We start from the raw sequence: 288,358 nt of genomic DNA on the forward strand, positions 1-288,358 counted from the left end.
CATGGACTTCCTTCTTCATCCCAAAATCCTGTTCCATTACGGACTTCACTCAGGGTGCTAATACACCATTTAGGTTCAACTGGGTTGGCTACCCATGGCCAGTTTTCAGATCCCCCTGGCCCTCCACAGACCCAACAATTGCTAAGGTTAAAGGTTTTTGCTATTTCTTCTCCTAAGGTCAAAACAATTATTTTCCCATTCTTGGCCCCAACCTAACTGATAATATAAAGGTAACATTATTAAGAGAAACATTCTGATTGTGTAATCTAATTTCCTAACTTAATTTTTACTTTCACGTTTTCTTTCACACCACTTGTGGCGAGTGAAGGCACAGAAACAGCTTAACATAAAGAAAACAATGACAGCAAGGGTTGACCCCCAGTGACTGGAGATTTGAGAGGAGGGATGCCCACACAAACTATTTCAGCAGGCAGTCTGTGGGTGGGCACACGAGGCTTCCCCCGATGTCGACGCACTGGCTACTGCTCCAGTCCACTCCTGCGGAGTGTCAGTCGTGGCTTCCCGTCCTTCTCCTCCAGCTGAGATGTCCAAATCTCTGGGGCTGCAGAGACCTTGACCCGAGTGTGATGGGTCCACCCATGTTCAGCTGTCTTGACGGCTGTTTCTGTGGTCAGCAACACCTGGAAAGGTCCACGCCACTTTGCCACCAGTGGTGCTTCTTTCCACTCCTTAACCAGGACCCAGTCTCCCGGTTGGATGTTGTGAACAGCAAAGTCCAAAGGTAGGGTCTGTGCCAGCTGAGCTTCCTGTCGAAGAGATTTCACAAGAGACAGTATCCGAGCCACATATTGCTTCAAGTACACATCACTTATCTCTATCCCAGCACTCGGCTGAGAATTACAAGGGTAAGGAATTCCAAAGATCAATTCAAAGGGAGATAATTGAATATCTTCTCTGGGTCTGGCTCTTATCCTTGCTAAAGCCAGGCGCAGGAGCCGTACCCATGGCATTTTAGTTTCTATCACCAGCTTCAGGAGATGTTTCTTTATTTCTCCATTCATCCTCTCAACCTGGCCCGAACTTTGTGGATGCCAGGGGGTATGGAGGTTCCACTGTATCCCTAAAGCAGTCATAACTCCTTGAAGAATTTTTCCTGTAAAATGAGTTCCCCTATCTGAATCTATTGCTTCCACCATCCCATATCTTGGAATTATTTGTTCCAAAAATATTTTAACAACTGATCCTGTAGTTGCTGACACAGTTGGAAATGCTTCTGGCCACCCGGTTAATTGACATACTATTACCAGAAGATATTTAAATCTTGCCACTCGAGGCATTTCAGTAAAATCCACATGGCATCTCTGGAAGGGACGTACTGCCCAACGCCTCCCTCCCCTGGCCAGTTTCTTTGTAACTTTGTTGTTGGTTTTAGCACAAGTCAAACAGCCTTCAGTGGCTCGCTTTGCCAGGCTAAAGAGACCAACAGCAGTGTTCATTTTGAGGAAGGCTTCTGCCAGTCCTCGGGAGCCCCAATGACTCCTTTCATGAAGTTGTTTTAACAATTGTAAGGGTAGAGCTTTTGGTATCCACTGCTTGCCATCCCTTGTAAACCAATTATTTTCTTTTTTCTCTGCCCCACTCTTTTTAATTATCTCAAGTTCCTCTGGTGGAAAAGAGAGTTTCTCTGGCAGCTGTGCAGTTACTGGGAGCAAAGGCAGGATCTTAGAGACTTCTGGCAACAATGCAGCTTTGCGAGCTTCTTCATCAGCCAGTCGGTTTCCTATTGCCTCCTTCGACCATCCTGCCTGATGCCCCTTAATGTGGATTATCGCCACCTTTTTTGGTAAATTCACTGCCTCCAATAGGCAAGAGATTAAGTTCTCGTGAGCTAATGTCTTTCCTCTGCAGCTTAATAAACCTCTTTCTTCCCCCATAGTTTTCCAAATGCATGTATTACCCCATATGCATATTTAGAATCAGTAAAGATATTTACTGTCTTGTCCTGGTATAATTCACAGGCTCTCACAAGCGCGTACAGCTCTGCTGTCTGAGCTGACCAGGTGGCTGATAACCTCCCCCCTTCCTTTAATTGCTTCCCATTCACGATAGAGTATCCTGTAAATCGTTTCCCTTCTACCACCTTGGAGGACCCATCAATGAACACATTCTCTCCCTCAGGCCAGGGAATATCTCGTAGATCTTCCCTAGCCCGTGTCTGGAGGTCTATAACCTGGATACAATCATGGATTTCTTCCTGGCCCCCCTTTTCTCCAGGGCCATTTAAATAAGAGGCTGGATTAAAAATTTCCCCACCTTTAAATTCTAAATCCTCCTGTTCCATTAAACAAGATTCATACTGTAATAATCGAGCACTCGTCATCCACTTAGAGGCTCTCTCAGTTAACAAAGCTTTAATCTGATGTGGGACTTTAACAATGAGATACCCTCCCCTTGTCAGCTTTCGGGCCTCAGCCACCATCAGAGCTGTGGCTGCACAGTTCTGCAGACAATGGGGCCAGCCTCTGGCCACCGGGTCTAACAACTTAGAAAAATAGGCAACAGGCCTCCGTGTTCCCCCATGCTCTTGCACCAAAATTCCTTTAGCATGACCCTGTTTGACATCTACATATAGCTGAAATTCTTTTTCTGCATCTGGAAGAGCCAAGACTGGGGCGTTAAGCAATTTGTCTTTTAATTTCTTAAAGCTTTTCTCTCCTTCTGGTGTCCATACCACGACATTAGGACTGTTTTGAGTTAAAAAGTTATATAAAGGTCTGGCCACCACAGAAAAATCCTCGATCCATGCTCTACAGTACCCCACCAACCCTAAAAACTGCCGTAACTCCTTTTTAGTCTGGGGTAATGGTACCTGTAAAATCCCTTGTATCCTTTCTGGATCAATACACCGTAACCCTTCGGACAGAATGTGTCCCAAATATTTCACCTTCTTTTCTACTAACTGTACTTTCTTTTTGGATACTCTAAGTCCCTTTTTTTGCAAGAAAATTAAGCAGCTTTACAGTAGCCTCTTCAACCACCTTTTCCTGTTCCCCTGATAAGAGCAAATCATCTACATACTGCAACAACTTGACTCCTAAGGGTGGAGTAAACTCTCAATATTTTCTGCAAAGCTTGCCCAAACAGAACTGGTGACTCTGTATATCCTTGAGGGAGTACTGTCCATGTCAATTGTTGTTTTATCATTTTCCCTCCTTCCTCCTGTTCCCACTCAAAAGCAAAATACTGTTTACTATCTTCTGTGATTGGACACCCCCAGAAAGCATCCTTCAAATCCAGTACAGAATGATACTGATGTGAAGAAGGGATTTGATTCAGGATTGTGTATGGATCTGGAACCGTGGGATGCCTTGGTTTGACAATCTCATTTATTATTCTTAAATCCTGCACCATTCTGTAGGTTCCATCTGGTTTCTTAACCGGCAGGATAGGAGTGTTATAGGGAGACATACACGGCTCTAAAAGACCTGCTTTTAGCAGGGACTCAATAACAGGCTGTAACCCCTTCTTTCCCTCCTTTGAAAGAGGGTATTGCTTTTTAGACACCACTTGTCCTGGTTGCTTCAAAGTAATTTGGAGAGGCTCTATGTCCAGTTTCCCATATTTCCCTGGAGCTGCCCATACTTCCGGATTTATTTTAGTATAAGCCTTTTCAGACATTTTACACAAAGATATCACAGTTTCGGACTCCGTGTCACTTCTTACAATGCTAATTTGCATTCCCGTTCTAGCCATCAAATCTCTTCCCAGTAAATTACAATTACAATTAGGAACAAACAAGAATTCATGCAGTTCAAATCTGTCCCCCACATCTATTAACAGTGGTTGAATAAAATGCACTCGCTCATCCTTCCCGCTTACTCCTTGAATAACCAAGGATCTTTTTGACAATTTCCCCCCCTTAGGTATAAAATTTAAGTTGGACCGAGAGGCCCCTCTGTCTACCAAAAAACACACCTCCTCTCGATCCGGACCCACCTTAAAAGTTATCAAGGGCTCCTGAGTGGTGGGTCCTTGGTATAATAGGAGCCCCTGACACCCCTAACAATCCATTTCCATTATCCTCTGGACTTCCTCTTCCTGAGGGTCCAGTTGTTTCTGCGGACACTCGTTTTTCCAATGCCCTTCTGCCCTGCAGATAGCACACTGGTTATTCCCCAGCCGCTGTTTGGGTCAGCTGTCCCCTGCCGAGGAGGGAATTCCTCTGCCCCTTCCTTGTGGCCGACCCCGTCCCCTCTGTCGCTGGGGACCCCTTGGACCCTGCGGTTTATTCCTCCGGGGCTGCAAAAACTCTGCCATCATCTTTGCTTTAGCTTTTGCCTTTTCCTCATCCCTTCTTACATATATCTGCTGTGTTTTTCTAACCAATTCCTCTAGAGGCTTATTCTGCCACTCTTTATCCTTCTGTACTCTTTTCCGTATATCAGGCCAGGCTTTAGTAACAAATTGTACTTTAAGCAATGTGTTGAAGGCTGGCCCTTCAGGATCCATCCCCCCGTGCTTCCTCAAGGCATCTCTAATCCTCTCCAACCAATGAGAGGGGCTTTCCTGTTTCTCCTGTTCTAACGACATAGCCTTAGCTATGTTGTTAGTTCTGGGAGCCGCAGACTTGATTGCCCTAATCAAATAAGCACGGTAATCACGGTGAGCCAGACTGGCCTGGTTATTTGGGTCCCACTGGGGGTCTGCCTGGGGGATGGCATCATCCATCGTAGGTGCATTGGGTCCAGCCCCCCCTGCTGCTTGTGGATGTTCATCCTCCCACAGCTGCCGAGCTTTCTGCAAAGTCATTCGTTTCTCTGATGACCCAAACAAAATTCCCAAAAGAAAATCCCAATCCTTCCATGTATAATCCGCATTTCCCAAATATTCCTCTATCTTTTCCCCCACCCCTATGGGATCATCCAAATATGGGGGTAATTCTTTTTTCAACCCTCTTATATCCTGGGTAGTAAGTGGTACAATTACAAACCCAAATCCTCCCCCTTGACCCCCCAAAGGAACTTGACGGAGTGGCATCTGGTGTACCCCTGTCTCTTGGGGGGCTTCTGATGCCCTAAACTGAGTTCCTCTTCTAGTTCTGGGGGGTGATACAACATGCTGCTCCCCTCCCCCTACACCATTATCCTTCTCAGGTGAGGCTGTAGGAATAACATTTCCCTGATCCCCTTGCTCTGAAAGTTGAGGATACAGACGACCTGCAGCTGGCTCTGGGTCTGCTAGCAACACTGGAGGACAAGACAGGGGAAGGTGCTGAAAAACATTCCAATCCTCACCACTTTCCTCTAAATACCTTCACAAAATTCGACACAAATGAATTTTATCTGTTCCATAAGTAGCCATATAAGTCCCCTTGCCAACTTATACTCTGGCCACACAAAATAACAATATTTTACCATAATTTCCATAGTTACTTCTGGGTGAATATACAATCTCTCCCAAGACCTCAGCATTCACCCCAAGGGACTCTCCAGGGGTATTATGGGATCGTCATCCCATTTGCCGGGGCCCCTTCGCGGCTTCACCTTTCCAACCCTCTCTGGGTGCCCCGTTTTACCTGTGCTACCCTCCATGGGTGCCCTCCCAGGTTTGCTCCCCGAAGATCCCATTTTACTCACCGGTGAGATTTTCAGTGGTCCTTCCCTGCGGACTCTTCACGGACCCCCCTGGTCCGCCACTCGTCTGTCTCCTGGACAGTCTCGGGAACCCAATCAATCGCCCGGTGCCAGCCGGCACCAAGGGGAGCTGATCACCGAAACTGGGTGAGGCGCTCCTTCAGCTCCGCTCGCCGCCCGCCGCCCCGGACGGTGGAAAGATCCCGGACGAGCCCCCAAAATTGTCAGGAAAATTAATCCACAAACACCAGAGGTTTATGTCCAAAAAGGAGACAGAGGAGTCCTTTTTGCTTTATTCGAATAAAGGGAGAGGCCATGGGACATTCCCCTGGGATCTCTCAAATTTTCGGAGGACGCAGCCTCCTTTTTATCCTATTTTCCCGGCCGCATTTCCCTCTCTCTTTCCCCATTGGCTTAGGTACTTGAGAGGCACAGACTTCCCGGAACGCCTGATACCTGAAATTCCCCTCTAATGTATAACCCTCCCTTTTAATTTTTAATTCTTATAGAATTCATAGTTTTCCCCCCGTTGCTTCTTTCATCTTTCGATATCCAATTTCATTTATCAGCAGCCCTACAGTTTGTTTGTAAAGGCAAATATCTCTTTCCATTCATCAATCAGTGCAATCCATCCCATTGTTTCTTTTATCTCTCAGTGCTAGCCTTATCTATAGGCTGATCCACAACTCATTTGTGAAGACAAATTCAACATTCCTCTCATCCCAAAGCATGCACCCCGAAACTTCAAACTACTGCTCTATTTATTCCCTAAAAGCCTAGGATTACACAATACGCCTAATACATATTCATGTCCTAGCCCCACCTAGTCCCGCCTACCCTCGCTTCATATTAAAACGAACCAAAAGTCCTTTTGCGCTTGCGCCTCCCCAATTCAGGGGTCGTCAGGGGTCTCTGACAAAGGCTTCCAAACTCTTCATCACACTTGAACTTTTCAACTTTGTCTCTGGAGCATGCGTCTTAGCCCTTTGGGCACATTCCAGACCTTGAGATTAGTTCTTGCTGGTTTAAGGTTTTGGATTTATCACTTATCACTGGTAGCCTTGCACCCCTCATCCTGTTTGCAAGTTCTGGCTCCATTTATCACAAACCAGTCTGCCTCTCCTCTAGATTTTTGCAAGCATACTAAATGTCAGGCATTCCTCATTGTCTTGGTTTCTGATGAACTATTCCTTACTCTTCAATTCCCTGTCTCACCGCCTTATGATCCTGTTGCTTGCAAGAGAGAAGCACCGAGAGACAAACTCAATCCATTTAGGTGCCTGAGGGAGTCGTCCCTTTCCCCCTTCTCCCCGTGTTGGAAACAATATAACTTTTAAATTTTTTTTTTTTGTCTCTCTAGCTAGGCTAGACTTGACTTTGCCTTGGGAAAAGGAATTTTCTTTATATTTTTTAGGAGATGTAGCATCACTCTAAGGAGATGGGCTTAACATATCAACAGACTGGGAGTAGCCCAAAGATACCTAGAAAGGTAAAAGGCCATCAACAGAACATCAACGGAACATCAGTGGTCACCTACAAACATCTACCCTCAGATGCCACCTCTGGCAGAGTTGGAGAGATCTCGTCTGGAAAGGACCGATGAGAAAATCGAAGAATGAAGATCTAATTAACATCACAGGTGAGAAGATTCTGATCCAGTGGCAAACTGAATACTGGGGGTTGCTCAACTCTGGACCAATGAACTTTGAAACAGTGCATCTCTATGGGTTTTGACAATATAAAGTTTAGGGGAAAATCCTGCAAAAACATGTGTGTTTGGAATATTTTCCTTGGCACATCCTGGCCAGAAAATAAAGTAATGCCTGATTCTCTATCACTTCAAATATACTGCTAGAGAGTTTTTTTTTCTCCCTCCATTGGACCGCTTTCTGTAGAATAGTGTGACATCGCAATAAAGCCCTGCCTCCCTTCCCAGCATATATTGGCTGTCAGTGGTGAGGAAGACCGATCACCACTCACGTGGGTGGCTGTGAGAGTCAACCCTTTTCTCTCCGAGCAGCCATCACCACCAGGGAGGTCCTGATCTTGCATCAGAGCACCCCTGCAGCCACAGGTGACTCAGCGCAGGCGCTCTGCCCCAACACTAGCCAACAGGCCCCCCTGCCGGTTATGGTCATAACTACACCAAAGAGGAAATTGCTTTACTGGAGGTAAAAGGCTGTTTTTTGTTCTTGCTGTTGTTGTTGTTTGTTCGTCTTTATATACATATGTATATATATTTTCTAGTAAAGAACTGCTCTTCCTTTTCCCATATCTTTGCCTGAAAGCCCCATAATTTCAAAGTTATAATAATTTGGAGGGAGGGGGTCATCATTTCCATTCCAGGAGGGATCCCACCTTCCTTGGTAGGCACCTGTCTTTTCAACCAGGACAACCAGGAACGCTGCTCTCCTAGATTCTTACGTACTTCATATTTGTAAGTAAATTAGGCCTGTGAGTTACTGTTGTGGTATAGTAAAGTCTATATGAATCTTTTGCTAAGATGTTTAATTTAAGTGACAAGGTTTAGGAATGGTATTCCCCAGTTTAGTATTACCGCTAAAACCATGCCCTGCTTCCATTCTCCCCTCAATCCAGTTGGAGGAACAAAAGACAAAGATCATGGGTCAAGATAAAAACAATTTACTGGAAACAGCAAAGAGATAAGAAAACAAACAGTAAAAGCAAGAATAGTAATAACAAAAGTATACAAAAGAGAGGGTGATTTACATGCAAAATACTCACAGTAGACCCCATGTTTTCTTGACCAGAAGGAACCCCTTCTCCCCAGAAGAGAGAGAGTTCCTTTGCCCCTTACCCCGGGCAATGACGTGAGTGGTATAGAATAACGTCCGGGCCCTATCCACATCTCCTCCTAGCTACTGCAAAAAATGAATCCTGTCCTGGCTAAAACCAGGACACTTAAGTTATTAACTAAGTATTGTTAAGTTTAAGTTACTTCAAATTTAAATGTTAAGGCTAAGTAATGCTGTCGGGCCTTTAGGTATAAATTGTTGGTCAAGTCCAGTTCAGGACTCAGTTTAGCACGGGCGTCTACTCTGAACCTTGTGACTCAACAGGAGGGTCTTCCATATTCCTTTTTATCCTTACCGTTTCCTGTCCTTTTCTCCCCCCTTCCCCCCCCCCCCCCACCTCCATGTACACAGTTTTGGGTTTATTTCAATTTGGATTGATTGATTTTGGACTTCTGTTTGCTGTTTCTCTGTGTGCTTTAACCATCTAGTAAGAAGCAGAGTGAACCTTGCCAAGGAACTTTGTCGTGCTTTCACTTTTATATTAAACCTGTTTTTGTGAATACCTTTGCTGATGATTTCTAATGCAACCCTAAAACACTCATTCATGATATCCCTGAAGCCCTCTGACCCATTTACAGAAAGGTCTGAAAGAACAGACTACGCAATTTGCATAGAAATTGAGAAACCTATCTTCAGGGCGAGGAAATCAATACATAAAAAGATACCCCCACCAAGCCTGGGCAGTGCCCCCCAGCACCCTAGAAATCCCATCAGCTGGAGTGATGCTGGAACTAGGAATGGTGGTGTCTTTTTCTCTTTTTCTCTGTCTTCCTCTTTAATTAATCTCTTTTTTTTATCTCTTCCTTTTCTTTTTCCTCCTTTATCCAAACCCCACTGCCGTGTTCTTATATAGTAGGTCAGGGACTCACATACCAGTTCCCATGCCAAGTGTGTAAGTTACTGCTGAGGGTTGAATTCTTCCCTTTTGTTTCTGTGGAATTTTTTCCATTGTTATACTAAGTATTTGTGCCTACACCCTAGCAAGTAACAGTTTCTCTCGAAGGGGGTGGGGAGAGAGGGAACATCGGAAAAGGAGAGGTGGGGCAGGGGCCTGCTCGCTTGCTCTCTCTCACTCACTCGTGGAGTCGGAGGAAGACGACCGGTGCTTCTACCTAGCAGCCTTCCCACAATCCCAACGCCGGGAGCCACGTTCCCTGCTGTCAGACATCGCACTGCTGCCTTCTCGCTTCATCCTACTACCTCCAGGCACTCTGCCGAACACCACGACTGACACGGTGATGGGGGGAGTCGCTCCTCCATCCCTCTCACGCCTGGGCCGCAGCTGCCATCACTCCAGCCCTCTTCAGCTGCGCGGGACCTGCCCTGCCCACAGCACCGGTAACTGAGCGCAGGGAGAGGGAGCCTGCGGCCACAAAGGTCTGGAACTGAGTTATACTGTTCTGTTTTGTTGTCAATTTTTATAGCTGTTGTTATTTCTTTTATTTGCCTTGTTAGATATATTAATAAAGAACTGTTATTCGTATCCCCATATCTTTTGCCTGAAACCCCCTGATTCCAAAATTATAATAAGTGGAAGGGAGGGGGTTACACTCTCCATCTCAGGGAAAGGGGTCTTGCCTTTTCTAAGCAAATACCTGTCTTTCAAACCAAGACAGTTACTAATAAAACTTAGTGAGTTTTTGCAGACCCTCTGACTTTTGTCATTCCTTTTGACCATGGGCATTTACAAAAATTGGGTGGTCTCTTCCCTTAAGGGTGAGATGTCACACGTGTTACACTTGGTTAGTTATGGATTTCTGGCACATGTTCTGGACTGAGGAAGTAGGCTGCTTTGTTCTGTCATTTCTGGGATGCCTATGCTAACCCTCTTTTCCCCAACCCAAAGATCAAATACATTTGGATTGACCTAAACCTGCTACAAAAAAAGGTTTTATCTACAAGGTCAGTCTCTGCTTTTAAAGCAAATACTCTGATACTCCAGTAGTAGATGAGATGCAGGAATGAATCTGAGCCCTTCATCCTGTGAGAGGATCCAGACAGAGATGCCCATGAAGAGCGCAAGGAAGACAGTGAGGTCTCACAGACATACATCCACCCACACCACTGCTCCCAGAGTAGGGTTAGGGCCACAAAGGTTAGCAGATAACCTCAGTTAATTGTCTGAACTAAGAGGAGACCAAATAGTAAAACAAAAGGAAAGTGATATAAGTTACAGGTAAGTATAATTGAAAGTATTTTTCCAAAAACTTTTTTAAAACAGGGGTTTCAACCTATCCATTTAGCAGCCTTAAAGATTCTCTCACAGACTAGGGGCACCTCAAGTGCATTAAAACCTGCCCTGAAAGTGTCATACACTGTAACAATGACAAAAAGGCATAATATAGTGATGACCAAAGACTCTTGTAGTCTCATCGGGATGCAACAGTACTGTGACAGTGAGGGGTGTTGCAGCTTTGGGACATATTGGTTTGCCTGAGTAGGGTGGCAACACATAGAAGTGCCATGGAACATGCAGGGTATCAGTGGCAGGGTGATGACATACCTCAGTGCAGGAACAGAGTGATGCAACACGATGTAAGGACACAGCAAGCAGTGCCAAGGAGGGACTGTTCCAAGCCCCCATGTCCCACCCAGCCCTGGGGGATTACAGCTCTATGTGGCACTCTAGAGGGAAAGGAGCTGGGTTGCGCATGTCAATGTAACTTGGTAACAGTGGGAATAGTGATGTTATTTTGGGCCTGGTGTCACACCAATGACACTGAGGCACGCGCTCAGAGCAGGAGCTGAGGGCAGCAGAGACAGCAGGGCCGCATAGTGATGCTCCCTAGTGTGAATCGCTATTCCCCCGAAAAACGAAGCACAGGTGATGAGCTCACTACGGCGCTGTCATACGAGAGGGCGGCACAGCCCTGCTACGATGCCCGCTCATGTCAGACCTTTTACCTACCGGTGGCTGTCGTCCACCTTGACTGACATGGCAGCTACCGCAGCGGCTCCCCACCACCAGCTGCTCCTCACAATAGCTCCACACCCTTCCGGCCAACGGAAGTCGATAGTGGCAACCATGGCAACGCGCCCGAAGCGGCGTGCAACTAATCCGGGCGCAGAACACTGTCGGCGTTGGCTATTACTTTCCTCTCCACTTCCACCTGAAGTGTCCCCGCGCCTCCCGAGGGAGGAAATTGTACGTCCCTGCGGCAGTGAGGCGAGGACCGTGGAGAACAGAGTGTCTGGACTCCGGAATTACTGCCAGCACTCCCGCCTTTCATGAATATGCAGATATAGGGCGGGGCGGTCCCGGCCGGGCCCGGAAGCGGCGCGGCTGAGTCACTTCGGCGGCGACGATGATAAAGCAGAACCTGTGGTGGTCGGCGGTGTAGTCTTTCTACGTTTGAGGAGTCTCCCCGCGTTCGGTCTTCTTTCTTTCCGCCTTGTCTCCACCATCAAGATGGAGGAGATAGACCGGTTCCAGGTGCCAGCCGTTCAGGCCGAGATGCAGCCGCTGGTGAGGGGCGAGGGAGGCCGCGTTGTTTCCGGGAGCTGCCCCCTTGACATGGGGATGTGTGCTCCTGTGCCCGTGCGCCGCGGTTGTGTAACGGCCGTCATCTCCCTGGGTGCTGCCGCTAGCAAGGGCAGAAGCCGCCCGAAGGGAAGGGAAGAGAAGAGAAGAGAAGGGAAGGGAAGGGAAGGGAAGGGAAGGGAAGGGGGCGAGCAAAGGGGGCTGTGCTCCTGCCTCGGTTGAAACGTCGCTTCTGCAAACACAGTAACGTCTCGAAACGCCCCGGCCTGGCTAGTGCATGAGGTGAGTGTTTCGCGCCGCCTCAGTCACTGGGCTCCAGTGCAGGGGAGTGCTCCGGAGGAGTGGGGAGCGGCGGTAAGACTGAGGAGCCCGTCCAAATAAGGACGGGCAGCCAGAGCCGCGGGAGGCGTAAAGGACTGGGGGGTTTTAGTTGATTTTTGCAATATACATGAGATCTGGGGGAAGAATTGAGCGATGCTTATGTGCAGTCCAGTCTGAAAGGTTCTCCCTAGAGGCGGAATATCCGCACGGGATGTGCGTTAAATACACCTATCTGGCGTGAGTGGTATGAAGCTGTGGAACACTCTCTGTGGCTGATTTTATAGGCATTGCTCTAGGGGAAAAATGCTATTGGATACTCGTTGTGTGAAAAATCCAGGTGTTCTGCAAAGAAACATCTGTGTCAAATTACAGTTTTGCTCACATAAAATAGCAATCTGTAAGGTGTTGGATTTTTTCCCCCACGCCAGGGCATATGTTTTTCATTCTGTTTTATTTTTCCACTTCATGGGCACAATTATACTCAGTTAATGAGCTCTGAAGAAGTTGACAGAAAGGTTACACTACTACATGGGACCCCGGGGAATCTTTGCAGAGAAGGAAGTATACAGGTTTATGGGACTTTGTGGCTGCATAACTGGGCAGGTAGAGTGGTCCTGGGCTCTTGGTATCTTCTGAAATGACGCTTATGAAGGAAGGCCAGCTGGCTGGTAGTCATGGGAGATGATAGATCATCACCAAGACTACTTGGTGATTGTTATAAATGAGAGACAAAAGTCTCGATATTCAGCAAAATTTAGATTGCTTTATTTGATATAGAAAGAGCAAGCAGCATGCTGGGAAAAGTGAGGGGTTACCGCCCACTCCACGCTCCACCGAACCTTGGTTTACAGCCTCTTCTTATACTGTGGTTTCTCATTGTAATCAATAATTTTTTGGGTTTTTTTTCTGTCATAAGCAGTGGTGATTGAATAAACATCCTTGTAGATAACCACCAGAGAAGTTCTGGAAGCGTGGTCCTTGAGATAAGCAGTATTGATCAGACAAAGGCAGGAAGGGCTATTGGGAAGTCTGATTTTGCAAGCTGGTAGCCGATACAACTTATTTGGAAAACATAACATAATATAATATAACGTAACATAAAATAACATAATATACCATAACAAGGTGATTTTAAACAGAATGATTTTATCATATAATTTCCTTTATCTAGTATTCATGCTTCACTTCAGAGCTTAGTATTCTGGTTTATACAAACCCCAATGCTTTTGTGATTAAAACAAATCTTTTATCAATTATCACAATTTCCCCACTTCTTTTTTTTTATCCCATTGATTCCTGTTCTGGCTTCAAATTTTTTCAGTACTTCTTGTACTAGATTTAATTCATTTACTGCCATTAATTTTGTTGCCTTCTCAGGGTCTATTGGTATTGTAGCAACTTGCATTCTTTGAACCACCGACTGGATTAGTCGAATGAAGCATGGAACAAGACAAGGGATGAGCAGTAGTCTTAATAATGCATATGTTAATATAAACCTTATTTTTTTCCACCAAGCTCCCCCCAACAGGTTATTCCACCAATTATCATTAAGCATAGAGTTTCAGGTTTGTACAGGTACATGGGCTATTCGTTTTATTTCTTCTGCAATTTTAGTAATTACTTCACCATTATCATCAATTTTTAAGCAGCATTCAGAATTATTAAACTTCCCACACATTCCTCTTTGATATTTCTGTTTGATTTCACTGTAACAACTGTTCTGGCCTTAATCCTTCCCCCCCCTCCATGGCCATTGTTCAGTCATCTGCATTCCTCTACAGATCCAACAGTGAGTTCAGTTCAGTAGTGATTTCTTTTATTAATTCTACAAATAAATTTTTTCCCAAGGTGGGTAAGTCCCATTCGCTGAGTTGTTTTATTTTCTCATACAAGTTAAAACTTCCCCCACGGTTTGTCCTTGTTCCTTTGAACATTTTAGTTATAATTTTTTTTTTATCAGTTCCTCCTTGTAGTTATCTTGCACTCTTCCCTGATTTGAATATCCCCACATGCCTTCTTTTGTGAAGCAGAGGTGTATCTCTCTTAATGGGCAACTTTGGTATGCTGATGGAGCCCACCCTTTTTTTCTCAAATTGGTGGCTACCCAGTAACTTTTTTCCATAATAGTGCATAATGTGCTTATTATAGAAGACCGAATTGATATGTGTATGGAAGGCAAGGGTGGATACTGTGCATTTGCCAGTACCTAATTGTCTGGTAACACTTGGAACAAGCATCAGCACTATTTCCTTTTATCATCATTAGCAATAGGATGACTCCCATGACCATTTTCATCCCTCTGCCTCCCTCAAGGCCTACGGGGTTGCTGCCAGTAGCCGAGGTTTGTTTGATCTTCTCGGCAGCAGGGAATATGTCCTGGGGTCTCCCACATTGTCTTTCTCTTTTGGTAGTGTTTCTTAATTTTGTTCCAGCTTTTAGCTTTAACATTCCAGTACGAGGTACAGCAGTAACAGCACGATATACACAACCTTTTTCGACACTTTTTTGCCAATACCTCTGCTCTGGCTTTCTTTTTTTTCCTCATTCTATTCTCAAATAACTGTCACCAGTTATGATCATTAATTTCGATTTCTCCTTGTGCTGATAGGGTATTAAGTACCTTAATAGTTTCCTTACATTCATTTCTTCTACATTGAACACATAATGCGAATGGGGGATACCCACCATAGGAATGACACCACCACAACTCAGTACAATATGGACACCCTTTTTTTTTTTTTTAAAATGAACGGGCTACAATCACACCCCTTCTGGTGACTCAAAAGCCTGCATTAATTCTTCTAGGTCTTGTCCAAAGAGATTGGGAGAGTCTGTAAAGCCCTGAGGCAATACTGTCCAAAGCCGTTGTTGTTTCCTGCCCTTATCAGGACCTTCCCATTCAAAGGCAAAGTAATCTCTACTGCTTTCTTTTAATGGGCATGCCCAGAAGGCATCTTTTAGATCTATTACACTATAGCAAGTGTAGTCAGGGGACAACTCTTTTAAGAGAGCGTAAGGGTTTGCTACTACAGGAAATTTGGTAACAGTTCGCTGATTTATAGCCCTCAAATCCTGTACCAATCTAATTCCCATCTGTCTTTTTTGACAGGCAGAATAGGAGTATTATGTAGAGACATACATAGTTCTAAAGCCCCTTGTTGCACAAGGTTTTCTATGAGAGGCTTTAGGCCCCATCTCCCTTCCAGTGATATTGGATATTGACGAACTCGGATAGGTAAATCAGGATTAGTGATTTGCACTTTGATGGGTTTCATTTTTAACTTCCCTATTTCCCCAGGGGTGTACCACACCTCAGGACATTTGCTCCTCATCCTTTTGGGTTAAAGCAAAAATTTTAAGCTGCCCTTGGGATACTTCAATTTTAAAATCCAATGCTATTATTAAATCCCTCCCCAATAAATTATTTTCTGCCTCTGGCAGTAACAGCAGATCTTTTAATTCAATTTTGTTCCGGGTCTCAATTTGCACATTTTTGATAATAGGGACCCGAAATGGTTCACCTTTTGCTCCAACCACGAGTGCTGTTTCTCTACTAGGTTTACACCCTTTTGGTAGGCGTTTAATTGTGGATTTTTCACTTTCTCTATCTACTAAAAATTCCACCTCCTCGCCCTGGGGACCGATCCTTAATTTTATCAAGGGCTCTTTAGATGATATGGTCCCCAGTACATACAGCCCCCGACACCCCTATTCGTCTTCCTGGAACTTTTTTTTTTTTTCATCCTGTATCTGCTTTTTCCAATTTTTCTTTATATGACCTTTCTTGTTACAGTAAAAGCAGGTTCACCTTGGTGAATTATTTCCTGCTTCATTTTCTTGTTTCGGTGGGGGTTTTTGTGGTTTCCCTCCTTACATAAACGTTTTGTGCTTCTCTTAGCAATTCTTGTAACTCCCGATCTTGCCAATCGTCTAACTTTTCTAATTTCTTTCTAATATCTCCCCATGATCGAGCAACAAATTGGATTTTGAGGAGTGCCTGACCCACTTGTGTGTCAGGGTCTATCCCAGAGTACATTTGGAGATTTTCCGTCAGCCGCTCCAACCAGTCGGTTGGGGATTCGTCCTTTTTTTGTTGTTCACTAAAGGCTTTCTTGATATTTTGTCATTTAGGAACTGAGTCTCGGATACCTTTAATGAGTATCCGTCTTAAGTCCATCATATTCTGGCGATGGACATAATTTTGATTATCCCAGTTAGGATTATGTAATGGCCTTTTCTGGTCTCCCCTAGGACCAATCTGATGCTCCCGTTCCCATACCCTCATTCCAGCCTGTCTGATCATTTCCCGTTCTTCTGTGGTGAATAGGATACTTAATATAGATTGTAATTCCATCCAAGTATACATACTTGGTCCGAGGAATTGATCTAGTCTCTCAGATACTCCTATAGGATCTTCTAATAGTTTTCCAATTTCTTTTTTAAAGTTCCTCACTTTCCCTGTGTTCAAGGGAACATTTACAAATCCAATTAATCCAGCCTGTTGTCCTGCTAATGGGACTTCCCTCAGGGGGTAAAGGCGAGCCTTTATCTCCCTCCTCTCTGGTGATACTATCTCTCCTGGTATTTCTTTGACTGGAGCGAGTTCTTAGAGCTATGGGAGTACCAGGAAGAGAAGAAGTGGGTGCCTGGGGGGGTTTCCTGTATTTTCTCTATTATACGGAGGGGGGAGATTATTAAGAGGTTCCCAGGTAACCTTTTTTTATCCTCATCTTCTTTTTCTTTTAAAGTATATATAAAGCTTGGACTGTTTTGCCCACAGGGCAGCATAATCATATTCCTCTATTTTAAATGTTTTTTTACAAGCCACATATGTGTTTAATGCCTGACAAATCCAACCCTCAAATGATCCGAACATGGGCCCAGTATAGATTATCTTTATGGATCATTTCTTTGGTCCATTCCAACATGTAATATTGAATCAATTTTTCTTTACTTTTTTCTCTGTATACTGACCCTGTGTCCCAACGTCTTAATATTACTCCCAAAGGGTTGTCTGGTGGTATTTCTGGCAACCTACTTGTCTTTATTTTCCCGGTCTCCTTGTGGACCAAATGAACTTGAACCTCTTCGTGGGTCCCTGGGACTCAGAATCTTTGTCCCATTTTTACCTCAAGGGACTGTCTTGAGGTGTTTCTATTCTCCGATGTGTTCTGCCCGAACCCCTGTCTCTCCTTGGGTCAGGATGGACTGGAACCCGCCTCTACCTGGGCTGGGATGGGAAAAGCAGCTTTTTCCTTCTCCCTCCATGACTGGTGTGTTGCCATCTGCTTTTCTTTCCTCCCCCTTCCCCCGCTCCCTGGGTCCCGCCTCTGCCTGGACTAGGATAGGAAGGACCTAGCCTCTACCTGGACTAGGATGGGAAGGACCTAGCCTCTACCTGGGCTAGGACAAGAAAAGCAGTCTCTCCCTTTGTGCTCACTCGCTTCATCCTGTCACCGGCCAGGTCCCTCGTGGGATGCTGGAAACGCGGATAGAAGGACTCCACTCTCACTTCGCAGCAAAGGCCACGTCTCCTTCAGGCAAGCACACAGTCATCCCCACCAAACCAGACAGATACTTACAGTCTAATGCTCCTGTCTGGGTCTTCGTGCACGAGAATTACAGGTGATTTTGCCGCGGTCTTCCGGGGAGCTTTTCCTTGTTCAGTCTGTATCGTGAGGTACGTCGATGGGTCCCGAGAATCACTGACAAACCAGGGCCACAGTAGTGGAGCGCCTCCCCGAAATCGCAGTGCCTCTCAGGGCTCCAAGGACGTCCCGGGTTTCAGCACCAAATTGTTATAAATGAGAGACAAAAGTCTCGATATTCAGCAAAATTTAGATTGCTTTATTTGATATAGAAAGAGCAAGCAGCATGCTGGGAAAAGTGAGGGGTTACCGCCCACTCCACGCTCCACCGAACCTTGGTTTGCAGCCTCTTCTTCTACTGTGGTTTCTTGTTGTAATCAATAATTTTTGGTTTTTTGTTGTCATAAGCAGTGGTGATTGAATAAACATCCTTGTAGATAACCACCAGAGAAGTTCTGGAAGTGTGGTCCTTGAGATAAACAGCATTGATCAGACAAAGGCAGGAAGGGCTATTGGGAAGTCTGATTTTGCAAGCTGGTAGCCGATACAACTTATTTGGAAAACATAACATAATATAATATAACGTAACATAAAATAACATAATATACCATAACAAGGCAATTTTAAACAGAATGATTTTATCATATAATTTCCTTTATCTAGTGTTCATTCTTCACTTCAGAGCTTAGTATTCTGGTTTATACAAACCCCAATGCTTTTGTGATTAACACAAATCTTTTATCAATTATCACAGTGATTATTTCTTCTGAGTGTGTAGTTGCTTTGCTTTGATGCTACAGGCTTGCTTGTGTGTGCTGTGCCCCAGCTGCATTCTGCAGAACACTTGAATGTGGTTATCTATGTTTCCCATCTGGGAAAGGTTCCTTTGTGTGTTCCTCCCCACTTAATTCAGTCTGCCTCACTCTTCACTTGAAGGTGCATTGTTATGTGCAACCTGGGACCTGTTGAAATACAGTTCACCTTGGCATTAAAGTAAAAGCTGCATATAAGCTGATTCAAGATATTGATTCCCTGTGGCACCTGGAGTAAGCAAATTCCTTCTTGGCATCTGATTGCGTGAGACAGTGATAGAAAATTTTTGGAGAAGTGGAAATAACTTTAATAAAGTACTTGTACAGTTCCTTTTGACAGCAGGTGAGGATAGGTTGTTGGCTGGTTCATGTTAGCACTGAAGATAGTACTTAGATTTCCAGTATATCAAACTGTACATAATTTAGAGTTGATGTATCAGTCCTTAGTTTATTGTTGCAGCTAGTGTTTGCAAAAAGTTGGGAACAAAATAATTGTCTTGTGAACAGAAAGTCAGTTTACAAATTTAAATTACCCCTCAGTGGCAAGAAAATCACTTTTCTTATGGTGGGAGTGTTGAAAAATTATGAAAATATTTTCAGCTAGGTGGTGGTGGTTTGTTTGCTTTTTCAACTTCTAACCTTTGTGGTAGGGAAGAAAACTGTCCATAAAAGCTGATGTAGACTTGTTGCATGCCTTACTTGGGGGATGTGTGTGTATGTGTTTTGTCAAGCAGAGACAGCAGGCATGACAAGGCTGACCCTCTTTATTCACGTTGAGAGAAGTAGGCATGGCAGTGAGATTAGGAAGTTTGGAAAAGTTGTTGGCAGACAAAAAAAATACACATAAGTATTTTCTAGAAACCCCATGATAGTAGTAGAGGGATGGAATTGGCTTGTGCATGCATGTTTGCATGGCCACAGAGTGACGAGAACCCAAAGAGATGGTCTGGTCCAGCCCTGCTGTTGCAGGGTAGGATGTTATATTATGCAGCTGTCATAGTAAGCTTTGGAAATAGGTTTCCTTCTTCTTCAGCAGCCAAGAATTAAGAATTTTTTCAAAAAGAGATTTAACACTTGCATTAAAAGAATATTCTGAACCTCTGTTTCGGGGTTTCAGTTCATTTTTAACTAATGGAGTGCATAGCTTGTCTATGTTGAAGGCTGTTGCTATGACTGGATATGTGGGATTTTTCTGTGTGCCTAGAAATGCTGACATTGGGCTCAGAAGTGGGACAGAACAAATCTGGTACTGTTGTAACTCACCAGATGTATTGAAAATGGTAGATTCCGGGACCCCTGCAATGTCCTGTGGCCTGGTCCCTCTCCCCTCTTGCCATGCCTAGTTGGCTGAGATCCAATTTCTTCCCACCCCCTTACAGACCCTAGAAAAGACCTATGCCCCCTGACCTCGCTCTCTTTTCGCTCCTGGAGGACCACAAGAAATAAACCTCAGATTCTCCCCAGGGGGGAAAGAGCCTCTTTTGTTATCTTTTATTCACGTCCATGTGGCGGATCCCTGAGGCTTCATCCTAACATCTGAGCTAGTCGGGAACAAGGGTGAAAGTCTCAGTGGGCCAAGTCACAGTTGGCGCTAATGTGGATGGGTCTCTACAGATTTAGAGAAGCCCGCGACAGGCTGTGACTCCCATTTTCAGGATTCAATAAGCCTTTGAGCTGATCAACTACCTTAAATTTCTTTGAGCTGCATTTTGTGCAGTTCAGAGACTTTAAGGATGAACCAGAAGCCTGTCAGTAGCCCAGGCAGGTCGGTTCTGGACGGAGACCCACTACAGTTACACAGAAGCCTATGCCTGCTAGATAAGGGGTGAGCGTAAGCCTCCTTTCGCGGCAGGGTGGGTTCCCTGCAGCTCCGCGGGGGGGTTTCACCGGTGGCATTTGGCCAGCACGGCGCCGCTCGCAAGAGGTAGAGGCGGCGTGGAGGTGTCCACAGAGCGCAGCTCGGCGACCCAGCGGGCACGCGATTCGTGCGGCAGGCATGGCGTGCACGGGGTGCGGCACGCAGGCTGGGGGGGGGCTGGATGCAGCCAACTCAGACACGGCACATCGCGGCAGGTGGCAGCTTTGATCGGTTTCAAAGCGGCGGCACGGGGTTTTTGCAGCTTTTTGAGGCTCCGCTCGGCTGGATTGGTCCCAAAAGCGGCTCCGGCACCGTGTGGGTCTTGCCAACGAGAGTGGCAGAATTAACATCGGATCCGCGGCCGGCAGAGCCTGAAAGCCGTGCTATAAGCGGCAGATTTTAACAACTAACTCTTTTTCCTGTGCTTTAACTGTAGTGGGGTAGATATAGTGGCAGATTGTAACTACACATCATGGGTTTACAGCAATCTGCCCTACAAAAGAGTTTACGTTCCCAACTCAGGGAAATATTAAGTTCAGGAAATGTTTTAATATCTAAGAAAAGATTAGCACATTTTACAGGCTAGCTGTCTGTTGAAAAATCGGACCTTGAATTGCAAAATATAAATTCAATTTCATTTTGGGATGAAATAGGGGATTTATTAACTTTAAAAGTGGAAAATGGAGATGAAACAGCCTCTCTGTTCCACCCGATATTCTTACAAATTCGGAAACTTTAAATTCAGACAGAAAACAACAGGCAGCAACAGCAAAACAGCTCAGATTCACCTTCCCTTTTTCCAAAACCCTATAACCTGGAACTGGAGGGGACCCATGGGTCTCCCCGGGAACCGCAGGGCACCCAGCACAGCCGTAGCTGCTCTGGGCCCCCGAGTCCTCCCCAGTATCCTGGTTCGGATGATTTTTCGAAAATTGTCAGCCCTCCTTCCTTGTACCCTTCCCTCCCAAATGTTTTTCCTTCAGAGCAGTGTTCAGAAAGTTATAAAAGTGACTTCCCTTCCCTTCAGGGCAACGTCCACGTGGCTAAGACTGAAGGGGCTGGGGTCAAGATCCAAGATGGCTCTGGTCATGTGGCTTGTCCTCGGGGCACTGTAGAGAGAGTGGTGGGGGTCCCATATGGTGGCAGCCAAGTTTTTCCTCCGTCATCCCACAATCCCTTTAACCCTTTGGTCCCTGCCCCTAACCCATTCCCCTCCCATAACCCATCCCTGCCCACACATGTTGCAACCCTGGATCCCACCACCACACCCCTGCTCCGGTTTCACATGCCTGCCCTCCAAGCTACTGGGGGGCGGGGGGGGGGGGGCAGTGGAGCCACTGCTGTCTTCAGTGCCAGTTGGGATGGCAGTGGAGAGGGATCAGCTCACAGCCCCTGTGGGACAGATGGTATCCCCGTGGTGGGGGAGGGTGGGCAGCCTCCCTGGCCTGGTGGGCGGGGGTGCCTAGCCCTGGGAGTCAACACCTGAGAGAAGAATATATACCATCAGTTGCTCCTGTGGATTATCTTGGTAGGAGAAATGGCAAGAAAAGTTAACAGCCTTTGTCCTATCAAGATAAAAAGGAAAATTGTAAAGTACAGAGAGAATTTGGCAGAGGTAGTGAAATCTTGAAAGGCATGAGGAGAGCCACCTTTAGCTCAAACGAACTACTTCCAAATTATATCAAGGATCTTTTCCGATGTTTGTTAACTCCCTCAGAATATGATCTATGGGAAAGCCTGTGGAAAAGATCTTTGAAAGTGCTTTTACAAGAGCTTTTAAAAAGCTCTGATGATAGGAAAGATGCTGATGATAATGACATCACATATGAACACCTATGTGGGGAAAAGGATTGGCATTGCCCCGAAAAACAAACCAGAGTACTATCCAAGTCTGTCCTGGATAAAATATGCAATGTTGCAGAAAAGGCTTTTAACCAATTACCAACAGTGGACGCCAAGGGTAGTTATGTTAATATTAAACAGTTTAGTTCTGAGAATTTCTTACAGGGTTATCCTTAGCCATCCCCTCGAACCAGCGCCTAGCTTAGCACAGATGATAGAAGCCTGCGCCAGGAAAGCAGAACTGCTCAGTGGACACGAGAGAAATCCTGGACTGGCGCACCCAAAGACCAGGGCAGTTGTGACACCAGGAGCAAAGAAGCAACCAATGTCACCAGAGCAGCTGCAGCAGATCATCTGCTTCCAGTGCAAGAAGCCAGGACACTTCACCAGGGACTGTCCACACAACCAGAAACAGAAGAAGACCAACAAACAAAAAAACTAGATCTACAGCACGCACCCGCCATTAACACAATCGCGCACTTGGCTATAAATACTGTGGGCTCTACACTGGCAAAATACTCTCTCTTAAAAAAAAAAAGGGGGACGATGGAATACAGGGTGTGGGGATACAGGACAATCAAAATGTCAAATTTTCAATTAACAAGGTTTGGCAACCACTGGGCCATTTTAGGCTCATGACTACCAAAGGTTTTCATTTCAGGTCAGCTAATTGGGCAGTCATTACAGTGGACCTAACTAACAGCACACAGGACATGACGTTAAACCACATGAAACTGGACAGTGAGTACTTCGTTATCGGGGACACAGCACACACACCCCTAGAGATTGAGGTAGCTCCCATGACCATCAAGGGAAGCATAACCTGCCTCATTCTCCTGGCACGCTGTCCTCTACCACCATATTATCTGGTCGAGGGACAAATCCTCGCCCAGGCCATTCCCGTTCCAGCAGTGGTCCCAGTAGATGGAAAATCACCTGAAGTCTACTGGGCAGAAGTGGTGGGTGAGGAAAAACCTTCTCTGACATGCAACCTAACCCATGGATCAGACCACCTCCATGTGGAAGGGGTACTGGACACAGGCGCTGATGTGACTATCATGCCTGAGAGGATGTGGCCATCACATTGGGAATTACAACATGTGGCTGGCAAAATCCAAGGTGTAGGAGGGGTAAAATTGCCAAAACTATCAAAAAGCATAGTGCAAATTGAAGGGCTGGATGGAAATCTGGCTAGCATCCGTCCATTTGTTACAGAGTATAAATGCCCTCTATGGGGGAGAGACACCATGTCCGAGTGGGGAGTGAAATTGATTATTCCTAAGACTCCCCGGGATTTTTAGAGGCGGCCGCTGAAGAGTGCCCTACCCATAAATTAACATGGCTAGATGACACCGCAAAATGGGTAGCATAGTGGTCGATGAGTAAGGAGAAGCTCAAGGCGCTTGAAGATCTTGTGGAGGAGCAATTGGCCAAAGGCCACATAGAAGAGACCACAAGCCCGTGGAATTTCCCGGTCTTTGTGATAAAGAAGCCGCGTAAGGACAAGTGGAGGTTGTTCCACGACCTCTGGGAAATAAACAAAGTGATTGAGGACATGGGGTCACTCCAACCTGGGATACCTTCTCCAACGATGCTTCCCAGAGATTGGCAATTGGCTCTTCTAGACATCAAGAACTGTTTCTTCCACATTCCCCTACACCCAGAAGATACCCCAAGGTTTGCCTTCTCGGTTCCTACCATCAATCAAAAAGCCCCAATGAAGCGCTATCACTGGAGAGTTTTGCCGCAGGGAATGAAATGTAGTCCCTCCATCTGCCAGTGGCATGTGCATCATTGCTGTCCCCAGTGCGTACTCAGAGAAGGGAAGCTGTCATCTTACACTTCATGGATGACGTGCTTCTGTGTGCCCCCGATGACTCTATACTCCAATAAACACTTGACCTAGTGGTTAAGGTTTTAACCTCTGCTGGATTTCAATTGCAGGAGGACAAAGTCCAAAGGATGCCACCTTGGAAGTACCTGGGCTTGGAAATTACTGCACGGACCATTGTTCCTCAGAAATTAGAAATTAATTGTAATCCAAAAACCTTGGCAGATCTCCATTCCTTGTGTTGGTCTTGGAATTGTGTCAGGCCCTGTCTAGGCCTCACTAATGAGGACCTAGAACCTCTCTTCAATTTAATGAAGAGGGAGAGAGAGTTGGTTTCTGCCAGAGAACTGACCCCAGAGGCAAAGACTGAAATTGAAAAGGTACAGAAGCCTTTAGGAGAGAGGCAAGCTCATCGTTACCAGCCCGAGCTGCCCTTCAAATTCACTGTTCTAGGAAAACTGCCACACTTATACGGGTTGATATTACAATGGATTGAGGGGCAGAGAGAGTCGCTCTTAATCATAGAGTGGGTCTTCCTCTCCCACCAAAAATACAAAACAATCACTGAGCCACAAGAGCTGATAGCTCAGCTGATTCGGAAAGCAAGGATGAGACTGTATGAACTGGCTGGTTGTGACTTCACATGTATTCACCTCCCAGTCAAACTTTCTGAGGAGGGGTGGAACTCTCCTGAGAGATTGACTAAAGAGATGTTTGAGCATTTGCTCCAGAGCAATGCCAGTCTCCAATTATCTCTGGACAGCTATAGGGGACAAATATCAGTCCATGCCCCGTCTCACAAGCTGTTTAATGAGGAATTTCACCTCATTCCTCCTGAGAAGAGGAGTCGGAGACCACTCAAAGCTCTCAGAGTGTTCACGGATGCATCCAGGGCTTCCCACAAGTCGGTGATGACTTGGAGAAATCCCCAGACTCAGCATTGGGAAGCTGATGTTGAGTTTGTGGAGGGATCACCCCAGGTAGCCAAACTGGCAACCATCGTGAGAGCCTTTGAGAAGTTCTTGGAGCCAATCAACTTGGTAACAGACTCAGCCTATGTAGCTGGGGTAGAGTCCAGGGCGGAGCAGGAAGTGCTCAGGGACATCCAGAATGAGCAACTTTTCAGGTTGCTCTCAAAACTAATTCATTTGATTTCTCATAGAGAACATCCGTTCTATGTGATGCATGTGAGGTCACGCACAGATTTGCCAGGTGAAATTGCAGAAGGGAACCGTCCGGCAGACTCCCTTGCAACCCCAGCTGAACAAGCACACCTCCCTGACATCTTTCAACAGGCAAGGCTGAGCCACCAGCGATATCACCAGAATGTGCCAGGTCTGCTGCGTCACTTCCAGCTAATATGGAGTCAGGCTTGAGCCATTGTGACCACCTGTCCCAGCTCTCAGCCTCAGACCATGCCATCAGTGGGCATGGGGGTTAACCCCCGAGGTCTTGGCAGCTGTGAGGTACGGCAGACTGACATCACACACATTCCCAGTTTTGGTCGCCTCAAATATGTTCATGTAAGCATTGACACATATTCAGGCACAGTTTATGCCTCTGCCCATATGGGAGAAAGGGCTGTGCATGCCAAACGACACCTAGTGCAAGCCTTTTCAGTGTTGGGGATGCCTAGGGAAATCAAAACTGATCAGGGCGCAGCGTATAAGTCCAAGGAGTTCCTGGAATTCATCCAGCAGTGGGGAGTGCAACATAAAACTGGCACCTCCTACTCCCCCACAGGCCAAGGTGTAGTTGAACGTGCCAATCAGACGCTCAAGCAGGTCCTGACTAAACAGAGCAGTTCAACTGCGTGGATGTCTCCACAACAGAAGCTCTGCAAAGCCATGTTTACTATCAATTTCCTGAATTGTTCATTCGAAAACATGAGCCCACCTGTGGTGCGTCACTTTAACAGTGGGAAACAGTTCAAGTTATCCCAACATCCTCCAGTCTTGATTAGGGACCCAGAAACCTGGGAAACCAAAGGTCCCTATGTGCTCGTTACCTGGGGATGTGGCTATGCGTGCGTATCCACTCCCTCATGCCCTCGATGGATTCCCCAAAAGTGGGTGAAACCGTATGTCCCCAAACATCCTGCTCCACCTGAGGGGGGCGAGGAGCAAGTGGCTGTGGCTTCAAAAAGAAGACGCCGCCAGAAAAAGGAAAAGAAATCCTCATAGAGGACGTCATTCCAGCAGACAGAGACCTTTAACAAGTTGAATAATGTTTGTCTTTCCTTTTAGAGAAAACCTTCCCTCCCCTCAGTCCTGTGATGGACCCCATCCAAGTTGTCTTCCTGTTAACACTGAATAGTTTTGCAGCTGCATGGATCGTCCCTCAGCCACGTCAAAACATCTGGGTGACCCTGGCACAGACACTCCAACAGGAAAACATATGTCTGTCCACTGCAGCAACAAAAAACCCTATGTCTACCTGCCTGGTAGGAATCCCATTGAAGGCTGGAGAATATTCAGCCAGCTTTGAAACACAGATGCCCAATGAACTTCCCGAGTCACACACCATTTCATTATACAAAAATCGTAGGCAGCAAGCTGTAATGAGTAAGAACCCCATAGAGGAGTTGCTGCCAAGTTTGCCCAAAGCACCCCAGGAACCCCAAGAATTAGATCTGTTTGGTTCCTACCCAGCACAATATTGCATTCATTTTATGATCGTCCAAAAACCTTCTAGCTTAAAAGAGTTCCACAATATAATGCAATATCGTGAGGAATTCACTGCCAAAAGGTGGTATAATATTCTAAACCATATTGCAGCTGACACCCCAAGTCATTCAAGCCCCAAAAGCCTTCCTAGGGGATTGGTCTTGATTTATGGAGATTGGGCATTGCAGGGATCCCTTCTCGGCTCTGAGGAGGGCCATGCACCTTCGGGCGGTTGTCCCTGTTGGCACCCAATGAAACCTTAATTAACGATTGGATGCACAAAAACAAATCGGGTAATAAAATCCAAAAGAGAAGTGCTGATAATTTGGACCCAAACTGTGATTCTGAAATTTTCCATTGGGCCAAGTAAAAAAAAAATTGCTGTGTCCCTGTTTCTTCTGTGGGTTGCAGCAGCCAAAGCTGTGGGTGAATTGGGCCACCTAGAGTGTTGGGTAGTCAAACAAGCAAACTTAACATCCACCGCCATCAGCTCCCTCCTGGAAGACGAGAAAATTACCAGGCAGGCCACACTCCAAAATCGTGCTGCTATAGATTTTCTCCTACTGCTGCATGGACATGAGTGCCAGGAATTTGAAGGACTTTGCTGCATGAGCCTGACCTCAAGAGCTCCTAACATCCACGCTGCCCTCTGAAGCATGAACAGCTTGATCGGATAAGTGAAGCAAGAATCTGAAGATTGGTTCAATGAACTGTTCAAAGGCTGGGGACTCACAGGGTGGTGGACTTCTATAGTTAAAACCATTATGTTAATTTTTATTATTCTTTTCCTTGTAATAATGGCGTTTGGGATCCTACATCACTTGGTTTTCAAGGCTATTAATGGTCTCATTCCTTCTACCTCAGTAGTCAATCACATAGAGATGAAAAACCTAGAAAAATCTAAGTCTCCCACTAACTGCAAGTGGTAGGCAAGATCATAATTTGAATCAAGATGAACCTAATATCCTTCCTTCAACTTTGTTAAACAAAAAATGGGGAGATGTTGTAACTCACTAGATGTATTGAAAATGGTAGATTCCGGGACCCCTGCAATGTCCTGTGGCCTGGTCCCTCTCCCCTCTGGCCATGCCTAGTTGGCTGAGATCCAATTTCTTCCCACCCCCTTACAGACCCTAGAAAAGACCTATGCCCCCTGACCCTGCTCTCTTTTCGCTCCTGGAGGACCACAAGAAATAAACCTCAGATTCTCCCCAGGGGGGAAAGAGCCTCTTTTGTTATCTTTTATTCACGTCCATGTGGCGGATCCCTGAGGCTTCTTCCTAACATCTGAGCTAGTCGGCAACAAGGGTGAAAGTCTTAGCAGGTCAAGCCACATGGTTCAACACTTCCAGGGGCTTTGTCTGCTTTGTGTAGTTCCTGGTTTGTATTTTGCAAGTAGGGACTGGATGCTTGCAAGAATTGCTGCAGTTCAGAAGGTGACTGAGATTTATCATACTGATTTGCCCCACAGCTCTGCCCCATATTGCTGCTTTATTCTGTTACAGTAACTGTTTGACCCTTCCCACTCTCCTCCATCACATGCTTTTAAGTATAGAATAATCTTAGCATCTCCGGACTTTTTTCTCTTCCCAGTGTAAAAGTTTTCAGTTTAATGTGGTCTTGGGGACAGATGAGTTGTCCAGTGTTGAAGGCCAAAGGAGTCTGGCAATGTTTTCCCCATCCAAAGAGCTGAGGTAAAAGTTTGTTTTCCAAGCAAAACCTGAGAGCTGTTATAACTACTACTCAAGCTATCAAAAACGGTTTTGAAAAATGATCCCTTGCTGAAAGCAAATAGAGAACGGAAGGTGCCTTGCCCAGTCTCAAGTGCATACACTACAATAAATATTTTTTCATCCTGTTTAGACTGGAGGGTATCCTAGGAGAACACTGTTTCCTCTGAGTCTGGCCAGTACATTGCAGTGTGAGAAGGGTCCTGAAATGAGGTTTGTAAAGCTAGGCTTTTCTCAAAATCCTTAAAAATTTGGGTTCTTGACCAGCATGCATGCGTTTTTATGTCTGTTCATCTGTGTAGGTAAAGTGTCACCTTTTGATGTCTTCATGCTGAACTCCAGGATAACTGTCAAAGATCTGCCTAGAAGCAATGTGGCAGGCAGGCCTGCTTATTTGCTAATGTTCAAAATGAAGCAATAGGTATGCTGTTAAATGCTGAAGGGAAGCCATTCTTAGAAAGTAGTCTGAAGCTTTTCTGAGCCCTTCAGCCTTCAAACCTGCCATTGATACTGGCACTATTGATCAGCTGTCTGAAATCCTCCTGAGCCTGTATCTCTATCATACACCAAGCACTGACTGTTATATGATGGCAAATTGACAGATGATGGTGTTGCATCATATGTTGCTCCCATATACTGATGCAGACAGTTTCTGTTCTTAGCACAAAAATGGAAGTAAATGTGCTCTTGCCCACACAGCACCAGTATGACTTTTCTGAAGAAAAAGCACCTGTCAAAGTGCAGCAGCTTCAGAGGAGCTTTGCTAGAAAGTTATGAGACTTTGGCTTGATTTCTGAAAGTGGCATGTGTAACACAGCATTTTAGTTTCTCAATTATCTGCACACATGAAAAGTGGGAGCTCTTCCTGGAGAAATTGGGTTGATGGTTCTTAGATCTCGTTCTGAAGTATTATGGCCATGCTGGTTCCTTGCAGATGTTTGCCAGGCTGTGGGACCTTGGGCTGGTAGCTCTAGTTGTGATGACTGCAGCTGATCCAAGGATTTTGCTTAGTGAGGTTGTTGGTTTTCTAGCTGGGATGCCAAATATATGCTACTCCTGGAGGTGTAAAATTTTATGAAACTTTGAAGGATACAGAAAATGCTTTTCTATACATCTTTCTTTGAACATTAGAAAAGAAAAAAAACTAGACTATACTGTATGCTTAGCTTTTAAAAACTAAACTATCATTTTAGTGGACAGTATGAGTGTTCAGCATGCTTATCAAATCCACATTGATTATTTTTGGAAAATATTGACTGTTTCATCCTAGGGAAGTTGTGCTATGTGTTAAGACCTTTTTGTTTTGTCTGATGCATCCCTGAAATAGGGGAAAACCTGAAACGAGAAAATAAGAGTAATGAAGAAGCAAAAAGAAAGGCTATACCTGTAGGGCTTAGAAAGAGTATGTTAATATAACATTCGGTCTAGCGTAGATACACAAGAAACTCCTTCTTTCTAGATGGAAAAAAGTTTCTAAAATGCAAATGTCATCCCTATGTATATTAATTTTAATGTAGCCCAGGGGTTACACAGCTATATGTTTTCTAAATGCCTACAGTACTATGGGTTCTGAAATTAAAATAATTCAGAAAGTGCTACTTTTAGTTATACAGCTTCTTTTGATGTGCTGCTGTGTCATTTATAGCAGTAGCCTAAAAATTACCTCCCTGGATGTTTCATTTTTGTCATTGGGATTGTCTTGTTCCTTCTCTGCCCTGTATCAGGTCTTAGGTGCAGAGGTACAGGAGTGTCACTGGTTGGGGGGTTTTCGGGGTCCCTTTGGGATCCCTGAGACTGCTTCTGCAGCCCTCAATGACGGAGCACTTTCCTGAGCCTTACCCAGATAGAATTCTGGCTCGCGGTGAGCTCTCAGACCAGCGGGGAAAAGAAACCAGCATATGCAGAAAGGCACAAATCCATAGTTTATTCTATGAAGGCATCCGATCTAGCATATACCCATGGCTATTGTTTTACAGGGGTTTTTATATCTTTTGAGGGTTTTACAATTTGCACCAATTGCCAAGGGAATTCTACTTTCTAACCAATCCCTGAGGGATTTTACATTCAAAGCTGGCCTATGGATACTAAAAGAAAATGAACCACTAATATTGTAGATAGATAAGAGGGTCTTCCAAGGGGGGGGAAGCTAAATTCCTTTTGTATTCCTCATTTCACAAGCCGTTTCTTATCTCTAAGCTATGGTTTTCCAAGGAGCTTGTTCTGAGGATGCAGGGAAACTTTCTTCAGTGTTTTCTGCTCCCTCCACACAGGAGCATTTTTATTATCCCCCCAGGCCAGGGACAAACTCCAGAAGTGATTCCAGCATAGGCTCCAACTCCTGGCTATGCTTACCCCCCTCCCTGTGCACCTGCTCATTGGCAGAGCATGGTACACTGAAAAGTCTTTTATACAGAATAAGCACTGCTTAGCAACAACCAAAATATCAGCGTGTATGATGTTTTACCCTTAAGGCAAGGGGACCACCCAAGATTTGTAGATGGTCATGGTTGAAAGGAATGACAAAAGTCAGAGAGCCCACAAAACCTCAGAATTTTATTAGTCAACTAAACACTTAGCATGGGAATTGGTATGCTAGTCCCTGACCTACTATATAAGTGGGTTTTGGATAAAGGGGTAGGGTGAAAGGTAAGAGAGAAAGTGAGAGATGAATTAAAGAGGGAGAGAGAGAAAGAAAAAGAGATCACCAGTCCTGGTCCCAGTGTCAATATAGCTGGGATTTCTAGGGTCCTGGGTGTGCCATCTGGGCTTTGTGGGGGTACCTTTTTATAGATAGGTTTTCCCCACCCTGGAGATAAGTTTCTTGCTTTCTATGCAAGTTAGTTCTCATGTGCAGTCTGTTCTGGACCTTTATGGAAGTGGGTTGGAGGGCTTCAGGGGACTTCGGTGGTCTTGATTTCCCCCCTCCCACAGTCCATGCCTGCTTCTTGACTTTATTCCTGCATTTGTGGTGTATTGTGTTGCGCTTCTCTCCAAAAACTAGAACAAGGACATTTATCCCAGAAAAATGCTGTCCTACCTCCACATGGCTCCCTTGTCCAGCCACATCCTGTTCTTTCTCACAGTGTGTTATTACCAACAATCCTTGCTTGGCTCCACAGCTATCTGGCTATCAGTGTTTGAGACATACACATTAACCCCTTATTTTCTGGGATTCTACACCACTCCATGGCTCAAACACCAATATAGACATGGTGATACATTGAAAAGGGAAGAGAAAGGGAGAGACAGAAAGGGGCAAATGCATTCTATAAGCGGTCTCTAAATTTTGGGGATAATCTCATTTTATTCCTCCACATCTTAAGGTGCAATTTTATTACCAAAATGAAAAGCAAAGAGATTAACATTAAAAGAACAATCACAGGGTATAACATCTTGTTAAGAATTCCCATTGCTGTTGGTGACCATCCACATAAAATGTCCTACCAATGGTATTCCCTGTTTTTCTTCACTTGTTACAATACTTGTTGGATTTCTTCCACATCATTATGAATGATAATCAATCTTTTGTCCATATCGAGGTGAGATTCGTTCCAATAGGGATAGGCTGTATGTTTTAAATCAGTGTATAACTAAATCATAACAATTGATAAGACATAACAGGAGCTGAGTAAATAAAATTGCATCCCATGTTAACATAATTACAGACACAAATATTAAAATGATTACTTGTATCTACAATAAAGTTGTCTACAAGTACAAAATCACAAGGGGTTATACAGGCACATCCATTCCATTGGGCCTGTACTCTGTTCCAGGGCATAGAGTACAGCTCCATTGTGATTTAATCATGACATAATGATTGCATATATAGTATATACCAAAGCACTGTGTATTGTTAAAACAAATACTGTGGCTTTACTCTTGGTGGGGTCATAAGGGAAATTAACTAGTTACTACCAAGAGTGGAATTGCCTTTCAAATTTGGTTGCATTGGCCCAGGTTACCTTTTGAATTTCAGTGGACAAATTGCTTTTATCTCCTTCCTTTATAATTGCTGCCACAGTAAATTGCACCCACAACTGAGAAGCATGTGGGATGCAGAATGTACTATAGTTATCATACTGATTAGCATAAATAAAATAACTGAGGATCTCCACCCTCTGGATTGAACTTGTTGATGTGTGAACCAAATTTGGTTCATGCTGGCAATGATTGTTCCTGCAAAAAGGATAAGCAGTCCTTTGATGAATAGCTTCATCTTCAGTGGGGGTGTGCTGGCATCATTCCTGGAAAGAGAAAACAATACAAGTCTTGGCAGGGTTAGTCCGGACAGGTTACCCCTTAGTGGCTCAAGTTGTCTGACAGCTTGGACTAATGACAAAATTAATTTTTCCTACTCAGACTATCTCCTTTCTTTAAATGCAGTTGAGTTGAACAGTAAAGATATTTTTGTTTCGACAGGGCCAGTTTAGGCTTGACATTCCTCAGGTATAATCTCAACTTAGACTTCATGAAGTGCTTTCCACACTGCTGTTACTGCTTCCACCACCTTTTCAGGGTGGTCTCCTGCAATTAGAGTATTACATAATTTCATGTCCAGAGAAAGTGAGACTGTAAAAGTTCAACAAGTGCAGCATGTGCAATCATAGATGAATGCTTATACCCCTGCAGGAGTCTCTTAAAAGGTGTATTGCACTCCTTTCCAGGTAAGTGCAATTTGAGCCTTGTCATGTTCCCAGTGTGGAATCATAAAAACAATTTTTTTACATCTAGGGTTGCCATGCACAAGTGGGATGCTCTCTGAATTTGAATTGCCAGTTTTGCAAAAGTTAGTGTCATGGTTAGCAAGTTAAAGGCATACTATTGGCATTCAATTGCCTGTAATGAACTGTAAACCACGACTATCTGTCTCTCACCAGCCAGACAGGAGAATCAGAAGGGGAGTGTGAGTGAGTGATACCTCTTTTCTCCAAATCTGTTACCACCCTGTCAATGGCCTTAATCAATGGATGTTGCCGGTGGGTTCGGGGTCCCCCTGGGATCCCTGAGACTGCCTCAGCAGTCCTCAGCGACAGAGCATGTTCCCAAGCCTGACCTGGATAGAATTTGGCTTGCAGCGTACTCTCAAGCCAATAGGGTAAAGAGATAGGAACATGAAGAAAGACACAAATCCATAGTTTATTCTAGGAAGGCATCCAGTCTTACATATTCAACGGTTGGGGTTTTTATATCTTTTGAGGGTTTTACACTTTGCACCAATTACTAAGGGAATTCTACATTCTAACCAATCCCTGAGGGATTTTACAATCAAAACTAGCGTATAGATACTAAAGGAAAATGAACCACTAATATTACAGATAGATAACAGGGGGTCCACTAATGGGAGTTTGAATTCCTTTTGGTATTCATCATTTAAGAAGCAGTTTCTTATTGTCACGATCCGCTATTAATGCAGAGCGGGGGTCGTGATGGTTCTTTTGATCTTAAAGGTGCAAACAGGCAAAATGCAGGGGACAAAATCAGTTTATTCAACGGCAGAAAATCAGTTTATTCAACAACAGCAATGCATTTCATTAAATGCCAACGATTCAGTTACAATAGAGGGGAGAGGTATAGGAAACAAAGTATAGAGAGAGAAAGAAAGAAAAGAAGGGGATGGGGAAATAGCTACCAACAGATGAGATGGACGTCCTCACGGGTCATCCGATAGACGAGTCTTCGTCCGTGGGGAGATCTCAAAGGGTCCTTTCCAGAGGGTCGCTCTTTTATAGTCCTTCTCCAAAGCTAGTGGCCTCTGGCCAAGAGGTGGGAAGATTTATGGACCATTGTGTGGTGCTGCAGGAGACAGGTGCAGTCAAGCAGTCCTCAGTAGGTACAACACAACCTCTGGTTGGTGCCATGACAGCACAGTCCAGTGAACACAATACACCAGCACACAGTCACCTGACAAGCATCCACCTTGGCCAGGCCAGGAAACCATTGTTCGGAGTCAGCCTGGGTGGGGGTCCTCGAGGTGTCCTTGCGACAGTCGGGAGGCAAAATCGAGGGGAACTTCGGACCGACCCTTACACCACCCCGTGACTCACGATCGTCGTCAAGAGCACCCCTTTGTAGAGTTGTGGTGAAGTCTTCAGTTGTGGCGTCTTCAGGACTCATCCAAGTTGGTAGCATATCCCGGAAAACAGAGACAGGAAAGTAGGAAAAAGATAAGGGAAAGGATAAGGAAAAGGAGAAAAAAGGAAAACAAAGCAAATCAATTATATTCCATTTTTTTTGATTGTTAACAATTTTAAACAATTTGTTCAATTCTTTAATTTTTCAAATTTTTTTATTAAAAATAAATCAATTTTTCATTTCAAAAAAGCAAATTTTTGATTAAACAATTTCAATTACCATTAAAAGATAATCAATTTTAGTTAAAAATCATATTTTATCCTATTTAGAACCTTGTGTCAATAACCCTAGGGATGTCAACAGTGACAAATTTGGGTATAGATGCCAATTGTGCTAACCGTTTCATCATTCTCCAACTCATAATGTATAGGATTGCTGATGAAACAAAACCAATTAAAAGCAAAATCAAGAGAATAATGATGGGATGACACAATTTGTTCAGGACACCTGTAGCAGTAGGTGACCACCCAAATAAGAGTATCCCACCACCTGTGTTCGGCATCTGTCTTTACTCTTTCAAAAACACGATGTATTTTTTCCACATTGTGTTGAACAGCTATTAGAGTTTTCTGTCCATTTTTCTTGATCCTCTCCAAAATTTCGATCAGATCTTGGTGGAGCAACAATTGCTTCACCAGAGAGAGGTTCATTCCAATTGGAGTGGGCAATAGATGGTGGATCAGTGTGTAATTTGACTGCAAAAGATGGTGAGAAGTAGCTGGGGCTACATAGGAAAAATCACATCCTGAAATCCTAGTAAAGTTACAGACACAAAAGTTTGAATGATTCTTAGTATTCACTACCAAATTTTCTATGAAAACACTATCACAAGCAGTTCTAAAGCATGCACATCCATTGCCTACATATACCAGTACTGTTTCAGGAATCTCGTTTGGATGAATTTCAAAATTGCAAACGTTCTGTTCTGTGTCCAAGCAGATATCTTGAGCTCTAATTGCATTACTTTCACAGATAAACCCTTCTTGTTCCCGGACAATGCAAGTTTCCAAATTAACAGTTTGCCACTTCCCACCAATTTGACAGGCCCATTCCCTATGCTCGAAAGGATAGAGAATAGCTCCGTCGTGATTCAACCCTATTGCAATGATGGGGAATATTGAATGCACTGAAGCATTATGAATTGTCAGTACAATGGCTGTGGCTGTGTTTGTGCTGGGATCATAGGTAAAATTTAGTAAAGTTCCACTAGGACTGGAATTCTTTTTCAAAATCAGTGGCACTGTCCCAGACTATTTTTTGAATTTCAGTGGGAAAAGTGCCTTCCTCACCTTCTCTTATAATTGAAGCAGCAACCGACTGCATCCACAACTGGGCCTGGATACATCTGAGAGCCAGAGAGATGTTATTTTGTGTAGCACCAAGTGCATCGATTATCAATTTGTGGTCATTTACATTTACCTTTTACCAATTTGGTAATATGTTTGACAACAACCACTGTTGGGTTCTCAAAGCTGTTAAGGATGATTGCAGGGGCTGTTGTAATTTGGTTACATCTCTAGCTGTGGTAGCTAATTTATTCATTAGTACTTCTGAATCGATGCTATTCAAAATTCCCAATCCTGTTCCCACAAGACCGGTTATGTCTCTTGTCATTTGTTTCTTAGAAGGATTCTGTTTTCACAACCAGGTTGTCCATCCCTCAAAAGAAGTCTGTAGAAAGGGTGAACAAGCTGGCTGAACTTCTGAGACATTCAGCAATTTGATTTGTTTGAGAGACCATGCCGGATTAAACAATATTTGTTGTTGGCCAGTTTTTCTAATTACATATGGTCCAAATTGAAAAATCGTAGGACTCAACACAACCGGTGGTTGGGTGGGAGGTGTTACAACATTAACATCAAGTTCCCCCCAGTATTTTGTATTGTTTTTTCCACACATGATTTTATAGGAAAATTGTATAGCAGTTCAGTTTAGCCAACAGTCTTGATTTTGGATTCTACAATATAAGGTCTGGCCATGGGGTCCTATGCCATAACTGTATGCAGGTTCGTTGAGGGATCCAGCCACTAATTTACAAGTTATTGGGTCATCATCACCTTGTGTCACCACGAAAGGAGGAAAAACCTTGTTTTTGTCATCCAACACTAAGGGAGTGCTTGCACCATGGTATATAACTACTGCCGTCAGTGTGGGTTTTTCTACAGCATTTATTTTGAACGTATAGGTTAGACCTTTCAAGCTGGACTCATCTGTTGTGTTATTCTGCCAGGAGCATGTTACATAGTTTGGTCTGGTTAAAGTAAAGTTATGCCAACAGTCAGTAAGTTCATCCGCACAAAGCTTTGTAACTTCAACATTGTTGACGTCAGGGTCCAAGGTATAGTTACCAACCTTCCTTTGGTGACAGCACAGTATTAGGGGGACTTGTTTTTTACATGTCCATACTGTTGTGGGGCAGAGACTCACTGTGATGTTAGGGTGCAAGCTACTAGTTATATCTGATTTTAAGTAATTCCCGGCGATTGCAATTGTGGTGGCTTTCTCATGAAGGGATTTTTCCACTTTTCTGCATCCTACCTTAATTTCTTCACTAATTGTTCCCGTTAGTACCCTACCCCAGTCGTTTTTGTCCCAACCCCAGTCACTTGAAGGGTATACCTCAGAATCGTGCAGTACTACAGTAGCAAGGCTTGGGTGACGATCTCTGGGGTAGGGTCCTAGAGCACTGTTATACCTGATGGAAGCTTCAGACCACGGCCACTCAGCCGAGTTTTGGCCATGGTGTTGTGGTAGGATACAGAGAAGTATCAAAAAGGTGATCATGGTTTATCCAGTTCTCATGTCCCTCGGCATTCTTCTGTGAAAAGTAAACACAACAGAGTCTGCCACCAAGAGGCAGGAGGTCAAAATGATGGAACAATCCAACGGGTACTTATCTGGTGCTCCTTTCCCAGGGCATTGGTGGCTACCCATGCATATTTATTCAGAGGAGTTTTTAGTACCAGTGGTACTTCTCCTACAGTAGGGAGGTTTACTAAAACAGGTTGCCCAGGGTAATGGGCTGGATTTTTAGGATCATTAGGTCCCCGTAGTGCAGGAATGATGCTTGGGGCTTTTGGACAAAAAGCAGTTATTTTGGGACACCCGTTTACCCCCCATCTATCATTTATACCTTTTACAGCTTGCCATAATCGAAGATCCCAACTTCCCTCATGTGGTTTTAGGAGTCGCTTCAGAAGACCATTTGTCCTTTCTACAATCCCGTTGGCTTGAGGATAATAGGGGGTGTGAAAAGTCCACTTTATTCCTTCCTCCCTTGCCCATTCCTGTACTACTTTAGCAGTAAAGTGAGACCGATTATCAGATTGAATCTCCTGTGGCTTTGGGAAAGTTCCAAACCATTCTTGTAATGCCTTAACAGTGTTTTCTCCTGTAGCTCTATTAAAGGCTTCAGCTTGAACTAACCCTGATATTATTTCCACTCCTACCAGCACGAAATGTTTACCACCAGACTTCTTAAAGGGACCGATATAATCTACCTGCCACGGGTCCCATAAGCCTTTACCTTTCCTTAAGTGTAAAGGGTCATCTTCCAAAGGATGTCTTTCCAGTCGTCTGCGGCATTGTTCACAAGCTGATATGCATGTTTTACACATTTCTCTGGTGACAGGCCAGCCACGAGCAAGGGCTTCTTTGTACAAATCTTTCGCACCTGTGTGTTGTCTTTTTATATGCAGCCATTCTAACAGGTGCTCCCAGTCCTCTGTAATTTGTTCCTTTTTCAGGGGACTTAGTCTTGCTAACTCATCAGCAGCATTGTTCCACTCACCAGCTAAATTTCCATCTGTCTGATGAGAAGCCACCCACCCCACAGCAAAGTTCCCATGACTTCCTATATCTAGAATTTCTTGCCATTTTTCCTTGTGCCATACTGGGATTCAGTTGACTTCCCAATCATTTTGCTGCCAGAAAGGAAGCCACTCTGTACATCCTTTAAACACAGCATAGGAGTCAGTGTAAATACAAACAAGAGAGGTATTATGTGCCTCATGCTAGAAAACACTCCATACAGCAATCAGCTCACCAGCCTGAGCACTACCTTCTCCCTCAGTAATAATTAGTTCACCAGTTGAAGTATGAAGAGCTACTGCCCTGTATCTCCACACCTTTCCCTCTCGTTTGGCAGAAGCATCAGTAAACCAAGAATTCACTGATTGTTCAGGGGAGAAAGGAGGGGCCACTTTAATTACTGAGGCAGGTTTATCGTGGCTGCTAGCCAAGTTCTCAGTTTCTTGTATAGCCAGATTTTTTACAGCTCCTTCTGTTACAGAGAAGATGTTACAGTAATGTTCTATCTGGGCATACCACTTCCTAACTGAGGATCTCTGGGCCACCCCGTCAGGGGGAGGGGTCCCGCTGGTGACTGCTTTAATAACATTGAAAGGGCCTCTTAATACAATTGATTGCTGACGTGTAATTTTCTCCACTTCTATGAGAGCTATGCTAACAACAAAAAGCCCCTTTTCCCAGGTAGTGTATCTTCTTTCAGCATCTTTAAAACCACGGGAGTAGAAACCAACAGGCTTTGTAGGGCCTTCTGGGCCCCGTTGCCATATGTGCACTGATAACCCCGAGGTGGCAAATCCCCATTCTACCTGGAAAGGATCTGTGGGATGAATAGGGCCTAGAGCTTGATGTGCAGTTGCTTCAAAAATCAGCAATTGTAGTGCTTCCTCCTGAGAAGGAGTCCAATCCCATTTTACCCATTTCCTCAGCAAGTCATAAAGAGGTCTGGCAATAATTGAAAAATCAGGGATGTGTTTTCTCCAAAACACTAATAATCCCAGAGCTTGTTGAAGCTCTTTCCTGGATCCAGGCATTTTAATTTGATCCAGGGAAGTTAGAGTATCAGGTGGAATACATGTCATACCTCCTTTCCACCAATTCCCCAAAAACTTCACCTCCTGAGAAGGTTTCTGAATTTTCTCTGGGGGAATTTGTAAGTCAAGGCTTTCCAGATGAGAAATTATTTTCTGTTGGCTATCCCCCACTACTTCTATTTCATCTCCCCCCACCAGAATATCATCAATGTATTGATAGACAGCTACATTGTCAGGTTTGGGTATCTTTTCTAATTCCTGTGCTAAAGCATGGTGGGCCAGAGTGGGGGAGTGTTTATATCCTTGAGGAAGCCTAGTGAAGGTGTATTGCTGTCCTTCCCATGTGAAGGCAAAACGGTCCATGTCCTCTGGCTGTATAGGGATCATAAAGAACATGTCTTTGACATCTATAGTTGCCATGCTTGTATGAGCCTTCTCCTGAATTGAAGTTATAAGTTCAGCTAAATTTGGGACAGCTGCTATGAGAGGATCTGTGTTTGCATTTAGTCTGCGAAAATCTACTGTCAGCCTCCACTTTCCGTTAGGTTTACGGACTGGCCACACTGGAGAGTTAAAGGGAGAATGAGTGTCAATTATCACTCCCTGATCTCTCAAGTCCTGAACAACTGGCTTGATTCCTTCTTTGGCACCAGTGGGAAGTGGGTATTGTTTCACATTAGTAATTTTACTGAATGGTAAGGAGGGTGCGTTTTGGAGCAGACTAATATCAAAACGTGGTGTGCCAAAGGACCAGAGACAACCCTCCTCGTCTTCCCACTGTCTCCCAGCAAGGACATCCATTCCTAATAAATCATTTGGAATATCTCCAATTACGATTTTAATAAGTAACAAATTCTCCTCACCAGGTAGTAAGATTTTTATAAGAGCTATATCCATAGCTTCTGTGGTTCCCAAGGCATTGAGAACAAAGAAGAATGATGATGATTGAGACAGAGACAGGGACTACTGATTCGTGATCAGAATCCAAATTTTACTGTGAGCTACACATGCTTATATACCATTTACAGGAAGGCTAGTAATTTTTTACTGCATTCATTGGGTTAAACATCACACAGACAAACTTTACATTTCTACTTAGTTAAATCTTCTTTCCTGTCAGCCAGACTTGATCCAATCTTCTTGTAATCTTCAAAGCTCTGTTTGCTCTTGCCAAGACATCCTGGTTATCAAGCTGCATATCCTAATTAAATCTACAGTACTGTCAGTCTCATTTACAGTTACCACAGAGAATGATCACCCAATGAGACTCAAATTTATTTACCATTTTTTATTTAATTGAAAGGCTTCTGGATATTTGAGCTAGTAACATTCCTGATTTGTTCCTTCAGAAGTGTCTTAAAACTAAGACAGTTATGTGGAGTGGAGACTCCAAATTGAGTTATCTCCCCTTTTACTTTTAACCACTCTCACCAATAAGAAGAGACAAATGGGAGAAGATATAAGTGAAAAAATAAGAGTTTGCTAAAAAAAGTAACAGGTCGCGTGGACCAGAAGTCAAAGACTAGATGGATGAGAACTCACCTTCTGCAGACCACATGGTGGAGAGAGAGAACAAAGGAAAAACAACACAGCAACCATGCCTCCGCAACTGCAGAACTCCCTCCTCCCCTAAAGAACAACCAACAAAGAACAGGAACAAAACAAAAACCTGGAAGAACTATTATTTTGTCCAAAAACAAGAGTCAATGCTGCTGGGCTGCTTCCTCCATGCCACCCAACAGGGGGTTTCTCATTGGCAGCAGTTCCATCAGTAGTTGGGGGTTGCGAAATACTGGGGCAAAGTCTGAAAAACTTGTGGAGTGAGAGAGTCTAATATCCTAGCATAATCATCTTCAGTGGCAACAGTGAAAAAGGTCTGATGAAAACATCATCCCCAGCTCCACAAGTCGGGGCAGCCCCAGCAACAGTGGCCAAAAAAATGTTGCAAAATTCTCCAATGCCTGGAGAGAAACAAAAGAGATCTGCCTTGTGGGAGTGTGTGCTGGGCTTTGCACCAGTAATTAGTGATTTGTCATCAGTCTCGTCTGTTTCTGTTCGGAGTCAGGATTATTAGAAAGGCGATTGAGACGGTTTCTCATGTTCAGACTTGGATGTTTATTATATCTTATCAGATAGTTACGGAAAGTAAAACAGTACCTCTAGCTCCTTGCTAGAAGTAGGAAAAATGGCTACAGCTGAGCCTGCTTCAAGGCCTTTTAAAGCTAAACACACCAATAAAAGTTTTACACCTATATTATTTATACTTTTGACCCAATAATAGATTCCCATGACCCTTAGAGTGACTTTTGACTGACCAATCCAAAGGTTACTACCTAAGTTCCGTGAAGAAGGAAGAGAAGAAGATGAACAAGAAGAAAAGACACCACCCAAAATTCTCCATCTTGTCCCCTAACTCCCACTATACTGTAAAAACCTCACATTTAAAACCCATCACCCAGTGAAAACACACACATCTAACCCACTACACATTTGTGATTTCTAACTCATTATTCATATTTACAAGTCTTCTCCAACGTTTCAGGTCCAGAGCAGTGTTTTCCAGGGCGTCTGTGCCTGGAAGCACAGAAAGCTCAAAAACTCCATATTCCTGAGATCCAACACTGCCTCACAGCTGCCTGGCTCAGAGACTCTACCCCATGCAAATCACATTGGCAGCCTGGAGAGAAACAAAAATAGAACTCTTCCTCCACTCCGAAACCTGTAGAGAACCAAAAGAGCACTCTGTGTCAGTCTTCCCTGACTCTTAAAGAGACCCCTCAGAACCCCTGTCTCTGTAAACCCAGGGTAAACCACTCTGGTTCTGCTTCTGGCCCCCGGGTCTTAAAGGGACAGTAACAATCTTTAGCAGGTTGGCATAGAATCGCTATGGAATAAAACACACATTTTTTGGGTTACACAGGACAATAGGTCAAGTACTTGAGTTAAACTTCAAGCTATCATCGCTCCTAAGATCTAACTGGAGTGGAATCCAGTTGGAGGCCTGTAGTCAGTGGCATTCTCCAAGGATCAATACTGGGCCGAGTCTAATTCAACTTGTTTATCAGTGACCTGGATGAAAGGATAGAATGTACCCTCACCAAGTTTGTTGAGGATACGAAACTGTGGGGAGTGGCTGATGCACCTGAAGGCTGTACTGCCATTCAATAGGACCTTGATAGGAATGAGAGTTGGGCAGAGAGAAACCTAATGAGGTTCAACAAGAGCAAGTGTAGGGTCCTGCACCTGGGGTCGAATAACCCCAAGTACCAGTGCAGGTTGGGGGTTAACCTATGAGAGAACAGCTCTGTGAAGAAGGACCTGGTAGTCTTGGTGCATGACAAGTTCACCATCAGCTGGCAGAGTGCCCTTGTGTCCAGGAGGGCCTGTAGCTGTCGGGTTACAGATTTAACCCTTTGGATGTGGTGGAAATAAGACACACGGCTACATGGACATCTTTCAAGATAGGAAAGAGACAAGTTTATTCAAAAACACACTGCTTAAGTAGAGTCTCTCGCAACTCCAAAGACAGGATAAAGCTGATTGGTCCAGAGAAAGTGACACCTCTTTCCCACGCTTTTCGCATGTATCCAACAGGTGTTTATCTTTGTTATTAATTCTTCTGTTATGTTTACATTAGATAAAGTGGCTAGCTTTGGTAACGAACCCTAGATAAGCCTGAGAAACTCGGACTGGAAAAACTCTCACAAGAGGTTTTTCTGGGCTTATGGCCACAGGTCCCCTTTCCAAAATATATTAAAAAAGAAAAAAGAAGTATTTGTTCTCCCCAGAGGGGCCCTAAGTCAGGAAGAACAAATACAACTCAAAAAACCTGAGGATACTTGAGTGCCAAGGGCCTGGTGTCTTTTTCTCTGCACGAAACCCATCACCAAGTGAAGTATTTTTAATACAACAGTGGAAAATTCACCACTAAGTGATTATACTAATACAATCGTGAAAACCGTGACCATTCACCAGAACACATATCAACAGTTCAATGAACAGATGAATGTCCACTCCCCACATGTAGAGGGATCATCCTGTCGGTGTTTGGTGTGTTGGCCAGCATGCAAGCTGAACAGTGACCCACTCTGCTTCTGCTGCTACAGGACAGGGTGGACACCTCGCAGGTCACCAGCAAAGACCCTAGATGTGTCTCATCCAAAGCCTGAAACGAGGCAAAAGTGACTCACAAGAACAGGATTAGTTACATCTCTTTTTTCTCTTTTTCCAATTTCGCTGTTCTGCCTTTGAAACAGCACTAGACTCTTGCTGTTCTGCCTTCGAGACAGCACTAGCCATAGGAAAAGTCTGAGCTTCTCCCATTTGACTGTCATTGATGCAAGCTGTCAGGAATTCTCCTGCAGAGATTGTCTTAAACACAGAAACATCTGCCTGAGAACTCCCATCCCCCATGCCCACCACCGGAATGGAACGAGACCCAGCCGCTCCCCTCCCCCTTTCGAAACAAGGACGTAGCCATCGCTGCTGTCAGCACAGGGCGCGGGTGCCGCGGCAGTCGGGTGGACTGATGGGAAGGGTCCATGCGAAACCGGACAAGCAGGCAGGTCTCTTCTGGCTGACGCTTCCAGGTGAATGAACGATGAAGCTGAGGGGAAGAGAGAAAGGGGGCCTAGATCCAGGCCACACAGACATGCCAGGCTCTGACATCAGGGAGGAGGGAGGAGCTTATACCACCCCTCGGTCTGAGGAGGGTTCCCGCATCTCTCTCAGCGGCGTGTGGCCCAGGGTCCAGCGTCATCGCGAAAGGGCGGGCCGCCACCACCCCGTCTCTGAAAGGGGAGGCGCTGTCTCGGCAGATGAGGGAAGAGCTGCCACCGCCCCCCGGTCTGGGGAGGGTGGTGGCCAGATCTCCCTCAGCGGCAGGCGACTGGACCACGGCGACCAGAGCGCTCCGCCCCAACTCGGCCCGGGAAGAGAGAGGGCGGGCGGGTCAGCTGCCAACGCACGCGCAGTCCCCACAGGCGGCAGCGGCCACTCAGCGATGTCGCACGCAGACGCTGAGAGGAGAGGCTTTCTGCGCCATTCTCAGCTCCGGGGAAGGCCCCTCGCAGCCACCATTTGGCGGCAGCCGGGGACCCTCCGTGTTACCCCACGCCGGCGGCCGTCCGCAGCCCCACCGGCGTGGGCGTCGCTGCCCCGGTTTCCGCGGCCGAAGGAGAGGTCGCGAGAGCTTCTCGGTCCATGTGCATAGCTGCTAGGATCCGGCCAGCAATCACGGCCGCCAGTTCAGCAACCATGTCGTCAGAAAAGAGCGACCTTTGCGCCTCCCCCGCAGGCACAGGGGGCGCAGAGGTCTCAGTGACATCAGTGGGGAGCTGGCGCTGCGCAGGGAACTCAGGCACGGCCGCCAGGACCAGGGAGGGAGGGGGATGCGAATGCCCCCTGAAGCGTAACTGAGGGAGGACAGCGACCTCCCGCTACCGCCGGGGAAGGTGGTTGGGAGCGGGCGGGCGGGCGGATCACCATCTCTCGCTGGGCTCCCTGGGGTCCCAAGGGAACCAGGGACCGCCTCACAGCCCTCCCAGCCGCCAGATCGGAAAGCAGAGCCTCCCACACTCCGCACCTAGCTACTTCGCGGGGTCCTGCCCATTATACTGTTATTGATGACTACCCAGGTTAGAATCACAGGACAAAGCGAAGCATGCCCCGCCCGCATCCGAGCCCGCAGACAGTTCCCCAGTTTCTCCCAAGCCACAGGAGTAAAAATTACAGCTGTGTCTACCGAAAACTCTTTGATGTTAGCCCATGCAAATAAAACATATAGTTCGTCTTCTGCTACCGAAATTCCCACGGCTGAAATAACATCTCTCCAAGCGGAGAGGGCAGTGTCCTGCTTTTCAGATTGTTGAGTCTGTTATAAATGAGAGACAAAAGTCTCGATATTCAGCAAAATTTAGATTGCTTTATTTGATATAGAAAGAGCAAGCAGCGCGCTGGGGAACGTGAGGGGTCACCGCCCACTCCACGCTCCACCGAATCTCGGTTTGCAGCCTCTTCTTATACTGTGGTTTTTCATTGTAGTCAACAATTTTTTTGGATTTTTGTTGTCATAAGCAGTGGTGGTTGAATAAACATCCTTACACAAAGCCTTTGGGTGATAATCAGTCACAGATAGCCATCTGGTCCTTGTAGATAACCACCAGAGAAGTTCTGGGAGTCTGGTTCTTGAGATAGGCAGCATTGATTAGACAAAGGCAGGAAGGGCTTTTAGGGAAGTCTGATTTTGCAAGCTGGTAGCTGATACAACTCATTTGGAAAACATAACATATTATAATGTAACATAATACAACATAATATAACATAAGGTGATTTTAAACAGAATTATTTTATCATATAATTTCCATTATCTAGTGTCCATGCTTCACTTCAGAGCTTAGTATTCTGGTTTATACAAACCTCAATGCTTTTGTGATTAACCCGAATCTTTATCAATTATCACAAGTCCCCATGTTTAGAGAGAACTCCGGTCCTCCTGGTACTAAGCCAGGGGTTTGTCCGCCACTTAAAGTGAGCTATTAGCCCTTGAGCAAAATAGCTCGTTACCTCTCTGAGGGAGGAAACAACCGACGAATTCCGTGAAGTCTCCCGTCCTGCTGCAGTCGGGGGGAGGTAGCCACGATCTTCCCAGATGGCTCTCTCGACCCGAGCCGTCGTCACGGCTCTGGTCCTGGCCCCAGGTTTCGTCCTGGTTTTCTGGGTTAAATTGCCCTGCCACGGCACAGCTCTGGCCAGGCTCAGCCTAACTTGGGCCGTAAGCCCCGGTTATCGACAACCTCGCTGGATCTCCCCCGGTTTTTGCAGGCTTCGAGCCCGGAAATTCTTCGGCGCTCTCGTCGGTAAAAGTCCCCAAGAACAAAGCGCTCGGTGGAACTCCAAATGTAGCTGTAGGTTACAGATTTAACCCTTTGGATGCGGTGGAAATAAGACACACGGCTACATGGTCGTCTTTCAAGATAGGAAAGAGACGAGTTTATTCAAAAACACACTGCTTAAGTAGAGTCTCTCGCAACTCCAAAGACAGGATAAAGCTGATTGGTCCAGAGAAAGTGACACCTCTTTCCCACGCTTTTCGCATGTATCCAACAGGTGTTTATCTTTGTTATTAATTCTTCTGTTATGTTTACATTAGATAAAGTGGCTAGCTTCGGGAACAAACCCTGGCTAAGCCTGAGAAACTCGGACTGGAAAAACTCTCACAAGAGGTTTTGCTGGGCCTATGGCCACAAGAGCCAATGGTATCCTGGGGTAAATTGGGAAGAGTGTGACCAGCAGGTCAAGGGAGGTGACTGTTCCCCTCTACTCAGCCCCAGTGAGGCCACTTCTGGAGTATTGTGTTCAGTTCTGGGCTCCTCAGCACAAGAAAGACAAGGAGCTACTGGAGAGGGTTCAGTGGACTGTAACAAAGATGATTAGGGGTCTGGAGTATCTCTTATGAGGAGAGACTGCGAGAACATGAGGAAGAACTTTTTTACATTGAGGGTGGCAGAACACTGGAACAGGCTGCCCAGGGAGTTCATGGAGTGTCCCTCTATGGAGACATTCGAAACCCACCTGGATGTGTTCTGTGTAACCTACTCTAGGTGACTCTGTCTTGGCAGGGGAGTTGGACTAGATGATCTCCAGAGGTCTTTTCCAACCTTACCCAGTCTGTGATTCTGTGATTGTAGTGGTTTGATCTTGGTTGGGTGCCAGGTGTCCACCAAGCCACTCTATCACTCCCTTTCCCAGTGGAACAGGGGAAAGAATAAGATGGAAAACAACTAGTAGGTTGAGATAAGGCAGTTTACTAAAGCAAAGAAAAAAACATCAAGCAAATGTTTGTGCAGGCATAAGCAAAGGGAAAAGTTAATCTCTACTTCCCATCAGCCAGCAATGTTCAGATACTACCTGGGAAGCAGGGCTTCAGCACACATAGCAGTTGCTTTGGAAGGCATTGTAGAATAACAAATGCCCCCCCATTCCTCCTCTCTCCCTTGGCTTTTATATCTGAGCTGACATACGGTATAGAATATTCCTTTGGTTTATATGGGTCAACTAGCCTGGTTGTGTCCCCTCCCAGGGTCTTGCCTACTCCCAGCTCCTTGGTGGAGGAAGGAGTATTAGAGAGACACCCTTGATGCTACTCAGCAGTAGCCAAAACACTGGTGTTTTATCAACACCCTTCCAGCTACCAATGCAAAGCACAACACTGCTGCTAAGGAAAAATTAACTCTATCTCAGTCAGACCCAATACAGTGATCTATATTTTAGATAGCTTCACCCAGCAGTACAGGTGTTGCAAGTCTTAAATTAATGCATAAAGTTGCTTCTACCCTGCAAAAAATGGAACTAGTAGGCAAGAAAAATAGTATTTTTTCCCATTCCTGCTTTCTTAATGATAATGCAATTTAAAAGGACTGTTTCAGCTAAATATCTCATGTTCACCAGCATTTGAAAAGATGATAATGAGCTGAAAGTGTTTCTGTCCCCACCTGCAATGTTAATTGAAAGCTGTGAAGACAAAGAGATAGAACCAAGCTCAAGCGATTTCTTACAGAAACTTTATGTAAACCATCTCTCCTGTACCTAAATGTATTGTCTAAGCCATCCTTATTAAACTAAAATGCTTCAGTGGTAATGAGAGGTTTTAATGCTTCCCTTTGTATTAATTCTGGATACAAACCAAATTGAAACCCTTGCAGATGGCCCATCTTACATTTTGTTGACTCTTTTCTAGTCTCCACTTTTCCATATAGAGTGCACACAGCAGAAGAAAGAGAAACAAACATGGACCAAGCCTCCAAATATATGTGAGAAGGTACCTCAGGAGGAAAGTTGTGCATTTTTTATTTACATATTTTATTTGATCATGTGTTTTTCCTCCCCTTTTAATTGTGAGATCCTTATGTAAATGAGACTCATAGGGAGAAGAAATTGTCAGATGTGACAGACTGGTGTATCCTGAACCTAAACTTTAATATGTCTGAGCTGTGAGACTTGTGATTTATTTATGTAATTTTCTGCTTAATATCAAATTCTTGCAGGAAGGGAACACTTTTCAGGACTGTAATATAGTACTGAAATGTAATATTGGTACTTATTGCTTTCTGATGTATGCTATCAAATGTATTAAGTAGAAATGCATTTATGAAGATGCTCTTGTCACAGGGGACAGAACCCTGGAGGAAGACTCAGCTCTCCTGCTCTTGCAGCTTCACCTCTCTGGATTTCAATTTTCCCAAATATAAAATATCTGTGCAAAAACATTTTGAAAGATGAAAAGGAGAACAGAAAAGCTGAGAAATAGAGAAAAGAACTTAGCGTCACTGCAGGGAGCACAAAGTCATCTGCACAGTGTAATGACAGAAACAATAAGGCATGCAAAAGTTCTGAGAGATTAAAATGCAGACAAAAAAGCTGTGAAGCCATTCTAGATCATTAGTACATTGCCTTGGATATTGCATGTGTTTCTAATCACTCATCCTAAGAAGGATGTTATGGAATCAGGAAGAGTTTGGGGGTCTGTAACAGGAAAGAAAGACAGTGAAAAGACTGAGAATGTTTCTTCTTAAAAGCAGTGTCACAGGCAGAGTGAGAACTTCAAAGTTCATTAGAGAAGCCCTCCTGTTGAGTCAAAAGGTGCAGAAAGAACTCCCTTGCTTTATAAACTTCTCAGAGATGAGTCTGGGTCTGGCTGGATCCAATCTAAGTCCTAGACTTTGTCAATGGTTTTTGTATATAAGGATGGCAAGTCAAATATATTTATATAAATAAAATGAATAATTTATTTAAATGGATTGCAATAATGATAATGATTAAACAAAAATACCCTAATCAGAAATATTTGCTACACAGTAATGATAGCTATAACTACTAGTATAGTGCACTGTTTCTGAAGCAATATTGAAGCAATTATATTAGAACTAGAAAAATAATTATTAAGTAGAGATTGATGTTACTCACCCATACCAATGATGGTGGGCAAATCTTTTTTGCTTAGCCTCAAGGAGTAACCTTGAGGGGCATCCCCACTCAAGGAAAGGATCTACACACTCCTTAGGGAGGTATGCTATAAGTCCTTGCTATGTAAAAGTGGAACTGACCTTTTATAGTAGAAAATTATTGACTGTCAGTCATATGTATTTTTTAGATTGTGTTGTCAGGCTTAATCAGCAAAATATGCTTTGTGCTGAAAAATGTGTTAGCAGCTCTTTGATTTGTTCTGCTTAACACTTCTAACTCTAACTTCCATATCAGGGCTTGTGCATCCTTGCTGCTCCCAGCCTCAGTTAGGGACTGTCTTGCATGTCCTCATGGTGGGTCTGATAGTTTGGTAAAGCTGATCTCAGTATTCTAAAAGCACGCTAAGAACAGCAGACCCTCTTTGCTCCACCAAAGAACACACCCTCCTTCCTCAAGCCATCACTGATAACTTGTAAACAAGACAAATTTTGAGCTGCTGTATCACTGATTAGGCAGAATGCCCTGTTACAACAAGCAAATAGTAGTAGGCATGCTATGAGGATGAAAATAAACAAGGAGCTAGAGAAAGGATAGAAGGGGTTAGTAATACCCAAACTCTTAGTTCAAAACATACAAGATTTTAAGAACTTAGTGAAAGACACCAATCCCAAACTTGAGTCAGTGGGGTGAGGGGAAGAAGCTAGAATATTAATCCGTCCTTACATCTTATGGACCCACTGACACAAGACACCAGTTAATGGATAAGGAGGATGACCAGATTTACACCAGAATAAAAAATAAGTCTGAGAAGGAATAGATGTTCATGTTTCAGCATCTCTGGTAACTGGACTTTAAAAGGGAACTTTCCTGAGTGCCAGGTCATCCAAAAAGAGATTTCTTACATTGTTTGGGGTGAATGAGTGCAGGGCTTTAGTATGATCAAGATAAAAATTAGGTTTGCTCCTCTGTTTTTTTATAATAGTTCCTTTGCTCTTACTTCACCATGTGCTCCTGCTTTCCCAACTCTTGGTGGAGAACAGCTGTACAGGCAGTGAGATGGCACTGGCAAGGAACCTGGCAAGGTTGCAAGACAACAGTGCACCAGTAAACAACAGTGCAATGCAAGGGAAGGATAGGCCTACTGATACAGAAAGGCATGACAGAGCCACACACAAGAGAAAAGGCATAAACCCAAAATTCCCTCTGATTGCTAACTCAGTCACTTTGTGGGCTGCTCTGTGGCACTTGGCACAACAGTGTTTGAGCACTTCACAAAGTCCTTGTTCATCTCTGCATCAATGCTGCTTGGTGAGGGTATGGGTTAAACTGCCTCAAGAGATTGCCCCAGCCCTTTCAAAATCCCTTTCCTCTCTATCATGATCTTGGATGGATGGATAGATGGATGGATGGATGGATGGATGGATGGATGGATGGATGGATGGATGGATAGGGGCTTGAGAGAGGCTGATTAAAGCCAGAATATTATTTGGGGTGTTTGATACAACATACCTATAGCCTTATGATTTTTTCCCCCTCCTGATTCATAGCTTTTCATCTATTTAAAGTGCAGCTCTCACTCACTTTCGTAACATTTGTACGCACTCAGCATATCACACTCCAGGGCTGTGATCCAGGAGCCCAGCAAAAGAGGAAGACCTTGTTAGTGACCCTTTGTTGGAAATCTTTTAGGCACATTTCACATAAGAGTGTAAAGATCTCAGTTCTCTAGGACAGGCCCACATTGTATAACCACAAGATCATCTTTTCTCCTGTGTACTATGCTCCTGTTCCCTACATGACCTGCAACTTCTGCAAGAAACGGTATACTTGAGCTTCTGATCTTTCATTGCATAACCCTGATTAATCTCCAGTCCATGCTGACCCCTGAATTACTAAGCAAAAGCGTTTACATGAATATGTCATTAAAGATTTTTTTTGTAGAACACAGATTTTAGGTTTTAGGGGCTCAAGTTAGACTGCAGTAGCTCTATTTGAGACCTTGGCAAACCAGACCTACTGTTTTTTTTCTAGCATCAGTTCCCTGCAGTTTTAACAGAAGAAAATAGACTATAGAGAAACTTCAGTGTGGCCTGGCACAGTAGCATCAGCATGGTTCAGGACCCTCTGAGCACACAGCTCCATGCCCCCAGCCATAGCTACATTCAGGCCACAAAGACAGGCTCCTAAATCCCATTGATTTTTCTTCATTGCAAGAATGCTTCTGGAGCTTCACTCAAAGGTAGTCTGGAACCAAAAGGGGGAGTAATAGCAATGGTCAGTTGTCTTGTGTGCAAACCTTGGAAGAACAGTGCTGCATCCTATGGCAGATGTCTGACAGCTGTATCCCATCTAGTGCTTTTAACCCTGACTGCCTTTCACTGTCTCTGTCCTGTTTCTTCCTTGTCTTCTTGGATCTGTTCTTCTAGGAACATCCTTCAGCCATTCCTATTTGCTCACTTGGCTACTCATCCACTCTCTCCCATTCCCTTCTCCAACCAGCTCTAATCCTGCTGGAAGACTCTGCCTTCCCTCCCTGTTTGTCCCCTACCAGTCTCCTGCCCTCATCAGCCTCAGCCTGCGGTTGCTGAGAGGGATAACACTGAGAGGGGAGGGCTCAGGGTGAGAAAATATGTTCCCAGCACCTCACCCCAACAAAAAAACCCCTGTGTATATATATATATAAAATTATATACATATATTAAATTAGGCTGTGAGAAATGTCCAGAGTGCAAAATTTCATCTCAAAGACTAGATATTTCGTAATTAAAAAAAACCCTGTCAGAATACAAAGATTTGGGCAGTCATGCTCAGCAAGCAAAGTAGGGAAAACTCTCTGTGGCTCACAGCAGTCTGCCTTCCAGCAAGACCTTTGGGAGCTCTAGCACAGGACTTTAGGACTGGTCCATGTCTTCACAGCAGAAGTAGTAGCAGACCAGAGTGAGCTGAATAAAGAGCAAAAGCCATTGAGCATGTGCCTAAGCCTGTCCCAGGAAGCACTGATGCGGTCACTCTTTCATCTCCCTTACCAGCTCAACCAGGGATCTGGTTTGTCTTTTTGTACGTGCAATGACCTCCCTCAACCTGTTCCAATTTTGTGCAGTGCTTCTATCCCATCCCGCTTGGCAGGTTTAGGGGAAGGTTGCTGGATATACTCTGTGTGGTGTATGGGAGAAACAACAAAGTTCTCAAGAGGTGCAATAACAATCAACTTTTACTAGCAAACTTTAGAATATTTAGATAGAATAAGGCATTTGGCAAGGCTTTGACTGGATTTTTTATTCAGGCTTACAATATATTTTGAGAAGAAGGAAGGAGAAGAAAGTGAAAGAGAGAAAAGGAAAAAAGAAAGAAAAAAGAAAAAAGATAAAAGAGAAAGGAACAAAAGAAAAAGAAAAACAAGAAAGAAAAACAAGAAAAACAAAAAAGAACAAAAGAAAAAGAAAGAAATAAGAGAAAAAGAAAAAGAAAAAAGAAAAAAAGAAAAAAGAAAAAGAACAAAAGAAAAAACAAAAAACAAAAAAAAAGAAAAAGAAAAAAGAAGAAAAAGAAAAAATAATAAAAGAAAAAGAAAAAAGAAAAAGAACAAAAGAAAAAAGAAAGAAAAACAAGAAAAATAAAAAAGAGAAAAAGAAAAAATAATAAAAGAAAAAGAACAAAAGAAAAAGAAAAACAAGAAAAAGAACAAAAGAAAAAGAAAGAAAAACAAGAAAAAGAAAAAAGAGAGAAAGAAAAAATAAAAGGAAAAGAAAAAGAAAAACAAGAAAAAGAAAAAAGAACAAAAGAAAAAGAAAGAAGAAAAAGAAAAAAGAAAAAGAACAAAAGGAAAAGGAAAACAAGAAAAAGAAAAAAGAGAAAAAGAAAAAATAATAAAAGAAAAAGAAAAAAGAACAAAAGAAAAAGAAAGAAAAAGAGAAAAAGAAAAAAGAGAAAAGAAAAAAGAAAAAGAAAAACAAGAAAAAGAAAAATGAGAAAGAAAAAGAAAAAGAAAAAAGAACAAAAGAAAAAGAGAAAAAGAAAAAGGAGAAAAAGAAAGAAAAAAGAAAAAAGAAAAAAAAAGAAAAAGAAAAAGAAAAAGAGAAAAAGAAAAAATAATAAAAGAAAAAGAAAAAGGAGAAAAAAGAAATAAAGGAAAACAAGAAAAAGAACAAAAGATAAAAAAAGAAAAAAGAGAAAAAGAAGAAAAGAAAAAAAAAGAAAAAGAAAAACAAGAAAAAGAGAAAAAGAAAAGGAGAAAAAGAAAGAAAAAAGAAAAAAGAAAAAAGAAAAAAGAAAAAAAAAGAAAAAGAAAAAGAAAAAGAAAAAGAAAAAGAAAAAGAAAAAGAAAAAGAAAAAAAGAAGAAAAGGAAAAAAGAGAAAAAGAAAAAATAATAAAAGAAAAGGAAAAAGGAGAAAAAAGAAATAAAGGAAAACAAGAAAAAGAACAAAAGAAAAAGAAAGAAAAAAGAGAAAAAGAAGAAAAGAAAAAAAAAAGAAAAACAAGAAAAAGAGAAAAAGAAAAAGAAAAAAGAAAAAGAAAAAATAAAAGTAAAAGAAAAAGGACAAAAAAAGAAAAAAAAAAGAAAAACAAGAAAAAGAAAAAAGAAAAAAAGAAAAAGAAAAAGAAAAAGAAAAAGAAAAAGAAAAAGAAAAAGAAAAAGAAAAAGAAAAAGAAAAAAGAAAAAGAAAAAGAAAAAGAAAAAGAAAAAAAGAAGAAAAGGAAAAAAGAGAAAAAGAAAAAATAATAAAAGAAAAAGAAAAAGGAGAAAAAAGAAATAAAGGAAAACAAGAAAAAGAACAAAAGAAAAAGAAAGAAAAAAGAGAAAAAGAAGAAAAGAAAAAAAAGAAAAAGAAAAACAAGAAAAAGAGAAAAAGAAAAAGAAAAAAGAAGAAAAAGAAAAAATAAAAGTAAAAGAAAAAGGACAAAAAAAGAAAAAGAAAAAGAAAAACAAGAAAAAGAAAAAAGAAAAAGAACAAAGAAAAAGAACAAAAGAAAAAGGAAAACAAGAAAAAGAGCAAAAGAAAATGAAAAAAGAGAAACAAGAAAAAGAAAAAAGAGAAAAAGAAAAAATAATAAAAGTAAAAGAAAAAGGCAAAAAAAAGGAAATCAAGAAAAAGAAAAAAGAACAAAAGAAAAAGAAAGAAAAACAAGAAAAAGAAAAAAGAAAAAGAACAAAGAAAAAGAACAAAAGAAAAAGGAAAACAAGAAAAAGAGCAAAAGAAAATGAAAAAAGAAAAACAAGAAAAAGAAAAAAGAGAAAAAGAAAAAATAATAAAAGTAAAAGAAAAAGGCAAAAAAAAGGAAATCAAGAAAAAGAAAAAAGAACAAAAGAAAAAGAAAGAAAAGAGTAAAAGAAAAAGAAAAAAGAAAAAGAAAGAAAAAGAAAAAAAAGAAAAAGAAAAAAGAACAAAAGAAAAAGAAAGAAAAAAGAGTAAAAGAAAAAGAAAAAAGAAAAAGAAAAAAAGAAAAAGAAAAAGAAAAAAAGAAAAAGAAAAAAGAAAAAAAGAACGGTAGATAGTCACCAATCTAGGATCCAGCATGGTCTCAGCAGCTTTTAAATCCAGGGTAGCGGAGTGTGCCACCTGGCTGTCTTTTATCAGTTCCCTGGGGCCTTCCCCCAGACAGGTCTTTGCTAATTGCAGTGCCAAAGTCTCACACCTGCGCTTTACACAGTGCCAGAATGTTCTTGGCTTCATTTTGAGGCTTATGGTGGTCCTATGCAGTCAACTGCCCCCATTGTGGCAGCAGCTGACTTTTCAAACGGGCATGCTCTATGCAGCAGAGTGTGAGAAGGCTCAAGGCAGGAGTGGGGAGTAGCGCTCCCATCGCTTTCCCACTGGATTGTTATGAGCCAGTCTCCTACAGCTTCTTCCCATGCTCTGCAATATGCTGTGGCTCCTTGAAGGGGATCAGGGACAGATAGTTTAATTTCAGCTGATAAAGGGGCTGCCTTCAAAGGAGAAGCTAGGTGGAAGCCATCTGGTCTGGCCTCATATCTCTTTTTTGTGCTGTCAATGGGAGGCTGAGAAGACAAGATGGAGCCAGATGGAGATCAGCTTCATTTCAAGGAACATGGAGGGGAAACAAACTCTCCTTTAAAAACATTCTCATGCCAATAAATGCTGTCTGCTTGTCTTTATTTCAATCTGCTTCTGCCAAGCCCAGTTTACCTCAATATGTAAATGTATGCTCTGGTCTTTTCTCAGTGTGCTGTGTTATGTGGAAGATAGCAGCACTAAATATCTTCAGATGCTCTGGAGAGACAGCCAGGAATATGGCTGGCATTTTGTGTGCTGCCCACTTTAAGCTCAACATGGTAAAATGCTAACCATTATGATCACTTCTCATCTGCAGCGTCCAGCAGTTTTGCAGCTGTTGGACACCTTGCTGATTTGAGCCCCCGTAGGTGGCGTAGGGCTGGCAGGATCTTCAGGCCCTTTGCAGTGCATAAACTGCAGTGCTACAATAACTGAGGGAATCAGGAATGAGCTTTGTAAATAGGGGAAAAGATGAGAGCTGCTACTTCTGGGAATAAAAATAGTTTTTTTCTTTAGGGACCTCAATTTTGCGGGGTTTTTTTTGTTTGTTTTTTTTTTTTTAGCATTGGGAGGGGAAGAAGTGTCCTTGTGTTACCAAATATTGGCAAAAATAAAAACTGCTTAACACTAACACAGCATTAAGAAGCAGGCATTTTTTATTCAACCAGATGAACAAGGGGATATGTCTTCAGAAATATTGTGCATGCTGAGTACAGAAAAAGCTCCAGTTTATATACTATGTTTTACATACTGTGGGTTGATGCTGGCTGTCTGCCAGGTACCCAACAAAGCCTCTGTATCACTTCCCTCCACAGCTGGACAGGGGAAAGAAAATATAATAAAGCGTTCATGAGTTAAGGACCGGGAAAGATCACTCACCAAATAACGTCACAGACAAAACAGGCTCAAATTAGAGATATAAATTAAATTTATTACTAACAAAATCAGAGCAGGATAATGAGAAGTAAAACAAGATCCTTAAAAAAACCCACCTTCCCCCCACCCCTCCCTCCTCTCAAGCTCCACCTCGTCTCCCAGTGGTACAGGAAGACAGGGAATGGGGGTTATGGTCAGTTCATCACACACTGTTTTTCCCACTGCTCAGGGACAGGAGTTCTTCCCCTGCTCCAGTGTGGGGTCCCTCCTAAAGGAGACAATTCTCCATGAAGTTCTCCAGTGTGAGTCCATTTTATGAGCAACACTTCGCAAACTGCTGCAACATGAGTCCATCCCATGGGCAACAGTCCTCTCCAAACTGCTGCAGCATGGGTCACTCTTCCACAGGGTGCAATCCTTCAAAGACAGGCTGCTCCAGCCTGGGCTCCTCTCTCCATGGGCCTCCCACTGGATCACTGCCTCCTTTCAGGCATCTATCTGCTCTGGAGTGGGGCTTGTCAGGAAAATTAATCCACAAACACCAGAGGTTTATGTCCAAAAAGGAGACAGAGGAGTCCTTTTTGCTTTATTCGAATAAAGGGAGAGGCCATGGGACATTCCCCTGGGATCTCTCAAATTTTCGGAGGACGCAGCCTCCTTTTTATCCTATTTTCCCGGCCGCATTTCCCTCTCTCTTTCCCCATTGGCTTAGGTACTTGAGAGGCACAGACTTCCCGGAACGCCTGATACCTGAAATTCCCCTCTAATGTATAACCCTCCCTTTTAATTTTTAATTCTTATAGAATTCATAGTTTTCCCCCCGTTGCTTCTTTCATCTTTCGATATCCAATTTCATTTATCAGCAGCCCTACACTTTGTTTGTAAAGGCAAATATCTCTTTCCATTCATCAATCAGTGCAATCCATCCCATTGTTTCTTTTATCTCTCAGTGCTAGCCTTATCTATAGGCTGATCCACAACTCATTTGTAAAGACAAATTTAACATTCCTCTCAATCCCTCCTCTTTTATTTGTTTAATAATTGTCTTTACAAACTTTAGCTATCATTGACTTAATTTCTTGTTTCTGAGTTCTTTTTGGTTTTGTAATTATTTGGAGTGACATCAATTTCTTTTGTAACCATCTCTGGATCAGTAGGCGTGGCTATTACCTGCATCCCTTTGATCACATGTTGAATAAGTTGTACTAAGCAAGGGATCATGCATGGTAAAAATATTAGAGTTGCTACAGCACATAAGAGGAAAAAAAGTAGTTGTTTAACCCATAGTCCACCAGGTAGCCAAGAAAACATGTCCCATTCCCATAAAGGTTTTTGCTACTTTTTCTCCTAAGGTCAAAACAATTATTTTCCCATTTTTGGCTCCAACCTAACTGATAATATAAAGGTAACATTATTAAGAGAAACATTCTGATTGTGTAGTCTAATTTCCTAACTTAACTTTTACTTTCACGTTGTTTTTCACACCACTTGTGGCGAGTGAAGGCACAGAAACAGCTTAACATAAAGAAAACAATGACAGCAAGGGTTGGTCCCCAGTGACTGGAGATCTGAGAGGAGGGATGCCCACACAAACTATTTCAGCAGGCACTCTGTGGGTGGGCACACGAGGCTTCCCCCGATGTCGACGCACTGGCTGCTGCTCCAGTCCACTCCTGACGAGTGTCAGTCGCGGCTTCCCGTCCTTCTCCTCCAGTTGAGATGTCCAAATCTCTGGGGCTGCAGAGACCTTGACCCGAGTGTGATGGGTCCACCCATGTTCAGCTGTCTTGACGGCTATTCCTGTGGTCAGTAACACCTGGAAAGGTCCACGCCACTTCGCCACCAGTGGTGCTTCTTCCCACTCCTTAACTAGGACCCAGTCTCCCGGTTGGATGTTGTGAACAGCAAAGTCCAAAGGCAGGGTCTGTGCCAACTGAGCTTCCTGTCAAAGAGATTTCACAAGAGACAGTATCCGAGCCATATATTGTTTTAAATACACATCACTTATCTTTATCCCCCCACTCGGCTGAGAATTACAAGGGTAAGGAATTCCAAAGATCAATTCAAAGGGAGATAATTGAATATCTTCCCTGGGTCTGGCTCTTATCCTTGCTAAAGCCGGGGGCAGGAGCCATACCTACGGCATCTTAGTTTCTATTACCAGCTTCAGGAGATGTTTCTTTATTTCTCCATTCATCCTCTCAACCTGGCCCGAACTTTGTGGATGCCAGGGGGTATGGAGGTTCCACTGTATCCCTAAAGCAGTCATAACTCCTTGAAGAATTTTTCCTGTAAAATGAGTTCCCCTATCTGAATCTATTGCTTCCACCATCCCATATCTTGGAATTATTTGTTCCAAAAATATTTTAACAACTGATCCTGTAGTTGCTGACACAGTTGGAAATGCTTCTGGCTACCCGGTTAATTGACATACTATTACCAGAAGATATTTAAATCTTGCCACTCGAGGCATTTCAGTAAAATCCACCCGGCATCTCTGGAAGGGACGTACTGCCCAACGCCTCCCTCCCCTGGCCAGTTTCTTTGTAACTTTGTTGTTGGTTTTAGCACAAGTCAAACAGCCTTCAGTGGCTCGCTTTGCCAGGCTAAAGAGACCAACAGCAGTGTTCATTTTGAGGAAGGCTTCTGCCAGTCCTCGGGAGCCCCAATGACTCCCTTCATTAAGTTCTTTTAACAATTGTAAGGCTAGAGCTTTTGGTATCCACTGCTTACCATCCCTTGTAAACCAATTATTTTCTCTTTTCTCTGCCCCACTTTTTTTAATTATCTCAAGTTCCTCTGGTGGAAAAGAGAGTTTCTCTGGCAGCGGTGCAGTTACTGGGAGCAAAGGCAGGATCTTAGAGACTTCTGGCAACAATGCAGCTTTGAGAGCTTCTTCATCAGCCAGTCGGTTTCCTATTGCCTCCTCCGACCATCCTGCCTGATGCCCCTTAATGTGGATTATCGCCACCTTTTTTGGTAAATTCACTGCCTCCAATAGGCGAGAGATTAAGTTCTCGTGAGCTAATGTCTTTCCTTTGCAGCTTAATAAACCTCTTTCTTCCCATAGTTTTCTAAATGCATGTATTACCCCATATGCATATTTAGAATCAGTAAATATATTTACTGTCTTGTCCTGGTATAATTCACAGGCTCTCACAAGCGCGTACAGCTCTGCTGTCTGAGCTGATCAGGTGTGTGGTAACCTCCCCCCTTCCCTTAATTGCTTCCCATTCACGATAGAGTATCCTGTAAATCGTTTCCCTTCTACCACCTTGGAGGACCCATCAATGAACACATTCTCTCCCTCAGGCCAGGGAATATCCCGTAGATCTTCCCTAGCCCGTGTCTGGAGGTCTATAACCTGGATACAATCATGGATTTCTTTCTGGCCCCCCTTTTCTCCAGGGCCATTTAAATAAGAGGCTGGATTAAAAATTTCCCCACCTTTAAATTCTAAATCCTCCTGTTCCATTAAACAAGATTCATACTGTAATAATCGAGCACTCGTCATCCACTTAGAGGCTCTCTCAGTTAACAAAGCTTTAATCTGATGTGGGACTTGAACAATGAGATACCCTCCCCTTGTCAGCTTTCGGGCCTCAGCCACCATCAGAGCTGTGGCTGCAAAGTACTGCAGACAATGGGGCCAGCCTCTGGCACCGGGTCTAACAACTTAGAAAAACAGGCAACAGGCCTCCGTGTTCCCCTATGCTCTTGCACCAAAATTCCTTTAGCATGACCCTGTTTGACATCCACATATAGCTGAAATTCTTTTTCTGCGTCTGGAAGAGCCAAGACTGGGGCCTTAACCAATTTGTCTTTTAATTTCTTAAAGCTTTTTTCTCCTTCTGGTGTCCATACCACAACATTAGGACTGTTTTGAGTTAAAAAGTTATATAAAGGTCTGGCCACCACAGAAAAATCCTCGATCCATGCTCTACAGTACCCCACCAACCCTAAAAACTGCCGTAACTCCTTTTTAGTCTGGGGTAATGGTACCTGTAAAATCCCTTGTATCCTTTCTGGATTAATACACCGTAACCCTTCGGACAGAATGTGTCCCAAATATTTGACCTTCTTTTCTACCAACTGTGCTTTCTTTTTGGATACTCTAAGTCCCTTTTTTGCAAGAAAATTAAGCAGCTTTACAGTAGCCTCTTCAACCACCTTTTCCTGTTCCCCTGATAAGAGCAAATCATCTACATACTGCAACAACTTGACTCCTAAGGGTGGAGTAAACTCTCTTAATATTTTCTGCAAAGCTTGCCCAAACAGAACTGGTGACTCTGTATATCCTTGAGGGAGTACTGTCCATGTCAATTGTTGTTTTATCATTTTCCCTCCTTCCTCCTGTTCCCACTCAAAAGCAAAATACTGTTTACTATCTTCTGTGATTGGACACCCCCAGAAAGCATCCTTCAAATCCAGTACAGAATAATACTGATGTGAAGAAGGGATTTGATTTAGGATTGTGTATGGATCTGGAACTGTGGGATGCCTTGGTTTGACAATCTCATTTATTATTCTTAAATCCTGCACCATTCTGTAAGTTCCATCCGGTTTCTTAACCGGCAGGATAGGGGTGTTATAGGGAGACATACACGGGTTTAAAAGACCTGCTTTTAGCAGGGACTCAATAACAGGCTGTAACCCCTTCTTTCCCTCCCTTGAAAGAGGGTATTGCTTTTTAGACACCACTTGTCCTGGTTGCTTCAAAGTAATTTGGAGAGGCTCTATGTCCAGTTTCCCATATTTCCCTGGAGCTGCCCATACTTCGGATTTATTTTAGCATAAGCCTTTTCAGACATTTTACACAAAGATATCACAGTTTCGGACTCCGTGTCACTTCGTACAATACTAATTTGCATTCCCATTCTAGCCATCAAATCTCTTCCCAGTAAATTACAATCACAATTAGGAACAAACAAGAATTAATGCAGTTCAAATCTGTCCCCCACATCTATTAACAGCGGTTGAATAAAATGCAGTCGCTCATCCTTCCCGCTTACTCCTTGAATAACCAAGGATCTTTTTGACAATTTCCCCCCCTTAGGTATAAAATTTAAGGTGGACCGAGAGGCCCCCGTGTCTACCAAAAAACACACCTCCTCTCGATCCGGACCCACCTTAAAAGTTATTAAGGGCTCTTGAGTGGTGGGTCTTTGGTATAATAGGAGCCCCTGACACCCCTAACAATCCATTTCTTTTATTCTCTGGACTTCCTCCTCCTGAGGGTCCAGTTGTTTTTGCGGACACTCGTTTTTCCAATGCCCTTCTGCCCTGCAGACAGCACACTGGTTCTTCCCCAGCCGCTGTTTGGGTCGGCTGTCCCCTGCCGAGGAGGGAATCCCTCTGCCACTTCCTTGTGGCCGACCCCGTCCCCTCTGTCCCTGGGGACCCCTTGGACCCTGCGGTTTATTCCTCTGGGGCTGCAAAAACTCTGCCATCATCTTTGCTTTAGCTTCTGCCTTTTCCTCATCCCTTCTTACACATATCTGCTGCGGTTTTCTAACCAATTCCTTTAGAGGCTTATTTTGCCACTTTTTATCTTTTTGTACCCCTTCCGTATATCAGGCCAGGCTTTAGTAACAAATTGTACTTTAAGCAATGTGTTGAAGGCTGGCCCTTCAGGATCCATCCCCCCGTGCTTCCTCAAGGCATCCCTAATCCTCTCCAACCAATGAGGGCTTTCCTGTTTCTCCTGTTCTAACGACATAGCCTTAGCTATGTTGTTAGTTCTGGGAGCCGCAGACTTGATTGCCCTGATCAAATAAGCACGGCAATCACGGTGAGCCAGACTGGCCTGGTTATTTGGGTCCCACTGGGGGTCTGCCTGGGGGATGGCATCACCCACCGTAGGTGCATTGGGTCCAGCCCCCCCTGCTGCTTGTGGATGTTCATCCTCCCACAGCTGCCGAGCTTTCAGCAAAATCATTCGTTTCTCTGATGACTCAAACAAAATTCCCAAAAGAAAATCCCAATCCTTCCATGTATAATCCGCATTTCCCAAATATTCCTCTATCTTTTCCCCCACCCCTATGGGATCATCCAAATATGGGGGTAATTCTTTTTTTCAACCCTCTTATATCCTGGGTAGTGAGTGGTACAATTACAAACCCAAATCCTCCCCCTTGACCCCCCCAAAGGAACTTGACAGAGTGGCATCTGGTGTACCCCTGTCTCTTGGGGGGCTTCTGATGCCCTAAACTGAGTTCCTCTTCTAGTTCTGGGGGGTGATACAACATGCTGCTCCCCTCCCCCTACACCATTATCCTTTTCAGGTGGGGCTGTAGGAATAACATTTCCCTGATCCCCTTGCTCTGAAAGTTGAGGATACAGACGACCTGCAGCTGGCTCTGGGTCAGCTAGCAACACTGGAGGACAAGACGGGGGAAGGTGCTGAAAAACATTCCAATCCTCACCACTTTCCTCTAAATACCTTCACAAAATTCGACACAAATGAATTTTATCTGTTCCATAAGTAGCCATATAAGTCCCCTTGCCAACTTATACTCTGGCCACACAAAATAACAATATTTTACCATAATTTCCATAGTTACTTCTGGGTGAATATACAATCTTTCCCAAGACCTCAGCATTCACCCCAAGGGACTCTCCGGGGGTATTATGGGATCGTCATCCCATTTGCCGGGGCCCCTTCGCGGCTTTACCTTTCCAACCCTCTCTGGGTGCCCCGTTTTACCTGTGCTACCCTCCATGGGTGCCCTCCCAGGTTTACCTGTGCTACCCTCCATGGGTGCCCTCCCAGGTTTGCTCCCCGAAGATCCCATTTTACTCACCGGTGAGATTTTCAGTAGTCCTTCCCTGCGGACTCTTCACGGACCCCCCTGGTCCGCCACTCGTCTGTCTCCTGGACAGTCTCGGGAACCCAATCAATCGCCCGGTGCCGGCCGGCACCAAGGGGAGCTGATCACCGAAACTGGGTGAGGCGCGCCTTCAGCTCCGCTCGCCGCCCGCCGCCCCGGACGGTGGAAAGATCCCGGACGAGCCCCCAAATTGTCAGGAAAATTAATCCACAAACACCAGAGGTTTATGTCCAAAAAGGAGACAGAGGAGTCCTTTTTGCTTTATTCGAATAAAGGGAGAGGCCATGGGACATTCCCCTGGGATCTCTCAAATTTTCGGAGGACGCAGCCTCCTTTTTATCCTATTTTCCCGGCCGCATTTCCCTCTCTCTTTCCCCATTGGCTTAGGTACTTGAGAGGCACAGACTTCCCGGAACGCCTGATACCTGAAATTCCCCTCTAATGTATAACCCTCCCTTTTAATTTTTAATTCTTATAGAATTCATAGTTTTCCCCCCGTTGCTTCTTTCATCTTTCGATATCCAATTTCATTTATCAGCAGCCCTACAGTTTGTTTGTAAAGGCAAATATCTCTTTCCATTCATCAATCAGTGGAATCCATCCCATTGTTTCTTTTATCTCTCAGTGCTAGCCTTATCTATAGGCTGATCCACAACTCATTTGTAAAGACAAATTTAACATTCCTCTCAGGCTCATCCACAGGCAGGTGGATCTCTGCATCCCTATGGATCTCCATGTGCTGCAGGGACACAGCTGTTTCATCATGGTCTCCACCACGGGCTACAGAGGAATCTCAGCTCTGGCACCTAGAGCACTTCCTCTCCCTCCTTCTCCGCTGACCTTGGTGTCTGCAGTTATTCTTCTCGCATATTCTCACCCTGGTCTTCTCTAGCCGCAATTACAACTACTCAATAACTTATTTTTCTTCTTAAATATCACAGAATCACATAATTAACTAGGTTGGTGTCTTGGTTTGAAAGACAGGTATTTGCTAAAAGAGACAGGAGCCTCTTTTTGAAAGGGAGAGTATAAACCCCCCTCCCTTCACTTTACTATGATTTTGAAATTAAAGGGCTCTCAGGCAAAGATATAGGGGGTAGGAATAACAGTTCTTTACTGATATATATATATATATATATATGTAACAAGGCAAAAAAACCACAACAACAATAACTGCAAGATCAACAACAACAGAGCGGAAAACCCAGTAAACAGTTCTCTCGGTTGTGGACACCTTTCCCCTGTGATGCAGTTACCGTCCCAGCTGGCAGGCAGCACCGGCCAGCTCTTGGTGAGCAGGGAAGAAATGCGGTGGTTGCACATGGCTGGAGGGATGCTGTGGTGATGGCGGCTGTGTCCCAGATGGGAAGGACAGAAGGGAGACGCTGCTCATGGATCCCGATGTTCCAAAAGGATGTCTGAGGTCTGCAGGAGATGCAGGAGAGAGCGTCTGAGCAGGGAGGTTGCGGGATCCCACAGCCAAGGAAGGCAGCTCCCCCACGTCGGGATGGCAGAGCGGAGTTTCTAGCGACCGTTCTTCTCCGAGCCAGACGAGCGAGAGAGCAAGAGAGCAGGCCCCTGCCCCACCTCTCCTTTCCCGATGTTCCCCCTTTCCTCACCCCCCTGCGAGAGAAACTGTTACCCTAGTATTATAGTTTTGATTTGCCAATTTAAATATACTCATTTTCTGTTGTGAAACAGAACCAGGAGCAAAAGCAAGGCAGGCCTAAATCTTAAAAGGGAAAAAAAACTTTATTAACTACACAAAGAAAAAGAAAATAGTAAATTCAGAATAAGATCTTCAGACCACTCCCTCCTCCCTCCTCCCATTCCTTCTTAACAACAACATACAAAGACACTTCAGTCAGTTCCCCACTTAAATAATCTTATTCAGTTCACTTCAGGGAGAGGAGCTTCCTCTTTTTGGCTATAGGGATTTCTTTCCCAAGAGGGGAAAGAAACAGTTTTCTTTTGACTTCACTTTCACGAATAGCAGCTACCCGGGAATCTGCAACTGTGACACTCCTCCCAACTTCACAGCCTTCCCAGAGCTGTGCTTGTGGGCCATATCAAACTCATGGGGTATTACTTTTAAGAATGAACTCTTCCAAAGCAAAAGTTCTCTTCATCTCTCTTTGTCTCTGCTCATGCTTCATCCTCACAAAACCAAAATCCCCTTCTTTCCTTGGGGCAAAAGATTCTGAACACAGATGCCTTTGGTCAAATGATCTATCAAATGGAACACTCCAACCCCCTTGTCTTTCTCCATGCTTTATAGGAATTTCCAGTGTAGTACAGTCCACCCTACAGCTTACAAAAGGATTTTCAGCCATCTTCACAGCATCTCCTCATTCTCCTTCTATCTAAAAAACTTAGCTCTTGCTTCACTGACTTTGTTCTATCGCCTCTCTTTTTTCCCTCTCATTCAAAGGAAGATTGGAGATCTGCAAGTTTTATCCAGGCACTAAAAGAGTTAAAGTTTCACACAGAAGTTGCAGGGGCCTGGCCAGGCCCAGGCCGCACAGGCCACACTGGATGAGGGGGCAACTGAAATCTCAGTCAGCCTTTCTGGGGCTTAGCTGCAGCACCCACTGCCTATGGCCACCTCTTCTTCCCAGATAGGGGGCCTGGCTGCCTCCCCCCAGGCTGCACGGGGGGGGGGGGGGTGCTGAGCAGGCTCAGCCCTTCCAAAGCTGCTCCGAGCCCCCCGAAAGCCACAGGCCTGCGGGGGAGGAAGCAGAGCTAAGATCTTATCAATGAGCTTTTCCTCCCCCCTGGCCATCAGGTCGCCTGGTTTGCAAACGGGACCCAGAGGCCTCCTGAGTCCCCCAATAGGAGGGACCCCGGGCCGGTGTTACCTGCTCAGCCACTGGAAATAAAAGAGACCTTTTTTCTGGGTTACCTCCTTCAAAATGTGTGTTCATGGAGCAAACTAACTTCTCTAATTGGTTTCTCAGTCTGTCAATAACTCAACCAGCCTCCAATTAGTCCCTTCAACTCACAGAGGAAGTTCGCATAGAGAAAAACCCCTCTCAGTCTGCCCTCCTCCAGGTGTAACTAGCACACATAGCTATCTGAGCTAGGGTTTAGCCACAAATTCTTAGCATAGCAATGGGAAAAATTCCACAGAAAGAAAAGGGAAAAATTCAACCCTCAACAGTTGGAAAAGACCTTTGAGGTCATCGAGCCCAACCTATGACTGAACACCACCTTGTCAACTAGACTGATGCCTTAAAGAAGATAGAAATAAAACAACACACTTTCAAGATAATATTAGTATAGGAGGTAATATAAAGGCTGGTCTTTATTTGAGGCCTCCAGGGGCAGATATGGAAAATGTCCACAAACTGCCCCCCTCTCCCTGCACAGGGTATATTCAGTTTTATAAGTTTAGTAAATTAGCATAATTGACAAAAAGCACTAATTAGGAGCACTAGTGATGATGCAATTTTCCCTGGGTCAAGCTGCTTCTAAATCGTCTCCCTTCAGATGGAAACTAAACTTGGTTTATAAAAATGTGTCGAAGAGCTGGTCTCAACCTTGGTTCTTAGGGAGAACCAAGGTAGGATAGTAACCTTGGAATGTTTTTTCTTTCTGCCTATTAGGGTAGTGAAAAGGTAGAGAAAACAAGCTATGAATAGTAGGCTACAGAGCTACAAATATATGTGTAATGAATATAGAGAATATTTAAAAGGAAAAGGCAATAATCATTTGGCATAATTTCCCCCCTTTTTAGAGACTAACAAGACTACCTTATCTAGTCTGTACTCTATATTTAACCACAGTACCATCATATCATACAGCCAACTATTATGTAAAGACTAACTACAGATATAAGTAATATGAATAATTCCTTTTATCCATGCCCAGTTCAGTAACCATAAAGTGTTTGTCGAAGATATATTCAAAGTTCAATAAGCCTTTTGAAAGCTACCTGATGTAGAATTTGAGTTTGCTTCCAAATGTCAACCAAATTCTTAATAATTCTTTCACTCTGATCTGCATAAGAACAACAACTAGTGTTAATGATTTTGCACCTAGTAGGAAATTGATAGTCATTCTATTTTGTAAAATTATACCAGACAAATCATGGACTTATTGTAAGGCCGAAATTGCATCTGAAATCTGCTTTTCAATATGTTCAATAATCCTCAATGTGATTAAATATTATGTTTGTAATTATAGCCCCATGGGCACAGGCTCAATTTTTATCTAGGGGCAGAACTTACCAGGCCTCATTTTCCCATATTCAATACCACCCTGACAAGTTGTTCTTATGAAGAGCCTTTGGACTAAAGCCACATGCAAATTTTGGGGCCAAACCTGAATCATGGTTACCAACTGTGCAGATAACAGGCACAAAAAAGAAGAATTTAAATCACATCATCGTGATTTGTGCCAGTCTCTGTTTTCCAGTTGTTTCAAGAGCAGAGGTCTTCCTAACTCTGCCAGCACCTTTGGTTTCAGTGACGGCAGTCAAGACTTGGAACTATCCTCTCCACTTAGCTTGTAAAGGTTACTGTCCCTCCCTTCTGTCACAGGGGACCTGGCCTCCCCATGCGTGGTGCCATCTCGTGGCTTAGGCCACAATTCTGGGAGGCACCTGTGCCCCGAAACTCCAGAAAAACCTCCATAAAATTACTTCCTTGCTCACAGCAGAAGCTGAGGCCCTCTCTGAATTGGCCTGCTTCAGTCCGCCGAGGTCCAGGACCTCCCTTTCCACCGATGGAATATCTCCCACGTTCACTACTATACAGGAGATGGGCACCCTTCCCCAGTGACGCATGCCAAGCCTCCCTCAGCCGCTCCAAAGAAACCTGTCCCACTTACCCTGGAGCCTAGACGTCCCTAGGCAAATGGCACATTCAAAATCCGTGCATGCTAAACATGAAAACCTTTGGTGAGTCATTTGCTCCTCTCCACCAATAAACAACCTCGGCCAGTGGCAAACACACACACCACTTGAGAAATCACTCCAAAAGCAAGTATCCCTCCACACCACGCAGGCCAGAATGAGTGACCTAACAAACCTTACAAAAACAGTAGGATCCCTTAAAAGGTCGCAATTTGGTTCCTAAGAACCCAGATTTTTCCTGAAATCGCTAGCAATTACTGAAATTACACAGATACACAATACACACACAAATACACAACACAGGATACACAATACACACTACACAACTAAAAGAGCTGCCTTTATGTTGCCTCCTGTAGGGTCTCAGAACCATGGTGTGTCAACCTCAGGCTGTTGCAGGGAATTCTATTTAAAAGTTGCTGGCACAGAAGAATTCCTTGCACTATGTATCCAATCCGGTCTGGAGGGAGGTTACCAGGTCCCCAGTCCCGTCTGGGTGTGCCGGAACAACTGATGCCTCAAAGAACATAGAAATAAAACAACAAACTTTCAAGATAATATTAGTATAGAAATTAATATAAAGGCTGGTCTTTATTGGAGGCCTCCAGGGGCAGATATAGAAAATGCCCACAAACTGCCCCCCCTCCCCCCGCACATGTTCTATTCAGTTTTATAAGTTTAGCAAATTAGCATAATTCACAAAAAAAGCACCAATTAGGAGCACAAATGGTGATGTAATTTCCCATGGTTCAAGCTCCTTCTAAATCATCTCCCCTCAGATGGAAATTAAACTTTTTATACAAATATATGTGTAAAGAATATAGAGACTATATAAAAAAAAAAAAAAAGGCAAAAATCATTTGGCATCAAGGCCAGGGCACTAAGTGCCACATCCAGTCTTTTTTTAAACACCTCCAGGGAGGGTGACTCCACCACCTCCCTGGGCAGTCCATTCCAATACCCAATCTTTCTGTGAAGAACTTTTTCCTAATTGTTGGAGGTTAGGATTTTTCCTTTTTTTTCTTTATCTCAGGGAATTTTCTCCCATTTGTTGCTTAAGAGATGATAATGACGATACTGAAGAGACAAAAGATGTGCCTGAAAGGAGGAGGAGGGGGAAAGGTACAGTTTGCCACTGTTTATTGATGAGGGGTGTGAAAAACAGAGTTTATGCCTTAGATTTTTTTTTAAACTTTAATAAAGGATAAAAAGAGATAAAAAAAATTCCAGTGCACTGGGGTGCTTTTGGCAATTAGTCAAAAACACACCCTTCAGGTTTGAAACCATGTTCTGTATATACTGTTACATTGATGGGGTACATGCATATTCAGTAAGTTTATACATTATTCAAACATGCTTTTGAGGTTTTGATGTTGCAGGAATTATTTTGTTTGGTTTTGTATTTGTCCTGATTTAGGGCAAATTTGGGAGAAAACCTCCAAAGGGCCCCCCCCAGGAAGCAAACTCAAATGGCCCCTCTCCCAACCGGTTCTGGAAGAAATTTCCTTGGAGACAAGTGGAAAAAACCTGTTTATTCAACAGGCACAGCACTGCCCAGCACAAAAATGAAAAATACCAAACAGCAAAACCTCTAGCCGCTTTGAAGAGATGACAAATTCAGAAAGTCTCTCTCCTGTGAGTGGTAACTTGGCTCAGTTTTTTATCAGTCCCTCTGGCGCTGGAAAATGCCGCTGCCCAGGCCAGGCCCCAGTGGGCCACAGGTGCAAACTCCGGCTGCTCCCCCGGGGTCCCCAGTCCAGAGCAGGTTCAAATGATTCCAGGAAAAAATAAAAAAACTGTCTGGGGAACTTGTCTGCTTCAGTTAGTCAAAAACTAAATAAAAGCAAAGGAGAGCTCTCTCCCACTGTCCACCATGGTGCCAGAGTCCAGGAGACAAAGCGATGAAACTCCTATCTCTATGTTTGAAAACAATCACCTCAGACATTCCACTGCTTCTCCTTCCCCCCCTTTACTCTCAAATCCAGCCTTAAAGTTACAAGACTTATTTCTGGGCTAAACAGATGAATGGGGATACAATTCAATATCACAAAGTCATCCCAGGATCCTGACTTATCTGCAGGACATCCTGTAGATTAGGTCAATATATTTTATTCCTTCCTGTGGTTTCATCCTGTTGCTTCACATTCTCTGATAACATGGGGTTAACAAATTCTCCGATTCTTTTCTGGTGCTCTGGTTTGTGTCACTGTTATCACTTGGAAAAGTCAGTCATCAGATGTAGGAACCAAGATAACTGTTTCACACTATAGAAGCATTTTAACATTTCGTGGTTTGCTAAGGCTTACAATATAATACATTAATCACACCACTATATCTATGAGCTATACGGTGCACACTTAACTGATAAATTATGTTATACTAACAAACAACTAAAAGGAGTTATAAATTGTACCATATCTAAATACTTATGATCAATAGCAACATCCAAAAGCTAATATATAAATGTGAAAGCCAATATTATATAGTCATTTTTAACAGGGGTTTTCTCTTGGAAAGTGCAGAGATACCTCGAGATTTTGGCTGGGGGGGGTGAGGGGGTGGGCTCAACCCTTACTCACACTCTCGCTCTTGGGATCAGAGTAGAGACAGTTGTGGTTTTGGTGCCAGTCTGTTGCTGCCCAGGGCATTCGCTGCCACTGCAGAGTTTTTGTCCTGCACTGCTTCTCCTTACTGTGGGTGAGCTTCTGCTCACGAGAGCAGTTGTTGACCTGAGACCTTTTCAACACCTGATCTCACTGGGAAGGGGACCTCGACTCCCTCCCTCCCCTGGAGGGAGCGTCTCCCAGCTACTTGCAAAAGCCCGTCAGCCACTGCCCATCTCTGCTGTTTTTCTGCCACTGCTTCAGGTTTTTTCTACACTTCAACTTGACATCCTGTGTCTGTCCAGACCCCTGTGGCTTCTGTCACAGCATTGGAGGTTTTGCTACACTTTGTTTGACAGCCCGGATGTACTCGCCTTTGCTGTTGCAGTCTGTTGCTCCAAGGTTCCTGCTACAGTCCATTCAGCTTCCTGAGTGGCACTGAGACTGGCTGGTCCCCGCGAGTTTGCAAAGGAAACCCCTTTTTTTCTCTCCTGGTGGCTAAGCTGCCATTACCACATGGAGAGGCAGCTGAGCTCGTGTCACAGTGCCCTGCCCCCTGCAGCCATGGGGGAATCATCACACCTGCCCTGCCTGGCTAGGAGCCAACAGCGCCCCTGCCGGCTGTGGCCATAACTACACCAAAGGGGAAAGTGCTTGACAGCCAAGAGAAGGCTATTATTGGGTGTCTGGTTTTGTTTGTTGCTATTGCTGTTGTTGTTATTTGTTTGCCTTGTTATACATATATATATCGGTAAAGAACTGTTATTCCTTTTCCTATATCTTTGCTTGAAACCCCTTGTCTAGGTTTTAGTTTAAACCGGGCAGAAACACCAATTAGTCCTGTAGTTTAGATTTGCCAATTTCAATATACTGATTTTCTGCTCTTAGACAGAATTAGGAGCAAAAGCAAGGCAGGCCTAAAACTTAAAGGGTGTAAAGAAAAACCTTATTAAAAACATAAAGAAATAATAAATTCAGAATAAAACTTTCAGACCACCCTCCTCCCCTCTCCCACACCTTCTTCTTCTTAACAACAACATACAGAAACACTTCAGTCAGTTACCAACTTAAATAATCTTTTTTCATTTCACTTTAGGGAGAGGAGTCTCCTCTTGTCTGGCCATAGGGATTTTTTCCACAAGAAGAAAAAAACAAATTCTCTCATGGCTTCACTCTCCACGAACTCCTCCCATCTTCACAGCTCTCCCAAAACTCTGATTCTGGGCCCTGTTAAACTCATGGGGTATTTACTTTTAAGAATGAACTGTTCAAAAAGCAAAAGTTCTCTTTACCTCTCGTTCTCTCCGTTCATACTTCATCCCCTGGGAACAGAGATCCCCTTCTTCCCTCAGGGCAAAGGATTCTCAACACAGGTGCTTTTGCTTATGATCTACCAAGTTGAACACTCCAACCCCCCCATGTCTTTTTCCACGGTTTATAGGAATTTTTAGTGTAGTACAGTCCATCTCTATAGCTTACAAAAGGATTTTCAGCCCAAATTCACAGTGTCTTCTCATTCTCCTTCCATCTGGAACCTGACTCCTGCTTCACTGACTTTGGTGTATCCTCTCTGTTCTTCTCACTCAAGGGAGGACTGAAGGTCTGCAAGTCTTATCTGAGCATTGGAAGGGTTAAAATCTCACATGGAGAATGCAGAGACTGTGGCCAGACCATGCTGGAGCTGTGCCAGGATCTCATGGCACTCAGGCCTCGCTGAAAAGGGCTGTCCCAAGCCAGAAATGGCAACGGCTGTGCTGGAAAGGGTGTGTGGGGGGGAACGGCTGGGATCTCAATCAGCCTCCCTGGGGCTCAGCTGCAGCACCTACTGCTGATGGCCACCCCTCTTCCCTGCCGGGACAAGCCAGCCTCCCAAAACAGGGGAGGGGTCCAGCCCTGCCTCCCTGCCAGGCATGCAGGCCTGCAGTGGAACGGAGCCAGGCCCGGGCCCTGTTACCTGCACTCCTGCTGGATGAGAAAAGGACCGTTCCCAAGGTTTACTTGCTTGAAAATGTGAATTCATAGAGGCAGACTAAATTCTCCAATTGGTTTCTCAGACTGCCAACAACCAAGCCAGCCTCCAATTGGTCCCATCAACTCACAGAGGAAGTTCTTAAGGAGAAAACCTCCCTGTATGCCCTCCCCCAGCTGCCAATCGATGCAAAACCAGCACAGTCCCGTATTTCAAAGTTATAAAAATAATAATTTGGAGAGAAGGGTTTTATATTTTCTATCCCAGGAAGGTTCCTGCCTTCCTTGGTAGGCACCTGTCCTTTTAAACCAGGACACTAATGTCCAGTCTAAACTTCCCCTGGTGTAGCTTAAGGCTTTGTCTTGTCTTGTCACTGGTTGCCTGGGAGAAGAGGAAGACCCCCACCTGGCTACACCCTCCTTTCGGGGAGTTTTAGAGACTGATAGGGTCTCCCCTGAGCCTTCTCTTCTCCAGACTAAACAGCCCCAGCTCCCTCAGCTGCTCCTTGTAGTGATGATGAAGACATGGGCTCCTTTGTTTCTTAACAAGAGAATCATTTATCATCATGCAAGGCCTTATATTCTGTACTACTATGCTAGGCTTTTATACTGTGCTAAAAATACTCTGACTAAAATTATACTTGTTAGTATTCTTGTTAACTAAAACAAACATGCATTTGCCGCATGCTACCTCCTGTGTAGCTGTCCACGTGTTCCTCTGACCAGTTAGAACTCTGATCAGGTGTTGTCCACAGGAAGCTTACATAACTTGTTCTTGTCTTAATGCCAACTGTACATTTCCCAAAGCGCTTTTCATGAATCATGAACAAAAGTGAGCAAAGGCCTTTTACTTATTCTATAAGACTTCTTGTCTCTCACAGCTCCTCATAGGACTTGAGTGCTAGACCCTTCACCAGCCTTGTTGCCCTTCTCTGGGCATGTTTGAGCATCTCAACCTCCTTCCTAATTTAGGGGGCTCAGAACTAGACAGAATACTCAAGATGCAGTTGAACCTATGCTGAGTACATGGGAAAAATGTTATCACAAAGGCATTACCACCATTTCTAATTCACTCAGCCTACACCAGAGGCACATCCATCTTTGGAGCTGCCATGGATTTGCTTTGCTAGAAACTGAGGAAGCTTCTAGCAGCTTCTCACAGAAGCCACCCCTCTAGCCCTGTGAAAAACGAGATTTGCAATTAGGAATTTTTAAAAAGTTTAATAAGGGATAAAATAAAATAATTACCCAGTGCTGGGGTGCCCTTGGTGTTTGGTCAAAAAGCATGCCCATAAATTCGGAGAGTGTGATCTATATACTGTTACATTACTGAGGTACATACATATTCATATGCTTCATACACTATTCAGACATTCTTGTAAGTTTTTGATGTTTCAGGAACTCTTTGGTTTGTTTTCTTTACACTCTAACTTTTCTGCACGACATCCTGTGAAATATATTTTATTTCTTCTTGTGTCTCTGTCCTGTTGTTCCACATCCTCCGATAAGGAGTTAAAAAATTTTTCTACTATTCTTCTCCTGTGCTCTGCTTTTGTCACTGTTATCTCTTGGAGAGGTCAGTCAGCAGATGTGGGTATCAATATAATTGTTTCCCACCATTCTTTCAGTTACATAGAAGATTTTTAACATTCCATGTTTTGCTAAGGCCTACGATATAATACATTAATCACACCAGTATTTCTATAAACTATATGGTACATACTTAAACTAATAGATTATGTTATACTAATGAACAGTTAAAGAGAATTATACATAGTATTATATCCGAATATTTATGGTCAATACCAGCATGCAAAAGCCAATATTACATTGTAGTTTTTAACAGCCCTCCAGCTACCAAAGCTTGGCCATGTAAACCCAATACACATACATATTCATAGGTTTTCCCAGAAGAAACATACATATGATAATAATTTCCCTGAAGTCATAAACCTATGTTCCCTCCCCTCTGCACATGCATTCTTCTCTCCCTGGAGGGATCTCTTTGGTGGTCCCTGGTGGTCGGCGATCTCAAAGTCATTCTTGACCACCTGGTGAACTGGTAAAAGTTGGCATAATTGGGCTGGTTGCTTGTATCTACAATAAGGTTATCTACAAATAGAAGATCACAAGGGGTTCTCATACAAGCACATCCTTTTCCAATATATACAAGTACGGTTTCAAGGCTTTCATCAGGATGCATTTCAAAATTATAAACATGATGTTCAGTGACAAAACAAATGTCTCAGGCTTTGATGGTGCTACTTTCCCAAAAATATCTTTGTTATTCCCTCACAACACATGCATTAAGGTCAAAGATGGTGTACTCCCTATGAGAAAAAAATGCTGGAAAACTAGTAACAAGGGATGAGGAGAAGGCTGGGGTACTTGGCGTTTAAGATTCTTTCTTTTGTTTCTTTGTCTCAAAGAATTTTTCCCCATATATGTTGCTAGGAGACAATAACAACCGAGTACTTGAGAGAGACAAAAGAAAGTGGCCACAGCTCAGGAGAGGGGTCCAGCTGGAGCTGGCTGCTCTTTTTTTATCTGAGGGTTTTTCGTGGAGGGCGGAGATACCGCAAGATTTGGACTGGGAAAACGAGATTGGGTGCAGCCCCTATTCTTTCTCTCTCTCTCTCTCTCTCTCTCTCTGCTTCGGAGAATGGTCGAGCTACTACTTGGGGAACGAAATTCGCTGCTGCCATTGTAGCCCAGCCCAGTCCTGCTACTTCTGCCATTAGGCGAGCCTCTGCTTGTGAGAGCAGTCACTGAACTGGGACCTTATTAACACCCTACCTCACTAAAAAAAAAACTCTCACCATCTGCTCAGGAAGTAGGCTGCCGCCTCCACCATTTTTTGCAACTGCTCCGAGTTTTCACTACTTTGTGTCTCTGAACCCCCTGCCCTCCCAGGTTGCCATGCAGTTCCAGCCCTGCCCAGGTGCCCCAAGGTTCCAGCTACAGATGCGGAGCTTCTGATACATCTCGTCTACCACCCCAGGATTTTTTTATTTTTTTTTTTGCTTGTTCCTGCTATTCCAGCTTGCTGCTTCTGAGCGTCCTGCTGGGGCACCGGGATCGGCTGCCCCTGGGGGGTTTCTGAAGCAAGTCCTTTTTCCATCCCTTCGCGTCTCAGTCAAGCTGCCATTACCGCATGGTCTCCGAACTCCACCAGAGCGCCCCCTGCAGCCGCAAGGGAAACATCGCACCTGCTCTGCCCATCGGGAGCCTGCCAGCACCCCTGCCGGCTGTGATCATAACTACACCAAAGGGGAAAATGCCTGCAGACAAGCAGGCTGTTACTGGGTTTCTGGTTCTGTTTGTTGTCGTTGCCATTGTTGTTGCTTGTTCGCCTTGTTATACATAATAGTAAAGAAGTTATTTCTTTTCCCATATCTTTGCCTGAAAGCTCCTTAATTTCAAAATTATAATAATTCAGAGGGAAGGGGGTCATATTTTTCATTCCAAGGGAGGCTCCTGCCTTCCTTAGCAGACCCCATCTTTCAAACCAAGACAGTACTCAACAACTTTTTTGCCTCAGTCTTTACTGGCAACCTCTCTTCCCACACTTCTTGAGTGGATGGACTGCAAGATGGGCACTGGGGGGAGCAAAGTCCTTCCCACTGTAAGAGAAGATCAGGTTCGTGACCACCTGAGGAGCCTGAATGTACATAAGTGTATGGGACCTGACAAGATGCATTCCCAAGTCCTGAGGGAATTGGCTGATGTAGTTGCCAAGCCACTCTCTATATTTGAAAAGTCATGGCAGTCAGGTGAAGACGCAGGTGGCTGGAAAAGGGAAAACATTGCACCCATCTTTAAAAAGGGTAGAAAGGAGGACCCTGGAAACTATTGCCCTGTCAGCCTCACCTCTGTGCCTCGGAAGATCATAGAACAGATCCTCCTAGAAACTGTGCAAAGGAACATGGAGGACAAGGACATGATTCAATATAGCCAGCACGGCTTCACCAAGGGCAAGTCCTGCCTGACCAACCTAGTGGCCTTCTATGATGGAGTGACTCCATCAGAGGAGAAGGGAAGGGCTACAGATGTCACTTATCTGGACTTCTGTAAAGCCTTTTACATGGTCCCCTACAACATCCTTCTCTCTAAATTGGAGAGAAATGGATTTGATGAGTGGACCATTAGATGGATAAGAAAGTGGTTGGATGGTTGCATTCATATGGCAGTGGCCAACTGTCGCTATGACCTCGCATTAGAGATGGAAATGAGATGAGACACACTCTTCTTCAAGCAGCGAAAAAAGGTACCAGTTTATTCCCACACCCAAATATATAGGGTTTTACAAAAGTATCATGCCTTTCTCTAATTGGTCATAAACGAATTGTTACCCCATTGAATTCATCAGCACACCAGAGGTGCTTACGTGCTGGCTAGTGTCTCTTTTTAGATATTGTTTGCATATTTCTCTGACGTTTTAGGATAGTTTTCACAGGTGCCATTAACAGTCACAGTCTTAGAATTGTTTCTCATGGGAACAAGCTGTTTTCCACTGTTACAGGATTCTATTTTCAGGAGAAACTGGCAGGTTTTCTGATGGGTCGAGTCAGTGTCTATTCTGTGAGGCCTTAAAGGCCTGCTGTTCAACCATCATAGCCAAGAACTCAGTGTCCTGATGGACATCAGTGACAAGTGATGTTCCTCAGGGGTTCATACTGGGACTGGATCTATTTCTTTTTTCATTAATGGCATAGACAAAGGGATTGAGTGCACTTCTAGCCAGTTTGCAGATGGCATCAAGCTGAGTGGTGCAGCTGACACACCTGAAGGACAGGATGTAGAAGACCTGGACAAGCTTGAGCAGTGGGCCCATGGGAATCTCATGAGGTTTAATAAGACCAAGTGCAAGGTGCTGCACCCAGGCCAGGGTAATCCCTGCCATCAACAAAAGCTAGGGGATGAACAGATTGAGAGCAACTCTGCTGAGAAGGACTTGGGGGTGCTGGTGGATGAAAGGCTGGACATGGGCCAGCAATGTGCACTTGCAGCCCAGTAAGCCTATCGTATCCTAGGCTGCATTGTTGCCTAGACTTGAAAGAACGACTTTCCAAACAATATTAAAAGTGGTAATATAAAGAGTAGTTCTTTAATGAAAGCTTTCATGTGCACAAATCATAGGTATGCACACCAGCAGCATTGAATTTCCACAAGTTTTTATAAGGTTATTTCATTTGTATATCTAGCAAGTACATCCAATAGGAGACCAGTTGCCCTGGTAACCCACCCTTGGGTCTGCCCTTGAAGTATATCCAAGAGTTCTTAGCCCCATATTTTCTTATGTCTCCCAAGTGCTGGTGCAAAACAGGTGTCTTGGCTTACAAAGCAGTATGTAACCAAAAGTATGTATTCTATCACCATCTGTTGAAACCAGGTGGGATAGTGATCTTTATCTTTTCCACCACCCATCCTTCCTCCAGGGAGATATCTTCTGTTAATGGTCCACTGAGTCCCACTGCATGACTGATAAAATTACATCATCCCATTGTGTGATGCTCCACCCAGGGAGAGGAGCTAACCATTTCCTACCTAGATAAAATCTGAGATTTGGAACATCAGAGCAGCCTTTTTCCACTGAATTCTAGAGGAAAACTGGACCTTTTCACATCATCACTGGACCTTTGGATGAAAGCTGCACCCTTCTACAGGACCACTGCTTCAACTGAACCACATCTGTCACTCCAGGAGGAATGCAGCCACCATTTAATTGGACTGCTACCAACACCTTGACTGATGGGGTGTCAGGTTGTATTCTGACTCTGTGCTTTGGGTTTGGGGTTTTTATGCATTACTGTATTTTTATTTAAATTTTTTCGTAGTAAAGAATTGTTATTCCTATTCCCATGTCTTTGCCTGAGAGCTCCTTAATTTCAAAATTATAATAATAATTTGAAGAGAGGGGGTTTACATTGTCCATTTCAAGAGAGGCTTCTTCCTTTCCTAACAAACACCTGTTTTTCAAACCAAGACAACAGGGTGTTCTTGACAGAAATTTTTTTCTTGAAAATAAGACTAAACAGAATTTCAATAAGGTGGCATAAATGTCTGAGAAAGAGTAATCTACTATTCTAAAGTGTGTGAAAGTGTTAAAAACTATACAGCTATATATTAAAAATCTACAAAGCTACAAATATATAAAAAAGTATATAAAAGTAAAAAATCTTTAGGCATCAAAGCATGAGTGCTTGTATTGTGGCTGATAGGTTTGCAATATTGGGTACTGCAGCTGTTAGTGGGGCCAAATCAGCTATAACTTCAGAAATTCCATTTCGTGCTGCAGCAGAAATTTGATATTGTGGTATATTAGTATTTTTCGAATCTGGGAATGCAGGTGCTGCATGGAGTAAGTGCACTGTAGTCTCAGATTTCTTTTAGGGTTAGAGTTAACATTCGAACCAAAGGACCACATGCTGCTTTCCAGCAGACACCAGGTTCCACCATTCAGAACATTGAAACCCAAAATTTTTTCATTGTAATCATTAATTGCAAAGTGAGTAGCCGGCATCCACTTCTCATCCAGGACCTGTAAATTAACCTTAGCAGTTCTATGGTAAGGTAATACTTTCTTTACTTACTCTAGTTATTTTAGCTCTTTGCCATCCAGGTCTGTAGTGGTTTGACCCTGGCCAGATGCCAGGCACCCACCAAAGCCACTCTCACTCCCCTCTGCAATTGGACAGGGGAGAGAAAATTTAATGATGGGTTCATGAGTTGAGAAGGACTGGGGGAGATCACTCACCAAATACCAACATGGGTAACAGGCTCAACTTAGAGATATTAATTAAATTTATTACTAAAAAAATCAGAGCAGGATACTGAGAAGTAAAATAAACGCTTAAAAACACCTTTCCTCACCCCCCCTCCTTCCCAGCTCTACCTCCTACCCCAGCAGCACAAGGAGACAGGGAATGAGGGTTTCAGTCAATTCATGATTGAGTGTCTCTCCCACTGCTCAGGGAGAGGAGTCGTTCCTATATTCTACTGTGGGGTACCTCCCACGGGAGACAGTTATGCTGGTTTGAAAGTAAACCGAGAGGGGGGGGAAATGAACCCCACTCAATTAGCTTAAGAGAGATTTCAGGTCAGAGTTACAATTTAATAGATTACAATACATGCAATGATACACAGAAAACTGGCTTAAACCCACAAAGTCAGAGTACAACCTGGCGCCCTGCTGGTCAGGGTGATGGTCTCAGTCCTATCAAGTGATGGTTGCAGTCAAAATTGGTGGTCCTGTGGAAGTTCTGCTCCTCCTCTGGACCCATCCATTGGTGGTGGTGTACCAAGTCCCCAAACCCCAAGATTATGTATGGCCAAGTTCAGGTGGGAATGCTCAGTACCTCCCCCAGGGCGGGGAGTTTCACAATGGAATGATGTAAACCTGTGAGTCATTGCAGTTGCCTATTCTGCTGGTGACATTCAGTTCATCATGGCCCATTAGCATAGATGACCCCCTCAGGATGAGTGAGACTGTGCTGTTGCTTCCCCAGAGGGAGGTATCACAGCTGAGTCATTTGTGAGGAAAAAGAAACAGTACTCTCCCTCACAGGGATTGCCTCTTCTTCGTTATCTTATTTAACACCCAGTTTGTAGCCTGAGGTGTTGAGTGTGCACTGGGCAGCTGATGAAAATGAGCCGTCATTAACAGTTTGTCAGAAATGACACAAGGGAGTAGAATACACAGTTTGGTTTACACCCACATAGTGTTAAAATGTCGCTCTACTCCTTTAACCAGGACAACAGTTCTCTGCAAACTTCTCCAACTCGAGTCCATCCCACAAGCAACAGTCCTCCTCAAAATGCTGCAGCATGGGTCACTCTTCCACAGGATGTAGTCCTTCAAGGACAGGATGCTCCAGAGAGGGATCCTCTTTCCATGGGCCTCCCACGGGTTCACAGCCTTCTCTCAGGTTTTCATCTGCTCTGGCATGGGCATCCTCCATGTGCTTCAGGTGGATCTCTGCATCCCTGTGGATCTCCATGTGCTGCAGGGGCACAGCTGCTTCACCATGGTCTTCATCATGAGCCGCAGAGGAATCCCAGCTCCAATGCCTAGAGCACCTCCTCCCCCTCCTTATTCACTGACTTTGGTGTCTGCAGAGTTGATTCTCTCAGATGTTCCCACGCTGCTCTTCTCTGGCCACAATTACAACTGCACAATAACTTTTTGTTTTTCTTTCTTCTTAAATATGCTATCACAGAGGCATTACCACAATTTCTAATTGGCCCAGCCTTCGCCTGCAGCATATCCATTTTTAGAGCTACCAGGGATTTGGTCTGCCAGATATGGTGGAAGCTTCTACCAGTTTCTCACAGAAGCCATCCCTGTAGCCCCCCACTAACAAAACCAGGCCATGCAAACCGAATACAGGGTCATACACCCAGCTTCTCAGCATCTTGCTGTGTTTATATTGAATGATGTGCTCCTATATCTATTAGAAATGTTATTGTTGATGAGAACCAAATGGAATCAGAATGCATGAGCCATTATTATGTATGCATTGATAGGATTCCACCTGATGGATTTCCACTAGAAATGGACCTGGGGGTGCTGGTTTACAGCCAGCTGGATATGAGCCAGCAGTGTGCCCAAGTGGCCAAGAAGGCCAATGGCACTATCAAGAATAGTGTGGCCAGCAGGACTAGGCAAGTGATTGTCCCCCTGTACTTGGCACTGGTGAGGCCATACATTGAATACTATATTCAATTAGGGCTCCTCACTTCAAAAAGGGCATTGAGGTGATGAAGTGTTTCCAAACAAGGGCAATGAAGCTGGTGAAGGATGCACAAAACATCCTATGAGGAGAAGTTGAAGGAACTGTTGTCTGGAGAAGGCTCGGGGGGGGGACCTCATTACTCTCTACAACTACCTGAAAGGAGGTTGTAGTGAGGTGGAAGTCAGTCCTTTCTGCCATGTCTCAAGTGAAAAGATGAGAGGAAATGGCCTTAAGTTGTGTCAGAGTGGGTTCATAATAGCTATTAGAAAAGAAAATGCACTGAAAGGGTGGTTAGACATTGGAATAAGTTGCCCAGGGAGGTGGTGGAGTCTCTGTCTCTGGAAGTGTTCTAGACATGTCTGGATGTGGCACTTGGGGATATGGTTTATAGGTGATTATGGTGGTGCAGGGTTGACAGTTGGACTAGATGATCTTGGTGTCTTCCAACCTTGATGATTCTGTGACTGGTATTCCTGACCAGTCAGCTCAAAATTATTCAGCTGATGATAATCATACCAAAGCCTCTGAACTCTTGAGGGAAGTGATGGGTAAATCCCTGTGTATTGGGTCTTTCCTTGAGATTGGAGAGTAGGAAAATATTCCTCTTCTGCTTTATCAAAGAGCCGAGCTGTTTTAATGATCACAGAATTTCCCACAGATGACAGAGTGGAGAATATTTTCTCAGGGCTGTAAAAATTAATTGGGAAGGGTGGGAAAATAGACACATCCCAGTTCCCAGCTATGCTTTTAAGGGGCATCTGAAGGCCACAGAATCTGTCCCCATTCCTTTCCACATGCACTGGGTTCCCAAAGTAGTTACAGGGTGGAAAGCAGAGACTTGTCAAACTTACAAGATGTCAGAGGTGTTGACTATGGCAAAGGAAGCTACATTTTCTAAGGTTCTACCAAGGGTGTGCTTGTACCCAGCACCCAGATCCATTGCTCCGAGTGTAAGTGCACACTGTTCTCTGGAGCTATTTCCCACTACAATGAGTATGGGCAGGTGATAAGTGTAAAAAGACTGTTGACCTGATGCATTATGGCAGATTTTGTGTTTCTTGCTCAGTACTGCCAAAAGAGGGGATTTCCATGGGTTGTTTTAAAGAGAGAAAGACTAAAAACCCTACTGAGTATGCCATGTTCCTTAAATCCTTGATTTCAGTTTAAAGTGATTTCAGCTTCTCTGTCCCCTTGCATACTGAGGATTCACAGCACTCCTGCTCCATGAAGGCTCACTGGAACTATTTTCTGATATTCAGAAATGACAGATTGTACACACTGTAGGGCACAGATGTACCTAGCAGGAGGGCAGAGTTTTCAAGGCCCATCATGTCAAGCCTATAGAAAAAAACAAATAAGGAACCGCCCCACCGTTTGAATGCTGCGGCTGCCCATACCAAATTAAGCTCTGAGCATGTGGGGAGAAAACTGATTAAACTCTGGCCTCAGTGAACTGTTCATACAGTGGCCTGATGGAATGTATTTTTCTCCCTAGGAATGAAGACATAAGGAGGCCTCAGGAACAAAAAAAACCCCTTAAATGTATGTAAACCTAGAGCCATTTAGAGCCTTTACAGCCACATCTCAGCACTTGCCTTTTGATTTGGAGCATTGTGTTCTGCTCCCAGTGAGTAGAGAGAAATCACAGACAGTTTACTATCCATTTCCACACTTTTGCATGAGTACAAATGATGTCACAACAAAAAGTCTAAGATCAATCAAAAGAGACTTCAGTACTGGGAAGAATGATAAAATATGCAGGAGCACATGTAGTGTTTTCCTCAACCCTGAGGTATTTTTCTCAATAACAGGGAGAAACTTTGGAAGAAACAGGTGAGTGTAGGATATCAATACCTGGCTGCAGGACTGGTGCCTGCACAAAAATGTTGGGGTTTTGAACAATGGAATAGCCTTTCAGAGGCAAGGTATTCTGGGTCTTGATGTCCAGATGGAGAAAATACATTTTTGGACATAAGCTGATGGGGCTGATCGAGAACTAGAATTGATAGGGGAAGGGGATACCAACAGGAGAGCTGAAGGTAAGACAAGGGTTGTCATGGCATCACCTGAGGGTAGAGATGCTAGTGGGAACATTTATGTTGCCCCTGGGAGCATGGAGGGCTCAGGAGCACATGTGAACTCATTGTACACCAACACATGCAGTATGAGACACAAACAGGATGAACAGGAAATGTTGGTCAGTTCCCAGAGCTATAATGTCATTGGTGTTAGTGAGACTTGGTGGAATAAGTCCCACAACTGGAGTGCCAAGATGGAGGACTACAAGTTGTTCAGGAAGGCTAGGCAGGGCAGGTGAGGTGGAGGAGTTGCACTGTATGTGAGAGGTATGACTGTACATCCATTACAGTTAGGAATGATGTGGTTGAGAGCCTCTGGGTGAGGATTAGGGGGATGGAAAACAAAGCAGCTGTCATGGTGGGTGTCTACTATTGATCACTCAGCCAGGCGATTATAGCCATGGAAAGGGGTTTTAACCCTTTAAGTGCGGCAGAAATAAGATGCACAGCTACATGGCCGTCTTTCATGACAGGAAGAAAGAGACAAGTTTATTCAGAAACACACTTGGTTTTATAGCATGACTCGCAATTCCAAGAGTAGAGAAAAGGTGATTGGCTCAGAGAGAAAGCACCCCATTCCCAGGGCCTGGTCATGTACCACAACAGGTGTTCTACCTTGTTATTAATTCCTTTTTATTCTGACCAAATTATCATCCTGGGAGAAATTCTCCCTAGCCTTGAGCTGGACCAGCTTATTGGCTGGGAACAGAGCTGAAAAGCTCCAGCCTGGAATATTTCTCGGGCTGTAATTTTCTTACTTTCTCAATATGTGTCCCACAGGCGATGACACTGATGAGTTAGTCTAGAGAAGAATAACTGTAGACACCAAGGTCAGTGAAGGAGGAGGGGGAGGAGGTGCTCCAGGCATCAGATCTAGGATTCCTCTGCACCCCGTGGTGAAGACCATGGTGAAGCAGCTGTGCCCCTGCAGCACATGGAGATCAGTGCAGGTGCAGAGATTCATCTGAAGCACATGGAGGAGGCCCCTGCCAGAGCAGGTGAATGCATTAGAGGAGTCTGTGAATCCATGGGAGGCCCGTGGAGAGAGGAGCCCATGCTGGAGCATTCTGTCCTTGAAAGGCTGCACCCCATGGAAGAGTGACCCATGCTGCATCAGTTTGCAGAGGACTGTTGCTCATGAGATGGACTCATGTTGGAGAAGTTCATGGAGAATTGTCTCCTTTAGGAGGGACCCCACACTGGAGCAGGGGAAGAACTGTCCCTGAGCAGTGAGAAAAACAATGTGTGATGAACTGACCATAACCCCCATTCCCTGTCTTCCTGTACCACTGGGAGACGAGGTGGAGCTTGAGAGGAGGGAGGGGTGGGGGGAAGGTGGGTTTTTTTAAGGATCTTGTTTTACTTCTCATTATCCTGCTCTGATTTTGTTAGTAATAAATTCAATCAATATCTCTAATTTCAGTCTGCTTTGCCTGGCAGCATTTGGTGAGTGATGTCTCCCAGTCCTTAACTCATGAACCCTTCATTATATTTTCTCTCCCCTGTCCAGCTGTGGAGAGGAGCGATAGAGAGTTTTTATTGCGTACCTGGCATTTAGCCAGTCAACCCATTACAGGTGCTGATCTCTCCTCCCTGGTGTCCACTGACAGGATGCATGGGAATGGTTCAGAGCTGTGCCGGGGAGGTTTAGACTGGATGTTAAGAAGCATTTCTTTGCCAAGAGGGTGGTCAAACACTGAAAAAGGCTTCCTAGAGAGGTGGTTGATGCCCCAAGCTTGTCAGTGTTCAAGGTATATTGACAGTGCCCTTGATGATGTGCTTTAACTTTTGGTCAGGCCTGAATTGGTCATACAGTTGCACCAGATGGTCATTGTAGATCTCTTCCAACTGAAATATTCTATTCTATTCTATTCTATTCTATTCTATTCTATTCTATTCTATTCTATTCTATTCTATTCTATTCTATTCTATTCTATTTCATTCCATTCCGTTCCATTCCGTTCCATTCTTTTCATCATCTGACCCAGGGCTGGTCACACCACATAGCTGAGATTTTGATGTTGGGGTCAGAACTGAATGCATCAGTCTAGGGAAGCTTGTAAAAACTGACAGAACTGCCAAGTGAATTTCAATAGTGTCCTGGTTTAGGGCAAATTTGGGAGGAAACTTCCAAAGGCATCCCTCTAGAAAGCAGATTCAAGCAGTCCCTCCCCCTACTGGTTCGGGAAAAGATTTCCTTGAAAAAAAGTGATAAAAAATGTTTATTTAACAAGCAAAGTATTCACAGGAATAAAAAATGAATAATATTAAACAATAAAACCACTCTCTGTTCTGAAGAGATGGCAAATTCAGAGAGAGTCCTTTTCTTGGGGCATAGCTTGGTTCGCTCAGTCTCTTATCAGTCCCTCCTGCACTGGAAAATGCCACATCCTAGGCCCCGGTGGGCCACAGGCATGAGCTCCTGGTGTTTTTCTGGGTTTTCAGTCCAGGGCAGGGCTGATCACTTCCAAGAAAAAGAAAAGCCACAATCTGGGAAACTTCTCTGCCTCAGCTAGCTAAAAAAACTAACTAAAAGAAAAGGAGAGTTCCCTCCTGCTGTCCCTGCTGCAGACAACACAGTCTGTGAGAAGGAAAGGTGAAGCTCTTATCTCTGTGTTTTTAAATACAGCCACCTCAGACATTCCATCACTTCTCCTTCTCCCCCCCTTCACTCTCAGATCTAGTTTTAAAGGTGCAAAACTTATTTCTGGGCTAAACAGATGAATGGAGATACAATTCAGCATCATAAAGTCACCTCAGGACACAGCAAAAGCCTGTGGTGTATCTCAGTGTGCTCATAGCCTTTCATAAACAAAGGGATAATTAGTCAAGTAAATGTTTTTCTGGGTGGACAAGCTATAGAGAGAGAAATGCTTCTGTTCAATATGCACAGAAGCAGAGCTTGTTCATTCAAAGAGGGAGCTCCAGCCAAGCTGTCTTCTCACAGCCAGGGATTGTTCATTGCTACAGAATGCATATCAAGTGATGGGAAATAAGAGTTCCTTGATGCTCCTGGACCAGGGATAGATACATGCTGGCACTGCAGATGCTGTCTCTGGTCTAGTTCAGTTTCCTTTTGGTTCCATTTTACTCTTTGGAGGAAATGGACCTGGCCCATGTATACAGTGGTGATTGCCCAGACTCATCGTTCATTGTGATCCCTCTGCCCTAGTCCTGAGTCTGTTTTGCAGTGATAGCATGATCCCCTGTGTGCTCTCCTGTAGAGGAGCAGTGCTGCTGAGGCAGAAAGACATCATTCCAAACCTTGGAGATGAATTCCTGGAGTGGATAGGCACTGTTAAGGATCCTGCTGGCGTGTCCTTAATCATCCCCACCTCCAGGGGCAGGGGTGCAGTCTCTACCAGTTTCCAGACCTCTCTAGTCACTAGGGGGAAAGGAAGACACATCTCCAGGGATGAGCTTGTCTCCTTTTAAGATGAGTGTCTAAGGCAGAATGGAATAAATCACTCTTTGGAAATGATCTTCCTCTTCTCTGGTGGTCTAGGAAGCCTTTTCTATTTGTTTGCTCTAGAGCCCGTCTTTGAGATTGTTCTAGCAGAGTCCTCTGGTCCAGGACCAGAGTCCAAGTCCTCAAAGGCACCTCAGAACATTTCTCACCTCCTGCTGTTAATGCACATGGATGTCTAATGTCACTGGAAGGTTACCCACAAGGAGAAGCTACAGTCAACATAGCAACTTGCAAGAAAAATAGGGTCTGGTTTTCATTTAGAGTTTAAGTACAATTTTAACAGTTTGAGCCTGAACTAGTCCAGGTGGCCTGGCCCTTTCCCTGCCATATGAACTGTGTGTTCCTTCCATGTGGGACCTCATGTTCAAGTGCTAGACTGCATCACCACAGAAGGCAATATCTGGCCATTGCACCATCATTTAGCATAACATGTCTAATCCTATGCCTTCCAGCAGCCAGCAGATTGGGGCTCTGTCACGTGAAAAGGGGAGGCTTCCTTGACCCTTAGTGTGGGAAGATTTACTCAACCCTTAGTATTTAATTTGTCCATCAGCATCCCAGGAAAGTCGAGACCCTTGTGCCTGGCCAGTCCGTCAGTGTCCCATTAGAGGGATCCTTCACTGAGCTGTCCTACTGGATTGGAGCATGGTTCAACTGACTTACTCAGGGTAACACATAAATAGCATAAGGGAGACCCCCTCACCCCTCAGCAGGTCTTTCTCTTCATTAGAGTTTTACCTGCTGCTGGCAACTGCCAGTGTCCACAAAGGATTCACACTAACAGTTTATGGAATAACACTCTATTAATAAAAAATCATGACAGATTAAGGTTTGAAGGTTGTCAGCGATAGTGTCTGACTGCAAAAATACACTTGAAGGAATATATATGTGTTGTGGTTTGACACTGGCCCAATGCCAGGCATCCATGAAAACCACTCACTCACCCTCCCCTGCCACAGCTGGGCAGAGGAGAAAAATAAAAAAGAAGGGTTCATGAGCTAAGGACGGTGAGAAAATACTTCAAGGGCAAAACAGGCTCAACTTAAAATTGCAAAATGAATTTATTACTAAGAGTCAGAGGAGGATAATGAGAAGTAAAATAGGCCCTTAAAACACCTTTTCTTCCCCCAGCCCCCTCCCTCCTTCCCACTGACAGGGCAGGGAGACAGGGTATGGGGTTTTTGGTCAGTTCATCAGGCGAGGTTTTCTTCTGCTGCTCACAGAGAGGAGTCCTTCCCCTGCTACACTGTGGTGTCCCTCGCATAGGAGACAGTTCTCCGCAAACTTCTCCAGCATGGCTCAAATCTCTCAAGCAGCAGTCTTCCCAAAACTGTTGCAACATGAATCCCTCCCACGGGCACACAGTCTTCCCAAAACTGCTGCGGCATGGGTCACTCTTCCACGGGGTGCAGTCCTCCAAGGACAGGCTGCTTCAGCCTGGAAGCAAGGGTCCTCTCTCTCCACTGGGTCTCCCACTGGATCACAGCCTCCTCCAGACATCTACCTGCTCCAGCATGAGCACCTCCCCCACAGGCTGCAGGTGGATCTCTGCATCCCCCGTGGATCTCCATGGGCTGCAGGGGGACAGTCTTCTTCACCATGGTCATCACCACGGCCTGCAGAGGAATCTCAGTTCCAACACCTGGAGCACTTCCTCCCCCTCCTTCTTCACTGACCTTGGTGTTGCCATGTTGTTTTCCCTCACATTTTCTCACCTCCTCCTCTTCTCTGACTAGAAGAAAAAACTGCATGTGGCCCACTTTGTTTGGATTTTCTTCTTAAATATATTATCACAGAGGCATTACCAACCTTTCTAATTGGCTCAGCTTTGGCCAGCAGCATGTCCATCTTCAGAGCCATCAGGGATTGATTCTGCCAGACATGGTGGAAGCTTTTAGCAGCTTCTCACAGAAGCCACCTCTGTGGCCCCCCCCGCTATGAAAAACCAGGCTGTGCAAAACCAACACAACAGGCAAGCTCTATATCTAAATAAAATGTTCAGCACATGCATAGAGTATGATTCTTATCCAATAAGCATCCCTATGGGAGAGAAGACAGGTTCAGCCCATCAACTGGTTTCAGCAGTTACGATGGAGTCTTCCCTAACTTTTCCCCCATTCTTGACTTATTTTTATACTATTTTTTTGTGTTTAGGTGAATCTTGAGTGACTCTAGTCATGCATATCTTTGTTACTGATTTGGGTAAAATCCTCTATCTTCGCTTTTAAAGATACAGTCAAAAAGAATGTAGAGCGCATGCCCAGTGAGGGGTGGTCATACCTTGGAGGCATGTAACTTTGGGATGGAGGTATGCATTATTATTAGGCGTTAATGAAGCAAGTTCATCTAAGGAGAGGGATTTCCCCACAGTTGCTGGCTCAGCAGTAGGACATCTTCTCCTATTGCCCCTGACTGACAGGTGTTATGTGGTTTATCAGCTGTAAAGTACCATCGAGTTCCCTTCCCTGCAAGGATTTCCACAGAGTCTGGCCACGGTTTGTCTACTCTGCTCCACCCTCCATTCCATCACCCTTAGCAGATGTGTATGTATGGGGAATCATCATGGAATAGGTTTCAAGTCATGCCAACCACATTCCATCCAGGGAGCAACAACTGATTTACCATATAATTTCCATACTGTTATAATTCGTGTTAAGATGCCAATACAACTCTTCAGTTTCTTCTAATTGTATCCCCAGTTACCTGTCCACAGGGTCCTCAGTCATTTTCCCACAGGCTCCAAGGACTTAGTTGTCTTCAGTACTACTAGGAAGCATCCAGCTCTTGGAGTCATGCATTTGAAAAGCAGCTGTATCCTTCCTTTTCCCAGACTGTTAGAGAAAAGGTTCTTATCTGGGAAGCCTGGACACAGGTAGTGGCTTGCCACTTACCACCTTACAACATCCTGTATATATATATATCCATGATTAATTTAGTTTCTAGCTTCTAGTGTGAAGAAGTGAATGTGTTTGAAAACCAATTTTATTTAGTATAGTGCTAAATAGAGATAATTCTAAGAAGTTTGACTTTTGCTATGAAAGGAGTTTGAATATCATAGAACCATAAAATAGAATCCTAGAATATGCTGAATTGGAAGGGACCCATCAGGATCATCTAGTCCAACTCCTGGCCCTGCACAGAACAGCCCAAGAATGACACTATGTGACTGAGAGCTTTGTCCAAATGCTTCTTGAACTCTGTCAGGCTTAGTGCTGTGACCACTTCCCTGGGGAGCCTGTTCCAGTGCTCGACCACCCTCTGGGTGAAAAAAGTTTTCCTGATATCGAACATAAACCTCCCTTGAAAGAATTTCAGGCCATTCTCTTGAGTCCTGTCACTGGTCACCAGAGAGAAGAGATCAGTGCCTGCCCTTCAACTTCCCCTCATGAGGATGTTGAAGACCACCATGAGGTCTCCCCTCAGTCTCTTCTCTAGGCTGAACAAACCAAGTGATCTCAGCTGCTCCTCATAAGGCTTCCCTTCCAGACCCTTCACCATCCTTGTGGCCCTCCTTTAGATGCTCTCCAATAGATTAATGTCTTTTATATTGTTGTGCCCAAAACTGTACACAGTACTCAAGATGAGGACACACCAGTGCAAAGTAGAGCTGGACAATCATCTCCTTTGACTGGCTGATGTTGCTGTGCTTGAGGTACCCCAGGACACAGTTGGCCCTCCTGGCTTCCAGGGCACTGCTGACTCATATTCAACTTGCCATCAATCAGGACCCCCAGGTCCCTTTCCCCAGGGCTGCTTTCCAGCCTCTTGTTGCTCAGTCTGTACATGCATCCAGGGTTCCCCCATCCCAGGTGCAGAATCTAGCACTTGCACTTGTTAGACTTCCTATGGTTGGTGATTTGTTGAGGTATCTCTGCAGGGCCTCTCTGTCCTTAAGGGAGTTGACAGCAAGCTTACTTAATATTCCTTTGAGTCCTGCATCCAAGTCATTAATGAAGATATTGAAGACAACTGGGCCTAGGATGGAGCCCTGTGGAACCCTACTAGTGACCAAACTCTAGTCTGATGTAACCCCATTGACTTTCTGTGCCTGGCTCCTGAGCCAGTTGTTCACCTATTACATAACATGGTTATCCAGCTATGTGCTGGACATTTTGTCCAGAATTATACTATGTGACACAATATCAAAAGCTTTACTGAAATTGAAAAAGATTATATCTACTGGCTTCCCTTGATCAACTAGGTGTGTTACCCTGTCATTGCAGGAAATCAGGTTCAACAAGCTGGACTTTTTCTTATGAAACCATGCTGGCTGTGACCAACGACTGCGTTGTCCTCCATGTGTCAACACCTCCCAGAATAATCTTTTCCATTATTTTACTGGTCACTGAACTGAGACTGACAGATCTGTAGTTTCCAGGGTCTCCCTTCTTGCCCTTCTTGAAAATCAGGACTAAGTTAATCAGCTTCCAATCAGCTGGCACCTCTCGGGAATTCCCAAGACTACTCAAAAATCATCTTTTTATCAGTGCTGGAGCTGCCTGAATTGGCACTTTGTATATTTGAACCCTCTGCTATGCTGTACCATAGAATACAAAACTACCTGAATTAGCTTGTGTGCAAGTAGGCATAATGGGGTGGATTCCGTGTTTGAGGAACTTTGGTTTTCAGGGGGATTTCAGTGACAGTAAAAATTGCTGTGCTGACATACTAAAATTAAATCTTTCCAGTTAGCCAAAACCAAATAGATCTGGGTTGGGAACTACAGGCTTCTTTACTTCTCTCTAAGAGGGACTGGAGATTGAATTGTCTTATTCAGTCCTCATTTCTTCTGAGATGAACTTTAACACAGCTGGTCATGAGCTTTTTAGTTTTAATCATGAGGTAGACTAGTCCACTTAGAACTCAGATGAAACTGTAGATGTGTTTCATACAACATTCCAAAGAGTCATCACATGAAAATTGTTTTGGACTACTGCCAGAGCAGGCTGAATTTGAACTGGTGACCCACCCTGTATATTATATTCCCAGTATTATCTATTATATAAGCCAGGTGTTGAAACCTGGTGTTTTCAAAGGTACTGTAAGCATACTAAACATGCTTCCAAAATTTTGTCTAGGTTTCTCTAGGTTTCAGCCATTCAAAACACTGGCATGTTCTCTGTTCCCTCTCAATGTGGGTGGAAATGGACTCACCTAACAGTCAGAGAACAGACTGCAGAACTTTTAGCTAAATTATTCTCTTTCTCACTTTCTTTCTCAACAGGATCCAACAGCTGCATCTATTTTGGACAGAGATTGTGGTATGAGAGAAGGAGAGACTGTAGCCATGAACTGTAAGCCATCCTCTCTTCAAGTGAAATTAGGTGAGTCTGCTGATGGAGAGTAAAAGGGCTGAATCCAAGGTCTGAAATATGGTAAGGTGCTTGTGGGACCATATGCAGATCTTCATGTATATGGCTAAGCATGCCAGCTCAGCTCAGACAACTCCAGAGCACTTTATCAGTGTGATTCTTCTGCAAACATGCAAGGACACTTTATCATGGGCTGTGGTAGAGGAAGAAAACTATGCCTTGAAAGGAAGACATAGGTCTTTAAACCTACAGATTTTTATTAAGGCTTTGGACAGGAAAAGAATGAAGATAATATAGAGGGAGTGTATAGAAGAGAAGACAGGATAACTGCAAACAAAAGGGAAAGGATCAGAGACTTGTACTACCAGGAAGAGCAGTGTTACTGTAAGCTGTAGGGTTTGTAGGTTTGTAAAGGTTCACATGGAAATACTCGTTCTATTTCTGAGCAATATTTTTGAAGTTCTGGATGCAAAATTATATTAGCACAATACTCAGCTTCCTCACAAGGCTAATGCTTACAAGAGGACAGCAATCCACACGACTGTCCTGTCTCCAAAATCTGAGCCTCTATTGTGCCACACAGACTCAAAGACCTGACAAGGGACAGATCAAAGGAAGTGTACATTTTGCTCAGAGCATGGATAAAAAAATGGGAATCTAAGTCTTGAAAATTTCGCATAGGAGCAGGAAGCAGTTCCCTGGTTATCTTTCACATCAGAACAAATGACACTGACAGGATGTTGCTGGAGCTAGTTGAGGTTGACCTGTTGGAGTGGGTCCAGAGGAGATCCACAAAAATGGTCACAGGGATGGAATACCTCTCCCATGAGGAAAGGTTGAGAGAGTTGGGGTTGTTTAGCCTAGAGAATAAAAGACTCTGGGAAAACCTTATTGCAGCCTTTCAATACTAAAAGAGGGCTTATAAGAAAGATTAGGACAGACTTTTTAATAGGGCCTTTAGCAACAGAACCCAGGATAATGGTTTTAAAGATGGTAGATTCAGACTAGATATAAGGATGATTTTTTTTATGATGAGGATGGTGAACCACTAGAACAGTTTTCCATGAGAATTTGTAAATGCCCCATCCCTGGAAACATTCAAGGTCAGATTGGATGGGGCTCTGAGCAACCTAGTCTAGTTGAAGATGTCCCTGCTCATTGCAGGAGGCTTAGATTAGATGTCCTTTAAAGGTCCCTTCCAACTCAAACCATTCTATGATTGTATGCTAGGTAAGGCTCTGAAAGAAGTGGGTGCCCAGATGTTCAGTGGAATAGCTCTGGCCACTACCAAATGAGTGACAGGGAAGGTCAGCAAACAGCTAAGGTTTGAAGATATGGAGAAGTTTGGGCATTGGTGTATAATTATGAAGACATGTTCACTGATAGATAGGTTTTACCTAAGGATCTGAAGTACTACTGCAAATGCTGGTATTGGCCTCATTTCTAAGAGAAACCTTAAAGAAACACCAGGAAAAAGCTGGGAAGTGCTTGTGAAGTCTTAAGATTCTGCCTGAGTATAAATTAGATATACAAATCTGGTCATGGCAGTGCAGAAAGAAATGTTACAGAGTAGACCTGTGGACAGCAAAGGAAAATAAAGTGGTTGAATAAGCAAGATCTTGCTGGAAGAGTGACTAGGGAGGAGAAGTCAGAAAGTTGGATGCAGGGGGAAACGTAGTGACAAAGGATGAGGAGAAGGTTGAGATATTTAATGCCTCCTTTGCCCCAGTCATAATAGTAAGACTAGTTGTGAGTATCCAGCCTGCTGAGCTGGAAGAGAGAGACAGGGAGAAGAATGAAGTCTCTGTAATCTAAGGGAAAATAGTCAGTGACCTGCTACACCACTTAGACACACACAAGTCTATGGGGCCAGATGAGATCCACCCAAGAGTACTGAGGAAGCTGGCAAAAGTGCTCACCAAGCCCCTTTCAATCATTTCCCAGCAGTCCTTGTTATGAAGCAGAGTGGCACAGAGTCCCCAGGCAGGTGCAAGAGAGCTCTTTATTGCAAAAATCAGGCATTTCTAAGCAATTAGGTGGTTATCAGTTACATTCCATTTAAGCACAACCAATGTAATTCAACCAACCACCATAAACCATGATGTGAACACATAATGGTTATATAACTTGTTTTTCTACCTCCAATTCAGCTGAGTCACTTTCCCATAGTCTTTTTCTACTTAGCTGAAGTAGCAGGCCTGAGCCATGGCTTAACAAGGGTAACAAGGCCCTTTTTCTGTAAGGTTTTACCTATACACAACATCTCCCTCTTTCTTTGTTTTTTTGTGCTAAGGGTTCATGTACCCTGATGCCAAAACAGTCTGTACCTGTAAGGTCATTATCTTATTAAGACTATTACTGATCATCTGCTGGACACAGGATAAGATACATGGAATACAGATCGCAATCAATAAAAACCCATCAAATACAACCATGCCACTGAAAAAGACCCGCAGCATAGGAAAACAAAAATATAGTGTCCAATGTTCCCAGGAAGTGGAAGTAAATGGCTACTGTTCCAAAGTTCATATGACTGGAGCTCAGGGGCCGTGCTGTTTAGGCAGGAGGGAGTCTATTAGCTGGAAATGCTGACTTTGACATTACTGAATATCTTTCTGAAAATATGGAATAGAGAATAACTAAAGAAGGTCAGCAGGAACACAATAACATGATGATGAGTGCAGTGGGACACAAGGCCTCTGTTGGCAGGCTGCCTCTGTAAGCCTCCAGACACAGCCATGTTCCTGGCAGTCCTACCCCTGCTCCTGCCTTGGCTACAAGGGCAGGATGCTGATTAGGTCATTTTTCCTCTCACTGGGCCTCGTCTTCTCAGTGGCAATCCATGTTTGTCCAGATGAGCAGGTAACCACTTTAGACCTATTGGCAATAAAACACATGCATGCCTTCTCCCTAGGTTATTAAATCAGCTAGGCCTTGCCATTGCACACCCAATTGTTGATCCTTAGGTAAAACCTTTCAGAAATTGATTCCACATGCAAATCTTCAGAGCAGTATCACTTTGCCAGGGATCAAAATTGATGATCTGCTCTCAAAATTTCTAGTGTAAATATTGTATTATCTAAACGTTCTTGAGGAGCCATATTCCCCCTTCTTTGTTTTTTCAACAACATGCGCGTTTCTCACTATGAACATGAAGGCAACATGAAAGTAAAGCAATACATGTAACAAAGCAATAAACTCACATCGAACACCAAGCAAAAATAAGCACAGTAACACATGTAATCATTAGCATCCAAGAGAAAGGATAGTGATTTGGAACAATACATCATGAATTGCATAAATACTGTACCATCACCCAGTCTGCAATAGCTGGCAAGACATTTCACAATGAGGACCTGGAGAACCATTTCTGTGAAAGGTTTCCAAATTTACCTCAAAAGAGGATTCAGCTGTTATAAGCCCAAATCAGTAAGTCAAAGTGACCTGAGTACAGTTTTAGTGCAGAAAACACCTGAGTCTGTTGGCATACTTGTGACCAGCTAGGGCCAGGATTTGGCTGCAGCCAAGGCCTTAACTGGAAGAGTCTCCCTAAGAGATTCTACAAACAAGCCTCTATTAACAGCAATTGGGAAAGTCTATTAAAATCATACATGTCTTGCAGATAGCTACACAATGGTATGGAAAAGTTTATAAAGCAGCTGGCTTTGTAATTTATCTTTAGCTAAGTAGTCAATTGTACCATGAACAAACTGCAAACAACCAAAGGAATGCATATGTGAAACCTCAAATAATATATTATGGATAATGCCCATTATGAAAAGTCAGTGAATTCATGCTATGACATTAATGACATATTCAGAATCATTAATACAACAGTAACTGTCCTAAGAAGCTGAGATTATATTTTTCCACACATCGTGCATATATGACAATAAAGCAAAATAAAAGCAAGAAAGAAAGCACTAAAGAGCTTACAATTAATAACAGCCATAATTTGGAATTGTTACTCATTCCTCTGTGCTACCTATAGTAGACAAAACAGCAAAGATTGCTGTGAATAAATATCCTAATTGACCAATACAGAACATTTATACCTATAGAATCTTTGATGAAATTAAGGATCGAAAAAACCACATCTTCAGATATTTTTACATGACTTATTATCTTATATTCTTAAAGACTTTTTTACCATTTCGTCATCATAATTGTTTCAGTCGGTTCCATCTTATCTCTATAACAAAAGAACTGTATCTTGTAATTTAAATGAGCATATTTCAACAGAACTTGAACTTATACTCACTCAAACCAAACGTCACTTAAACACAAGAGAAAGTAAACCTAACAACTTAACATTACTGAAACCGAACAGAAATTGATCGTAATAGAACTTAGACTTAACAGAACTTTAAAAAGCCAGAACTTAAATTGAACACTTTAAACTTTACAGAAATTAAGCTTAACAGAACTTAAATTTAACAGAACCTAAACTTAACAGAACTTCAAATTAACACAACGCAAACCTAACATCACTTAAATTTAACAACACTTAAACTTAACAGAACTGAACCTTAACATCTCTTAAACTGTACAGAACTGAACCTTAATATCACTTAAATGTAACAAAACTAAAGTCAGAGTTGAGAGTGTTCCTTTAAAGGCTTAGATACAACAAAATTTAACTCCTTTTGACTCCATCGTTACAAAAATGCTACTGGAAATTTGTCATACAACAGCTAAACATCAATGATCAATATGCAAGCAAAGGACTGATTTGTAACTGAAATAGCATTATGGATTTACTGGAGAGATTATAAAGGTGTGGCAAATACGTTATGATTTTACATAATTTAGTTTTGGGAATAGCTCATGGTAAGTGCAAATATTATTGAAAATGTTTGGTCATGGTCAGTACTGTTCTAGTATAAGTATAAGTTTGCCAAGGTTTTTTAAAGTACAACTTTCCTCAGAAAAAAGTCAACACTGTATATCTTGGCAAATTGCAATTCAAATCTGGTCAGTTGGCAGTAAAACAGCTTTTCGAGATTGCCTGTACAATAGATTTGAGCTAGGACTATTGAAGGTAACAGAATATAAATATTTAAGGATATAGCATCAAGAACCTAGTTATATAATACTGCCATGAGCTTTGCACATGTAACTCAGTTAGGTCGGTGGGTGTGTAAGACTGACACTTGTATATAAACAGCTACAAAGCCACGGTTTCAGATGATTCTAAAGGAGTGAGCTACTGTTTACTGCACTTTTGCTCCATCAATGTACTTACGCTGTTTTGATATCAAGTCCAATTTCAATTTATATGTGGCTGTCTTGGTTTGAAAGACAGGTATTTGCTAAGGAAAGGCAAGAGCCCCTTTTCTGAGATGCAGAGTGCAACCCCCCTCCCTTTTAATTATTTTAGTTTCAAATCAGAGGCCTTCAGGTAGGAGATGTGGGGATAAGAATAACAGTTCTTTACTGATATCTAACAAGGCAGAAAACAACAACAGCTATAAAAATTGACAACAGAACAGAACAGTATAGCTCAGCTCCAGTCCCTTTTGGCCACAGGCCCTCTCTCCCTGTGCTCAGTTACCGGTGCTGGGGGCAGGGCAGGTCCCGCACAGTCGAAGAGGGCTGGAGTGATGGCGGCAGCGGCCCAGGGGTGAGAGGGATGGGGAAGCGACTCCCCCTCACGGTGTCAGTTGTGGTGCTTGGCAGAGTGTCCGGAGGTAGTAGGGTGAGCTGGGAGAGCAGCAGAGCGATGTCCAGCGGCAGGGAGTGTGGATCTCAGCGCTGGGATGGCAGGGGAGGTGCCAGATCGGAGCACCGGGGCATCCTCTCCCTCCACGAGCCAAGCGAGAGAGACTTCCAGCCCGCCCAGACCCCCCATCCAACCTTTCCTTTTCCGGTCTCCCCCCTCGCCCTCCACCCACCCCCCTGCGAGAGAACATTATCTTATTGTTTTAAGGTGTAGCCACAAATACTTAGCATAACAATGGGAGAAATTCCACAGAAAGAAAAGGGAGCAATTCGATCCCCAACAGTGGCAAGGAAGAATAACTACAGTAGAATAACTAAATAGCTGTACCTATCTGAAATGATGCCACATGTTTCTTCATGGTGAAAGATTAACAATAAAATTACCCTATTAAAACTGTGGGACAAAAAGCAAACAAACAGGCAAAGCCAGCACAGTTTTGCCTGCCTTTACAGTGGAGAGTCAAGAGCTAATTATATCTAATTCTCAAATAGCTTCTGCAGATAACACTCAGGGTTTGCCTTCAAGTGAGCAAGGGAATGCCTGACTTATGAGCGGCATGGGCCTCACCCATGTAAATCATGCCATGTTTTGACATTGGGCTTGAACATTAATTGCTATTCCATTAATATCCACCCAAAATATTTCCAACGAGGGATCTACTGAATTTTCTAAAGGGCCACATAACAATAAGTGATATTCTAAGGGTACCAAGTTTGCAAATGTATTTCCAGGTATACAAATTTCCAATTTTCATATATCTCGGTTTGAAAGACAGGTATTTTGCTAAGGAAAGGCGAGAACCCCTTTCCTGAGATGCAGAGTGCAACCCCCTCCCTTCTAATTATTATAGTTTCAAATCAGAGGCTTTTAGGCAGAAGATATGGGGATAGGAATAACAGTTCTTTACTGATATCCAACAAGGCAAAATAGTAGAAACAACAGCTATAAAAATTGACAACGAAACAGAACAGTATAGCTCAGTTCCAGTCCCTTTGTGGCCACAGGCTGTCCCCCTCTGTGCTCAGTTACCAGTGCTGTGGGCGGGGCAGGTCCCGCGCAGTCGAAGAGGGCTGGAGTGATGGCAGCAATGGCCCAGGTGTGAGAGGGATGGAGGAGCGACTCCCCCCTCACGGTGTCGGTCGTGGTGCTTGGCAGAGTGTCTGGAGGTAGTAGGATGAAGTGGGATAGGAGCAGAGCGGTGTTCGACGGCAGGGAACGTGGCTCTCAGCGCTGAGATGGTGGGGAAGATGCTAGATCGGAGCACGGGCCGTCCTCCTCTCACTCCACGAGCCAAGTGAGAGAGCGAGAGCCCGTCCCAGACCCTCCTCCCCCCTTTCCCTTTCCGGTGTCCCCCTATCCCCCACCCCCCTGCGAGAGAATACTATTGCTACTAAGGTGTAGCCACAAATACTTAGCATAACAATGGGAAAAATTCCACAGAAAGAAAAGGGAACAATTCAACCCCCAACATCGTGGTAACAACTAACACCATTATAACTGAGCAAAGAATCAATATTAATTCAGTCCAATCAGACTTTTAAATAAAAATTCCTGAAAAGGCAGTATACATCCCACATGTCAAGTGTTACTAATCATGCAGTATATCAGCATTTGTGTTGAAGAATTTAGACCATGCTAAGCAGCCTCAAAGGATGCAGAATGACACTACATTCACACAGCTAGCCTTTCATCTCTCCAATAAACAGTCCTGTCAAAATCCACAGCTCAATGAAAATACAAGGTTAGTTTTAACAGAGTTCTGGGTAACGATATCACAACTATCATGAGGATAGTCTGTCTGCATTCTGGGATTTGAGTAAGCAGCATCACCTGTTAACTGAATGACAAACTCTCCTGTACCAATCTCCGCAGGTCTCTGATAATAGAGTAGCCTAAGTCTTCATAAGCAAGTGGGCACGCAGTAATAACCGACAGATCTCGGTGTTGCAATGCGTCCTCTTGGCATTCTGACAGTGATGTGCAGCAGCATCAGCATTCTGTGTAGGCTATGAATCTGCCATGTGCCATGATTTATGGTTCCTGGGTGGGAAGAGTAGGCTGAGCCAAGGTAGCTATCAAGGGCCAACTGCCTCTAAGTGAGTGGGGGCTGTGGAGGCTGGAGTAACTGTGGGAGGAGTGGGCAGCGAAGAAGCCACGGTCAGAGGAGCAGGTGCTGGAGGACCCGCAGCAGGAGGGGCACCATGGAGAACTGCTGCTGTGGAGGAGATGGTATGCAAAAAGGCCTCACTGTGGGAAGCTGGCGCCAGCGGGGCTGGGGGTGGCCAAGGGGGTGACAAGGGCCAAGAGGGCCAACAAAGTCCGAGGGAGCCAACAGAGGCCTAGGGGGCAAACAGAGGCCAGGGGCCCTACTAGGGCCAAGAGAGCAGCCGCGGGGGGTTTGGCATTGGGGGGGGAGCAGCTGGAGAAGGAGCCACTGCGGGGGAATTAGCAGACAAGAAGCCTTTTGCATGGGAGGCACTCAGCAGAGCCGCAGTGGTGGTGATGGGGGGGGGCAACCTGCTCTTGGAGGAGTGTTCTGCTCCGGGGGGAGCTCTGGGGGGCCTTTGGTAGTGCCCGCAACATTGCATGCTAAACTGAGGATTGATTCGTTCCCTGGATCCATTCCCTGGATCCGTGCCAGAGTTCATTATCAGTAGCCTTTCCAGCACTTTCTGGTGCAGCTGTGCACAGGAGTTTTAAACATCAAAGCCCCTCTCATTTAGGAAGCAATTACAGGGTTATTTAACCCATAATAAAAGTTGCTCCGATGTGGAGAATGTGCTGCAATATCTCTAAGTTGCACCAGTGCTACCGGAACACCTCTACAGTCCAAGGATACTCACAGTCCTGTGAGTCTTCATCCAGCAAATACCACTGACCTAACCTTATAGGCATTTTGCTCTCCGTTGGATTGTGGTTTGCAAAGAAAATCCCCTGTCATTATATCAGGGTCTGAGCTCTGCTTTCTGCTTGCAGTCCGGGGGTCCAGGATCGTAAGGGCTGCCTAGGTGAGTTGCAGTCCATCTCTTCATTGCAGTCTGGTATCCTGGTTTTCTGGGTCCGCGGGGCTTCATTGTGTGCTGCAGTTCACCTCCTCACTTGTAATCTGATCTCCCATTGTTGGGCATCAAATGTTAGGAAGCAGAGCGACGAAGAGACCCCAGGCAGGTGCAAGAGAGAGCTCTTTATTGCAAAAACCAGGCCTTTCTAAGCATTAGGCCATTTAAGCACAACAAATTGTCTCTATGACCTCACGTTACAAATAGATGAGACACACACTTTCTTCTTTAAGCAGCAAAAAAGGGTTGTTTTTTTTATTAACCACAGCCTGTATTTTATAGGGTTTTCTAAAAGTGTCATGCCTACCTATAATTGGTTGGTAACTAGTTGTTACCTCGTTTGATTGGTCAGTTCACTGGAGACGGTTACGTGCTTGGGTCTCTTTTCAGATATTGTTTGCATTTTTCTCAGGATAGCTTTCACAGGTGCCATTAACTATCATGGTCTTAGAATTCTTTCTCACAAGAATAAGCACAGATTTCCACCATTACAGGATTCCATTCTCATGAAAGCTGACAGGTTTCTCATGGGAACTTATCAGGCTAGCTATTAGCTTAGCTGAAGTAATAAGTCCTTATTTTACAAGGCCTTTATTTTACAAGGTTTTTACCTATATATAATAACAAATGTAGTTCAACCAACTACCATAAACCACTATGTGAACACGTAATGGTTATATAACTTGTTTTTCTACCTCAAATTCAGCTGAGTCACTTTCCCATAGTCCTTTTCCATTTAGCTGAAGTAGCAGGCCTGAGCTATGGCTTTACAAGGGTAACAAGACTCATATTTTTTAAGGTTTTACCTATACACAAGCCCTGACTAAACAGGGAGGCCCCAGTTGACTGGAGGATGGCCAATGTGATGCCTATCTAAAGAAGGGCCAGAAGAAGGATCCAGAGAACTACAGGCCTGTCAGCCTGACATTGGTGCCAGGGAAGATCACAGAGCAGACCATCCTGAGTGCCATCATGCAGCACATACAGGATGACCAGGTGATCAGGCCCAGTCATCATGGTTTTAGGCAAGTCAAGTCCTGCTTGACCAACTTGATCTCTTTCTATGACAAGGTGACCCATTTAGTGGATGAGGGAAAGCCTGTGGACTTTGTTTACCTGGACTTTGGTAAAGCCTCTGTCACTCACACAGCTTTCTTCTGGAGAAACTGTCTACTCGTGGATTGGATGGGCATACTCTTTGCTCAGTAAAAAACTGACTGGATGGCCAGGCCAAAAGTGTTGTGGTGAATGGAGTCAAATCCAGCTAGGGGATGATCACAAGTGGTGTTCCCCAGGTCTCTGTATTGGGACCAATTCTGTTTAATATCTATCAATGATCTGGATGAGAGGATTGAGTGCACCTTTAGTAAGTTTGCAGATGACACCAAATTGGGTGGGACTGTTGAACTGATTGAGGGTAGAAAGGCTCTACAGAGGGATCTGGACAGGCTGGATTGATGGGCCAAGGCCACTTGTATGAGATTCAGCAAGGCTTAGTGTTGGATCCTGCACTTGGATCTAAACAACCCCATGCAGCTCTACAGTCTTTGGGAAGAGTGGCTCAAAAACTGCTTGTCTGAAAAGGACCTGTGTGTGTTGGATGGCAGCTGGCTGAATATGAGCCAGCAGTATGTCTATGTGACCAAGACGGCCAAGAAAGCAAATGGTATCCTGGATTGTATTGGAAATAGTGTGGTCAGCAGGACTAGGCAAGTGATTGTCTCCCTGTACTCAGCACTGGTGACACTGCACCTCAAATACTGTGTTCAGTTTTTGACCATCACTACAAGAAGTAGTAACACTGAGGTGCTGGAGCGTGTCCAAAGAAGGGCAATGAAATTGGTGAAGGGTCTGGAGAGCGAGATTTATGAAAGGCAGCTGAGGAAATTTGAGTTGTTTAGACTGGAGAAAAGGAGGTTCTGGGGAGACCTTATTGCTCTCTATGTGAAAGGAGGTTGTAGCAAGGTGGGGGTCCATCTCTTCTACCAAATAACGAGTGAAAAGGAGTTATATCTCATTTAGCCATGAATCTTGTGGTCCCCTGAACTTCGTAAGGAGCTGTGCCTTAGTTAGCTAAGGAATTTATGGCTTTTTGGACTTTTGCATTTTAGCCATTTTTGCTTAAATGTGTGTTTAACTTAGTGTCAGTAGAACAAGATAACAAACCCAAGAAAATTAAGGAGCAGTTGAGCTTGTACCTGAAGGAAATAACTCCAGAGACCTATGCACCTCAGAAAACTTAATCAGTAGAGGGTTGTTTAGCTAAGGAAGCAAATTCAACAAATAATTTTTTAGGTAAGAGGAGTTTTGGGTTATCTTTAACTAAAGATAAATGTAGTGTCTTAGTAGTGACTTAGAACAATAAAATAAGGAACTAGAGATCAGCAGAAGTAAATTATTCATGGACTGGGAGCTGCCAACATGGAAGAGTCATCCAGAGGGCAGGTGATGAAGACCATAATGATGACCCTCTGATGAAGTAAGAGCATCCTACTTATAATAATACAGGGGGAAAAGACACTAGATGTCAGCCTTGCTCCATGTAAGAACAGCAAGACAAACTTGGCACCTCTGATGTAATAGACTGGGCAGACTCTGGAAGGGACTGTGAGGAAATCCTAAGTGTTATAATGTATTTAAACCCCAAGAAACTGTGTCTCATTGGACAGGCTCATGGCAAAAATTCTCAGCATGTCTCCAGTGCTGTAATAATGGAATGTTTGATCCAACAGAATTTTGCTGTTGGATTTGAGTTCTTTAATTCATCAGGGATAGGACAAGAGGAAATGGCCTCAAGTGGTGCCAGGGGAGGTTTAGACTGTATATTAGGAAGAATTTCCTCACTGAAAGGGTTATCAAGCATTGGAAGAGGCTGTCCACAGAAATGGTTGAGTCACCATCCCTAAACATTTAAAAGATATATAGACATGGCACTTAGAGGAAGGAAAAACAGTTGTGATATTATTGCAGATTAGTTAGAGGAGAAATAGACAGGCAAGAAGGGAAAAGATAAATAAAATATTGTAGCTGACACAGGCTCAGATAAACAGTAAAGCCATTAAGAGAAACTGTAACAGAGCAATTCACTGGAGCTCAGCGACCTTTTCATTACAATTGTTACTATTAGTGTAATATTTTACTTTATTTCAATTATATAATTGTACTTATCAAGCCAGGAGTTTTTTTTTCTGATTCTCCTCCACATCCCACTGGGGAGGGAGGGGAAGGGGGAAGTGAGTGAGTGACTGTGTGGTACTTAGTTGTTGTCTGGACTTAAACCATGACACAGTGTTACACCCAGCTATGAACAACAGAGTCCTAGTGTGTGAAGTACAGTAAGTGATGCAGCTAGTTCTTAATGTGTCTTAATTTCTCTTTAACTAAAAACTAAGCTATGTTAAACCACGACATTCTGTTAGGCACATGTACAGCATTAAACAGTGAGGAAGTTGGATAGAAGCAGCAGTAGCAACAAACTAAGGTTTGTTTTTTTTTCAGTTAGCACAGACTTCATCATGTCCATTGGTTTCTGTTTACTTACCGCACAAAGGATATAACAATGATTCATAACTACCAAGACAGAATTAGGGTTTTAAGGCAATTCTACCATAAATCCAAACTCATCATGTTATGTTTGCTGTAACTTCAAATTTTTCTCCCATCTGCTCTGAATGCAAGATAACCCCTGCCTTTTCCAAACAACAAAATACCCTCTTCTTTGCTCTCTGCTATGAAACTGGTACAATCAAGACAGCAGGTATTGATATCTCTTAAAGGAATTATGCAGTTCTCCCATCTAACCCAATAGCCTGAATTTCAAGAGCTTAAAAGTGCTTTCTGTCATGAGTAAATGTCCAGCTGGCTAAAAGAAGAGAGTTTAATCACACCATGTGTTTCAGAGCTGCAGGCTGTTGGCAGCCTCTTCACTGCTATGGAGCTCCCAAGTAACACCAGCCACACCATGCCAGAATGCAGCCTCTCTCAGCTCCCTCCTCACTACCCAGTCTGAAAGTATGAGCAGATTTTCAAAAAATAAATATTTTATATGGTTTATTTTAAATACTGGTTGTAGGACTAGAAATTTGGGAGAAAAAAATATTAAAAGTGAGATAATGATATAAGATGATCTGAAAAGCAGTGTTTGACATATTAAATGACACTGTGCTAAAATGTCTTGAACAAGGCTAGCATATTTAATTTTTAAAGTTATGCTTTTAGGCATAGGTAGTTTAAGTCCAGAACAGAGGCCAATTTTTAAAATCAAGATTTTCAGGTTTTGCTTACAATTAAAAAAACCCTAAACAATCAACAGGTATCTTGAGCTTAAAGTCTCTAGGAAACCCTATAACTAATTTTTTTTAACTTCATGTAAAGAATATGTAATTGGTAATTTCAAAACTATTCACAAAATTCATGTCTAATTTTCAAGGTGATTTTGTCTATAAAAAGTTTGGGAGGCTCACATCACAAAACAGCTGTGCCTTTTTTAGCTATAGACTTTCAGACAGAACATGGAAGACTAAAGTTTGATTCCTTTTTCTGCCTGAATTCTTTAACTACTAGGCTGAAATGTGGCTTTATGCAGTCTCTGCTCTGTGGAGCAGGGCGTGAAGCAATTGCAAAATATGAAAACAAAACTTTGACATAGATATTTCTGTGCAGGCAAATGTTATGTTTTCAGTGTTTCCCAGATCACATAGCTGACTCCTGTCTATGTGCAACAGAGCAACGATACACTTGAAGTCCTTGGATTTGGCTTGAGTCCTTTGAGTTGGACTATACTTCATTGGAAGGGGATGATCATTAACACAAGGAAGCGATCTTGGTGCCTTTGTTGCCAATGTTCTTCTTTCTAACTGCAATTCATAAGTACTTGGGAGTTTCCACCTCCCTAGAAAGTAGTGTCATGGCCACATTAGAAAAGGCTATGACTGCTTTGGGTCTCATTGACTAGATAAAGTATCTCCAAGGGGTCTTGAGGACATTAATCTGAACTAGAACCAGGATGTAATCTCTGCTTCAGGGCAAGGCAAGATGGAGAAAGGGAAAAGGGCAGGAATAAAGAGGAAAAAATGCTAGCTGTCTGCATTTGCCTGGTAATGACCTGTGGTTTCGACCTTCTGAGACTTTTGCCCTTGTCCCAACTAGCTCAGATGTTAGGACGAAGCCTCAGGGATCTGCCACATGAACGTGAATAATAGATAACAAAAGAGGCTCTTTCGCCCCTGGGGAGAATCTGAGGTTTATTTCTTGTGGTCCTCCAGGAGCGAAAAGAGAGCGAGGTCAGGGGGCATAGGTCTTTTCTAGGGTCTGTAAAGGGGGCGGGAAGAAATTGGATCTCGACCAACTAGGCATGGCCAGAGGGGAGAGGGACCAGACCACAGGACATTGCAGGAGTCACGGAATCTACCATTTCCGATACATCTAGTGAGTTACAACAATGACCATCAGATGAGAGATGACCAGGATAATCTGGAGAGTTGTAAGATGAGTGGAAAGGCTTCATATGAAACCTCCTCTGTGCTAGTGAGGAATGATATGAATATGGCTGAATTGGCAGTAAATTGTCTGTAGCATTTAGTGGGTGCTTAATTTCCAACCTGTTTTCTTACCTTAATTATGTTTAGGAAAGCATTTTTAATCATGAGAATAATCAAACACTGGAAAACTTTCCCCAGGGAGGTTGTGTAATATCTCCATCCTTGGAGATTTTTAAAATATGACTGAATAAAGCTCTAAGCAGTCCAGTCTGATCCTATAACTGATCCTGTTGTCTCAAACATGGGTTCATTACCTGGTATGTAATGCCAGTTCACACACTGAGGATAAAGTATTTTCATTTTTATTCTAATTTGTGTAAAGTAGGGAGCTGAGTGGTAACCCACAAAAGGCTGACTCCCAGATCATCAAAACTTACACTATTTATACATTTAAACAAACAAAGGCATCAGCATTCATTACTTATAAATTACATAGCTTTTTCATTAATTAGTACTCAAACCCTAACTTGCCTGTTATATCTCTCACTTCTCACAGTAAATAGTCTGCATGTGCAGTTTTTCCCTCCATTTATGTTGGGGGTCCATTTTCAGTAGGTGGTCAATTGGTTGGTGGTCGTGACCTCCCCTGACAGAATTGCCTTTCCCCCAGTTACTGCTCAGTCCACCTGACTTGACTCTTAGTGGCTCATCCAGACAATCCATTCATCTTGGGATTGTCTTCATGGTTCTCACTGATGAGTGATCTTTTAATAGCAGAAAGCAGCGGATTTCTTACAGAAAATGGCATGCAGCAGATAGATATCCGTGACAGCCAGCCTCTGGGTCACGATCTTTTCCTGAAAAGTCCCCTTAAAAACCCAAATTACAGCAAGACCCCCTCCTCATGTTTTCCCCACAGTCACACAGGAAGAACCACAGCCCACCTTGTGGAGTGTACTCTCTCTCCCTAGCTGCGGGATGTTGGCGTCTGGTAAGAGAACCTCTGGTCTGTACTGATGAGATTTGGAGAAGGTCCTCTTTAATCTCCTCCCTGAGTTTCTGGTGATTCTCCTCCATCCTATCTTCCATTTTCTGCATGCGGTCTGACAGACATATTTCCACAAGTGAGATTCTTGCATGTGTTGGACCATGCATGGCATCTGCATATGCTCAGAGCTTTTTCACCATAGCAAGCAGTCTCATCCCCCTCATCCTGCTTCATCATTGCTAAAGCAGAAGCTTATTCTTGTGGCCCAAGTCGTACGAGTTTTAGCCACGTAACTGGTGTACATCTTACTCCTAATTTTTGGGTCATCTGAGAAGAAAATCTCTACCATGACCAGTTCTCTCAAGCATTGAATCCCTTATTCTATGGTCTTCCACAGGGTTTGCTGCATATGGAGATCATCTGAACACAGATATCTTTTCCACACACTTCTCAAGAGCCATATCCAGAGACTCAGAGGTTCAGGCCTCCTTACCATTCCTTGGTCAATACCCAGATAACGTGACAGGGATCCCAAATGCCTCGCTTCAGTACCATCCAGAGTTGTATTATCGCCTGCAGCGTCCCAAATACAGACTAACCAACTAACTACAGATTGATCAAATCATCAGGTGTAATCCTTTCTTAGGTTATGAAGGTCGTTCATGGATGGGGACTCAATAGTGATTTGTGGTTCTGAGTCAGTTGCTGGCTTTGAGGGTCCTTCCCCTACATCATCATTACCATGCATTGGACAATTGATTTTGGTTGTGGTTTTCTTCTCTGGATAGGAGCAACTGCCATTGGCTTAGGTTCCCTGTCTGGTTTAGATGCAGCCTGAGTGACTGGGGTATCTAGTAATTTATCTGCTAATTTATCTTTCTGCCCCTTTGTCTTTATCTGCTGCCCTATGGTATCTAGCAGCGTGTGATAAGCATATGCCAGAGCCCAGCATATAATAATGAGCTTTTTCTCATTAGAGTTGTCATTGCACTTTGTGCTGGTTTAAAAGTAAAACCAGTGAAAGACTCCAAGTCAGAAATACAATATAATAGGAAAAAAAAGAGAAAAAATAAAATACATTCAGTAGCACAAAATAAAACCACTGAAAGAGTCAGAATACAACCTGACACCACGCTAGTTATGGTGGTGGTAGCAGTTTAGATGAAGTGGTCTTGTTGAAGTAGTGATCTTGTAGAAAGGTCTGGTAGCTCTTGTCTTTTGGAAACTAGTGGGTAAGGGCTGCTTTGGTGTTCCAAAGTTCAGTTTTTATCTAGGTAGGAAATGTTTGGCTCCTCCCCCTGGGTGGAGCATTTCACAATGGGATGATGTAATTTTATCAGTCATGCAGTGGGACTCAATGATCTATTAACAGGAGATATTTTTCTGGAGGAAGGATGGGTCCTGGGAAAGATAAAGAACACTGCCCCACCTGGTTTCTTAACAGATGACCCATTAGCAGAGGATATTTCCCACAGAGATAAGGATCACTGCTCCACCTAGTTTCAACACATGGTGATAGAATACATACTTTGGGCACATCTTTACACTGTAACCCAGGACACACTTCTCTTTCAGATATTTCCCCACCTCAGCTGAGTTCTGAATTTGTTCAGGGGAGAAATTCCAAGCTATCAGGTCAGAGAATTCCTTCAGGGTTTGGTCCATATCCTCCCATTCCCCACACCACTCAGGATTTTCCACGCCTTGCTCAGGTGTCTCATCAGCCCCTCTGGACATCTCAGCCCCGATTCTAGACAAGCTGCAGACCATATAGGGTAAACCTACGAGATAAAACACCAGGAAGGTTGTCTCTGTAACATCCAGGGGAAACTGAACATTCTCAAAAGGTGATGTACCAGATTTAAAGGGGAAGAAGGAGATGAAAGACTGGGAAACCTCATCCCCTGCTCCTCTTCTAACAAACTGGGTGTAATTACTAATAAACCCCCAAAACAGATTACTGAGACTAGGATGGAGAAACAACAGACCATATACATTTTGAACAACTCCCGTACCTCTGTTAACCTTCTATAAATCATTATCACCAAGCTCATCAAAATAGAAAGCCTAATCTGTGCCACTGTTCTGTAAAAGGTATGTGCCAGGGACAAAATTGGCACTATCTGTGGATAGACAAACAGGCCTAGGGACCAGAAAGACATTAGTTCCTCAAATAGGCCTAGGGACCAGAGACATTAGTACTTCAAACCAGAGAGACATTATTACCTCAAACAACATGGTGACTACTGACTGCTTTACCCCAATACAAAGTGATTAAAACCAAAATGTAATTAGTACAGGTGGGTTTTTTTCACTTTCTCCAGCCCAATATTGGGCACCAAGATATTTGTCCCGGTTTGAGACAAATTTGGTGGGGAATGTCCTAAAAGGGTCTCTCCTCTAATAGAAGGCAGGTTTCAGCAATCCCTCCCCCATAGATTTGGAAAGAATTCCCTTGGAGAAAGTGAAAAAACCCTGTTTATTTAACAAGCAGAGTACTCACAGGCATGAAAATATGAATAAATAATGTTAAATAATAAAACCTCTCACTGCGGAGAAGAGATGGTAGATTCAGAGTCCTTTCTGTAGGTGTGGCTTGGCTTACTCGGAGTCCAGAGCTGACCTCCAGGCCTCCACGGCATGGCAGGGTGGGCGATGTTCTGATGTTTTGGACCAGAGAAAAAGCTGAACAGTTCCAGAAGAAGAAGCCACAGTCCCAGGAAAAGCTTCTTGCCTTAGCTAATGAACAAGAAGCTAGCTTTAAAAAAAAGCAAGGAAAAATTCTGTTTCTCTCTCTCCGGAGAAAGAAAAGCTGCTTGGAAAAAAAACCCGAGAGCTTTATCTGTGGTTTTGAACACAGGCACTGAAAGAATTCCACCACCTCCCCCCCCCTCTCTCAGATCTCGCTTAAAGCTACAGGACTCATTTAAAAAATAGTACAGATTAGGAGTCAATGTAGTTTACCACCAAATTGATGATGGAGTACACATAAAGTCCTTTCACTCACTTCCCAGGAAAGTAACCACAAGTTTATGTCCAAACTTCAGGGAAGAAGTACTACATGCTTCGAGGGTCTGTGCAGGAGACTTCTGACTTCATGAAAGTGTGTGTAGCTTTTATAGTTTGTAAAGTGAAGCGTCTGTCAGTCAGAAATTCCAGCAGCTTATCTTCCTACATCTTGCTCTCAAGGCCAATTGTTTATTGTCAACTGGGAATTCCACCTCTGGCACCAGAGAGAGATAACTCCCTAGCCAGTGATAACTCCCTACCAGACATCTGTCTGGCCTGAGTTATCTCACCAATTCATGTGAGAGGGAAGATGCCCTGAGCTATCACACCAGCTGGTGGACAGAATAGATGTGCTCTTCTGTGGCAGAGGGGAATGTCCTGCTACAAGGTCTCACCAGAGAAGAGGGGCAGAATCACTTCCCTTGCCCTGCTGTCCACACTGCTTTTGATGCAGCCCAGGACAAGGTTGGCTTACTGGGCTGCAAGTAACACATTGCTGGCTCATGTCCAGCCTTTCATCCACCAACATCTCCAATTTCTTCTCAGCAGGCTTGGTCTTAATACCTTAATTTCCCAGCCTGTGTTGATAGTGGAGGTTACACTGGCCCACATGCAGCACATTGCACTTAGCTTGTTGAACCTCATGTGGTTCCCACAGGCCCACTTCTCAAGCTTGTCCAAGTCCCTCCAGATGACATCCTGTCCTTCAGGTGTGTCAATGGCACCACTCAGCTTGGTGTCATCTGCAGATTTGCTGAGGGTGCACTTGATCCCTTTGTCTGTGTCATTGATGAAGACATTGAATCGCACTGGTCCCGATATGAACCCCTGAGGGACACCACCTGTCACTGATCTCCATCTGGACTCTGAGCCATTGGCCACTGCCATTTCAATGTGACTGTCCAATCAATTCCTTATCCATCTAACAGTCCACTCATCAAATCCATTTCTCTCCAATTTAGAGAGAAGGATGTTGTAGGGGACCATGTAAAAGGCTTTACAAAAGTCCAGATAAGTGACATCTGTAGCCCTTCCCTTCTCCTCTGATGGAGTCACTCCATCATAGAAGGCCACTAGGTTGGTCAGGCAGGACTTGCCCTTGGTGAAGCCGTGCTGGCTATATTGAATCACGTCCTTGTCCTCCGTGTTCCTTTGCACAGTTTCTAGGAGGATCTGTTCCATGATCTTCCGAGGCACAGAGGTGAGGCTGACAGGGCAATAGTTTCCAGGGTCCTCCTTTCTACCCTTTTTAAAGATGGGTGCAATGTTTTCCCTTTTCCAGCCACCTGCGTCTTCACCTGACTGCCATGACTTTTCAAATATAGAGAGTGGCTTGGCAACTACATCAGCCAATTCCCTCAGGACTTGGGAATGCATCTTGTCAGGTCCCATACACTTATGTACATTCAGGCTCCTCAGGTGGTCACGAACCTGATCTTCTCTTACAGTGGGAAGGACTTTGCTCCCCCCAGTGCCCATCTTGCAGTCCATCCACTCAAGAAGTGTGGGAAGAGAGGTTGCCCTTGTCTGTAGTTACCTGTTTTCCAGCATTATTTATTTGGGGGTACACCTTCTTTAACCTTCTTTTTCTGGATGACATACCTGTAGAAGCCCATCTTGTTACTCTTTGCATTCCTTGCCAAGTTCCATTCCAGCTTCGCCTTGACCTTCCTCACCCTATCCCTACACAATTGAATTGCATTGCTACACTCTTCCCAGGGTACCTGTCCTTGCTTCCACTGCCAGTGTGTTTCCTTCTTGCCCTTTAGGTTGACCAGAAAATCTTCTTGTAAGGAATTTAGGAGAGGAGTGGAGGCAGTAGGTAAATGTTCAAATCTCTTAAAAGTGGAGGTTGCCTTGAGAAAAACTGAATGCTGATCTAGAGGAAACCAATGTGTTTCCCATAGCCCAAAATAAAGAAATTTTCTTTCATGCTTTTGGAGTTTAGAAGAAAGAAATAGTTATGAAAACCTGTTTGTTACATTCAGAAAGGTGTCATGGTTCAACCTCAGCCAGCAAATAAAAACCATGCAACTACTTGCTCGCTCCCTCCACCCCAGTGGGATGGGGAGGAGAATCTAAAATAATTAAAAACTTGTGGGATAGTGTTCTTAGCAGATGCGTGGGGCATGAGATATGTTTTTGTTGGGCGATTGATAAGGTGGGGCTCATTGCATGGATGCAAAAAGCGAATTTATTGGTTCTACAAATCAGTTTTTATACTTGTCTTGGTTTGAAAGACAGGTATGGTCTAAGGAAAGGCAGGAGCCCCTTTTCTGCGATACAGAGTGCAACCCCCCTCCCTTTTAATTATTTTAGGTCCAATTCAGACGCCTTCAGGCAGGAGATATGGGGATAAGAATAACAGTTCTTTACTGGTACCTAACAAGGCAGAAAACAACAACAGATATAAAAATTGGCAACAGAACAGTCTAGCTCCGCTCCAGTCCCTTCTGGCCGCAGGCCGTCTCCCTGTGCTCAGTTACCGGTGCTGTGGGGGCAGGGCAGGTCCCGCGCAGTTGAAGAGGGCTGGAGTGATGGCGGCCGCGGCCCAGGGGTGAGAGGGATGGGAAAGTACTCCCCCCTCACGGTGTCGGTCGTGGTGCTCAGCAGAGTGTCCGGAGATAGTAGGGTGAGCTGGGAGAGCAGCAGAGCGATGTCCAAAGGCAGGGAGCGTGGATCTCAGTGCTGGGATGGCAGGGGAAGATGCCAGAGCGGAGCCCAGGTTGTCTTCCCACTCCACGAGCCAAGCGAGAGAGAGAAGCCCCGCTCCAGACCCTCCGTCCCACCTTTCCTTTCCGGTTCCCCCCCCTCCCCCTCCAGCCACCCCCTTACGAGAGAACATTATCTGTCGTTTCAAGGTGTAGCCACAATTACTTAGCATAACAATGGGAGAAAATTCCACTGAAAGAAAAGGGAATAGTTCAACCTCCAACAATACTTTTCCAATTATAGCTAAAAATAGCAACAATCACGATTGGTGTTTCTAAGTAACATTACTTAATCAGAGCCCTGCACAGAGCTTTTGTACATAACTGCACAGTCACATACGTTCTTGCATGATTTATCTTAAACAAAGCATACCAAGAACACCTTTTGCTTCCTCATTCAGGGTTCTGCCTTGACTTGCCATGGCTTGTGGCTCACTAGACTTAGCACATCCACTTCAGTCATGAGTTGAGCAGTGCTCTGAGTCTTGTTCTCCAGCTGTATTCTCATATTTCCCTGTAGGAACTGCTGCCTTGGGACGGTCGGGACAAACTCAGGCGCTCTCTGTATTCTGGTCTTAAAGTTTGCAGTTTATTTCGTAGGGCGTGGGTGTATAAATAAGGCCCTTCAAGGAACTGCAGCCGCAGCTCAGAGCAGGACACAGAGAGAGGGATAGAGCGAGAGTAAGAGGAGAGAGCGTAAGAGAGTAAGAACGAAGAGAGAGATTTTCCTGTTTTCAATACAATAAATCTTCTATGTTGAATATTCTAATTTCCACTAACCAATCTAATACAAGATACAATTCTCTAACATTTGCATGCAACCTATAGGAATCACTATATTACCATGTTTTACTGCTTTTCTTGTCTCTAAATTTTATCTGGGACCCTTCCTGCCATGCTTAGGGAGGATGTCTGTTTGCTTTTTGGTATTCGCAGCATCTAACATTGTCTAAACAAAGGGGCGTTCAGGCATTCAGTTGCTTTCAGCCACACAGTCGAAAATTGCTACCATTTCTATTTCACTTATATTTTCCATATTCTCAAAGTCTTTTGCTAGGCACTCGTATTTATAAGGTTTCCCTAATTCATCCTTCCCAACATCTCCCCCTTTCTGTTGAACAACTAAGATATTAGACACTGTCTTATTCATTATTTGCTGCGCACATTGAAGTATACAGGGTACTAATAATAAAACTACAATTATTACTATTAGAATAAACAAGCCTATTTTACAGAGTTCCTTTAGCCAAGGTGCAAAGCTCCAACCTTCGAACAAACTGTCTAGCCATGATGGGTCATCTGTTGTAACTTGGTTAGCTAAATCCCTTAGGTTTTGTAGCTGTTTATGAATGGAAATGGAATGATCTGATAAATTCATGCAGCACAATCCTTGAAAATCTTGACAGCCATGTCCATGAGCTAGTAAAAGATAATCAAGGGCAGCTCTATTTTATAAAGTTGCATGTCTGACTGCCTCTTCATCTGTCAACAAATCACTGATTGCAGTTGAGGTGGCATTTACTTCTTTACTGAGCCAACACCCCAACTTGTTTAACTGTCTCAGTGCAACTGAAGAACTTGGCTGAGGTAAAAAAATGCTTGGGACAATTGATTTTCCAGAGTTCCAAGGGTGAAAGTCACTATCACAATCACTTTCATATTGATGTCCTGTGGAGGATCTAATATTTCTGTTTTTCTTTTTGACTACCCCTTTAACACTGGGGGCTATTATTGTAAGTTGTCCCAGGGCACAGGGGCCACCCTCTATATATGAGGGTATACCCTGCCAGGCTCTGTCTCCACAGATGAGCCAAATTCCTTTGGGAAATCGTATTGGTAGTTTGCTAAATCGACCTGCATGAGGTTCAAAATATGTAAGAAGCTTAGTTTGATTACACCAAAAAGTCACATTGCTATAAACTGGGTGGTATGGGGTAGCATTTAAATGAGGACCGTCTTCTTCCAGGAGATGAAAGAAGTAGCAACTGTCCATAGTTACTGAGCCTAGGATTTCGAGCTCTTGAAGATCAGATTTATCAACTTTAAAGTTATCAATATAAGTTTGGTGTTTCTGTCTGGGAGTTGGGGATACATTGTGATCATCATATGGCAAATATTTCTCAAGGGTAACATTATCAAAACCCTCTGGAAAAGGTACTCTGACTAAACAGGTTGAAAAAGGTTTGTCAGGACTTGTGTCAGATAGGCAGATAGTATTGGAGCCTGCAGACTTGGCTAAAGCAACCCAGACATTCGTCTTTGGTTGATTTACAGGTAAAGCTTCACTACAAACACTAAAACAAAAGAAGAACAGCATGCATTGGCGCAAACGATAAAACTCCATTCTTTTCTTCAGCTGTTTCTGGCTGATCACTTTCTCCGGATGACTGCAGAGTTCAGGTCTGGGTGCTTGCTTCCTGGCTTCTTCTTGTGGGGTCACTGGCTGATGTGGAGGCTCCAGCAGGCTTCGATGTGCAGTAGGGCTTCACATTTTTTGCTGGAATCTGTTTGAGTCCTCCACCTGTAGAAACACACGCAAACCCCTTTCCCCATGTTATAAGGTTGTATGGTCCTTCTATTTGTTCTGTTTATAAGTTTTTAACCAGAACTGGGAGGTGCTCTTTTAGTTTTGCTTTTTTGTTGTTCAAGAAGTGTCTATAAATGGGGGGGTCAGGCTCTTCTGCAGAGCTTTTCAGAAAATTATAAACATACAAAGCCTTATTCAACCTCCTTTGAGGTGTAGCCTGAGCTTGTCCCCCTTTCTGTTGATCTAAAATGCATTTTAGGGTTTGATGTGTTCTTTCTATTATTCCTTGACTTGTGGGAGAGTGGGGAACGCCAAATGTATGGCGAATACCCCAGTTATTTAGAAATCCAGCTAATTCCTGTGAAACATATGAAGGACCATTATCAGTTTTAATTTCTTGGGGAACACCCAGATAGGAAAAGGCTTGTGAAAAATGCTGGCAAACATGCTTAGCTGTTTCTCCTGTATGTAGAGAAGCAAAAACTGCATTTGAAAACGTATCAATAGAGACATGAATATTTTTAAGTTTCCCAAATAAGGGATACTTAGTAACATCTGTTTGCCATTTCTGTAAGCTCTCCAACCCTCTTGGGTTGGTGGCTCCTGAAGCAGGAAGAGGCTGAACAAGCTAACAATCTGGGCAAGTTCATACACTATTTTGTGCTTGCTCCAAAGTGATGTGAAAATCTCGTTTGATTGCCTGTGCATTTTGGTGAAAAAATGCATGGCTCAATTTTGCTTGTTCAATAGTGCTAGGCAGCGGAGCTGCATCAAGCACTGAGGTAGAATTTTCAATGTCTGCTGCACCTTCGCCATCGGATGCTGCTGATGCCAGAGCATCTGCTCAGGCATTTCCTTCTGCCATAAATCCTGGGAGGCCCGAATGGGCTCGAATGTGAAAAACAAAATAAGGATTAGTTCTGTGAGATAGAATTTGGTAGAGACAGGTGAGCCAAAGACACAATTTGTCGTTGTTCACATCCTTTAAAACTGATCCCTCAATTCTCTTAATAATATTGGCAACATATGCCAAATCAGTGATCAGGTTGAAAGGTTCTGAAAAGAGCTGAAAAGCCCATACAACTGCTGCCAATTCAACAATCTGAGGAGAACCTTCAACCTTTTGGACATCTTGTTCCCAGACTTTTGTTTCTTTGTTCTGCCATGTAACTACTGAATTGTGCGTTTGCCCTGACCCATCAGTGAAGATAGTAATTGCATCTAAAGGTTCTTCACTGATCAGAGGTTTTTCTTTGTAGCATAATTTAGCTTTGATCATTTTGTGTGCCGGATAGTGAATGGAGCAAACGCCTGGAAAATCGAGCAAGGCATACAGCAATTCCTCTGACTTCTGCATTGCCCACTCAAAATAAGTCTTCTTCATGGGCAAATAGATAATTGCGAATTCGCAACCTGCTATCGAAAGAAGCCTTGCTCTGCCCTTGATGATGATTTGAGACATCATTTCTAAAGGTGTGAGGATTGTCTTTGGTGACCTGTAAGAAATGAAAACCCATTCAATTATTAGTAACGGATCTTTTTGAGAGGGGTCCCATTGAAAAATGAGACCACATAGTCTCAGCTCTTTTCCTAAAACTGCAAGGAAAAAGGGTTTATCTGGGATACAGTGATGTGCCTGCCTGGTCTGCAAGGCATCAGTAATTTTTTCTAAGGCTTTATAAGCCTCGGGAGTGAGAGACCTAGGGGATCTAATGTCATTGTCCCCTCTCAACAGATTGAAAAGTGGAGCAAGCTCATCAGCAGTGATTCCCAACACAGGCCTGACCCAGTTAATTTTGCCCAAAAGCTGTTGCAAATCTTGTAAAGTGCGAACATCCGTTCGCACTTGTATTTTCTGAGGCACAATAGATTGTTCTGTTAGTTTCCAACCCAAGTATTTCCAGGGAGCAGTCTCTTGTATTTTTGATTCAGATACCACCAGTCCAGCCTTTTTGATTTCAGCAACAACACCATCTCTAGTTTTTTCCATTTGTTCCTGTGTTGGCACTGCTATGAGTAAATCATCCATGTAGTGAAGAATGACCGATTGTGAGAATTGTTCATGGACTGGAGATAAGGCATGCGCTACAAAATATTGGCAGATGGTTGGTGAATTCTTCATGCCTTGTGGTAAGACAAGCCAATGGTACCTTTGAAGTGGATCCTGCAAATTTGTGCTCGGAACGGAGAAAGCAAAACGAGGTGCATTATCCGGATGCAGTGGAATGTCAAAGAAACAGTCCTTTAAATCGATAATAACAAGTGGCCAGTTCCTTGGGATCATGGAAAGGTTAGGCAGGCCAGGTTGTAGAGGGCCCATGTTCTCAATCACTGCGTTAATTTTTCTGAGATCATGTAACAATCGCCAGGTGCCTGAAGTTTTCTTGTGGATCACGAATATAGGGGCATTCCAGGGGCTGTTGGTGGGTTTGATGTGGCCTTTTTGAAGTTGTTCAGCCACTAGGTTTTTAAGGACACTCAGCTTATTATCTATTAGGGGCCACTGCAAGACCCAGACGGGGGTGTCAGTTTTCCAGGTCAATTTTAAACTGCTGAGTGTTTCAGCGACCCCTAGGAAAATCCAGTTCAATTCTGGCTCCCCATTGAGAAAGCAAATCCCTTCCCCACACTGTGATGTGTCTCTGCACTACATAGGGATGGATCGATGCCTTTCTCCCTTGCGGTCCTGTAATACTGATTACAGATTCGCTCTGCAAGCACGGAGTGGCACCTCCGATGCCTGTGAGAGCACCTGGAGGAGTTATTAACTTCCATTCTGCTGGCCAATAATAATAGGAGATCACAGTAACATCTGCTCCTCCCTGTATCAATCATCCCCTTAATCCTAGCTCGAAGCTCACCAATGGACAATTCACAAGTTATCATTGGTTGTTGTGTGCTTATGTGTTGAACCCATAGGACTTCGGGGTTTTCATGAGCAGGTAAGGAACCGCAAGGTGGCATGTGATCTGCTGTCCCCATAAATAGTGCTATAGCAAAAGCTATAGGGGTGTTAGGTGGTATATGCAATGGGGGATAGCAGGCATTGGCTAACACTCGTAATTCTTCATTGCAATTGACAGAGATTACTAAGGCAAAACAAGCAGTCCTAGAATACCATTCCTCTCTTTACCAATAACTAAAAAATTTTGTTTATATTGAGAAGTCCCAGTAATCCCTGTTGGAATATAGTCATAGCCACTGTCTTTCAAAAATATTGTTGGCTTGGAGGTTGCCAAAGTACACCAGAACCCTGGGGGTAATAAACCTGAGGCGTTACTTGGGGTTCTGCTGGCGATGTAGCAAAGGGCTTCTGAGCCGGAATAGTTACAAATTCTCCCTTGGGGGTCTGTGGAGCCATTATTTCTTTCATCACGTGATGGCGAGGCGCGTTCTTTCTGGAGTTTTTTGGACTCTGTTTTCTGCTCATATCGGGTCTGGTTCAGCACTGCCATGAAAAATGATGTCACTTCTTGCAGGTGGAACAGTGATCTGATGTTTGTGCCATTCTTCTAACTTCTGGCAGTTCCTCACTATATGACCAGGGTTTTTGCAGAAGTAACAAGGTCCTGGGGTTATGCTGGCAGGCATCACAGCCATGGTGTTACTTTGTTGCTGAGAGTTCAGGTTGAGAGCAGCTAGGATCTCCGTGAGCTTTTGCTCTCGTGCTTCTGCCTGGGCTGCCAGTGCAGCTGCTTGTGTTGTTTGGACTGTGAGTGCCTTTTCAGTTTGTTCTCCCAGAGCTTTTCCAAGTTCAGTCGCTTGGATCGTAGCTACCTGCTGAGGACTCCCAATTTTGTTGCAGGCATCTATAATTTCAGGCACCGTGGGTTTCTCTTTTCCCAGGGCTTTGATAACCCTTTTACATTCTGCGTTGGCATTGTTTTCAATTATATCTCGTATCATTACTGGGCGAGCTATGTCATCACTACATTGCCTTTCTGCTGCTTGGATTACTCTGTCCACAAATGCAGTGACAGGCTCAGACAGTTCTTGGGTAATCAGATTATAAGCCTTTTCAAAATTCCCTGCAGGCTGAATTTGCAAAAAGGCTCTATGGGCCGTTTTCTTAATGTCTTCTAATGCTATTCTGGGTAAATTCACCTGTTCCTCGTTTCTATTGTCGGGGTGATCACCTGTTAGTTTCGATATGGTGAGTGTACGGAGATCTGTATTGGTACTCTGCCTGTGAATAGCTAATATTTCTGTGAGCATTCGTTTCCATTTTAATTCCCAGAGCATGTATTGCGAATCTGTGAGAGTTATGCCGGCAAGATTTTTACAGTCATTTGGTGTGAGGGTATGTCCTTCTAATGTACTTTTCAGTAGCTGTTTAAAATATGGTGAAGAAATGCTGCTGTCCTTTATTGCTTTTCTTAATTCTTTAATTTCATGAGATGGAATGGCAGTCCATGTTCTAGGGCCACCTGCCTGTTGGCTGAATATCACTGGCATAGCTAATAAATTGAGGTTTTCATCTTTGCAAATTTGTCTTCTTATCTCCTGCCAGTTTGTCCTTTGACTATTATTATAATATTTCTGGGAGTTTAATTCTGGCGAGTTTTCAGGATACAGTGTCTCATCTTGAAGTGGGAATGTCTTTTGTATAGGGGGCAAAGAATTAGCATTTGCATGTGTAAAATAGTTCTCTGTCTGTCCTGTATTTATTAATGTGGATGCACCAGCTCCCCCTCTGTCTTGCATAATGTGCGTGCCAAGTGGCTGTGGCAGGGCTGTGCTGGTTATGTCGCTTAATGAAGGCGGCGGGGGTACTGGAGGGATGTGGTGCACCAGATCGCGGACTGCGGAGGGATCCATCGGTGATAAAGCTGTATGCGTTGTATGAAGATCCGGTTTAGGGAGAACCGCGAATGAATACAGCTGGAATCGGGCTTTAGGACCCAGGGAGGACGGAGGCTGTGAAAGCAGCGCATGCGCAGGAGGCGCTGGTGGGTTCTGCGCATGTGCGGTGTCAGTTCCCGGCGCGGCATGGACGATGATAGTGGCTGGAAAGGCGAGCGAACTTTCCGCTCCGGCAGGGGGCTGGAGAGGCCGTTCGGTGCCGGTAGAAGCGGGCAGTGGAGCCGTGTCCGGGGTGGCTGAGGCGGGAGGTGGAGGCGAGGCCGCCGTGCTCGGCAGTTCTGAAGCGGGAAGCTGCGGTGGAGACGGCGTGGCCTGATCCTGCCCAATGGCGGCGAACGGCGACTGTGCCGCGCCCGGCATGGGCGCGCTGGGCGGACCAGGGGAGGGGAGTCGAGGCTGCGGTGCGGCCGCGCCAGGAACGGAGGGGCGGGCGAGGGCCGGCGTCTCTGCGGGCGGCCCCGGCGGAGGCTGATACACAGTATGTGGGCACCAGGTGGCTGCGGGCCGAACCGAGGCGGCCGCCGGGATCGGCTCCAGGGGGATGCGGGACGGCTTGGGAGGTGGGGTCCTCCCGTCTCCCGGCGCTGGGAACGGCAGTGTGGCTGCAACATGCGGGGATGGAATTTCTGGCACTAACGGCGCTTGTGGATTTGGGATTGATTCGGCCACGTGTGCTTGTAAGGCATTCGCGATGATGGTAGCTGCCGCCATGAGGGGTTCGGCCGTGCTCGCGGGGGGCAGGGGAGGGGCAGCCGGGCCGGCGGGAGCGAAGGGGGTGGTCGGGGTCGGCATGACGCCAGCAGCGGGGGGCGGGGCCGCGACGGTGGCGGGTGGGTGTGCAGGGGCGGGGCCGAGGGGCGGGGTCGAGGCGATGACGTTGGCAGGGGCGGGATCCGCGGTTACCGAGGGAACAGGGGCGGAGGAGGCATTCGGGGCGGGGATGACGCAGCCGAGGCAACGGGGCGGACCCGACAGGGTCGAACACGGTAAGGGGCGGGGTGGGCGCGGACACAATAGGGGCGGAGACAACGGCTGGGGTCGCGAGGACTGGGTCCGGAACTGCGAGGGCGGGGAGAGGGGCCGCGGAAGCGTGGGGGGTGGTGACCGCTTGCATGCCTGGGGCTGGACACGTGGCAGGGAGAGGGCCCGGGGTGATGGCGGCCGGGGGCGACTGTTTGTCGGCGAAAAGCTCTACTAGCGCTCTACAGGCTGGTACCAGCTCTGCGGCAGCCATATCTCGGCGGGATATATGATTAAAAAGCTTTATCCCGACTTTGTCCCAAAAGTCTCTGGTGAAGATTGCAGAATGATCAGTGTTTGGGAAGTTAATCAAAGTCCATTCTAAAAGATTCTTTAACTCCTGCTTTGGCAGGTTATTTTGACTGGAGCTTAATAAATGCTTTAGTTGCTTATAGAGAGCTCTCTCGTGAGCAGAGTGAGTTTGTCCCGTTATTAGAGTCGTGTACTAACGTCGGTATCGCTGATACAGCGTGATCTGTGATCCAACATGCGGCGTGGACGCTGGCCAGGCAATTTCGCGACGCGCAGGACGCTGTATTCCCGGTCCCCTCCTCTGAGCTGCGCTTTTAGGCGTCGCTGGGCAACAGCTTAGCGCGCTCGGGACCTTCCTCGACCCACACACTTCGAGCTTCAGCGCAGGCGATGCTAAGCAGCGCTCGGCTGTGCTCGAGGGATGTCAGGCTTGTCCTTCTAGAGCTCGGCTTCCCTTGCTCCAGGACTGCCTCGACAGATTTTTTAAGACCTCCAGCTCGTAACGCTGCGCTGCAACGCACTGCCGTGCTCACGATACCGAGAAAGCAATTAGGAGTAGTTTTTTAGTTACCGTCCATGAAGGAGTTTCCCACAGCTGAAGAAGCCGAGTCGGCCCTTGAGACACGTTGATGGCTCCACTCTGTAGGAATTGCTGCCTTGGGACAGTCGGGACAAACTCAGGCGCGCTCTGTATTCTGGTCTTAAAGTTTGCAGTTTATTTCGTAGGGCGTGGGTGTATAAATAAGGCCCTGCAAGGAACTGCAGCCGCAGCTCAGAGCGGGATAGAGCGAGAGTAAGAGAGCTTAAGAAAGTAAGACCGAAGAGAGAGATTTTCCTGTTTACAATACAATAAATCTTCTTCTATGTTGAATATTCTAATTTCCACTAACCAATCTAATACAAGATACAATTCTCTAACATTTGCATGCAACCTATAGGAATCACTATATTACCATGTTTTACTGCTTTTCTTATCCTTAAATTTTATCTGGGACCCTTCCTGCCGTGCCTAGGGAGGATGTCTGTTTGCTTTTTGATATTTGCAGCATCTAACATTATTTAAACAAAGGGGCCTTCAGGCATTCAGTTGCTTTCAGCCACACAGTCAAAAATTGCTACCATTTCTATTTCGCTTATATTTTCCATATTCTCAAAGTCTTTTGCTAGGCACTCGTATTTATAAGGTTTCCCTAATTCATCCTTCCCAACATTTCCCCCTTTCTGTTCCACCAGTAAAATTCTCTTCATAGACTCTTATCAAATGCATGGCAAGCAAATCATCAAAAGCAACAATATGACTAAAACATAAATTCTGGTTTTCACTAAATTCTTAAGCCAGCCAGTAAGCCCCCATCCCCCAAGTATATGTCCAAGCCAATCGCTATCATCTACAACTCTTAGTTTGATGACACTATCTTGAAGGGCCTGTATGCTAGTGTGAATAGACTGAAAAATTGTCAGACAGATTCATGCAGCATAAGCCTTTAAAGTCTTTACACCCATGTCTTGGCAGTCCTACTTCTGTTCTTGTCTTGGTCACCAGGGTTGGATGGCAATTTAGGCAATTTTTCTTTTCTCTGGGCCTTATTCTCTTGGAGGCGCTAGATGTTTGTCCAGACAAGCAGGTACCTACTTCGAACTTGTTGGTGATAAAAGACATGCATACTTTCTCCCTAGGTTAGTAAATTAGCTAGGTCTTATAGTTGTATATTCAGTTAAAGATCTTTATGTAAAAACTTTTAGAAATTGTCTCTGCACATGCAAATCTTCAAAGCAGTATCACTCCTCTAGGGATCAAATTTGATTTGACTTGATTTTAAAATTTTTAGTGTAGATATTAGTGTAAACGTTATTGAGGAGCCATAGTCCCCCTTTTGTTTTTTAACATGGTGTGTTAACATGAACATGAAGGCAACATAAAAAGAAAAACTATATGTGGCAAAACAATAAACTTACACTAAGCAGATAATAAATGCAATTAGTAGTACATGAGAAATAGAATGGTGATTTAAAACAATGCATTATCAATTCCCTAAATACTGTACCATTACTCAGAGTGTGTAGTAACTGGCAAGCCTCATTTTAGAGTGAGAGCTTGGAGAACCATTCCTGGGTAAGATTTCCAAGTTCCCTTCAAAAGGAGTTCCAGTTATTAGAGGTCCAAATTCAGCAAGTCAAATCGACTTGAGTACAGTTTTCGTGCAGAAAACACTTGGATTTGTTGGTTTACTGCTTGACCAGGTAAGGCTAGGACTTGGCTGGGGCCCAGGCCTTAACTGAAAGAGTCTCTAATAGAATCTAAAATCTTCTCAGTAACAGTAGTTAGGAATGTTTCTTAAAATAATACCTGTCTTGTAGATAGCTATACAATGGTATGTAAAGATTTATAAAGCAGCTGGCTTTGTAATTTATCTTTAGCTAAGTAGTAATAAAGCAAAAAAAGCATTAGCTTACAACTAATAACAGTCATAATACAGAATTGTTACTCATTCTTCAGTGCTACCTGTGAAAAATAAAATAGCAGATATTGTTCTTATTTATATAACAAAATAGCTGTGTCTTGTAATTTAAACAAGTATATTTCAACAGCACCTAAAATCAACTTTGCTGAAAATTCACTTAAATGTAACAGAAAATATACTTAAAAGAACTTAAAGTTAACATCACTGAGACTAAACAAAAATTGATCTTAACAAAATTAACTTTAGATTGTATCATTACAAAAAAAGTTACTGAAAACTTGGTATACAAGAGTAAACAACATGCAGGTAAACAACTGTACTGAAATAACAGCAACATGGATTTACTGGAGGGATTAAACTGCTTTTTAAGATTGCCTGTAAGATAGATTTGAGTTTGGCTTAATAAAAGTAATGGGATACAAATATTGAAGGCTAAGACAATAAAAATTTAGTTATATAATACTGCTATGAGTTTTAGACAAGTAACTTATTTAGGTAAGTGGGTGTGTAAGACTGATACTTGAATACAAACTAACAAAGCCAGGGATTTAGATTATTCTAAAGAATAAGCTACTGTTTACTGTATTTGTAGTCTATCAATATACTTAAACTGTTTTGATATCAAGTCTAATTTCAATGTAAATGCAGCAAAGAAAAATAATTACACTTAAATTGCTAAATAACTGTACAGAAAGATTCACAATAAAATTACTTTGTTAAAACTGTAAAGTAAAAGCAAGCAACTAGTAAAGCTGGAAGTGGAGTTTCATGTACTAATTATAGCTAAGTATTACATTACTGCAGATAAAGTTCAAAGTTTGCTTTGAATATGAGTAAAAAAATGTTGAATTTGCAACTTAGTTAATTACTCTCAGCAAATCATTAACTCTTGCTGTGTTACCGATATGTAGGAAGACACCACATCCACAGAAACACCTTTGAGTCTTTTTAGTAACAATCCTGTTAAAAATCACAAGTCACAGGTTATTGAAATGAGAAGGTAAATTTTAACAGTTTCGGTCAGTACGTAGCGTCAGTTGGTATTTTGATATGCTATAGCTTCAGCATGCCGTGCGGGCTACAACACGTGCTGGCCAGCGTCAGGCGGGGGGACCGCACCCCTCGCAGCAGCAGCAAAAACAGTCACAGCAGTCACAGTCGCGGCTCCTGGCAGGCACCATGCAGGGGGGGCTGCACCGTATGGGGGCCTGAGACCGGGCCCAAGGCAAGCCTGCACTGCCACTCGAGCTCGGGAAGAGGTGAGAGGCCTCTGACGAGCCAGAAGAGCACTGTTACTGTCCGTCTGAGCTCTTTGATCACCGGAAAGGAAAGCGATTCCCATTTGGCTTGTTGCTGACCCTTCCCCTGATAGATGACAGGTGCTACAATTCTTTTGGCAATGTCCAGTTCCCTCTCCCTTAACGCTTGCTGTTTCAGATGAACCCGATTATCACGAGGGTTGGGGAGATAAAGGTCTGGTTCTTGTTCGAGGTCGACAGGTCCAAGGTCAAAGGGGTACCCTCTGTCATCTTCACTGTCCTCTGGGCAGTAACCAGCAGCTAATGCCCCTATGCATCGCAAGGGGCCTCTCTCCCTTTCACTCGTAAGAGAGGGGGCCGTGGGCTGCACCGAGAGGGATGCAGTCTCTTCAGATTGTAAAAAATTCTGAGACTGTGCTGCAGAGGGGGGCAGGAGGCATCCCCTTTATCTTTAGCATTGGAATTTTCTTGGGCTTTTAGGACCCCAAAAACCACTCTCCAAAAGGGAAGCATTTCTGCAGCTGCTTTGTCCCTCTTCGTTGCAGAATTCCACAGTTTTACTCCCACCTTGTCCCACAAATCTGTTGAGAAGATTGTGGACTGGGAAACTCCCGGCAGCTTAACTGCTGTCCATCTCAATATGATTTTTAAATCATGCAAAGGCAAAGATTTGCCATGTTGTTGTAAAAGTTTATGCATAAGTTCAAAAACGTCTCTCCTGGGTAGACATCCCGTCTCATAGTTCCCTGTAGCTTACCTCCTTTCCAGAGGGATTAGTCATTGCCAGCTGGCTTCCCCCTTCCTTTCAGGGGCACTTAGTTCTGCAGGGCTCACCGATAGCCGTTCAGCTAGACAGTCATCGCTTTCCTCACATGAGGGCACCAATTGTCAGGCGATTGACAAGACAGGGCTCATTGCGTGGATGCAAAAAGACAATTTATTGATTCTACAAATCAGTTTTTATACTTTTCCAGCTATAGCTAAAAATAGCAACAATCACACGACTGGTGTTTCTAAGTAGCATTACTTAATCAGTGCCCTCTACAGACCTGCACAGGCACGTACAGTCTTGCATGATTTATCTTAAACAAAGCATACCAAGAACACCTTTTGCTTCCTCATTCAGGGTTCTGCCTTGACTTGCCATGGCTTGTGGCTCACTAGACTTAGCACATCCACTTCAGTCATGAGTTGAGCAGTGCTCTGAGTCTTGTTCTCCAGCTGTATTCCCATATGTTTCCACCCATACAGTGGTTGTTTCCATTATTGTAGTAACATGACGTTTACTTTGGTGGGTTTGTGGAAGTGTGATATATTCAATCTGCCAAGCCTCCCCATATTTATATTTCAGCCATCGTCCTCCATCCTAGAGAGACTTTTACCACTTGGCTGGCTTAATTGCAGCACATGTTTCACATTCATAGATAACCTGTGTGATAGTGTCCATGGTTAAGTCCACGCCTTAATCATGAGCCCATCTATATGTCGCATCTATTCTTTGATAGCCTGAGGTGTCATGGGCCCACCAAAACAGAAATAATTCACCCTTATGTTGCCAATCTAAATCCACTTGAGCCATTTCAGTTTTATCAGCCTGATTCACCTGCTGTTTGTTCTGATGTTCTTCAGTGGCCCGGCTCTTGGGTACATGAGCATCTTCATGATGTACCTTCACACCCAGGTTCTCCCCCTGGGCAGCAATATCTTGCCACGATGCAGCAGCCCAGATGGGTTTACTACTGTGCTGCCAGTTATTCTGCTTCCATTGCTGCAACCACCCCCACAGGGCATGTGCCACCATCCATGAGTCAGTATAGAGGTAAAGTATCAGTCATTTTTCTCATTCATCAATGTCTAAGGCCAACTGGATGGATTTCAACTCTGCAAACTGACTCGATTCACCTCCTTCTGCAGTTTCTGCGACTTGTCATTGGGGAATCTATATAGCTATCTTTCATCTCTGATGCTTTCACAGAATAACTCTGTATTCTGAGTTGAAAGGGACCCATAAGGATCATCGAGTCCAACTCTTAAGTGAATGATTTTCCTACAATTTGGCAGGACCCATCAGTAAAGAAGGCATTTTACTTCCCACTTTTTGGTAATTTCTTATACAGTGGATCTTCTTCAGCATGTGTCAGGTCTTCCTCTGGTGACATTTTGAAATCTTTGCTTTCTGGACAGTCCATGATCACTTCCAAGATTCTGTAATGACTCAGTTTTCCTATTAGAGCTTCAATCACTGTGATACGCTTCCTCCATGTAACATCAGTTGCATGATGCATAGACATCCTCCCTTTGAACATCCAGCCCAACACGGGTAACTGGGGTGCCAGGAAGAGCTCTGCTTCAGTACCAGTCATTTCCAAAGAAGCTCAAATCCCTTCATAAGCCACCAGTATCTGTCTTTCTCTTGGAGTACAGCAGGCTTCAGATCCTCTGTATCCCTGACTCCAAAAGCCTGGGCATCGACCTCGAGTGTCCCCTGGTGCTTTCTGCACCATGGCAGATGTTAGGGCTGTGTTTCCACCCCTGGGGCAGTCAGTTCCAGGTGTACTGGATGCCCCTCCAAATGAAAGCAAACTGTGGCCTGCACTTTGCTGCCAAAGAGATTGAGAAAAGCCCATTAGTGGTATCCATTGTGGCAGCACTTGGCTATCTTTGACTCCAGTTCATACTGAAGCTCTAGTATGTCCAGTACAGCAGCACTCAGTGGTGACACGACTTCATTCAGGCCACAATAATCTATTCTTAGTCTCCACTCTCCATTAGAGTTTTACACTGCCCATATGGGACTATTAAAGGGTGAGCAGGTCCTGCTGATAGCTCCTTGGCTCTACAGTTGACAAATCAGCTTATGGATGGGAATCAAGGAGTCTTGTTTGGTGCTATATTGCCACCGGTGAACCGCTGTGGTAGCCATCATCACCCATTATTCTTTGACCTTCATCAACCCCACAACAGAAGGGTCCTCTGAGATACCAGGCAAGGTAGACAGCTGCTTAATCTCCCCCATTTCCAGGGAGGCTATACCGAAAGCTTATCAGTACCCTTTTGAGTCCTTGAAATACCCTCTCCTGAGATTTCTTTTCATAGGATCAAGAGTAAAATTAGCCCCTCTACTTTGCCTGTGGAACTGGCCACTGGAGACTGGAGCAGCAACCTTCCTGGAAGAACCCCCAATTTGTGATTGTTTTTCCCTTCAATTGACATACCCATGCCTCTAGGGTCGAGGTAGGTTTTCCATCCCACTTCTTCATGTCCTCTCCACTCTATGCAAATTTCTATCACATGGATCATGGTCATTGGACTACATCTTGACCTATGGGTAACTTCACTTTGTTGAAGTCAAATCATCTCTTGCATGGCTAATTCTGTCAGGTAATGGCTACTTTTTCCTGCTGCAATCCACTTGCCTGGGTGACATAACATCTCCTTTGGAGGGATACATTTCCTTCACATTTGACAGATGTCACTTCCAGAGGATAAGGACTCATGTCCCTCTTAATTGCCTTGTCAATACCTGTTTCCTTAGAAATTGATCCCAGTTGCTTGGCTTCCCTACTCTCTTATTCCATACTGTTAACCCCGTTATCCCAGCATCAAAGCTTCCAGTTCAAAATATACTCACCTGGATAGTGGCTCAAATATTTTAGTATATCCTGCAGCTCACTCAAGGAAAAGGATTGAGTGGTTGCCTCTTGTTCTGCCTCTTCCTCCTGTTCCTGTGATGGTGCTGCTTCATCCTCCTTTACTATACAAGCTGTCTTTTGTGTCTGTTCTGGTTTAGGGCAAATTTGGGGGAAAACCTCCGGAAGGAGCCCCCAGAAAGCAAATCTCCACGACTCCTCCCCCCACCACTGGGTTCGGGAAGAATTTCCTCAGAGAGGAGTGGGAAAAAAAAAACCTGTTTATTTAACAAGTGAAACCACTCCCCAGCACAAAAAAACCCCCAACACCAGATGACAAAAAACTCTTTCACTGCTCTGAAAGGATGACAAACTCAGAAAGTCTCTCCTGCTAGTGGTCGCCCAGTTATCGGTCTCCAGCGCTGGGGATGACTGCTACAGATCACAAAATGCAGACTCCCGGTGTTTCTTGGTGTTTCCCAGGTCCCCGTCTGGAACAGGTTCTGATGGTATTCAGGAAAGGGAGAGGGGGGAAAAAAACAGTCCAGGGAAAAAATTGGACTGCCTAGCTAAACTAACTAATAAGCAAAAGCAAAAAGTAGAAGCAAAAGCAAGCAAGCAAACGAGCGAGCCTAGCCTCTCCTAAACACAGACCATGGGGGAGGTGAGCTGGCTGATAACAAGACAAAACAAACCTTCACTTTCAGAGTCAGTCTTGAAAGCACAGAACATAATACCAGGCACAAACAGAACACACGATTGGGGATACAAGCACCATAACGTCACCCTAGGACAGTGTTCATTTCTTCTTGTGTATAGGGGTGTCTGATAGTGCCACAAGTTGGTTCTCTGGTTCAGCTGCAGTGACTGTCATGAGGGTTAGAGTAACCACAGTGTCCATTACTGATAATGGAGTAGCCACAGTGCCTGTCATTTTGTCATCAGATCCAGACACCTCTTCCCCTTGCAGATACTGAGCAATGTTGAACAGGGCTTGGTAGGCCTGGGCCAGACCTCAGCATGTTGCAGTGATTTGTGTCTTTCTGGATTTTCCAGGGTGACAACATACTTTTTCCAAATATTTTACTAGTTTTTCTGAATTCTGCACTTGTTTGGGGATAAAATTCAAAATGTTGGAGGTCTCCGCTGTCCTAGGCCCATACTATTTTTCACACCCTTCCACTCCTAACTATCAGACCTCAAGACAGATCTCTGGGGGATGTTTAAATGCAAAGAAAAACCTAAATTTTATATATATATATATATATATGCATTCCTTGGCGATGATAAAACAAACACTGATACAGTGTTATAGTGGTGTTGGGCTTGGCAGGTATTGTTCTTTTCCTCATCTCTGTCCCCTCGCTTCTCCCTTTTATTTAATCTTGTTACAGATAAACAATCATCTCATTGGTCCCTAGGGTCTCTTGCTAATTTCGTAACACACAAAATATGTCTCAAGCATTCCACACATGCAATTGTTTTCAATCACAATAAGCCACACAGTCACACTCACACAGCAGTGTTCTGCTAAAAAATGAGATTCCATAGCATCCTTTAGCAAGCACACAATTTAGCAGGGCCCTTAGGGTTAACATTTTCTTGTTCTAATCTTGGTCAGGATGACAAGTGTTTGGCACTGCTCCCACAATGTTCTTAAACAGCTGTTTAGTCTCAAATAAGACCTGAATCATATTTAGCAACAGGTTGACTCCTAGAAAAAGGAGCAGGTTGGTTTCAAGGGTGTTCAAAGAATATTAAAAAATCTTTAAACTTCTCAAATGGTCCTGTAATCAGACTGGAAGATAAAGAACAGGAAGGAAGGAAGGAAGGAAGGAAGGGTCCTCCATAGGTAGGGTCTCCAAGAAGAAAAGTCAAAAGACTTAATTATTAATAATTTCTAATAGATGGCTCCCAAAATACAGATATTATGATGATGCAGAGTACACAAACCAGATTAGTTTCATAACCAGCAATTCTATCATATCATAAGCCAATACTACAAAGTACACCACAAGGATAATCAGCCCAGGCCCCATGGAGGATAAACATCACCATGGGAAACACATATTGCAAGTATGGTATTATATAACAACCCTGAGAACAAGCACAACAACTCTGAGAGCAAACATCATCATGACCAGCTACTATGAAATTGATATGATGAATACTTCTAAAAAAAAATGTTTTACAACTCTCTGGTCAAATCTGTTGTTATCTCAACCCTCTGTGTCTCACATTGGGTACCAAAAAGGACTTGTGGTTTAACCCCATCTGGCAAGTAAGTACCATGCAGCCACTCACTTTCTCCCACTCCCCAGTGGGATGGGGAGGAGAATCAGAAAAAAGTAAAACTTGTGGGTTAAGATAAGAACAATTCTAAAATTCAAACAAAGTAAAATATTATAATAATACTAATTATATTAATAACAATAATAATGATTTTAATGTAAAGGAGAGGGAGAGAGAGAGAGAAAATCCAAGACAGACAAGTATTGCACCATATGTCTCACCACTCCTTAACTGATGCCTAGCGTATCCCTCCCAAAGCAATTGATTCCTCCCAGTCGCCTCCCTCAGTTTATATACTGTGCATGATGTTCTATGGTATGGAATATCCCTTTGGTCAGTTCAGATCCCCTGTCCTGGCTATGCTCCCTCCGAACTTTTTGTACACCTTCTCCTTAGCAGGACATGAGACACCGAGAAGCCCTTGACTCAGGGTAAGCAATGTTCAGCAACAACCAAAACATCAGTGTGTTATCAGCATTATTGTGATAACATTATACTGAATCCAAAACGCAGCACTGCCACCTACTAAGAAGAAAATTAACTCTATCCCAGATGAAAGCAGGACACATGGTTACAGAAAAACATTAAAACTTTTCAAATGCAGGATATAACAAAAAAGCAACTTGTCCGACCTCACAGACTAGCTCTATAATACAGTGTCATTTTTTGACACTGGCCAAATGCCAGGCATTCACTAAAGTCACTCACCCTCCCCTGCAACAGCTGGGCAGAGGAGAGAAAAATTTAATGAAGGCTTCATGGAGTTGAGATAAGGACTGGAAGAAAACACTCCAAGGGCAAAACAGGCCCAACTTAAAGGTACAAAGTGAATTTATTACTAACAAAATCAGAGAGATCTCAGGAAGCCTTGAGCTGTGGCAAGGCAGAAAAGCAGGAGTCTTTGCAAAAAGATGAGTAATGTGTGGAGTGAGACACGGGGTCTTAAAGCACAGAAAGACTTTATAACTTACAAAATAAGTTATAAAAGTAGGTATGCATTTATTTAGCATTAAGGTATATGGGGGATAGCTCTTTTAAAGGTATGCACACTTTTAGCACTTCATGTTTTTCTTTTTATGTTATAAACTAGGATTACACAATATACTTAACACATATTTTAAAACTTTGCCTATTTTTGCTTAGTATTAAAATTAGTTTTACATCTTTTTGCATTTGCGCATTGCTTTTTGGGGTCTTTAGGTGGCTTTTGGGAGGAAGTAAAACGAGTCTATCGGAGTTGAACTTTTCACTTTGTCTCCTTGCGCATGCTCTTTAGTCTTTTGGTCACTTTCTAGACCTTGATACCAGTTTTTGCTGGCTCAGAGGTTTGAAGAATCTCCCCTTATTTGTAATGGCCTTGTTCTTCCATCTTGTTTGCGCATTCTGGCTCTTTATCTTATCATGTAGTCTTGCTCTCCTTCTGTTCTTGTAAGCACAATAAATGTTAAGCATTCCATATGTTTTTTGTCAGCCCCCTTTCAGTCAAAGCATTTCTTGATACTTTATTCTTAATTCTTGAGTCTTAATTTCCCTCAGTCACCCCTTTTCTAGAAAATTAGTAAATTTTTATTTAGTAGTATTGATACTATTTTTTTAGTTTACTTTTACAGTTTCCTTTTTTTGATATGTATTTTTATTTTATTACTATATATTGTTGATAGGGAAGTTAGTATTGCTATTCGTTTTAATACTTTTTTTAATTTTAAATAAGTATTGCAATAGATAGCATTAGATTCATACTTATTGTCAATATGACAATTTCTTTTTTTGTTGTTGTTGTTTTTTTGCTATATACTGGCTTATTTTAAAGAGAGATTTGCCTATTTGGAATTAAGGCTCTTTTAATTGTAATTTTACCTTTTGTTGGGGTTTTTTTTGTCTTTTTGTTCATTAGCTAGTGGTTTTTTAATTTTGAGTTTATTTTTTGGTGTGTTTTAATGTGCATAATTGCTACTTTTTAGGCACCTGGACTGCTTTTAATAGTTGTAATGTTTTTTGCGCATATTTGATGGGCTTTTTTGTGAGTTAAATAGTTTTTTTTTTTATGGCTTTATGTGTGTGTACAACGTTAAATGTACATTTTGAGTTTGTAGAAAGTTTATTTTTTTCCACGATTTTTAGGTTCCAGATTAGAGTGATTAGTTTATTTTTTTGTGCAGAGGTATTTACTGGCAAGGGTTTAGATTTTTTTCCTTTTTTGTAGGTGGTAATTGTATAATTAGTATGTTGTTTTCTATTGATGATGTAGTTGCTTTTATTAGTAAATTAGGTTTTTGCATTTTTAAGAGGGGCGTCTTTTAGATTTGGGCGATTGGAATAGATGACTTTGATAGTTTTTAGGCAATTGTGGTGTACTGGTTTCTTTTGATGTTTGTTGACAAAAGAAGTTGGGTTGACAATGTTAGTCACTACTACTTTTACATTATTTTGTTTTATTATAATGGCTTGATATTTTAGGAACTTTTGTGGAGAAAGTGTTTGCTTTTTATTTTTAGGACTGCAGACACTGTATGGGACATTAATATAGTCATTTTTTGGCTTAAAGTGAATTTGTGTGCTTCTTGAATATTTAGTACCACTGTTTCAATGCATTTAAGGCATTTTGGCCATTTTTTGGCTGTTGCATTTAGTTGTTTGGAGAAGTAAGTAACTGCTTTTTGGTATGGACTTAGTGTCTCGGTTTGAAAGACAGGTATTTTGCTAAGGAAAGTCGAGAACCCCTTTCCTGAGATTCAGAGTGCAACCCCCTCCCTTCTAATTATTATAGTTTCAAATCAGAGGCTGTCAGGTAGAAGATATGGGGATAGGAATAACAGTTCTTTACTGATATCTAACAAGGCAAAACAGCAGAAACAACAGCTATAAAAATTGACAACGAAACAGAACAGTATAGCTCAGTTCCAGTCCCTTTGTGGCCACAGGCCCTCTCTCCCTGGGCTCAGTTACTGGTGCTGTGGGCAGGGCAGGTCCCGCGCAGCTGAAGGGGGCTGGGTGATGGCGGCAGTGGCCCAGGTGTGAGAGGGATGGAGGAGCGACTCCCCCCTCACGGTGTTGGTCGTGGTGCTTGGCAGAGTGTCCGGAGGTAGTAGGATGAGGTGGGAGAGGAGCAGAGCGGTGTTCGACGGCAGGGAATGTGGCTCTCGGTGCTGGAAAGGTGGGGAAGGTGCTAGATCAGAGCACTGGCCATCCTCCTTTCACTCCACGAGCGAAGCGAGAGAGCAAGAGCCCGTCCCAGACCCCTGTCCCACCTTTCCTTTTCCGGAGTCCCCCTATCCCCCACCAGCCTGTGAGAGAAAACTATTGCTACTAAGGTGTAGCCACAAATACTTAGCATAACAATGGGAAAAATTCCACAGAAAGAAAAGGGAACAATTCAACCCCCAACACTTAGGTCTTGGGTTAGTATTTTTAGGGGAATTTCTTGTTTTTCATGGGAAAACAGAAATAATCATTTATTTATGTTTGGGAGTCTTAGAGCTGGGGTTGTCATGAGGGCATTTTTTTAGTTGGTAAAAGGCTTGTGTGGCTTCTTTTGTTTACTGGAGGTCTTTGTCTCCATTTGGAATGAGTGTATACAGGGGTTTTACAAGTAAACTGTAGATGAAAATTTACAGTTAGTACTACTCTGTTATTTTTAAGAATGTTCCTAGGTGTTTTATTATTTGAGGTTTTAGAGTTTGATATATCGCTTTTTTGCTTTTTCGCCTTAGAGTTCGTTGTTTTGCACTAATTTTATAACTTAGATAAATTAACTTTTGCTTTACTACTTGAGTTTGGGGTTTTTTTGACACCTTGTATTTCTGGAGTTTTAGAAATATTAGGAGGCTTACTGTTTAGGCCACACATGCCTTTTTTCTTTGTGTGGTTATGAGGAGATTATCTACCTACTGCAATATTTTTTTTAATAGAGGAGCCTCTCAAGGCCTGTAAATTTTTGGCAAGTTGCTTTTTAAACAGGGTAGGAGAGTTTTATAATTCTTGAGACAGCACTGTTCATGTGAGTTGTGTTTTTAACTTACTTTTAGGGCTTTCTGATTTAAATGCAAAGATTTTTTGGTTAGTTTTATGGAGAGGGAGGCAAAAGAAGGCATCATTTAGATTTAGAACGGTAAATTAAGTTAGTGTTGGGGGTTGAATTGTTCCCTTTTCTTTCTGTGGAATTTCTCCCATTATTATGCTAAGTAGTTATGGCTACACCTTAGAAACTATAATGTCCTCTCGAAGGGGGGTGGGTGGAGGGGGGGGGAGACCGGAAAGGGAAAGGGGGGAGAGGGGTCTGGAGCGTGCTGCCTGGGTCTCTCACTTGGCTCGTGGAGTAGAAGGACAGCCCGTGCTCTGATCTGGCATCTCCCGTGCCATCCCAGTGCCGAGATCCACACTCCCTGCCGTTGGACATCGCTCTGCTGCTCTCCCACTTGATCCTACTACCTCCAGACACTCTGCCAAGCACCACAACCAACACCGTGAGGGGGGAGTCTCTCCTCCATCCCTTCTCACCCCTGGGCCGCTGACGCCATCACTCAGCCCCCTTCAGCTGCGCGGGATCTGCCCTGCCCACAGCACCGGTAACTGAGCGCAGGGAGAGAGAGCTTTGGCCAAAGGGACTGGAACTGAGCTATACTGTTCTGTTTTGTTGTCAATTTTTATAGCTGTTGTTGTTTCTGCTGTTTTGCCTTGTTAGATATCAGTAAAGAACTGTTATTCCTATCCCCATATCTCCTGCCTGACAGCCTCTGATTTGAAACTATAATTAAAAGGGAGGGGGTTGCACTCTCCATCGCAGAAAAGGGGTTCTCGCCTTTCCTTAGAAGACACCTGTCTTTCAAACCGAGACAGATTTTGGCGCCCGCAACGTGGGGCATTGCCTGAGGGCATTGAGAGAGGGGTAGAAAAGGGGATAACAGTTCTTAAATTACCCAAGCTTGTGGTAGGTGACACCATGCTGTCCAGCTTACCCTGGATTGTCCTCCATGTGGTCACTGCTATATCTCTCCCATTTGCAAGCCCTTTTTTAAACATGAGTCTCATAACCACGGTTACTGTGGTTATTATCCGGTTCATTTTGTGGGTTGATCAGTTGAGGAATTCATGGATTTTTAATTTTCTCTGGAAGATGGCCACATGGATTCAGAGCTATCGCACTCTGAGTGTGTGTTTCTGGGGCTACTTCAATAATGGTACTTACTGTGAGGAAGTGGCAGCAGGTGAAATTTTCTCTCAACCCATTACACGGTTTTTGAAGTTCACCCCACCAGTCCTCAAAGGGTTCAAATCTTCTCAAAATGCTAATGACATTATACTGTGGCTAGTGTTGCTGATATCCCTGTTAAACCTGTTCTATCTAACATTCAGAGAGAAGGGGAGATTGACTTGGATAACAACCCTGATACCTACCCCAGGGATTAGTGATGCTGCCCCAGAGGCTGATCCTGTCCAAGAGACTAGGAAGGTTACCCCAGAGCCTGACCCTGTTCCAGAGACTAGGGATATTACCCCAGAGTTTGACCCAGTCCCACAGCCCACCTCAGAAAGGAACCACCCAGAATGGGTGGGGGTGCTAGCAAAGAAGATACGTGAGATGCTGAAGGAGTACCTTTCCCCAGCTGGTGAGAAACACTCCCCCTGCCCTAAAGAGGGAGACTCTGATGGTGCAGCAGTGGGACCCACAGACATTACATCTTTCCAGGTTCCAGCTGAACTGCAAGGGCACTCAGCAGCAGCAGTTGCCCCTGTGGAAACTAGGAAGTCTAAGATGAAAACAAGGCACCTAGATAATAAGGGTCAGGAAGGGGACCCCTCACAACCAGCAGGGGAGCCAGAAGTTGAGATCATCATCGAGTCCCTGTCATACGAGAGTCTCCGTAACCTGCGAAAAGACATTGTACGACAGGGCCGTGAGCCTTTTACAACCTGGTTACTGCGGGTCTGGGACCTTATGGGTACAGGTGTGCAACTGGATGGTACTGAGGCAAGGAATTTGGGATCCTTGACCCAGGACTCAGGTGTGGACCCGGTGTTTGTAAGGGAGACAGGTCTCCTTTCCCTCTGGGAGCGACTTTTAATGAGTGTGAGAGAGAGATTTGTCCACAGGGAAAGAATGCAGGAGCACCACCAGAGACTGCGTTGGAATACCCTTGAGGAAGGGATCCAACAGCTGAGAGAAGTGGCAGTACTGGAGGTGCTCTTTGGGAGGGATGGACAGCATGACAATGACCCTGACAAGGTCAGGTGCACAGGGCAGATGTGGAATCTGGCAAGCCTAGGCCCATCTCAATATACCACCTTTATTGCAATGATTAATGCTGATACCAACCAAGTGACAGTGGGTTCTGTTGCCAATAGGCTCAGGAATTTTCAGAGTATGATGGCTGGCCCAGTGCAGGCTCATGTCTCTGCTGTGGTTAAGGACCTCAAAGAGGAGATGAAGGAGATAAGGGAAGAGGTGAGGAAGATCAGTGCAGCACCAGTGCGAGTCATGGACCCCAAAAGTAGAGCCCAACGCCCCCCAGCTAGGGAGAGAGGGTACACCCCACGTGCTGACCTGTGGTTTTTTCTACGTGACCACGGGGAAGACATGAGAAGGTGGGATGGGAAACCCACTTCTGTCCTGGCAGCATGGGTGTGCCAACTCAGGGAGGGGAACACCAACAGAGGGAACTCCACTAAAGTGAAGGTAGCCTCAGCCTCCCATGACCAAGGTGCAGGGTATTACAGAAGGGAGGATGATCTGTCAGATCCCCTTGAAGGAACCTCCAGTATGTATGCCCAGGAGAGAAATAATAACCAGGGCTAGAGGGGCCCTGCCTCTAGCCAGGGAGAGGCACGGGAAAACCGGATCTTTTGGACGGTGTGGATCCGATGGCCTGGCACATCAGAGCCACAGGAACACAGAGCATTGGTTGACACTGGTTCACAGCGTACATTAATACCATCTGGAAATGTCGGGGCGGAACCTGTTTCAATTACCAGGGTTACGGGGGGATCTCAGGAATTGACTTTGCTGGAGGCTGAGGTGAGCCTGACTGGGAAAGAGTGGCAGAAACATCCAATTGGGACTGGCCCAGAGGCACCATGTATCCTAGGCATAGACTTCCTCAGGAACGGCTATTACAAAGACCCAAAGGGACTCAGGTGGGCTTTTGGAATAGCTGCTGTGGCGGCAGAGGGCATTAAGCAGTTGAACACCCTGCCTGGGCTATCAGAAAACCCATCTGCAGTGGGACTCCTCAGGGTGGAAGAGCAACAGGTGCCAATTGCTACCTCGACAGTGCACCGCCGTCAGTACCGGACTAATCGAGATGCCATGATCCCCATCCACAAGATGATCCGTGAGCTGGAGAGCCAAGGGCTGGTCAGCAAAACCCACTCACCCTTCAACAGCCCCATCTGGCCTGTGCGTAAATCTGAAGGAGAATGGAGATTAACTATGGACTATCGTGCATTGAATGAAATGACTCCACCACTGAGCTCTGCTGTGCCGGACATGCTGGAACTCCAGTACGAGCTGGAGTCCAAGGCAGCAAAGTGGTACACCACCATTGACATGGCCAATGCATTTTTCTCCATTCCTCTGGCAGTAGATTGCAGGCCTCAGTTTGCTTTCACATGGAGGGGTGTGCAGTACACGTGGAACCGACTGCCCCAGGAGTGGAAACACAGTCCCACCATCTGTCATGGACTGATCCAGGCTACACTGGAGAAGGGTGGAGCTCCAGAACATCTGCAGTACATTGATGACATCATTGTGTGGGGGGACATGGCAATGGAGGTATTTCAGAAAGGAGAAAAGATCACTGAGATTCTGCTGGGAGCTGGCTTCGCCATTAAAAAGAGCAAAGTCAAAGGGCCTGCCCCAGAGATCCAGTTCCTGGGAGTAAAGTGGCAAGATTGATGGCGCCAGATTCCCAGTGAGGTCATCAATAAGATCACTGCAATGTCTCCACCAGCCAGCAAGAAGGAAACACAAGCTTTCTTAGGTGCCATAGGCTTTTGGAGGATGCACATTCCTGCCTACAGCCAGATTGTGAGCCCTCTTTACCTGGTCACCCGCAAGAAGAACGATTTCCACTGGGGCCCTGAGCAGCAGCAAGCCTTTGCCTAGATCAAGCAGGAGATCGCTCATGCAGTAGCCCTTGGCCCAGTCAGGACAGGACCAGATGTGAAGAACGTGCTCTACTCTGCAGCCGGGAACCATGGTCTGTCCTGGAGCCTGTGGCAGAAGGTGCCTGGTGAGACGCAAGGCCGACCACTGGGATTCTGGAGTCGAAGCTACAGAGGGTCCGAGGCCAACTATACTCCAACGGAGAGGGAGATCTTGGCCGCCTATGAAGGGGTTCAAGCTGCCTCAGAGGTGGTTGGCACGGAAACACAACTCCTCCTGGCACCCCGACTACCAGTGCTGGGGTGGATGTTTAAAGGAAAGGTTCCCTCAACCCACCATGCCACTGATGCCACACGGAGCAAATGGATTGCCCTCATCACACAACGCGCCCGTATTGGAAACCCGAATCGCCCTGGGATTTTGGAGATAATTACTAACTGGCCAGAAGGGGAAGACTTTGGTCTTGCCAACAAAGAGGAACAGGAACAAGTGACCCAGGCCAAAGAAGCCCCACCGTATAACCAACTGCCAGCAAATGAAACACGCTATGCTCTTTTCACTGATGGTTCCTGCCGCATCGTGGGGATGAACCCGAAGTGGAACGCAGCCGTATGGTGCCCCACACAACAGGTTGCACAAGCTACTGAAGGAGAAGGTGGATCGAGTCAACTTGCTGAACTCAAAGCTGTTCAGCTGGCCCTGGACATTGCTGAAAGAGAGAAATGGCCAAAACTCTACCTTTACACTGATTCATGAATGGTAGCCAATGCTCTGTGGGGTTGGCTGGAAAGGTGGAAAAAGGCTAACTGGCAACGTAGGGGAAAACCAATCTGGGCTGCCGATGAGTGGAAAGACATTGCCACCCGGGTAGAGAAGCTGCCGGTGAAAGTCCGTCACGTAGATGCCCATGTCCCCAAGAGTCGGGCTAATGAGGAACACCGACAGAGTGAGCAGGTAGATCAGGCTGCACAGATAGAGGTGTCGAAGATAGATTTAGATTGGCAGCACAAGGGAGAGTTGTTCCTGGCTCGATGGGCCCATGATGCCTCAGGCCACCAGGGCAGAGACGCCACCTATAAGTGGGCATGAGACTGAGGGGTGGATCTAACCATGGACAGTATTTCTCAAGTTATCCATGACTGTGAGACGTGTGCTGCCATCAAGCAGGCCATGCGGGTGAAGCCCCTCTGGTATGGGGGACGATGGTCCAAATATAAGTATGGAGAGGCCTGGCAGATTGACTACATCACACTGCCTCAAACCCGCCAGGGCAAGTGCTATTTACTGACCATGTGTCTTGGTTTAATTTTGACTTTCCCGGCCAATGCACCAAATTAATGTCTCCATTTTGAGTTGCCAATTTAAATAAACTTATTTTTCCTGTTGTGAGACAGAACCAGGAGCAAAAGAGCAAGGCAGGCCTAAAACTTGGGAGAGTATAAAAGAAAATTTATTAACTACACAAACAAAGAGAAAGGAAAAGAAAAAAAAATTCAGAATAAGATTTTCAGATCACTCCTTCTCTCCCTCTCCCAATCTTCATAACAACAAAACAAACATATAACAAATACTTCGGTCAGTTCTCACTTTAGTCTTTCTCAGTTCACTTCTGTCGAGAGAAGCCTCTTCTTGTTGAAGTTGTAGGGATTTTTTCCACAAGAAGGAAAAAGACAGTTCTCTTGTGGTTTTATCTTTCACAATTTGCATCCGCCCGAGAACCTGCAACCGTGATGCTCCTCCCAACTCTACAGCTGTCCCAAAGCTGTAGATGTGGGCCATGTCTGTTTCATGGAGTATTACTTTTAAGAATGAAATGTTCGACAACAAAGATTCTCTCTGTTTCCTTTCTTTCTGCTCAGGCTTCATCTTCAGAAAAGCAAAATCCCCTTCTTTTCTCAGGGCAGAAATTCTTAACACAGGTGCTCTTTAGTCAAATCATCTATTAAATGGAACATTTCCATCCCCCCATGTCTCTTTCTACGGTTTATAGGAATATTCAGTACATTAGTTCATCCCTACAATTTTACAAAAAGATTTTTCAGCCATTTCAGCATCTTCTCATTCTCTTTCCATCTTAAAAACTTAGCTCTTACGTCACTGACTTCAGAAATCTTATTCCCTTTCATATTCAAAGGAAAGGCTGGAAGCTTTGCAAATCTTATCTGCACAGTAAAGAGTTAAAGTTTAACACAACTACAAAAGTTAGGCCAGGCTCAGGCCGCGCTGGGGGGGGGGGGGGGGGGGGTGCAGCTGAGGTGTTAATCAGCCTTTTTGGGGCTTGTTGCAGCCCCACACTGCTCATGGCCACCCGGGCAAGCCTGGCCCGTCCAACAGCAGCAAGAGTCGGCCTGCCCCCCCTCACGCCATAGCCGCAGACTCGTGGAGGAGGAAGCTGTGAAGGTCTTATCACACAACTTTTTCTCCCCCCGGCCATCGGGTCCCCCTCATTGACAAACGGGGCCCAAGCGGCCTCCCGAGCCTCCCCCCCCCGCATGGGGGAGGGGGAAGCTCGGGTTGATGTTATCTGCTGAGCCGCCGGAAAGACAAAGAGCGTCAGTTCTGGATTACCTCCTTCAAAATGTGTGTTCACGGAGCAAACTAACTTTCTCTAATTGGCTGTTGCAGGTATCCCAACCCCCACAGAGGAAATTCTATTAGAGAAAATCTCTCTCTGAGTTTCTTCTTCCTAAGTCAACCTATCACACCATGGTGGAAGCCACCACTGGATGGTTGGAGACCTACTCTGTGCCTCATGCCACTGCTTGGAACACCATCTTGGTCCTGGAAAAGCAAGTTCTTTGGAAGCATGGTACCCCTGAGAGAATTGAGTCAGACAGTGGGACTCATTTCAAGAACAGCCTTATAAACACCTGGGGTAGGGAACACGGCATTGAGTGGGTGTACCATATCCCCTACCATGCACCAGCTACAGGGAAAGTTGAATGGTGCAATGGCCTGCTTAAAACCACCTTGAAGGCACTGGGTGGGGGAACTTTGAAGAACTGGGAGATTAATCTACCCCAGTCCACATGGTTAATGAACACCCGAGATTCCACTAACCGAGCAGGCCCTGCCCAATCTGAGCCCTTGGGAATATCAGATGGAGATAAGGTTCCAGTGGTACACATGAGAGGTATGCTAGGGAAAACTCTTTGGGTGAATCCTTCCTCCAGCAAAGACAATCCCATCTGGGGAGTTGTATTCGCTCAAGGACCAGGTTGCACCTGGTGGGTGATGCAAAAGGATGGAGAGACCCGATGCATACCCCAAGGAGACCTTGTTTTAGGGTGAAATACCTATAGTACTGTGCCTATGTCTCTAACTGCATGTATGTATATATAATGTAACGGTTTAATTTGATATAGCACATTAGTATGGGAAAAATTCAGGGGTGGATAATGTTGGGGGTTGAATGCTTCCCTTTTCTTTCTGTGGAATTTCTCCCATTGTTATGCTAAGTAGTTATGGCTACACCTTAGAAACTATAATGTTCTCTCGAAGGGGGGTGGGGGGAGGGGGAGGGGGGGGGAGACCAGAAAGGGAAAGCGGGGAGAGGGGTCTGGAGCGTGCTCCCTGGGTCTCTTGCTTGGCTCGTGGAGTGGAAGGACAGCCCGTGTTCCGATTTGGCATCTCCCCTGCCATCCCAGCGCCGAGATCCACGCTCCCTGCCGTTGGACATCGCTCTGCTGCTCTCCCACCTCACCCTACTACCTCCGGACACTCTGCCAAGCACCACGACCAACACCGTGAGGGGGGAGTCTCTCCTCCATCCCTCTCACCCCTGGGCCGCTGCCACCATCACTCAGCCCTCTTCAACTGTGCGGGGCCTGCCCTGCCCTCAGCACGGGTAACAGCGCAGGGAGAGATTGCTTTTGCCAAAGGGACTGGAACTGAGCTATACTGTTCTGTTTTGCTGTCAATTTTTATAGCTGTTGTTGTTTCTGCTTGTTAGATATCAGTAAAGAACTGTTATTCCTATCCCCATATCTCCTGCCTGACAGCCTCTGATTTGAAACTAAAATAATTAAAGGGGAGGGGGTTGCACTCTACATCTCAGGAAAGGGGTTCTCGCCTTTCCTTAGAAGACACCTGTCTTTCAAACCGAGACAGTTAGCTCTGGTGTTAGACACGTTAGTAAAGTGTATGGGTTTGCTACTATGGGATAGATATCTTTAGTTATTTTGTTCATAGTTTGTAGAATTTTTTACTACTTGATATAACTTATTAGGTTTTTGGACTGGTAAAATGGGAGTGTTTAAGTGAGATTGACATTTTTTAACAACTTTAATTGAAAAAAGTTTTTAATTATTGACCATTTTTTTAAATTTAAAGAGTACTGTTTAATTTTAATTCGTTGTTTTCATTTTTTAAGTTTGATTAATATAGGAGGTGCATTTTTTTGCTTTTTTTGATGCTTTAGAAGTCTACACTTTAGGAAATACTTGATTTATTTTTTATTTTTATTTAAGTGGTTGTTAACATTAACCTTAACACTTTTATGTATCGTTCATCATTCACTTGTAGAATAACTTTTTCAATTTTAAATTCAATGGTTACTTGTGATTGTTTTAACAAGTTTCTCTCTAAAAGATGTTTTGGGGAACTGAGTAGATATAGAAATTTATGAATATAATTTTTTTCTACCGGTACTAAAGCCTAATTTAAAGCTAAATATGTAGCTTTTGTGTTCACTAGAAATTTTACTTTTATTTATTTTTTTAAGCTTTCTTTATAATTAGTGGATTTCTTGAGGTAAAATTTACTGGTTTTCTTTAGTTTTTTTATATGTGTGATTACTTTTTTCTTTTTTTGGTTTTCTTTTTATTGATGTCCACTTTGTTTTGGGCATTGATTTTTTTTTAGCAACTATTTTTTACAGATTGCACATTGCTTTTTGCTTAACTGAGATGGGCTTTGTTTAGGTGGTTTTTGTTCACGTTTTTTCGCTTACAACAGCTATGAACTTCTTTATTCTTTGTTTATATTTTTTTTTTGTTATTAAAGACTCTGCTTCGTTTAACAGAGTAGATTTTTTTATTCTCCTTTTGAAGGTTTTGAAGCGTATGTTTTATGTCACTCGTAGATTGCTCTAGGAATAAATTGATTAGTTGTTGTATTTTTACTTTAGACTTAGGTTCTAGTGATGTGTGGTGGTGCATTGTATTCTTTAATTGATCTAAGAATTTGGATGGGGACTTGGACTTTGCTTAATTGTATATAAAGTTGATTAATTTATAGTTTTGGTAATGGTTTTTTCTATTTCTTTTGCAATTTATGTTTGATAGCTTTTTAGCCTTTTTCTTTTTGTTGATCTATTTGGGCCTTACTGTGGGTTTTGAAGTGGAAAATAATTTTTTTTCATTCAATTGTTGAGTTTTATAATAGTTTTCTGCCAATTTTTTTTTGTTTTTATAATTAATTGGTCTTTTGTTTAGGTTAATGCATTTAATGGTAGTTGCATATTGTTCTAATTTGGATTGTGTTGTTTTATTATATATTGTAGATGTTTAGCAGTGTTAACTGTATTGCTGTGGTAATTTTAGCAACTTTTTTTAATGTCTCTAAATCAGTTGTGGAGAAGGGAATTTTAATTCCTTTTTTTGGTCTTATTGTCTCTTGCAGCGGTGTTTGCAATATGTGTGTTTGTTGTTTAGCTTGGTTTAGACTGGAGGGGATGAAGGGGCTGGAGCTGATGTTACTTTTGAGTTTGCATCTTTATTTTTCATCTTTTTTTAGTTTATATGGGGAGGCTACATGAAATTTGTTAGATTTTGTTTTTGGGCCACAGTATGGTAAACTTTATTTGATTTTGTATATTTTTGCCTTATACTACATGTTGAACAACATTGCTTGAGCTTTTTTTTATTAATTTGTTTTTGGTTTTTTTAGGGCTAATACTAGAGGGTCATATAGAGCCTTGATTTTACAGTTTCTTTGCCATTTGGGGTGATTTTGAAGGGAGAAAAACACATTGGCATATGATACCTTTGTCTACTTTTCTTTTTTTTTTTAAGAAATAGCATGAGTTGTAATAGCCTGTCATAATCTAAAGTTTTACTAGGTGGCCACTTCACTTTATCGTTTAATTTATATAATGGCTACCATTTTTTACATTTAATAAGGTCTTTTTTGTTTTCTGTACCCCGGTACCTAGCAATGTCTTTCTAATGTGCAATAAAACAGCTTAATGGACTGGCTCTAGGATTTTTTTTTTGCTTTGTCCAGTTCCTATTATCTCCTCCTTTTTGTCCTGTCTCGTTTCCACCCGAATCTCTCTTTGCAAACTTTCACAGTTCTTTCCCAATCTTTTTCCCCACACACACGCTCAAGTTGCAGGTACTAAATGTGATTTTTTACACGCAAGCTTTAGTATCTTAGGTTCAAAATCAGCTCGATTAGGATGCCTCTATTTACACTGAGGGCATAGATCCTGTTTTTTCTTAAAGGAACAATACTAGCGTTTTTCGCAAGTCCTGCACTGTAACAGCAACCACTTAGAGTGCTATTCTCTTGATGCTCCAAAAGCCCTGAAATGCCCACAAAAGTAAGCTATTCCCCTTCTTCTCTTCTGAATGTTCAGATCCTCCTGCACAGGCTATTTTCAATCTAAAGCTACCAACCTTCCTGCTGAAGTTCTATATATTCCTTCCAGATAAACTCAGTCGTTTTCCCTTTCTATCCAATAATTCACCGGATTTACAAACTCCCAAGGATCGAACCCAAACCACTGAGGGAGAGGAGTTCCTTTTCTTCATCTAGCCATGGTTAAAACAGACGCTAACCACTCCGTATTCAAACATAACATTCCTCTGTTCACACTTGCACTTGCCCCACACTGACTTTGATCGCTTTGCTTTTCTCTGGCTGCCTCAGTCGCCCAAGGTAAAAAATGCAGATAGAGCTTCTCACTTGCTTCGTACCAGAGGTATGTCTCACTCACGCATTCACTTATTCACACACCCAACATGTCCAGACTCAGAAGCACACAAAATAGCAGCGAAAACAAGGATTCATTCGACCCATCCCCAGAGTTGTTAGCGGGCTACTCTATCTCCCAGTGAAATCCTTCAGTCAGCTGCACTATCGGCCGGGGATCCTTTCCTCCCTCCGGCCCTCTTGTGGCCTGCTCTTTGGAAGCCCACCGGGACTGTGCTGTGCATCAGACATCTCTGTACAACTTACTAGCAGCCCTTTTCCTGATATTTAATACATACCATTTTCTCTGCAGTGCCAGCAGGTCGTCTGTCCCCGTGGTGAGCAAACCGAGGTTTGGGGTCCCTCCAGGGAAGATCCTGGGGCATGCCAGGGAATCCAGTCCCACGCCTCTCTGCACTTGTGCATTGCTCTTTGGGGATCTCTCGGTGGTCTTCGGGAGGAAGTAAAATGAGTCTTCATGGGAGTTGAACTTTTCACCTTGTCTCCTTGTGCATGCTCTTTAGTCTTTTGGTCACTTTCCAGACCTTGATATCAGTTTTTTCTAGTTCAGGGGTCTGAAGAATTCCCCCTTATCTGTAATGGCCTTGTTCTTCTGGCTCGTTATCTTATCTTGTAGCCTTGCTCTCCTCCTGTTCTTGCAAGCACAGCAAATGTTAAGCATTCTATAAGATGTTGTCAGCCCCCTTTTAGTCAAAGCATTTCTTGATACTTTATTCTTAATTCTTGATTCTTAATTCTCAATTTCCCTGTCTCAGTCTGACATTCAAAGCCTAGGTTGAACTTTCATCCCTTTCACCCAGGCTCCCTTTTACAGTCCTTCCAAAAGGCAATGTTAAACCTTTCTCAGGCCAGCAGTGCTTTAACACCCATCCTTTCTCCATTGAGACTGACTGTGGTCCAGCAGTAAGAGACATTGAGGTGTCACTGTCATAACCACAGTCCTGAATGGGCACACCAGCATATGACACCTTGTGTTAGCAAACTGCTTCTGAGCATTGTTGCCCCATGCACTGTCCTGACAGGTAAGAAAGATGTAAAATACATCAGCATTAAAATACTAAATCCCATTTCACTGATATCAGAGTTGCATATTAAGAACTGTCATCATCTTTATCTGTACATTACTGTTACCTTCAGCATGTCAAACTCTTCCATGAGTGTCTGAACTCTCCCTGCAACTGGAACTTCCACTCCTTTGACAGACACTTCAACTCAGCAGTGCACACATCTGATTTCCAGTGCAGTGATCTGTGGTTTGGGATGACATCTCTCATACCCCAGACCTGCTTCCCCTCTTTCAGCACTCAAATCAGATGCATTCAGAAACCTGGAATTCAAAAAGCCCCTTTGATCTTGTCTTTCAAGCCCATTTCTGAGGAGTTTCATCAGGGATATAAACTGTCCAGTCCTGTTTCCCTGTGCCATTCGAAGCATGGCTGTGTTTTGCCACCAGACCCCTTGAGAGTGGAAGGAAAAAGCAGCTGCCAAACTCTCAGCCCTGTATCCCATCCCCAGAAGGAAGAAGATACTAAGGAACATGAAATAGCTGGCAATAGCAGCCTACCATCCCCTCTGCCATTCCTCTACTGCCTAACACTGGTAGATAGATGCCCTACCTGAGAAAGGAGGCAGGGGATCCCTTGAGGATGTGTATTGGGTTTGTGTGGCCAGGTTTTGGTAGTGGGGAGGGCTACAGGAGTGGCTTCTGTGAGAAGCTTCCCCCATTTCCAACAAAGCCAATGCCAGCTGGCTTCAAGACAGATCTGTCACTGGCCAAGGCTGAGCCAAATAGAGATGGTGGTGGTACCTCTGTCATTACATATTCAAGAAAGATTAAAAGTTATTGTGCAGATGTAATTGTGCTCAGAGAAAAGACGAGTGAAAATACGTGAGAGGAGCAGCTATGCAGACACCAAGGAGAAGGAAGGAGAGGAGTTGCTTCAGGTGCTGGAGCTGAGATTCCCCTGCAGCCCATAGTGAAGACCATGGTGAAGCAGCTGTGCCAATGCAGCCCATGGAGGTCCACAGGGATGCAGAAATCCACCTGCAGCTCATGAAGAAGCCCCAAGCCAGAGTGGCTGGATGCTCAAAAGAAGGTTGTGACCCCATAGAAAGCCTGTGCTGGAACAGGTTCCTGGCAGGGACCCATAGAGAGGAGCTCATGCTGAAGCAGGTTTCCTGGTAGGACTTTTGACACTGTGGGGGACCCATGCTGGAGCAGCCTGTTCCTGAAGACTGCAGCCTGTGGAAAAAGAGACCCACATTGAAGAAGTTTGTGGAGAACTGTCTCCTGTGGGAGGGACCCAAATCTGGAGCAGTGGAAGGACTCCTCACTGAGAAGGGGCAGAAACAACCTGTTATGAATTGACCATAAACCCCTTTCCCTGTCTCCCTGCGCTGCTGGGGTGTTACCAAAAATTTGTTAAAATAAAAAAACTCCTTAACATCAATGTAGCATTAAGAAGCAGGCATTCTTTATTTGGCCGTATGCACATGGGGGGGGGGGGGGTAGCTCCTCCTTCTTCTAAAGCCTGGAGAAAACATGGCTGGGGTTTAAAGTAGTGATTACCTTAAGTTCAACATTGTCCTGCTCCAACTGAGTAACCTGGTCCAATGTTTTCTTTTTTGTTCCAAAACCATCTATTACCATGTGGGTTATATATTGGAATTTGTGCTTCTCTGCAGCTACCACTGCTCTCAGGTATTCAGGTCATTCTTCAATTGTATTGTCCAATTGTTTGGACAGGATGCTTTCATGACCCCAAACGCTGGCCAATGCCCCCAGCACCAGGTGCCTCCTTTCATGCACAGATAAATGGTTTGGTTAAGTCTGAGAGTCCCAATGCAAGGGTTCTTATTAAGTTTCTTTTAGGGCTTCAAAGGCCCTCCGACTCTCAGGAGTCCATACCAAGTAATTTCGGTGCAAGGGTTTTGCTGGCAGTCCATAATTGGCAATCCATAACCGACACCATCCGGCCATACCTAAGGCAGCTTGTAGTCTTTGGCTCTGGAGTCTGGAAATGGCTTCTTTTCATCTGCTTCTGAAGCATCTTTTTTCCTGTGAGATCTCAAAACTAGAATATAATATTGCTTCTTTTCCCATTTGTGTCATTTCTTCAACACTTTTTATCTAGATTATCCTAAGAAATGTAAGACTTATTGGAGCATTGAGGCATTTACTTTCAGTCCTGATTGCTGACAGAATGCTTTCCAGGTTTTTTTTTCTGTCTATTTTTTTTTCCCCCCACAATTCATGTTAGCTGTGCATTTCACCCTGTATTTGGATTCCCCCACTGAAAAGCAATCAATATTTTTAATTATCTGAGTCAAGAGGTATTACAGAAAAAGGCATCCTTAAGATCAAGCACCATGAACCATTTGTATTCCCTTTTATGTGCTGCAAGAGTGTGTACAGATTAGCTACTACTGGATGAATATCAGGTATTTTTATTTATGTCCCTTAAATCTTGTACTAATCTATAACTGGTAATATTGGTCTGTGTCCTGGTTTGAGACAAATTTAGGAGGAAATGTCCTGAAGGGGTCTCCTCTAAAAAGGCAGATTCCAGCAGCCCCTATTCCAACCGGTTTGGGAAAGATTTCCTTGGAGAAAGTGGAAAAAAAAAGCTCTTTATTTTACAAGAGAAAAAGAAATGAATAATGTTAAATAATAAACCTCTCACTGCTCTGAAGAGATGGTGGATTCTGAGAGGATTACCCTCAAACCTGAAGCCAGACCTGTAAAGCAGAAACAATATCCTATTAAGTGTGTGGCAAGAAAAAAGTTAGAAAAACTCATAAAAACTTATAAAAAAATTCTCACTGATCTGGCCACCTTTGATCATCCAGGCATCTCAGTTGCCCATACCAACAGGGTTACAGCATTCTCTGACTCTGCTGGGATTTCTTTCAACTCTTCTGATTCCTGTAACATAAAGTCTTTGCCTCAATGGCTTTTGATTCTTGTGTTTGAATTTCTATTTCCCCATCCAAGAAAGTTATTTGAACAAATTTTCCCAATTAATCTCTCCCCAACAAAGGGATTGGGTATTCAGGCACGTACAAACTGGTGTTTCCTCCACCGTTTTCTTAATTTAAATAGTAGTAGTTGTTTAAAAAGGCCTGTTCTCTTTCCTCTTTGTCGCACTGTAGTTGTTTTGGTTTGCCAATTTGAGATTTCCCAGTCAATGCACCAATTTATGTGGTGGGTTGAGTGCTGGTCAAATCGCCAGTGCACCCACTAGAATTATTTACTTATTTCCTGCTGTGAGATAGGATTAGGAGGAATGCAAAGCAAGCTCAAACTGTAAAGAGTATAAAGAAAAACTTTACTAACAGAACTAAAAGAATAATAAGAATCAGAATAAAACTTTCAGAACACTTCTCCCCCCCACACCCTCTTTTCTTTCCCCACTCACAACGTACAGAAACTATTCAGTCAGTTTATCACCTCTAGAATTGTCTTTCTTCAGTTCACTTAGGGAGAGGAGTCTCACTTGTGATGCTATGGAGACTTCTCCACAAGAAAGCACTTATCTCGTGGCTTTAATTTCACAGCAAATCAGACACCCAGGAGAATGGAAATCTGATCACTGTGTAAAAGTCCCTCCCTTCGACTCACAGCTTTCCCCACAACTGTTTTGGAGGGCTCACTCTTTAGCTAATGGGGTACACTTTTAAGGATGAGCTGTTCAAAAGCAAAGGTTCTCTTTATCTATCTCAGATCATCTTCATCTCTGGGAAAAGAGATCATCTTCTTTCCCTGGGGCAAAGGGTCTTCATCACTCTTGTCTCTCTTTCTGTTCAAATTTCTCATGAGATCACAGCTACTTCAACATCTGCTTGTTCAGCATGGATGCCTTTGCTCACATCTACAATTTAAACCCTCCACTCCCCCCATGCTTTTTCTGTGATTTATAGGGGCATTCAATATATCATAGTCCATCACTATGGCTTACAAGAGGATTTCAGCCTAAGGCATCTCCTCATTTCTCCTCCCATCTTGGACCTGACTTCTTTACTGACCTTGGTGTCTTCATGTTGTTTCTCTGTGTCTTCACTCTGTCCTTCTCTCTCACTCGAGAGAGAATTGAAGGTCTGCAAGTCTCATCTGTGCAGTGAAAGAGTTAATATCTCACCCAAGACCTGCAGATAGTCATGTGATCCCTGCAGGGTGGTGGCCAGGGCTGTTTACAGTGGAGAATTCTTCAGCGACCGTGTTGGGGGGGAAGCTAGAATCTTAGCAGCCAGGCTAGAACACAGCGGCAGCATGCCGTGGGTCGATGGCTCCCCCTCCCCCTACCTGGCTGTTTCTGTTGAAACTCAGCAGCAGCGGCATTTCAGCGGAGCTGCGGGCTGGTCTGGCCATGTCGGGAGGAGGGGGATCCGGCTCAGCCAGTGCTACATGAGAGCAGGACCCGGCCCTGCCGGGATGGGGCCTAGCAGGCTGCCTAGGAAGGGGCCCACTCAGCCCAGCCGTGTGGGGGGCCGGACCAGCCTGTTACCTGTACTCAGGCCAAAAAAAAAAGAAGAAATTCACAGGGTTTGTTTGGTTTAAAATGTGAATTCACAGGGGTGTGTTTAACTTTCTAATTGGCTTATCAGCATGCCTATTCTCAGAGACAGCCAGCAATTGGTTTTGCCAGGCACAGAGGAAGCTCTTAGCAGCTTCTCTTAGAACATCACTTCCCTGGGTGGGGTCATTCCCTCCTCACCAAAATTCAATTAATGCAAAACCAGCCGATGCACCTACAATGCTTACAGGTTCTGAGCTAAGTTTTCCTCTGCACATATTCAGTACTGAATAAGTAGTTCCTGTATTAATTTTAAAATTTACCTTTTCATTCCCAGCAATAATGTAAGCAGGGCTCAGCTGAGGATGCTTCCCCTGGTTCCTTCAGAGGGGTTTTTAATTTTTACTTAAGATCTGGAGCTTGCTGGCTTGAAGAGCCTGGTTTATGTTCTTTGTTCAATTTCTCCTGGCTTGGGGACACTCCCTTCTCCAATGTCCCCTTTCTTTACAAATTGCCAAACACATTTCAGCTACTAACTATCATAACACAAACTGCCAAATACACTTTAGCCACTAAATATCACATTACAAATTACCAGATATACTTCAGCCACTAATTAATACAAATTACTAAAGTATACTTTAGTCACCAATTACTACAACAATTGACCAATTGTTTCTAACTAAGGGGGGGGGGGGTCCTGAATTCTAATTTTGGTTTCAAATACTTTAGCAACTCTGTCTGGATTTTTCCTATAAACTCCTGACACCTTTCTCCATATTAAATCCACTATTAAAATCAGTGTTACTGGACCATGATTCCAGTCTGCCTCCTGGAGGGAAGCCATAAGAACTTCCCTGGCATCTCCCCCAACATGTCCTCTCCCCCTTCTGGTGCATCCCATCATCAGACTAAAATCCTCTGATCCCCTAAAACATTCTTTCTGTTCCAGTCCACTTTCCCACAACTTACTCATGTGTCTAATTGTATTCCCTGGTATCTTGGGGTGACTTTATGATGCTTGTATTCCCAATCGTCTGTTCTGTTGGTGTTGAATGTTGAGTTCTGCAACTTTAAGACTGGTTCCAGGAGTGAAGGGAGAGAAGAGATGCAGAGTTTGTTATCAGAGACTGCACTTGATCCCCCGCATCCTTCACACAGACTGTTGTCTGCAGTGGACAGCAGGAGAGAGCTCTCCTTTGCTCTTGGTTAGTTTTTCTAGCTAGCTGAGGCAAAGAAGCTCCCTGGACTGTGGGTTTGTTATTTTTTTCCTTTTTCTTGAAATTGTTCGAACCTGCTCTGGACTGAAAACCCAGAAAAGCACTGGGAGCTCACACCTGTGGCCCACCAGGCCTGGCCTGGGCCGTGGCATTTCCCAGCGCCAGAGGGACTGAGAACAGACTGAGTGAGACGAGCTGCAACCCACAAAAGGAACTCTTCTGAATGTCATCTCTTTGGAGCGGTGAGAGGTTTTGCTGTTTAGTATTGTTCATTTTTGTTCTGGGAAGTGCTTTGCCTGTTAAATAAGCAGTTTTTTTCCACTTCTCTCCGAGGAAATATTTCCCCAAACCAGTTGGGGGAGGGACTGCTTAAATTTATTTCCTAGAGGGACTCCATTCAGAGGTTTCCTCCCAAATTTGCCCTAAATCAGGACACCTGGCCATTCATCATTCTTTCCTCCTCCCCCCCCAACTACTTGCCACAGAGCAACCATCAACCCTAAATCCTCCTCTTCTTGCCTGCACTTTAGGTACCTCTGTCCTATGCTGCACACAGAACAACATCTCTTTCAACCCTTTGCCTTTCTTTTCCTCTTCAAGTGTATAAGGAATTTCATCCCACTTATTTTTCCTTCTACAAAACAACATTAATTGCAATATGGTGTTATACTGTAAGGCTCCATCCTTAGGCCACTTCTCTTGATTTTCCAGTGTGCAAAGTGGTCACCATTGACTACAAACTTAGAGAAGTTTTTCATGCATGAGGGTATCACCACCAATTTGTTTCCAGTGTTTCAAGATACATTCCAGCGGTGACACCTCTGATACCCCTTTGGAGGTTTTGTTTCCCATTATAACCAATTATTATTTAGGAGCTCCTTTGAAGGGACTCTATCCCTTCCCTTTTTGAAGGGACTCTAAAATTTCCCTTTTCCCACCTTAGTTACCTTTAAACCCAACCTTGCAAAGCTTTTTCTGTGCCTTATAGGCAGGTTAACAGTTAACACCTTTAAAGTAAAGAATGCCTTTATCTTACCAAGCGTCTTGCTCTGATTTCCTTCAGACCAGGGATCGAAGGTTCTCCCTGATAATCCCTCAGTGGAGGTCCTGCGATCCCTTGGATTTGTTGAAATTCAGGAGTCTGTTCCACCTAGGTCGCCAAAACTGTTACCAAAAATTCGGTAAAATAAAAAACTCCTTAACACCAATGTAGCATTAAGAACCAGGCATTCTTTATTTGGCTGGGTGTATGGGGGGATAGCTCCTCCCAAAAGCCATGCATGCTGAGTACAGGAAAGTTTCTGTTTATATACTGTATTTTGCATACATATTCATTGATTGTCTTGGACTAAACATACACACAATAATAATTTCCCTGAAATAATTAATATATTTCCCCTCCCCTTTACAAATGCATTTTTCTGTCCTAGGAGTCTCTCTGGTGGTTGTAGACCTCAATGTTCCAGGTGGCCTGGCTGAGTTGGCAGGACACTGGGGCTGGTGAACTTCCAGTTCTCCTTCTTATACAATGGGCATTGTGCAGTTTCCATAGGCCAGTGATTTTGGTAGAACAAGCACTGTATTAGCTCACTGGGTGTAGAAAATTTATCATCTTGTAGCAGAGGGGAAGGTGATAGAGCCTGGGAAGAATGGAGAGGTGGGGCAAAGGTGTTTTTAAGATTTGCTTTACTTCTCATTATCATTATCCTGCTCTGATTTTGATTGGTAAGAAATTAAATTAATATCCCCAAATCATGCCTGTTTTGCCCATGACAGTAATCAGTGAGTGATCTCTCCCTGTCTTTAACTCATGAGCCTTTTGTTATTTTTTCTCTCTCTTGTCCACTTGAGAAGGTTAGTGATAGAGAGGCTTTGGTGGGTACCTGACATCCAGTCAAAGTCAACCCACCACAGGATGGGAAATGATTTAATAATTTATGATAGTTTGGGACTAATCCCTGAGGCCAGTTCTTATTTCTTTGCCAAAGCAGGGTGCAAACTGGAGGAGGAAGATGGCAGCATCCTGTCCTCTGTACAGGTGTACCTTATGAGAAACAGATCACAGCACTCAGTGGACCCTGCCATTCAGAGCACATGGCATAAGACATAAAGCTAGAGATGAAGCCATGAGCTTTCTCTGAGCCCTCTTCAAAAAGAAAGAAGAAAGGAGTTCTTGCTCCTCCCCTGAGGTGGGCAAGCCACCTGAATCCATGTGAGAGAAGTGTGGATATCAAAATGAGAGACTAGGCCTTTTTAAACTGTACTTGTGAGGTCACCAGCTGCACTGGATAAACCCTGCCTGCCTCTCTCCACACCATCTGGAGAGATTTCAGAAGAGAGAAGTAGGAGTCTTTGAGGTGCACCAGGTATAAGGACTGGGTTGTAATGCTGAGCTGCCCCCAGGGGCCACCATGCCCCGGTGATCTGGCAGCAGCCAGATGGAAACTTTCTAATGCAGTTTTGAGTATTAGAAAGCAGGCATTCTTTATTACAGCATGCTGGTCACTTGGAGGATCCTTCCTCTAATCGAGTGCCCCAAGCATTGGCTAAATAGAGTTTTTATCATACATACTGATTACATATGCATTAGCTATCCCCACTTACTTGATGTATATGTATTATTTTATTTTACATAGTCGCACCCATTATTGGAAGTCCTTATATGGTTCTTTGGGATCTGTCTTCAGTGTCCTGTGTCCTTTTGAGGTGACTGTTCCTCGACCTCCACTTTTGAGTAAGAGCAATATAGTTGTTTTGCATAACTTCTACATTGTCAGCCTTGTAGAGATGAGCTGGCATTCTGTTTGTTTTGCATGACTTCTGTTTGCCTAAGTTACATCTTTTATTGATTTCTACAAGGCTGTGCTATTCTGATCTACTGTCCTTATCAGAGCAAAATGCTGTTCTGTTCTACTGTTATTATCAGCCCCACACACCACCCAAACAGCTTTTACAGGTACTTCTGCAGCAGGAGAGAAAAGTGTTTGGGCATGCGACACACAAAGGCTCACACAGAGATCCTCAAACCTGCTCCAAGAGATGTATTAAATTAAAGGCCAATATGCCTCTAAAAAAGAATTCCTGCCAACCTAATTAATGAAAGCTTAATCAGCAGATTGTTTAATAATAAGCTTATTAAATGTAACTGTGCTCATTACCTTGTGATGCTTGCTGCTGCATGGTGGGGGAGGGCTTGGAGACAGAGCTAGACACACTCCTTAACTCATTCAAGGAAAACAGTGTCAGTTTATTCATGGAGGCTACCTTTTATAGGGGGTTCAAAATTTGCACGCCTGACCAGATCATTGATAGAGGTCTTGGTGCCGCCCAGCTCCTTTGACCAATCATATGTCTGCAGCTTAGGTGGAATCTGATTGGGTGAATATCCACTCAGGGGCTGGCCCATGGTACCGAGCCCAGTTTCCAAAGCAACTGCAGCACAAACAAAGCCTGTACTGCAGCAATTAAATAGCTAATGGAATTCTAAGACTATTGGTCAAATTTCCAGACAATGGCCATCTCCCTAAGGGGGCGATCAAGTCAGTAATCCTGTTAAAGGGAGTGGGTTTGTGGTGCAAGATGACTTTCTCGCTGAGCTGCTCCTGATTCAAGCACCCAGGACTGCGGTGATAAACTGAATAGCAGGAAGAGGCACCTCAGACTGTACATATTCTGTTCTCCTATAGAGATTTGCAATAAACAGGAAATTCATCTAGTGAAACAATGCCTGAAAGTCCTCTTCTAGTGAGCAGACTATTTGGAGGGTGGCATGCTATGTTAGTAACACTTTCTTTCTCTTTCCTGGGAAAGAAAAAAATAGGTATCATGTTGCAGAGCAGTGATTTCTCAAAGCATGATGGAGAAAGGAGTATCCATCCATCCATCCATCCATTCAGCATGTTAACTAGCCTGGTTGTCTTTTTTCATCTGTTTTCATTTTATTAGATGGAAAATACAGAATTTTGTTTGAAACGCCTAGGGTTGTAGACACCTAGGCAGCAGATATCAAAGCAGAATGGATCAAATAGACAACATTTTCACAGAATCACAGAATGCATAAGACTGGAAAGGACCCCAGTGGGCTGTTCTCCCAGTTTCAGCTAGGGTAGAGTTAATTTCTTCTCAGGAGCTGTTACAGTGCTGTGTTTTGGATTTGGAATGAGAATGGTGTTGTTGATAACAGTGATGTTTTGGTTTTTTGCTAAAGACGTTTTTTTACCTTGTCTCACACAACCTCCCCTCAGAAAAACTGGTAGGGAGCATAGTCAGGACGGGTGATCCAAACTGACCAAAAGGATATTCCACATCATAGAACTTCATGCCCAGTATATAAACTGGGGGGAGTTACCCAGAAAATGGGGCTAATCTTGGTTCAGGAAGAGAGGTCTGGCATCAGTCAGCAGGTGGTGACCAATTGTATTGTGCATCACTTGGGTTTTTTTTCCTTTTTATTATCATTATTACTATTTAACATGATTATTGTATTTTACTTTATTTTCAATTATTAAACTATTCTTATCTCAACATACCAGTTTTACTTCAATTCTCCTCCCCATTCCACCAGGATGGGGGAGAAGGGGGGAGGTTGAGTGAGCAGTTGTGTGGTTCCATCTTGTCTTAGTTTTGATTTGCCAATTTAAATATACTCATTTTCTGTTGTGAGAAAGAACCAGAAGCAAAAAAAGCAAGGCAGGCATAAAACTTAAGATAGTATAAAAAAAAATATTAACTACATAAACAAAGGGGGGGAAAAAAGCAAATTCAGAATAAGATTTTTTTCAGACTACTCCTTCTTTCCTTCTCCCAACTTTCATAACAACAAAACAAACATACAACAAATACTTCGGTCAGTTCTTAACTCAGTCTTTTTCAGTTTACTTCAGGAGAGAGAAGCCTCTTCTTGTTGAAGCTGGAGGGATTTTTTTTCCACAAGAAGGAAGAAAACAGTCCTCTCGTGGTTTCATTTTCACGATTTGCATCCACCCGGACCTGCAATCGTGACGCTCCTCCCAACTCCACAGCCTTCCCAAAGCTGTAGATGTGGGCCATGTCTATCTCATGGGGTATTACTTTTAAGAATGAAATGATCCACAACAAAGGTTCTTTTCATTTCTTTTCTCTCCATTCATGCTTCATCTTCAGAAAACTGAGATCCCCTTCTTTCCTCAGGGCAAAGATTCTCAACACAGGTGCCTTTTGGTCAAATGATCTATTAAATGGAACATCTCCAACCCCCCATGTCTTTCTCCGTGGTTTATAGGAATATTCAGTATATCAGTTCATCTTTACAATCTTACAAAAGGATTTTCAGCCATCTTGATAGCATCTCTTCATTCTTCTTCCATCTAAAAAAACTTAGCTCTTGCTTCACTGACTTCAGAAATCTTCTTATTCCCTTTCATATTTAAAGGAAGGCCGGAGGTTTTGCAAATCTTATCTGAGCACTAAAGAGTTAAAGTTTAACACAACTACAAGAGTTGGGCCAGGCTCAGGCAGTGCTGGGTGGAGGGGGGCGGCTGAGGTGTCAATCAGCCTTTCTGGGGCTTGTTGCAGCCCCACATTGGCCATGGCCACCCCTGCTTCCAGACAGGGCCCGGCTGCCTCCCCCACTGCTCCGAGTCAGCAGCAGGAGCCGGCCCCCCCCCCCCAGAGCCACAGGCCCGTGGAGGAGGAAGCTGTGAAGGTCTTATCAACGAGCCTCTCCTCCTCCCGGCCATCAGGTCCCTTAGTTTGCAAACGGGGCCCAAGCGGCCTCCCGAGCCTCCCCCCCGCATAGGTGGGGGAAGCTCGGGCTGGTGTTACCTGCTCAGCCACCGGAAAGACAAAGAGACTCAGTTCTGAATTACCTCCTTTGAAATGTGTGTTCACGTAGCGAACTAACTTTCTCCCATTGGCTGTTGAAGTTGTCCTAACCTCCACAGAGGAAGCTCCCTTAGAGAGAACTTCTCTCTGAGTTTCTTCTTCTCAAGTCAACTCATCACACATCTCCAGCTGGGCTTAAAACCATCACAGACATCTAGTCTGACCTCCCTGCTCAAGCAAGGTTGTCCTAGAGCACATGGTACAGTATTGCATCCAGGTGGTCCTTGACTATCTCCAGTGAGGGAGACTCCACAACCTCTCTGAGCAATCTGTTCTTGTGCTTGATCACCCTCACAGTAAAGAAGTTCTTCCCCATATTCAGTTGGAACTTCCTGTGCATCAAGTTCTACTTCTTGTCCTATTACTTGGCACCAGTGAGCAAAGCCTGGCTCCATTGTCTGACACCTCCCTGCAGATAGTGACAGAAATTGATGAGGTCCACGATGTTCCCTCTCAGTCATCCCTTCTCAAGTCTGAACAGGCTCAGCTCCCACAGTTTTTCCTCATGAGATGCTACAGTCCCTTAATCATCTTTGTCACCCTCTGCTGGACCTGGTCTAGGAGCTCTATGTCTCTCTTGTACTGAGGAGACCAGATCTGGACACGGTACTCTAGATGTGCCTCACCAGGGCTGAGTAGAGAGGCAGGATCACTCCCCTTGGCCTGCTGGAAATGATCTTTCTAAAGCACCCGACTGGCCTTCTTGGTCACAAGGGCACTGCTGGCTCATGGACAGTTTGTTGTCCACCAGGACCCCCAGGTCCTTCTCCACAAAGCTGCTTTCCAGCAGGTCACCCCCAACCTGTACTGGTGTCCGGGGTTATTCTTCCCCAGGTGCAGGACCCTGCATTTGCCTTTGTTGAATTTCAGAAGGTTCCTCTCTGCCCATGTCTCCCACCTCTTGAAGTCCCTCTGAATGGCAGCACAGCACTCTAGGGTATTGGACAGTCATCCCAGCTTTGTGTTGTCAGCAAACTTACTGAGGAGGCTGTTACAATCTACTTAATTATAGAGGAGCAAAGACAGCTCTCTGTGAATTGCAGAAAAAACGTCAGGTTCAAATATTCCCCGAAATGAGATTTAAACCCAAACGAGGTTATATGTTGGTAACAAAAAATCGGGTTTTTTTTCTTTATTAATGGTAAAAGAGGCAAAGTGAAAGAAAGGGGAAAAGTAGAGAAAAATTGGAAAGAGCTAAGATTATTTTATTTAATAGTAAATGAGAGAGAAAGGAAGAAATTGAAAACGAGATGGGGGGACAGAAAGAGTCACAGAGACAGATTAAGTAGAAAATATCACCACTCCATGGATCTCAATGGTGTCTTGTTGATCCTCTCCATCTGGTCTTCTTGGTGGTAAGGGTCCCCCCAAAAAACATAGAATTCAATGGATTAATATACATTTGGGTCAGGTGGAAACACCCAGGTACCTCCCCTGAGGAGGGAGGCAAGTTTGACACGGTCTCTTGCAACAGACTGGATCAGTTGTATGACGTGCAGTTATCTAGTGCAAGGCCTCAGGAATGAGTCTGGGAAACACTTTGGGGAGGGGGGTTGATGGATTATGGCATCCCCTCAGCTGCCTCTCATATGAATGTCCCATGGATGTGGCCTTCCAGGAGGGGGGGGAGGGGGGGTGTTTTACAGCTGAGCCAGTTTGTGTATAGGAGGATGGGTGTTCACTGCCTCTGACAAGAAGTTATGCCACACACCCAAAACTCTCCTTGGTCCCCTTTTGTTGGGGGAGAATCTGTGCAAACCTGGCCTCAGCAGATAAGCCTGTGGCTATGGCCTCCCGTGGATGTATTCTTCCCCCCAAGCCTTATCTACTTCTTCCCAGACCTGAGATGACTGAACAACAGTGTCAACTTTATCTTATCTCAAGTTCCCTTAGGCGGCTTAACTCATTCCCAGGTTCCAGTCAGGAGGCATATTCAGAGTGGGGTGGGTATCAGTGGTGCAGCTTCTTTATACAGTTTTGCTATAATGGGCAAAAGTCCTTCATAGCAGTGTACCTTGGTCTGAAAGATGGATATCTGCTAAGGAAGGCAGGACCCTCCCTTGGAATGGAAAATGTAAACCCCTTCCCTCTGAATCGTTAAAAAAACTGTATAATCACGGACAAAGACCCTCTAACTAATTAAAGTTAGAAAGTGGTATGTTTATTCACCGGCAGGCGGCACTGAAGTCACCTCCGAAAGGCGTGACCGCCACGAACAAGGTTCTTTGCCATCTATTTATTCCCCAAGATCTTACATATAATACATATGCATAACCCCAGCACCTCCCATCCCCATCCAATATTAAAATGAGCTCATTAGTCCTTCACATGTGGGCAGTTCTTTTCTTGAATTGGGTCGGTGGTCTCAAAATGGGTCAGTGATCTCAGAGGATGAAGTCAGGAGAGTCTTCATCAGGTCTCGGTGACCCTCTGGCACCATCCAAGGCCTCGTGCTTTGTAATTAATGGTTTACTTATTTTACATTCTTCTATACGTAAGTTCATAATAGCAGATAATTATACCAATTATCACTAGCCTAAGCATCTAGTAATTATTAACCTACCATTTACCTACCTAACTTACATCTTGCTCATGGAAACTACTTCTACCCTTAGCAAAAATCTTAACTTTTTAAAACCATGATTCACCTCCGAATTATTATAATTTTGGAATTCAGGGGCTTTCAGGCAAAGTATGAAGATAGGAATAACAGTTCTTTACTAGTATGTATAACCAGGCAAACAAACAACACTAACTATGGCAGTTAAAACAAACAGAATCACAAACTCAGTAACGGCCTTCTCCGGCCGCAGGCACTTTCCTCTTTGGTGTAGTGATGGTCACAGCCGGCAGGGGTGCTGGTGGCTCCCTGTGGGTAGGGCAGGTGGGATGATTCCCCCACGGCTGCAGAGGGCACTGTGGTGTGATTTCAGGGAGCATGCAGTAATGGTGGACTTGACCAAAGACGAGAAGGGATGGAAGAAAGGCTTGCTTCACAAACACCCCAGGGGCAGTCGATCCCAGTGTCCCAGCAGGACTCTGGGAAGCAACAAGCTGGAATGGCAGGAATGAGCAAACATCTCGGGGTGGTGGACGAGATGTATCAGAAGCTCCGCGGCTGTAGGTGGAACCGCGGGACGTCTCGGCAAGCAGGCAGGGGGTGCTGGGCTACAGTGTAGCGAAAGTTCAGAGCAGTGCCAAAGAAGCAGCGTGGGCGGGGCAGTGGCAGCCCGGCTACGAGCAGGGCAGGGAGAGGTGGGCTCAGGATCCTGGGCACCCAAGCAGATGGTGAAAAGTCCCTCTTTTAGTGAGGTAGGTTTTAATAAGGTCCCAGTTCAGTGGCTGCTCTCATGAGCAGAGGCTCACTCCACAACAGAAGAAGCAGGACCAAGCTGGGCTACAGCGGCAGCAGCGAGTTCCCTCCCCCAAGTGGCAGCTCTAAACGCCCTCCTCCGAAGCTGAGAGAGAGAGGGAGAGAGAGCGAGAGGGAGTGAGAGAGAGAGCCAGCAGCTGTCCCAGCCCTGTCTTTTACCAGTCCAGTTCTCCCGGTATCTCTGCCCCTCTGTGAGAAACCCTCAAGATAAGAGAAGTGCAACCAGATGCCCTCCTCCCCTGAGCTTGGCCACTTCTTTTGTTTTTCTTAAGTACCCAGTCATTACTGTTTCCTAGCAACTTATGGGACAAAATTCCCTAAGTAAAAGAAACAAAAGGAAAGAAACAAACCCCCAACACAATGTTTAAGCTGATGTCTTTTCCTGGTTCTAAAATCAGTCAGACACAGTTAGGGGATACTTTTATAAGGATCCTTTCTGGTATACAACATGCCCAAATACACACAGAAAATGCGCTGAACATGCACACCATAACATAAGGCTGGCGCAATTTTATAATATTAACAAATTAGCATAACTGACAAGAATCTACAGTTAGAGACACGTGATGAGCCTCCCTGGTTCGACCCTTTCCTTAAACCTCCCATTTAGATACTAATTGAACTTTCTTTATGAGAAAGTGTTCTTAGAAGCTGGTTTTAACACTGGTTCCCAGAGGAGGCAAGATTAGGATTGGATCCTTTAGGCATGTGTTTTGTCTTTCTGTCTAAAAGAGTAAGCAAAATGCTAGCTACAAATCTATGTAGTTATACAATAATAGGCTACAGAGCTGCAAATATGTATAAAGAATATAAAGAATATATAAAAGCAAAAAGGCAAAAATCAATTTGGCATCAAAACCATGAACCATAACATTTCATTTTCTGACAGAGGCATCTACCCCTTCATCCAAGTCATTGATGAATAAGTTAAACAATACTGGGCCCAATATTGAACCTTGTGGACAGCACTAATGACAGGTCTTCATCTAGATTCATTGCCACTGATCACAACCCTTCTGGGATCTGTCATTCAGCCAGCTCTCAATCTACCTCACTGTCCACTCATCCAGTCCACACTTCCTGAGTTTGCCTATGAGGATGTTGTGAGAGACAGTGTTGAAAGCCTTGCTGAAGTTGAGGTAGACAATATCCACTGTTTTCTCCTCATCCATCCATGTAGTTTTTTCATTGTAGAAGGCAATCAGGTTAGTCAAGTCAGATTTCCCTTTGGTGAATCCATGCTGAATATTCCTAATCACCTTCTTGTCATCCATGTGGATAGAAATGGCCTCCAGAGTGAGGTGTTCCATCACCTTTCCAGGGACTGAGGTGAGATCGATTGGCCAGTAGTTCCCTAGGTCCTCCTTTCTGCCCTTTTTTGAAAATCAGGGTGAGATTTGCTTTCTTCCAGTCCTCAGACATCTCTCCTGACTGCCACGACCTTTCAAAGATGATCATGAGTGGTCTTGCTATGATGTCCACCATCTCTCTCTGCATTTGTGGATGCATCCCATCAGAGCCCATGGTCTTGTGGATGTCAAATTTGCCTAGGTGTTCTCTTACCTAGTCCTTCTTGATTGAGGGGAAGTCTTCCTTACACCATTCCTTTTCACTGGTCTTCTGGGGAGAGATCTCTGAGGGCTGGTCTTGTTTGTGAAGACTGATGAAGTCATTCAGTAACAAGAAGCCTTTCTTGTTGTCCTTGACATCCTTAGCTGTATTTAATTCCAGATGGGCCTTGGCCTTGTCTCATTTCTACTTACTCTGACAACCTCTTTATATTCATTCCAAATGGCCTGACCCCGCTTCCATCTCCTGTGTATTTCCTTCTTGTGCTTGAGCAATGATAGGAGTTCCTTGTTCATCCATGAAGGTCTCTTGCCCATGTCCATGATTACAATCTTGTCTTGCTTCCTCCTTGCCTGATACTGAACTCCACAATCTCATGGTCACGGCAACCAAGGCTGCCTCAAACCTTCACATCTCCAACAAGGCCTTCCCTGTTTGTTAGTTTAAGGCCAAGCAGCACACCATTCCTTGTGGGATCCTTCACTACCTGTGTCAGGAAGTTGTCATCAATGCTTTCCAGGAACCTCCTGAACTGTTTGTGCTTCATGGCATTGCTTCTCCAGCAGGTGTCAGCATAGTTCAAGTCCTCCACAAAAACCAGCAGCTGTGACTTTGAGGCTGCTTTTAGCTGCCTGTAGAAGTCCTCATCCACTTCCTCCTGATCAGATGGCCTGTAGCAAACATTCACAAGTGTCACGTTTACTAGTCAGCCCTTTTATTCTAACCCATAAATCCAGAAACATGTCTGGGAGTGTCAGCTGCAGTCCAGTCTTGGAAACGGGAAAAGTCCAAGGGTACTTTGCAATAAGAATGTTGGAGTCAGCAAGTTGTGGAGTCTCTTGCAAGCTTGTGTATTGCCCATGACAATAGTGCTTCGGTCCTTATTTGTTTTGGCTGCTAGATGGAAACTTAACAAGTAATTCTAAGCAGTGGTATCTGCCAGCCAATGAAAACTTTCCCAATTACAACATTTAAAAAAAATAAATTAAATCTGTAGTTTATATAGACTATAAAACTCATGTTCTCTGTCATAGACCAATCATGTAGTGTGTATTTTAGACTTGTGCAAGCATGAACATTTGATTGTGTATGCAGTTCAAGCCTACTTATGTCAGGCTCTATTCAAGTGGGTTTTTATACAAATATTCATTATATGATGATCTCCTGTGTAACTGAAGGCTGTGAATATTCAGATAAGCAAATTTAAACTGTTAGTCTCCTAAATACGTCACACTTACTGCATGCCTCAGTGGCCTTAATGCTTCTTCACAGAACATCAGGACCCATAACAAATCTGATGTGGGCTCTAATATTAACTCTTTAACTGGTAGAATATGCCTTTAGCATAAGTGATGCTTTAAATGAAGAGAGCTATTTAAATTAAGTTCATTTCATAGATTTTTTTCTTTTTCTTTTTTTTTTTTTGTCTGATACACCATACAACAGGGTCAAGCAAAAAGCAAATGGCTTTGTCTTAAACTGTGTTCATTTGAATAGAAATGATGAGGGGGCATTTGCAGTTCTTTCCAGGTGAAATAATTTTCTCTGTCCCTTTAAAATATGTTAAGGGAGACTAGCTCAGTTTTATGGGTTATATTTTGTTAAGTTCCATTTATAAACTGCAACTTTTTAGCTGGGCTGGTTAGGTTGCAAACATGTCCTCGGATATCTAACTGTTCTTCTGACTGGCAGGAAAACTATTCTTTGAAAAATACATGAAAAAACAAACAAATTCCTTTCTGAAGTATGAGAAACAGGGCTCACTCTAATTTTTTTAACGTTTAATGACAGATAAAAGGGACAGTACACAGTGCTGGGATGCTTGGAAAACTGCCAGAAGCACACCAGTTAGCTTAAAACAATTTTTATATACTTTATCATTACATTAGTTAAATGCATATTAATGAGGATTATACATATTCAAACATTCCTGTGAGTTTACATGTTCCAGGAATTCTTTTGCTTGGCTTGACCTTTGATTTGGCTTCATGCCATCCTGTAAATGAAATTCATATATTTCATTTCTTCTTGAGGTGCTGTTTGGTTGTTTGACACTTTTTGAAAACCTGGAGGGTCAGTAGTAGATTCCTTGAATTTTTCTTTCTCTTGGTGTTTATTTTTCTGTTTCTTTTCAATGTTATCATTCAGATAAGATACTCCACAAGTACACTGAATAGTTATTTCACATTCCTATAATTGACAGTTAGTTACACGAATAAAAGCATTTAACATTACATAGTCTCTATTTTAATATTTTACTGTCTTGGTTTAATTTAATTTCCCCAAAAAATGTCTTGATTTAATTTCGTTTCCCGGCCAATGCACCAAATAATGTCAAGGTTTTGATTTGCCAATTTAAATATACTCATTTTCTGTTGTGAGACAGAACCAGGAGCAGAAGCAAGGCAGGCCTAAAATTTAAGAGGGTATAAAAGAAATTTATTAACTACACAAACAAAGGAAAAAAAAATTCAGAATAAGATTTTCAGACCACTCCTTCCTTCCCTCTCCCAATCTTCATAACAACAAAACAAACATACAACAACTACTTTGGTCAGTTCCCAAGTCAAACCGTCTTTTTCAGTTCACTTTCAGAGAGAGAAGCCTCCTCTTGTTAGGCTACAGGTATTTTTCCACAAGAAGAAAGAAAGAAAACAGTCCTCTCATGGTTTCATTTTCATGATTTGCATCCACCCGGGAACCTGCAATCGTGACACTCCTCCCAACTCCACAGCCTTCCCAGAGCTGTAGATGTGGGCCATGTCTTTCTCATGGGGTATTACTTTTAAGAATGAAATGTTCCACAGCAAAGGTTCTCTTCATCTCTTTTCTCTCTGTTCAGGCTTCATCCTCAGAAAACTGAGATCCCCTTCTTTCCTCAGGGCAAAGATTCTCAACACAGGTGCATTTTGGTCAAATGATCTATCAAATGGAACATCTCCAACCTCCCATGTCTTTCTCCATGGTTTATAGGAATATTCAGTACATCACTTCATACCTACAATCTTACAAAAGGACATTTCAGCCATCTTCACAGCATCACCTCATTCTCCTTCCATCTAAAAAAAAACTTAGCTCTTGCTTCACTGACTTCAGAATATCTCCTTTTTCCCTTTCACTCTGGGAAGGATTGAAAAGTCTGTAAGTCTTATCTGAGCATTGAAAGAGTTAAGACTTTGAACAGGGAAAAGGAAAAAAAACAAAACCAAGGCTACAATGCTGGAGTTTTGCCAGGATCTCCGAAATCGTAGGCGGGGGGGAGGGGAGAAAAGCGGCTGGGATCTTAAATCAGCCTGAGTTTTTCCGGCCACTGTCCATGGCCACCCCCTCCTCTCTCCCAGGCCATGCCAGCTCCCCAGACAGGGGGGCCTGGCCCTGCCCCCCTGCCAGGCCCACAAGCCTGCAGTGGGACCAGGTCGGGGCCCTGTTACCTGCAATGCCGCCGGAAAGACAAAGAGGCTCAGTTCAGGATTACCTCCTTCAAAATGTGTGTTCACAGAGCGAACTAACTTTCTCCAATTGGCTGTTGAAGCTGTCCCAACCCCCCACAGAGGAAGCTCGCTTAGAGAGAACTTCTCTCTCAGTTTCTTCTTCCCAGGTCAACCCAGCACATTTACAAAAGCCTAAGATATAATATATATTTATCACATGACTGTATAAGCTACACTGTGCATACAAAGCTGACATTATACTATATTAAAGCAGTTAAAAGTGGTTACAAACAGTACTATATTAAAATTGTTGTGATTAATAATAATTTGCAAAAGCCAATACATAAATGTGAAAGCCAAAAACTATATAGTTATTTATAACATGAAGGTAAATGTGAAAGATTTGTGTGCTGAATTATTCTTTAAGTCTTGAAGTATTGTTATCTTTGGGGTGAGGGTAGCAAGCCGGTCAAGGCTACAGGGATCCCCTTGAAGGTGTGAGGGGATTCCAGCCCATGCCTTATCACCACAGATAAAGAAGGCCCCCTTTGGTAGCCACCTGGAATCTAGATTGGACACGGACAAGGTAGGGCTGGTGTAATTGCACCAATTCCCAGAATTCTTATAAATGGTATTAAGTGGGGTTACATCTTTCCTGTATAGCACTTTAACCTCTTTAGGCTTCATCTAGCCATAACCATATTCTCCATAACTAAGCTTATAGTAAAATTTCACACAGAATTCAGTCTTTGCAGACCCTAACAGGTCCAACTCTGGGGATTCTTGTCTCACGAACATTAATGCAATGGTCCGGTTATCCCAGTTGTCAGCTGGGTTGGGTCTGTTACCTGTGGTGCGTAAGAGGGTGGAATAATCATCTTTAGTTGTGGTATGTATGAGGGTGTTAAAATCATCTGCCGTGAATGGCTATCCTACCAGATACGTTGACAATGGGTTGTCTAAGTTGCCCATGGACAGGCATAAGTTATCTTGTTTTAGTGTCCTTGCTAGGATCACCCAAACATTATGGCTGGGCTGTGAAACAACCCAGCTGAGGGCATGTGGTGCCGTGAGTAGCATCCAGGTAGCAGTGAGGATAGTGCCAAAGTAGATGAATTTTATCTTTGGACAGGGATGGGGCTTCTGATGGGGAATATAAAGGAAATTTGAGGTTTTGGGAATAACTGGGGAATAACTTGTTTGCAGCAGCAGTTGCCAGATGTATGTCTGGCCTGTGCTTTGCATGGTCTGGTCAGGTCACAAGTTGTTGTGTTTGGGATCTGGTGACAGGCCGATGGCTTTTCATTGATGCATTCATCTCCTTTTCCATGCAGAGCTGGGTTGGTCCTTCTATGTTTCTGTATTGGACTCATTATGGTTGTTATTTTTTGTGGAGGCAGTGTTTGCAGGGCCTAAGTATGGTTTGATGTTTTTTCCTGGGAGCCATTTGGGGCCAGATGGTAGGGAAACACAGGCATAACACTTCCCCCAGGTAACCAAGGGGAAAGGCCCAGAAATGTGATGTATTTCTGGGTCCTTGATTAGCACCGGTGGCTTCTCAGTGAGCTTAGCTCAGGTCAAATTCGAGAAGTGCTGGAGTACGGTGGGGTCAGGTTCTGATGATGTACAGTTTAAGAAATTATTAACATAGAGAGCTTTACAGAGTCTCTCAATGGGAGACATAATATCTGTTTCTCCCTGCTGCTGATCAAGGACTCTCTTGATGGTCTGGTGGGTCCTTTCCACGATGAATTGCCCTGTGGGATTAATGGGGATGCCTCTCTTGTGCTTTACTCTCCACTGGTCAAAGAAACCCTTCAACTTGCAGGAGGTATAAGCGGGCCCATTATCTGTCTTAATTTTATCTGGGACTCCCAGGGTAGCAAATGCTAGGAGAAAATGCTGAATGGTATGACTGGCACTTTCTCCTGTGTGGGCTGATGCAAACACTGCTCCAGAGAACGTATCAACAGATACATGGACATATTTTAGCTTGCCAAAGGAGGAAATGTGTGTGACATCGGATTGCCATAACTGGCAGCTACCGAGGCCCCAGGGGTTAACCACAGAGCCCATTGATGGAATTTGGTAGGCCTGGAAATTCGAGCAGGTGGCCATGATCGCCCTTGCCTGATCCCTTGAACCCTTGAACATCCTCATGATGGCAGGTACATTTTGGTGGTAAAAGGAGTGGGAGAGTTTTGCCTGTGAGAAGGTGTCCAGAAGGTTGGCACTCTCCACTGCCATGGCTAACACGTCCTCCCTCTTGTTCCCTTCTGCAACAGCGCCTCGGAGGTAAGGTTACTTTCTGTGGGAGATTAGATGGATCAGTTTAGAAAGCAACGTGTGCAAATTTTGGTTTGAGACCTCCATTAGAAAAGCATGCTCAGCCCTCATAGCTACCCCAGCAATGTAGGCTGAATCTGTGACCAAATTAAGGGGTTGATCCTTGAACTTCTCAAAGGCTCTAACGATGGCCACTAACTGTTGCTGGTGAGGGGGTCTCTGTTAGACCCCAAAACTGCTTGTTCCCAGGAAGTTCTCAGCAACAAGGTACACTTGCAGGCCTAGCCCGGATTCAGCTCTTTTGTGAAATCAGGCTTGCAATGTACCTTTTGAGCCAGCAGAGAAAGAGATCGAGAAGTGCCTTTGAGGAGATTCCATAGAGTCTTTATTTCTTCTACGAAGGGGTCCTGTCCATCAAATCCAATGGGTGGGGTTCTAAGAGGACTTTTATAGGGTTTAAGGGTTTTGTATTTTGCACCAATTAACAAAGAAATTCTATAACTAACCAATCTACAAAAGACTTTAGGGGAAGAAGGAACCAATTATCTAAGAGGAAAATGGACCACTAAAATTACAGAAAGATAACACAGGGGTCTACAGGGGGGCGAGATGCTTCTTGGTATTAGTCACTCTAAGCAAACAATTTCTTATCTAAGGTATCATCTTCCATGGGGCCCTATGTTGGAAGCTTGCCTTTTCAGAGATGGTTTCTGCTCTCTCCACAACTAACTCTGCAATCTGTGGGGATCCCTCTACCACTCGGACATCAGACTCCCACTCCTGACTTCTGGGATCCCTCCAAGTCACCACTGACTTTGGGATGACCCTGAGCTGTAGATAAAAACGGTTAGAGCTTTGAGAGGTGTCCTACTTTGGATTAATTTTGGGATCATATTAAAGGCCGAATTACGATTAAAAAGTCTATGTTTTGGCACGTGGATGGAAATTTGGCCTGGGTAGCTATCGAAGGCAAACTGGAGGCTCTCATTGGTCTGGAGGAAATACTCCAGATCCCCAGTAGTCAATGGCATGTGAATGCATGTGAACTCACACCCATCAAGAGAGTGGAGGCGAGTTCTGGACTTTTTTATTAAATGTGCCATAATTTCCTGAGGAGTGGTTATTGTTTTTGTAGGCTGATTACCTGTAAAGATCCACTCAAGTATTAATAAAGGGTCTCTAAGTTGTGGATCCCATTGAAAAATCAACCCATAGTGTTGTAACTCACTAGATGTATTGAAAATGGTAGGTTCTGTGACCCCTGCAATGTCCTGTGGTCTGGTCCCTCTCCCCTCTGGCCATGCCTAGTTGGCCGAGATTCAATTTTCCCCCGCCCCCTTACAGACCCTAGAAAAGACCTATGTCCCCTGACCTCGCCCTCTTTTTGCTTCTGGAGGCCCACAAGAAATAAACCTCAGATTCTCCCTGGGGGGAAAGAGCCTCTTTTGTTATCTTTTATTCACGTCCATGTAGTGGATCCCAGAGGCTTCTTCCTAACATCTGAGCAAGTCGAGAACTAGGGTGAAGTCTCAGGGAACGCTACAGTTGGCGCTCAAAGTGAAAGGGTCTCTAGAGATATTAGAGAACCCCACGACTGCCTGTGACTCCCATTTCCGGGATTCAATAAGCCTTTGAGCTGATCAACTTCCTTAAATTTCTTTGAGCTGCATTTTGTGCAGTTCTGAGGCTTTAAGGACAAATCGGGAGCCTGTCAGTAGCCCAGGCAGGTCGGTTCTGGACGGAGACCCATTACAGTTACACAGAAACCTATGCCTGCAAGATAAAGGGTGAGTGTAAGCCTCCTTTTGCGGCAGGGTGGGTTCCCCGGAGCTCTGCGGGGGGATGTCACCGGCGGCATTTGGCTGGTGCGGAACTGCTCAGAAGAAGCGGCAGTGTGTGCAAGGCCTGGTGGCGCAGAGGCATGGTGGCACGCAGGCACAGCAGGCATGAGCGGCAAGGCAAGCGGCAGCTTTGATTGGCTTCAGCGCAATGGTGGGCGCATTTCCACGACTTTTTGCGGCTTTTTGCAGCTTTTTGCAGCTTTGGTAGGCGGGATCGATCCCAGAAGCGGCTCGGGTTTTGCTGACAAGAACAGCGCAATTATTTTTAACAAGTGACTAGTTTTTCTGTGTTTTAACTGTGGTTTGGGTAGATATAGTGGCAGATTGTTACTAAACATCATGGGTTCACAACATTCTGCCCTGCAAGAGTTTAAGTTCCCAGCTCAGGGAAATATTAAGTTCGGGAGATGTTTTAATCTCTAAGAAAAGATTAGCACATTTTACAAGCTGGCTGTCTGTTGAAAAATCGGACCTTGAATTGCATGATATAAATTCGATTTCATTTTGGGATGAAATAGGGGATTTATTAACTTTAAAAGTGGAAAATGGTGATGAAACAGCCTCTCTATTCCTCGCGATATTCTTACAAATTCTAAAACTTTTACTTCAGACAGAAAACAACAGGCAGTAATAGCAAAACAGCTCAGATTCACCTTCCCTTTTTCCAAAACCCTATAATGTAGAAATGGAGGGGACCCGCGGGTCACCCCAGGAACCGCAGGGCACCTGGCACAGCCGTAGCTGCTCTGAGCCCCTGAGTCCTCCCCAGTATCCCGGTTCTGATGATTTTTCGAAAATTGTCGGCCATTCTTCCTTGTACCCTTCCCTCCCAAATGTTTTCCCTTCGGAGCAGTGTTCAGAAAGCTATAGAGGTGACTTCCCTTCAGGGCAACGTCCATGTGGCTAAGCGTGAAAGGGCCAGGGGCAAGATCCAAGGTGGCACTGGCCATGCGGCTTGTCCCTGGGGCACTGTATAGCGAGTGGTGGGGGTCCCATATGGTGGTGGCCACATGTTTCCTCTGTCATCCCACAATCCCTTTTACCCTCTGGTCCCTGCCCCTAACCCATTCCCCTCCCATAACCCATTCCTGCCCTCGACTGCCTTGCCCCCTCCTTCCTCCAAGAGCATGCCCTGCATGACATCACCCTGCAACCCCGCCCCCACGTGTTGAAACCCTGGTTCCCATGGCTACCCCTCCCCTGCTCTGGTCTCACATGCCTGCCCTCCAAAGCTACTGGGGGGGGGGGGGGGGAGGGGGGGCGGTGGCACCCCTGCTGGGTTCAGTGTCGGTGGGAATGGGGGTGGAGAGGGATCAGCTCACAACCCCTGTAGGTCAGATGGTGTCCCCGTGGTGGGGGAGGGTGGGCAACCTCCCGGGCCCGGTGGGGGGGGGGGGGGGGTGCCCAGCCCTGAAAGTCAAAACCTGTGAGAAGAAAATACACCATCAGCTGGTCCCGTGATTTATCTCAGTAGGGGAAATGGGAAGAAAAGTTATCAGCCTTTGTCCTATCAAGATAAAAATAATATTTGTAAAGTACAGAGAGAATTTGGCAGAAGTAGTGAAATTTTTAAAGGCATGATAAGAGCCACCTTTAGCTCAAGCGAACTATTTCCAAATGATATCAAGGATCTTTTCTGATGTCTGTTAATGCCCTCAGAATATGATCTATGGGAAAGCCTGTGGAAAAGATCTTTGAAAGTGCTTTTACAAGAGCTTTTACAAAGCTCAGATGATGCGAAAGATGCTGATGATAATGAAATTACATATGAACACCTATGTGGGGAAGGGGATTGGCATTGTTCCGAGAAACAAACCAGAGTATTATCCAAGTCTGTCCTGGATAAAATATGCAATGTTGCAGAAAAGGCTTTTAACCAATTACCAACAGTGGACGCCAAGGGTAGTTATGTTAACATTAAACAATTTGCTTCTGAGAATTTCTTACAGTTTGTAGATCGTCTTTGTGTGCAAGTGGAAAGGCAGGTGCACGATCCGGTGGTACAAGCCCAATTGATTAAGGAGATGGCTCAGAGGAATGCTAATGAAATCTGCCGCAGGGTTATCCTTAGCCTTCCCCTCAAGCTAGCACCTAGCTTAACACAGATGATAGAAGCCTGTGCCAGGAAAGCAGAACTGTTCAGTGGACACGAGAGAAATCCGGACTGGCACACCCAAAGACCACGGCAGCTGTGACACCAGGAGCCAAGAAGCAACGAATGTCACCAGAGCAGCTGCAGCACATCATCTGCTTCCAGCGCAAGAAGCCAGGACACTTCGCCAGAGACTGTCCACACAACCAGAAACAGAAGAAGACCAACAAACAAAAAAACTAGCTTTACAGCGCGTACCCGCCATTAACACAATCAATCCCAAAGGTATAAATACTGCAGGCTCCACGCTGACAAAAGTCTCTCTCTTAAAAAAAACAAGGGGGAGGATGGAATACAGGGTGTGGGGATGCAGGACAATAAAAATGTCACATGTTCAATTAACAAGGTTTGGCAGGCACTAGGCCGTTTTAGGCTCATGACTACCAAAGGTTTTCATTTCAGGTCAGCTGATTGGGCAGTCATTACAGTGGACCTACCTAACAGCACACAGGACATGACGTTAAACCACATGAAACTGGACAGTGAGTATTGTGTTATTGGGGACACAGCACACACACCCCTGGAGATTGAGGTGGCTCCCACGACCATCAAGGGAAGCATAACTTGCCTCATTCTCCTGGCACGCTGTCCTCTAACACCATATTACCTGGTCAAGGGGCAAATCCTCGCCCAGGCCATTCCCGTTCCAGCGGAGGTCCCAGAAGATGGAAAATCACCTGAAGTCTACTGGGCAGAAGTGGTGGGTGAGGAAAAGCCTTCTTTGGCATGCAATCTAACCTGGGGATCAGATCACCTCCATGTGGAAGGGGTACTGGACACAGGCCCCGATGTGACTATCATACCCGAGAGGATGTGGCCATCACATTGGGAATTACAACCCGTGGCTGGCAAAATCCAAGGTGTAGGAGGGGTAAAATTGGCAAAAATATCAAAAAGCATTGTGCAAATTGAAGGGCCAGATGGAAAATTGGCTAGTGTTCATCCATTTGTTACAGACTATAAATGCCCTCTATGGGGGAGAGACACCATGTCCCAGTGGGGAGTGAAATTGATTATTCCTAAGACTCCCTGGGATTTTTAGAGGCGGCCACTGTAGAGCCTCTTTTGTTATCTTTTATTCACATCCATGTAGTGGAACCCAGAGGCTTCTTCCTAACATCTGAGCAAGTTGGGAACTAGGGTGATGCCTCAGGGACCGCTACACCATAGAAATGGGGGGCCTTACCAAATATAATAAACAGGAGGGATAGGCTGGGCTCAACATGGTGTGCCTGTCATGAGGACAGGGCCTCCTGGACTTTGCAGATGGCGCCTCGGGCCTCTGGGGTGAGATCTCGTGAGGAATCCAGATCCTCGCAGCCGCATAGAAGGTTGAAGAGTGGGGTGAGGTCTTCCGTCGTGGTCCCCAACAGGGGACATACCCAGTTCATGGATCCCCATAATTGGTGAAGGTCTCTTAGGGTCCTGGGGTTGTCCTTGATGGTAAGCTGCTGGGGCACAATGGTTCTCTCATGGATCTGGAGACCGAGGTATGTCCAGGGGCTGGTGTACTGTACTTTGTCTTCACGAATCTCAAACCCAGCATCTTCTAGGGCCTTAATGGTTTTTCTTATAGTCATGTCCAGATAAGTTTTTACTGACACACAGACCAAAATGTCGTCCGTGTAGTGATGGATTATGGCATCTGGGAACAGGCTTCTGATGGGGGACAGAATGTGGGTGATGTACCACTGGCATATGGTCAGGCTGTTCTTCATGCCTTGGGGAAGGACAAGTCAGTAGTATCTTCTGAGTGTGGCCTGTCAGGGGAGGGAATGGAGAAAGCAAACCAGGGGGCATCCTGGGGGTGGAGTGAGATATTGAAGAAACAATATTTTATGTCTATGATGGCAAGCATCCAGTCCTGGGGCAGCATCGATGGTGAGGGAAGTCCGGGCTGGAGAGGACCCATATCCTCAATGGCCTCATTGATCTTGTGGAGGTCATGGAGGAGCCTCCACCTGTCCTTGCTGAGCTTTTTCAACACAAGGACAGGGGAGTTCCAAGGTCTGGTGATTGGTGTTATGTGGCCCTTGGCAAGCTGTTCCTCCACAAGGTCTTCCAGTGTGCTCAGTTTTGTTTTCGAAAGGGGACAGTGTTCGACCCAGACTGGATCCTTGTGTTTCCAGGTGAGCCCAGGCATAGATGGTAGTGCGTGCTCCTCAGTGGCCTCAATCAGAAATCCCAGCTGGGAATTTGGATGGAAGCCCCCCATTTGGATAGAAGGTCCCTGCCCCATAGGGTGATGGGGGTCCTTATCACAAATGGCCGGATGGTTGCCATCTTGACCTCGGGACTTTCAACAATGACATTCTGCTTGCTCCTCATAGACACTGAGACTCCACCAATCCCAGAAATCATACCTGCTACTGGCTATAGTTCCCAGTTCACTGGCCACTCAGAGCGGGCGATGATGGTCACATCCTCCCCGGTGTCCAGCATCTCTGGTTGGTGGATCTTCTCCCCCTTACAGAACAGGCTGCACTCTGTAATTTGTTTGTTGGAGCCCACAATCTGTACCCATATTATTGTTGTATTAAGGGGAACTCGTTCCAGGTAGTTCTGTGGGAGTAAAAAGACCTGTGTGATTGGTGCACCTTGAGAAAGGTAAAAGGGTGTGTCCGTGCAGTGAAGCTGGACAAAGATTCCTTGTCCAAGGTGTACTGTTTGTATTTCTGGTAAAACAAAAATGTGATTTGGACCATGAAAAGTGTCACCTAGGATGAGAATGTTCCATGGACTACTTTCCTGTGGGAATGCAGTAAAAACACTCAATGGACAGCACAGTTACCAGTTGGCGTTGGGTTCCTACCTGTATCGCTCCGAGTGTTGGATCCTCTTCATGTCTTCTGGGATCTCTTGTGATGATGGTGTCTCCAAGCATCTATGGTCCTGGTCTCGAAACTTGGCAGTGGATTTCGCATGCTGGACAGGGCAATATGGCTTTTGATTTGCTATCGGAGCATGGGGCCATCCTATGCTCTGCCAGGAATTTCCCGGGCATTGCTGGTAACTTGGACGTCCTTGGGGCCTTTGGTAGTTGGTGTGATGGTCCAGGGTTGGTGACTTTTCTGGGAAGTCTTTTAGGAAATGTCCAAACTCCCCAGAATTGAAACAGTGGGCATTATCTTTCAAAGCCACCACTGCAAATGCTCCAGATACCCCTTCTGCAATGCCCTTAGCAACTGCTTGGGCAACAGTATTTTTGGTGGAAGTGTGATGAGTGCAAGCTTCTACCATCTGCCTGATGGTGGGCTCAGTGTCTAAAAGTAAGGCCCTTAGAATAGTTTTGCATTGGTTGTTTGCATTCGATATAGCAAGTTTATTTAAAAGTTCCTTTTGCCCCTCTGGGCTTTCAACTTGCTTTTCGAGGGCCACCTTTAGTCTGTCTATGAATTTAATAAAGGATTTGTCCACCCCTTGTTTAATATTAGGAAAATGTTGTGTAGGTATTGAATCATTAGTGGTAAAGAGCAGTGATGTTTTTGCTGCAATGGATATGTCCTGCAGTATGGCTTCAGGTACGGTGTTCACTTGGTCAGTGGGTTTTTGAAGCTCACCTTCTCTGGCTAATTGCTCAATGGTCAAATTTGGCCGGCCCACGTCTTTAGAGTAGGTGTCAGATAGTATTTTTAAATGTTTTTTTCAGTGCCTTTCCCATACCATATATTCACCTGGGGAGAGGAGGCAAGTAAGGCTATTTTTAATATCATGTGGGATGAGTGTGTGCACAGAGAAGGTGGCTTCTAATAAGTTCCTACAGAAATGGAGTCCCTGCCCATGTTCCTTGGCCACCTTACAGAGTTCTTTGATTTCTCCATAGGGGATTGGCTCCCATAATCTTATATTTGTGGGTTCTCCCCCATCTCCCTTTCTCATAGACAACTGGGAAGACTGAGATCTTTTGGGCCAGCTCCCAGTCCCCATCCTGGGTGGCCTCCCTCCGTGTCTGTGCCCAGCAGTCCTTGGACCCAGAGTCAGAATCCGAGGTGTCACTGCTTCTGTCCTTAGAAGAGGATGTAGGGTGCCTGATTGCTGCACGGGGAGTCTTCGAGCATATCGAAGCTGCCTGGAGTGGAGCAGCATGGGACCAGGGACTCTGTGGCGGGGCGTGAGGTACGACTCAACCACAGGAAGGCAGCGGGGATGCAGCGGCCATGGAGCTGTCGGCCACATGGCAGGGGCAGGTCAGGGTCGCACTGCTGCTCAGCTGACTAGAGTCTGCAGCAGCGGCAGCTGCAGGTGGCAGTGGAGCCAATGGGAGTGGTCAAGAGGCAAGCAGGGGGAAGGAAGGGGCGGGAGCTATGGTGGTCAGGGCTGGCAGGACATGCTGTCACGTCACGGCCTTGGGTGGCAGGATCCGTGAAGGGTGGGGGAATCCCAGTAGAAATGGAAGGAGTCGACATGGCTACACCCCAAGATGATGCTAGGGGGAGAAGGGGGCCAGGCGTGATGGATTACACGGGTGGAGGAGCAGCAGGGGGGAGACCAAATGGCGGGGTCGACTGTCATAATATCCTCTCTCTCCAGTCCTCTCGGTTAGCTCTGGACCAAGGGAGATGAGGATACTGACAAGGACAAAGGCAAAAGACCAAAGGAGGCTCTTTCTCCTGTGGGAAATGGTCCTACTGTTTATTGTAGCTTCCAGGTGGGAGATGGAGAGAAAGAGAGCGAACAGAAAATGGCGGGAGGTTTTAAACCCAGGGAAAGGGGAGGGGAGGAACAGGACCACAAACAATGGGGTATAACCAAAGGGGAGGGGCGAGGGGAGGGCAGAACCATCACCGTAGCTTGGGGGAGTACAGAACAAACCATTTAGTGCCAATACAATAACCACGAACCCTGTGATACTAAACAAATTATTTAGTGCAAACAACTACATGGCACAATACAACACCTCGCCTTTTTTGTTAAATAAAGTTAAAAGAAGAGCGTCTGGTTTATTCTGATTCAGAATATTAATTTTTCCACCACTTATGATTTGTGGGCCGGTTAGATTGCTTTTGGTCTGTCAACTTTATGTGATTGACTTCTGAGGTAGTAGGGATTAAACTGTTAATGGCTTTAAAAATTAAACATCGTAGAACTCCGAACGCCAACACTATTAGAAAAAGAACAACAAAAAATGACAGAATTGTTTTAACTATTGAAATCCACCACCCTGTGAGTTCCCAGCCTTTGAACAGTCCACTGAACCAGTCTTCAGATCCTTGCTTTACTTGTCTGATCATGCTTTTCATTTCTCAGAGGGCTGCGTGGATGTTGGGAGCTTTTGAGGTCAAGTTCAGGAAACAAAGTCCTTCAAATTCCTGGCACTCCTGTCCATGCAGCAGCAGAAGGAAGTCTATGGCTGCATGATTTTGGAGTGTGGCCTGTCTGGTAATCTCCTAGTCTTCCAGGAGGGAGCTGATGGCAATGGATGTTAAGTTTGCCTGTTTGACCACCCAGCACTCTAGGTGGCCCAATTCACCTAGGGCTTTGGCTGCTGTGACCCATGGAAAGAATATGGAAGTAGCAATTCTTTTTGACTTGGCCCGATGAAAAATTTCAGAATCACAATCTGGATCTAATTTGTCGGCACTTCTCTTTTGAATTTTGTTGGCTGAATTGTTTTTATGAATTCATTTGCCAATTAAAGTTTGGTTGGGTGCTAACAGGGACAACTGCCCGATGGTATATGGCCCTCCTAAAAGCTGAGAAGGGATTCCTGCCCATGCCTGATCTGTGCAAATTAGGAACAGACCCTTAGGGAGGTTTTTGGGATGTGAATGGTAGGGATTGTCTGCTGTAACATGGCTCAGAATATTAGACCACCTTTTGGCAGTGAATTCCTCTTGATATGACAGTATGGTGTGAAAGGCTTTAGTGTTAGATAAAAGGCTGAGGGTAAAGTGAATGCAGTATGGTGCCGGAGAGGAACCCAATAGCTCTAATTATTGGGGTTCCTGAGCTGCTTTGGGCAAATTTGGTAGCCACCCCTCTATGGGGTTTTTAATCATTACAGCCTGCTGACGATGCTTTTAGCGTTGTCAGATGTTGTATGACTCAGGACCTGGGTTGGGCATAGATGTGTCAAAATTGGCTGGATATTCTCCAGCCTGCAATGGAATTCCTACCAGGCAGATAGACATAGGGTCTCTTGCTGCTGCAGTGGACAGGCATATATTTTCTTGTTGGAGTGTCTGTGCCAGGATCACCCAGATGCTTTGGAGTGGCTGAGGGACGATCCACACAGCTGTCAGACTGCTTAGCACGAACAGGATGACAACTTGGATAGGGATCATGGCGAGGTTGGATGGGAGGTAGGTTTTTTCTAAAAAGCAAAACCAAACATTTTAAACCATATTAAAAGTTAGTGTGTCTGCTGGAATGTAACCAGATCTCAGGCAGGTTTTCTCTCTTCTTTCCGGCGGCGTCTTCTTTTTGAAGCAACAGCTACTTACTTTTTATCCCCTTCTGCCGGAAATGGATTTTTGGGGACAAAAGGTTTTACCCACTTTTGGGGTACCCAACTCGGGCCTGAGGGGGTGGAAATGCATGTGTAGCCACCACCCCAGGTAACAAGTTCATAAGGACCTTTGGTCTCCCAAGATTCTGAGTCCTTATTTAGGACTGGTGGATGCTGAGACAACTTAAACTGATCACTGCTGTTAAAGTGACGTACCACCAGAGGACTCATATTTTCAAAAGAAAAATTAAAAAAAATAATTGTAAATATGGCTTTAAAGAGGTTTTGTTGTGGCGATATCCACACTGTTGAACTGCTCTGTCTAGCCAGGACTTGCTTGAGCATCTGGTGGGCACGCTCAACCATACCTTGGCCTGTGGGGGAGTGGGAGAATCCAGTTTTATGTTCCACTCCCCACTGCTGGACAAACTCTAGAAACTCCTTGGATGCATTCGCTGGACTGTTGTCGGTCTTGATTTTCCTAGGGATGCCAAGCACTGAAAAGACTTGCACTAGGTGTTGTTTGGCATGCACAGCCCTTTCTCCTGCGTGGGCAGAGGCATAAACCTCACCTGAATATATGTCAATGCTTATGTGTACATACTTAAGATGACCCAAACTGGGAATGTGTGTTACATCTGTCTTCCACACTTCATAGCTCCCAAGGCCTCTGGGGTTAACCCCAATACTCAGCAATGGCATGGCCTGGAGCTGGCAACTGGGACAAGTAGCTACAATTGCTCGAACCTGACTCCGTGTTAGTTGGAACTGACAGATCAGACCTGGCATATTCTGATGGTATTGCTGGTGGCTCAGCTTCACCTGTTGGAAGATGTCTGGGAAGCATACCCTTTCGACTGGGGCAGCAAGGGAGTCTGCTTTAAAATTCCCTTCTGCGATTTCACCTGGCAAATCAGTATGTGACCTCACATGCATTACACAGAACGGATGCTCTCGATGTGAAACTAAATAAATTAGTTTTGAGGACAACCTGAAGAGATACTCGTTCTTGATGTCTTTGAGAACTGCCTGCTCCATCCTGGACACTACCCCTTCCATGTAGGCTGAGTCGGTTACCAAATTAATTGGCTCCAAGAACTTCTCAAAGGCTCTCACTACTGCGGCCAGTTCGGTGACCTGGGGTGACCCCTCCACAAACTCAACATCAGCTTCCCAATGCTGAGTCTGGGGATTTCTCCAAGTCATCACCAACTTGTGGGACACCCCGGAAACGTCAGTGAACACTGTGAGAGCTTTGAGAGGCCTATGGCTCCTTTTCTCATGAGGAATGAGGTGGAATTGCTCATTAAACAGCTTGTGTGATGGGGCGTGGACTGATATTTGTCCACTGTAGCTGTCCAGAGATAACTGGAGGTTGGCATTGCTCTGGAGCAGGTGCTGAAACATCTCTTTGGTCAACTTCTCGGGAGAGTTCTTTCCCTTCTTAAGAAGTTTGACCAGGAGGTGAATACACACAAAGTTACAACCAGCCAGCTTGCGCAGTCTTACCCTGGCTTTCCGAATCAGCTGAGCTATCAGTTCTTGTGGCTTGGTGATGGTCTTGGATCGTTGGTGGGAGAGAAAAACCCACTCTATCATTAGGAGTGAATCTTTCTGCCCTTCAATCCATTGGAATATGTAAACTATGCAAGTGTGGCAGCTTTCCCAGTACAATGAATTTGAAAGGCAGCTCAGGCTGATAACGGTGAGCCTGCCTCTCGGCCAAGGCCTTCTGTGCTTTTTTGATTGCGGCTTTTGCCTCTGGGGTCAGTTCCCTGGGAGAAACCAGTTCTCTCTCCCCCTTCAATAAATTGAGGAGGGAGTTTAGGTCCTCGCTGGTGAGGCCTAACCAGGGCCTGACCCAGTTCAAAGAACTGCACAAGTAATGGGGATCCGCTTGGGTTTAGTGATCATTAACAATTGCCAATTTCTGCGGAACAACCATCCATGCAGTGATCTCCAGGCCCAGGTACTTCCAAGGTAGCATCCTTTGGACTTTGTCTTCCTGCAGTTGGAATCCAGCAGAGGGTAAAACTTTAACCACTAGGTCAAGTGTGTGTTGGAATATAGAGTCATCGGGGCCACACACAAGCATATCATCCATGTAGTGGAGAATGACGGCTTCCCTTTTTTGGGTGCTCACCGGGGACAACAATGAGGCCACGTACCACTGGCAGATGGAAGGACTGCACTTCATGCCTTGTGGCAATACTTTCCAGTGGTAGTGCTTCATTGGGGCTTCTTGATTGATGGTAGGAACCGAGAAGGTAAACTGTGGGGCATCTTCTGGGTGTTGATGTCTGTTAATGGTCGTTATCTCTTGTATATCTTCTGTATTACTCCCAGTCTACTCAGATGTTAAGCTCATCAGGCCTTACCTGGTGAAACAGTGCCCTGGAAAGAAACTTCAATTCCCTTCCCCTGGGGCAAAGGTGAACATAGGTTGGACTTGATTATCTCAAAGGTCTTTTCCAATCTAGTTCATTGTGCAATTCTGTGAAAACTGACTAAAGTTACATTAAAAATTTAAATTTCGTATAATTTCCAACAGTTACTATTTAATAGAAAGATTACAATAAATGCAATGATACACAGAAAACTGGCTTAAACCCACAAAATTAGAGTACAACCTGGCACCCTGTTGGTCAGGGTGATACTTACAGTCCTATCAAGTGATGATTGAAGTCTAGTTGAAGCGATGGTTGCAGTCAAAAGTGGTGGTCCTGTGGAAGTTTTGCTCCTCCTCTGATCCGTTCAGTGGTGGTGGTGCCCCCAGTCCCCAAACCTCAATATTTTATATACTCAGGTTCAGGAAGGAATGCTCACTACCTCCCCCAGGACGAGGAGTTTCACAATGGAATGATGTAATCCTGTGAGTCACGGGATATTTTTTCGAGTCCTTGATGGTCATTGCAGCTGCCTATTCTGCTGCTGTCATTCAGTTCATTATGGTCCATTAGCAGACATGAACTCCTCAGGATGAGTGGGACTGTGCTGGTGCTTCCCCATTATGTCTTTTTCTCTGGTCCTAAAAATATGGGACAGGCACAGGTAGGGTGATAAAAAGGGATACTTTTATATGAGGATCCACAGGTGCACAAATCCTTCAGGTGGAAAACGCTGAAGAAGCACCCTGTGAGTGACGCTTGTGCAATTTTTATAGATTCTGCAAATTAGCATATCTGTCAAGAACCCCTCAATCAGGAACCCGCCTAGTGAAGTAATTCCCCCAGTTCTAGTACCTTCTAGATTCTCCCCCCTTGGGATGATATACAGACCCTGTTTACAAAAATATGTCTCAAAAAGCTGTTTTCCACCTTGGTTTCTAAGGAGAACCAAGATAGCATAGCTATCCTGGAATTCGTTTTGTCTTTCTGCCTAGGAAAATATTGAAACTAAGCTACAATAAGAAGCTACAAAGCTACAAATATATGCGAAAAGAATACAGAGAATATATAAAAGATAAAAAGGTAAAATCCAAAATGGCATCATCCAGAGGGAGTTATCACAGCTGAGTCACTGGTGTGAAGAAAAAGAAACAGTACCTTGCCTCACAGAGTTTGCCTTTTTCCTTATCTCATAGTTGCTATAAAGTTGTTTATTGCTGAAGCACATCAGTCTCAAAGCAAAAGTCACAGGCACTGAAGTCCATGCTAAGTTTTGGTATAAAGTCCCAAATAGAAGCAGAAACAAAGCAAAAGCAAATGGCAAAAAGCAAATGGTAAAAGCAATGGCAAAAAGCATCAGCTCTCCCCAATGCACATTCTTATATAGAAACTTCTGAACAAGCTAAGACACAAACTCGGGCCACTACTTCTTAACCTATTAGAATTCTAGTTTCTTAGCACGCCAGGCTACGTATAAACTATGTATATGGTCTATCTTGTTCTATCTGAAAAATGTAAGCAATATTCTTACTATAGCTTTATTATGTCTAAAACTATGTTTTTGGAGCCTCCACGGAACCCCTAGTATCTAAGACTGTTTTTCAACCTTCACTAGAACTCGAACTTCTATACTGGTATCTAAGACCTTTTACTTACTAAAAGCACTTAAAACCCATTCTACTTACTTACTTGCTTGCTTATACTAAAACTTAAACTTATACCTCTACTTTATGTGTGAGTGGCTTAACATACTTCAATCCATCCAGAGGCTTTAATTCAGTCCCTGCACTCTGATTTCTCTCTGAAGAATTCAGAGAGACTCCTGACTTACTGACTCCAACACCTGATGGTTGGTGTGATGGATTTTATAGCCCAGAATTACTTCAGGACATTGTGATCCAAAAAAAATTTTTGAGCGATGGTGGAAGCACTAGTGGTTCATAATATTTGTAAGGCTCAAGAAGACGGTTTCCTTGCCTCAAAGCTTGAAATTACCTATATGAATCTCTACCACCTTCTAGGAGCTTGTCCCAACACCCCAGGGCTGTGGTGGGGTTGACCCTGGCTGGATGCCAGGTGCCCACTAAGGTTGCTCTATCACTCCCCTCCTTAAGTAGACAGGGAAGAGAAAATAAAGCAAAAGGCTCATGAGCTGAGATAAAGACAGGGAGGGGTTGTACATGGGGGAAGCTTCTAGCAGCTTCCCATAGAAGCTACCCTTCTAGCCCCAGTTACCAAAACCTGGCCATGCAAATTCAATACACATAGACTTCCATTCCTCCTGGTAGCCCTCACTTTTTGACCACCAGCAACTCAGGATTCACAGCATCCAAGAGGAAGATGAACTGTTGATTCATGCTTAAGATATTTAGCTGGGGACACTGGCATGGATGCTCCTACTATACTCACATTGCTTTAGGAATGTTCACTCCAAGCCACCAAATAAGTGAAAGAATGGGTTTAATCTCATATTGTTCAGTTCCACACACTGCAATAGCCCTCAGTAAGAGCATAGAAATAGTCATGGCGAGATCTATTGGAGGAAAAAGACATTTAAAAAAAGTCCAGATTCATTGACCGAATGAGTAATCTGAGAGAAGAGCATTAGTGCTTTTACCGAGCATTCAATAGAAAGCAAAGTTTGATGGTCCATTTAAAAGGCTAAAAGGTTTCATCAGGCTTTAAATTTCTTGGCAGAAAATGAAACCTGTAACCTTTTTTCTGATTCAAGTGCCTTTTGTGAATTATACAGCCTCTTGAAGCATTGGTAGCTTGTCTCAGTGCTGTGTATTTGTGGTCAGTGTGAGAAATGACTGATTTTGTATCTCATGCCAGAGAGTTATTAGCCTGATCCTTTTCCTGCCAAATTCAATGAACATCTACTCAACTCAGCCATTGGCAGCAGGAGAGCTGGACAAGATTTGTAGGAGTATGTAGTCTTCTTTCCAGGTTCCTCAGTCTTGCTCATCACCACAATCTCTAGGCATCTCTGATGTTTATTTGAGCCTCAAAAAGGTGGCCTTGGACATGTGTTCCCCTGCTTTCATCTGTGTGGAAAGGACAGAGTTGGCCCATCTTGTGCTTTACATCCTGGTAGGCATGCCACTTTCCCAAGACAAGTGAGAAAAGGTGCTTTTCTCTCCAAAGGAAATAAAATCCACAAGAGAAAAAACCCCTATATCAGCACATTTCACACACCACAGGAAAGCAGAAGCAAAACAAATTAACTCTTCAGGTTCCCCAGTGTCTTGGTTTTGAGACAAATTTCAGGAGAAAATTAATGTTTCCTCTAAGGAGAAAGGGCTTCAATAACTCCCTTTTCTTCTGCCAATGGCAGAAATGGATACCAGGTGGTGAAAGTGAAAAAAACTATGTTTATTAACAAAAAAAAAAAAAAAAAAAAAAAAAGAAAAAAAAAAGGTGCTTGCAAGGCACAGAAAAAGAAAGAAAAAAATTGAATAAATGCTAGTTATTGAAATTGTGAAATCTTACCCCTCCCACCAGAGACCCCTTAACAGCCTTCTCTTGGCTGCAAGCACTTTCCCCTTTGGTGTGGTTATAGCTGCAGATGGCAGAGGCGCTGGTGGCTCCCCAGCCGGGCAGGGCAGATGGGATGATTCTCCCGCGGCTGCAAGGGGGCACCGTGGCACGAGTTTTGGCCATCTCCCTCTCATGTGGACAATGGCGGATGCAGCTGGCTGGATGGGATGGAGAAAGGGCTACCTTTATGAACCCTCAGGGGCAGCTGATCCCAGTACCTCCTCTGGATAGCAAAAGGAGCTGTAACAGGAACCTCAGGAGAAGCAAGCTGGAATGACAGGACCTCCTGGCAGCCAGAGGGTGAAAAGCTACAGTGTAGCACAAACCCAGAGCAATGGCAGAGGTACGGCAAGGGTTGGGCAGTAGCAGTCCAGCTCCCAAATACAGTAGGGAAAAGGCTTTTCGGGATTTCTCACCTGAGTTGGCTGGTTCTTCAGGTCCAGGCTATGTGGAGGATAGGGGAGCAGCCCCCAGCAGGAAAACGAGGGTGTTCCCGTGTCTTGGTGGGGCATGCACTGGCTCTGGGCTTCCCGACAGTAGAGCAGCAAAAGAAGCCAAGTCGGCAAGCTCAGTCACAGCCCTGAAGCAAAAAAATCAAAAAGAAGCAGTCAAAACTCACAGAAACAGCAGGATCCCTGGTCAGAGATACTGGCCATGTGTGTCCAGTCGAACTGCCCACACTGAAAGAGGAAGGGCAGTATTTTTCCCCAGCCCCAGCTCCCTCCAGAAACCCCAGCTTGGCTCCCAAAGTCCCAGAGCCAGGAAGGATGACAGGTGGAGACAGCAATCACTCCAGGCACAAACAAACAAAACAAATCAAAACCCCCAGAAATTGTATGGGATAATAAACCACCCCCAAGACACCCAGACAGCAGTCTGGTAAACCTCTATTATTCAGGCATGGCACAAAAATAGTTCCCAACATTTTCTCACACTCTGGGGAATGTTTTTTAGTCCCTTTCCTGCTGTGAGAAACAACACTCACTTTTTAAAGATTCAAAGGTTTATTAAACCTTAACAAAATAAAGTGGCAGACTAAATAGGGAGAAAAAGCAGCACTGGGAGTCCCCATGGCTTGCAGCCATGTGCTCATTTACAAAATGGATGTTCTGTCTTTTATACTCTTAGCCCCTGCCAAAGTCTCGTCAGTCAACTCTTTCTCTGTCGTCCATTGGTGGAGATCACTTTCTTATATCTTGATTGGAGGTCAGGTGTTATTATGCTGTGCCTCCTACTAACAAGCCAGCCCTCTCCAAATGTCCCGATTGCCAAGGCTATTACAAGGGGGAGGGGAAAGATGACTATGGGACGACATATTATAATAACATAAATATACAACTTAAAAAGAAAAACCTTCTCTTAACATACCCATAATATTAATCTCTTAATTATGAGGACCAACCATCATGTCACCCATCTATAACACTGCCTTACTGACCCCATGCTTGGCTTTTCCCTACAGGCCTTGTCTAACACTGCAGAATGAGATTGGAACAGTTAACTTTTGTGGCTAATTGCTAGCTCAACCCAAATGATTTCCCACAAGAAACAAGGAAGGACTTTGAACCAGAAAACTGAATATCAGTTTTTATGATAACCCATCGTACATGGGCTCCTATCCCTACTGGAGGCAGAAATGTATTAATACAGCATAAACACTGCATACCTGCAGAAGGCTTAACTTTTGGACCTGAATTCTAGTTGTGAATCTGTGGTGAGAAGTTATTAAGAAAAATAGTCTCTACTAAATGAGAAGTTAATTTAAATACATCTTGCACTGAATAGACAAAGAAAGCTTGATGTACTGTCCAGGTTTTAAGGTACATTTCAGTAGCAAGTAGAACAAGATCTGAACATTTAAGAAAACAATATACTATTTAAAAATGCAACTGCAAAATATTTCACTCCCCAGAATCAATGTGAGATAAAAGAGAAAGGCACACAGGAGGCATCACAACTTGCCAGGAATATAAGCAGGGTCAACATTTTCTGTTGTGACATGTGTTACTCTGTTGAGTTGCCATAAAGGGAAACAGTAATAACTCAGGCCTAGTATCAAGCTAGGCTAGGCTAACACTAAATGGTGGTGATGCTTTGATGGATACACTTTTCTATCCCCACTGGGCCCCTCAGTGGCAGCCTCAGTAGGAGGAGAAAAAGGATAAATCCCCTTTAGCAGGTTTTAAAGCAGTTTTAGAATCCATGCAGCAACTAGGTGCATGAGTGTCCTAGGGTGATGTTATGGTGTTTGTATCTCCAATCGTGTGTTCTGATTATGTTTGGTATTATGTCCTGTGCTTCCAGGACGGACTCTGAAAGTGAAGCTTTGTTTTGTCTTGTTATCAGCCGGCTCACCTCCCCCATGGTCTATGTTTAGAAGAGGTTTTAGCTCGGCTTGCTTGCTTGCTTGCCTGCTTGCTTGCCTGCTTGCTCGCTTCTGCCTCTTTTTCTTTCCTTCGCTTTGCCCTTGCTTTTGCTTATTAGTTAGTTCAGCTAGGCAGTCCAACTTTTTCCCTGGACTGCTTTCTTTTCCACCCCGTCCCCTCCCTCTCCTGGATACCATCTGAACCTGTTCTGGACGGGGACCTGGGAAACCCCAAGAAACACCGGGAGTCTACACTCTGTCACCTGCAGCAGTCATTCCCCAGCGCCGGAGACTGATAACTGAGCGACCACTCGCCGGAGAGACTGAGTTTGTAATCCCTTCAGAACGGTGAAAGAGTTTTTTTTGTCAGCTGGTGTTGTTTTTTTTCCCTGTGCTGGGGAGTGTCTTGCTTGTTAAATAAACAGGTTTTTTTTTTCCCACTCTTCTCTGAGGAAATTCTTCCCGAACCCGGTGGTCGGGGGGAGGAGTCGTGGGGTTTGCTGTCTGAGGGCTCCTTCTGGAGGTTTTCCCCCAAATTTGCCCAAAACCAGGACAATGAGGCAAGGTCTCTACCCAGCTGGTTCTTATCCAGAAATTTTATGACCATCTTAATCTGTGTTGTCAACAAGCTGCTGTGAGTTGGGGTGTAGCAGGTTGACCTTGTCTGGCTGCCAGGTGTTCACCAAGTTGCTCTATCACTCCCTTTCCCAATGGGACAGGGGATACAATAAGATGGAGAACAACCAGTGGGTGTGATAAGGCAGTTTTACTACATTGAAAGAAAGAAATAAGCAAGAATCTGTGCACGCATAAGCTAAAGAAATAAGGGTCAATCTCTGTTGACTGGTAGGGGCTCCGTGGAGATCCAATGCTCCAGACCCGGGAAGCCACCAACATTCCCAGAGAGTCTCACAAGGGACTGCCTTCTAGGGGGTCTTCTGGCTGGTCTCCCAGCCGCCAGATAACCCTCAGCAAGTGGTGGCTGTGGCCGCAAGTGATCAGCTCTCAGTGAGATCAGCTCAGTGATTTCAGCTCTGCTTGAGAGGCTATCCCAGGCCGACTCAGGTATGCAGATTCCACAGAGATTCCTTTATTATCCAGGAGCTCTGTGAAGGGAGCCAGGGATGACAGCTCCCTAAAGAACTGAGGGGAAAACTGGGGTTTTTATGGGGGAAAGCAAGGGTGGTACCAAGGGTTTAAGACCAATGGGTTACAAAGGATTAACATGGGTACTAGGGCGTGGTGGGATCACTGAAGCCTTTGGGGATAGCTCACCACCATAAGAAAAGATGTGCCAAGCTAAGGAGCATCCTTCCAGGAGGGTTGAGATAAGCTAATCATAGCCCATTCAAGGGGCATCCTATTCAAGGGACATCCCTCCAGGGCAAGGCTGTGGGCAGAGCTGTAGCAGGCCCATGGGCCTCCACAAATCTCTACTTCCCATCAGTAGCGATGTTCCGACGCTTTCTGGGGAGCAGGGCTTCAGCACATGTAATGGTTCCTCCAGGAGGCAAACACTGAAGAATCACAAATGCCCCCCCTTCCTTCTCTCTCCCTTAGCTTTATACATCTGAGCTGACATCATATGGTATGAAATATCCCTTTGATTAACTTGGGTCAACTGGCCTGATTGTGTCTCTTCCCAGGATCTTGCCCACTCCCACCCCCTTTAGTGGGGGAAGGAATGTCAGAGAGACAGCACTGCTCAGCAGTAACCAAATCACTGGTCTGTTATCAACACCTGTCAAACTACTAATGCAAAGCACAGCACTGTGAGGGTTGTGAACTTTACCTCAGTCAGACTCAATACAGAGGGAATGTTAGCTTTAGCCTTTGGCAACCTTGGAGACAATGGGACACAGCTCATCCAGCTGTCCTTTCCTGAGAGATAGAGAGGTCATGTCACTATTAATTCTGCTATGCCTTTTGCTGCCATCAAATCTGGGTTTCTGCAACCATATGGTAGCCAACCAAGCTGTTGCCCTAATTTTGCTTTCCCTCTTTGTATCCCATATGCAGAGAAGCAGAGGGAGATGGCTCAGAAGGGCTCCCTGAAGAACGGCAACATGGGAAGCCCAGTTAATCAGCAGCCCAAGAAGAACAATGTGATGGCACGAACAAGGTAAAGGACTGGAAAAGCACTCCTCTGTGCTCTATGCTGCAATCCCTAATGACCTTAGGATGGGCAAAGATGATGTTCATTGCTATTTGCCTACTGCCAAACATACTGCGAGAGCAGTGACTACCCTTCCCAGAACTGACATGCCCAAATGCTGTGTTGCATCCCATCCCCTGGGGAGATGCAGGGACAGCTGGGCTCAGGACTGGTGACAATGCAGCTTGAAGGGGGCAGAGGCAGCCTAGCCTGGTTGAAATTAGGGGCTTGATATAACTGCTTTACATATTCTGGATAGTCTCACATAACACCTAATCGTGACAGCAGGAGAGTGTATGATGCTGCTTCATGTAACACAAACTGTTTTAGAGCTTAGTTCTGCTTTGGCTGCTTTTATCACAATAGTTCCCCTGTTCTTTTTTGATGATGACACCTTCTCCATACTTATTGACTTAAAAAAGGCTTGTGAACAATCCATCTCTGTGTGCTTTGCTATATACCTCCTCCTCACTTGAAACAGCATGGTCATACTTTGCTGGAGCTGCTTTGGCACATCTCTGTACGACAGTATGAGACAGTGCCACAAATTTCTGTAAAAAAGGATGTTATTGGATGAATACTTTCATTTAGAATGTTTCTATTGTTTCCATGCAAGCTTCAGTACACCAATGTATCATTTACCTGCATTCAGGAAGAAGGAACCCTCCTGAGTCCACAGGATTATACTCCTTGCAGTTTTTAGAGGAGGCCCTTACTTAAAATGACAGCAGAATATGATAAAGTTGCTTGAATTACCATATATTATAGAACAGGAACTGCAGATCAGAGCCTTTCTGTTAATTAATTCCCAAACCCCACAATAGTAGTCATTAATCATGCCAGGACTTCATCAAGTTTAATTTGTAAGCCTCTGTGATGTTGTTGGGATACACTGCATTGCTCACAGCTCTGTTTGGTTGTTGAGATCATACAAAGTAGCCAGACATTTAGTGGCAGGAAGAAATTGGGAAGATGCTCCCACTGGTTTTTCCATGCTTCTTGTCTTCCAAATACAAGCTGAAAAAAATTGGTTTCTTTTGGCAATAGGCTGAATGATAGTTTCCCAAGAGGAATGGTAGAAGATCTGCTGCTTGAGAATTTTAGAAACACTGAAATTAGTGAAGGAAGACGGTAAGGGAGAGAAGATGGGATAAGTACAGGTTCCTACTTGTAAAATTAGTGACTTCTGCTTGGAGAGGCTTCCCTTTCTGAGCTGCCAATGAAAAGAAGAGTGATTTGAGTGGGGAAGGACAGAGCAATGATACCCATCAAGAAAAGCTTTAAACAGTCGATTCAGTCCATTTGTGTACACTTGAGCACTGTTCAGAGGGCATATGGATGCTTCCACTGCCAAGCAGAGCCTGCTGGCAGCAGACTTGCTTTTCTTAGTTACTTTTCACACAGCTTTTACAAGCATCCCTTGGGATCTGCAAAACAGAGGTTTGCAGCCATTGCTTAGCAGCAGATGTAGCCAAGCTCCATTGTTCCCACATGGCTGGGAGGTGTCTGGCACAGGGTCTCACTGGCCCATGTGTCTTCATCTCCCAGCTCCCATGGCTTTCTGAGAGCCAAGCAGCACCACAAGCATAGCCCTAGTAATACTTCAGAACAGTTTTGTCTGTTTTACCACAAACAGGGAACCCCAGGAAGGCAGAAATACCAGAAGCTTGTTCAAGCAACTTTTCACAAGATAATGACTGCCGTACAATGGGAGATATTCCAGTGGGATACTCTGCAAAAGTTCAGGTTATGGTAGTTCTTAAAAGTCTAAACTATTGGCTTCTTCTGGTCTCTGCAAAACGAGAATAAGCTCAAGTAATTTCCACATTTTTAACAGTTCTGCTCTTCTCCTCATCAAATATGTTTTCCTTCATTCAAGCAAACCACATTACCTCTCCAAGTTTCTACTTCTCCTGCTTTCCCAAGGCTTTTGTTCTGTATTTTCTGTATGAATTTCTTACATCCAGCTTCTAGTACCAGGTAGCCTTCACTATTCGGTCTTCAGGGTCAGGGGCACAGTCAGCCTTAGTGGTAAAAGGTTCTGAATCCATAACACAATCAGTCTCCCTAAGAGCAAATAATATGTGAACAAGGTTAGGGTGTTGCTGGCATACTCACTATGAGCACAGGTGTTACCAAAAATTCGGTAAAATAAAAAAACTCCTTAATACCAATGTAGCATTAAGAAACAGGCATTCTTTATTTGGCTGGATGCACAGGGGAATAGCTCCTCCCAAAAGCTATGCATGCTGAGTACAGGAAAGTTTCTGTTTATATACTGTATTTTGCATACATATTCATTGATTGTCTTGGACTAAACATACACACAATAATCATTTCCCTGAAATCACTAACATATTTCCCCTCCCCTTTACGCATGCGTTCTTCTGTCCTGGGGGTCTCTCTGGTGGTCCCTGGTGGTCGTAGACCCCAATGTTCCAGGTGACCTGACTGAGGTGTCAGGACACTGGGGCTGGTGAACTTCCAGTTCTCCTTCTTACACAATGGGCACTGTGCAGTTTCCATAGGCCAGTAGTTTTAGAGAACAAGCATTGTATTAGCTCACTCAGTGTAGGCCATTTATCATCTGGTAACAGACAGAGTCCATACCACCATCTGCACCACTTCTGCCCAGACAGATATTGTAGCCTGCTCTGAGGATAATCTTAACTCAGATTTTGTCATAACGTATTTCATGTTAAGTGATTAAAACCACCAAGACAAGAATCTCATACTAGAACATGTGTAGATGAAAGCAGCTCTGACTGCAATCTGGCTTTGTTCCAAGGACAGTGGAAAGAAAGCATAAAAACAATTAGGATGCAAAGGAAATATTTAGATTGGGAGCAAAGACATGATTACAATTTTTTCTGTTGCAGAAAAACTGAAGTTCTGTGTTATTATGAAAAAAGACATTTCTCAAGAAAAAGATGCAGTGATTTTTAAAAGTTGATTAAATAGCACCACAAAGGGCTCTTCTCCTAGATCCCCTGATGTTTTGTTCACTCATGTTCAGTTTTGTGGATGAAAGAACTGTTGTGAAGTACCATTGAATTAAGGTATTTTCCTTATTGTAAAAGCTCTGAAGCCTGTATTTCAACACACAAAACCTATCAAGTAAGTCATCATCAGCATTTGTTATACTTCTGGTGAAGTAAAAGTCTATAAAATAACAGAATTTTAAAAGAGTTAGTCTGACTGGACTTTTGCGCTACACCCACCAGCTCATATTCCTCATATTACTAAATTTAGGAGTGAGACCTCAAAAGTGTTGTATTGTAGAGGGCTGTGTAGGAGCTCATGCAGAAAGACTGAATCTCTGATTTTCAATAGAACAGTAGGAGCACAAAGCCTCTGCCTTTCCCTTGCTTCCTTCTCACATTTATTTATTGCTAGTGTCATGTACTCATTGCTAGAGGAAAAAAAATTGCTAGAGGAAAAAATGAGCAATTTGATACAAGCAGTGCTCGTGATCAGGTTCGCCAGAATGAAGTGTGGAGTGTCCCAAATGTTTTTTCTTCTGGGGAGGAGTGTGTTCTCAATGCATGTCCAGTGTTCATCCCTGTGAAATTGCTCTGAACTACCCAGACTCAGAGCCTGCTTCCTCTGAATTGCATCCATTTAAATGTCTTCACTGATAAGGGAGGACTTGCAAGGTAGTTGTCTTGCTTTAAAAAAAAACAGATGACTGCCAAGGAAGGCGGGAACCTTCCTGCAATGGAAACATGACCCCCTCCCTCCAAATTATTATAGCTTTGAAATGACGGGGCTTCCAGGCAAAAATATGGGTAAAGGAATAGCAGTTCTTTACCAGCAAATATATATGTATATAAGAATGGAACAAACAACAAAAAAAAAGCCAATAACAAAAGTTTTCCCATCCATTAAGCAACACTTTCCCATTTAGTATAGTTATAACTACAATCGGCAGGGGGCGCTGGTGGTTCTGGTGAGGTGACAGTTGCAGTGACTCTTGCAGCCAGCTGAGGGTGCTAGGATGCTCCGGTGAGGCAGGGAAAGTGTGATGATTCCCCCTCGGCTTCAGGGGGCACTCCAATGCGAGCTTGGCAACCTCCTCAGGTGGTGATGGAGGTTCAGGCAAAGGGGAAAAGAGGAAATTGCTCCTTTTGTAAACTCACAGGCGGCAATTGGTTTAGGTACCACCCCTGGGAGAAGGCAAGAGTGGTGAAGGCAGGCAGATCTGATCGGGCAGCAATTGCTCTTGGTACCACCACTGCCAGCAACTGGTAACAATGGTGAAGGCAGGCAGATCCAATCCTAGTGCCAAGTTACAACACAGTAGTACCTCCAGGCAGATACACACACTCCACCACCCATGCAGCCAATCTCCTTGATCCCCAGACCGGAAGGGAAGAGACAACCTAGCCCCACCCCCATCCCCCAGCAGAGTCCTGGTCGAGCTTATATCTCTCACAATATCGCCCAAACTGCAAAGGGAGGGGGAGACGACGAGGAGAGGCTGTTACAATTTCTGGTACAAATGGTTCTGGGATACACCTTATGAGTCCTCCCCAAAACATAAGTGAAAGAGAGAAAGCCAACTATCATATGGCTTTGCTCTAGACTATGTGTGGTACTGAGCTTTACTGTGTGGTTAACAGATAACATTTAATTATTTCAGGCTCATCATTCCCAATAAAGGCTATTCGTCATTAGATCAGAGTCCAGATGAAAAGCCACTGGTAGCCTTGGATACAGACAGGTATGCAAAGGGTTAATAAGATTTTATTAATATCTATATTACAGTGCAAGGAAGTTTTCATGCTATAGTGCAATGCTGAAGCTAATTCCTGCAAAAACTGCTATTGTGGGACACTTGCATTCTTCCTTGCTGTGCCCTTCAGCAAATGCTGGAACAAGTCTCTGTGTGGAAACATATTTATGTGGTGGGTTTAATGCTGGCCAAATCGCCAGTGCACCCACTTGAATTATTTACTTATTTCCTGCTGTGAGATAGGATTAGGAGAAGAGCAAATCAGGCTCAAACTTTCAAGGGTATAAAGAAAAAAAAGAAAATAATCAGAATAAAACGTTCAGAACACCTCTTCTCCCCCCCACATCCTCTTTTCTTTCCCACTCACAACGTACAGAAACTATTCAGTCAGTTTATCACCTCTAGAATTGTCTTTTTTCAGTTCACTTAGGGAGAGGAATCTCTCTGGTCATGCTATGGAGACTTCCCCACAAGAAAGCAGTTATCTTGTGGCTTAAATGTCACAGCAAATCAGCCACCCAGGAGAATGGAAATCTGATCACTGTGTAAAAGTCCCTCCCCTCCACTTACAGCTTTCCCCACAACTGTTTTCGAGGGCTCACTCTTTAGCTAATGGGGTACACTTTTAAGGATGAACTATTCAAAAGCAAAGGTTCTCTTTATCTATCTCTGAGATCATCTTCATCTCTGGGAACAGAGATTGTCATCTTCTTTCCCTGGGGCAAAGGGTCTTCATCACTCTTGTTTCTCTTTCTGTTCAAATTTCTCATGAGATCACAGCTACTTCAACATCTGCTTGTTCAGCATGGATGCCTTTGCTCATGTCTACAATTTGAATGCTCCCTCCCCCCATGCTTTTTCCATGAGTTAAAAGGGAAAAAGAGTCTGATGTATTAATCATATCTTCACCATAGCCTTACAAGAGAATTTCAGTCCAAGCTAGGGCATCTCCTCATCCTCCTCCCATCTGGGATTTTACTCTTTTTTACTGACCTCGATGTCTTCATGTTGTTTCACTGTGTGTCTTCACTCTGTCCTTTTCTTTGTTTAGAGAGAGGATGGAATGTCTGTAGGTCTCATCTGTGCACTGAAAGAGTTAATATCTTGCCCGGACAGCAGCTAGAGCAGTGAGAGTGGAGTATTTCAGGCTATGCTGGGGGGCTGGGCCAGGATAGCAAGGGCCCAGCAAGAACGGCAGTGGCTGCTCTGGCTGCAGGGCTGTTTTCTGGCTTTTGCTGCATTCAATTCCCAGCCGTGGGGCTGATGGTCTTCCCTCCCCCTGCCCAGCTGCATCTGGGGCCTGGCCTCGCCCCAGCCAGGCCGCACGGACCATGGCAGAGAGGGCCTGGCCTGGCCTATAGCTGCTCCAGGGGTGCAGCAGACCCCGGCTCGACCCAGGCCAGCAGTGGGGCAGAGCTCAATATCAGCAAGATGTTAGCAGTTGTGGCCCGGCCCAGCCTCGGCCAGGGCTCTGTGGCCTCCCCTCCTCCCGCCCGGTCACTGCACTGGGAGGGAGGAAAACTTCTTTCTCCAACGCCTGGAAAGCAAGATAGTTTTTTTTCCCAGGCTTGTTCCTTTTTTTACACGTGTGTTCACAGCGGTGTGTTCAACTTTCTCAGTGGTTTAACAGGTTGTCAGTTCTCTAAATTAATCCCTGATTGATTTTTGTCAGACATGGAGGAAGCTCTCAGCAGCTCCTCTCAGGAAAATAATATCCATGGGTTGTCTTCAATGCACAACTAGTACACAGGATTACAGATGAAAGTTGGTCTCTGGAATCCCTTGATGTAATTTTTCTGTGGATGAAGTACAGCTTCTTGACACAAGAAAGATAGGGCTAACCAGGCAATACAAGTCTCTCTAACTGTTCTCTAACTGTTGTTTCCTTCTTTGCTGCATCTTGTCATTCCCTGCAGTGATGATGACTTTGACATATCCAGATATTCCTCCTCAGGATACTCATCAGCTGAGGTGAGTTTTATTCTTTCCTGCCATCTTTGCCATGAATGCTAATAGTTGAACAGGCAGAAACAATTTAGAATAGCCTTGTGCTGCCAGAAACAGCTCCACAAGTAATTTACCAGTGGTGTAGACTCTATGAGTCTGGAAGGGGCCATGGCAGAAACTGTCATATTTCTGTCTCTCCTGGTGATCCAGTTGGCTCCATCCCTACACTTCCATGGCACAGACACAGATCTGCCCATCGGCTGTTATCACAGATACCTTTGCATTCACTCAAACTTTTCCCAGTTCTGCTCAGTCATGCAGTGTTGGCCCACGTGGTGCAAATACATCAACTTTTCTGTCACAGCAGATCAGAAACTGTATGCATGCCAAGGACACAAATAAAGGATGTGAGAGTGTGCTGTGATTTCCAGTTCCTGTGGGAGTCAGGGTCACCCAGTGCATGTTTATTTGGAGCACCAGAAATTATAGTGAGGACTTTCAGATATGAATTTCTGCCCTTTCAAAGAGAAAAGGCAGGGAAGCTCTGGTTTGTTAATCCCTTTGCATTGTTCCTGAATATATTTCCAAGGTCTCTTTTGAATTAGTTGTTCAGACTACGGGTACTGCTTCTGCAGGATCTGATTTTTTATCCAAGGTTCTGAAGAGCCATTATTGCACACAAGCCACTGGGAACTCTTCCTTTTTGTATCCCTTCCTTGGCAAAATACCTCTGAAATGCAGAGAAATGTCCAAGAGCAGTGACCAGATCAGCTCATCTGGGTCATCTCTGGGCCCTGATGAAGTGTTGATCACTCAGATCTGGCTAGACAGCATTTGAATTTGAGATTACAAAGCGCCAAGCTTTACCACCTTTCAACTGCTACAGCGTCCCAGATTGAAAGGAGGGACTGCCCAGCTGCCAGTCAGTTATTACCATTATTATTACATTGCTTTAATCGAGGATTAATCTTTATGGAAAGATGATTCCAGAATAAAATAGTGTATCAGTTTGCTACTTTGGAATATCTCACTATAGATATTCCTATTCTGGAAGAAGTTTAAAAAACAAGGCAACTGTCTTGGTTTGAAAGACAGGTGTCTACTAAGGAAGGCAGGAACCTCCATTGGAATGGAAAATTTATCACCCTTCCCTCTGAATTATTATAATTTTGGACTTAAGGGGTTCTCAAGCAAAGATATAAGAAGAGAAAAAACAGTTCTTTACTAGTATATATAACAAAGCAAACAAACAACAATTACTATGGCAGTTACAACAAACAGAACTACAAACCCAGTAACAGCTTTCTGGGCTGCAGGCTCTTTCCCCTTTGGTGTAGTGATGGTCACAGCCGGCAGGGGTGCTGGTGGCTCCTGGTGGGCAGGGCAGGTGACATGGTTCCCTCACAGCTGCAGGGGGCACTGTGGCACAAGTTCAGGGAGCATGCAGTAATGGCAGACTTGACCAAAGAAGAGAAGGGATGGAAGAAAGGCTTGCTTCACAAACACCCCAGGGGCAACCGATCCCAATGCCCCAGCAGGACTCTGGGAAGCAACAAGCTGGAATGGCAGGAATCAGCAAAAATCCGAGGGTGGTGGACAAGATGTATCAGAAGCTCCGCAGCTGTAGGTGGAACCACTGGACGTCTCGGCAGGCAGGGGATGCGGAGCTACAATGTAGAGAAAGCTCGGAGCAGTGACGAAGAAGCGGCAGCCCGGCTACGAGCCGGGCAGGTAAAGGCGAGCTTGGGATCCCGGGGTTTTTCACCTGAGGCACCCAAGCAGATATTAAAAAGTCCCAGTGCAACGGCTGCTCTTACGAACAGAGCTCTGCTCACGGTAGAAGAAAGGCAGCAGGAGACTGAACCCCACAGTGGTGACGAATTCTCCCCATATCGACTGCAGCCTCTCTCCCCTCCAAGAGAGATGCTGAAAGCACAAAACAGTAAGGGGCTGCACCCAACCCCGTTTTCGCAGTCCAAATCTCGTGGTATCTCTGCCATGAGAAACCCTATGTAAAGACAGTAGCCAGCTGCACCCCTCCCCTTAGCTATTACACCTTCTTTTGTGTCTCTTAAGTAGCCAGTCATTATTGTCTCCTAGCAACACGTATGAGGGAAAATTCCTTAAGAGGCCAAAAACCCCCAAACAAACAAAAGAAGAATTCCTAAAACCCCAACAGCATGCCTCACCTGTGGTCAAAAACTGGGACTCTTTCATTGATGGGACAGCTGCTAAGGATAGGGAAATATATTCCAGAATATATTCCAGAGGACTTCTTTCCTCTTCTAGCCATCAGAAGGAAGAAATCTCAAGTGTTTGTCTGTTTGTCTTTGTCTGTCTGTTTGTTTGTCTGTAGCAGATCAACCAAGACTTGAACATCCAGCTCCTAAAGGATGGGTACCGGTTAGATGAGATCCCAGATGATGAGGACCTCGACCTAATCCCCCCTAAATCCATCAACCCTACCTGCATGTGTTGCCAAGCCACCTCTTCTACTGCCTGTCACATCCAGTAGTGAGGCCAGCAGGCTGTGATCAGTGCTTTCCACTATGACTGTAAAACTTAACAGTCATCGCTTCCTCCTATGGTAGGATATGCATCTCTTTGTGTTCATGGAGCCAGAAGAAACAAAAAAAATTATGATTACTTAATAAGTTATTTTAAACTATGGTAAAACAAAAGACAAGTTGATCTAAGTGCCAAGCACTGCCTGGCAAAACTGACTGGTCTGGAGAGCAAATGCAGAGGGGTCCAGACATACTGCCTTGGTTTGTGCAGGCACTGGAGATGTTTTGTAAGGTGTCTATTCCAGAATGGGAAGGGTCAGATGGAGCTGCAGTTACTGCTGCCCACTGAAACCAATTGATCTACAAGATCAGGGGTGATTCTGAGGTGTCAGACTGTTTTACCTGTGGGAGAAGGTCAGTTCTTAATTGATTCACTAAACCTGATACATTTGCATAACTAATACTGGAACTGGGACACAGAAATAGGAACTGAGCAGGGCATCCTTTCTTATGGCAAGGCTAGTCAGGACTAGCATGACACAATTCATTACTTGCAAAAGGGACAAATAGGTGACATTTCATTGTGAGTCAGTACTAGTTAGAGCTGTTGTGTCACATATCCAATGCACTCGGTCCTTAGCTCCACATTAAATTATCACTAAACACATTGGATTCAATCTGCAGTCTATCCATGCTCTTCGGGGATTCAGTCTTTGACCGAGAATACCATACTCCTGAGTTCAGTCCAGCCATGTATATTGACTTTTCCCAATACTTCATTCCTGCAAGACCTATGTGCTTTCAGAAATCTTAAAGTGTCTTCAGCTACGAAAAAACGACTCCTGCATATGACAGAACTAGAACTGTTCAGTCTGAAGGTCAGTGCCAGAAAAACTAGTTGAAGAAAGCACATTTTCACAGAGCTTGGCTGTTGATATTGTCTTGACACTGCATCTCTTGGTGCCCATGGGAGAGATTTATTAATGCTGAAGGTGTCTGTGGTGGTCAGACTGCTGTTGGCACATACTGCTTTTGCTCTAACCTCAGACAAGTCGCATCCCCTCTTGATATCCATTCCTTTCTGCAGCACAAGGGAGAAAGCTGCCTTCCCAAGATTCTACCATCTCCCTGCATCCATCTGCATGGATGTTGCCAAGTGTATGGTGGACACCATTGATAGGATAGCTCTGCAAGCAAGATGCAAAAAGCATTCTATAGAAGTTTTGCATGTATTTTCAAAGTACTACAAAGAAAAGCAGCACAACTCTACTTTCCCTCTCTTTACCATTTTCTGATGTTGCTTACATGTGACAGAAGACTGCAGAGTGGAGGCTAGTCAAGAGATTAAACAACTTTGGGATCAGATTTTTGGCAAGGATGTGTTTCCCACACATTTGGCAGCTGACTCTTGCACAACTGACTTCTCAGTCTGCACGATGCCAGAAAGAATGTGTAAAAAGATTTAGTGGCACAACAGCATCATCCACTGTTAATGAAGTTAAGGAACTTAGGAGTGCAACAAGGACTTAAAATACAGATGCCAGCTCCTGTGAGAAACCTGCACCTGGTCAGTCTGGCATTAATCTTGTGTAGGCAATCCCAAATCACAACCTCTTCCTCTATCCTGAGTTGCTGACCCTTCTGCTACAGGGCTTGTGCACCTCTGTAACAGATGTGGTTCAAGGTTTGGAACAATCCCTTACATAGGAAAGCCTTGAAAGGAAGTGACAAGGATGCCATGTTCTAAAGGTGAAAAGCACCTTAAAATGAGCACTTTTTCATGCCTTCCCCTTAGGCTCAACCTAGCCAAGTTTGCCCTGTGGCACTGTCCATTTATGCAGATAGTTCTTTTGAAATGTGAGAAGTAGAAATAGGGTAATGTGAAGAGTCAGCTCTGAAGGGTGGTAGAGGTCAAAAAGCCAGGATATGTTTACATTGGCACATGCAGCCTGTGCTTGCTGAGCCAAGCAGCAGTCAGGTGACAAAGCCTACTTCATTATAGGTAATAGTGGCCATACCCTGTGTGAGCTTTAAGGGAGAATGGTAAAGAAAGAGCCCAGGCAAAAGTCTCAGTTTATACCCTCAGATCATTACATGGATGTTAAAAGTAAGAGCATGAAACTGCCATGGGAATATCCCAAAGGAGCCATTCAATGGTCTCTTCCCTCCCATCAGCATTCACTATCCCAGTTGCACTCTTTCTGAGTGTTGTAGAGCAACATGGACACCAGAAGACAAGTTGCATCTTTCCCTGGTGCCTGTGGAGAGCAGGTCTTCCCATTGCTTCCCAGGCCCAGTTGCCAGCAGAAACTGGTGGTGACTTAGCCTTTCTCTTTCTGTAAAAAGCTGCTCCAGTAAAAGATGGATTTACTCCTGGAAGGAACCCATCTCACCAGTTGTGCCTAGACTGTGGAGTCATTCCAAGGAACAAATGGTGATACAGGCCATAGGATTGCATCAGGGAGTGGAAGGTGCAAAAGAAGTCTCATTAAAATGTGACTGTCTCAAACGTGTCACTGGAAACCAGCAGAGTAGGCACCAGGAAAAGAAAAGGCCATGCTGAGATAAGTGCTATTATCTGCCAAGATGTTTGTCCTCCCAGAGCAGCATTCCATAGTTGTCCATACAGCTGCCCTGGATGAGCTCACTAAGAAGAACTGCTCTCTACCTGGGCTACGTTCTCCCTTCTGCACTGGTCCCAAAAGAGCTGTAACTCCACCTTCTCCATCTATTACACACCTTGCTCAAGCTCACAGAATCTAGGAGATGTGAAGCTTTTTGGGAGATGTAATATAAACTCACTGAGAGAGCTGGAAAACTTGGACAAGCTCTCTTCACAACAGCCCTTCTGGTTTTTATCACCTTCATCTCCATACCCAGCTCACTGATTTCTAGGCTCAGTTTTTTGCACGGAAAAGCTGGGATAGCAGCTGTGTTTGGCTTGTAGCTGCCTCTGTCCTGAGACAAATATAAGGCAACCATCAAACCAGCAGGACATCCAACATCTGTGATGGTGGTTGAGGCAGAGAAGAGACTGGGGTTTATCTTCACCCACCTGAAGGCAATGGGGCTGAGGGTTAGCTAGGCTAATGTAAAACCTTGGTGTGAGCCAGCTGCTTTCATCCTCCCAGGCTCAGCACTGTGGGAGATCTGGAACACAAGCACCAGGTCCCAGGCCTATAAGCCCATGTGAAATGGGCTGGAAACCCACAGCAGAGGCACAGTTGGAAAGCCAGCCAGCTGTGTCCCCACCATGCTGGGACAGAGTGCGCTGGTAGGGCTGTAGTTGTGCAGAGAGAAAGATGAAGGATGAAGTTTGCAGGGAAGAAAATTCAGAAAAATTTTATTCTCCCCCTTTTTGCACATTTTAACCATTTTTACTCCTTCCACAAGGATTATTGAACCTTCAGTTTAATAAAGAAGGAAATAAGCCAACATTAAATAGCTTTCTGAAGGGTTCTGAAAGCAGACACCACTTTCATGCAGTTGGTCTGTGCCTAAGATGCGACTTCCAGACCTCATTGTACATCCTGTAGTTGAGTCACCATGTGTTGTGGAAACTGGGATGGGAGAATTAGTGCTGACCATCATGTCAAAAAGCCCCAGCTTTCCAAATTGAAGAAGAATCAGGCCATGAAGGGGGGGAAGCAGCAGCGACAATAGAAGGATAGCTAGTTGTCACAGGTAAACTTTGGTATCCATGTCCAGTGGCTAGTTCTAAAGTTGCAAGCTTTGTTATATTGCACGTCCTCTTTCCACTCCTCTTTTCTCCAAGCAGCTATGATCTTCCCCCTCCCTCATGCACTAGTGATGAGCATCAGAGGCAGTTGCACCAAGTGACTCTCAGCCCAGTTCTGCACTCCCCTCGCCCACCCAATCCCAAGGCAGCCCAGACAATTGTTAGCCATCACAAGTCTAAATTTTTAGTAACTCTGCTTGGGCTTCTTTCCTTGTGTACCATATCTTCCTCCCCACATACTCTAGTAGGGCAGTACAGGAGGCTTCGATCATGTCCCAAGTAGCTTATTTGCCCCCTGGCAGCACCTTACAGACATGAACCTTACTGTGAATGTACTCTGTAAATGCTAGTGAGATCTGGTGCTGCCAATCTTGCATAGGTGGCAGCTGATTGGGATCCAATAGGGAGAAACCAGAAGGAAGTAGCTACTGTCCCTTTTCCTTTTTGAGAGAGAGTGGGATTTTTTGGTATTATGATTATTGTCCACCTTCCTGTAGCCAAGTTCTGGGGTGCATTAATAACAGGTTAATTGACTGTCCAGACAGGTATGGAACTTCACACCAACCTTAATGGCAAAACACCATGTTTCTGTCCAGACCCTGGATACAGGCTGGGTTTCTCCCATGCTGGCAAAGTGCTTTTAGCAGGCTCCAGATAGCCATTTCTGGCAGACAGGGAAATAGCACTCTTCAGACTTCAGATCAAATCTTCACTTGCATTTCATGCCCTTAGCTTGGATAAAAATCAACCCAAATACTTCCCAGGTCTCCTTTCCCCGTGTGGTGTCCAGTGCCTCAGGGGAGGCAATGGTGGAAGGCATTTGGGGGTCACCAAAAGCAAGATCCTTTTTGGATGTCTTTAATGGAAATATCTTTCAGGAGGAGAGGAGACCTCACAACCTTTGTGTAAATCTCAGAGCAGGAGACTAATTTCCAGCTATCCTTGCATATAGTGAAACATAGTTGAAACATCCAAATGCGAAGTACAGTTAAATATAGGGTTTGACCTGAATAACCTTTTAATTAGGAAGATAAATTTGTTGTAGCTTGACCTTAGTTCACGTAAGGAACCTGTTAATCATTTGACATGCAGAGTGTATTAATGCTGCACTTAACTTGGCCATTGGTTTTATTATCTAGGTTTGGGAGATTTTTCACTCTTGAAACATCAATCTGCATCTTGTATAAGGCAGGGGGGATGTTTCTTTTTTCCTATTCAGAACATGTAGCACACTGTTGTACTTCTGTTCCCATCCATGTAGAGTATTGCCTTAAACAGATCAATTGTGTTGTGGTTTGTTTTGGGGTTTTTTTTTTTTCTACCATCCGTTTTATGCATTAAATTATTTTAAACAGTGGGAGGTTTCAAAAACATGAAATATGTATAATTTTTTTAACATTTCCATTGCAGTATTTATCATTGCTACTGGTTGTGTATAGTGTAACAGAATTAATATTAAAAAGCATACATATGAAATCCAGCCTGCCAGACTGTCATTGGAATGAACTGTGGTGAGAGGGTATGAACCATACCATCTCGTCTGAGACCCCAGCAATCACGGATACTGAAAACAGGGGGTACTAGCCTTCATGCCATGGCAAATACTAGTTGCTTGGATCCGGTAGAAGCAGCTGGTATGGAGCTGTGCTGTATGGCACAGTTAAACCTGCTGGGGCCAGCCAGTCCCCAGCCATCATTTAGGAAGGCTTCTCCTCATGGCAGCAGGAATCATCCCCTGCATCTAGGCTATGTCTCTCCTCCAAACAGTGACAGAAGCAGGAGGTGCTGCATCTATACAACATCAGTGGGTGAAATAACCTTTTCTCTGTAGCTTCTGGATTACGGATTTAACCCTTTAGATGCAGTGGAAATAAGACAAACAGCTACATGATCCCTCTCAGGATAGGAAAGAGACTTTTATTCAGAGCACGATTCGTACTTTTTATAGTATGTTCCACAGAGCTAAGACAAGACAGTAGCTCATTGGATAATTGGGGAAAACGCCCTTGGGACAGTACTTCAGAATGGGTCCCACGGTCCACACCAGGTGCTAATCTCTATTATGAATTCCATTCTGTTTTGACCAGATTATCATCCTGGAAGAAATGCTCCCTAACTGAAGCTGAACATGCTATCAGCCTGGGAACGAAGCTGAGAGAGCAGGAGAAGCTCCGGCCTGAGAATGACTTTCCAGGCTGTAATTTTCCTAGATCTCTAACAGTGTGTCCACATTTCTCCAGCCTTGCAGTCATTTCTGCTCCTTAAAGCTATTGGCATGAGAGCTGAGCACTGATTTTAGAGTCCAACATCAGCAGCTGGAAACACTAGGGACTGCTATGAAGAGGGGATAGACACTGGGAGCCTGTCTTGGTTTGAAAGACAGGTATTTGCTAAGAAAAGGCAAGAGTCCCTTCCCTGAGATGGAGAGTGCAACTCCCTCCCTTCCAATTATTATAATTTTGGAATCAGGGGCTTTCAGGCAAAAGATATGGGAGGTAGGAATAACAGTTCTTTACTAATACATCTAACAAGACAAACAAAACCAACAACAGCTATGAAATTAACAACAAACAGAACAATAACTCAGTTCTAGTCCTTTTTCGGCCGCAGACACCCTCTCCTTGCCCTGCAGTTACCGGGGCTGTGGGCAGGTCTCGCCCCCGCAGCTGCAGGAGGACTGGGGCAATGGCCGCGGCATTGTTCCATGTGGGAGAGAGATGGGGGAGAGACTTCTCTGCTCATGGTGTCGGTCGCGGTGCCCAGCAGGGTGTCCGGAGCTGGGAGACTGAAAGCGGGAAAGGGAGCAGTGCAGTGTCCGACAGCAGAGACCGTGGCTCCCTGCGCTGGGATGGCAAGGGGGTGGCAGGCAGCAGCTCCGGCTGTCTTTCCTCCGACTTCCCGAGCAAGAGAGAGAGCAAGAGAGAGTCTGCAGATGCCCTCATCTCTCCTTTTCTGGTGTTCCCCCTCTCTCTACCCCCTGTGAGAGAAACTGTTACTAGCGATCTGAGCCATGGTCTAGCTACAAATTCTTAGCATAACAATGGGAAAAATTCTACAGAAAGAAAAAGGGAAAAACTAAACCCCCAACAGAGCCATTGGCTCATAGAGTCATAGAATCATCAAGGTTGGAAGAGACCTTTAAGATCATTCAGTCCAACTGTCAACCCAACACTATCACTGTAACCCCTAAACCACATGACCCAGCGCCAGATCCAGATGCCTTTTAAACACCTCCAGGGATGGTGACTCCACCACCTCTCTGGGCAACCTATTCCAATGCCCGACCACCCGAATAGTGAAAAAAATGTTCTAATATCTAATCAGAATCTCTCCTGTCTCAGTTTAAGGGCATTTCCTCTTGTCCTCATTGTAGGCACAGCAAAAGAGACCAGCCCCCACTTCACTATAGCCTCCTTTCAGGTAGTTGTAGAGAGCGATGAGGTCTCTCCTGAGCCTCCTCTTCTCGAGACTAAACAACCCCAGGTCCCTCAGCCATTCCTCATAAGACATATTTTCTAGGCCCTTCACAAGTGTTGCCCTTCTCTGGACATGCTTGAGCTCCTCAATGTCCTTTTTAAAGGCACTGAAGGCAGTACTCAAGGTGTGGACTCAACAGGGCTGAGTACAGAGGAATGATCACTTCCCTAGTCCTGCTGGTTCCACTATTCTTGATACAGGCCAAGATGCCATTTGCCTTCTTGGCCATCTGGGCACACCGCTGGCTCATATTGAGCCAGCTGTCAACCAACACCCCCAAGTCCCTTTCTGCCAAACAGCTCTCAAGCCACTCTTTCCTGTGAGGACTGATTGCATGGACTCAGATGAGTGGAGATAGAGACATTTATTGCAAAAAGCAAACTGTTTTTATACACTTCAAGACATTGTATTTTTTTCCTTATATGGTATTTCTTCACTAAATGAGCTATCACCCATTGCCACGTCAGCAACATACTTTACTAATGTCCTTATATGGGGGTGATCATATGCTGTTCACTTGTCTGGCAAGGTTCTTCCCTGAAATGCATCTGCCACATCGCATTTCTTCCTCCCAAGGTCAGGCGGAGACAAGCTTCGCTGTGCTGCCATGGCTTTCTGCAGGCATATCTCACAGCCTGTAGTTCAATTCCATCTTACCTCCCTCTGCACTTCCCCATTCCTGTAGTGTTGCATGCGTTTGCTGTGACCCAAGTGCAGGACCCCACACTTCACCTTATTGAACCTCATGCAGTTGTCTCATGCTGGAAGCTGACCTAGTGCAGGGTGAATCCCCCCCAACCAAGACATTCAAACCCTATCCCTCTGCAGAGTGATGCTCCCTGGATCTGTGCTCCAGCTGGCTCTGAGACCATGGGAGTGGGGAGGGGTAGGCAACACTGACATCCCTGTGTCCACCCTTCCCACCCAGCCTCCCACTGGCTCCCAGGAGGGGACAGGACTGATGGAGAGCCTGAGCCTGGCTTAACAGAGACCAGTGGGGTGTGAAAATCAAAAGTAACGTTTGCCTGGATGCCCAGACCCAACAGAGCAGGGCTCAGCAGCCCTTCAGGGGGATGAGGTGGCATCCACCCAGCCAAGCCCATAATCTCCAAAAATGTGACAGCAGAGGGGTTGAGCTTCTGAGAGCCCTTAGAAGACTGAAGCTTTGAGCAGAGAGGGGCTCTGAATTGGTGCTATGCAACAAGCCAAGACAGAACAGGGTTTCTACTTGGCTCCCCATCTCAGAGAAAAGCAAACCTGGTTAATGCAAATTCCTCCTTGGCATAACCCGGCTGCATTTGCAATGAGATAGATTAGGATTGCCCACTCCAACTGCAGAGCCCATCACAGCACTCAGGACAGGAGAGCAAACAAGCCACACAGGGTCATCCAAATCCAGCTCTTTAATATTAAAGGGCAGATAGAACAGGAAGTAATTCCTCTGGCTACTCCAGCAGGCTGAGTCAGCAGTGCTTGGTGCTGTGCCCTGAGCACTGGCTGCATGGGTGCAGTGCTGTGCTGTCTGCATGCAGCTGAGTTGCTGCAGGATTTCCAAGGAAATATGGGAGAGAGGGGCTGGAAAAACAATTGCCGGGTCTGCACTTCCCAAAATAAAATTATCTTGAAACTGTTTCCTATCATTGTTAAGCTAATTGCCTGCAGGAGGGGAGAAAGCCCAGAGTCAGTCCAAAGCCAGGAGGGTGCAGCTGTACCCATGGAGTGATTCAGTCAGCAATTGTTGCACCCTGACCCAGGGGGTGCTATTATTGGGAATGCAGCCGCAAGACTGATGGACACCAAATCTCCCTGGTCTCACACTGACATCACCAGTGGCATACGCACCACCCTTGACTGGCAGAACAGCAGTACCAGGACCCCATTCCCCTTCCTGAGTGGGCTGGGAGCCTCTAGCTCCAAGCAGTGCTGCTGATTGTCTTGGTTTGAAAGACTGGTGTCTGCTAAGTAAGGCAGGAGCCTCTCTTGAAATGGACAATGTAAATCCCCTCCCTCCAAATTATTATAATTTTGAATTTAGGGAGCTCTCAGACAAAGATATGGGAATAGGAATAACAGTTCTTTACTAGGAAAATTAAAACAAAAATACAGTAATACAAAAAACCGAATCACTGACAGAGACAGAATACAACCTGACACCCTGTCAGTCAGGGTGTTGATAGCAGTCCGATTAAATGGTGGCTGCAGTCCTCCTGGATGACAGATGTGGTTCAGTTGAAGCAGTGGTCTGGTAGAAGGGTGCAGTTTTCCTCCGAAGGTCCAGGGATGATGTAGAAAGGTCTAGTTTTTCCTCTGGAATCCAGTGGAAGAAGGCTGCCTTGTTGTCCCAAATCTCAATTTTTATCTAGGTAGGATAGGCTTGGCTCCTCCCCCTGGCTGGAGCATCTCCCAAAGGGATGATGTAATTTTATCAGTCATACAGTAGGACTCAATGGCCCATGAACAGACAATATCTTCCTGGAGGAAGGATGGGTCGTGGAAAAAGATAAAGATTATTGCCCACCTGGTTTCAACAGATGGCCCATTGTCGTAACTACCCTCTTTTACCCCAGCTTTAGGCTAGCTCCTGACCGGAGAGGAGAGGATATTCGACAAGGACAAAGGTAAAAGACTAAAGGAGGCTCTTTTCTCCCGTGGGAAAAATGGTCCACAGTTTATTGTAGCATCCACATGGTGAGAGGAGAAAGAGGGAGCGAGAGAGAGAGCCGCGACCAATGGGACGCCGCCGAGGGGGAGGGGCGAAAGGAAGGATTCCACCATGTCACAGACTGATGGGGGAGAATGGAAGATACCATAACAACCATGAACACTGCAATTTACGAAACAAACAGTGGAATACAATAGCCCAGTAGCAGAGAGAATATCTCCCACAGAGATAAGAATCACTGCCCACCTGGTTTCAACAGATGATGATAGAATACATACTTTTGGTCACATTCTGTATTGCAACCTAAGACATCCTCTCTCCTTCCAGATGGCTTCATGGCTGTAGACAACACTAAATGTGTATTTAGAGTCAGTCCATATATTTACCTTCTTTTCTTCACATTTAAGTTTTTCAGTTGGGCCCCTGTCTTGAAACACCCTCCAGGCTACTTCTAGCAATTTATTTATGTGTCGAACTCCCTCTATCTTTTGCAGTTTTCTTCTTATATCATCTGAAGCCTGACCCATAAAAAAAGAGATCTAGATGGGCTTTACCATCATTTGACTCGGGATCTAAATCTGTATACTGAATTGCAGCTACTCTTAATCTGTTAAAAAAAAATCAGTGGGGGATTCATCATAATTTTTCTTCATTGTGTAAATCTTTCACCATTTTATAGCTTTAGGGACACCATATTTTAACCCATATACCACAAGGCTTTGATATCGTTTTAACCTTGCCATATGCTCTAGTTTATTTGGGTCCTACCCAGGATTTTCTAGGCGAAAGATCTGTGTGACAGTGCCTTGGAGCAGTCCATTAGTTATGCTGGCCTCCACTGACATTGTGATAGCTTTATTGACCATTTGTCTCTCAGTGGGATCAAATAATGCGTCTAACATAGAGTTCAAATCAGTCTAATCAGGGTTTTGTGAGTTAATTGCTCTTTCTACTAATGTGGCCACTTTATCTGGATTTTCTTTATATCTCCCTACTGTAGTTTTCCATTGCTCTAACTCAGTAAGGGAGTATGGAACTTTTATATATATCGGCCCCTGGTTGCCAACTGCTTGTCGTAATGGGGCTTGTAAAACTGCTTCTTTTTCCTATTTTGATCTATTACTTTTCGCTGTTGGGCTCCATTCTTTGACAGACTTTTTAGCTATCTTTCCCCTCCTTTGCTTGCTCAGAGCTGCAATTATCACATCAATTTCATCTTCCTCCTCCTCCTCCTTGGAACCACTCGAGCAAGAACTGTCCGACTCTGCGGATTCTGCTGGAATATTAGATCTGCTTCCACTAATCCTAATTCTAGAAAGCATCAAGCAGGATTTACACCGTAGTGGAAGTCTGTCTGTGTCCCTGCTAGCTTTATTGACATCATCTCCCAAGGCGGCTCCTGGGCATTCAGGGTATCTATGGCGATTCAAAGGCCTGTGAGCAGAAGAATCACCACTCCCCCAGTGGAAGAGCCCCTCTCCACCCTCTCGGCAGAAGTCCTCTCCCCCTGGCTCCTCCTCTTGGGGCAATGCCGTGGGTTGCTCTCAGAGGCTGTCCCCTTCCCCCACCCTCACCCCTTGCCTTGACAGCAGCGGTGACAGTGGTGGGGTAGGGGTGGCAGCGTCAATGCCTGCCAAGGCCCACCTTTCTTCTTCTTCCCTGAGACCCTGCTAGGGGCACACCCATCCATGCCCCCCTGCTCAGACAGTGGTGGGGGCGACACTGGTGGCACTGGCAGGGGGGATGGCCTCACCGGAGGCGACAGCAGCTGGTGTGGAAGGGCCCCTCCCAGACCCGGGACCACCTCAGGCACAGCCAGGGCCATCCCTGCTCTCAAATCAGGGATGATGAGGTCGAACTCCGCCTCCTCCTTGCTTTTACAGTCACTATTCAATATTGGCTCTTCTTTTTTACTTTTATCTTTTTTTTTTCTTTAAGACTAAGATATGCCTTTCCTTTTTTTTTGTTTTTGCTGCTGGGCTTTGTTGACAAGTTGAGATCATAAAGAGCATAGCATATTTTAATTTATCAAGGTATCTGTCTTCACGTATGTGGGAAATGAAACTTGATATTAATTTCTTATCAAAACTACCGATTTTTGGCCACGCCTCATTGTTATAAAGTTTGTAAATCGGCCAGATCTTTTCTGAGAGTTTGATAAGTTTGGATTTAAAAAACAACTACTCCCCCCCAGTTACATTCCCCCAGTTTTTCAATACTAACCCCAAAGGGCTATCTCTGGGAATATTATTATTACAACACTCACAAGAGAATATATACCCCATATCTTAACAGTTATGAGTAAGAAAGTCTGCAGAGATAAAAAGAACCAGGGAGAGAAAAAACAAAGAACAAGCAAGAGACAGAACTTGAACTCCCACCTTTCAGAGCCACAGTGCAGGAATTAACCCACTGTGCCACCGCTGGCCTTGGGCCAACAGCACTGCAATCTAACCTCTTTTCAGAGAGCGTCCTCTCCTACTACCAGCAGGGAGATGGAGAGCACTAACAACTCCACCTGGACCCCTAGGGTCCTTCCACACTAAACAAAATTACAAGATATGTCTTAACACCTAACTTAGGTGCTAAAGCAGAATACCACTTTTATTCAGTTACTCACGAGTCTCTCTACTCCTCCCAGGGGTTCTTGGGCTCTGATACCTTCTGGACTGCAGCTGGGCCCCCTCAGAGTGCTGTCAGGGAAGGGGGGACAGGAGCTGGGTGTTCCTCCAGTCCAGGGGTTTTCCAGATGCTTTAAAGTCCCATCTGGGTCGCCAGAACTGACAGAGCAAAAGGAATAAAATAGGTATTTATTGAAAGGATACACTTTGGGCAGTGTAAGAGCCTGGCCAGGGCTACACCCAAGTCGAATCTAAGATGGATCCCTGTCACGAGTCTTTACACTTTTATAAGTTTTGGTTCATCTACATATTGGGGTCAATTGTCCAACCACAGCCCCAGGCCATGAAGTCTCAACCCCCTGGCTTGCCCCCTTCCCTTCACTGTTGTTTATGCTTTTTGGGTAATGGGTGTCCTTGATTCTCTAGGTGAGAAGGGATTGTTTTGTCTAGCTACCCTGCAAAGAGAACTTACTAACACCTAATATGAAGATTCAGAGTTACACACCAAGCAGCAGAGAATCTTAAAAATATAAAAGCTAAACTCCAAGGCATCAATCTAAAGGATTGGTTTTTTGACATTCCTTTGCATCTTGATGATGCTCCTAAATTTGCCTTTTCTGTCCCAAGTACTAATATGCAAGCAGCCTTGCAAAGATATCATTGGGTTGTCCTACCACAAGGGATGAAAAATAGCCCTACTATTTGCCCGTGGTTTGTTGCAAGGCTCCTCAGTCCTATATGTCAGAAAATGACTGATGCCGTCCTATACCATTATATGGATGATATCCTTTTAGCAGCAGAAAAACAGGAAGTTATGGAAGAAGTCTTAGCCTTTGTCGTTGCTGCTGTAACCCAAGCAGGACTTTGTGTTGCTCCTGAAAAAATCCAGCATCAATCCCCTTGGAAATACCTTGGCTGGCACATCAGAACCCACATTATTTTCCCTCGGCCTTTACAAATTCAATCAGACATTCACACTTTGCATGATGCCCAAAAGCTTTTGGGGACAATTAATTTGGTTCTTTCCTTTCTGGGAATTTTGAATGCAGATCTGAGCCCTTTGTTTGCTCTGTTAAAAGGGGAAGCAGATCCCCTATCACCTTGGCAGCTCACATTAGAAGCTTGCCAAGCACTGCAGCTAATAGCTGATGCTATTTCAAACCGGCAAGTGGTCCGATGGGCCCCTGAGCTGCCCTTTTTCTTAATAATCCTGAACCCAGCAAAGCAACCCCATGCTTTGATTTATCAGCGGGATCCTAACACACCAGACCCCCTGTTAATCATAGAGTGGAATTATTTGCCTCATCATATGTCTAAAACTACAAGCACTCAACATGAAATGATTGCTTTGCCTATTGTGCAAGCCTGACAGAGACTAACCACACTTGCAGGTGTGGATTTTTGCTTGATCTGCTTGTATGTTACTACTGTTTACTTGCAGTGGCTATTGCAACAGTCTGAAATATTTCAAATGGCCCTGACTGACTTTTCTGGACAACTTTCTTCACATCCCCCAAAGCACAAGCTCGTGGTGGCCAATTTTAATCTCCTAATGTGACCCAAGAGGAGCGAGGTCCCATTACAGGCTTTAACTGTTTTTACAGATGTGTCTAGCTGCATGCACAAGTCAGTGATACTATGGTAGGTTTCAGAATCCAACTGATGGGATTCAGATGTTGCTACGGTTTCAGGTTCTCCGCAAATTGTTGAATTGGCAGCTGTTGTGCGAGCCTTTCAGTGATGGTCTGTCCCTTTTAATTTGATCACAGATTCTACTTATGTTGCAGGAATTCTTGAGAGAGCTGAGACTGCTATACTGAAGGATATGTCCAAAAAAGAGTTGTTTCAATGGTTGCAACTACTTGTTTTTCTTTTAGATGCTAGACAACAGCCTTACTTTGTAATACATGTTCATTCTCATACTACTTTTCCAGGTTTTATTGCAGAAGGGAATTGCCAAGCAGATTTGCTGACTTTACCTGTTCAAGTGTTGCCCAACCAGTTTGCTCAAGCTAAACTCAGCCATTCTTTTTTTTCACCAGACTGCTGCATGAACTTTTGATTTGACTAATCACCAAGCCTCCAGCATTGTTGCTGTGTGCCCTGACTGTCAGAGGCACTCTTTTCCCTCTGTTGCTGGAGGTGTTAACCCTAGAGGACTTCAGAGTCTCCAATTATGGCAAACAGATGTCACTCATTTTCCAGAATTTGGCCGACTCAAATATATTCACTCCTCTATAGATACCTTTTCAGGTGTCCTATTTGTGTCCTGTCATACACGAGAATCAGCAAAAGACGTCTGTCACTATTTCACAAGTGCCTTTGCAGTCCTGGGCATTCCCTTACAAATTAAAACCGATAACCGCCCAGCATATACTTCCCAGAGAGTCACAGCTTTTCTTGCCCTCTGAGAGGTAACACACAAGACAGGGATTCCTCATTCCTCGACAGGCCAAGCTATAATTGAAAGAGCCCATGCTTCACTTAAAAGTCTTTTGTTATGACACAAAGGGGGAATAGGGAATGCTATCCCCACTGAGAGATTACAGAAGGTACTGTATGTCTTCAGCTTTCTGAATTGTCCCCTCATGGATCCTAACCCTCCAATTGTAAGGCATTTTGGCAATAACCCTTAGTTAGAAGTTAAACAGAAAGCCCCAGAAACAGGTAAGATTATGGGACCTTATCCCCTCATCACATGGGGAAGAGGTTATGCTTGTGACTCTACAGAAAACGGCCCAAGGTGAATCCTGGCCAAGAATGTGAGACCTTTCTGAGAACCTTTGAATACCTCTCCTGAAGATCCTGACCACCCTGGCACTTCATCCCTGGTTTTGCCTTCTCAGACCACTGAGTCCATCTCCACCGAGATCCCGTAGCCACCCAAATCAACTCCTACCTGACCCGAGGGGACTCATTGACCTCTCGCCACTTCCCAAACTGCACAGTCATCTCATTCTACTATCTCAGAGATAGTAGAATCTCTAATTGCAGAATAAGTCTCCATTTGTGAGCAGCAGCAGGAGTGGAGTTAAAGGAGACTTGGACTTACATTTGAAAATAACCCTATCCCTTGTTTTATTTGCAGAAATTATTCTCACCAGGTGTGGACTTTGTGTTATAGGTGTCAGAGAAAGTGGTATTGCACATAATAGCTCCAGCACCATGATTGCCCACGGTGTGATCCTTTGCTCTATTCTTATAGTGACTGTGTTATTGTAAAATTTGTATGTGTGCAAGATTATGGCTTGTCTTTACATAGGTATTTTTGGGAGCTTAACTGGTCTCCTCAGACTGATCCTCCTGGTAGGATTCAGCCTCAACAAAGGGGAAATGGCGGTATTGCCACCCCATCCAGAAGGTAATGTTTGGCTTACGCTACCTTCAGCTTTAAATGAATCTACTTTATGCGTATCTATGACTTCTCCCAGCAATCCTTTTCAAACTTGCTTAGTAGCCATGTGTCTCGGTTTGAAAGACAGGTATGGTCTAAGGAAAGGCAGGAGCCCCTTTTCTGCGATGCAGAGTGCAATCCCCCTCCCTTTTAATTATTTTAGGTCCAATTCAGACACCTTCAGGCAGGAGATATGGGGATGAGAATAACAGTTCTTTACTGGTATTTAACAAAGCAGAAAAAAACAACAACAGCTATAAAAATTGGCAACAGAAACAGTCTAGCTGCACTCCAGTCCCTTCTGGCCGCAGGCCGTCTCCCTGTGCTGTTACCGGTGCTGTGGGGGCAGGGCAGGTCCCGCGCAGTTGAAGAGGGCTGGGTGATGGCGGCCGCGGCCCAGGGGAGAGAGAGGATGGGGAAAGTTACTCCCCCCTCACGGTGTCGGTCGTGGTGCTCAGCAGAGTGTCCGGAGGTAGTAGGGTGAGCTGGGAGAGCCGCGGAGCGATGTCCAAAGGCAGGGAGCGTGGATCTCAGCGCTGGGATGACAGGGGAAGATGCCAGAGCAGAGCCCAGGTTGTCTTCCCACTCCAGGAGCCAAGCGAGAGAGCCAGCCCAGCTCCAGACCCCCCTATCCCACCTTTCCTTTTCCGGTTCCCCCCCCCTCCCCCTCCAGCCACCCCCCTACGAGAGAACATTATCTGTCGTTTTAAGGTGTAGCCACAATTACTTAGCATAACAATGGGAGAAATTCCACAGAAAGAAAAGCGAAGCATTCAACCCCCAACATTATCCACCCCTGAATTTCTCCCATACTAATATGCTATATCAAATTAAACTGTTACATTATATATACATACATGCAGTTAGAGACATAGGCACAGTACTATAGGTATTTCACCCTAAAACAAGGTCTCCTTGGGGTATGCATCTGGTCTCTCCATTGTTTTGCATCACCCACCAGGTGCAACCTGGTCCTTGAGCGAATACAACTCCATGGATGGGATTGTCTTTGCTGGAGGCAGGATTCACCCAAACAGTTTTTCCTAGCATACCTCTCATGTGTACCACTGGAACCTTATCTCCATTCGATATTCCCAAGGGCTCAGATTGGGCAGGGCCTGCTCGGTTAGTGGAACCTCGGGTGTTCACTAACCAGGTGGCCTTTGGTAGATTAATCTCCCAGTTCTTGAAAGTTCCCCCACCCAGTGCCTTCAAGGTGGTTTTAAGCAGGCCATTGCACCGTTCAACTTTCCCTGCAGCTGGTGCATGGTAGGGGATATGGTACACCCACTCAATGCCGTGTTCTCTAGCCCAGGTGTTTATAAGGCTGTTCTTGAAATGAGTCCCATTGTCTGACTCAATTCTCTCAGGGGTACCATGCCTCCAAAGAACTTGTTTTTCCAGGCCCAGGATGGTGTTCCGAGCAGTGGCATGAGGCACAGGGTAGGTCTCCAACCATCCAGTGGTGGCTTCCACCATGGTCAGTACATAGCGCTTGCCCTGGCGGGTTTGAGGCAGTGTGATGTAGTCAATCTGCCAGGCCTCTCCATACTTATATTTGGACCATCGCCCCCCATACCAGAGGGGCTTCACCCGCTTGGCCTGCTTGATGGCAGCGCATGTCTCACAGTCATGGATAACTTGAGAAATACTGTACATGGTTAGATCCACCCCTCGGTCTCGTGCCCACTTATATGTGGCATCTCTGCCCTGATGACCTGAGGCATCATGGGCCCATCGAGCCAGGAACAACTCTCCCTTGTGCTGCCAGTCTAAATCTATCTGCGACACCTCTATCTGTGCAGCCTGATCTACCTGCTCATTGTGTCGGTGTTCCTCATTAGCCCGACTCTTGGGGACATGGGCATCTACGTGACGGACTTTCACAGGCAACTTCTCTACCCGGGTGGCAATGTCTTTCCATTCATTGGCAGCCCAGATTGGTTTTCCCCTACGTTGCCAGTTAGCCTTTTTCCACCTTTCCAGCCATCCCCACAGAGCATTGGCTACCATCCATGAATCAGTGTAAAGGTAGAGTTTTGGCCACTTCTCTCTTTCAGCAATGTCCAGGGCCAGCTGAACAGCTTTGAGTTCAGCAAGTTGACTCGATCCACCTTCTCCTTCGGTAGCTTGTGCAACCTGTCGTGTGGGGCTCCATACGGCTGCTTTCCACTTCCGGTTCATCCCCACGATGCGGCAGGAACCATCAGTGAAAAGAGCATAGCATGTTTCATTTGCTGGCAGTTGGTTATACGGTGGGGCTTCTTCGGCCCGGGTCACCTGTTCCTGTTCCTCTTCGTTGGCAAGACCAAAGTCTTCCCCTTCCGGCCAGTTGGTAATTATCTCCAAAATCCCAGGGCGATTCGGGTTTCCAATACGGGCACGTTGTGTGATGAGGGCAATCCATTTACTCCATGTGGCGTCAGTGGCATGGTGGGTTGAGGGAACCTTTCCTTTAAACATCCAGCTCAGCACTGGCAGTCGGGGTGCCAGGAGGAGTTGTGTTTCTGTGCCAACCACCTCTGAGGCTGCTTGGACCCCTTCATAGGCGGCCAAGATCTCCCTCTCCGTCGGAGTGTAGTTGGCCTCGGACCCTCTGTAGCTTCGGCTCCAGAACCCCAGTGGTCGGCCTCGCGTCTCACCAGGCACCTTCTGCCAAAGGCTCCAGGACAGACCATGGTTCCCGGCTGCAGAGTAGAGCACGTTCTTCACATCTGGTCCCGTCCTGACTGGGCCAAGGGCTACTGCATGAGCAATCTCCTGCTTGATCTGGGCAAAGGCTTGCTGCTGCTCAGGGCCCCAGTGGAAATCGTTCTTCTTGCGGGTAACCAGGTAAAGAGGGCTCACAATCTGGCTGTACTCAGGAATGTGCATTCTCCAAAAGCCTATGGCACCTAGGAAGGCTTGTGTTTCCTTCTTGCTGGTTGGTGGAGACATTGCAGTGATCTTATTGATGACCTCACTGGGGATCTGGCGCCGTCCATCTTGCCACTTTACTCCCAGGAACTGGATCTCTTGGGCAGGCCCTTTGACTTTGCTCTTTTTAATGGCGAAGCCGGCTCCCAGCAGAATCTCAATGATCTTTTCTCCTTTCTGAAATACTTCCATTGCCGTATCCCCCCACACAATGATGTCATCAATGTACTGCAGATGTTCTGGAGCTCCACCCTTCTCCAGTGTAGCCTGGATCAGCCCATGACAGATGGTGGGGCTGTGTTTCCACCCCTGGGGCAGTCGGTTCCACATGTATTGCACACCCCTCCAGGTGAAAGCGAACTGAGGCCTGCACTCTGCTGCCAGAGGAATGGAGAAGAATGCATTGGCGATGTCAATGGTGGCGTACCACTTTGCTGCCTTGGACTCCAGCTCGTACTGCAGTTCCAGCATGTCCGGCACGGCAGCGCTCAGCGGTGGAGTCACCTCATTCAGTGCACGATAGTCCACTGTCAATCTCCATTCTCCTTCAGATTTACGCACAGGCCAGATGGGGCTGTTGAAGGGTGAGTGGGTTTTGCTGACCACCCCTTGGCTCTCCAGCTCACGGATCATCTTGTGGATGGGGATCACGGCATCTCGATTCGTCCGGTACTGCCGGCGGTGCACTGTTGAGGTAGCAATTGGCACCTGTTGCTCTTTCACCCTGAGGAGTCCCACTGCAGATGGGTTTTCTGATAGCCCAGGCAGGGTGTTCAACTGCTTAATGCCCTCTGCTGCCACAGCAGCTATTCCAAAAGCCCACCTGAGTCCCTTTGGGTCTTTGTAATAGCCATTCCTGAGGAAGTCTATGCCTAGGATACATGGTGCCTCTGGGCCAGTCACAATTGGATGTTTCTGCCACTCTTTCCCAGTCAGGCTCACCTCAGCCTCCAGCAGAGTCAATTCCTGAGATCCCCCTGTAACCCCAGCAATTGAAACAGGTTCCTTTCCGACATGTCCTGATGGTATTAATGTACATTGTGAACCAGTGTCAACCAATGCTCTGTGTTCCTGTGGCTCTGATGTGCCAGGCCATCGGATCCACACCGTCCAAAAGATCCGGTTTTCCCGTGCCTCTCCCTGGCTAGAGGCAGGGCCCCTCTAGCCCTGGTTATTATTTCTCTCCTGGGCATACATAGTGGAGGTTCCTTCAAGGGGATCTGACAGATCATCCTCCCTTCTGTAATACCCTGCACCTCCATGGGAGGCTGAGGCTACCCTCACTTTAGTGGAGTTCCCTCTGTTGGTGTTCCCCTCCCTGATTTGGCGCACCCGTGCTGCCAGGACAGAAGTGGGTTTCCCATCCCACCTTCTCATGTCTTCCCCGTGGTCACGTAGAAAAAACCACAGGTCAGCACGTGGGGTGTACCCTCTCTCCCTAGCTGGGGGGCGTTGGGCTCTACTTTTGGGGTCCATGACTCTCACTGGTGCTGCACTGATCTTCCTCACCTCTTCCCTTATCTCCTTCATCTCCTCCTTAAACTCCTCTCTGAGGTCCTTAGCCACAGCAGAGACATGAGCCTGCACTGGGCCAGCCATCATACTCTGATAATTCCTGAGCCTGTTGGCAACAGAACCCACTGTCACTTGGTTGGTATCAGCATCAATCATTGCAATAAAGGGGGTATATTGAGATGGGCCCAGGTTTGCCAGATTCCACAACATCTGCCCTGTGCACCTGACCTTGTCAGGGTCATTGTCATGCTGTCCATCCCTCCCAAAGAGCACCTCCAGTACTGCCACTTCTCTCAGCTTTTGGATCCCTTCCTCAAGGGTATTCCAACGTGTTCTCTGGTGGTACTCCTGCATTCTTTCCCTGTGGACAAATCTCTCTCTCACACTCATTAAAAGTCGCTCCCAGAGGGAAAGGAGACCTGTCTCCCTTACAAATACCTGGTCCACACCTGAGTCCTGGGTCAAGGCTCCCAAATTCCTTGCCTCAGTACCATCCAGTTGCACACCTGTACCCATAAGGTCCCAGACCCGCAGTAACCAGGTTGTAAAAGCCTCACGGCCCCGTCGTACAATGTCTTTTCGCAGGTTACGGAGACTCTCGTATGACAGGGACTCGGTGATGATCTCAACTTCTGGCTCCCCTGCTGGTTGTGAGGGGCCCCCTTCCTGACCCTTATTATCTAGGTGCCTTGTTTTCATCTTAGACTTCCTAGTTTCCACAGGGGCAACTGCTGCTGGCTGTGAGTGCCCTTGCAGTTCAGCTGGAACCTGGACAGATGTAACATCTGTGGGTCCCACTGCTGCACCACCAGAGTCTCCCTCTTTAAGGCAGGGGGAGGGTTTCTCACCAGCTGGGGAGAGGTACTCCTTCAGCATCTGGCCCATCTCACGTATCTCCTTTGCTAGCACCCCCACCCATTCTGGGTGGTTCCTTTCCGAGGTGGGCTGTGGAGCAGGGTCAAACTCTGGGGTAATATCCCTAGTCTCTGGGATAGGATCAGGCTCTGGGGTAACCTCCCTAGTCTCTGGGACAAGATCAGGCTCTGGGGTAACCTCCCTAGTCTCTGGGACAGGATCAGGCTCTGGGGTAACATCACTATTTCCTCGGGTAGGTATCAGGGTTGTTATCCAAGTCAATCTCCCCTTATCTCTGAATGTTAGATAGAACAGGTTTAACAGGGATATAAGCAACACTAGCCACAATATAATGTCATTAGCATTTAAAGTGGATTGGAACCCCTTGAAGACTGGTGGGGTGAACTTCAAAAACCCTGTGATGGGTTGAGAAAAAATTTCACCTGCTGCCACTTCCTCACAGTAAGTACCATTATTGAAGTAGCCCCAGAAACACACACTTAGAGTGTGATAGCTCTGAATCCATGTGGCCATCTTCCAGAGAAAATTAAAAATCCATGAATTCCTCAACTGATCAACCCACATAATAAACTGGATAATAGCCACAGTAACCTTGGTTATGAAACTCATGTTTAAAAAAAGGCTTGCAAATGGGAGAGATATAGCAGTGACCACATGGAGGCCAATCCAGGGTAAGCTGGACAGCATGGTGTCACCTACCACAAGCTTGGGTAATTTAAGAACTGTTATCCCCTTTTCTACCCCTCTCTCAATGCCCTCAGGCAATGCCCCACGTTCCGGGCGCCAAAATCTGTCTCGGTTTGAAAGACAGGTATGGTCTAAGGAAAGGCAGGAGCCCCTTTTCTGCGATGCAGAGTGCAATCCCCCTCCCTTTTAATTATTTTAGGTCCAATTCAGACACCTTCAGGCAGGAGATATGGGGATGAGAATAACAGTTCTTTACTGGTATTTAACAAAGCAGAAAAAAACAACAACAGCTATAAAAATTGGCAACAGAAACAGTCTAGCTGCACTCCAGTCCCTTCTGGCCGCAGGCCGTCTCCCTGTGCTGTTACCGGTGCTGTGGGGGCAGGGCAGGTCCCGCGCAGTTGAAGAGGGCTGGGTGATGGCGGCCGCGGCCCAGGGGAGAGAGAGGATGGGGAAAGTTACTCCCCCCTCACGGTGTCGGTCGTGGTGCTCAGCAGAGTGTCCGGAGGTAGTAGGGTGAGCTGGGAGAGCCGCGGAGCGATGTCCAAAGGCAGGGAGCGTGGATCTCAGCGCTGGGATGACAGGGGAAGATGCCAGAGCAGAGCCCAGGTTGTCTTCCCACTCCAGGAGCCAAGCGAGAGAGCCAGCCCAGCTCCAGACCCCCCTATCCCACCTTTCCTTTTCCGGTTCCCCCCCCCTCCCCCTCCAGCCACCCCCCTACGAGAGAACATTATCTGTCGTTTTAAGGTGTAGCCACAATTACTTAGCATAACAATGGGAGAAATTCCACAGAAAGAAAAGCGAAGCATTCAACCCCCAACACCATGCCTTTAGAGAAAAATGAGTGGGATACTTTATTGAATTTGACAACCCAAAGAAATTGTACCACCCCAGGTTGACTTGAGCCAAAGTGGTGTGATATAGAATCATACTGGAGAAAGAAAGGCTAACCAGCTGGGTGGTAGTTTGTTAATGACAGTGCTCAAGGAATGGATTTCATTTTAGAGTTTCCCCCCCTTCCCATACAGCCTCAAGAATTGGATATTCTTGGATCCACACAGGCCTTTGCGTGTTTCTTTTTAAATTACACCCGTAGGATGATGCAATCTGCTGGCACTGATGTTAAAGGTAAAGGTATTTATGTCAATGCCTCTGCTTGGTGTAATCACACCCTACTGTGACAAGTCGTTCCAGGAACAGCTGCCATTGGACTAATAGACAACATATTTTTGATCTGTGGAAATAGAGGGTGGAAAGGAATACCAGGAAGGGCAGTAGGAGGCCTTTGCACTTTTGGTCAACTGACTATGTTTCACCCCCTACAGGTAAACTTAACATCTTTACATAAACTAGGATGGGTGAAACACAGTGCACATCTGTACGCCTCAGATTGTGACGATAATGTACAGTCATGGGGCACTGTAGGGGGCATATTTGCCTTGATTATTTCATCTATTGGCACAGTACACACATTAAAAACTGTAAATGAGCTTGGCTGCTGGCTTGCAAAACAAATTAATGCTACTAGCTCTGCTTTAACAGGCATGCTAACAGATACTGATAATGCAAGGCATGCAACATTGCAAAATAGAGCTGCAATTGATTGTTTTGCTTTTAGCGCATGGACATGGTTGTGAAGATTTTGAAGGCCTATGCTGCATGAATCTGTCTGACCATTCTCAGTCTATTCATGCCAGTATTCAGGTCCTTCAAAGCAGTGTCACTAAACTGCAGGTAGTAAATGATGGGGATTGGCTTGGACAGATACCTGGGGGATGGGGACATACCAGCTGACTTAAGAATTTGGTAAAGACAGGAATTTATAATTTAGTTGTAGTACTAATAATGATTTTCTTGCCGTGTATTTTGCAATGTGTTCTAAAACTGATAGATAAGTCTATGAAGAGAATTTTACTGGTGGAACAGAAAGGGGGAGATATTGGGGAGCAGTTGGAATGCAGAGTAGAAAGCACCGCAGAGCTGATAACTGAAATGGACATCCTAACATTGGTGGGTAAAAAAACTTGGGAGCAGCAAACAGGAATGTAAGAAATGTAAGGGAGGAAGCAGAAAGAATGTTATGTTTAGTGTAAAGGAATTCATGCAAGATTGTGGCTAAGCGATGTTACCAAGAAACATAAATAATGTGATTGTTGCTAATTTTAACTACAGCTGTAAAAGTATATGAATGAATCAGTGCAATGAATAAATTGTCTTCTTGATCACACAAGGAGTCCTGTCTCTCAATTGCTGCCATCCTCCCATTCAAAAGCAAAAATACTTTGACTATCATCTGTTGTATTGCACTGTTTCGTAAGTTGCACTGTTCATGGTTTTATGTTGCACTGTTATGTTTATATATTGCACTGAGAAAATGGTTTGCCCTGTATCTCCTCGGGGCTTGTGAAGTTGGTTCAGTCCTTCCTTAGCCCCTCCCCATCTGCGGTGTCCCATTGGTCGCAGGTCTGTTCCTCCCCTCCCCTTTCCCTGAGTTTAAAAGTGCCCGCCATCTTCTCTCTCTCTCTCTTTCTCCTTTCGCCATGTGCACGACACTTTAAACTGTGGATCATCTTCCCACGGGAGAATAGAGCCTTCTTTGGTTTTTTGGCTTTTGTCTATGAGGATTTCCCACCCCTCTCTAGTCCAGAGCTAGCCAGAGGACCGGAAAGGAAAAAGGGATTTACCTCAATCTTCTGCTAACGGACAAGCCCAAAATGCATCTTTAAGATCTACAACACTAAACCACTGATGCTGAGGCACGACTTTACTTAAAAGGGTATAGGGATTAGGTGCCACTGGGTAGTGAGTCCGGGTTCTTTTGTTAACTTCCCTTTAATCTTGAACTAATCTATAAGTCCCATCCAGCTTCTTTATTGGGAGAATAGGGGTATTATGAGGAGACATGCAAGGTTCCAATGTCTCATCCTTTATCAATTCTTCTATTACTGGCTTTAAGCCTTCTCTTCCTTCTAATTGTGATAAATGTGATTCGTGCTAATTAAGTTGTAACTATATTAACAAAATTGTATTTAGATCAATAGAAGACAATTGTTACAGAGTGAGGGGGGGAGATGGGTGAGACAGGACAAAAGACATCTTCCAGATGTTGGGAGTCGAAGAAGAAGGTTGGAAGAAAGTCAGATAAGAATAGAAGGACGTAGGTCTGATAAGCAGCATCTAGAAATACAGCTTCAACCTTGAAATGGGCAAAAATGGAATGATTCCAAGCATGGGACTTAATTAGAGTCATGTTATGGAAAACATCTGCTCAGACACACAGGGCGCCTGCGCTACCTGCAGGTCACACCTCGGTCACTGATGAAGATGATGAGCCTTCATCGGAAATAAGACCCTCAAAAGGATGAGAGACCCCCTAACCCATTAGTAGAGCATGCGCCGTGCAGTATAGTTACGTAAATTTTAGGAATAGAAACTAGGAGGAGCTTTCTAGAAACTTCTGTAACCTACAGTATATAAGTGGGATTGTTAGCCTGGATGCTTTGATACGTGCGGAATGGCGAGCCACTCCCCGTATCCCCGGTCGGAGGGGGGCCCCTCCCCGGTCGGTTTTGCTTATGCTTTATACGAACCTCAATTATACTAAATTACTTACTGCCAAATTTTGTATATTCTTAAATATATGCACTTTGATTGTTTCATCTCCAATACTTTAATTGTCATCTCCAATACTTTGATTGTATTCATTTTGTTACTATTAAAAACTTACTATTAAATTTAATCTTGTTGCTTGATAAATTGGGAAAAATAGAACATCATTCATAACATCATGATATAGGGTACTGATGCACACGTATGGGACATTTCTCTTTCTCAATTGTTACCCTTATGGGGTCAATATCCAATCCTCCCCTATTTATTTCTCCAGCCCAAACTTCCTTGTGAATCCTTTCCTCATCTTCTTGGTGTAGTTTTAGCATTTTGATGTCTGGAAAGGCTGACCTGGAACAGAGATGAGACAGAGCAAAAGGAATACAATAGGTATTTATTGAAAGGATACACTTTGGGCAGTGTGAGAGCCCGGCCAGGGCTACACCCAAGTCGAATCTAAGATGGATCCCTGTCACGAGTCTTTACACTTTTATAAGTTTTGGTTCATCTACATATTGGGGTCAATTGTCTAACCACAGCCCCAGGCCATGAAGTCTCAACCCCCTGGCTTGCCCCCTTCCCTTCACTGTTGTTTATGCTTTTTGGGTAATGGGTGTCCTTGATTCTCTAGGTGAGAAGGGATTGCTTTATCTAGCTACCCTATGAAGAGAACTTACTAATACCTAATATGAAGTTTCAGTTATACACCCAGTAGCAGAGAATCTTAAAAATATAAAAGCTAAAACCCAAGGCATCATTTTGGCTACCATTTTCTCTTCTTCAGGCATAACCCCTGTTCCTAATTGTACCTGCAACTCTCCCCAATAAATTGTAACCTGCTCCAGGAACTATTAAGACATATCCTATCCCTTTTATATTTTCCCCTTCTATTACAATGTTTTTGATTACAGGAACTTTAAACCTTTCTCTTTTAGCTCCCGTTACATTTACAGTGTCATTGCTTACATTGCACCCCTTCAGAATAGTAACTACACAAGTTGTCTCTGCTCCAGTATTAACCATAAACTTTAATGCCTCCCCCTGGGGGCCTACTTTGAAGGTTATCAAGGGGTCTAAATGGTATTTATCCCCCAGGAAATAGAGCCCCTGAAACCCCTAATATGCTAATTCTTCTGAGTGTACCTCTTTGAATACTTTCAGGTCCTTGTTCCAGCGAGGGCAATGCTGCCTTGGGGTGCTGCCTCTTTTACCCCTTTGATTATCAGATTACGATAATCATTCATATTTCCTCTTCCTGCTGCATCACTGTGATTCTAATTAGGAGATGCTATTGGAATTTTCTCGTCCCCTGGTGGGACTGTTGATTTTCTCTTTCCCAAATTCTCATTCTGGCAGCCCTAATCATCTGCCTCTTTTCTTGGGAAAATATAATGCCTATTACTGACTGCATTTCTTCCCAAGTAAAAATGTTTGAGCCTAAAAATGGGTCTAATTCTTCTACTAAACCTATGGGATCTTCTAATAGCCCTTTAATTTCCTTTATAAAATTTCTGACTTCTGAAGAGGTCAAAGGAGCATTTAGAAATCCTTTCCCCCCTTCAGCCTCTCCCATAGGAACTTCCCTTAACGGAAATAAGCCAACTTCTTTATCTCTTTGCAAATTAGACCAGTCTTTCTGTTCCTCAATCAGCATGACCTCAGGAAAGACCTTTTTCCCTTGCTGTGGGATGATGGCAGGGGAAGACTTCTCTAGTGATCCTTGAGTTTTTACTGAACTTCTCTGACTGTTTTGGTATGGTCCCCCACCGGTGGGAGAGGAAGCCGGCAAAGCAGTGGGAGCCAGTCAAGCAGCAGGGGCCGCTGGAGCAGCGGGAGGGTATGGAGGGGGTAATGCCTCTAGCAGTTCCCACCTCTTTTCCTTCTTTTCTTCTGCTCACTCTGTCTCTGAGGCTTCTGATACCTTAAAAACATTTATCCCCCTGGGGCCAAATTTCTCCTGTCCAGTAAGAGGCATATTCACTTTCCTCAGGACTGAGAGGTTCTTTTGCATTTACAAATATGTTTAAAGCTTGACAAATCCAACCCTCAAAGGACCTGTACCTAGGCCAATAGACATGATTGAATCTTATTTCCTTTTTTGTCCACTCTATCATGCAATACCGAATCATTTTGACTTTATCTTTTCCTTTTGTACCTGGATTACTATCCCAGATAGCTAACTTAATTGCTAGGGGACTGTCCTGGGGTATATCTGCCGGTGCCTTCTTGCTCCCCTTCTTCCTTGGATTTGACTTATTTGTTCCTTGTCCCATCTTCCCAGGACCTGACCTGCTCATCCCTGATCCCTATTCCTTTGCTCTAATTCACTCCTTGGACACCATGCACTCCTCACAGTTGTTTCCCACACTAAGCACAGAAAATCTTTCCAGCAACACAATTCACCTCCCTCTAGACAACAAGGCTGAACTCCAGACCAACAATTGACATAACCCACACTCATTCACTCACAGTCATTCACTCTGCCCCTGTCCGGCTGCTCCCATTGCTGGGCCACAGAATGCAGCCCGAGCCCTGCACCCACCCCACACTTGCCCTGTGTCCACGACACGTCTCACTCCCACTCACTTCACTATAATAACAGAACGACAACACAACAATAAGGTACCTTTACTTTCAAATCACTTGTTAACCTTCACTCACGGGTATTACTTATCAAATCAAAAATGCTCTAATTTGGGGCATATATGATCAAAATCTCAAATTTTATTGGTCAACCCCAGATGATCTTGGATATAGGACCCTTAGGATGTTTTCTTAACCTTCAAATCCTTACTTCCCATCTGTAGGAATTTTCCTAGCCTTCAATTCCACACATCCCATCTGGAGGAATTTTCTCAGCCTTCATGGACCCCAACCCACAATCTGACAATATTTTTGAAACTGGGGACCCTTACTCCCATCCCCTATTTCCTAGTGGACTGCCTAGGACATTTCTCCCTCTGCTGTCTCTATATTAGTGGTCCAACCCCTCCCTGGGACCCAGTCCTAGATACCCCAGGGGGTCACTCAGTCTTTGCCTTTCACTTTGTCTCTTTGTCAGCTGGTATCCTTGTGGAGATACAGAACTGTGGCTAGAAAGGCTCTGCACTTGCTTTGCAGATACTGACTGTCTAGTCTGTGTCTCACACACACACCAGTCAATCCCCTGTACACTGCCCCCGCATGTTGGATCGCAGAAGCCTGGGGTTTTTGAGCTTTCTGTGCTTTCTGGCATTGATGCCCTGGAGAACACTGCTATTGACCTGAGGCATTGGAGAAGGCTTCTAAATTTGAGTGATGAAGTTAAAATCATGGGTGTGTAGTTAAATAGAAGTGTGTGCTTCCACATAGTAAAGGGTTTTAAATTTGAGGATTTTATAGTATAGTAATAGGTATGGGACAAGATGGAGGATTTTGGGTGGTGTCTCTTTCGATGTTCATCTTCCTTCTTATTCATGGGTTTCAGGTAGTAGTTTCTGGTTGGTCAGTCAGTGTCACACTGAGGGTCATGGGAATCTATACATTGGGTTAAAAGTATAAATAATATAGGTATTAATTCTCTATTGAACATTTTCCTCTCTTCTAGCAGGTAGCTAGAAGTACTGTTGAACACTGTACTTTTTGATAAGATTTAATAAACAACCAAGCCTGAACATGAGAAAAATCTGTTTCCTTTGTGTATTTTTTAATTCTGAGTGAAGGCAGAAGAGACTGAGATAAACCACTAATTAAGTGGTGCAAACTCCCACCACTGTTACGCCTGCACAGTACTTGCAGTCCCATTTCCTGTCAGGGTCTTTGTGCACAAGAATTGTGGGCCAGTTATCACAGTTTCTTAGGGAGCCTTTTTCCTTCCCCCTTTCTTTTGCTTTATGAGTCTCATCTTGACCACGGGGTGTCAGCCTGCAATTGCCAATGATGCCAGAAGAAGCCGATCAAGCCACTGAAATCGGGAGAGCGTGTCACGCGCTTGAAATCTCCTATGGCCACGGAGATGAAGCATCCATCCCAGACGACTCCCCAATTGTGAGAAACGAAGCCCACTTCTCAGTTAAAATTTAAAGAAAATTTAATAAGGGACAATAGGGGACAAAGTCTATAAAGCAAAAGGAACAACGTTGGGTGCTTAGCTGCAGCCAGAGGCACACCAGTCAAGACAGCAACACTCCTTATATATCCTGGGTATTGTATCAGCCAAATACATATTCATAAACAGTCATACATATTCAAACATTTTAACATCCTTCCTCCTCTGTCCCGCCTTTTTGGAGCATGTGCAGTTGTCCTGGTCATGGTCATATTTTACTTTTCGATACATTCAACAAGTTTTGATTCCTTCATTGGTTAAATGTTAACATTACGAGTCTTCACCAACATTGGTATCACAGCACAACTGTCACAGTATAAGCTGGCTTGTACTGGGCAGTTAATCTGACTACTGATTGGATAATTAGCCTGTCTGAAAAAGCCAGCCCCCAAAGAACAGAGATAGGACAGGATTAGAGACAGACAAGGATTTAACCCAATGAGTTCCAGCCGTGACTGCAGAGAGCTATTGGTCAGAGGACTGGGCAGCCTGACCTGGGAACCAATCACAGACGCTTGCCCGGGAACATTGAAAGGGGTATATAAAACGAGGTCAGAACTGAATAAAGGCTTTTGTCACATGGATCACAGAGTGTGGGGTTTTCTGTCTCAGATCCCACGGCGCACGAACTCAACATCTGGTGAGTCCCGACGTGATCTGGCATAGCCATACCGCCGCGAGCAGGGGAGACAGCCCGTCCTTGAGACGGGAGACACTGGCCGAGAGCCAGGTTCTGCCCATAGAGGCAGGGGGAACATTGGCCAGAGTCAGGAATACGTCCAAGAGACGAGAAAGACGCCCAAAAAGAGAGGCGACAGGAGCTGACCAGCCAAGTGCGTCCTAGAGACGGAGGTAAACTTCAGCCGAAAGGCTACAAGAAAACAATGGGGAACTTCTTTTCTACAAACACGCATCCAGTTATGGAGGTATGGACAGAGTTTTTGGAGGAGTGGGAAATTGAATATGAAAAAGAATTGCTTTTTGATTTAATACTATGGACAAAAGAAAAGGGGGTGGAACCGACTGAAGAAACTGCATTAAATATAGAACTTTGGGTAAAAGTGGAGAAGAAATACTAAATGCTGCCTTAAAAAATGATAAAAATGCAATTAGAGTTTTAAAGCCTTGGAAAACTATCTTAAAGCTGTTAAAAGAGATAAAAGCTGAATTATCCAGTGAAAACATGGAAGAAAAAGTACTTACTCCATGCAGAGAGACTTTGCTGGCCAATAACCCCTCAGTTGCCAGCCCAGAGACTCTAAAAACACCCAAAACTGCCGAGGGAGACATCGGAGAACTATCCCAAAATGGCGGTGGCCGCATGGCCGAGAGAGAGGTCCAAGAAAAATAGCAAATTGGCAGCAGCCGCGTGGCTGGGGGAGGGAGAAAGGAAACACAGCCTCCGTCGTGGGATGTACTCTCGTCCCAAGCTCCGCCCTGGTGGGTTGCGCCTCCCGTTCCGACCACACCTTGGTGGGCGGCACCTCCTGCTTCGGCCCAGCCTCCGGCGGGCAGGGCCCCAGCCTCCAGAGGGCGTGGCGCCGCCCCGAGTCGCCATGGAAACCCCCACCGACGCTCGAGCCGGAACGTGCCGCGATGACGTCACCCCAGGAGCGACACAAGAAAAACCCGGAAGTGCATCAGAACCGGAAAATACCAGCACCGAAGCCCTGAAAACGACTCCAGAATCGAGAATCAGCCCCAATCCTGCTGGAGATACAGCACCCACAGTTTCTCCACACCAGGAGCCGAGCACTGAACAGCTCCAAGAGGTCTCTGCACCAAGAAACAGCCGACACATCCAGGAGAAGAACACAAGATACAACTCAACAGCCGACCTTCGAACAACAGGTCCAGCCCCATCAATGTTTAAATCAGATATCGTCTCCTCCAAGGACCCAGTAATCTTCTGGTCAGAGGTAAAACAAAAGGCGATAGAATGTGGGGATATAGAAACTGCTGTATTAATTTCTGTGCCAGTAAAATCAGGCAGCCAGCAATGGGGAGATGGGACAGTTGAGGCTTTCCCGGTTAGTAATGGAATAACACCTAATCAACATGTAACTTTCAATTGGCAAATCATTTTAGAGCTACACCAGTTAGCTACTAAGCATGGGTTGGGATCCCCTGCTGTGATAAATATGCTTAAACTCATAACTGATAATGAGTTAACACCTTATGATATGAAGCAAATTGCAAAGTTACTCTGTACTCCACTACAGTATATGATATTTGAATCGACCTGGAGAATATATGCAGAGGAGCAAGAGTTGCAAAACTTGAGATTATCACAGCAAGATCCATGCTTTGGGGTGGGGGTTCCCCAGTTGTTAGGAGTACGCCCCCATGGAAGATCCTCAAACACAAGCATGCTTAAATTCTGTGATATTAAACCAAGCAAAGGAACTGGGGATGAAGGCCCTAAATAAAGTTACAAACATGTCTGAGCCAACCCCAGGATATAGAAACATAAAACAAAACCCAAGTGAACCATATACACAGTTCATAGAGCAATTGCAAAATACCATAGAAAAGGAAGTAGATAATAATGATGCAAAAAAATCTAGTATTGCTACAATTAGCACGAGATAATGCAAATGAGGACTGCAAAAACCTCATAAATGCAATACCCAAAGAAAATCCATCCTTGGAAGAAATAATTAATGCATGTGCTAAACTTAATACAACATCAACTAACATACAGAGATTAGCTGATTCTATTGCAGCAGCAGTGAAGCTGAGAACAGAAAGCCTCAATCAGAGACAAGAAAGCCACATGAAAGCAAGCTGTCCCAAGAGACCTGCCTTACAGAAGAAGGCTAGAAAACCAGGTAATCTCGAATCATCCTATAATAGAGGTGGGAAAACCAGAACAGTAAAAATGAAAATTAAAAAACTTACACCAACCAGGGTAATGCAACCAGCAATGATCACCTTCAGCAAAGCTCAACAGCTGCTTCATCCACTTTCAACTTGATTTTAGCAAAGCCTGGATATCTTGAAAGTTTTACTAAGTTGATATTTGCTTTGTTAACCTGTTTTCTTACAGTTGCTAAAAGAATATTTTTTCAAAGTTGCAAATATAGTCTACAAATTTTAGAGTGTGTATTAAAGTTCACAGTTGAATGTTTGCTAACTTTATTCATATACATTGCAATAGCATCATACTCAATCAGCTATCTTAAGAATTAAAATCTTGCTTACTTTAAGTTCTACAAAACAAATTTCTATGGATCAGTTTAGTAAAAAGTGTTTCATTAGCAAATCACAGTTGCAAAATTTCTAAAATATATACCTCTTGTCACTTCAGTTTACAATGTTTAAAAATTTATTAAAGGTTTGTTTTAAAATATAATAAACATTTTTGCCTAGTCTAAAGTCTCACCTCTGGCCATGTTGGGATTTTAACTAAGCAAAAGGAAATGTGTATCATCAAAGCCTTCTCAGTCTCTTTCAATTGTAGCCAAATTGAAATTTGACTGACAAGGAGAGAAGATTATAAAATCCAGGTATTTCTAATTTAAAAGTGTATGGTTTGCTTCTTGTTTTGAATTCTAAAAACAAAAAAGGGGGAGAAAGGATAGAAAATGCATATGTTCTTAATTAAAACAGTTTCAAGTTATCTATTGTTTTTTAAATAAAACAAAGAAAGGGGAGTAAGGAATAAAGGAGGTACATGTGTTTTTATTTGAAGTGGTTTTGGGTTGAATGGTTTCTTGTTTTTGAGGAGTATTGGTGACTTAGAACTAAGTGGTTCTTGTATAATGTTGAATTGTAACACTATAGTTATTAAGCATTAAGCCTGTAACATGTCAAGCTGAAAATCATGTTAACAGTTTTCTAAATAAAAACAACACAACTCCAATGATACATCAAGCACATCAATAATTGGGAATACTAAGCTTATAAAATTCAACAACAACATTTAAATTTCAAGGATTCATGGCAGTAAATATTGCAACTTTGCCTGCTTAACAGGCTGGCTGGGTTTTAACTTGTATCTTTTAGTAAAGTGCCTGAATGAGAATCCCAGTTCATCTATTAGACCTTAAGAGCTCATGTATCATTGGTGGAGAAAGTAAATGACAGAAATTGCACCTACCTCACAGAGTTATGGGACACTGAAATAACAGTTGTTTGTTTACTAAATGTTTTAATGTTTATAAATTGTTTTATCAAGTTGGAATTTTGCACAGTTCTAAAACTGAATGTTATATTAAGTTATATTTCAAAAGAAAAGTTTAAAAGTTTTATGGTTATAGAGTCAAGTTATATTTCTATGTTAAACAGTTAAATTGTTATATGTGAAACCAAAAGTGTTTAATTCACCTGACTGCCCCTGAACAAAAGCCCTGCAGCTTCTGGTATGTGGAACTCATCACTATCCTAAAAGCCAAATTTATTAAGCTAGGTAAAACCCCATTCCAATTAAATAGATGCTGTTAATGTAATTTTGCATGCAAAGGGCCCTTGCAGGTAAGATTACAGAGAACAAGCTGCACATTTGTGTTGCAAAATTTTTCTTCAAATTAATAAAAAAGAAACGGTGAATTGTCACAGTATAAGCTGGCTTGTACTGGGCAGTTAATCTGACTACTGATTGGATAATTAGCCTGTCTGAAAAAGCCAGCCCCCAAAGAACAGAGATAGGACAGGATTAGAGACAGACAAGGATTTAACCCAATGAGTTCCAGCCGTGACTGCAGAGAGCTATTGGTCAGAAGACTGGGCAGCCTGACCTGGGAACCAATCACAGACGCTTGCCCGGGAACATTGAAAGGGGTATATAAAACGAGGTCAGAACTGAATAAAGGCTTTTGTCACATGGATCACAGAGTGTGGGGTTTTCTGTCTCAGATCCCATGGCGCTCGAACTCAACACACAACATTCGCATTAAAATAACTCTAGCAAAACTTCTCTTACAAAAGTCAACGTTATAAAACATATAGTGTCCACTCTAATAATTGCGAAAGCCAACACTGTAATATATTTATCACACGAAGTTCGGACTGGTGGGACCCATCCTGCAGGCTCCCTGGGCCAGAGAGAAAAAAAAACAAAGAAATTGTCGAAAAGATGTGCCAGTGAAAAGCCTCCAGGCCGGGGAAGGGAAAAAGAAAACAACAACAAAAACAAACCCGGAGGCTTCTTGCCTAAGTAGGCAAAAATGTACCCAGCAAAAAGGCAACGAAGTAACAATCCATGTAGCCACGAAGCACGCTAGAGAGCAAGCTTGAACAGAGGCCCCACGAGAGCTCAAGGCTTCCCGCCCCAGCCCCCAAATCCATCTTAAATTTACAGCACTCATTTTTTCAGCATAAAGCAGACAGGGAATAAAGCATCATCATGAAATAACCCCAAGACAGGTGGGGCAGGTGAGGCAGGGGGGAGGGTGGAGTTGTATGTAATGGAGGATCTGGAATGTATGGAGTTTGCAGTTGAGGGCCTCTGGGTAAGAATTAAGGAACAAACAAATAAAGGAGTCTACTATAGACCTCCTTGCCAGGACGATGACACCAATCAATTATTCTTTAAGAAAGTTAGGGACACCTCCGAATCAACCACCCTTGTTCTTATGGGGGACTTGAACTTGGCAGATGTTAACTGGGCATACCACACAGCTGGCCCAAACAGGTCCAGAAGATTACTGAAACACCTGGATGACAACTTCATGGTACAGGCACTAAGGCAGCCGACTAGGAAAGGCAATCTTGATTTGTTGCTTGTTAGTGGAGAGGGTCTTGTGGGTGAGGTGGTGATTCGTGGCTGCTTTGGCCACAGCAGCCATGAAGCAACCAAGTTTAAAATCTCTGTTGACAGGAGGAAAAGTACCAGAAGAACTTCAAATCTGGACATGAGAAGAGCAGACTTCAGGCTGCTCAGAGAATTAGCAAGGTGTCCTGGGAAAATGTTTTTGAAGGTGCTGGAATCAATCAGTGCTGGTCACTTTTTAAGCACTACCTCCTTAGAGCAGAAGAGTAGGCAATTCCAAAATGCCCAAGTCAAGCGGGCAAGGAAGAAGGCCAGCTTGGCTGAGCAGGAATATTCCTCTGGAGTTAAGGCAAAAAAGGAAGATTTATGCCCAGTGGAAGCAAGGTCAGGTGACATAGGAAAAATACAGAGATGGTGTTCACGACTGTAGGGAAAAATTCTTATGGATAAAGCTCAATTAGAGTTGAAGTTGGGCAGAACTGTAGGAGACAATAAAAAGAATTTTTTAAAATAGATCAATAGCAAAAGACAGTCCAGAAATAGCACTGGTCTGTTACTTGATAAGGATAGTCATCTCACAAACAGGGACATAGACAAGGCAGAGATGTTTAATGCTTTCTTTACTTTAGTCTTCAACACTGATAACAGGCTTTGGCAGTCCCAGTGCCCTGAGCTGTAGGACCATGACTGTGAGAATTGTAAACTCCCAGTCGACCCTGAACTTGCTGTAGCAGGACTTGCCCTCTGCCACAAAGAGCTTATCGGTTCTATCAGCTGGTGCTCAGGGCATCTTTCCCTGAAAGGAGTTGATCGATAGTTAACCCATGTAAGCATGAGTTAACTATTGATATGGGAGACATATATGTATATGAAAATTCAGAATTTTAGAAGCATATAATGTGCTTAAGTAGGTGGAGGGGAAAACAGAAATATATATAGTTTATTTAGCAATTTTGTAAAAGTAGAGAATTTGCAACTGAACACAAAGGAATGTAACTTTTTAGGCAGAAACAACTTGTAATAGAACACATAGAAATTTTAGTTGCTAGGTAAAGGCCATAAAGATAATATGTATATTGTGAAAACTCAGTAAAGCAGGACCTAGGTATTATGAAAACCCGATAAAGCAGAACCTGTAGCTTCAGAAACCAGCAAGAACCACACCCCTGCTTTTGGCCAGGGCAAACTGACCTGGGAAATAGCCAAACTTTCCACTATGCCTGCCCAGAGACAGGGGTCAAACAGCAAACACCTGAGGAAGACGTCCTTACTTCATCCAAAGACCCCTGCCTGAGACCACTAGAAGACTAATTACAATATGAAGCGCAAGGAGGGTGGAGAGTGGGTGGAGAATGGGCATGCAGGGAGGTGTGGGTTTGTAGGATCTATGCATATTTAAACTTGAAACCTGTCTCAACCAGGTACACATGTATGGTGGAAAATCCCCCATGTGTCCCAGCTGGAAATAAAACATACCTGCTTTACAATTTTAATTGCAAAGTCCTTATTTCGCAACACCTTATTAAGAGCCAGCAAATGTTAATCACAAGCCTAAGAAGAAGGATGCACCTTAGCCTTGTCAAGATAAGAGAAACAGAATGCACCTTGCCAAGATAAGAGAAACAAAACCTATTGTCAGCAGAAAACACTGAACCAGCCAGAGAAGGACTGGGCATGCTTCAGAAAGAAAGGTGAAAAGGGCAGAGTGAAGAAGACTGCTGGCCTTCATCGGAACAACCCCCGAGGAAGACTGGGAACCTTCCTCAGTGCGACCACCAGTGTACACTGGGCTTGCGCATCACATATCCTAATGATAGTAATGATTTCAGAGAAGTAATTTGTATAACCACTCTTATCCCAAGGAATGTAATGAATATGCATGAAATGTAACCATAAATTGTGCTGTGTAAAAGTGCTGGGTGTACGTGTTAGGAGGAGTGATCCCCCACGTACCCGGTGCCAAAAAAAGCAAATACTCACCTCACATGAATTGGTGAGATAACCCAGGCCAGACATCTGTCCAGCAGTGAGTTATTTTTGGTGCCAGAGGTGGGATTCCCAGATGACAATAAACATCTCGCCTTGAGAACAAGATGTAGGAAGATAAGCTGCTGGAATTTCTGACTGATAGACACTTCACTTTACAAACTATAAAAGCTACACAAACTTTCACAAAATCAGAAATCTCCTGCACGCACCCCGGAAACATGTGGGGTTTCCCCCCGAAGTTTGGATGCAAACTCTGTATTTACTTTCCCAGGAACGAAATTAAAAGACTCTATGTGTAATCCATGTGGTTACATCGACTCCTAGTCTATACTATTTCTTCGCTAGCTGTAATATAGGTATCTTTTATTGTGCACTGTATTTATATCTACTAGTAGTTCTTTTTGTTTATCCCGTGTAGTAAGTCTGTTAAAAGTATTCTGTCTGTTAATCCTGTGTCTATGTTGGGGATTAGGATCTTTCCTTTTGTTTCTTTTTACTTAGGGAATTTTGTCCCATAAATTGCTAGGAAACACTAGGGACTGGGTACTTAAGGAAAACAAAAGAAGTGGCCAAGTTCAGGGGAGGAGAGCATCTGACTGCACTTCTCTTATCTGAGGGTTTGTCTCAGAGGGGCAGAGATATCCGAGAATTGGGCTGGTAAAAGACGGGGCTGGGGCAGCTGCTGGCTCTCTCAGCTTCAGAGGAGGACAGCCAGAGCTGCTGCTTGGGGGAGGGAATTTGTTGCCACCGCCGTAGCCCAGCCCGGTCCTGCTTCTTCTGCCGTGGGTGAGCCACTGAGCTGAGACCTTATTAACACCTTTCTCACTAAAAGAGGGACTTTTCACCATCTGCTTGGGTGCCCGGGATCCTGAGCTGGCCTCTCCCTTCCCTCGCCGGAACCGGGCTGCCACTGCCCCGCCCCTGCTGCTTCTTTGCCACAGGTCCGAGCTTTTGCTACACTGTAGTCCAGCACCCCCTGACTGCTGAGGCATCCTGCAATTCCACCTACAGCCGAGGAGCTTCTGGCACCACTGCTGCTCTGCCAGGCTTTTGTTCCTCACAGTGTCTTTCAGTTTTCCACTTTTCCTTGGAGTCACTTTTTTTTTCCCCTCAGAGCCACGTCCTGGCTGTGTTTACCACTTTCAGAGCTGCACCACAGAGGAAGGAGAAAGAATAAGCAGTGGCGGGACTGGGTGTCCAGCAGTAACACAGCTAGCACCTTCCCCACAGAAGGAAAAGGTGCCACCTCCAGGGGTGCTCACACCTTTTCTTCCCCCTGAAGCCACGCCCCCCCAGGAATGAGTAGGTGGCATAAAAAAAACAACCTATCCACACCCACAATGCTCTAAACTCAGCCCCCCCCTCTGCAACCAGGACATTATCTACGCTTTATTCTATACTGTTGTAGACAGGTAGAGATATTATAAAAGAAAGGCCTTATAAAATATGCTTTAGGCCCTGCCACTAGTTAAGCTAGAAGTAGCTTTTAAGTTCCCATAAGGAAAAATTATAAGAATGGACACAACAACCTATTCTTGGAGAGAAAAATAAGTTTGCACCTGCATAAAAAAATCAATCTGTCCCATGAGAATCAGTGAAGAAAATATGTAAACATATCTAGAGAAAGAAAATTTTATAGACATATATAATAGCCCTTACCGACAAATAAATTGAGTTTCACTATATTGCTGACCAATCAGTTTTAACACAGTGCCTTCTGATATTTCCTATAAATATGAGCTTATTCATAAAGAATAGGCTTCCCTGATTGAAGAAACTGAGTCCCAGCTGGTCTGTTACAGCACTATACCATCTCTACTCATGCCCAGATCCTACACCTTCCAACTATATACATATAACTATACAAAAGCACAAGTATCATTTCCATAGTCAATGGCCATCCCCCTAGATGTCTGTTGAGTTCATTTAGTCCATGACTATGGGTTCTATTTGTCAGGAAAATTAATCCACAAACACCAGAGATTTATGTCCAAAAAGGAGACAGAGGAGTCCTGTAACTTCATTTGAATAAAGGGAGAGGCCATGGGGCATTTCCCATGGGGTCTCTCAAATTGTGAGGATGCAGCCTCCTTTTTATCCTAATTTCCTGGCTGCATTTCCCTCTCTTTCCCCATTGTCTGAGGTACTTGAGAGGTACAGACTTCCCGAATAGCCTAATACAGACTCCCTTCTAATGTGTACACTGCTCTTTTCTTTTTCCTTATGTCTCTGTTCTTTTTATCTAAGTCCAGGGATTTAACACGGTCTTGAGTGAGTAACAGTCTGTGTCAAGTAGGGGAATTGCTGTCCCTCCCCCATTGCTTATTTCACCTCTCAGTATCTGGCATTATCTACCATCAGGCCCAGAGTTTGTTTCTAAAGATACCTCCTCCTCATTCCTTTCATATTCATCCTAGGTGGGCTGGTGTGCTGTTGGCTGGTTGCTGCATCAGGAGCTCACACCTGATGTATCTGGAGCAGTCCATCCTCATTGTCCATGGTAGTTGTGGCACACAGTGGCAGTGTCATTCAGCAATCAATATTATACAACTCAACATTACAGACTGATCTCACCCAAAAATCAAATCCTCTTGACATACACATGATGTTTCCCCATCCAGTGCATCATCCACCAAGTGCATCCAGGTCCTTGAGCAAAAGCAATCGCACAGATGAGTTTGCCTTTGCTTGAGGCATGACTAATCCAAACTGCCTTGCCTAACAGAATTCTCATATGCACCACAGGGACTTAATCCCTTTCTACAGTACGAAGAGGTTTTGATTGGGTAGGGCCTCTAGTGTTAACTAACCAAGTGGCCATTGCTAACTAGATCCCAGTGTTTGAAGGTCCCACCACCCATTGCTTTCAGTGTGATTTTAACAGGCCATTGTACCGTTCAATTTTCCCAGAGGCTGGTGCATGATAGGGAATATGATACACCTGCTCAATCCTGTGCTTTCTGGCCCAGGTGTCTATGAGGCTATTATGGAAATGAGTCCCATTGTTTGATTCAATTCTTTCTGAGGTGCCATGTCAGCACAGAACTTGCTTTTCAAGGCCTAGGATGGTGATCCAGGCAGTGGTGTGAGGCACGGGGTATGTCTCCAGCCATCCAGTGGTTATTTCCACCACTGTAAGCATGTAGCACTTGCCTTGGTGGGTTTGTGGGAGTGTAAGGTAATCAGTCTGCCAAACCTCCCCATATTTATATTTTGACCATTGTCCCCCACACCACAGGGACTTTACCTGCTTGTCCTGCTTGACTGCAGCATGTTTCACAGTTATGGATTGTTGGTGATGAAATCAAATGTAAAGAAAAAAATCCAGATTTAAAGAAATAATCCAAATATTGGTGATGAAAACACACTGATACAGTGTTACAGTTTTTGAGCTCCACAGCTTCAACTTTTTTTTCTCCTCCTCTTTCTCTTTTCTTTTCTCATGTAAGCTCCCTTTTATTCCAAGTTCATTAAAGATAAACAACTGCCCTAATTGGACCTCTAGGATCTCTGCTGATTTGTAACACAAAAGATTCCTCAAGCACTCCTTTCATGTGACTCTCTTCAGTCACTCTAAATCATGCATACAGTCAGTAGTTGTAGAAATTATGTCGAGACGGACTGGACCAACACCATCATCTGTCCTTTATTAAAAACTTTACATGCCTTCTTTCAGTGGACTTCTCTCAGGCAACTTTGACTCCTTTCCTCACAGGCAGCTCCACACAGCACTGACTCCTTCGCTCCTCTCTGCAAGTTTCCTTCTTTCTTCTGCATGACTGGCTAACCCCAAGCTGTCCCTTATCCAGCCGCCTAACCCTGTCTGTCCCTCACACAACATCTTACCTTATCTGTCCCTTGCATGACCACATGTCCCTTACCTGCTCACAGCACAGCCGGCAGATGCCATCTCAAACTGCAGCAGACTCTGGTTCTCAAGCTTCAACTCCAACTTACTTTTGCCTAGCTAGCCCACTCTTTTATAACACCCATCCTCATTGGACAAACAAGGCTGTTTCTACGCCTCAGTAATCAGTACAGCTGTAATTCATTGGGAAAGATTGCCTTCTGCACTATCCTTACAAACTCTTCTCCTGCAAGTAGTTTTCCACTGAAGTGATTACTCACAGGACTCTCACCAAACACACAGATTACCGAAGTTCTTAAGGTCAACATTCTCTTGTTCTAATCTTGGTTAATATGCCAGGTGTTTGGCACCATTTCTACAATGGATAACCTGGGTGATAGTGTCTATGGTTAAGTCCATCCCTCAATCACGAGCCCATCTGTTTGTTGCATCTCTTCCCTGATGACCTGAGGTGTCATGGGCTCACCAATCCAGAAATAATTCAACCTTATGCTGCCAGTCCAGATCAACTTGAGATACTTTAATCTTGGCATCTTGATTCACCTATCCGTTGTTGCGATGCTCTTCAGTAGCCCAACTCTTAGGTATGTGTGCATCTACATGACAGACTTTTACAGCCAACTTCTCTACCTGGGCACCAATGTCTTGCCACAATTTGGCAGCCCAGATGTGTTTCTATCTGCGCTGCCAGTCAGTCTTTTTCCATTGGTCTAGCCACCCCCACAGAGCATTTGCTACCATCCACAAGTTAGTGTAGAGGTTAATTGTTGGCCATTTCTCTCATTCAGTGATATCTGAAGCCAGCTGGATGGCTTTCAGCTCTTCAGCCTGATTTGATCCACCTTGTCCCTCAATAGCTTCTGCAATTCAACCTGTAGAACTCCATACGGCAACTTTCCATTTTTGATGTATCCTGACTGTGGGGAAATGACTGGAGATCCTGTCAACAGGTAACTGAGGATACAATTAGAAGAAATGTAGGAGTTATATTAGCATTTTAACAGGAGTTATAGCAGCACAGAAATTATAGGGTAAATCACAGTTGCTGCTCCCTGGATGGAATGTGGTTGGCATGACTTGAAACCTATTCCATGATAATTCCACACACACACCTGCCAAGGGGGATGGAATGGAGGGTGGAGTGGAAATCCTTGCTGGGAAAGGAACTTGATGGTACTTTGCAGCTGATTAACAGCATACCAAGGAAAACAGGGGAAGAGGTCCTACTGCTGAGCCAGCAAGTGTGGGGAAATCCCTCTCCTTAGATGAATGTGCTTCATTAAAGCCTAATTGCAATATTAACACACACCTCCATCCCAAATCTACCTGCCTCCAAGGTATGATCACCTCTCACTGGGCATGCGCTCTACATTCTTTTTGACTGTATCTTTAAAAGTGAAGCTAGAGAATTTTACCCCAAACAGTAACAAAGATATGCATGACTAGAGTCACTCAAGATTCACCTAAACACAAAGAAATAGTATAAAAATAAGTCGAGAATAGGGGAAAAGTTAGGGAAGACTCCATTGTAACTACTGGGATCAGTTGACAGTGAACCTGTCTTCTCTCCCATAGAGATGCCTATTGAGTAAGAATCATACTCTATGCACACTGAACATTTTGTTGAGAATTAAAGCTTGTCTGTATATTCCTTCAAGTATATTTTTGCAGTCAGACACTATCACTGACAACCTTCAAACCTTAACCTGTCCCGATTTTTATATGAATAGAGTGCTATTCCGTAAACTGTTAGTGAGTCCTTCACGGGCACTAGCAGTCACCAGCAGTGGGTAACATACTCAAACAAAGGAATAGATCTGCTGAGAGGTCTTGTCACGATCCGCTCTTAATACAGGTGAGATTCACGATGGTTCGTTTTTGATCTCAAAGGTGCAAAAGACAACAACAGGGGACAAGTCAGTTTGCTCAAAGCAGAAATGCACTTTTATTGAGTGCCAACCACTCAGTTTTGCGATAGAGGGAGAGTTAAAGGAAACAAAGTAAAGAGAGAGAGAGAAAAAGAGGGGAATAGGGAATAGCTACCGACAGATGAGACAGATGTCCTCGTGGTCTGGTCCAATAGATACAGGGGTCCTTGTGGTTCCAGCCAATAGACACGTCTTCTGTGGGGAGATCTCAAAGGCTTCTCCAGAGGGTCGCTTTCTTATAGTCCTTTTCCAAAGCGAGTGGCATCTGGCCAAGAGGTGGGGAGATTTATGGGCCATTGTGAGGTGCTCTGAGACAGAACATGCAGTGGTGCTCCGAGAAGCACCTGTAGGAGTAGTACCTGTCTGAAGGCACTGTACCGTAGCAGCACGGCAAGCACAGCGCACCAGCAAACAGTCACTTGGCCAGCATCCACCTCAACCAGGACAGAACTCCTGTCCAGAAGCAGGTGGGGGGTCCTTGGGATAGCCTCTATCCTCGCGACGGTTGTGAGGCATATGAGGGAAATTCCAGACTGACCCTTACAGGTCTCCCTTACACTGTTGTGTTTCCCTGATTTAATTAGTTGAACCACCCTCCAATCCAGTAGGACTCAGTAAAGGATCCCCCAAACAGGATGCTGACAGACTGGTTGAGCACAAAGGTTTTGAAGTTCCTGGGATGCTTACAGACAAATTAAACACTAAGGGTCAAGTAAATCTCCCCACACTAAGGGTCGAGCAAGCCTTCCCCTTTCACATGACACCTATAATATGGCAGGAACTGTAAGTGAAGAGAGCATACCACTTTTCATTATCTAGTAGCTGATTATATTGGCGGGCCTCCTCAGCATGTGTTACCTTCCCCTTCTCTGATGATGATGATGATAATCCAAAATTTTCATCTTCAGGCCAATTTGTGATGATCTCCAAGATACCAGAGCGATTAGTAGTTTCTATTTGATCTTGCTGTGTGATGAGAGTGATCCACTTATGCCATGTAGAATCAGTGGCATGATGTGTGGAAGGAACATTTCCTTTGAACATCCAGCCCAGCACTGGCAGTCAGGGTGCCAGGAGGAGCTGTGCTTCACTGACAATCACTTCTGAAGCATCTTGAACCCCTTCTCATAAACTGCCAGGATGTCTTTATTGCTTGGGATATAGCAGGCCTCACATCCTTTGTATCCCCAACTCCAGAACCCCAGGGGTCATCCTCGAATCTCCCTGGGTACTTTTTGCCAGACTCCAGGAAGGATTATTCCCCACAGATGCAGTATAAAGCATGTTTTTTACATCCTGTCCTGTCCTGGCTGGCCCAAGGGCTACTGCATGAACAATCTCGTGTTTAATTTGTTCAAAAGTTTCTTGTTGTTCAAGACCCTACTTATTTTTTTTTCTTCTGTGTCACAAGATAGAGAGGGCTTACAGTCTGACTGTACTCTGGGAAATGCAATCTCCAAAAGGCCACAGGACCTAGGAAAGCCTCTGTCTCCTTCTTGATGGTCTGTGGGAATTTAGCTGCTATTTTGTTGACCATGTCCGTTGGAATCTGACTACATCCATCTTGCCGTTTTACTCCTAAGAACTGAATTTCCTGGGCAGGTCCCTAGACTTTACTTTGTTTAATGGAAAAAACACCTTCTGGGGGATCTGGATTATCTTCTCCCCTTTCTCAAAAACCTCCTCTGCCATGTTCCTCCATACGATGATGTCATCAATGTACTGTAAGTGTTCTGGAGCCTCGTCCTTTTCCAGTGCAGTCTGGATCAGTCCATGGCAAATGGTGGGACTGTGCTTCCACCCCTGGGGCAGTCAGTTCCAGGTGTACTGCACACTCTTCCAGGTGAATGCAAACTGTGACCTGCACTCTGCTGCCAGAGTAATGGAGAAAAATGTGTTAGCAATGCCAATAGTGGCATACCACTTTGCTGCCTTGGACTCCAGCTCGTACTGGAGCTCCAGCATGTTCAGCACAGCAGCATTCGATGATGGTGTGACTTCATTCAGGCCACAATAGTCTACTTCCAGTCTCCACTCTCCATTGGACTTACACACAGGCCATATAGGACTGTTAAAGGGTGAGTGAGTCTTGCTGACCACTCCCTTGCTCTTCAGTTCATGAATCTATAGATGGGAATCATGGAGTATTAGTTGGTGTGGTGTTGTCCATGATGCACTGTTGCAGTGGCAATTGTTCTTCAACCCTCAGGACTCCCACAGCAGAAGGATCCTCTGAGAGACTTGACAAGGTATTCAACTGTCTACTTTCCTCTGTCTCCAAAGTAGCTAGCCCAAAAACCCAACAATGCCCTTTAGGGTCTTTGAAATACTTCCTCCTGAGGTAATCCATGGCAAGGATACACAGGGCCTCTGGACCAGTCACAGTGATGTGCTTTTGCCACTCCTTCCTGGTCAAGCTCACTTCAGCTTCCAGTACTGTAAGTTGTTGGGATCACCCTGTCACCCCAGAAATGGAGATGGATTCTGCACCTATGTATCTTGATGGCATCAGGTTATGGCTAAAGCCTGCCTAAGACACCAGGAGAGGCTGTTCCTTGTGGGACTTCCTATCCGGGAACGTCAGTGGCAGTTGGGACTGATCGACCCCAGGCCCCAGGCAGCTACAGGGGAAGGAAATAGGAGAGGACTGGACATTGACCCTATAAGGGTCATGATTGAGAGGGAAGAATGTCCCATATGTGTATGTCAGTACCCTATATCCTTATAAGGACGAGAAGGCTTGAAGCCGGTAATAGAGGGACTAATAAAGGATGGGACATTGGAACCTTGTATGTCTCCTCATAATACCCCTATTCTGCTAGTAAAAAAAGTCTGATGGGAATTATAGATTAGTACAAGACTTACGGGAGGTTAACAAGAGAACTTGGACCCATTACCCAGTGGTACCCAACCCTTATACTCTTCTAAGTAAGGTCCCACCACACCATCAGTGATTTAGTGTAGTGGATCTTAAAGATGCTTTTTGGGCTTGCCCATTAGCTGAGGAAAGCCAAAATATCTTCACGTTTGAATGGGAAGATCCAAATACTGTGAGAAAGCAGCAACTAAGATGGACAAAATTACCACAGGGGTTTACTGAATCTCCAAACCTATTTGGACAAGCTTTAGAAACAATATTGCAAACTTTCCCCACTCCTCCTGGAATACAAATTATCCAATATGTGAATGACCTTTTATCATCAGGGGAAGCTGAAGTTAGGGAGGCTACTGTAATGGTGTAGTGTTTTGCACTACTTAATTAGTGGCTTTTCTGAAGTCTCTTCTGTCTTCACTCAGAGCCAGGAATAAAAAACACATGAAGGAAACGAATTTTCTTGTGTTTGGGCTTGGTTGTTTATTAAATCTTATCTAAAGTAGAGAAAGTTCAGCAACACTTCTAGCCACCAGCTAGAAGTGAGCAAAATGGAGAAAGATCTATCTAGCTACAAGGTCTCTTAAAGATAAACAGTCCAATAGAGAAATAGCACCTATATTATTTATACTTTTAACCCAATAACCAAATTCCTGTGACCCTCAGTGCGGCACTAGCTGTCAAACCAGAAACTACTACCTGAAATCATGAACAAGGAGGAAGAACACCGAAAGAGACACCACCCAAAATCCTCCATCTTGTCCCATACCTATTACTAGATTATAAAACCCTCAAATTTAAAACCCTTCACCATGTTAAATCACACACTTCTATTTAACTACGCATCCGTGATTCTAACTTCATCACTCAAATCCCAAGACCTCAGGTCAAAAGCAGTGTTCTCCAGGGGGTCCGTGCCAGAAAGCACAGAAAGCTCAAAACTCCTAGGTTTCTGGGATCCAACAGGCTACTATAAAACTTTTGAATTTTCTCAGGGAAAAAGGATTAAGAGTATCAAAAGGGAAACTGTAGTTTGACGAATCAGAAGTAAAATATCTTGGACACTTAATAAGCAAGGGTAGCAGAAAGCTAAACCCCGAGAGGATTTCAGGAATTTTAGCTCTTCCCCCTCCCTCTTCAAAAAAGGAAATTAGAAAGCTACTTGAATTATTATGATATTGTAGACTATGGATTGAAGGGTATACATAGGCAGTAAAATTTTTGTATGGAAAATTGACAGAGGGAGATGATGGTAAATTAGAAGAATTGAAGTTAAAACTAGCCTCTGTACCCTCTTTAAGCTGGTAAAAAAAAACCCTTTCATCTGTATGTGAACGTGGAAAGTGGAGTAGTGTAGCTGTCAGAGCCTGGGGTTGGCCCCAAGCTACCACGACAAGCCCGGATCAGATGTCCCATAAAGAACAGCTTTTCCTGGTCTCTCAGGCAGATTTCAGCCACAGGTTATGGGGATGCAAGCAATGCCTAAAGTCTAGCCTATCAGCTCTTATTGTGATTTCTGCTCAGCTTGCAAAGTACCTTCTTAGCCAGCAGAGAAAGAGACTGGGAAAAGCCACAGAGGAAGTTCCACAGAATCTTTATTTCTTCTATGAAGGAGTCCAGGGCAGCAAATACAATGGGTAGGGTCCTAAGGGGACTTTTGTAGGGTTAGGGTGTCTTGGAAACGGACCAATGGAATAGGGGATTGTGAAATTAGCCAGTTACTAGGGATTTTATGTTAAAAGGAACCAATTACTTGAGGGATTGAAAATGGACCAATTTAATCACAAAAAGCTAAAGCAGGGGTTTGCAGAGGGGTAAAATATTTCTTAGTATTAGTCATTCTAAGTAAACAACTTCTTATAGAAGGGATCATTCTCCAAGGGGCCCTCTCTAGGGTCTCAGCTTCTTCTATAGCTAGGGTCTCTGCTCCTTCCACAGAGTAGCTCAGGGATTTCTGGTTCAGGAGTGGGGAGGAGTGAAGAGAGCAGTCGCTTATTTGTCAATGATGTTGGACCCAGTGAGCCATGGCTGGTCAGTATAGATTCAAGCTATAACAGCTACTGCAATCCTGGTAAAGTCTTAAGCTTATTTTGGAAGTAAGCTAATTGTGTGTACACCTGACGCAGTCTGAAATGTGTTAAAACAGAAGGCTGAAAAATGGTTAACAGATTCTAGGATGTTAAAATATGAAGCAATTTTGATAGACAGTGACGACTTGACACTAGAGATAAACAAAAGTTTAAATCCAGTTCAATTTCTATATGGAGAGCCAAAAAGTAATTTGACACATAATTGTTTAGAAATTATACAATACCAAACTAAAATTTGGGAAGATCTGTCAGAACAGGCCCTCTTGGAAGGGGAAAGAATATATGTTGATGGTTCCTCCAGAAGTTTACAAGGAAAAAGGATGTCAGGATATGCTTTGGTTGATGGAAAAAATATGCAAATCATCGAAAAAGGAAAATTACCTTCACATTGGTCAACTCAAACTTGTGAGTTATATGCTCTAAAAAGAGCACTGGAATACTTAACACATCAGAAGGGAACCATATATACTGACTCAAGGTATGCCTTTAGGGTAGTACACACTTTTGGAAAAATTTGGGAAGAAAGAAGATTACTCAATTCAAAAGGAAAGTCATTGATACATGAGGGTCTCATTTTGGAGGTTTTAGAGCCATTAAAATTGCCTCAGGAGATAACTGTAGTACATATCAAGGGACATCAAAAGGGAATGACCTCAGAAATAAGGGGAAATAATTTGGCAGATCAAGAAGCTAAAGATGCAGCAGAAAATGGGATTAAAAGGGTTATGCTAATTTTGGTCCCAAATAAGAAAGAATTGGAAACTCCAAAGTTCAGTGAAGCAGAAGAAAATGAATTAACTAAGATTGATAGCATAGGGTTAAAATGTTTCTAAAATCATGGGAATTGCATACAATAGATTCAGGGGGTGGAAAGAAAGGTTGGGTCTGGTAGGCCTGGGAAAGGGAACTAGGCCCTGGGAATGAATATTGAGCTTTGTTTTTTGTAGATCATGTGAAGCTACACCTGCGTAATCATCATATGATAAATGATATGATTGTTAAATGTAACTATTGTTTGGTAATTGAATAAAATTATTGTTTAAATATTAAATATTGTTTAATAAGAATAATGAGAAACTATGTAATTGTAACAAGAATCATGAGAAAGGATATTTGGGGGGCCTAATGAAAATTACAAGAATTCATGCTTAGATAAAATCAATGTGTACAATAGAACAATATAGGTTTAATAATTAATATATAGTTATAATATATAGTTATATAACAAAAAGGGCATAAAAGCATGTCCATCTCGGATCCATGTCGGAGTCAGATTTGGGTCTGCACCCCTGATTCCCAGAGCTCTTCAATAAAAGCACCTACATATAATCATTCTGTGATTATGTGTTTAAACACTAACATTTTGGCACCCCAGACAGGACCCTGTGTGCCCTACTGAGGACCCCCCGACCCGATCACGCTCCAGCCAGCACCGAGGGATTCTCAGGGAGCCCATCGGAGCTGAGACCCCTGTCGCTCACAACGTCCCCTGGAGAGAGGTAAGGTGCTTTTACTCTGGTCTGGTTGCCTGCCAGTAAGACACAGTGAAAGCTATGCATGGTTGGGCTAAGGAATTCCTACTGTTGCCTAGGTGCTGTCCGTAAGACAATCACGAAAGCATTGCAGGTTCGGCATCAGTGGTCTATTGTAGCTGTAACATGGAGAAGTTTAAAGGGATTTTGGGCGGTAATGCCCCCATACCGCATGCTTCTCCTTTGGGATGCTTATTAGCACATTGGAAGGAGGGTAATTTTGAGCAAGAGTTATGAAAGGTTAAGTTGATTGAATATTGTAACACTCAGTGGCCAAAATACGTCTTGAAGGATGGGAAAACATGGCCGGAAAATGGATCTTTGCAATCTGATATGATTTCACAGTTATTGATGTTTTGTAAACAGGAGGGGAAATTGGATGAAGTTCCGTACGTTGATTTGTTTTTCTATTTGCCAGAAAAGCCAGAGTGGCTGGCTGAGTGTGGGTTAATGATTGTTAAAGTACTTGAAAATAATAAGTGCATGACTTGTGTCCAAGGGAAGCGGTGTTCAGAACACCTGGCATTAGATGAAAGTTTATATCGGAGAGATGATATGGATGATGAATTGCTGGTAGCCCCCACAGCATCAGGGGAATCTGAGCCTACCTCACCTGGCCCTATTTCACCTGACCCACTTACCCCCCCTGCCGAAAGATACCCTCCTCCCCCACCGGCTCCTGCTCAAAGATACCCTCTTCCCCCACCTACTCCTGCTCAAGGATACCCTCCTCTCCCACCAATGCCTCCTTCGCCTGCTCCTGTCTCCCAGTACCCTTCTCTGCTGTCTTCACCCACCCCTTCTTCCCCAGGAAATGACCAAGATGTAGCTGTGATACAGAGACATGGGGAGGGTGCAGAAGGAACAGATAGTAGTGAGAGCGATGAAGATAAACCAGTAACCCCCCCATAGCTCATCGGACATGATCAAAATTAGCCCCGACTTGGTCTAAAACAGGAAAGGGTTTACTAAGATCAGACAGACAAAAGAGAACTGTAATTACCCCTTTGAGACAAGGAGTGGGAGTGGACGGACCAGTTTTTGTAAAGGTACCTTTTTCCCAGGGAGATTTAGTAATTTGGGAGCAGTCAGCTGGGACCTATAGAGAAAACCCAGATAAGGTGGTCAGAGTAGTGAAAATTATTATGAAAACTCAAAATCCCGACTGGGATGATATACAAGTTATATTAGATACTCTAATGGACTCTACCGAAAGGGAAATGGTACTTAGAGCGGCCAGGGAAAGGGAAAGAGAGGATATTCACAATGGACTGGTAATGGGGACTTTGGATTATAACTTTCCCACTGAGGACCCACTGTGGGATCCTAATGACCCATCAGAGTGGATATGATAAGGCTAAAGAAATATCAAGAGTGGATCCAAATAGGGGTTCAAAATGCTATACCTAAAACTATAAACTGGTCCAAATTATATGAGATCAGGCAGGAGAGAAAAGAATCTCCAACTGCCTTTTTAGAAAGACTTAAGGAAGCTGCCAGGAAATATACCGACTTCCAAATAGATACAGAACAAGTGAAAGTTCAGCTTGTTCTTATCTTTCTTGGCCAATCACAGGATGACATTCGGAAAAAGTTACAGAAACCGGAAGGGGGGGGAATTAAGGAGTTTAGACAAACTGCTTGAGGTTGCTTGGAAAGTTTGCAACAATAGAGAAAAAGATGTTAACAAACAGCAAGGGCGAAATCTCTTGTCATTAGTACAAGGAAATTCAAGGGGAGGTGCTAGAAACAGCCGAGGCAGAACTATGGGGAGAGATGGGTTTGGCAAGGGACGTGGAGGGACAGTTTTGCAAGGGTTAGGCTTAAATCAATGTGCATATTGCAAACAGGAAGGGCACTGGAAGAGAGAGTGCCCAAACTGGTTTTACCAGGGTGATCAGTTCCAGCAAGGAGACGTTGCCAAGGTGATGGTGTTATATGCTGGGTGGGAAGAGTCCACACCCCAGGAATCTTTTTTTAATTTGCAGTTAGGGGAAAAAAAAGTAAAATTTTTAATTGATACGAGGGCTATTCACTCTGTCTTAAATAACCTAGAAGGCCGAATTGGAAACAAATCAGCCATAATAGTTGGAGCCACAGGGAAGGAAGAAAATCGGCCATTCCTACAACCCTTAGATTTGTGTTTTGGGAACAAAGTGTTAACCCATGAATTCTTGTATGTGCCCGAATGCCCTATTCCACTTCTAGGTCGAGATTTATTGGCAAAGCTTAATGCAGTAATTACCTTTGAGAATGAGGAACTACTAATGAGGGTACCCGAGTCAAGAACAAGAAAAATTTTAATGATAAAAGACAAACCGGTGCCTGTGATCCTTAGGGAAGTAGAAGATGCAGTGATCCCCTCTGTATGAGAAACAGATATACCTGGAAAATCTAAACTAGCACAACCAGTACATGTGGAATTAAGGAAGGGGGCAAAAGCCATACAGGTCAAACAGTATCCTATAAAAACAAAAGCACGGAAAGGAATAGCAAAGACTATTAATAAATTCTTAAAATATCAGATTCTAGAAGAATGTAAATCAGAATATAATACACCAATATTCCCAGTGAAGAAACCCAATGAGAATTATAGGCTAGTACAGGATCTAAAGGCAATAAATGAAATAACTAAAGACATTTATCCAGTAGTTGCCAATCCCTACACATTGTTGACATCCATAAAAGAGATATATAAATGATTTACCGTAATTGATCTAAAAGATGCTTTCTTCTGCATACCCCTTGACAAAGAAAATAAGAAACTGTTTGCCTTTGAGTCGGAAAATCCAGGAAATAGAAGAAAGACCCAGCTCACCTGGACGTGACTACCCCAAGGATTTAAGAACAACCTGACCCTATTTGAAAGCCAACTAGCAAAGGAACTAAAGATCTGGACCAAAGAGGGGAAAGTATCGAGAGACCAATACCTTTTGTTGCAGTATGTTGATGATATACTGATAGTGACAGAAGAAAAGGCAACCTGCATAAAGGTAACAACTGAGATTTTAAACTCGCTGGGAATGGGAGGATACAAAGTGTCTAGAGAAAAGGCACAAATTGCCCAACAGACTGTAATTTACCTGGGATGTGAAATCTCACAAAGACAGAAGAAACTAGGTACTAACTGTATCCAAGCTATTTGTGCTATTCCAGAGCCCCAGAATCTCCACAAGTTGCGAGTCTTCCTCGGGACGGCCGGGTGGTGTCGTCTGTGGATCATGGACTATGGGCTAATTGCGAAACCCCTGTATGAAGCTCAGAAGATGCAGCCGTTCACCTGGGGCAAACCACAGAAAGAGGCCTTCCTAAAACTGAAAGCAGCACTGACAACTGCCCCAGCATTAGGGTTACCTGACCTGTCTAAAGATTTTCAGCTGTTTGTACATGAAAGGCAGCACCTGGCACTGGGAGTCCTGACCCAACATTTGGGAAGCTGAAAAAGGTTGATGGGCTATTTCTCCAAACAACTTGAGAATGTAAATGCTGAATGGCCTTCATGTCTGCGGGCAGTCGCAGCCACTGTAATGTTGATACAGGAAGCCAGGAAGCTCACAATGGGAAGACACATAGATGTCTATGTACCACACATGGTAACTACTGTTTTAGAGCAAAAAGAGGGCCATTGGCTATCTCCAAGCAGGATGATAAAATTCCAGGTAATCCTGACTGAGCAGAATGATGTCACATTAAAGACAACTAACCTTTTAAATCCAGCCTTGTTCCTAGTTAACACAACTGAAGAAGGCCCATTAAAACATGGCTGTGTAGAAGTAATAGAATACACCTATTCAGCGAGAGAAGACCTAAAAGATGTCCCGTTAAAGCAACCAGAGTGAGAGTTATTCACAGATGGAAGCAGCTTCGTGGAAAATGGAACCAGATATGCTGTATATGCGGTAACAACAATCAGTACAGTAGTAGAGGCAAAAGCATTACCACCAAACATATCTGCCCAAAGGGCAGAACTGGTTGCCTTAACCAGAGCACTAGAATTGAGTGAAGGGAAAAAGGTGAACCTATGGTCTGACTCAAAATATGCTTTTGGAGTAGTGCATGTGCATGGAGCACTGTGGAAAGAAAGAAGACTGTTGTCTTCTCAAGGTACACACATTAAACATCAAGATGCAATCCTGCAATCAATAAAAGCAGTGCAAAAACCTGAGCAAGTGGTAATTATACACTGTAAAGCACACCAATCAGGAAGTTCCAAAATTTGTGAGGGAAATTGAAAGGCAGACTGGACAGCCCAACAGGTTGCTCAAAAGGTGCAAACAGCAATGGCATTGATTCCTTTAAAACATAATGTATCTCAATTCAATTTGCCTCCAAAACCAAAATATTCAACAGAAAACAAGATACTGGGACGTTTACTGAATGCACAAAAGAATTCAGAAGGGTGGTATGTAACTACACAAGGGCAAATAGTGGAACCCCCCTTGATAATGAGAGAAATCCTACAAATTAAACATAATGAATGTCATTGAGGTGCAGAAGTGTTGGTGAAATTGCTAAAAGGAAATTTAATCTTGGTACAAATGTTAACAATGGCAAAATCAGTGATGACAAAATGTGAGATTTGCTTGAGAAACAACCCAGTGGCTAGACAACAGACACAGCTAGGAAGAATTCGGGTAGGGATAGAACCAGGAGACTATTGGCAGGTAGATTTTGTAGAGTTACCAAGAACTCGAGGATACAAATATCTGTTAGTGGGGGTTGACACATTTTCTGGATGGCCAGAGGCCCTTCCCTGTCACTCAAACCAAGCAGAAAAAACAGTTAAATGGTTACTACAAGAGATCATTCCCAGATTTGGAGTGCCTATAGGGATATCATCAGATAGGGGCCCAGATTTTATAGCCACAGTGGTAAAAAAAGTAAATAGATTGCTAGGAATAACTTGGGACCTCCACAGACCATGGAGACCCCAGTCAAGTGGACAGGCAGAAAGGATGAATCAGACATTAAAGAGGCAAATCAGTCAAATATGCCAAGAAGCCAAACTGCAGTGGCCACAAGCTTTACCCATAGCACTGTTGAGGATTCGGATAAAGCCTAGGAGTGGGATGTCAGTCAGCCCTTATGAGATATTGTATGGGAAACCATATGAATCTCCCGAACCTAATCCGAATGTATATGCCAAGGGGAAGCAGGAAGTGTATAATTATGTTCTGTCTCTTGGGAAAACTTTAGCTTGGCTTCAGAGCCCCCTCGTGTGGAATAGGCTGCTGACTCTTGAGAATCCAGTTTACGACATCCATCCAGGAGATGACATGTACATTAAAACTTGGAACTAAGAACCATTAAAAGACAGGTGGAGTGGACCCTATCAGGTGCTGTTGACCACTTTTACAGCAGACAAGGTGGCTGGAGTGGATCCCTGGATATACTATACCTGAGTGAATAAAGTCTGTCCTGGACAGTGGACTGCACAAGCTGTAAGACCAACAAAGCTGCAAATAAGACATGTTTAATTGTTTCAAATGATATCATTAATGGTGCCAATGCTCATTTTATGGTTATTAATGTCACCAGGTGGAATTGATGTTGCTCTGGGATATGGAATGCAAAAGGATCAACTGACCACTCTTCATTCTAGAATGAAGAGGGAGGCCCAGGCAGAAACACAGGTGATAAAGATTTCCAATGCAATTTGGGCCAAGAATGTAATGATTGGGTTAGTCAAAGATTTTGCCAAAATGCAAAACACCAGTAGAATAACTGCCTGTCTGCCAATACCAAAGGCAGTGGGAGACCCAGTAAGCTGGGGAATTATAATGTCAAAATTACCTGAAATACAGAAGAACAAAACAATTGCATGTAAACAAGTACCGGAGTCAAGGCAAATAGTCAGAGACCTGGAAAGTAATAGGGGAATGGATGAGGCCTTTGAGGAAACAGGACTGTAATTCAAGTTCTGGAAAGGTAGGACAAATCATAGAGTGGTGGGTTGAAGATCAAAACCTTGCAAACTGGGAATGCTTCTTGCCACACTATAAAAAGATTAAAGAGAATATCACAGAGACCACTCTTGTATGGAAGTGTGAGGAAAAAGATTGGAAAGGTCAAATGGAACCCTGGGACAGTGTGTGGTCCATGGGTATACTTCAGAAATTTCAATATATGGCAAATACCCCTTGGTGCATTAAGTGGGAAGGCCCTGAGAATGAAACAGATCCAGCAGTGGTGGACACTGCCACTAGTAGTAGAATAAAGGCAGAAAAAGTAAGTTGGTGGGCATGTAATAGAATTTATGATTGTACTTCTGACAACATAGATGTGGGAGTCAGTAAGTCAAGAGTCTCTGATTTCTTCAGAGAGAAATCAGAGTGCAGGGATTAAATTAAAGTCTTTGAATGGAATGAGTAAGTGAATAGATAGACTAAATAAGTAAGTAAATGGAATAAGTTTTAAGTGTTTTTAGTGAGTAAAAGGTCTTAAATGCCTGAAAAGCAGTACATGTTCTAATGAAGGTTGAAAAACATACTAGTGTTTCCTTAGAGGCTCCAAGAACCTGTCTTCAGACATAATAGAGTTAGAGTTAAGAATATTGCTTACATTTTTCTATTAGAACAAGATAGGCCATGAATGTAGTCTATATGTAGCCTGGTGTGCTAAGAAACTAAAATTCTAATAGGTTAATGTATTGGTTTGAAAGTAAAACCAGTGAGAGACTCCAAGTCAGTAATACAATTTAATAGGAGAAAAGAGAAAAAATAAAATACATGCAATAATATAAAAGAAACAACCACCAACACAGTCAGAAATACAACCTGACACCCTGTCAGTCAGGGTGTTGGTAGCAGTCCGTATAAATGGTGGCTGCAGTCCTCCTGGATGACAGATGTGATTCAGTTGAAGCAGTGCTTCTGTAGAAGGTGCAGTTTTCCTCCGAAGATCCAGCGATGATGTGGAAATGATCCGACTTTCCTCTGGGATCCAGTAGAAAGGTCTGCCTTCGTGTCCCAAACCCCAGTTTTTTATCTAGGTAGGAAAGGCTTGGCTCCTGCCCCTGGCTGGGGCATCTCCCAATGGGATGATGTAATCTTATCAGTCACACAATAGGACTTAATGGCCCATTAACGGAATATATCTTCTGGAGGAAGGATGGGTTGTGAATAGCTAACGATGATCATCCCCCGATCTTATCAGATGGCACATCAGCAGAGGATATCTCCCACAGAGATAAGGATCACCACCCCTCCTACATTTTAACAGATGGTGATAGAATACACATTTTTGCATTGTACCCCAGGACAGTTAAGAAGTAGTGGTCCGAGTTTGTGTCTTAGCTAGTTGGAAAGTTTATATAAAAGAACATGCATCAGGGAGAGCTGGTGGTCTATGCCATGGCTTTATGCCATGTGCATTTTGCCATTGCATTTTGCCGCTGCAGTTTTGCCATTGCTTTTATGCCATTGCTTTGCTTTGTTTTTGCTTTTGAGACTAATGTGCTTCTGCAATAAATAACTTTATAGCAACTATTAGCTGCTTTGCTTTTTCACAAAAGGAGAATAAGCTCTACAGCATGGGTGCCCAAGAGGCACCCGGAGGTTTGCCTAAACCTCACAATAGAGATGAAAGAAATGACACCACTGGCCTTGCAAATTGGTTGTGCCTGCAGAGGGATCAAACACAAGCAAGGTAAAGTTGATTATAAGATAATGGTGGGATGTAAAAAGAGTACAATCCGAAGTCGAGGACAATTTATATGGACAACAAGTGATGGTACCTGGACAACACATCTGCCTGTAGATGGGAAAGTAAAAGAAATTACTCTGGGCCTCCCTACTTTATGCCCAATTTGGAAAAAGTCCCCATTTAATGGAAAACATGAACTTCTGCACATAAGAACAAAATGAGAAGTTCCAGATCAAGATGAAACTTGGCAAGAACCCTCTAGTGGAGTGAAATTTGGGTGGCACCTAGAGTCTTTATTCGGTCCTATAGCAAACTACTGAAATAGAGAAATGTTGTATAAACTTACAGGTCAAGTAGATAGACTAGCAAGAGTCACCCAGGAAAGATTTAAAGAACTAAACATGCAATTACAAGCCACCACAGAAATGACTTTACAAAATCGATTTGCCTTAGATATGTTACTTCTGAAAGAGCATGGGGTGTGCGGATTTTTAAAAGGGCAAATTGATCATTGTTGCATTCACATCCCAAACGTGAGTGCAGATGTAGAATATTATATCAGTCAGTTGAAACAAAGAGAGTATGAGACACAAGAAGAAGAAAAGGACTTGACTACAAGCTGGTTAGACAAAATCTTCAAAGGGTTAGGATGGAATGTGATTTCATGGATTAAGTCTATCATTGAGAGTTTGATAATCTTACTAATTATGTTCTTAGTGATTTGGTTAGTCTACAGCATCCTGAAAAGAGAAATACAGAAAAGGACATCCTGGAACTGAAAGATAATGAAGGCACTAACATGGGACAGAAATCCACACCCATCATCTTCAGGTTCCCCGGCTCATGACAGCATCCATGACAATGGTTATAACTATCGCGACTTGGAGCAGCGAAGCAGCACCGCTGGGAAGGTGCCGGTGGGGGTGGGTGTCACGATCCGCTATTAATGCAGAGCGGGGGTTGTGATGGTTCTTTTGATCTCAAAGGTGCAAACAGGCAAAATGCAGGGGACAAAATCAGTTTATTCAACAACAGAAAATCAGTTTAATCAACAACAGCAATGCATTTCATCAAATGCCAACAATTCAGTTACGGTAAAGGGGAGAGGTATAGGATAGGGAAAGGGGAAGGAAAGGAAGGGATGGGAGAATAGCTACCAACAGACGAGACGGGCGTCCTCACGGGTCATCTGATAGACGAGTCTTCATCCGTGGGGAGATCTCAGGGGTCTTCTCCAGGGGGTCTTCATCAGTGGAGACATCTCAAAGGGTCTTTTCCAGAGGGTCGCTCTTTTATAGTCCTTCTCCAAAGCGAGTGGCCTCTGGCCAAAAGGTGGGAAGATTTATGGACCATTGTGTGGTGCTGCAGGAGACAGGTACGGACAAGCAGTCCTCAGTTGGTACAACACAACCTCTGGTTGGTGCCACAACAGCTCGGTCCAGTGAACACAACACAATACACCAGCACACAGTCATGAGCATCCACCTGGCCCGGCCAGTAAACCATTGTTCGGAGTCAGTCTGGGTGGGGGTCCTCGAGGTCTCTTTGCAACGGTCGGGAGGCAAAATCGAGGGGAACTTCGGACCGACCCTTACAGGTGGGGCGTGCGCTGGTGCTGGGACCTTCCAGACAAGCATCTTTAGAAAGACGTCCTGGTGGTAACAGGCACGTTCTCACTCCTGGGCGGGGAGTGATTAGCTCTTTTGTGAGATCCCTACTTCGGCTGATGCTGGAGGAAGGGACGGGAGCCACGTGTGGTGTTCCAAGGCAAAGTTTATTCTTCCTGGGAGGAGTCCAGGGACGAACTGGCTCCCCAGGGCTGAGGGAGCAGGGTTGATATACGATAGCTAGGGGACGGGGTAGAGCAGCTAATGAATCATCTGAGGGCGCAGGGGCGGTACAAAGGGGGAAGGACCAATAGGATACAACAGTTTACATGAAACAGGGAGGCATGCCAGGGGAAACCTTATTATAACCATTATGAGGAGGGAGTGCATAAGGGCATTTCCTCCATGGGAGATATGCAGACTCTTTCTCTGCTGGGCTTTCGGCCTCCACATATAACAACCGTGGATTTGAAGACAAACATCAAGTATACACTCAGAAGCCAAAAGGACTGTATCAAGTGAAAGAATTTACACTTATTATAGTGAAAATACTTTCAAAGGGGGGAAATGATAGCATAAGGTTAAAATATTTCTAAAATCATGGGAATTGCATACAATAGATTCAGGGGGTGGAAAGAAAGGTTGGGTCTGGTAGGCCTGGGAAAGGGAATTAGGCCCTGGGAATGAATATTGAGCTTTGTTTTTTGTAGATCATGTGAAGCTACACCTGCGTAATCATCATATGATAAATGATATGATTGTTAAATGTAACTATTGTTTGGTAATTGAATAAAATTATTGCTTAATTGTAATAAGAATAATGAGAAACTATGTAAACATAACAAGAATCATGAGAAAGGATATTTGGGGGGCCTAATGAAAATTACAAGAATTCATACTTGGATAAGATCAATGTATACAATAGAGCAATATGGGTTTAATAATTAATATATAGTTATATAACGAAAAGGGTACAAAAACATGTCCATCTCAGATCCATGTCGGAGTCAGATTTGGGTCTGCATCCCTGATTCCCAGAGCTCTTCAATAAAAGCACCTGCATATAATCATTCTGTGATTATGTGTTTCAACGCTAACAAGATAGGGGGAAAGCCAGATGAATCTGGGAAATGGATACTTCTTGATGGGGACGCAGTTACTTACTAAACCACTTATGAGGAAAATATTAGAAGACATGCATCAAAAAACTCATTGGGGTACTCAAGCTCTGTGTGATCACTTTTGAAGGAATTATGGGTGTATTGCGATTTTTGGATTGGCAAAACAAGTAACTGAGAGATGTATAATTTGTCAAAAGGTAAATAAAAAGGTAATGAGAAAGACAACATTTGGAGGCCTTGAGTTAGCTCCCTGACCATTTCAAAGTATCCAAGTGGACTTTATTGAACTTCCCCAAGTACAGAGATGGAAGTTTTTATTAGTAATAACAGACCATCTAACTCATTGGGTGGAAGCTTTTCCCACTGTCAGAGTCACAGCCAATGTGGTATGTAAAATCCTTTTGTAACAAATTATTCCCAGGTATGGAATAGTTAATAGGATAGACTCAGACAGAGGAACACATTTTACAACAAAGGTCTTACAGCAAATAGCTCAAGTCTGGGGAATAAAGTGGGAATTACATACCACATGGCATCCACAGAATTCAGGCTGGGTGGAAAGGATGAATCAGACTTTAAAGAGAACTCTAACAAAATTAATAATTGAAACCCAGATGTCATGGGTAAAATGTCTACCTTTGGCGCTATTGAGGGTCTGAACACAACCCAGGTCAGACCTGGGAGTGTCACCTTACGAAATGATGTTTGAGTTACCCTTTATGACCACCCAACATGAAACTGCTACCTATGAAGTAGGGGAAATGACTGTTAAAGAATATGTCAACACAATTGCAAAAACCCTTGAAAATTTGCAGTAAAAAGGGATAATCCCTCAAACCACACCTTTAGACTTTAAAATCCATAATATCCATCCAAGGGAGTGGGTACTGGTGTGTGATAGGTTGACTTAGGAAGAAGAAACTTAGAATAGGTTCTTCCTAAGGGAATTTCCTCTGTGGGGGTTGGGATACCTGCAACAGCCAATTAGAGAAAGTTAGTTTGCTCCGTGAACACACATTTTGAAGGAAGTAATCCGGAACTGAGGCTCTTGGTCTTTCCGGCGGCTGAGCAGGTAACATCAACCCGAGCTTCCCCCTCCCCCATGCGGGGGGGGAGGCTCGGGAGGCCGCTTGGGCCCCGTTTGCCAACGAGGGGGACCCGATGGCCGGGGGGAGAAAAAGTTCTGTGATAAGACCTTCACAGCTTCCTCCTCCACGAGCCTGCGGCTCTGGCGTGGGGGGAGGCCGACCCTTGCTGCTGTCGGACGGGCCGGGCCTGCCCGGGTGGCCATGAGCACTGTGGGGCTACAGCCCAGCCCCAGAAAGACTGATTGACACCTCAGCTGCCCCCCCAGCGCGGCCTGAGCCTGGCCCAACTTTTGTAGTTGTGTTAAACTTTAACTCTTTAGTGCTCAGATAAGATTTGTAAAGCCTCCAGCCTTTCCTTTGGATATGAAAGGGAATAAGAAGATTTCTGAAGTCAGTAACGAAAGAGCTAAGTTTTTAAGATGGAAGGATAATGAGGAGATGCTGAAATAGCTGAAAATCTTTTTTTGTAAAATTGTAGGGATGAACTGATTTACTGAATATTCCTATAAACCATGGAAAAAAAACATGGGGGGATGGAAATGTTCCATTTAATAGATGATTTGACTAAAGAGCACCTGTGTTGAAAATTTCTGCCCTGAGAAAAGAAGGGGATTTTGGTTTTCTGAAGATGAAGCCTGAGCAGAGAGAAAGGAGACAGAGAGAATCTTTGTTGTTGAACATTTCATTCTTAAAAGTAATACCCCATGAGACAGACATGGCCCACATCTACAACTTTGGGACAGCTGTAGAGTTGGGAGGAGCGTCACGGTTGCAGGTTCCCGGGCGGATGCAAATCGTGAAAGATAAAACCACAAGAGAACTGTCTTTTTCCTTCTTGTGGGAAAAATCCCTACAACTTCAATAAGAAGAGGATTCACTCTCCAGAAGTGAACTGAGAAAGACTAAATTGGACACTGACCGAAGTATTTGTTATATGTTTGTTTTGTTATTATGAAGATTGGGAGAGGGAGGGAAGGAGTGATCTGAAAAATCTTATTCTGAATTTTTTTTCCCTCTCTTTTTGTTTGTGTAGTTAATAAATTTTCTTTTATACTCTCCCAAGTTTTACGCCTGCCTTGCTCTTTTGCTCCTGGTTCTGTCTCACAACAGGAAAAATAAGTTTATTTAAATTGGCAACTCAAACTGAAGACATGGTGAAAACATGGAAAGAACAATCTTTAACTCCACAATGGGAAGGTCTTTTTCAGGTACTACTGATGACTGAGGAAGCCATCCAGACCAGGGAACAAGGGTGGAGCCATGCCAGTAGAATCAAAGGACCTGTGGAAGAACCTAAAGAGTGAACTACAACATCTAAACTGGCTGATAGCAAATTGACTCTTAAGTGGGGACTGGGTGGTAACGAACTGGGAGGACCAAAATGATCCAAGGAATGTACAAAGATCATACCCAATTGGGAAATAAAGTCAAGCTTATATCAGTGGTTTCAAGTACCGCCTGGACAAGTTCTGAGATGCCTCTGATACCCCCCTTGGGGAGGAGTACTTCCACTTCAAACAGGAGGATCAGGACTGTTTTGGTCAGAGTTCTCATATTGTGGCCTTAGCCTGTGACTTATACAAAGAAGAGGAGGAATTAAAACTTTCACCGGTGCCACACTACATACCCTGTCTGATTCATCCCAATACTAGACATGCTACCTGGGTTAAGTGTAAATGTTTAAATTGTGGAAAAAATTGGTATTGTAGTTCACAAAATCGAGGCTCTCGTTGAAGGAAGTGTTGAGTGCTAAATCTATTCTCTATACAGATAGAACTAAGAACCACTGAAATAATAACTTTGCTTTGTGGATGGGAATTACTAGTGCCTGCTGAATGGGAAATACTTGAGGAACAGCAGGAATCTGTTGCCCTGGTGTTTCTGGCCTTCTGATGTTGATACATTCTTGTTACACTTTCTCATACTCTTTCTGATAAACAGTGGATTGTTTTGCATTCCTCTTTGGAGGAAGCAAGCATTGAGGGACAGGTGATTGAACCAGTGGAGTCAAGAGGTCTCATCATCACTGTCCAATCCATGCTCATTGTTAGATTTCCATAAATAGTCATGTAATGAAAATAAAGCTCTCTTTTCCTGCCGAAATCCTTGGAGGCAGGTGTGAGTGTCTCTCTCTCTCTCTCTGTGTGGTAGCGTCACAGCACCACAGGAATCTACAGTTAAGAAGTTTCAAAGATTATTTGCCTGGAAATTAGCAAAAAGGAAGTGGCAAGGAAATAGAGGGCAAGACCAGGTTGGCCACTGTACTTGTCACCAAGAAGATCATATACACCAACTAAGGGCAGCAACCCCATAGGCATGGGAAGCAGAGATATAGGCCATATTGGACCTCTGTTATTCCTTTTTCTGTCACTCACTTTTTGTCTTTTCCCTTATGGGATACAGGCAAAGTCATGTAACAAATGCTACCAGAAGCTGTATATGGAAAGACACAGAGGTTCCTTTTTTATTACACACATCCATGTCAACAGTCGCTGTTATAACCCATATAAGTTAGGCACTGTTGGGGGTTGAATGCTTCGCTTTTCTTTCTGTGGAATTTCTCCCATTGTTATGCTAAGTAATTGTGGCTACACCTTAAAACGACAGATAATGTTCTCTCGTAGGGGGGTGGCTGGAGGGGGAGGGGGGGGGAACCGGAAAAGGAAAGGTGGGATAGGGGGGTCTGGAGCGGGGGACTCGCTCTCGCTTGGCTCCTGGAGTGGGAAGACAACCTGGGCTCTGCTCTGGCATCTTCCCCTGCCATCCCAGCGCTGAGATCCACGCTCCCTGCCTTTGGACATCGCTCTGCTGCTCTCCTAGCTCACCCTACTACCTCCGGACACTCTGCTGAGCACCACGACCGACACCGTGAGGGGGGAGTAACTTTCCCCATCCCCGCTCACCCCTGGGCCGCGGCCGCCATCACCCAGCCCTCTTCAACTGCGCGGGACCTGCCCTGCCCCCACAGCACCGGTAACAGCACAGGGAGACGGCCTGCGGCCAGAAGGGACTGGAGCGGAGCTAGACTGTTTCTGTTGCCAATTTTTATAGCTGTTGTTGTTTTTTCTGCTTTGTTAAATACCAGTAAAGAACTGTTATTCTCATCCCCATATCTCCTGCCTGAAGGTGTCTGAATTGGACCTAAAATAATTAAAAGGGAGGGGGGTTGCACGCTGCATCGCAGAAAAAGGGGCTCCTGCCTTTCCTTAGACCATACCTGTCTTTCAAACCAAGACAGATTTTGGCGCCCAACGTGGGGCATTGCCTGAGGGCATTGAGAGAGGGGTAGAAAAGGGGATAACAGTTCTTAAATTACCCAAGCTTGTGGTAGGTGACACCATGCTGTCCAGCTTACCCTGGATTGGCCTCCATGTGGTCACTGCTATATCTCTCCCATTTGCAAGCCCTTTTTTAAACATGAGTTTCATAACCTAGGTTACTGTGGCTATTATCCAGTTTATTATGTGGGTTGATCAGTTGAGGAATTCATGGATTTTTAATTTTCTCTGGAAGATGGCCACATGGATTCAGAGCTATCACACTCTAAGTGTGTGTTTCTGGGGCTACTTCAATAATGGTACTTACTGTGAGGAAGTGGCAGCAGGTGAAATTTTTTCTCAACCCATCACAGGGTTTTTGAAGTTCACCCCACCAGTCTTCAAGGGGTTCCAATCCACTTTAAATGCTAATGACATTATATTGTGGCTAGTGTTGCTTATATCCCTGTTAAACCTGTTCTATCTAACATTCAGAGATAAGGGGAGATTGACTTGGATAACAACCCTGATACCTACCCCAGGGATTAGTGATGTTACCCCAGAGCCTGATCCTGTCCCAGAGATTAGGGAGGTTACCCCAGAGCCTGATCTTGTCCCAGAGACTAGGGAGGTTACCCCAGAGCCTGATCCTATCCCAGAGACTAGGGATATTACCCCAGAGTTTGACCCTGCTCCACAGCCCACCTCGGAAAGGAACCACCCAGAATGGGTGGGGGTGCTAGCAAAGGAGATACGTGAAATGGGCCAGATGCTGAAGGAGTACCTCTCCCCAGCTGGTGAGAAACCCTCCCCCTGCCTTAAAGAGGGAGACTCTGGTGGTGCAGCAGTGGGACCCACAGATGTTACATCTGTCCAGGTTCCAGCTGAACTGCAAGGGCACTCACAGCCAGCAGCAGTTGCCCCTGTGGAAACTAGGAAGTCTAAGATGAAAACAAGGCACCTAGATAATAAGGGTCAGGAAGGGGGCCCCTCACAACCAGCAGGGGAGCCAGAAGTTGAGATCATCACCGAGTCCCTGTCATACGAGAGTCTCCATAACCTGCGAAAAGACATTGTACGACGGGGCCGTGAGGCTTTTACAACCTGGTTACTGCGGGTCTGGGACCTTATGGGTACAGGTGTGCAACTGGATGGTACTGAGGCAAGGAATTTGGGAGCCTTGACCCAGGACTCAGGTGTGGACCAGGTATTTGTAAGGGAGACAGGTCTCCTTTCCCTCTGGGAGCGACTTTTAATGAGTGTGAGAGAGAGATTTGTCCACAGGGAAAGAATGCAGGAGTACCACCAGAGAACACGTTGGAATACCCTTGAGGAAGGGATCCAAAAGCTGAGAGAAGTGGCAGTACTGGAGGTGCTCTTTGGGAGGGATGGACAGCATGACAATGACCCTGACAAGGTCAGGTGCACAGGGCAGATGTTGTGGAATCTGGCAAACCTGGGCCCATCTCAATATACCCCCTTTATTGCAATGATTGATGCTGATACCAACCAAGTGACAGTGGGTTCTGTTGCCAACAGGCTCAGGAATTATCAGAGTATGATGGCTGGCCCAGTGCAGGCTCATGTCTCTGCTGTGGCTAAGGACCTCAGAGAGGAGTTTAAGGAGGAGATGAAGGAGATAAGGGAAGAGGTGAGGAAGATCAGTGCAGCACCAGTGAGAGTCATGGACCCCAAAAGTAGAGCCCAACGCCCCCCAGCTAGGGAGAGAGGGTACACCCCACGTGCTGACCTGTGGTTTTTTCTACGTGACCACGGGGAAGACATGAGAAGGTGGGATGGGAAACCCACTTCTGTCCTGGCAGCACGGGTGCGCCAAATCAGGGAGGGGAACACCAACAGAGGGAACTCCACTAAAGTGAGGGTAGCCTCAGCCTCCCATGGAGGTGCAGGGTATTACAGAAGGGAGGATGATCTGTCAGATTCCCTTGAAGGAACCTCCACTATGTATGCCCAGGAGAGAAATAATAACCAGGGCTAGAGGGGCCCTGCCTCTAGCCAGGGAGAGGCACGGGAAAACCGGATCTTTTGGACGGTGTGGATCCGATGGCCTGGCACATCAGAGCCACAGGAACACAGAGCATTGGTTGACACTGGTTCACAATGTACATTAATACCATCAGGACATGTCGGAAAGGAACCTGTTTCAATTGCTGGGGTTACAGGGGGATCTCAGGAATTGACTCTGCTGGAGGCTGAGGTGAGCCTGACTGGGAAAGAGTGGCAGAAACATCCAATTGTGACTGGCCCAGAGGCACCATGTATCCTAGGCATAGACTTCCTCAGGAATGGCTATTACAAAGACCCAAAGGGACTCAGGTGTGCTTTTGGAATAGCTGCTGTGGCAGCAGAGGGCATTAAGCAGTTGAACACCCTGCCTGGGCTATCAGAAAACCCATTTGCAGTGGGACTCCTCAGGGTGAAAGAGCAACAGGTGCCAATTGCTACCTCAACAGTGCACCGCCGGCAGTACCGGACGAATCGAGATGCCGTGATCCCCATCCACAAGATGATCTGTGAGCTGGAGAGCCAAGGGGTGGTCAGCAAAACCCACTCACCCTTCAACAGCCCCATCTGGCCTGTGCGTAAATCTGAAGGAGAATGGAGATTGACAGTGGACTATCGTGCACTGAATGAGGTGACTCCACCGCTGAGCGCTGCCGTGCCGGACATGCTGGAACTGCAGTACGAGCTGGAGTCCAAGGCAGCAAAGTGGTACGCCACCATTGACATCGCCAATGCATTCTTCTCCATTCCTCTGTCAGCAGAGTGCAGGCCTCAGTTCGCTTTCACCTGGAGGGGTGTGCAATACATGTGGAACCGACTGCCCCAGGGGTGGAAACACAGCCCCACCATCTGTCATGGGCTGATCCAGGCTACACTGGAGAAGGGTGGAGCTCCAGAACATCTGCAGTACATTGATGACATCATTGTGTGGGGGGATACGGCAATGGAAGTATTTCAGAAAGGAGAAAAGATCATTGAGATTCTGCTGGGAGCCGGCTTCGCCATTAAAAAGAGCAAAGTCAAAGGCCCTGCCCAAGAGATCCAGTTCCTGGGAGTAAAGTGTCAAGATGGACGGCGCCAGATCCCCAGTGAGGTCATCAATAAGATCACTGCAATGTCTCCACCAACCAGCAAGAAGGAAACACAAGCCTTCCTAGGTGCCATAGGCTTTTGGAGAATGCACATTCCTGAGTACAGCCAGATTGTGAGCCCTCTTTACCTGGTCACCCGCAAGAAGAACGATTTCCACTGGGGCCCTGAGCAGCAGCAAGCCTTTGCCCAGATCAAGCAGGAGATTGCTCATGCAGTAGCCCTTGGCCCAGGCAGGACGGGACCAGATGTGAAGAACGTGCTCTACTCTGCAGCCGGGAACCATGGTCTGTCCTGGAGCCTTTGGCAGAAGGTGCCTGGTGAGCCGCGAGGCCGACCACTGGGGTTCTGGAGCCGAAGCTACAGAGGGTCCGAGGCCAACTACACTCCGACGGAGAGGGAGATCTTGGCCGCCTATGAAGGGGTCCAAGCAGCCTCATAGGTGGTTGGCACAGAAACACAACTCCTCCTGGCACTCCGACTGCCAGTGCTGGGGTGCATGTTTAAAGGAAAGGTTCCCTCAACCCACCATGCCACTGACGCCACATGGAGTAAATGGATTGCCCTCATCACACAACGTGCCCGTATTGGAAACCCGAATCGCCCTGGGATTTTGGAGATAATTACCAACTGGCCGGAAGGGGAAGACTTTGGCCTTGCCGACGAAGAGGAACAGGAACAGGTGACCCGGGCCGAAGAAGCCCCACCATATAACCAACTGCCAGCAGATGAAACATGCTATGCTCTTTTCACTGATGGTTCCTGCCGCATCGTGGGGATGAACCGGAAGTGGAAAGCAGCCGTATGGAGCCCCACACGACAGGTTGCACAAGCTACCGAAGGAGAAGGTGGATCGAGTCAACTTGCTGAACTCAAAGCTGTTCAGCTGGCCCTGGACATTGCTGAAAGAGAGAAGTGGCCAAAACTCTACCTTTACACTGATTCATGGATGGTAGCCAATGCTCTGTGGGGATGGCTGGAAAGGTGGAAAAAGGCTAACTGGCAACGTAGGGGAAAACCAATCTGGGCTGCCAATGAACGGAAAGACATTGCCACCCGGGTAGAGAAGTTGCCTGTGAAAGTCCGTCACGTAGATGCCCATGTCCCCAAGAGTCGGGCTAATGAGGAACACCGACACAATGAGCAGGTAGATCAGGCTGCACAGATAGAGGTGTCGCAGATAGATTTAGACTGGCAGCACAAGGGAGAGTTGTTCCTGGCTCGATGGGCCCATGATGCCTCAGGTCATCAGGGCAGAGATGCCACATATAAGTGGGCACGAGACCGAGGGGTGGATCTAACCATGGACAGTATTTCTCAAGTTATCCATGACTGTGAGACATGCGCTGCCATCAAGCAAGCCAAGCGGGTGAAGCCCCTCTGGTATGGGGGGCGATGGTCCAAATATAAGTATGGAGAGGCCTGGCAGATTGACTACATCACACTGCCTCAAACCCGCCAGGGCAAGCGCTATGTAATGACCATGGTGGAAGCCACCACTGGATGGTTGGAGACCTACCCTGTGCCTCATGCCACTGCTCGGAACACCATCCTGGGCCTGGAAAAACAAGTTCTTTGGAGGCATGGTACCCCTGAGAGAATTGAGTCAGACAATGGGACTCATTTCAAGAACAGCCTTATAAACACCTGGGCTAGAGAACACGGCATTGAGTGGGTGTACCATATCCCCTACCATGCACCAGCTGCAGGGAAAGTTGAACGGTGCAATGGCCTGCTTAAAACCACCTTGAAGGCACTGGGTGGGGGAACTTTCAAGAACTGGGAGATTAATCTACCAAAGGCCACCTGGTTAGTGAACACCCGAGGTTCCACTAACCGAGCAGGCCCTGCCCAATCTGAGCCCTTGGGAATATCGAATGGAGATAAGGTTCCAGTGGTACACATGAGAGGTATGCTAGGAAAAACTGTTTGGGTGAATCCTGCCTCCAGCAAAGACAATCCCATCCATGGAGTTGTATTCGCTCAAGGACCAGGTTGCACCTGGTGGGTGATGCAAAAGAATGGAGAGACCAGATGCATACCCCAAGGAGACCTTGTTTTAGGGTGAAATACCTATAGTACTGTGCCTATGTCTCTAACTGCATGTATGTATATATAATGTAACAGTTTAATTTGATATAGCATATTAGTATGGGAGAAATTCAGGGGTGGATAATGCTGGGGGTTGAATGCTTCGCTTTTCTTTCTGTGGAATTTCTCCCATTGTTATGCTAAGTAATTGTGGCTACACCTTAAAACGACAGATAATGTTCTCTCGTAGGGGGGTGGCTGGAGGGGGAGGGGGGGGGAACCGGAAAAGGAAAGGTGGGATAGGGGGGTCTGGAGCGGGGGACTCGCTCTCGCTTGGCTCCTGGAGTGGGAAGACAACCTGGGCTCTGCTCTGGCATCTTCCCCTGCCATCCCAGCGCTGAGATCCACGCTCCCTGCCTTTGGACATCGCTCTGCTGCTCTCCTAGCTCACCCTACTACCTCCGGACACTCTGCTGAGCACCACGACCGACACCGTGAGGGGGGAGTAACTTTCCCCATCCCCGCTCACCCCTGGGCCGCGGCCGCCATCACCCAGCCCTCTTCAACTGCGCGGGACCTGCCCTGCCCCCACAGCACCGGTAACAGCACAGGGAGACGGCCTGCGGCCAGAAGGGACTGGAGCGGAGCTAGACTGTTTCTGTTGCCAATTTTTATAGCTGTTGTTGTTTTTTCTGCTTTGTTAAATACCAGTAAAGAACTGTTATTCTCATCCCCATATCTCCTGCCTGAAGGTGTCTGAATTGGACCTAAAATAATTAAAAGGGAGGGGGGTTGCACTCTGCATCGCAGAAAAAGGGGCTCCTGCCTTTCCTTAGACCATACCTGTCTTTCAAACCAAGACAGGCACTTGTATGCAAAATGGGAAGAAAAGTACTGGATTGCAGGAAAGTTAGGAACAAGTGGTAACAAGTTGGGGAGTAAATGTCCAAAAGGAGAGAAATGGATTTGTTTCACATTTATCATTGGAAGTAAAGTCCAAGATGTGGTAAAAGAACAACTGGTAAGCATAAAAGGAAAGCCAGTACAACTATCTAACTCTGTGCCAATTTCACTTCAGAATTTGCATACAAAACTTGAACAGCAATTAGAAAAGGAAATAGATATCTCGAGACTGGGAAAGAATCTGTAGAATTGGGGAAAGAATAAGTAAGGAGCTTAACATAACCAATTGTTGGGTCTATGGAGGGACTTTGATGTCAGAAGAATGGCCATGGAAAGGCAGTAGTTTAGGTCCAGTTGAACTCCTTAAGTGGAACCAGACAAATATAAGGGGGGAAAACTGACCAGAAGGGTGGATTTTAAGTTCAGCAGTGATAGGGGAAGAATGTCTCTGGTGCACTGGGAGAAATTTTCTTTAAGAAGTAGGAAATACTCCCTGTAAGAGATATAAAGTAAGTAATGGAACTTTTACATGGTGGATCCCAGAGGAACCAATTCAGTATTGGACTCAAGAAAAAACAAAAGGGAAAAATTGTAAATATAATAAAGAAATTGGGCTTTTTCAATGTAATGATACAGGCAAGAATCCTTAGTATGGGATCCCAGAAATATCCAAATTTTAAGAAAATATAAATCAACAGAAAAGTGATTATTTGAAAGTATCAGATGGCTTATTTTGGATATGTGGAAAAAGAGCATACCCTGAACTCCCCTCCCAGTGGAAAGGGAGTTGTACTCTGGGAATTATAAAGCCAGGATTTTTTCTTTTACCAGGACCAAATGGAGATCAATTGGGAATACCAGTTTATGAGGATCTAAAAAAAAAAAAAATTTTATGGGAAGATTTCAAAAATGAGGTGATGAGGAATGGCCTCCTGAACATATATTGGAAACATATGGGCCAGTCACCTGGGCACAAGATGGGAGTTGGGGATATCTAACCCCAATTTACATCCTAAATCGCATTATAAGATTCTAAGCGATTGTAGAGAAAATAACAAACAAAACTGTTTGAGCAATGGAATTAATAGCAAGTCAACAATGCCAAACAAGGGCTGCAGTATATCAGAATAGGTTGACTTTAGATTATTTGTTAGCTGAAGAAGGAGGAGTCAGTGGAAAATTTAATACATCAGATTGTTGTTTGAAAATAGATGACAACGGGGATGCTGTCCTAGTGATAGTCATTGATATCGGAAAAATAGCCCATGTACCGGTACAAAAATGGGAATCGATAAAAACTAGCTGGTGGGATAACGTATTGGGAATAGCATGGTGGAAGAAGCTAGGTTTCTTCCTTTTATGTGCTACAGCTGGTTTGATATTTCTTTCGTGTTTGATCCCCTGTTTTATTTGGCTAATCACTAGTGTAGTCCAATGCATGCAAGTCATAACAATGCCTATGGACCCAAAATTGACTACAAGTGAAATGGCACAAAAGATCATGGTGTTAAAGAAACAAAATTATATAGAAGACCCCTTGAAAGAAGCAAAATTGATTTATGAAAAAAATGAGCGAATAATGGAGGCTAGAAAACAAGGAATATTGCTCAAGCCAAATGATTTATAAAAAGAAAGTGGGAGGATATTGTTATAAGTACATATTATATTATTGGCTTTTCGCAAATATTAAAATGAATGCTATATGTATAATGTTGGAAAATTTTGCTGTATTAATATAGTTTCTTTTAGTTCTGCTATTAACAAAACATATAAATTATAGTGTGATAAATATATTTTTCTTGGACTATAACATGGTGATATAAAAAAAGCTTTTGTTCATGTAACTAACTCAGAGAATGGTAAAAAAGATAATCAGGAAATTCTTCACATTCTTGGATTATCCTATCTGAATTAAAATAGCGGTGATGGACATCAGAACCCCAGGGAAGGCATTTATTGATCTCCGTTATCAGGGAATACCTGACAGGATGAAGCCACAAGGAGAAATTAAAAAAATGTTGATTTGCAGGTTGGGGGAGATGGTTTTGAATAATGCATGAAGGTCTATAAATATGCAACACGTTGATGCATTTAAAAAAGTGTTTTCTGAGTTAGTGTGTGCTCTTGGCTGAAGGCCAAGCACCCAGTCATATAACCTTTTGCTTTATTGTTTGTCTCTTATTGTCTTTCATTAAATCTTTTAAAATTTACCAGGAAAATGAACCTCGTTTTTCACACTAGGTAATAGTGAATGAACTTCCCTGGACTCCCCTCTTTCCTGGCGTGGCACGAGCAGCCCAGCACAGCACCCACCCCTTCAATGTTACCAAGGGTTGCTGGTGTAAGCAGCTGACCCACAGGGAAGGTTTCTGTGACCGCCCGGGAAAACTCTGTATAGCCAAAACTGAGAGGGAGCGGCAGAGCCAGGCCGAGCTTGGTGACCTCCACTGCAAGCAGCTCCCATTTCTGTATCCTGATGCTCTCTCCTTTGCCTTTCCTGGGCTCAACATGGGCTTGGCTGCTGCCATCTCAATGCGGCCCCTAGCCATGCAGTGGAAACCTCCCAACTGGCCAACAGACGGGCCGACAGAGTCTGTCCAGTTGGGCAGGGGGCGTGTGTAAAGAAGGGGCCCTCCCGCCACCGCGTGCAGCCCCGGGGCTAAAGGGAGAATGACTGATACAAGGGGCGCACCCTCCTGAGCAGCTGCAGGCGTGGGCATACATACAGGAAATCGGAAAGTGAGCTTGGACTCCACTAAAGACATTTATCGAATCGGGGACCAGCCCCTGGACTACACAGTACAATAACAGAGGTATCAGCATATGCTTAACATATTTTTTCTTTCTTTTTCTTAGAATGCTGACTTATATATTCACTATAACATTGTTCTTAGTGGAGATTCATGCTGTATTCCTCTCCAATGTTGTTACTTCTTGTAACTCACAGTCTGGACTTAGCTCCATGGTAGTGCTTCCTCACGTGTGTGTGTTCCGTGCCATGAGTCTTTAACAGCGTATTTTTCAAGACTCTTTTTGGCCGCTGTCTCCTCTGCTTGCTGGCCATATCTCTCCCACAATTCTATATCTCGCCTCCGGGCTCACTTGATCGTATGTTCCCTGGTTCTTAAGACCGTGCCCTGTGACTCCTCAGACTCAAAATATTTTCCAGCTCTCAGACGTTCCCCATGGCTCAATTGGTTGGGACCTCTTCATGATATGAGATTGCATTGTGTTTACCGGTTTGTGACCGTGTAAGAGACCATTCGCAGTTTCCCTGTCAAGTGACTGTCAAGTCACTGCCACAAAGCATGTCTCTTATCCACTATATAAGCGAATGCATGGCAAGTCTGAGAAGAGAGGTCTACCCACCGACAGATGAAAGAAGAATCATCACGGGATGCTGCAGATTCCTCATAGCAATTACCTTTCTTGCTTTATGTAATTTTTTGCTTTTTCCTACTTTTCTATTTTCTTCCTTGCTCTCTTCTTTGATATCAAATAAAAGATAATAATTTTTTTTTTATTACCAACATCTGACCTTGTTTGTGTCTTAATCTTGCCTTGGGTATATTTGAATCCTCCTCTTCCCCTGTGTTCATGGCTTAGGATGCGTTCCCAGATTGGGACAAGGTGTTCCAGCCCTCTGATCATTGACCCACTCCAACAGGTCCATGTCTATCATGTACTGAAATCTCCTGAGCTTGACTCAGTACTCCAGGTGGGGTCTCATCAGAGTGGAGTAGAGGGATACAATCACCTCCCTCGAATTGTGTTGTGCTTTAACACCAGCCAGAAACTAAGCCCCACGCAGCTGCTCTCTTACTCCCCCTGGTGGAATGGGGAATACAATCTGAAGGGTAAAAACAAGAAAATTCTTAGGCTGAGATAAGGACAGTTTAATAAGGAAAGAAAAAGCTGTGCATGCAAGCAAAGCAAGGAATTAATTCACTGGTTCCCATGGGCAGGCAAGTGTTCAGCCATCCCCAGGAAAGCAGGGTCCCATCACAAATAACAGTTACTTGGGAAGACAAACTATCACTCCAAATGTCCCCCTCCTTTCCTCCTTCTTCCCCCCACTTTATATACTGAATGTGACATCATATGGCATGGAATATCCCTTTGGTCAGTTGGGGTCAGTTGTCCCACTTCTCAAGCTTGTCCAGGTTCCTCTTTATAGCATCCCATTCTTCAGGTGTGTCAACTGCATCACTCACTTGGCGTCATCTGCAAACTTGCTGAGGGTGCACTTGATTTCATTGTCAATGATGAAGATATTAAAGGGTACTGGTCCCAATATAGACCATAATCTTACATCACCAGATTTTTCATTTTAATCTCTTCCAACTCCAAAAAAAAAAAAAAGAGTGGAAAAAAGGAGCCAAGCTAACATCATTAACACAATTGCCAGTATAAAAATGTTTAAAGATGAAGATTTAAATGCTTTTTGTGCATTGTTGATAACCATTGAATGAACACTTCAGACATGTTCCATGATATTGCACACATTGGCTGTTCTGGAGCCTGCAACATCTTACAGATTTTCACAACTTTGATCTCTAATTCAGATGCTACTTACCAACTGTTTTGTTATACAAAATAAATATCTAAATCCTTCATAAGTCAAATTTTAAATGTATGTGTTGTTGACCATGATGGTAGCAAATGTCTTATTCTTCAGGAGCTCACATAGAAAAGCTAAAGGAAGCAGCAATCTTTACAGCATCATAGACTCATAGAATTGTTAAAGTTAGAAGAGACCTATAAGATCATTGAGTACAGCTGTTAACCCAGCACTGCAGTGTTCACCACTAAGCCATGTCCCCAAGTCCCACAGCCACACATTTTTTTAATGCTCCCAGGGATGGAAATTCAAGCACTTCTCTGAGCATCTTATTCCAATTCCTGAACACCCTTCCAGTGAAGAAATTTTTCTAATACCCAGTCTAAACCTCCCCTGAAGCAACTTCATGCCATTTCCTAGTCCTGTCACTTGTTGCCTGGGAAAAGAGATCGACCCTCACCTCACAACAACCTTGTTAGGAAAGAGAGGGGAGAGCTTAGACAAGTGTCTGCCTTTGCCCAGGTGTCTGGCAGTAGAAAGTTTTAAGAGACAGTCTGGAGTTTCCCTCATTTTTGCCTCATGACCATCACAAGAAGACCCCAAGGACACCCACCCTGATAGGCTTTGGACAAGAGTTTTCTGGCCTGGTTGAGGTGGATGCTTGCCAAGTGACTGTTTGCAGGTGTGTTACAGAACTGTGCTGTCATGGTACTAACTGGAAACTGCATGTTCTGCACGTCTACGCCGGCCTCTCGGATCCCTCACAATAGTCCATAAATCTCCCCACCTCTTGGCCAGAAGCCACTCGCTTTGGAAAAGGACTATAAAAAAGTGACTCTCTGGAGAAGCCTTTGAGATCTCCCCATGGATGAAGACCTGTCTATTGGCAGAGGACCACGAGGACGTCCGTCTCATCTGTTGGTAGCTATTCCCCCACCCCCTCTTTCTCTCTCTCTTTCTTTACTTTGTTTTCTATATCTCTCCCTCTATCGCAAATGAGTTGTTGGCATTCAATAAAAATGCATTGCTGTGAGTAAACTGATGTTTGTCTCCTGCTGTGTCTTTTTCACCCCTGAGATCAAACGAACCATCACAACCCCCACCTGTGTTGGCAGATCGTGACATTAAATTGGTGTCATGGACAGGATTTCTGACAGACAGAGGGGGTTGCAAGCTTGTGTGTAGTCTGTAGTAGGGGAAGGACGTATTGCCTCAGCCACACCTAGAGGGCCACCTCAAAAGGGGTGAGCAAGGGGGGCAATTTCAGATTTCCTGCAAATTGCACACGCCTAGGTGTAAAGCATCTCCACACTCGTTTGAGGGCTCTGTCTTCAGAATTTCACAAAAGATCTCTTGGTGCAAAAGGCGTGACTGTGTTGTTTTTTGTGTTTTGTTTGTGTGAATTTTGACTACTTGGTGTAGCGAAGAGACAACCCGAGATTTGTACTGAAGGAGTGCTTCCCAAGCAGCTTTGGTCTCTTCGCCCACACAGGGAAGCGAAGGGGGGCACACAGCGAAAGTTGTGTGTGTGTGTAACTTAAGTAATAGACCTCCCTGTAGTGGTTTTCACTTATCCCTTCATAAAATGACTGAAAATCCCAGTGCAACAAATAAAACTGCATTTTATGCTCTACTAGCTAAATATAATGCCAGACCTTCCCAAGGAGGGGAGGAATGGGCTAACAATAACTGGTTTAATTTAGAAAATGTGATTGATGGAATATGTTCTTTGCAACATGAAACAAAATTAAAACTAGGCAAAAATAAAACTATACTCTGCTCAGTTTTGGGAGCTTGTCTTACAGTACCTATAGAAACTCGCTTTAGCTGAGGAAGTGAGGAAAGCACAATTATAGACTGTCTACAAAACCTAGTTCAAATTTTGCAAAAACAATTAGATGAAGAAAGGAATGAGAACCATTTGCTACGAACTGCTCTAAGAGAAGATCGTGCCAAAAATTCAAAGCATATTGACTCACCAAAAGAAACACAGGAGAAGGAAACTCTTCACATTAATCAAATATATCCTCAAAAAGAGCTAACTTTGATGAAAGATTATGGGAAACACTGCTGCCCTAGATTGAGACATGTGATTAAAACAGAATACAATTATATCAATGATGAGGATTATGACCCACACATAACTACTAAAGAAATCCCGTACACTGCAACTGAATTGGCTAAGTGGAAAAAAGAGTACAGGCGACTCCCCCATGAGTCTGAGACAGAATACGTATTTCGAGTGTCTCTTACTGGGGAAGACCAGATTAAATTAACAGAAAAGGAAGCGGGAGGGTATTGGGGACATGGGGTTTTCTTAAAAACGGGAGACAGATTTTACCCATGGTCCCTAACCCAGTGCACAGCTTATTGGGCCGAGGGGCTTAACCCCTTGGAAAGGGGAGACCCTGTCACTTTAGTTGGTACCCCCAACCAACTTTTGGAAAACATTCACAAAGCTGCCTGCTTGCAAATGATACATGAAAGAAAGTTAAATACTAGCTATGAATCACCTATGCAATTGCCTGTAATGCCTGAAATCATGACCCCTTTAATTTGTGGTCTCCCAGAATCACTTAAATCTACAGCAATTCTTCTTCAAAAAACTGTCACAGCTGTGACACCTGTAGATAGACTAGATAGAGTCCTTGGGAACTCGGGCGACCGATCTGGTTCCACTGACTCTTTCTCTCCCTATGTAACTACTTCTCAACAGCCCCCAGGTTCTCCTGCCAGTAGCCGTAAAATTTGGACATGGAGTGAAGTTGCAGAAGAGCTACTGAATTATAGCAGGAAATATGGACCTATAAATGTCTCAGAGGAAAAATTAGAGAAAACAAAGGGTGTTAGACACATTGCTTCTCCTAACGATAAACCAGAAAAGGGTAAACAGGTCTTTAGCCGCCAGTATTGGTGGTCGTTAGGGGAAAAGAAAGAAATTCCTAAAGATGTGATGGATGGCTGTCTTGGTTTGAAAGACAGGTATGGTCTAAGGAAAGGCAGGAGCCCCTTTTCTGCGATGCAGAGTGCAACCCCCCTCCCTTTTAATTATTTTAGGTCCAATTCAGACACCTTCAGGCAGGAGATATGGGGATGAGAATAACAGTTCTTTACTGGTATTTAACAAAGCAGAAAAAAACAACAACAGCTATAAAAATTGGCAACAGAAACAGTCTAGCTCCGCTCCAGTCCCTTCTGGCCGCAGGCCGTCTCCCTGTGCTGTTACCGGTGCTGTGGGGGCAGGGCAGGTCCCGCGCAGTTGAAGAGGGCTGGGTGATGGCGGCCGCGGCCCAGGGGTGAGACGGGATGGGGAAAATTACTCCCCCCTCACGGTGTCGGTCGTGGTGCTCAGCAGAGTGTCCGGAGGTAGTAGGGTGAGCTGGGAGAGCAGCAGAGCGATGTCCAAAGGCAGGGAGCGTGGATCTCAGCGCTGGGATGGCAGGGGAAGATGCCAGAGCAGAGCCCAGGTTGTCTTCCCACTCCAGGAGCCAAGCGAGAGAGCCAGCCCAGCTCCAGACCCCCCTATCCCACCTTTCCTTTTCCGGTTCCCCCCCCTCCCCCTCCAGCCACCCCCCTACGAGAGAACATTATCTGTCGTTTTAAGGTGTAGCCACAATTACTTAGCATAACAATGGGAGAAATTCCACAGAAAGAAAAGCGAAGCATTCAACCCCCAACAATGGCTTACCACTTGACTGGCTGATAAAAATAGTTTTGAATTGGCATTGTCCCAAGTCTATTGTACCAAACTCCCCTACTGTACAGCCTAGCCCACCCCCCTTCCCCCCTCCACAGGTTCTGGGCAGTGAATCAAAGCAATCTCCTCCACAGGTTCTAGGAGTTGAGCCAAAGCAATCTCTACCTCAACTTCTGGGAGTGGAGCCAAAACAACTTCAGAGGCAGGGAAACTAAAGTCTCTGCCTCTCATGGGTGGGCAGAGGGACAGAGGTAATTGGTTAATTTTAAGGGCGTTCACCAGAAATCCTAAAACTGGGGATTTACTGATAACAGCAATAGTTGGTCCTAAACAGTCACTTATTACATTTGTGGTTGACACTGGAGCCCAAATTTCTGCATTAACAAGAAAAGCTGCCCAGAAATGTGGAATTGTTCCAATAAGGAAACAATGCTGTGTTCTTAATGCCTTAGGAACCACAGAAGCTATGGATATATCTCTTGAAAAAATTTTACTGCCTGGAAAGGAAAAATTATTACTTATTAAAATAGTAATTGGAGATATTCCAAATGATTTATTAAGAATGGATGTCCTTGCTGGGAGGCAGTGGGAAGACGAAGAGGGCTGCCTTTGGTCTTTTGGGAAGCCACGTGTTAATATTAGTCTGCTCCAAGCCGCACCTTTTCTACTGTTCAGCAAAATTACTAATGTAAAACAATACTGTCTTGCCCTGGTGCCAAAGAAGGGTTCAAACGAGTTTTACAGGACTTGAGAGACCAAGGAGTAATAATTAACACTCATTCTCCTTTTAACTCTCCAGTATGGCCAGTCTGGAAACCTAATGGAAAGTGGAGGTTGACAGATTTTTGCAGCCTAAATGCCAACACAGACCCTCTCACAGCAGCAGTCCCAAATTTAGCTGAATTAATAACATCAATTCAAGAAAAGGCTCACTCAATCATGGCAACTATAGATGTCAAAGACATGTTTTTTGATACCCATACAGTCAGAAGATATGGACCGTTTTGCCTTCACATGGGAAGGACAGCAATACACTTTCACTAGGCTTCCCCAAGGATATAAATACTCACCCACTCTGGCCCACCATGCTTTAGCACAAGAATTAGAAAAGATACCCAAACCTGACAATGTAGCTGTTTATCAATACATTGATGATATCCTAGTGGGAGGAGACAAGCTGCAGCTTGGGGACCATGGCAACAGCATATTTGGCATGTAGGCATCAGTAGCCATGTGATGTTTGGGTCATATACCCAGTTCTCTGTGAATACAGGTTGTTCACTTTTAATGGCAGGGGCATATTCATCGCCACTATCGTGGACGATCATGGCCCATTATAGCATCTGGTCTTCAACCTCAGTTTTTTCTTCTAGTCAAAGAATATGTGAGGTAAACAATATGGAGACACAAAGGTCAATGGAGAAAGGAGGGGGAGGAGGTGCTCCAGGTGTTGGAGCTGAGATTCCTCTGCAGACTGTGGTGATGACTATGGTGAAGCAGCTGTCCCCCTGCAGCCCATGGGGATCCATGAAGGATGCAGAGATCCACCTGCAGCCAGTGGGGGAGGTGCTCACACCTGAGCTGGTGGATGCCTGGAGGAGGCTGTGATCCTGTGGGAGACCTGATGGAGAGAGGGGCCCCCTGCTTCCAAGTTGGTACAGCCTTTCCTTGGAGGACTGCACCCCATGGAAGAGTGACCCATGCCTCAGCAGTTTTGGGAGGACTGTTTGCCAGTGGGAGGGACTCACGTTGCAGCACTTTTGGGAGGACTGTTGCTTGTGAGATTGGAGCCATGCTGGAGAAGTTCACAGAGAACTGTCTCCCTTGGGATGGGCTCCACAGAGTAGCAGGGGAAGGACCCCTCTCCGTGAGCAGTGGAAGATCTCCAGGTAAAGAACTGACCAAAACCCCAATGCCCTGTCTCCCTGCACTGTCGGTGGGAAGGAGGGAGGGGTTGGGAGAAAGAAAAGGTGGTTTTAAGGGCTTATTTTACTTCTCATTATCCTCCTCTGACCTTGTTAGTATTAAAATTCACTTTGTACCTCTAAGTGGAGCCTGTTTTGCCCTTGGGGTGTTTTCTCCTAGTCCTTATCTCAACTCATGAACCCTTCGTTAATTTTTTTTCTCTCCTCTGCCTAGCTGTAGCAGAGGAGGGTGAGTGAGTGACTTTCGTGGGTGCCAGGTGTTTGGCCAGTGTCAAACCATGACAGCTGGGTAATGGGTGATAGGGATTCCACATTGGCTAATAAGATATGAGCTAGTTGTTTTACATTAAAGTGCTCATCTTAATTTTTCCAGCCTTTTGAGGGGTGTCCCCAAGAAATATACATATCCCTTATTAATATTCTGACTCCACATAAAAACCATGTTTCTAGAGCATCTCCTGGACCTTCTTTATATATTATAACTGTTACCAAATTTCAAAAAAACCTTAATGAGACTCCTTAACACCATTTTTTTTGTGTTAAAGAGGGCATCATTTATTCACACACCTGGAAGGGCATGTGTCATGGTTTGACACTGGCCAAATGTCAGGTAGTCGCAAAGCCATTTGCTTACCTTCTTCTGCTACAGTTGGGCAGAGAAGAGAGGAAAAAAATTAACGAAGGGCTCATGAGTTGAGATAAAGACTAGGAAAAAATATTCTAAGGGCAAAACAGCTTCAAATTTAAAGGTATAATTTAAATTTATTTTTAACAGAGTCGGAGGAGGATAATGAGAAGTAAAATAAGTTTTTAAAACACCTCTTTTCCCCACTCCCTCCCTCTTTCCCACTGACAGCACAGGGAGATGGTGTGGGGGGTCTTAATTCGTCATTGTTGGGGGTTGAATTGTTCCCTTTTCTTTCTGTGGAATTTCTCCCATTGTTATGCCGAGTATTTGTGGCTACACCTTAGTAGCTATAGTCTTCTCTCGAAGGGGAGTGGGGGGAGACCGGAAAAGGAAAAGGGGGGAGAGGGGTCTGGAGCGGGCTCTCTGGCTCTCACTTCGCTCATGGAGTGGAAGGAGTATGGCCTGTGCTCCGATCTAGTATCGCCCCTGCCATCCCAGCGCCAAGATCCACGCTCCCTGCTGTTGGACATCGCTCTGCTGCTCTCCCACTTCATCCTACTACCTCCGGACACTCTGCCGAGCACCACGACTGACACCGTGAGGGGGAAGTCGCTCCTCCATCCCTCTCACACCTGGGCCACTGCCGCCATCACCCAGCCCCCTTCAACTGCGCGGGACCTGCCCTGCCCTCAGCACCGGTAACTGAGCACAGGGAGAGGGAGCCTGTGGCCAAAAGGGACTGGAACTGAGCTATACTGTTCTGTTTTGCTGTCAATTTTTATAGCTGTTGTTGTTTCTGCTATTTTGCCTTGTTAGATATCAGTAAAGAACTGTTATTCCTATCCCCATATCTCCTGCCTGACAGCCACTGATTTGAAACTAAAATAATTAGAAGGGAGGGGGTTGCACTCTGCATCTCAGGAAAGGGGTTCTCGCCTTTCCTTAGAAAAATACCTGTCTTTCAAACCAAGACAGTAATTCAAGATCTTTTTCTGTTTGCTCGGGGAGGAGTCTTTTCTCTGCTATGCCATGAAGTCCCTCCCACAGGAAGTCTTCCCAAAATTGCTGTGGCGTGGGTCACTCATGCATAGGGTGCAGTCTCTTAAGGTTAGGCTACTCTAGTTTGGAAACAAGGGCCTTTTGTCTCTATCTCTGGAAGCAGGGGCCTTCTCTCTCTATTTGGGTCTTCCACTAGATTACAGCTTTCTCTGGCATCCACCTGCTCAGGTGGGAGCACTTTTCTCACTGGCTGCAAGTGGATCTCTGCATCCCCTGTGGACTTAATGCATTACAGGGGGACAGTTTGTTTCACTATAGTCCTAATTACAGCTTGCAGAGGAATCTCAGTGTGCTGGTTTTGCATCGGTTGGCACTTGGGGGAGGGCATCCACGGAGGTTTTCTCCTTGAGAACTTCCTCTGTGACTTGATGGGACCAATTGGGGACTGGTTTGGTTGTTGACAGCCTGGAACACCAATTGGAGGATTTGGTCCACCTCCATGAATTGAAATTTTGAAGCAAGCAAACCCCGGGAACGGCTCTTTTCTGGCAGGAGTGCAGGTAACAGGGCCCAGGCCTGCATCCACTGCAGGCCTGCAGGCCTGGCGGAGGGGCAGGGCCAGGCTCCCCTGTCTGGGAAGCTGGCATGTCCTGGCAGGGAGGAGGGGTGGCCATCGGCAGTGGGTGCTGCAGCTGAGCCCAGGGAGGCTGATTGAGATCTTAGATGCCCTCCCACCCCCCTTTCCAGAGCAGTGGCTGCTGTCGGGCTCGGGCCAGCCCCTCTGTAAGGGTCGGTCCGAAGTTCCCCTCGATTTTGCCTCCCGACCGTTGCAAAGAGACCTCGAGGACCCCCACCCAGGCTGACTCCGAACAATGGTTTACTGGCCGGGCCAGGTGGATGCTCATGACTGTGTGCTGGTGTATTGTGTTCACTGGACCGTGCTGTCATGGCACCAACCAGAGACTGTGTTGTACCAACTGAGGACTGCTTGTCCGTACCTGTCTCCTGCAGCACCACACAATGGTCCATAAATCTTCCCACCTTTTGGCCAGAAGCCACTCGCTTTGGAGAAGGACTATAAAAGAGCGACCCTCTGGAAAGAACCCTTTGAGATCTCTCCACTGATGAAGACACTTGAGATCTCCCCACGGACGAGGACTCGTCTATCAGATGACCCGCGAGGACGCCCGGCTCGTCTGTTGGTAGCTATTCTCCCATCCCTTCCTTTCCTTCCCCTTTCCCTATCCTATACCTCTCCCCTTTACCGTAACTGAATTGTTGGCATTTGATGAAATGCATTGCTGTTGTTGATTAAACTGATTTTCTGTTGTTGAATAAACTGATTTTGTCCCCTGCATTTTTGCCTGTTTGCACCTTTGAGATCAAAAGAACCATCACGACCCCCGCTCTGCATTAATAGCGGATCGTGACATTAAACTGGCGTCACGGACAGGATTTTCTGGCAGACAGAAGGGATGTAAGGTTGTCTGTATTCTGTATCAGGGGAAGGAAGTCTTACTCCAGCCGCACCTAGCTGGCCACCTTGAATGGGTGAGCCTGTCTAGAAAGCAAGGGGGGTTTTTCTGATTTCCCGCAGACTGCAGACACCTTGGTGTGGAGCATCCCCAGACTCGCTTGAGGGTTCTGTCGTCAGAATTTCACAAAAGATCTACTGGTGCAAAAGGCGGGACACTGTTGTTGTTGTTGTTGTTGTTGTTGTTGTTGTTGTGTTGTTATTTATGATGTTTGACTACTTGGTGCAGTGAAGAGACAACCTGGTCTTTTGTAACTAAGGAGTGCCTCCCAAGTAGTTTGGTCTCTTCACCCACACAGGGAAGCCAAGGGGGACACACAGCGAAAGCTGTTTCGTTGTGTGTGGTAACTTAAGCAATAGACCTCCCTGTTGTGGTTTTTACTTATCCCTTCACAAAATGACTGAGAATTCCACTGTAACAGATAAAGCTGCATTTTATGCTCTATTAGCTAAGTATAGCGCCAGACCGTCCCAAGGTGGGGAGGAATGGGCGAACAATAATTGGTTTAATCTGGAGAATGTGATTGATAGAATATATTCTCTGCAACATGAGTCAAAGTTCAAACTGGGCAAAGATAAAACCATGCTCTGCTCGGTTTTAGGAGCTTGTCTTACGGCAGCTATAGAAACTCACTCTGAGCGCAGAAGTGAGGAAAGAACAATTATAGACTCTCTACAAAATCTTGTTCAAATTTTGCAAAAACAATTAGATCAAGAAAGGAATGAGAACCATTTGTTGCGAGATGAAAATAATTTGTTAAAAGCTGCCTTAAGAGAAGAATGGGACGAAAATTCAAAGCATGCTGATTCACCAAAAGGAACACAGGAGAAGGAAGCTATTCACATTAATCCAATGTACTCTCAAAAAGACCCAATTTTGATGAAAGACTGTGGGGAACACTGCTGCCCCAACTTGAAACCTGTGATTAAAATAGAATATGATGATATCAGTGATGCACCCCCCGAGCAACCTTCTCCACAGGTTCTGGGCAGTGTACCAGAGCAAACTTCTCCACAAGTTCTGAACAATGCACCAAATCAATCTCCTGCACAGGCTCTGGGAGTTGAGCCAAAGCAGTACACCTGCACTGGGTTTTCCCAAGGGTCTGAACATTCCCCCACTTCAACCCACCACACTTTAGCCCAGGAATTAGAAAAGATACCCAAACCTGACAATACAGCTGTCTATCAATACATTGATGATATTCTGGTGGGAGGGGATGAAATAAAAGTAGTGGGGGATACCAAACAAAAAATAATCTCTCATTTGGAAAACCCTGATTTGCAAATTTCCTCAGAGAAAATTCAAAAACCTTCTCAGGAGGTGAAGTTTTTGGGAATTTGGTGGAAAGGAAGTATGACATGTATTCCACCTGATACTCTAACCTCTCTGGATCAAATTAAATTGCCTGAATCCAGGAAAGAGATCCAACAGGCTCTAGAATTATTAGTGTTCTGGAGAAAACACATCACAGTCACTACTGAGACCCCTCCCCCTGACAGGGTGGCCCAGAGATCCTCAGTTGGGAAGTGGTATGCCCAGATCAAACATTACTGTAACATCTTCTCAGTGATAGAAAGAGCTGTAAAAAATCTGGCAATACAAGAAACTGAGAGCTTGGCTAATAGCCATGACAAACCTGCCTTGGTAAGTAAAGTAGCCACTCCTTTCTCCCCTGAACAATCAGCAAATTCTTGTTTCACTGATGCTTCTGCCAAACGAGAGGGAAAGGTGGGGAAATACAGGGCAGTAGCCCTCCCCACTTCTACTGGTGAACAAATTATTACTGAGGGAGAAGGCAGCTCTCAGACCGGTGAGCTGATAGTTGTTTGGAGTGTTTTCCGACTTGAGGTACAGAATATCTCTCTTGTTTACATCTACACTGACTCCTATGCTGTGTTTAAAGGAGGTACAGAGTGGCCTCCTTTTCAGCAGCAAAATGATTGGGAAGTTAACAGAATTCCAGTCCACGCTACACACTGGATAGTTCCATCATTTTAATCTCCTGCCTCCTGGAGGCAGACTCTGTTTGTGTTTACTTTTCACAGAAGAACACCGAGGGACATGAAGAAGCACCCCCCTTAGTGTTGGATGACAAAAACAAGGTTTTTCCTCCTTTCATGGTGACACAAGGTGATGATGTCACAATAACTTGTAAATTAGTGGCTGGATCCCTCACCAAACCTGCATACAGTTATGGCACAGGACTTTATGGCCGTGTTTTATATTGTGAAATTCATAATTAGGACTGTTGGCTAAACTTAACTGCTATACAATTTTCCTATAAAATCGTGTGTGGAAAAAATGATACAAAATACTGGGGGGAACTTGATGTTAATGTTGTAACACCTACTACCCAACCACCGGTTGTGCTAAGCCCTATGATTTTTCAATTTGGACCTTATGTAATTAGAAAAACTGGCCAACAACAAATATTGTTTAATCCGGCATGGTCTCTCAAACAAATCAAATTGCTGATGCAAAATAATGTCTCAGAAGTTCAGCCAGCTTGTTCACCCTTTCTACAGACTTCTTTTGAGGGATGGACAACCTGGCTGCGGAAACGAAATCCTTCTAAAAAATGAATGGCAAGAGACATAACCGGTGTTGTGGGAACAGGATTGGGAATTTTGAATAGCATCGATTCGGAAGTACTAATGAATAAATTGGCTACCACAGCTGGAGATGTAATCAAATTACAACGGCCCCTGAAAACAGCCTTAACAGCTTTGGGGACCCAACAATGGTTGTTATCAAACATATTACCAAGTTGGGAAAAGGTAAACGTAAATGACCACAAATTGATAATCGATGCACTTGGTGCTACTCAAAATAACATCTCTTTGGCTCTCAGTTGTATCCAGGCCCAGTTGTGGATGCAGTCAGTTGCTGCTTTAATTATAAGAGAAGGTGAGGAAGGCACTTTTCCCACTGAAATTCGAAAAATAGTCTGGGACAGTGCCACTGATTTTGAAAAAGAATTCCAGTCCTGGTGGAACGTAGTAAATTTTACCTATGATCCCAGCACAAACACTGCCACAGCCTTTGTACTGACAATTCGTAATGCTTCAGTGCATTCAATATTCCCCATCATTGCATTGGGGTTGAACCATGACGGAGCTATTCTCTATCCTTTCGAGCATAGGGAATGGGCCTGTCAAATTGGTGGGAGGTGGCAAACTGTCAATTTGGAAACTTGCATTGTCCGGGAACAACAAGGGTTTATCTGTGAAAGTAATGCAATTAGAGCTCAAGATATCTGCTTGGACACAGAATGTTTGTAACTTTGAAATCCATCCAAATGAGATTCCTGAAACAGTACTAGTATATATAGGCAATGGATGTGCATGCTTTAGAACTGCTTGTGATAGTGTTTTTATAGAAAATTTGGTACTGAATACTAAAAATCATTCAAACTTTTGTGTCTGCAACTTTACTAAGATTTCAGGATGTGATTTTTCCTATGTAGCCCCAGTTACTTCTCACCATCTTTTGCAGTCAAATTACACACTGATCCACCATCTATTGCCCACTCCAATTGGAATGAACCTCTCTCTGGTGAAACAATTGTTGCTCCACCAAGATCTGATCGAAATTTTGGAGAAGGTCAAGAAAAACGGACAGAAAACTCTAATAGCTGTTCATCACAATGTGGAAAAAATACATCGTGTTTTAGAAAGAGTAAAGACAGATGCTGAACACAGGTGGTGGGATACTCTATTTGGGTGGTCACCTACTGATACAGATGTCCTGAACAAATTGTGTCATCCCACCATTGTTCTTTTGATTTTAGTTTTAATTGGTTTTGTTTTGTCAGCAATTCTATACATCATGACTTGGAGAATAACGAAACGATTAACACAATTGGCATCTGTGACAGATATACCCAGATCGGCTACTGTTGACATCCCTAGGGTTATTGACACAAGGTTTCAAATAAAATAAAAAATGATTATTTTCTTTCTTTTTTTTAATCTTCTAATTTCAATGAAAAATTGATTTGTTTCTAATCAAAATTGAAAAATGTAAGTTGTTAGCAATCAACAAAATTGAACATAATTAATCTGTTTTGTTTTCCCTTTTCTCCTTTTCCTTATCCTGTCCCTTATGTTTTTCCTACTTTCCTGTCTCTGTTTTCTGGGATATGCTACCAACTTGGACGAGTCCTGAAGACACCACAACTGAAGACTTCAATACAGCTCTACAAAGGGGGCACTCTTGACGACGATCGTGATTCACGGGGTGGTGTAAGGGTCGGTCCGAAGTTTCCCTCGATTTTGCCTCCCGACCGTTGCAAAGAGACCTCGAGGACCCCCACCCAGACTGACTCCGAACAATGGTTTACTGGCCGGGCCAGGTGGATGCTCATGACTGTGTGCTGGTGTATTGTGTTCACTGGACCGTGCTGTTGTGGCACCAACCAGAGGTTGTGTTGTGCCAACTGAGGACTGCTTGTCCGTACCTGTCTCCTGCAGCACCACACAATGGTCCATAAATCTTCCCACCTTTTGGCCAGAGGCCACTCGCTTTGGAGAAGGACTATAAAAGAGCGACCCTCTGGAAAAGACCCTTTGAGATGTCTCCACTGATGAAGACCCCCTGGAGAAGACCCCTGAGATCTCCCCACGGACGAGGACTCGTCTATCAGATGACCCGTGAGGACGCCCGTCTCGTCTGTTGGTAGCTATTCTCCCATCCCTTCCTTTCCTTCCCCTTTCCCTATCCTATACCTCTCCCCTTTACCGTAACTGAATTGTTGGCATTTGATGAAATGCATTGCTGTTGTTGATTAAACTGATTTTCTGTTGTTGAA

General features: G+C 44.4%; 3 protein-coding genes, 6 long non-coding RNA genes and 1 pseudogene across 15 annotated transcripts; 3 read left to right on the plus strand and 7 right to left on the minus strand.

The window, feature by feature from the left end:
* The first annotated feature begins 11,428 nt into the window (after positions 1–11,428).
* Positions 11,429–205,079, plus strand: LOC148220178 (protein FAM219A-like). 6 transcript variants are annotated; one of them, XM_088155661.1, is made up of 6 exons: positions 11,429–11,843; positions 92,132–92,231; positions 190,536–190,638; positions 195,314–195,394; positions 197,323–197,377; positions 199,710–205,079. In XM_088155661.1, the coding sequence occupies exons 1-6, from the start codon at positions 11,820–11,822 to the stop codon at positions 199,866–199,868; spliced, it is 522 nt and encodes a 173-aa protein (XP_088011787.1). In that variant the 5' UTR covers positions 11,429–11,819; the 3' UTR covers positions 199,869–205,079. The 6 variants fall into 6 exon arrangements, with proteins under 6 accessions (XP_088011787.1, XP_088011788.1, XP_088011789.1 ...); XM_088155659.1 differs by having other exon boundaries at positions 11,442–11,876; XM_088155660.1 differs by having other exon boundaries at positions 11,446–11,876; positions 199,713–205,079.
* Positions 42,966–44,418, minus strand: LOC148220179 (uncharacterized). Its single transcript, XR_015799043.1, has 2 exons — positions 44,208–44,418; positions 42,966–44,121 (listed from the first exon to the last, which is right to left on the minus strand). It is a non-coding gene; the product is annotated as an uncharacterized LOC148220179 (long non-coding RNA).
* Positions 98,821–110,481, minus strand: LOC148220180 (uncharacterized). Its single transcript, XR_015799097.1, has 2 exons — positions 110,012–110,481; positions 98,821–109,249 (listed from the first exon to the last, which is right to left on the minus strand). It is a non-coding gene; the product is annotated as an uncharacterized LOC148220180 (long non-coding RNA).
* LOC148220181 (uncharacterized) lies at positions 125,498–152,078 on the minus strand. Of its 2 annotated transcripts, none has more exons than XR_015799095.1 (5): positions 151,555–152,078; positions 150,365–150,454; positions 150,206–150,288; positions 146,808–148,771; positions 125,498–129,703 (listed from the first exon to the last, which is right to left on the minus strand). It is a non-coding gene; the product is annotated as an uncharacterized LOC148220181 (long non-coding RNA). The 2 variants fall into 2 exon arrangements; XR_015799094.1 differs by having other exon boundaries at positions 150,206–150,267; positions 151,555–152,077.
* On the minus strand, positions 161,264–167,599 carry LOC148220182 (uncharacterized). The gene is made up of 2 exons (XR_015799066.1): positions 167,498–167,599; positions 161,264–167,071 (listed from the first exon to the last, which is right to left on the minus strand). It is a non-coding gene; the product is annotated as an uncharacterized LOC148220182 (long non-coding RNA).
* LOC148220183 (uncharacterized) lies at positions 178,394–187,040 on the minus strand. The gene is made up of 3 exons (XR_015799096.1): positions 186,568–187,040; positions 182,886–185,658; positions 178,394–180,089 (listed from the first exon to the last, which is right to left on the minus strand). It is a non-coding gene; the product is annotated as an uncharacterized LOC148220183 (long non-coding RNA).
* Positions 205,080–219,178: 14,099 nt separating the features above from the next.
* LOC148220184 (uncharacterized) lies at positions 219,179–222,420 on the minus strand. Its single transcript, XM_088155658.1, has 2 exons — positions 221,277–222,420; positions 219,179–221,198 (listed from the first exon to the last, which is right to left on the minus strand). The coding sequence occupies exons 1-2, from the start codon at positions 221,745–221,747 to the stop codon at positions 219,831–219,833; spliced, it is 1,839 nt and encodes a 612-aa protein (XP_088011784.1). The 5' UTR covers positions 221,748–222,420; the 3' UTR covers positions 219,179–219,830.
* An 8,569-nt stretch (positions 222,421–230,989) lies between these two features.
* Positions 230,990–234,272, plus strand: LOC148220185 (uncharacterized). Its single transcript, XR_015799034.1, has 2 exons — positions 230,990–231,362; positions 232,155–234,272. It is a non-coding gene; the product is annotated as an uncharacterized LOC148220185 (long non-coding RNA).
* Positions 234,273–240,179: 5,907 nt separating this feature from the next.
* On the minus strand, positions 240,180–244,478 carry LOC148220186 (uncharacterized; annotated as a pseudogene).
* A 32,230-nt stretch (positions 244,479–276,708) lies between these two features.
* On the plus strand, positions 276,709–278,570 carry LOC148220187 (uncharacterized). The gene is made up of 3 exons (XM_088155794.1): positions 276,709–277,433; positions 277,485–277,646; positions 278,557–278,570. The coding sequence occupies exons 1-3, from the start codon at positions 276,809–276,811 to the stop codon at positions 278,568–278,570; spliced, it is 801 nt and encodes a 266-aa protein (XP_088011920.1). The 5' UTR covers positions 276,709–276,808.
* Positions 278,571–288,358: the final 9,788 nt, after the last annotated feature.

The sequence above is a fragment of the Sturnus vulgaris genome, chromosome W (genome assembly GCF_052056855.1).
Source record: "Sturnus vulgaris isolate bStuVul1 chromosome W, bStuVul1.hap1, whole genome shotgun sequence".
In the NCBI taxonomy this organism is placed as follows: domain Eukaryota; kingdom Metazoa; phylum Chordata; class Aves; order Passeriformes; family Sturnidae; genus Sturnus; species Sturnus vulgaris.

Bases quoted from the DNA above. Each gene is read 5' to 3' on its own strand.
- LOC148220184 (XM_088155658.1), bottom strand. From the start codon at position 221,747: ATGCTGTCCAGCTTACCCTGGATTGGCCTCCATGTGGTCACTGCTATA. The intron at 221,199-221,276 runs GTTACCCCAGAG...GAGACTAGGGAG, and splicing joins CTACCCGAGGAAATAGTGAT to GTTACCCCAGAGCCTGATCC.
- LOC148220187 (XM_088155794.1), top strand. From the start codon at position 276,809: ATGAAAGATTATGGGAAACACTGCTGCCCTAGATTGAGACATGTGATT. The intron at 277,434-277,484 runs GTTCCACTGACT...AACAGCCCCCAG, and splicing joins GAACTCGGGCGACCGATCTG to GTTCTCCTGCCAGTAGCCGT.
- LOC148220178 (XM_088155659.1), top strand. From the start codon at position 11,820: ATGGAGGAGATAGACCGGTTCCAGGTGCCAGCCGTTCAGGCCGAGATG. The intron at 190,639-195,313 runs GTAAAGGACTGG...TAATTATTTCAG, and splicing joins AATGTGATGGCACGAACAAG to GCTCATCATTCCCAATAAAG. The intron at 195,395-197,322 runs GTATGCAAAGGG...CATTCCCTGCAG, and splicing joins GTAGCCTTGGATACAGACAG to TGATGATGACTTTGACATAT.